Source organism: Electrophorus electricus, chromosome 23 (assembly GCF_013358815.1).
Source record: "Electrophorus electricus isolate fEleEle1 chromosome 23, fEleEle1.pri, whole genome shotgun sequence".
NCBI lineage: Eukaryota > Metazoa > Chordata > Actinopteri > Gymnotiformes > Gymnotidae > Electrophorus > Electrophorus electricus.
In genome coordinates, this window is record NC_049557.1 from 2,544,223 (window position 1) to 2,825,262 (window position 281,040).

General features: G+C 39.3%; 25 protein-coding genes, 1 long non-coding RNA gene, 4 other non-coding genes and 1 pseudogene across 58 annotated transcripts; 11 read left to right on the forward strand and 20 right to left on the reverse strand.

The window, feature by feature from the left end:
* Nucleotides 1-2,709: 2,709 nt before the first annotated feature.
* Nucleotides 2,710-4,304, reverse strand: LOC113590099 (colipase). Its single transcript, XM_027030070.2, has 3 exons — nt 4,209-4,304; nt 3,926-4,048; nt 2,710-2,975 (listed from the first exon to the last, which is right to left on the reverse strand). The coding sequence occupies exons 1-3, from the start codon at nt 4,302-4,304 to the stop codon at nt 2,847-2,849; spliced, it is 348 nt and encodes a 115-aa protein (XP_026885871.2). The 3' UTR covers nt 2,710-2,846.
* Nucleotides 4,305-5,539: 1,235 nt separating this feature from the next.
* On the forward strand, nt 5,540-8,196 carry lhfpl5b (LHFPL tetraspan subfamily member 5b). 2 transcript variants are annotated; one of them, XM_035522164.1, is made up of 3 exons: nt 5,540-5,951; nt 6,577-6,800; nt 8,002-8,196. In XM_035522164.1, the coding sequence occupies exons 1-3, from the start codon at nt 5,540-5,542 to the stop codon at nt 8,098-8,100; spliced, it is 735 nt and encodes a 244-aa protein (XP_035378057.1). In that variant the 3' UTR covers nt 8,101-8,196. The 2 variants fall into 2 exon arrangements, with proteins under 2 accessions (XP_035378057.1, XP_026885870.2); XM_027030069.2 differs by having other exon boundaries at nt 6,577-8,106.
* Nucleotides 8,103-18,607, reverse strand: srpk1a (SRSF protein kinase 1a). Of its 2 annotated transcripts, none has more exons than XM_027030068.2 (16): nt 18,574-18,607; nt 17,715-17,769; nt 16,365-16,492; nt 15,993-16,101; nt 15,783-15,870; nt 15,337-15,424; nt 14,851-14,957; nt 14,368-14,533; nt 13,879-13,904; nt 13,439-13,667; nt 12,799-13,107; nt 12,553-12,638; nt 12,100-12,207; nt 11,713-11,782; nt 9,154-9,246; nt 8,103-8,385 (listed from the first exon to the last, which is right to left on the reverse strand). In XM_027030068.2, exons 1-16 carry the CDS (start codon nt 18,584-18,586, stop codon nt 8,201-8,203), a joined length of 1,860 nt encoding a protein of 619 aa, XP_026885869.2. In that variant the 5' UTR covers nt 18,587-18,607; the 3' UTR covers nt 8,103-8,200. The 2 variants fall into 2 exon arrangements, with proteins under 2 accessions (XP_026885869.2, XP_026885868.2); XM_027030067.2 differs by having other exon boundaries at nt 12,553-12,653.
* Nucleotides 18,608-19,652: 1,045 nt separating this feature from the next.
* Nucleotides 19,653-32,342, reverse strand: mapk14a (mitogen-activated protein kinase 14a). 2 transcript variants are annotated; one of them, XM_027030066.2, is made up of 12 exons: nt 31,951-32,342; nt 29,941-30,070; nt 29,444-29,502; nt 27,136-27,247; nt 26,843-26,872; nt 26,430-26,477; nt 26,021-26,135; nt 25,186-25,257; nt 23,080-23,159; nt 22,263-22,341; nt 21,380-21,553; nt 19,653-21,137 (listed from the first exon to the last, which is right to left on the reverse strand). In XM_027030066.2, the coding sequence occupies exons 1-12, from the start codon at nt 32,151-32,153 to the stop codon at nt 21,070-21,072; spliced, it is 1,170 nt and encodes a 389-aa protein (XP_026885867.1). In that variant the 5' UTR covers nt 32,154-32,342; the 3' UTR covers nt 19,653-21,069. The 2 variants fall into 2 exon arrangements, with proteins under 2 accessions (XP_026885867.1, XP_026885866.1); XM_027030065.2 differs by lacking the exon at nt 23,080-23,159 and adding an exon at nt 23,938-24,017.
* A 406-nt stretch (nt 32,343-32,748) lies between these two features.
* elapor1 (endosome-lysosome associated apoptosis and autophagy regulator 1) lies at nt 32,749-47,103 on the reverse strand. The gene is made up of 22 exons (XM_027030064.2): nt 46,910-47,103; nt 43,846-43,966; nt 43,537-43,717; nt 43,148-43,295; nt 42,697-42,777; nt 42,267-42,372; nt 41,773-41,922; nt 41,358-41,446; nt 40,868-41,045; nt 40,288-40,416; nt 39,394-39,484; nt 39,093-39,198; nt 38,713-38,850; nt 38,342-38,605; nt 38,070-38,243; nt 37,846-37,996; nt 37,650-37,743; nt 37,437-37,538; nt 34,855-34,981; nt 34,513-34,691; nt 33,560-33,725; nt 32,749-33,450 (listed from the first exon to the last, which is right to left on the reverse strand). Exons 1-22 carry the CDS (start codon nt 47,030-47,032, stop codon nt 33,382-33,384), a joined length of 2,967 nt encoding a protein of 988 aa, XP_026885865.2. The 5' UTR covers nt 47,033-47,103; the 3' UTR covers nt 32,749-33,381.
* A 3,281-nt stretch (nt 47,104-50,384) lies between these two features.
* On the forward strand, nt 50,385-51,637 carry c23h1orf194 (chromosome 23 C1orf194 homolog). Of its 2 annotated transcripts, none has more exons than XM_027030076.2 (5): nt 50,385-50,571; nt 50,675-50,788; nt 50,911-51,026; nt 51,165-51,265; nt 51,432-51,637. In XM_027030076.2, exons 1-5 carry the CDS (start codon nt 50,494-50,496, stop codon nt 51,500-51,502), a joined length of 480 nt encoding a protein of 159 aa, XP_026885877.1. In that variant the 5' UTR covers nt 50,385-50,493; the 3' UTR covers nt 51,503-51,637. The 2 variants fall into 2 exon arrangements, with proteins under 2 accessions (XP_026885877.1, XP_026885878.1); XM_027030077.2 differs by having other exon boundaries at nt 51,001-51,026.
* A 176-nt stretch (nt 51,638-51,813) lies between these two features.
* LOC113590109 lies at nt 51,814-52,189 on the reverse strand. Its single transcript, XR_003412072.2, has one exon.
* A 4,385-nt stretch (nt 52,190-56,574) lies between these two features.
* On the forward strand, nt 56,575-64,226 carry inavaa (innate immunity activator a). Of its 5 annotated transcripts, none has more exons than XM_027030071.2 (9): nt 56,575-56,662; nt 59,520-59,625; nt 59,934-60,067; nt 60,670-60,792; nt 61,006-61,237; nt 61,363-61,753; nt 62,041-62,193; nt 62,444-63,170; nt 63,367-64,226. In XM_027030071.2, the coding sequence occupies exons 2-9, from the start codon at nt 59,571-59,573 to the stop codon at nt 63,457-63,459; spliced, it is 1,908 nt and encodes a 635-aa protein (XP_026885872.2). In that variant the 5' UTR covers nt 56,575-56,662; nt 59,520-59,570; the 3' UTR covers nt 63,460-64,226. The 5 variants fall into 5 exon arrangements, with proteins under 5 accessions (XP_026885872.2, XP_035377954.1, XP_026885873.2 ...); XM_035522061.1 differs by lacking the exon at nt 56,575-56,662 and having other exon boundaries at nt 59,347-59,625; nt 61,363-61,416; nt 61,525-61,753; XM_027030072.2 differs by lacking the exon at nt 56,575-56,662 and having other exon boundaries at nt 59,347-59,625.
* A 3,326-nt stretch (nt 64,227-67,552) lies between these two features.
* Nucleotides 67,553-69,943, reverse strand: rpl10a (ribosomal protein L10a). Its single transcript, XM_027030089.2, has 6 exons — nt 69,868-69,943; nt 69,307-69,378; nt 69,048-69,128; nt 68,493-68,641; nt 68,019-68,191; nt 67,553-67,767 (listed from the first exon to the last, which is right to left on the reverse strand). The coding sequence occupies exons 1-6, from the start codon at nt 69,870-69,872 to the stop codon at nt 67,597-67,599; spliced, it is 651 nt and encodes a 216-aa protein (XP_026885890.1). The 5' UTR covers nt 69,873-69,943; the 3' UTR covers nt 67,553-67,596.
* Nucleotides 69,944-73,888: 3,945 nt separating this feature from the next.
* fance (FA complementation group E) lies at nt 73,889-77,187 on the reverse strand. The gene is made up of 10 exons (XM_027030083.2): nt 76,821-77,187; nt 76,128-76,707; nt 75,863-75,907; nt 75,697-75,753; nt 75,396-75,539; nt 75,069-75,192; nt 74,876-74,951; nt 74,679-74,745; nt 74,363-74,488; nt 73,889-74,154 (listed from the first exon to the last, which is right to left on the reverse strand). The coding sequence occupies exons 1-10, from the start codon at nt 77,015-77,017 to the stop codon at nt 74,053-74,055; spliced, it is 1,518 nt and encodes a 505-aa protein (XP_026885884.2). The 5' UTR covers nt 77,018-77,187; the 3' UTR covers nt 73,889-74,052.
* A 537-nt stretch (nt 77,188-77,724) lies between these two features.
* mkrn4 (makorin, ring finger protein, 4) lies at nt 77,725-83,811 on the reverse strand. 4 transcript variants are annotated; one of them, XM_035521808.1, is made up of 9 exons: nt 83,738-83,811; nt 81,520-81,579; nt 80,415-80,543; nt 80,063-80,328; nt 79,769-79,896; nt 79,439-79,677; nt 79,197-79,307; nt 78,726-78,843; nt 77,725-78,581 (listed from the first exon to the last, which is right to left on the reverse strand). In XM_035521808.1, exons 2-9 carry the CDS (start codon nt 81,555-81,557, stop codon nt 78,459-78,461), a joined length of 1,152 nt encoding a protein of 383 aa, XP_035377701.1. In that variant the 5' UTR covers nt 81,558-81,579; nt 83,738-83,811; the 3' UTR covers nt 77,725-78,458. The 4 variants fall into 4 exon arrangements, with proteins under 4 accessions (XP_035377701.1, XP_026888918.2, XP_026885888.2 ...); XM_027033117.2 differs by lacking the exons at nt 81,520-81,579; nt 83,738-83,811 and adding an exon at nt 81,146-81,342; XM_027030087.2 differs by lacking the exons at nt 81,520-81,579; nt 83,738-83,811 and having other exon boundaries at nt 80,415-81,342.
* Nucleotides 82,368-95,331, reverse strand: ppardb (peroxisome proliferator-activated receptor delta b). 3 transcript variants are annotated; one of them, XM_027033113.2, is made up of 8 exons: nt 94,891-95,331; nt 90,080-90,533; nt 88,672-88,823; nt 87,455-87,593; nt 86,864-87,066; nt 86,338-86,541; nt 85,899-86,142; nt 82,368-83,817 (listed from the first exon to the last, which is right to left on the reverse strand). In XM_027033113.2, exons 2-8 carry the CDS (start codon nt 90,468-90,470, stop codon nt 83,570-83,572), a joined length of 1,581 nt encoding a protein of 526 aa, XP_026888914.1. In that variant the 5' UTR covers nt 90,471-90,533; nt 94,891-95,331; the 3' UTR covers nt 82,368-83,569. The 3 variants fall into 3 exon arrangements, with proteins under 3 accessions (XP_026888914.1, XP_026888915.1, XP_026888916.1); XM_027033114.2 differs by having other exon boundaries at nt 90,080-90,536; XM_027033115.2 differs by lacking the exon at nt 94,891-95,331 and adding an exon at nt 94,069-94,096 and having other exon boundaries at nt 90,080-90,536.
* Nucleotides 95,332-96,834: 1,503 nt separating this feature from the next.
* Nucleotides 96,835-103,691, forward strand: si:ch73-237c6.1 (TSP_1 and TSP1 domain-containing protein). 2 transcript variants are annotated; one of them, XM_027033112.2, is made up of 10 exons: nt 96,835-96,955; nt 98,866-98,966; nt 99,050-99,194; nt 100,042-100,205; nt 100,348-100,518; nt 100,879-101,073; nt 101,190-101,363; nt 101,843-102,034; nt 102,900-103,032; nt 103,361-103,691. In XM_027033112.2, the coding sequence occupies exons 2-10, from the start codon at nt 98,921-98,923 to the stop codon at nt 103,461-103,463; spliced, it is 1,323 nt and encodes a 440-aa protein (XP_026888913.2). In that variant the 5' UTR covers nt 96,835-96,955; nt 98,866-98,920; the 3' UTR covers nt 103,464-103,691. The 2 variants fall into 2 exon arrangements, with proteins under 2 accessions (XP_026888913.2, XP_026888912.2); XM_027033111.2 differs by lacking the exon at nt 96,835-96,955 and adding an exon at nt 96,971-98,623.
* Nucleotides 103,692-104,652: 961 nt separating this feature from the next.
* trnaf-gaa lies at nt 104,653-104,725 on the forward strand. Its single transcript has one exon. It is a non-coding gene; the product is annotated as a tRNA-Phe (tRNA).
* A 667-nt stretch (nt 104,726-105,392) lies between these two features.
* On the forward strand, nt 105,393-105,465 carry trnav-cac. The gene has a single exon. It is a non-coding gene; the product is annotated as a tRNA-Val (tRNA).
* Nucleotides 105,466-106,492: 1,027 nt separating this feature from the next.
* On the reverse strand, nt 106,493-116,215 carry tbc1d25 (TBC1 domain family, member 25). Of its 3 annotated transcripts, XM_035521902.1 has the most exons (8): nt 115,591-116,215; nt 115,238-115,426; nt 114,075-114,184; nt 113,511-113,665; nt 112,942-113,135; nt 112,518-112,706; nt 111,865-112,140; nt 106,493-110,290 (listed from the first exon to the last, which is right to left on the reverse strand). In XM_035521902.1, the coding sequence occupies exons 2-8, from the start codon at nt 115,280-115,282 to the stop codon at nt 108,560-108,562; spliced, it is 2,700 nt and encodes an 899-aa protein (XP_035377795.1). In that variant the 5' UTR covers nt 115,283-115,426; nt 115,591-116,215; the 3' UTR covers nt 106,493-108,559. The 3 variants fall into 3 exon arrangements, with proteins under 3 accessions (XP_035377795.1, XP_035377794.1, XP_035377797.1); XM_035521901.1 differs by having other exon boundaries at nt 115,238-116,215; XM_035521904.1 differs by having other exon boundaries at nt 106,494-110,290; nt 113,011-113,135; nt 115,238-116,215.
* On the reverse strand, nt 116,072-116,143 carry trnah-gug. The gene has a single exon. It is a non-coding gene; the product is annotated as a tRNA-His (tRNA).
* Nucleotides 116,216-116,315: 100 nt separating the features above from the next.
* Nucleotides 116,316-125,713, reverse strand: nt5dc2 (5'-nucleotidase domain containing 2). The gene is made up of 14 exons (XM_027033124.2): nt 125,291-125,713; nt 124,885-125,069; nt 124,534-124,608; nt 124,356-124,411; nt 123,699-123,792; nt 123,067-123,195; nt 121,948-122,008; nt 121,394-121,496; nt 121,118-121,219; nt 120,823-120,904; nt 119,644-119,730; nt 119,241-119,381; nt 118,695-118,759; nt 116,316-117,284 (listed from the first exon to the last, which is right to left on the reverse strand). Exons 1-14 carry the CDS (start codon nt 125,643-125,645, stop codon nt 117,023-117,025), a joined length of 1,797 nt encoding a protein of 598 aa, XP_026888925.2. The 5' UTR covers nt 125,646-125,713; the 3' UTR covers nt 116,316-117,022.
* Nucleotides 125,714-126,521: 808 nt separating this feature from the next.
* Nucleotides 126,522-135,256, reverse strand: ccdc22 (coiled-coil domain containing 22). The gene is made up of 16 exons (XM_027033125.2): nt 134,850-135,256; nt 134,342-134,519; nt 133,589-133,721; nt 132,870-132,976; nt 132,495-132,579; nt 132,229-132,398; nt 131,346-131,558; nt 130,951-131,142; nt 129,371-129,490; nt 129,176-129,292; nt 128,899-129,000; nt 128,635-128,742; nt 128,402-128,497; nt 128,227-128,286; nt 127,891-127,965; nt 126,522-127,617 (listed from the first exon to the last, which is right to left on the reverse strand). Exons 1-16 carry the CDS (start codon nt 134,897-134,899, stop codon nt 127,498-127,500), a joined length of 1,926 nt encoding a protein of 641 aa, XP_026888926.2. The 5' UTR covers nt 134,900-135,256; the 3' UTR covers nt 126,522-127,497.
* Nucleotides 135,257-137,463: 2,207 nt separating this feature from the next.
* slc38a5b (solute carrier family 38 member 5b) lies at nt 137,464-153,459 on the forward strand. Its single transcript, XM_027033120.2, has 16 exons — nt 137,464-137,704; nt 143,485-143,623; nt 144,696-144,765; nt 144,883-144,998; nt 145,915-145,988; nt 146,078-146,170; nt 146,967-147,048; nt 147,210-147,292; nt 148,180-148,238; nt 148,714-148,830; nt 149,085-149,164; nt 149,516-149,616; nt 149,821-149,945; nt 150,296-150,440; nt 150,609-150,712; nt 150,829-153,459. Exons 2-16 carry the CDS (start codon nt 143,565-143,567, stop codon nt 150,931-150,933), a joined length of 1,413 nt encoding a protein of 470 aa, XP_026888921.2. The 5' UTR covers nt 137,464-137,704; nt 143,485-143,564; the 3' UTR covers nt 150,934-153,459.
* A 1,302-nt stretch (nt 153,460-154,761) lies between these two features.
* Nucleotides 154,762-162,088, forward strand: LOC113568670. 2 transcript variants are annotated; one of them, XR_004775567.1, is made up of 13 exons: nt 154,762-154,806; nt 155,643-155,743; nt 156,158-156,359; nt 156,843-156,983; nt 158,213-158,285; nt 158,697-158,791; nt 159,030-159,068; nt 159,411-159,603; nt 159,700-159,742; nt 159,872-160,018; nt 161,297-161,445; nt 161,692-161,874; nt 161,975-162,088. It is a non-coding gene; the product is annotated as an uncharacterized LOC113568670 (long non-coding RNA). The 2 variants fall into 2 exon arrangements; XR_004775568.1 differs by having other exon boundaries at nt 161,692-161,793.
* A 2,060-nt stretch (nt 162,089-164,148) lies between these two features.
* Nucleotides 164,149-167,478, reverse strand: LOC113568669 (annotated as a pseudogene).
* An 80-nt stretch (nt 167,479-167,558) lies between these two features.
* On the forward strand, nt 167,559-170,149 carry LOC113568668 (sodium-coupled neutral amino acid transporter 3-like). Its single transcript, XM_035522224.1, has 5 exons — nt 167,559-167,695; nt 167,900-168,023; nt 168,086-168,231; nt 168,400-168,503; nt 168,620-170,149. Exons 1-5 carry the CDS (start codon nt 167,587-167,589, stop codon nt 168,722-168,724), a joined length of 588 nt encoding a protein of 195 aa, XP_035378117.1. The 5' UTR covers nt 167,559-167,586; the 3' UTR covers nt 168,725-170,149.
* A 2,313-nt stretch (nt 170,150-172,462) lies between these two features.
* Nucleotides 172,463-177,260, forward strand: wasb (WASP actin nucleation promoting factor b). Of its 2 annotated transcripts, none has more exons than XM_035521834.1 (11): nt 172,463-172,691; nt 173,262-173,402; nt 173,582-173,668; nt 174,054-174,150; nt 174,389-174,427; nt 174,772-174,970; nt 175,067-175,109; nt 175,239-175,392; nt 175,971-176,365; nt 176,662-176,773; nt 176,938-177,260. In XM_035521834.1, the coding sequence occupies exons 1-11, from the start codon at nt 172,590-172,592 to the stop codon at nt 176,991-176,993; spliced, it is 1,425 nt and encodes a 474-aa protein (XP_035377727.1). In that variant the 5' UTR covers nt 172,463-172,589; the 3' UTR covers nt 176,994-177,260. The 2 variants fall into 2 exon arrangements, with proteins under 2 accessions (XP_035377727.1, XP_035377728.1); XM_035521835.1 differs by having other exon boundaries at nt 175,977-176,365.
* Nucleotides 177,261-178,653: 1,393 nt separating this feature from the next.
* On the reverse strand, nt 178,654-207,091 carry sema3gb (sema domain, immunoglobulin domain (Ig), short basic domain, secreted, (semaphorin) 3Gb). Of its 7 annotated transcripts, none has more exons than XM_035521830.1 (20): nt 206,631-207,091; nt 196,996-197,051; nt 195,361-195,435; nt 195,045-195,187; nt 185,822-185,982; nt 185,644-185,706; nt 185,361-185,480; nt 185,112-185,205; nt 184,877-184,996; nt 184,582-184,727; nt 183,934-184,048; nt 183,760-183,829; nt 183,430-183,574; nt 183,006-183,228; nt 182,658-182,746; nt 182,493-182,534; nt 182,162-182,319; nt 181,919-181,986; nt 180,952-181,079; nt 178,654-180,818 (listed from the first exon to the last, which is right to left on the reverse strand). In XM_035521830.1, the coding sequence occupies exons 3-20, from the start codon at nt 195,396-195,398 to the stop codon at nt 180,372-180,374; spliced, it is 2,370 nt and encodes a 789-aa protein (XP_035377723.1). In that variant the 5' UTR covers nt 195,399-195,435; nt 196,996-197,051; nt 206,631-207,091; the 3' UTR covers nt 178,654-180,371. The 7 variants fall into 7 exon arrangements, with proteins under 7 accessions (XP_035377723.1, XP_035377722.1, XP_026868584.1 ...); XM_035521829.1 differs by lacking the exon at nt 196,996-197,051 and adding an exon at nt 205,060-205,113; XM_027012783.2 differs by lacking the exon at nt 196,996-197,051 and having other exon boundaries at nt 180,952-181,076.
* A 10,068-nt stretch (nt 207,092-217,159) lies between these two features.
* Nucleotides 217,160-225,304, reverse strand: foxp3b (forkhead box P3b). Its single transcript, XM_027012841.2, has 13 exons — nt 225,300-225,304; nt 224,386-224,445; nt 222,286-222,397; nt 221,880-221,988; nt 221,477-221,609; nt 221,192-221,290; nt 220,991-221,078; nt 220,705-220,779; nt 220,330-220,468; nt 219,901-219,977; nt 219,627-219,728; nt 217,712-217,833; nt 217,160-217,436 (listed from the first exon to the last, which is right to left on the reverse strand). The coding sequence occupies exons 3-13, from the start codon at nt 222,385-222,387 to the stop codon at nt 217,382-217,384; spliced, it is 1,101 nt and encodes a 366-aa protein (XP_026868642.2). The 5' UTR covers nt 222,388-222,397; nt 224,386-224,445; nt 225,300-225,304; the 3' UTR covers nt 217,160-217,381.
* Nucleotides 225,305-235,752: 10,448 nt separating this feature from the next.
* Nucleotides 235,753-241,215, forward strand: gpr173 (G protein-coupled receptor 173). The gene has a single exon (XM_027012769.2). It carries the CDS (start codon nt 235,793-235,795, stop codon nt 236,954-236,956), a length of 1,164 nt encoding a protein of 387 aa, XP_026868570.1. The 5' UTR covers nt 235,753-235,792; the 3' UTR covers nt 236,957-241,215.
* A 1,924-nt stretch (nt 241,216-243,139) lies between these two features.
* Nucleotides 243,140-246,049, reverse strand: suv39h1a (suppressor of variegation 3-9 homolog 1a). Its single transcript, XM_027012802.2, is given in 7 exon segments — nt 243,140-243,276; nt 243,390-243,519; nt 243,972-244,118; nt 244,555-244,892; nt 244,895-245,198; nt 245,448-245,593; nt 246,031-246,049. Coding segments are annotated over 7 exon segments (1,221 nt in total).
* A 1,870-nt stretch (nt 246,050-247,919) lies between these two features.
* si:dkey-16n15.6 (organic solute transporter subunit alpha) lies at nt 247,920-250,755 on the reverse strand. Its single transcript, XM_027012767.2, has 7 exons — nt 250,686-250,755; nt 249,873-250,024; nt 249,679-249,752; nt 249,426-249,581; nt 249,050-249,161; nt 248,479-248,731; nt 247,920-248,347 (listed from the first exon to the last, which is right to left on the reverse strand). Exons 1-7 carry the CDS (start codon nt 250,753-250,755, stop codon nt 247,920-247,922), a joined length of 1,245 nt encoding a protein of 414 aa, XP_026868568.2.
* Nucleotides 250,756-257,720: 6,965 nt separating this feature from the next.
* Nucleotides 257,721-260,659, reverse strand: mapre1a (microtubule-associated protein, RP/EB family, member 1a). 5 transcript variants are annotated; one of them, XM_027012760.2, is made up of 8 exons: nt 260,597-260,659; nt 259,830-259,990; nt 259,387-259,532; nt 259,014-259,209; nt 258,882-258,920; nt 258,611-258,714; nt 258,330-258,482; nt 257,721-258,249 (listed from the first exon to the last, which is right to left on the reverse strand). In XM_027012760.2, exons 1-8 carry the CDS (start codon nt 260,635-260,637, stop codon nt 258,199-258,201), a joined length of 891 nt encoding a protein of 296 aa, XP_026868561.1. In that variant the 5' UTR covers nt 260,638-260,659; the 3' UTR covers nt 257,721-258,198. The 5 variants fall into 5 exon arrangements, with proteins under 5 accessions (XP_026868561.1, XP_026868560.1, XP_026868562.1 ...); XM_027012759.2 differs by having other exon boundaries at nt 258,611-258,745; nt 258,850-258,920; XM_027012761.2 differs by lacking the exon at nt 260,597-260,659 and adding an exon at nt 260,367-260,578 and having other exon boundaries at nt 258,611-258,745; nt 258,850-258,920.
* Nucleotides 260,660-267,081: 6,422 nt separating this feature from the next.
* Nucleotides 267,082-279,094, reverse strand: dnmt3ba (DNA (cytosine-5-)-methyltransferase 3 beta, duplicate a). Its single transcript, XM_027012835.2, has 26 exons — nt 279,029-279,094; nt 277,633-277,767; nt 277,292-277,437; nt 276,966-277,167; nt 275,003-276,753; nt 274,356-274,515; nt 273,442-273,510; nt 273,057-273,133; nt 272,710-272,841; nt 272,084-272,140; nt 271,829-271,978; nt 271,584-271,691; nt 271,373-271,508; nt 270,982-271,101; nt 270,789-270,833; nt 270,613-270,692; nt 270,392-270,504; nt 270,089-270,272; nt 269,829-269,913; nt 269,545-269,690; nt 269,253-269,343; nt 268,902-269,050; nt 268,732-268,817; nt 268,573-268,642; nt 268,356-268,474; nt 267,082-268,215 (listed from the first exon to the last, which is right to left on the reverse strand). The coding sequence occupies exons 2-26, from the start codon at nt 277,754-277,756 to the stop codon at nt 268,071-268,073; spliced, it is 4,545 nt and encodes a 1,514-aa protein (XP_026868636.2). The 5' UTR covers nt 277,757-277,767; nt 279,029-279,094; the 3' UTR covers nt 267,082-268,070.
* Between the last annotated feature and the right edge of the window lie 1,946 nt (nt 279,095-281,040).

A 281,040-nucleotide genomic window follows, 5' to 3' on the forward strand; every position in this document is an offset into this window, starting at 1 on the left:
AAATAGCCTGTGGGTTAGGCTACTTTTAAATGAATTGAGTGTTTCCAAGGTGTAACCTGGCTAATTATGCAAACAGCCTCTTGGCACTATGCTAAGCATTTGTGATTAATTAAACCAGGGTAAATTCTTTGGACATGATCCTGAGAGGCATGCCACAAAACACGTCAGGGACAGCGCTGACTATTTCATGTACAATCATCTGGGCTGTAAGGTAGCTGTGGTGTCAGGTGACGGAGTTCAATATCCATTACAGCTATTACAGTGCAACACTATTAGTAGACTATCATAAAAATATCTTCTTCAAGATTAATCGGATTGATTTTATGTCAGAAGATTAATGATCCCAGCACAGTTACTGACAATTTAAAGGGAAACAGTTAGCTCATTAGCTCATGCTTGAGAACTCTGGCCTTATTTATTCTATGTCCATAAAGGTAAGTTAGGTGATTTGGGCATCCAAAGACACAGCAAAGTTAGAGCAACAATAATGTTTAGTAATACTAAGTAAACTTTGGTCACACAAAATTATTGCATATATTGCACATGATTAAATGTAGCATAAGATCATGATTTATATGGATGAATTATTTTTCCTGTAGCACTTGTATCTGTCTGATTCAAATTCTGATAATCATGGTATTTCTAATGGATGAGGGCAGGATGAAATGCTGTTATGTATGTGACGGAGCTTAGAAGGCAAATGTAAGCCTCGCATTGAGCAACTTAAATTTGACTGCTCAGTTTGTCTCCAGGGGATTGTTGCAGCCTGTTTTGGTATAGAGTACTTGTTCTTTTATATATTCAAGTGCTTTTCCAGAAGATTTTGTGGTAACACATTCCTGCTGGCCTACCGACACTGAATACAAAGTAAGCATAGTTTCCCTGATCAGGCATGGATACCACAAAACCTGGATAAATAACCACAAGTGCTACAGTGATGCTCCAGAACATTCCCTCATGTCATGTCTAAGACATTTTGTGTTAGATTTTATTGATGTTGCATATGGCCTCCACCCTGCCTCTTTCAGAGAGGCCCCAGAATTTTATGCTATACCACTGTCTGTGCCTATTTTTTTTGTGTGTGCCCAAGTATAAGAAATACTCTAGAAACACCCCTGCTACACAGTATATATTTAGTTGAAAAACACTAGAATATTCCTTGAAGGCTTGGTAGATTTGACCAATTGTTATAGCGGGTTTTCAATGAACAACAAAAAAAAATGTTTTAGGAACATTGTAAAAACAGGTTTTTATATGGTGTATGTTTGCTATACCGTGTCACTGAGTGTTACCCATATAAACATCTTTTCTAGTCTGGTTCAATACTCCATTGTTTGCTATTGTGCTTTTGCCTCTATTCCAAACCATGCTCTGATTATTGCCTGTCTAACTATACTCCAGGCTGTTCAGCAGTATGCTCCTCTCCTTAACTCCACACTGCCCAGCTAGATAGTCAATCTGAGCAGGAAGCCTGTTTGGAGCCGCTGGTCACTGTGGCAACCCACACGAGAGCCTCACGGCATCTTGATCCAACAGCTGCCAGGCTGCTCACCCAGCTACCACACCTGTCAATTACATCTGCACATTCTGGTGAAGTTGAAATGCACCCTCTGGTCCAGGCATTTAAAACCGATTTGAAATATTGTAGTGTTGATTGTACAGCATGATTGTATACATGTAATTGCCTAGTATTGTGATATCTGTGTTCCTCGATTTCAATGAATGGATGTAGACTTGCAATCTGAATTCTATACAACCTGCAACAAAACATGTTTGAAAAGCTGCTAAAGTGCATTGTAAACATGGACAATATTCACAATGCACTTTAGACAAGTGGACAAGATTGCTAATTTCAATACAAGTACTGCATGCAAAGACTAAAAATTGTGTGGAGGAACAATTTTGTGAACTTTTTAATATATGTATGTTGAAGTTTGGACTATTCTATTCTATTCTATTCTATATTGTTTTATTGATCTACTCATGATACAAATGTTCAGTGCATCCATCTTTACTTTTTAATTAAATCCATTGTCTTCAAAGAAACCTAGTACTCTGCCTGGTGCTGCTCACCCGCTTTAAAGGCAGAGAGCCAGCAGGGGGAGTCAAAGTGGACAACCTGACAAAACATCCCTGCATGAACTTCAGATTCTGACCTTCTCTTACCCTACCCACTCATGTTAGTGTGAGTGGCTCATCTTTATGCACAGCAGATACAAACAGTCTCTGCACCCCACCATAGATAAGACAAAGAGAAAAATTGCTTGGCCAGACATAGAAATGTAACTTTGTTTGATTTCTATTACTTTATTGTTCATATTGTTCCATAAATGTATTCCATCATACAGTTACTTTAATGGGAAAGTGTGATCCTGGTACAAGTGAACATTGGCCTGGTCATCGTGACATGCAGCATGACATGTTAAAGGAATGATTTAGAGAAAAATCAGCTTTACACAGATTTTTCACTTACCTTAAATGTAGTCAATCAGCCAATACTTATTTGATCATCAAATTACCTTTGTTAACTTTTTCCACTGAAAAAGCTATTACACTAATGGGCTATAAAGTAATACAAGATTATGACCACCTATTAGTTTCATGCAATATGGCTGATCATCTATATTTTGAGGTAATGTGTATTTTGACTGTTCACTTTTGATAAGAACATTGGACAAATACTGTTATGTTTCAGCATTATTGACTGATTCTGTGAGGCATTTTGCAGTTTAATCTAATGCCCAGTTCCATAGACCTTTACATTTTTCAGTGGGAGCATTTACGATTGTGTCATCCATCACAACTGAGGCCCTAAGGTTGTCTTGTTCTTTACTGTCCAGACAGTCTTAGTTGGCATGTTGGGGGTCTACACAGATTCCGAAATTGGTGTTGGTAATGGCACCTCCAATGGAAACATCACCTTTGCACTTGAGTCCATTCTCACATGTGCAGTAGTAATATGTACCATACAGGGTCTGTTGGGAGATTAAATATCAGAGAGCTGCATCTCTCCATATCCTACATACAACAAATAGCAAACTCATGAATGACTTAAAACAGTCAGGCACTGCCACTAAACACGATAGTGTCATTTTAACGTCTAGGTTATTTTTATAACAAAGAATATAATCCCACAGTTCTTTTCCTTGACAGACACACACACACACGTTAAATATCAGCACTCCGCCTGGAGCTGCGATCACATGGCTTCAGACCTTATTCAGGAGTTGAACTCGACACCTGCACCTATTCTAACTTTGTGTAATGTTCTCTCTGTACAGTCACTATGAGGATATTTGCAAGAGAAACATCTGCATACATCTGTCTACAGGAGCACTACATTTACTGCATTGTAAATGAACATTGTTGCTATGGGAAAAGTGATGTTATATTGCTGTTATAGGAAAGCAGACCTAAAACCTGGACCATTCTTTACCCCCATGCCTGATTTGACTCTTAAGAATTTATCAGTTTTTTTACACATCGGTGTTCAGATAAGATTTCTGATGACCTTGACTTTTCTTTGAGAACACAACCAGTAGAAATTCACCCCCACTTTACTACCTTGTTTGGGCCAATTTTTTTTTTTTAATGTTTTTTGAAATGTTCTATAATTTAAATGAAATGTTGAAGTGACCTTTAAGTTAAATGAAACCTTTCATACTTTTGCTTTCTTGTACACAAAAAAGCAGAAATAATTTTGTAAAGAATGTTGTCTTTTGCTGTTGCTTTTCAATTTACACATGCAGAAAAAGACAATGTGACTGCTCATTGAGATATGAAGAGAGTATGTGAAACCCAGAACAGGTCAGAACATTTCAAAGGCTTAACCAGGTAATGCAGGCTGTGTTGTTCTGTGTTGAACTGAGCTGTGCTGCTGCACACATATTGTCCACTGCCCAAATGGATTTGTGAGTGGCTGTACCTTTTTGGAGCATTTCTCCTTCTCTGCAGCGCGTGGAGCACAGCGGGCCAGGCTGATACCAGAGTGGCGGTGGCAGCAGGAGCTCTTACACTGCCCACTGATGAAACACAGCTCTCCATTTTTCTACACGACAGATGCCGTTTAGCCAGAAAACCAATACGGATATATTAATAGGTGTGTTTACAGCAGCTGTGTGCCTCCAGAGAGGGAGGACAGCACTAAAGTATTTGTGTTTCTGCATCTGCAGCAGAGCCACATGCACATGGCCTTTCTATTCTCTTACCAGATTGAAGATAAGACCCCGATCTTCAGGAGTATCCGGAGAGGTGGCCAGAGCCATGGCTACCAGGCACAGAGTAAGCACCAGCAGGGCCCTCATTATTGTACTTCAAGATCCTCAGAAGTCCAGTCACACTGGCATTGAGCAAACCTTTATATTCAAGTGCCTATCAAACATTAATAACATTAATAAAGGTTATCTTTCTCAAACACAACTAAAGTACATCTATAACCCATAGCACTAGGTGGCTGACAGGTGAACAAACACACACACATTCCCATTAGGCCAGACTATGAACAGAAGGTTTTTTCCCAGCAGGGCTCATGTAACACATTGTGTACTGTTTCAGATAATATCTTCCTATGGCTTTTCCTCTAAAGATCTGGGCTAGAAATTTAGCTGCCTTCATTATATATATTTTTATTTAAACTGTTGCAAGCAAATTATTTTTGAATACTTTTTTAAGGCTAATGTCTTATTTTAAAGATATATTTATTGATTTGTTAATATATGAAATATTGAATTTACTTTTATAAGTGCATGTTATAACTATTGCTATCTTTTTGACAGAGAAAATGGTGTTGAAAAATATTGAACAGTAAACCAGATATTTAAATTATTACAGAGCTTTTAATGTATTATTAGGCTATATGTAAAAGAAAATAGTCAGTGATTCATTAAATATAATATTTTGTTTGTTATGAAGACATCCAATATGATTGTTTTTGAAGGAATAGCAGAGGTCTAGGCATCGATGCTTCAGTGCTGCTCTAACCCTTATGTGACTTTAAGCATTTGGCCTGAACTAACAAAGACTAAACAGTTTACTGGAGTAGAAGTAATCAGATATACAATGGGTATAAGTCATCTTATTCTTCTGATCACATAACCATTCATAATTTACATCCTGACACCTTTGTTGGCTAGGATATTGTTTCTGACACAAAAGAACAGGTGACGTACATCCCATTACCAGTGCTTCACTGACTGATAAGTACATGGTAAAGAACACAGAGCTCTTATGCCTCTTGCAACTACCTATGCACTGAAACAGCAGACTTCAAGAGGAAAAAACTACAAAAGGATCTCTCTCATGCTTGTTAGACTGAATTTTTTATATCGTGACTTCAAGATAATAGGCTGAATACTGACAAACACTGCATGTGGGACTCCCCTGAAATGCTGAAGGAATTTACATTAATTTTTACTCAGAACAACTAGAGCCAAGTCACTTTGTTAAATTGAGGGTCATTTCAATTTGTTGAAATTTTGTTAGCCAGTTAGAGCTGTTGGATTTTTCTCACTTTTTTGGATAGTTCTAAATCACTGTCAGCATGGAAAAGATGCTTCCTGCTCAAGAGGCTGCCAAAATTTACCATACCAACTATGTGAGAAATTCTAGAGCCATCGGTGTTCTGTGGGCAGTTTTCACCATATGCTTTTCCATTATCAACGTGGTGGTCTTCATTCAGCCCTACTGGATCGGCGACAGTGTTAACACTCCACAGGCAGGATATTTCGGCCTCTTCTACTACTGTATCGGTAACCCTATAACTACAGAACTGGTCTGCAAAGGGAGCATCCTCGATTTTAAATCAATTCCATCTGAGGCCTTCAAGACTGCAATGTTCTTTGTAGGCACTGCAATGCTGCTTAATGTGGGTACAATGGTTTGTTTCAGTCTTTTCTTTTTCTGCAGCACTGGCAGTGTTTACAAGATATGTGGATGGATGCAAACCGCATCAGGTAAAAGGTACCATTGTAATTTATCTCTGATATTAGTATTCTCCATTTTGAAATTAGCTGTAAACTAGGAAACATTACAAAGCAGGCAAACATCATCTAATTAATTGATTCTTTGGAATTAACCAACCCCAACCTTGTTCTATAAATGTTGGAGAAAACTAACGTTGAACAGAGTTAACATTAAGTTTATTTTCAAATGTTTCGATATATTGGCTTGGTAATATTTTCAATGAGAGTTAAGCAAACTTGTATAATTTTAATGCCAGCTACTGTACTGGAATAAGCAGCAATGTGCATGTGTGGAGGTCGATTTTCGGTTGTATTTTTCCTGCAATGTTATCCAGATGTTATTTCTAAACCAAGGTAAAATTTGAACAAGAGATGTAATTCTTCATGGAAATTAATATGTTTACTTAATTCTGAATTCAATCATGTAGCAGTATATCTTCAGGCATGCAAATCAGGTCCAAATTTCAGACTGCTTTTACATCTGAAAGTTTCACAATTTAATTTTTGCTTCAAATTTAAATGTCAGATACAATATAAATTAAAAATAACATTTTGCATTTAATTCACATTTCTAATGGAAATTTAAAAAAACAGAACACTGTACACTGTCCCCTAGCTGTACTGTTGGTGATGGGCTGTATGATTTACCCGGATGGATGGAACTCTGCTGAGGTGAAGCGCATGTGCGGCGAACGCACGACCAAATATAGCCTGGGGAACTGCACCATACGCTGGGCTTATATCCTAGCAATCATTTGTATCCTGGATGCACTCATGCTGTCACTCCTTGCCTTCACTCTGGGGAACCGGCAAGAAAGTCTGCTACCTGATGACTTCCAAGTTGATAGTGGTGAAGGTAAGAATCATAGCTCACATACACAGTAAATGCACACCACATTTGGCACTTCACTTTGAGCATGGTGTGACATTGCCAAATTTACACTTGACTCCAATGTTCAGAATCTGTTGTATGAATGTATGAAGTAAGACTAAATATAAGGTTTCAGATTTCAAGGTTGTCCCTAACAATTTAATGTGTTACAGGAAATTAATGAATCTAGAAGACTTTGGCAAGTATTAACAAGAAGAGCAACCACACATCACTGGGCACAACCCCTAAAGGCAGATGGATAGAGAAGTTCAATTTAGAATTCAGTCTTTCTACCAAAAACTTTGGGAAACATTTATCAAATTTACTCAGCATCGGAACTAGTTAAAATCTCCATTACTACCTTGTTTTATTCTTACTTGACATCTAGCATGTAGGCTAAAATGTGGAAATTCCTATACAATCTAATCTTAATTTTATACAACATTCATCTAAATTCTAGGAATCCTAAGATAACTGTTGAATGCAGCACATCAAATAATATAAGCAGTGAAATTGCACCCATCTTCCAAACGCTTTATTAAAACATTTCTGGCCAGCTAAATAATCTTAGTTAATATACAATAGTAGTATTTATTTAAAAACTGTACATGGCTGTAATATACAGATCAAGGCAAAGTCTTTGGTACACATATATATACACACAAACAAACATTATCTTTTTCACATTTTGCCCCTTTTGGTGGTGTTTAAGTTATTTTCATTGTGTGGAAGCTTCTTGAACATAATTTCCTACTGAACAAGACAACAAATAACCTCTCAAGTGTAATCTTGTGACAGACCAAAAATGCCTTACCACATAGAAGGAAAAAAACAGAAAAACAGAAAATGACTGATGCTTGTAACTGAGACAAAATTACACAGTGATGTGGTATTTCCTGAAATAAACTATAAACCAGTTAAACTCATTTCCTACAATCTTAATGTAAACCCATTTACACCGCCTTCACACAGTTCCTTTTTACACAGCCTTCTCTCTCAAAATGTGTATCTTCCTAAATCTAGGAAACACATCTAACAAAATGATCCACTGGGTGTGGTCTTGCATTGACCTAGCAAAAGAACATGGGCCTTTCAACATAGCACAGTTTCAATACTATAGATGACGTTCCCTAAAATTCTTTCATGCGTTGTACAAATCAAGATGGAGAGGACAAAAAAAAGGAGAGGAAGAATCTCTGCCTCAGGGAATATAATTCAAGACAGTATTCCACAGGTGAACAGAATAAGCCACACAAAACAAATAAGTAGCATTCTTTTATGCACTTAAACCTGGAAAGTGACACATTGCAGATTCGTTTTGTGGAAGTAGAGGACAATTTGGAGCAGTGTAGTGGCTTAGGCAAAATCACTAGAGGGCAAGCCAGGGGTGGTGCAGACATTCAGCAGCTGTGGCTCGTTTCTCAGGGACGAGCTCCAGCATAGGGAGCAGAAAGTCTGTGAAGGCCTCGGCATCCTCTTGTGACCACTCATATTTATCCAGCAGAACTTCCAGCAGACCCCATGGCTTTAGTTTGGTGATGTGTTTCAGGTCACCTGCAGAGAATGCAGTAAGAGACTGCACATGACATGCCTGGGGTTCTCTACTCACATAGTTTGATGGAAACGATCATAAAGTGCAACAGTACTTGGAGCAGTGTTTACAAATCTCAGCTGGATTAAGTGTGATTACGAGACACCAACAGTCAGTGCACTCTGAAAATGGCTATGAACAGCATGTAAATTTGGTATGTGAGAACAGATCATTCAATGTGAATATCTAACAAAAGGTCAGTGCACTCAGCTAAAGTGTTTTTTTATAAGCAGTGCTATTTTAAAGTAAGAATTCATTCACTGTATTGCATGACACAAAATTAATGAAATGCTTTAGTTGCAGCCTAACAGAAAAGATTTTTAACTGAGTACATGAGCACAAAGAGCAGATAATATCCTCTCTGAAAATGGTACGAATAAACAGCCATCTTTCACAGAACAATTCTTTTAGTTGTTTCTCGCGTGCGCGCACACACACACACACACACACACACCCTTTACTTGTAACTGAGCACAGGCTAAAGCACGTCATCATGAGTGCATAGGGTTAGAGGAAACTTTGCTCTTTCACTCTTCCCAGAAATTAAATTTATTAAAGCCACCGAGTTGTGAGTTGTCTGAAGGTATTGGTGAACCTATTTAATTCTCCCTCACACACACACACGAACCACTTGCATAATCTTAATACCAAAATATCAGTTTCCATGGTCTTAATTCTTCTCTCTACTGAGAATCTTTCATTACAAAACGGAAATCACAAGACAGCATTACCTTTTTTGGTGAAGAAGTCCTTGGAGTATTTTCCCGTCATTATAAGTTTACATGGGACCATCCCCAGCAGCTCAATGATCAAAGCAATGTGGTCTGCCATTGTGCACAGCAACACAAAAGGGGGTGTTGTGAAGGGGTCGGAAAGAGGAGGGAGGAAGGGGTGGAAGAAACAAACGGCAGATTGATCAAACAGTTTATGGTCAATTATCCACCCTGGGACAAGAGGGAAAGTGGAGTAGAAGCAAGTAGCTCAATTCTGACAGCAGACAGTGTGCAGTCAAGACTGGTTCCTTTATTCTGGTGTCTTACCAGATCTTAACCTCTGAACACTTGCCAGAGGCAGAACTTTAAAGCACAGTTCAAAACAGGCTTCAGTATCAGGGTGCAGTCTTCTAGTTAACCATTTCTAAGACATAAATTTCACATTCTTTTAGAAGATGGCCACCAGTCAGTATCATTTGGGGGGGTTTTGCTGGATGACAACTTGAAATCAGTAAACTTGAAATCTGCTCTACTGCAGTGCTCATGCTCCCTTTCCAAATGTGCTGCTGATAACAGTTGTGACTTTACTGTTGGTGGTATCCATTTGGAAACATGATCGTGCACATTACTTTTAGCAGTTGTTTCACCAGCTTAAGAAGAAATTTATAAGACATATTACATTCACAACGCATTTGTGGTGATTTTAGAAACTTAAATGTAAAAAGATGTCTACACTATTTTGTTATGTCTCCAAGAGTTACACAGGCTTGTCTGCGTCTGAAACATGCCGTCAGAGAAAAAGCTGTAAATGCTGTCACGCTTGCCCTCAAGGTCCAGGCCAGAGGTGTTCCAGCACCAGCGTGTACCTTTCCAGCTGAAGTATTCCTGTGAGAATTTCCCACACAGACCAGAGTGATATGGAATTCAACTCAAAAGTTCAAATGATCAGCATGATGTGGTCTAGAGGAAAAAGTCAACGCGTGACAGACATGCAACCTTTTCACACCCTAATAAAATCTGCCACACAAGTTGGGAAAATTAAATGGTGGAGAATTATGCAACCTCACATAGAGAATCAACATAGCAAGTGGAACAAAACGTCAGGAATGAGAAACCCCAAACCAGAAGCACCAATAGCACTGCATCTGAGTCATCACAGGCAGTGCTACATAATTAGCTGAATACAATATGTTGTGCTTTACTGATATAGCCCTGCAGAGATGGAATTTTTTGAACCACCGTGGTGAAAAATACCAAACTATGAGTCAGTCATTCACTTTGTTGAGTATGACGAGGTGCGTTAGTCTTATTTCCAAATACGTTTGATTCTTTAAAAACGCATCTTAATTTAGGCATAACAGAGGAAGTTTGACTTGACAAACACAGTGAGCAGGGGGAAGAAAGAGAGAGAGAGAGATCAGTGTCATAGGAGATTAAATCAATGCTACACATGACAGGTAATATGATACAAAGAGGTTAGGCTTGCGCTGTGAGAGACAGCTGCATTGTAGCATACAGGCCATGCACTACATTAGCTGTCCTTATTTCAATGAATAAACACCCAAATAAATCTCATTCCTGGCACAAATTGCAACACACCACTTGCACCAACAGTTTCACTAAAACAATGAACTCAGATCTAATTCACTGATCATGTAACTAACATTTTGGCTTCCCTATATGTGAGTCAAAATACAGAAGAAGAATTAGAGGAAGTAATAAGCATCATAAAAGCAGAATGGTAAATAGTAACTCCAGACTACTGGCTGTGACTGAGATCCTGAGGTATGCATAAATGCTGATGAAAAACCTCTTTGCACATGCTATGAATAAGTGTAAGGATAACTGACAGATGATCAGATGCAGTCTATGCTGAGCAAAAACAAGGCTACCTACACACACACACACACACACACACACACACACACACACACACACAAACACACAAAAATTGCTGCCTCATTTGGGTTAAAATTTTTATAGGGAGCAATAATCAATACATCCAAAGTGTATCAAGAGGGAAACAGGAAAATCAGGTGAGATGAGAGAACTGAGCATGACGAACAAACTAGAATGTGGACAGAGAAAGTGGATACTTTTGCTCAAATCTGTTCTGAGAAAAGCAGCTTTGATTGTCAGAGGGGAAACAGGCCCAGTAACATTTCTATTAAATTATAATTTAAATTTATATTATAGTAAATAATGTGCCTTGAAATAGAAACAAAGAAGAGCAGAGTTAGAGGTGTGATGCGGTCACAGTTCATTAGCACTAAAAAACAGGTGTTTGACTGCAAACTGCAGTTTATATTAAGCATTCTGTTTTGATTCATTGATCAGTAAAGCCAAAAGAGGTACACAAACTGAATCCGTCAGTAGGCATGCATGGACTGTGTGGTTCAGAACATTAATCCTAGCCCTCAACTAAAGCTATGCCAACATGGGCGTTGTCCTAACAACATGCCTGAAGTCACGTTTAGCAATATAACGGCTGAAAATATCTAATATCACCACAAAGATGTCAATGTGTTGTTTCAACTGAAAGAGGAAGTGAAAACAATAGAGAAGAAATGGCTTTACCTTCATCTCTGGAGTAATCTTCACCAGAGTGGGGTTCAAACAAGTAATCGCCCGTTGCTAGCTCAAATGCCTGGATTGGAGGAACCAGAGAGGGAGGGAGAATGCAATAAGAAAGAATTTCCAGAAAAAACTGCTGACCCTTCATGTACTCCTGTAAAGAACCAGTTGTCTATAATGAGCATTTCAGACTCATCTCTCCCTTTAGTGACAAAGCACAAACACTAGATGCTGCATATTTCACACAATATGTAAACAGCTTTGTATAAAAACAACCAAGTCACTGCTGTCAATATGGGGCATTACAAAGTAAACATGCAGCAGTTCTTTGTCTTGAACTGCTAGGATAAACCTTTGCTGCTACACTGTATACAGTAATGCACCTCTCACCATACAAGCTGTACTCCATATGTCAGCCGGTGTGCTGTAACCTGCTCCAATAAGTACCTCCAGGGAGCGATACTGCCTCGTCTGAATGTCCTCGGTAAAGTGTTTGTGCTGCAGGAGACAGCAGTCAATTCATGGGTCCTTGCTCAGATCAACCAAGTGGAGGATTCATTCTCAACAACATGGAGCAGACAAGGCCATGACTATTGTGGTGGACATTAATGTGCTTTGATTCCTGATTTTTCGCAATGTTACATTATCAGGCATTATAATCTGGTACAACTCCTTTAAGATGTGACAAAAGTAATTTTGTTTCAATTCCCTTCAAGAGGCTAATGACAGCTTCAATGTGAGAACAGTCACCCACAAGAGGCTAATCTTAAAGAGGAAAGACCATGGCCATGGCAAAACATTAAATGTAGCTGGCAATGAACAGAAAGGTAAAAAGCCTCTCACCACCCAGCAGGCATTGCCCAAATCAGCAATCTTGACCTTGATCTTGTCTGAATTTTGTGGTTCCAGAGGATTGACCAGAAAGTTCCCTGCCGATAATTTAGCTGTTAAGGGGGTCACAGGGACAATTAAACAATTATGGTGTTTGAAGCATATACATACATGCACACATACACAAAGCTCAGGTCAAGAGAATGAAGACAAAAGAGAAAGAAAGCACTAAACAGCACGTTTATGAAGTGGGCAAACCATTTTTCAGGCTCTCCCGTGTTGTGGCATGGTTGTCCATCACTGGGCTGGCTTGCAGCTCTTCCTCTTCCTTCACCTCTCCATTGCTGTGGTTGTCCAGGCCTGGCCCAGGAGAGCAGGCCCCGTTACAGTATTCATAGAGGTTCTGGGATTGCTCCTCTGAGGGTCCCGAGTTAGCATTGTGGTGGTCCTGCTTCTGTCGGTCATCTTCATCTCCATTTTCCTCGGTTAGGGCCTGCCTGTCAGGCAGGTGGCCATTGTAGTTGAGCTCGGCTGAGGCATCCGAGGCCAGCCGTGCTCTGGGGTTGTCTGGGCAGAGAGGAAAGACGCTGGTATACCACTGGAGTGCAATATGGCTGCTTGGACAACCCATCCACCAGTCAGGAGATTTTAAAAGCGGTTTCTTAAGAAATTCAAGCCAATTCAGAGCATTTGACATCTACCTTCATTCCAGTCTGAAAGAGATCAAAACTTTTCACAATAACAGAGCTTATCTTTCCAGAACTAAACCATTAGCCCTCAAACCAACCAGTGTGCACAAAATGATTCTCAGCAAAGGGTTTAGGAAATTAACATCAGATTTTACACAAAACTCTAGTTATAAAACAAGAAGTACATCTAGTTGCTCACACAAACCAACCTATTACTTCCTCTTCAGCAAAGTCCTGAATCGAGGTGTGTCTGAGAGGGGCATATAGAGGGGATTTGGGGGACTGTGGGTCCTCCTCCTCCTCCTCCTCCTCGTCCTGCCCAACCTCGGGTCCCTTGGCCATCTCCTCCAGGTCCAGGATGCACTTCTCCAGCAACTCTGCTTGACGCTTCTGCTTCTTCTTCAGCTTCTTCTTTTTGTTTTTTGACATTTTGGGTGCCTAGCACGAAAAACAAACGCACAGGTGTTCTTGCTAGCTATGGTAAACAGAGTAATAGTGCAGAGCCACTGTATGAAGCCAGAAGATGCTCGAAGCATTTTTGAGAGAAATGTTTTTGCTGAGGCTTTTATCAGTTATGAGTAAAAAAAAAAATGCTCAGGCTGCTGAGTCGTGAGTTTATAACTGCTTCTGAAACTACAGGCTGACTTACTTGTTTAGGTGCTGGTGCCGTGCTCACTGAAACACATACAGGGGAAAGGGATAAATCAGCACAAAAAGAAGAGAGAGACTGCTACAAGACACACATCACAGATTCCACTGTCACCCAAATGCCACGCTGTAGACACAAACAAAGTAATCAGACTGGCTGTGCTGGAGAGCATAGGGGACTGTCAGAATGTCAGCATGTATAGTGAAAATAAACAGTAAAGAGTTCACAACAAGCACATTAAAAGAGCATGTTCACGCATGTCTAGAATATGCCATTAAAACTGGTTTTATCAGAGGAAAATAAAGCTGGTGAAAATGGGTGTTACACTGAGAAAAAATCTGCCCACATGTGTCTAAAAACAGTAAATTTGATAGAGAGCAGAGATTGTGTGCTCGAGAGAGGAGTGAAGTCGGTGAGAGAGCAAGCAAGAGTAAGTGAGGGAGAGAGAGCATGTGCGAGGTCAGTGAGACAGGGCAAGAGAGTAAAAACCTGCTGATCCAGAGGGAGGGGGCGCTCCTGCTTTTTGCCACTCGGTGGCTTCAGCTGCCAGCCTCCTCACATACGCCTCATCTACACTCATCAGTATGTTCTCTGGCTTAATGTCTGTATGAATGATTTTACACTTTGTATGCAAGTAGTCAAGGCCCTGCAGAACCTGTGTGTGTAAAACAAAAGTGGCATTTCATTTCTACAACTGTGCTGTCATTCAGATAACACTAGAACATTAGAAATCACAAAAAAAGGCATGACATGTGGATTCATCAGGCAGGGTCAGAGGTCAATAAACTTGTTCATTTGGTAAAACATTTTAGTTTCATCTTCACTTTTATAATCAGCCTGGTAAAAAACTACTAACAAATTACATATATTAGTAAACAAATTAATTTGCAGCTATTATAGCTGTGACCAATCAGTACTGCGTGTTAATCACTATGCTCAACGAAACTGTGGGGCAAGACAGGGTAGTGTTACCTGTCGAATGATGCTCTTCACACATGGCAGGGGTAACCCTTGATAATTGGATTTGATAATCCATTTAAGTAAATGGTGTCCTAGAACTTCAAATACCATGCACACATCTGGGAATTCAAATTAAGGTTAAGAACACTCATCATACAAATATCAGTGATAGAAGCAGTCGGAATTAAATGGGCGAACACGCAATAAATAATCCACTCTAATTAGTGCAAAAAAATTAAGAGGACACAGCTTGCTCTGGTAAGGTTGTATGGTTGTGCTAGGGCATGTAGGAATGTAAAATATCTTTTTAAAAAAGAAAAAAAAAAAAAAAAAAGGAACAAATGCCTTGCAGCCAGAAAGACACTGAATTCAGCCTGGTCTCCAACACCTGTGCAAGCATTCCTAAACACTTTTGAAGAAACACACCTGAACTGACCCCCTACAGCCCCACCCACCCAAACCCCCAGACCCCACCATGTGGGTTATGGGAGAGGATACGAGTTCCATTGATCCCTGAGATTTTAAAGTCATCCAACAGCTGAACCACCATCTCTCTGTTTGGATCACCAGGGTCCGTGTTTCTAACCTGCACACAGAAAGAGCACACACATGCATTCACACATATATAATGTAAAATGAGGAGGATCCAACAAAAATGTAAGACTGTACACAAACATGACTAAATTAGATAAACATGATTAAACAATATGTTTCATAGAGAAAGGAATACAAAAATATGAGTTATACACACAAACTAAATTAGAGAGAGAATATAACTGCAAAATGCATGCACTGCATTATAGCTTATAGCACACAAGTCTCATTTGCAGCGTCACTGTGGACAGAACTGCTGTAAAGGTCGTGTGCATCAGAGACTGTGTCAGATAGAACAGTGTATCACTTTGCAGGCAGCTTATGAGAGTCGGAGTCGGTCCAGCACTTACAGATCTTAACAGCTTAATTTCATCCAGGGCTGTCTCAGTATAGTGCTCTGCACTCTTCACCACTTTCATTGCCACAAACCGTTTTCCTCTGGAGAATGAGAAAGGGAGAAAAAAAAAATACAATGAAGAAAGAATGAAGGGCGGGGCCCCCCCCCCAATCATTGGGGGGATTGAGATGAACTACTCTGTTTAACCAAAGTCAGAACTTACTGGATGTCCCAGGCGAGCCACACTGTGGAGAAATGACCCCAACCCAGCTTACGGATCACATGATACTTCCCATTATAGAGGTCTCCTATCTTCACATGGTGGTAGCCACCTAGGCAGACAAAAAAGGCAACTTAGATTATAAATAAATAAATAAATTTTAAAAAGGCAGACCAATTAGTTTCTGCATAAGTGAATGTGCCAAGCACTACTCCTAATGGCCTAGTCTAATTAAAGCTTCCACACTTGCCATAATTCATCTCTCTCATAAGCAAGTTGACTTCTATAGCAATATTAGACACATGCAGTGAATAAGCAAATACCATGAGGGTCATAATATACTGTACCAAAGTTAAAGTGGGTGCTGGTGCTCACCTTTGCAGTAGTCATTGGGGTCTTCCTGCTCTTCATCATCAGAGCCCAAGATCTCCTCATCAGGTTCCTGCTGCTGGGGCTCTGCCGGTGGATGCTGATGAGACACGCCTCTCGGGGGCTGAGGGGGCCTAGAGAACAAAAAGGTCATTGCTAAAGATTAAAGGTCTTTACTAAAACACTAAAGCACTGCCCTAGTGTCTGTGAATCTTTTTCAAGTTTAACTTTTGAGATTCTGTAAGACCACCATGGCTGTGTGATGTGGCAAAAAAATATCACAACCTTGCAAAACACCTAATCAGAATTAAACTTTGAGCTAAATCATCAGACCAAGGGAATTAAGGTTTTAATTATATTTCTAGAGGCATGTACAGTCAAACGACATCACACACATTGCTAAACTACCCCAAATAAAATGTACTGGATGATTTTGTATCCCCATCAAATACCCCCATTGAGTGCTGTATTAAAGAAGACAACCCTGAGGGAAGCTGGAAAAGGTGCCCATGGTTAATCACCACTATCCCTTTGAAGCATAAAAATTCAATAAATATATAAAATATTGTTAAGAAAATTAACAATACAATATACAATATTCCACCACAGCCAGGTCTATTCTTTTGGAGCTTGTTAAATGTATTGCCAAATCAAATGCAAGGCAGAAACTAATAAGTAACTGCTAGCAGCAATTTTAATATGCCAACACAGTACAGAGCAGATATAGTACTAATATTATCAACAACAAGGACAAACCTGTATAAGTCTCCATAACACCATAAAAACAGACACTACTTGTGAAACAAGTTTATAGAATGAGGATGGAGAATATTTTAGCTGTCAATGGTTTTAAATAATACAATGAAATCAAATATGCCAGTCAAACAACTAGATAGAATCCTAGTACATTAACTGCACATTGATTCAAGTTACTTATTATCCTCTCAGAAAATCCCTTTGATTCAGTATTGTTCTTGACATTCATCTATCCTTTAGTTGATCTTGCTGTGCAGAGAAGAAACGGGGTGGGGAAAAATACTCAAGGCTTCTTTTCTTCCCTTGACATACTCTGTTTTATAAACTAGTGGATTTAGAAATTATCCACAGATTTACATGTGTATGGTGTCTCAGACACCCAGAATGGGATGCCTTTGTCAGTGAGGGTCCTGACGCTTTAGGTATTTTTAGGTCCCCAATTCAAACTTTAAACTAAGTCAATAAAAATATAAGGATGAAATTACGTATACTCTTCATTACTCTGTATTGTGGTTGGTCTACTATAGGATATATGCGCCATCTTTTCCTCTTTCTCTAGACACTGAACGGAATCTAAAATCTCCCAAAAGAAAAACTCACTTCTTGACTGACTTCTTGGCTTTCGATCTTTTCTTCCTCGCCTGTAGAGCGAGAACTGTTAGGAGGGGAAGAGAATTATTTTAGAAAAGAACAGAATACTCAACGTAACACAAATACTTCAATTAATTAAAGCACTGACAAAAACCACACATTTGTTTTATTTTAGAGTGAACGTCTATGCTATCCAACCTAGCTATCTTACGTTAACTATCTTAGACGGAACTCTTTTGTATGTAAACAGTGCACTTGTTTCCACATATAGCTAGCTAGAGACATAGATATCGATAGTTAGCTACGTTTCCCAACCTAGTTAACTCATGTGACTGACTGATACGGTACGATACGATTCCTGAGGTTTCCACGCATGGTAAGAGAACAAGAAGGTCTTGGATAACGTTAGTTTACTAGCTAGTTAGCACTCAGTATTTGTGCGGCTAGCTCGCAATTAGCTATAATTGTATTTTAACATGCATTAAAAAAAAGGTTAGGAATAAACGGGTACACGCATGCTGTAAATATTAATAGCAAACGTTAATAACTATTAATGACAAGCTGGCTAAATGCTAACTCTGTTGTTGGTAGCTATAGTATATAACCTCGGTTGTTGGCTGCCTGGCTATCTTACCTAGCTAACCTAGTTAGCACCCTCTTAGCTAGCTAGCTAACCTTAACCCTTGTGTGACGTTATGTAGCGCTGAAGTGCATGCAGCTTTCGAAGTACTCGTGATGTAAATTATATTTTACGAGACAAATAGAAAATCTGACGAGTTCGAGTCGTACATCATTTAGTCTGCTACATATATAAGCAATCAAAGGCCAAACGTCAACAACATGTACGCATAATCTTAGAAGAGATCACCTTTTCTCTCCATGTTGGCCCGGTAGTTGGTGACTTGAATGTCGCACGCATGCGCGACACCAGCTTCACGCAATCTGTACCTCGTGTCCACGCCCCTTAGGCAAAGTCTGGTCGATATTATTCAGATTGCCGTGGTAAAGGAAAAAATCCTTTGCGAGCTGAAAACATGTAAAGCTCACGTTGACAACTATGTAACACATAGAGCATATTTTAAAATTTGATTAAATAGCCGAATATACATCGAATTAATTAAAATGCAAAACTGTCAATAACCGAACACCTAAATGACGCCATCAGTTTCGAGCGTTATTTATACCGCAACTTGTTCAGATCAACCGACTAGCATTGTGCGATGTCGGATTTTCTTTTCTTCTGTGTAAATTGTGTCTCCATTCATTTATTCAGAGCCTATTTCAATTCATATTTAAAGTAATTCTGAATATTAGCACCGTGGCAAATTGCAATGAAATTTGAGATCTTACACACATGTATACTGAATGGGTAATGTCAGTACATCCGTAGTAACAGCTTCCATTTTGCGTCCTTAGTTTGTTGTTGCTTTAACAGCAATTATAGAATTATGTTGTTCAGCAGTGTTCAGTTACGTCAGTGAGCCTTCTTAAGAGGTATTCTTCATATCAACTTCACCTGTCAAATACCCTTAAGTGAAATCATAAATAATACTTTAAAATAAAACATCGAACAAAGAATAAATGTACCTTAATATCCTATAGCACTAAGCAGAATGTTCGGATGTATATTGTGTTTGTGTGACCACAAGGAGAACGTGGAAAGAGACACAGGTTCTATACTACACAGACTTGTTACAATTAATTTTCAGCAAACAAACACAGAAGTCCCAAGAAAATGAGAAAAATAAATAACTTAATGAACATGCAGGTTCATTATTTTAATGTCAGGGTTGGAAGTATCAACACTTCAGCTCAACCCACCCATTCCTAAAATCAACTATTTTCAATAAGCTTGCAAAGACAATGTAGGTGATGCCACTTCCATCACTGAAAATTCTAAGCTTTGGTCATGCCCCACTTTAAAAATAAATAAATAAACAACATATCTCTGAAAAATATCTGCCTTTATTTTCTTTAATAAACAGTGTGTATTTGATTATATTCTCTAGTCTGATAAAAGAAATAAAGCAGAAAGAAGCAGCCATTCCAGTTCAACATCTCAGCAGTATATAAATATTTCACACTAGTACAATTTTGACATTCATTTCTCTATTGTCAGCTTAAAAACAACCACACAACAGAACAAAATGATTCATATTGTGTTTCTCACTTGCTCACTCTCTCACACACACACTTTAACAATACACCAACACACCATAAAACAGAAACAGTCAAATGACTAAAATTACAAGGCTAGAACTGCTATTTACATATGGCCCAAATTTGTAGCTGGTGCCAGTAAACCTGCCTAATGTTTGGAGTGTCACTCTGGCCTATGTAGGTTCCAACACAAGCTAGCAATGGGAATTATATTGTTGCAAACAGGGGCCATCCTCTTGAATTCTGATACTTTGCTCTAATTTGAGTGTCTAGAAATCTGTACTCTAATATGAGTGTCTAGCAAAGCTGGCAGTAGTAGGACACTCCAGAATACTGCACATATAATCCCCTGTTCAATGAAACAAAAACACAAGAGGCTGTGTCACAAATCTCAATAGCTAATTTTACAGCATGGTTCTACAAGACAGGTATATAATGAATAATGAATAATGAATACTTCTGTATGTTGAAATTAAATTTATACTGATCAACTGAACCCATCTATTTTTTATCCAGATTACCGTCCAGATCGTTGTATTCAAGAAAAGAAAACGCCAACACACCGAATGCTTGTTTTGGTCATGTGATTGACACTATTAACAGCAATGGAATCCCTATATCAGTGACACTTGAAAAGTAGCAAATAATGGTCATTTAAATAGATTTTGGTCATGTTAATGCTAAATACAGCCTTGGGTTTTCTGTAAATGCAAGAGGCTCTAGACAAAATTCTGTGACCGATTTTCAAAAGAGCAAAAATTTGCACAGTAATGAGATACTCAATTTTTAAATAGATATGCCAATTAATTAGATCTTGAGTTTACTGGGTTGGGATGGTATGATTATCATAAAGTATTAATGCCATTTGAAAAATTAATGACATGTTTTGCTTTGTTTCTTTTCTCTTTGTTGCAAACTTCAAAATGTTTACATGAACTCTGCATGGCTAGAGGATGGAAACATGGCTGTTAACACAAATGCTACTCAACTCTACAGGAAATTCCTTGTATAAAATTTTCCATCATGTTTATCCCCTTTTTGTGCTCATTTTTGCTTCCTAATAAAGTAGACAACACATAAAAAGAGCAAGACAAAGAAAGTGGCAGGCACTTAAAAATCATACTGTCTGTCTGGATAGAGAACTGCAAAAATAACAGTTTTTATAAAGACTGGTCTGAAATAGAGCTCCAATCATGCACAAGTCTCATGACTCCATTTCATCCCCATCAAAGGAAGGTGCCTCAAAGGTGATCACCTCCTCATAGGTCAAACCTGTGCAGGGACAAAAAATAAAGCATTACAGCTTTTATTGCAGATTCACATGCATTCCCAACTTACCCAGTTACAGCATTACAAATGGACAAATGCACTAATTTGATTGGACTCCAAATTAACATCCAATGTGCACATATGGTAATATCTGATTTTGCAAACCTTAATGCTGGAACAACAGTACGTCACCTCAGAAAAAATCACAATGTACAATTACAATGTCCAATGTTGTTGTAACTCACGTTTCCACTCTTCAATTTCTAGTTCCCGACTCTCGAAGCTCTGGTCATAGGGCTCTGCCTCGGGTTCATCGTCTGGGTCATGGTACTGGGCAAAGTAGGAGTGGGCCAGTGCCTCTGCTGCAGTTATTCGCTTGTCTGTATCTAAAACCAGCATCTTCTCTAGGAGATCCACAGCTGTACCAGCACAGAAAGTGCAATCGGTTCATCTTTTCATGTAGCATATCAGTATAAAAGTAGATGATTTATGACCTCTTATGAGGTTGTGGGAAAATAATAAGAATAATAATAAGAAATAAGAATATAACATTTTCTACTTTTGTGTTACATACTTTTCCAATATATCAATCTATTTCTATGTTTCATAATGTGACTGGAGAGGGAACAACAAACTGGATTGCGCATGTGTGTGAGTACAAGTGGCTTTGAGCACCGAAGGAGGGGGGAAGGGGTGTGTTTTGCTATCAGGGCGAATTGAGGTAAACACAGTAAAATTTACTAATAAACTCAGCACATACCAAACTCACAGTACATCTAAGAGCATTATGATTTAATACTGACAAGGGAAAGTCTAGACATTACTGAGGACAGTCTGGGCTGATATGTTAGTCCTATCTGCTGTAGCTACATCAGCTAGTTGATCAGCTGACAGCCAATGGGGAGAAACTGTAAGCAAGAGAGAATTCTAGCAAGCCAATCAGACAAAGTGTGAAGGCTGTTTGGGTGTTCTTCACTTGTCCCAAAGCTAAACTGAAGAGAAAAATCTCTCCACTACAAGGTAGGCATCCACCCACACACAAGTACACGCCACATACAAACTGTAACAACAGTTATATTAAATGTGCTACAACTGCTGTTTTGATTATTTAAAATATGTTTTTCTTACCCAATGGATTGGCTCCAAGGAATACATCAGCAAAATTCCTTTTAGGCATCTGTGGTAGGGAATTTATGTAATTCCTTGCCTATAGAGATAAATGGGTAAATTCAGACAGGATCTTTAAGCATCAGAAACTTCAGTTATACAGAAACAATTCTGCTTGCCACTACTGGTAAGATTTTTGACATTGATTAGACAGCACAGAAAGTAATGTAACAAACAGTTTGTAAATAAAGGTCAAAAGCTAGGAGAAGACCAGGACAATTTGTTTTGAAGCCAAATCTTCATAAAGCAGTAGCATTTACATCTCAGTCACCATAATGCTAAGATCACTCATGTGTCTTTCAGCTAAATGCCTGCCCCGAGTAGTGAAGCTGTTTGTTAGTACTCAATGCTGCAAAACATGACAGAATTTTTCCATAGAAGGCAGAAGGGTTTGAGCTGGCTCATGGAATGGTTCTGGTTTTCAACAATCAATAGATGCATACAAATCAGCTCTAATTCAGAATGCGATCAGTCATAGCAAGAAAAGATGAGGAGAGAACACAGCCTCCACATGCTATGCTATGGAAATTATTTTTTGCAAAATATGGGATATCTGGGCCCTTTTGACTAATAGCCAACTAATAACAATAAAGCTAAAATCTGTAACTGTAAATGTTAGTGAAACTTTTCACTAACAAAAACCTCTAAATGAGGTGATGGTACTATGTTTGTTTTGATGATAGTATTAAAAATACAGTTTTATGAGAACAAGCAGCACTACAAACCAAAAGTGACTATTACGGTAGTGTACATGGGGACTGGGCCACAGCAGGCTCACCTCATGGCTAGGCATCCTGCTTATTAGAGAGGCAGGGGGAGTTCCTGTCAGTCGCATTATCTGCTGTAGCTGGTTTATATCTTTGCAGGCCAGGTCAAGGGCTTATAACACATTTACTGACTGATTACAAATGATCTGTTTTTGCTTGTCCCCTACATAGGAGAGAAAGGCAGCAAGAGAAGAGACAGCGAAAGCAACACATAGGTTGGGCATGCAAACTGCCGACACAACACTGTAGAGAAGAACAATGCTTTAGAAAGGAGTGTGCTTGAAATTGTCAGGTCTGGTCAGTCAGAGAGAAATCAGATAGCAGCAGCAAAAGACCCAAATGTTTGTTAATCTAATTTACATCAAACCACACTAAAGTACAGGTATTGATTGAAAGAGATGATCAATTATTTTCAGATTAAGCAAAACAGTAGCAAGGCACGTAGCACAGAACTATATTGCATTCAGACTACATAGCCTCCTCCATTTTCCCTATAAATACCATGGAAAAATACATAAACAACAGTAGATTGCCTTTTTTGTACTCTTCATAATAATCTGTTGACTAGGGTACAGGTTTCACATCTAAAAGAAAGGGAGCAATTTTATCCTACATGTGCATTATGGCTTCAGTTTGTTATAGATTACATACCACCAAGTAAATGTTGATGGGAAAATGCAGAAGGCTACATGGCATAACTATACAATATACAGACATTATATTATGCAACAAGGTGAAAGCATGCTGCAAGAAGAGGCTGTCTGTTGATGCAGCCTGAAATTGAATGCACAGCTCAGAAGCAAAAACATCCAAACTCAGCCTGTTTTGGAAAAGCACAGAGGAGAGCATCTCCCAAACGTTACACTCACAGACTCAGAAGAGATTTTCATCAAGAGCTCAGGTCCTGGAGTTCCAACAAGCAGCATTATGAGCTTCAGCTGGTCAATGTCTACCGATGGAATATAAAGGAAAAACAGGCATTTCCTAGGACAGGATTACCCTGGAGCTACACAGTGTTGATGTTGGAAGAAAAACACAGAATCTCCATTTATGATTTTTTCGTAGATTGAACACCATGACCCTGAAAACATGTTAGATTTGATGATTGCAGGAACCAAACACAAAAACCTTCTGAAAAGGTGGGATTTTGTACTGTTGTTTACTGACAATATTCAGCATTGCTTCAGTAAATAAGAATACTACAATTACTGATCTGTATTCATGCTTAGTAAATTTATTGTGCAGAATGATGATATATAAAAGAGACAGCAGCATGCTGTCAAAGGACAAGGACAAATTTTCAGGAAATAATGTAATTTTAAAAACTGATCCAGCCATTTGTACTGGTAAGTTATTTGATGACTGTTTAATTCTTCTACACTGCCAAATTCATATTTCCAGTCCCGCCCTGTTTAGGTGCAGTACTCCTTGGCCTTATCTGTTGAAAGCCCTGAGGGATATACATAGTAGAAGCTTAATATTTTCAGCTTACCCAAAGCGAAACAAAAAACAGACAAGCCCTGGAATGTTAGCACAGGTGTGTTCCAGCGATCCTAGAGCATACAAAAGAGCCTGGTGCCAGTGGTGTTACCAGTACCAACTGAGGCTCTGTCAAATTTGTCAATGGCACAAAATGCCATGCAGTGCTGGAATGAGCAAAAAAGGAGCATTGACCCTGGAGTTGAAACAGGGAGGTAAGGGAGGGACACAGGAGTGAAGGGCAGAGAGAGAGGCATGGCATTCCTTGCGAGACTGCTGGTAGCTTTATCAGAACTGTGGATCGTATTTCCTTATTTGTGCTCCTCGCGGTTAGTAGTGACAGGGCAGGTCTAGAAGGGACAGGCACAGCACAAGAAAGCACTTTCAAGTGTAAACAGAACATACACAAAGCTCAGCAACAAAGAGGGAGAGCACGCAAGAGATAGACAGAGAGAGGAGACAGAGGGTGAAAAAAGAAAGCGATTGTGACAGAGAGAATGGGTGCACACCTGAATGAGTTTAAAAATGGAAGTTAAAATTCATGATATTTATACATATATAAGACAGCAAGGTTACAACGATTTTCACCTGGCAGGCTGAGGGATAGGCCCAGTGGCTGTGTTTGCTTAGAAGGATACGGTCAGTGCCAGGAAACAGCGTCCTCCCCGTCAGGAGCTCCGCCATAATGCAGCCAACAGACCAAATGTCCACTGCGAACCAAAGCCAGACATATTAGCATCAGCACTGCAGCATGAAGCACAAGCTCCACTGTTCTGCTGGGAGGGTTCTGATCCCAAGCTTCAAAATGACATTAACGGATGGGTGTTCTCTGCTAGCACAATCTGCTTGCACTATTTGAAATTCAACTGCTGTCTAAAAGCCAAAATGTCATTCAGAGAGTGCAGGGAAATTGGAACAGCGACAACCACAGCAGGCAAGTATGCATGTGTTTCTGAAATGGGTATTTAAAAAGTACATTTAACCCAGTGGTGTAGTTTGAAGCACTGAGGCAACAGTGTTGTTACATGACAGTAATACTTTCTAATTCATTGTGTGGTCTGTGGGAAATCATTACCAGTAAAGAGTAGAAGAAGATATACAGTTTGATATTCCTGTATTTTTATTGCCTCAGCACACTCTTTTGCCATATATCTTTCTACTGATTTTTTTCTGAGAACTGCAGTAAAGCCATTACTCTTGAAATTTCAGCCATATTCATGTACAAAAAACTGAGTACACAATCAGTAAGAATGATTTCTTATAGAAACCTATTAGGAACTTGCGTCACAAGTTAAATACAAGTTGGCACATAACTCACTACAAAAGCTTCTTCATTTGGCAAATCAAGATACATACGCAATGGCTGGTGTGGGTAATACTGATGAAGCAATCCCAGGCCATTTTATTCTGAAACTATTCATTCTACAACAGGCAAACTCCATTTCACATCCAAGGTAGGCAGTAGTGTGCAACCTGTCATGTTGTAGTGCATCCAGTTGAGCATGATCTCTGGAGCACGGTACCACCTGGTGGCCACATATCCAGTCATCTCGTCGTCCGTGTGCCGAGCCAGCCCAAAGTCTAGGATCTAGGTGAGGAAGGGAATGGGGTACAAAATTACAGCATCACTTTACCTTATGTAGAAAATCATAAACAGGTGGAAATACAAATATTTAGACAACGGAAGCGTGCTGTATTGAATTCTATGACTAGAAATTTCATGTTATTAAATAGATAGCTGGTAATCTTACTAGATCATGTGCTGTTCCAGGCCAACCTTACCTAGAGATACATTATGATTCACTTGCAAACCCTATCAGGAAATGTTTTTTAATATTCCACGGACATATGTCTATAAAGGCTTGCATAGAAAATCACTTACCTTAAGTTCACAGTCTTCATTCACAGCCAAATTACTGGGCTTCAGGTCCTAAAAATACAAAATAATCTAATTAATTTTGTTGCCTCCCACTAATTAGTATTATACTATTATTATTATTATACTATCATATTAATTACTACTATTACATACAGTTGTCCGATTGCATAATGTGAGGCAGTAAAAAAAAAAAAAATTTTCACTCAGTGCTGAAGACCCATCACATAAATATACGGGTACATATGGCAATTCCATTTTACTAAATTTACACTGGGATTAAGTCTCAGCACGCCAAGTATAAACACACAAAATAGCCTTAATCCTGCAACAAATGAAGAACTCCTGCTGAGAGTTTATAAAAAGCCACACTTCCTGCCATCTCTGAGCTGTGTCTCTAGAACCAGGTGAACACTCACTCTGTGAATAATGTCTGCTGAATGGATGTACTGCAAAACAATAAGAAAAGAAACAAAAGAACAATGCAATATGAAGAGTGGACTAGGATACATTTAAAAATCCAGAGTTTTAGCAGGATTATGTCAGTGAATAAAAAAATCTATTAAACTAATCTAAAAATTGATTATTACAGTAATAATCAAATGTAATAATCAAATGTGGATTTAAACATAACTATACCTTTAATCTTAAGGCATGTTATGTGCTTAATGTTATTATTTTCTACCAGACTACATTGTATGCACTGCTTTACCTTAAGCCCTCGAAGGATCTGGTAGATAAGGAATTGCACATGGTCGTCTGTCAGCTTCTGACACTTCACTATGTTATTAAGGTCTGCGCCCATCAGATGAGTCACCAGGTATCTGCCAGTCAGAACAGAGAATTTACATTATCCTCTGGACCTTTCATGCTTTTTGGAGACAGGGGCAGGTGGACTAAAAAAACTCCTACATGCACATCAAATAAAATATCTAGCTAACTGTGTCACCTTTTTCAACAGGAGTGCTTGGACACATCATCATCATTAAACATTACACAACAGTTTATTGCAATGTTTTAAAAATTCAAATGTTGTCCTGATGTGGTGGAGCATGCCAAAGCATGAGTCAGGAGTTGGTATTGTCAGGGCTACTGCAATTACCTCCCACACACAGACACCTTGCAAATGCTCTCCTACTGATGCTAACATTGCCTGATCGCACTTGATTACAATGCAGCAGAAACTGTAACTTCCACTCAGTAACTCTGAGCTTCCCTTCCATTGTTTAAGGGTTCAGCTTCATCGAAATCTGACATGATCACTGGGACACACACTGAAACAGTGGTAGTGGTATTATTGTGTAATAGACTCTCTATGTACTACTGAGTATGACTTAAAATAAGTCCTGATAAACCACAGAGAGACTCTCCACCTCCACTACAAACAAATAGACATTAAACAAGCAAACAAACAAATCTCACACACATACCGACAAACCCAAGAGATCAAAAGACAAACAAAAATGCACTCAACCTAAATCACAAACACACAATATACACACACAAAACAAAAACATTTAACATTAATAATGCAAAGCATTTACAGATGCATGCACACATGCACACACTCTTGCACGCATGCACACTACTGCCGGTTCACTTCAATGGCCAGGTACTGGTAACTGTGGTATTTATAGGAAGGGTTCTTTTTCTGCCTGCAGTGCAGAAAGTCCTGTCTCTATCCCATAACAGACAAAGCTGGCAAAGGGATATGGGGGGGGGGGGGGGTGACCTTCATTGAAAGGGGATGAGTCAGTGTATATTTTTGGCAGTGGCAGAGACCACTGCAAGTTAAAAAGTCCTGTAGCAATACTCTGGCATTTTCCTGAACTGGCTTCCCTAGTAACACTACTGACACAAGGTAGGCTGGCCGGCTTAAACAGTTCTGTCTGAGCTCATGTTCTCAGTCTTTGGCCCCTTTCCCACCATGTAAACTCTGAGCAAGATAGAACTTGCCCAGATGAAAGTCTCCACACAGCATTCTACTGGACTTTCCATTCCAGTCGAGCTTCCAGTAAAATGACTGGTAATGAGCTTCCAGTAAAATGACAGCAAGTAAACCACTTGCTGTTCTTGTGCATGCTGAGTGAATACGTGAATAAGTATTTCACATCTTTCTCTATATCGTGGCCTTGTTATGACATTAGGGATGGCAGGGTCAAAGGTGAAGGCATGACTGAGGATTATACAGTAAGAAGAGACACAAGAGGCATAGGGTGAGCAGAGGTCCCTTCACCCTGTACGTGAATGGAATTGTAGGTCAGCAGTGCCATGCATGCCCCCAGCCTGGTCACGCAGACCATGACACTGGCCCATGTTGAGTCAGCTTTGGCAATGTGCAGCCTTCAGTTAAAACTATGTTGCATAGTGTTGACTTGCTCATTTCGCATGTTTGATCACACCCATGCTATTAATGCTAAAGACATCCACCATAACAATGAAAATCCTTGAATAAATGATGCATGCAAAAGATATGAAAGCAGGTCCCTAAACCCAGAGGTGGTTCACAAATTACTTCATTCTTAGTATCAATTCTGTCTAGACCCGGAGTGATATTCTGGGGTGCGAATGTCCCCATCCACAGGGCTAGAATGTTAAATGTGGAATGCACTGAACATCAAAATTATGTGAAACCACGTACCAGTGCTCTTTGAGACAACGACTCTCAATCCAACAAAAGAGAACATGATAGAGGCTCTACCACCACACAGCCATTCTAGGAAAGACTACTCTTCCACAAGACAGTAACTTAGCACTGCAGAAGACACCATATTTCTTGTCAGGGTGAAACCACTGAAATTGTTTGATTGGATCCACTGTCATGAATACTTATGTGCAAATATAATAAAGTTATCAAATAAAATTATCAACTTAACCTTCGGTGTCAGGTATCTGCAGACGATATCAGTCATCTCCCAAGAATTTCTACATCAGTGCAACTTTACTTTTAATTGCTTGTTGGGTTTAAATTGTAGGGGTGAAAAGACTGAGAGTGGAGAAAGATCAAGAGTCTCACTCACACATCACTGAACTGCTCCAGACTGGTGGCAGGTGTAAAAACATCCAGCAGGCCTATCACCTAAAAAAGCAAAACATAATAATACAAACATTAAGTATGTGGTACACAGCTTTATGGCATATATAAGAAGTCAACTCAAGTGCACTTCTAAGACCATTATACAATTCGTCATTTGCAAAATATCACCAGAATCATCTGCAACAAAGAGAATATCAGATTGCAGAGCATCTGTAACAAACACCATTTGTGATCTGTATCAAATATGAAATGTGCTAAAAATACGACATTGCAGTTCATGTTTTTTCCCTTTAAGTTTGCTTCTCAAAATTCATTTCTTCGAATATTTCACAAAAGAGAGACATGAGGAAGAAGGGGAAGTAGTCAAGTAATGAGAGCTGAAGGGATGTGAAACACTAGTAATGAATTTAAAAAGCCTGAGTGAATCTCTAGTACTGCATGAACACTTGACCCATGGTCTGTTGAGGCTGGCATACTTACGTTCTCATGTTTCATGTGCTTGAGAAGCCGCAGTTCCCTATAGGTCCTTTTGGCGTGGATGATGGACTGGAACGGCCTTGACAGTTTTTTCACAGCGACCTTCAAACCAGTCTTCTCATCGAATGCAGAGCTAGAAGGACAAAAGTCACAAGCGTGTCATTTTTAGCTTGGTGTTTGTTTGTTTTTTTAACCTCTTTACAAATTCAACAACAAAACTGTGCCACATCTGCTTGAGTGGTATCACATCAGAGATGTTCCTACATATTTCATGGCCACTGTAATACAATTAGAATCCATAATAATGGTCTGGTATTGAGTTGCAAAACATGCACATTTATAAACACCTCTAAGTTGGCCCCTCTCAGTAGGTTCAGTTATATCCTGTGTAAATAATCTCACTTCTCTATGTTGGCTATCAAAAATATTTAAAGATATAAAAGTAACAACTGCAACAATCATATTTTAAAGTGTCATATAAACCTTTTCCCCTCAAAATGTACTGTTAATAGTGGTATGTGTTTTAACAACAAATGTTATAATAAAATTTGTAGAGGCCAGAGGCCACAGGTAGAGTAGGTGGAAATAATTAAGGATTTAACAGCCATGATGTGGTGCTGCAGTGGAAGATGTTTACTAGTTCCTGCAACTAATGATTAGATCCCAAATCCATTCACGAGTCCAATAAACAAAACCTCACAGCTTCTGAACTGCAAAAACAAAAAGCAAGGTTCCCCAAACCCAGCCCAATCTGTTCTTCAGCGATCCAATTACACAGAGATAATGGTGAGCGACGTGAGGGTCCTTGAAATACAACCCAGGTGACACTGTTGCCTAGCACTGTGCTCCTACCATCCTTCTTTGGTACACATAACACAATCTGTTTACCTGGGGAGCAACGTAGTCTAGTAAATGAGTTGTGGTGTTCAAACACAACATGCCCATTTTCATTAACAACACTTATCAGTAAATGCAACATAGCAAGTTGCCAATAGGCAATCATCTAGCACTGTTCACCAATGGGCAATTGTCTATCATTTTGCATTGCAAATCCTTCTTTAAGTCAGGAAGCCATTCACCTGCAAATTGTAATGAATCCATCTGCTTGCAAAATAAAATTGAAAAGCCCATGGAACAGCTGTTATCCTATGTTATCCTATGTGAATAAAATCTAAATTCCAGCCAGACAATTCATACAGACAGGAAACCAACTTGTGATGTGACATATATAGCAAGCGTTTAGACTAAGAGTTGCACAAAGATTTAGGGTTTACCAATATTATTTAGATTTACATTACTCACCACAGTTAATTATACAGTAATTACTCAATGATTTCACAATTAATTATACAGTAATCAGATTCAGATTATACTGTGACTACGTACTAAACTCAGCTCCAAAACACAATAACTCCTGATCACAATCCCTACTGTAATTATGATAGATGTCAAACTCGAGTAACGTTAACCCTAAATGACCATATGACTGACTCATAACAGATATCAACAAGATGACATCATTGATGATACTGGAGCTGGGGTCCGCATAAAGATGAGATCAGATACTGAGATCATAGTTTACACAGCATATGGTGGGGGGAAAAGATTAGTTGCATGATATGCTAGCTGGCTATAACAGCATAACTGCTAAAACTGCGATGCTTGAAGTGCTTCGCAGAGATACATGTCGTCACAGGCAACCAGCAAAATCCAGTCAGTTAGCTAACCTGGCTAGTTAGCTAGCTTGTGCAACATATTGTTGCCAGTGTTAATAACAAGAACTGTGCTCAAGAGATTCAAGTTATTTAGCTACTATCGTTCAAATACATGTTCATGGTCAGACACATGAAATATCTTTTTATTTAGCTGCTCAAAAGTTTCTACAGGAAGTTATAAGCCCAACTTGTCCGTTGGCTTAATAAACCTGTTAGGGTGATAGGCTTGGTTTCACGCAGGCCTGCGAGAATGAATGGAGTGTTCTTTCCGCCCTTGAGAAAAGCAGAAAATATTTACCATACAGATCCGTATGCACCAGAACCGACTGGAGACAGATTCTGATAACGAACTGGGACCTCCCATATAGTCTTGTTCACCTCCTGCCGATAAAACGTGGGTCTTTCTTTCTGCGACATTCTTGCAGAGCAAGCCCCCAAGCAAGTTGAAACTTCTGCTTTTCCTTGGTTTGCTATGGTGGCAGCCAGGTCAGTTTCGTGCATCTGGACGGTAGATGAACATCCACCAAATGCAACGTACTGAAGCAACCTTCCACTTATAAAAGTTTAACTAGTACCAATGGTCCTTAAATGTCCAGGTATTTCACTATTCGGAAGTAGTTTCGCTACGGGTTGAGCTAATTTTAGGTCTATCCCTTGTTCCCTTAAGTCTTTCCTGGCACTAGTCACTTCCCTGCGTGCTCTCTGCGTGCTACCGTCAGAAACTCTGAAATATCGCGAGGGTACAGATGTAGTGTCCTGTGAGTCAAACCACTAGATAAATTAAATAACATATAGCCTATATAATATCATGATTATCTACCACAGTCATTTATTCATTTTATAAGCATTTTATATATATATATATATATATATATATATATATATATATATATATATATATATATATATATATATATATATATACTTTTTTTTCTTTTTTTTTTTAAACACCTTGTTTACAGACCTTGTTCAGTTTACCATAAAATGTGGAAAATTTATAATGGGGGTTGCTTTATATTTTAAATTACATTCTTTATAGGCAACAATCAAATATTTATTTTTAAATATTTACTTAAGAAACAATAAATATTCATAATAAGGTCATTAAAGTTTATTTGTTTGTGAGAACATTCAAATGAAAACATGGCCATTCAAAGGAAGGTGGTCACATACACTACACAAAATTACTTCAAAAATATTTGACAAAACAAAACAAATTTTTGGAAACAAACAAATATGACCAGTAATCTTTTGGGGAACGTCACCGTATCTGTCTTACCCAATTACTTATGTAGTAATCTATTACTACATAAGTAATAGATTTCATGTCAAACAAATGGGTAACTGAAGCAAAGTTTTTGTCTAAAATCAACTTATTTCACCATATTCTTTAAGTCTTTAATTATACAGACACATCCAAGTAACATGTCAAACAAACTCTTTGGACCCATGGGTAATACATGTCAGCATTAATAACAGATTCTTAGTTGTAAATTTGGGAACCTGTTTCTACTTTTCTCATATAAAAGCTGCACACTGTATTTGAAGAAGAGCGACCAAGACAGCACTGCCAGAAAACTTCTTGTGAAATCTAGAGTGCCTAGCCTAGCCTAGGGAAAGGTTCTTCCCCACAACCCATGCACCCTGATGCCATCATGATCATGTCATGATTTTCCAAGTCTCTGCATTTGACAGAGCAGCTTCTCTTGGCACTTGAGGACTTGAAGATCTAGTTCATCTCCATTTCCTGACCGGAGGATGTCTTCAAAGGAACAGAATCAAAGCCATCAGATGTACGCTGGAATGACACAAAATGTTTCTTTTAAAACCATAATATCATAGCATGGCCAATTTGATAGCAGGTAAGCTTACTTGATGTGCTTTAGTGGGCATCCAGTTGTGCTCACCTCTCTAGAGAAGGACTTGATTTTGGTAAAGAAGGATTTCTTGGTAAGGTAGATGAGATCGTCTTCTGCATCTTCTCCCTCCATAATGGCACAACTGTCAGCAGCTGGGAGATCACAATCTTTGTCTCCCACATTCATCATCAGCTTTGAATACTTATATTGTAGCCTGTCGAGAGCATTGTACAATAGGAACACCACAGAAAATGCATGTAAGCTCCATACCATGCATTGAGAGTTTACTTCTTGTGAACTGTTCTTGTATAAAGCATTTGTTCAAACTAGAGCCACTGCTACTTAGATCTATCAGTTGATAATACTACATAACCATTGCACAGTTTCCCAATACCACTTCTAAGCTGGTGTAGGACTTAATATAAACATTGCTTTTTTATCACAGTACTATAATGCCTTCAAGGAACTGAGCCCAAATATTTATGGACATTGAACTGTCTACCAACTTTCAAGTCTCCTCTAAACATGAATTTACTCCAACCCTGAATCCTAATAAAATACCACCACTATACTATTAATGCAATGAAGATTGCTAAAGAAGATTGTTAAAGTACTGCATAACAAGTGCAGAGTTGGGTGCTACAGCTGGCGTTCAAATTCCAGCCAACAATGGCTGGAGTCCAAATGAATGAGCTTTTATTGGATAGGGAGAATGGCCTAGTTCTTCTCTCACTAACAAAACTGAGAAATGCGAGCCAGTCAGAGACATCTGTTAGATCACACACATAATCTGGACGTTAGCACTCTAGTCCAAATGTGTTCAGCTGTTCAATGATGTTTCATGAGCAGCAACTCAAAAAGAAAATGTGGTTGGCTACACAACACACATGTACATAGGTCAGGCCAGATGGTAGCACAACAGCTACCATCTCAGGGAACATGGGAGATTCCACTTGGGTGGAATTAACTGCAGCTAACACTGGGATTGGTTCAGCACTCACTTGCGTGTCCTTTTCCAGAAGTAGCAGCTAATAGTGACGAGGAGAAGTGCTGCCACTGTTCCAACAGAAACACCAAATTTCAGCCAGAAGTCCATAGTGACACAAGCGCTGACCTGAGGAGCTGGCAGAGTCACTCCACCCGTACACTGCAGTGGCTGTTGCCATACATAAGTAGTCCTCTGAACACACACACACACACACACACACACACACACACACAAATATTAACATATTTCTCATTTAGTAGATGTAAAATGTACCTTTTAAATGTATCAGTAGACTGTTTCATCGAGGGTAACATTCAATTGCTATACATGATGCTCACTATGAAGATAACCCAACCTGAATTCCATTGTTACAGTAAGTCACTATCTTTTGGTAGTTCCTCTCAGAACACAGGGGGCAGGCATACTGAGAGCGCCACAAGAAGTGAAAGGAGCAGCCATCACAGGTTCCCTCTGAACAGTTACTGAGGACACATGGACAATGGGGAGGTAGGGGAGTCAGAAATAAAAACCGTTCTTGCAAATGCAAATTAGAAAGGCACCTGGCCCTGACAGATTCCCTATTGAATTCTTTAAGACATTTAAAGATAAGCTGGCTCCTCTTCTCTTAACAACTTATGATGACTCCCTATCGTTTGGGACTTTGCCTCCAACCCTGACTCAAGTGTCTATATCCCTACTTTTGAAGAAGGACATGGATCCTAGTTCCTGCGCCTGCGCCTCATGTCTGCGCCTCTGTCTCTTTGAAATGTAGATGTAAAATCCTGGCTAAAGCTCTGGCGTTACATCTGAAGAAAATTCTTCAAGATATAATTTCCCAGGACCAAATCTGGTTTCTCAGGGGAGGCATCTTTTTTGAAATGTTCATACTTTTTTGAAATGTTTTTTTAAATGCAACTTTTACAAAACATTATTCCTCTGCTGCCGAAGTTATAGTCTCTTTGGATGAAGAGAGCGCATTCATTCGAGTTGAGTGGAATTACCTCTTTACAGTTTTGCACAGATTTGGATTCAGGGACAAATTCATATCTTGGATAAGACTGTTATATACTTCCCCCCAAGCCAGTGTTCACACTAATGGTGTCATTTTGGATTATTTTTTCTTTGTCCTGTGGGACCAGACAGGGATATCCTTTGTCTCTCCTATTTTTTTCCCTTGTTATTAACCCTATGTCAACTGCTTTAAAGTCGCTAATGTTTAAAATCTCTCACAAAGGTATTGAATTGAAATTATCATTGTATGCTGATGACTTGTTTTATATAGCTGAGACAGTGAACTCTATTCCTTCAATCTTATCACTTTTGGAGAGGTTTGGCTCGCTTTCAGCATGTAGAGTGAATTTACAGAAAAGTGATTGTTATCCATTTAGTTCATTAGCACTATCACTTTATTAATCGATTACAGCTTTTAAATTTGTTCCAGCTGGATTTATATATTTGGGCATTCATGTATCCCATACACTAACTTCTCTCTTTTGCACAAAATATTTAATTTTAACTTAAATTTACTTACAGAGATGGAGATCTCTTCCTTCATCACTAATAGCTAGAATAAACACCATAAAATGAATGTTTTGCCCAGTTTTAATTTTTTGTTTCAAACCATTCCATTATTTTTACCTTTTAAAAGCCATATACCATCTTACTGACAATTGTTTATTGGATGGGAAGGTTCCAAGAGTGAAAAAATCCCTTACAGAGATTTTGATCTGATGGTGGGCTTGCCCTCCCTAATTTTTTGTTTTATACTTGGTCATATTCAAAAGTCACTTCATTGGCTTCAGTCTCCAGGGTTTCTGTAGTGTAGGCTGGACGCACATTCCTGTTCTCCATCCTCCACATTTTCCCAGTTTACATCTTCCTTACCACTTAAACTCTCAATTTTTACTAGCAATCCATTGGTGCTTTCCATCATCATTATCTGGTTCCAGTTCAGGTGTCATTTTTAAGTCCTTGCTACCTTCTATGATGCTGCCTATACTAGAAAATATTTAATTTCCCTTTGAGTGATACAGCTTTTAAAATGTGGCAAGAGAAAGGTATTTTTGGGACCTATATAAAGATGGTACCTTTAGTAGTTTTGCTCAATTATCTTCTGATTTCAATCTGCCCTCTTCACATTTTCTTTAGCATTTTCAGCTAAGGAATTTTACTTCTTTCCTTTCTCCGAATAATATCTGTCTTCCCACTGGGCATCTTGGGATGACCTTTTGACACTGGATGTTTCCCAATCACTTATATCCAGAATATATTTGTGACTTATGGCCTTGGATATGTGTTCTATTCATAAAATTAAAAGTGCCTGGGGAACATAAGTTGGGTACTATTTTACAGAACAATGGTGCAATACGTCAGCTGATACAATTTAAAGTATTATATAGACCTATCCTAATGTAGACACTGTGATAAATGCTCTGTCTCGTAATGCAATTTAAGTCACGTGGGTTGTTTGTTTGTTTGTTTGTTTTGTTTTTGTTCTACTTTACGTACATTTTGTTCTGACTCTTTCAGGACTATGTGAAAGGTTTTAGGCATCAACATCAACATGTGTCCTTCTATCATGATATTTGGTCTTTCCACTGGATTGTTCCAATAAACTGGAGTTTAGTCGGATATTCTGGCATTCACTTTTTTATTGGCGAGACACTGTATTTTGCTACTGTGGATCCACAGTATTGTTATTATTCATTTGTTTTGTTTGTCCCATTGTTTGCTGTCTTTGTCAAACACCTCAGTAGAACATAAAAACAGTTCCTGAAGTTCCTTATTTCACCAGTAGGTGCCAGCATATACAAAATAATTCAGCTGACATTAATAGCAACTACAACAGTTCTTGTTATCTCTTATCAGTGGTATTTGGTTCCCCTTAATAAGGTGAAACATCCCTGGGACCTTACAGTTTACAGTTCAGCAGTGTACCTTGGCAAGGAAATCTGATCCAGTGCCATTACTGTGGGATCACATCTGAGTCTGATGGACGTTGACCTTCCATACTTGCACACCTGTGTTGTCTCCGGTGCTCTAAAAACACCATATGAAAGACAAGCACAAGTTTAATGACAAATTAAACCTGTGCTAGAACATTAGTTTCTGCACAAAACATTTTGATAGTTATATTGTATCATATCTTACTGGTAGTAGAATATGACCTCAGGCAGCTTCAGTTCAGCAGGGAAGTAATTCTCAGAAGATGAGATATGATCCAATGTGGAGTCTGTTGATACCCCTGTGGTAAAAATAAAGCAATCATAACAAAAGGTGTGAATCTGTTGTTTATCTAATGTGTGAAGGAAATGATCCGATTTCACTTACGGCGCATACAACTCACCAATTAACGTGCTTCCAATACTAAAAGGTTGCGAGGACACCACACTTTGACCTCGGATCTCTGAGGGCACTATGGTTGACTGACAGACATAACCATTCACCTGCTTCCTGCTGTCTGTCACATTGTCAACACAGGAGGCCAAAGCACGGCCCTGGAAAAAATGGACAGTCAGACAAAAGCAGAGACAGCTTCTCTATATTAAATTGTGAAATATGGCTGGTTACCTCTGTCCCACACAAGCCCACACTGAACTGATGGACATAACGAAGGCCTTTACTGGTGAAGCGTGGGCTGCTCTGGAAGTGCGTGACATTGGCCAGAGGAGAGAAGTCATACCTCAGACTCTCCCCTTTGTACAGCACAGCCAGGGTGCAGTCATTGACGCAGGAGGTGCGTGCCTGAGAACAGTGAGAAGCATTGGTGTACAAGTTTCAGGGGAACACATTCATAGATTCATGCACAATGCTATTTTGTTGAAGTGCTCTGCACTGCTTACTTTGTTGCTGTTAGTATTGGGTCCACACTGCACACAGGCCTCCTCTCCCAGAGGTTGCTCAGGCCTGACAAAAGTGTTTGGTGGGCAGCTCTTGCACACGCCCGTGCCATTCAACATGTAGTGTCCAGGAGGGCAGGGCACACAGGCTGAAGCTGTGTTGGAGGAGCCTAGTGCGCACTGTCGACACTGAGAGGCCACCCCACCTTTCACATTAGTTATGTGAATGGAGTAGATCTTAGCAAAATCAGAGCTGAACTGTCTCTCCTGGGCAGAAAACAAACAGATGCAAAGCAGATAAACAAATACAAGAAAGAGAAATCCCTACGACAGCACACATAAGATAAGGTACCGTGAGTGAGTGAGAAACGTACAGTGGTGTAGGCCTCAGTGCGCTGAAAGGCCCAGGTAAAGCTGACGGTGCGATTGCTTTTGATAAGGTAGGAGTAGGACTGCTTCCCTACAGTGCCCTTCCAACTCTCCACCACACCATTGTTCCGCTCATTCAAGCCCTGTGAACAAATACACCAACAGCACTTCCCGCGGCCCAAGTATTTCTATACACACTGGTCAGTGAGATAAGAGGCTGTAAAGGTGAGAAATTGTTTGGATTTCAAAAATAAGTTGGACAAGTATTAGTCATGCAAAGGTAAGAAAAGTATGTAAGAATAACAAAGTTTTTTGGGGAGTATTTTGTTAAAGACCAGGCTAGTTAACTTGTGTCACTTTGACAAAAATGTCATGAAGTGCTTACTGTCATGAAGTACAGTCGGCAGTCAGCTGAGCACTTGGTCTCAAAGACAAATGTGATTTTAGAGAGTTCTGCTCTCTCATTATCTTTAACCCGAGAGTATGGCAAGCTGAGAAAGGGAAAGATACGACTTAATTGGCAAGTTTCCTTCAAACTTTAATTAGTATTTCATTTCAAAATAGAATCAAATAAAAAGAGTTCAAAAATAAATCCATAACATCCATACAGTTTATAAAAGTGGTTGATGCATGTTTGTTTGATGAGTGTAAAATGTAGATAGTTGTTTATCTCTGCGCTTGCTTACCTATAACCAGGTACAGTCAGTGTTAGCATCATGTAGTCCGAGTCCATATCTCCTGGTGTGGTATAAATGTACTCCCCTGCTACCTCCCATCCTGTCACAAAAAGATCACCTCACTAATATGACTGAAGTACTGTTAAAAATGTATAAAATTACTGCATCTCCAGAACTGAGATCATGCATGTACTCTTTAATAGCAGGTTTTCTTGACAGAGTAGATTCCTTCTATTGTATAATTCAGATTTTAGATTCTGTATTCAAAACGGTTTAGGAGTAACGAATTTATCGGGTTTAGACAAACAGAGGCGGAGTCGAACACAGTATAACGGATGCAATTTAATAGAGAACAAAGATGTAGTCAAGAAATAGGCAAAAGGTAATCTGCAGAGAGCATACGATACAGGCAAAAAAAGTAATCCAAAGATACAGGCAGGGATCCCAAAACACCAGGAGAAACATACAACAATAAACAATGGTTCAGAAATGTCAGTCAGGTAGACAAGACTTTGCAAGTCTTGATAGAGTGATAGAACACTGATAGAACAGATAAGGACTAACAAGACACAGGCGATTAAAATAACATGCAGAGATACTAACAAGGGGGTGGAATCAAAAGAAACCAAAACAAGGAAGCACAAATAAACAAAATTAGGAAGTAAACAAAACAGGTAGCATCACTGTGGGAACCTTAACGCCAGGGAGTGGCGAACAGGACAGGATTCATTTGATATTTTCCATACTCTAATTCACCTAATTCATAATTATTATAAATGAATGACTTCTACTGTTTAATCTCCATCAGACTACTATTACAAGGTCAGTGGTATGACAGGAAGGGTGACCGAATTGCAGAGAACAGGTGTTGGGTCCAGATGAGCACCATAAGGTTGTGTTTACCTGTGCTCCTCTGTGTGTCACTGTACTCTCGGCTGTAGACGGAACTCCTCATGTTGCTAGGCATCCTGTTCCACCACTTATACTCAAAACCTACAACTGGCTCCATTCCGACAGGACACTCTGAGCATGCTGTAAACATAACATTCAGGTTAATGAATGTGTGTCTGTGTGTGTGTGTGTGTGTGTGTGTGTGTGTGTGTGTGTGTGTGAGAGAGAGAACTATTATACAATCTGAAATGAATGCATGGCTGAAAACAATGACCACAATCGAAACAAAGTCACAGGGCCAGTGCTACACACTGTAGTGTTTCCCCATATCCATCACCTCTGGTTAACTTCCGCAATTATCAAGCACTTTATGAAATGGAATCAGTTATGTTCAACCAGGTAAAGCAACACATTTGAATTGTGCACCCCTCATTTAAGGTGATGATTCACATTTATGGCTCTATCAGTCAAAATGATGTAATATTAACATGACTTAATGCCCATTCATGTTACATCAATGAGGTAGTAAATTATAAATGATGCGAAAGAAGTGATGTGGTTTGCTTGGTCTTGCACTGTGTGCACACTGCACCTATCCCATTAGAATAGAAACCCTGGGGACAGGGGAGGCAGGCTGAGGAGTTGCTGGAGAAGAACCCGGGGTTGCAGGGGGGGCAGGCTTGCATCTCCCCCGAGATGGGGAGAGTCACTGCTCCCACTGCACTCTCACTGCAGATCTTTGGCTCAATCCATTTATACATCAGCTGCGTCTATGTAGAAGCACAGAGGGATCCAAGGTACTGGGTCTAGTCAATGTCTTGTATAGCCAAGCTCCAATAACCAAATAACAGAAAGACTATAGAAAACAAAGCATCTAAAATACACACTGGAATCTGCTAACAAAATATATACAATTTCTCAATCACCCATGCTTAATTTGGTACAAAATATTAGGCACTGAAGTAAATGCTAAAATGAATACGTTTTGGACTTCAACTCATGTATGTCTGGATATAAAGTGTGCATTTAATCGGCTGTCACAGGGACCAGTCCTTTCTCGTATGGTTAGAGTTCCAAAGTACCTGTCCTCTGGAGTCACAGGGGGTATGAGTATAGAAGTAGTCACTAGCTGTGCATGGAGGCCTCTGTTTACACATTCCCGATCCGATCCCTAGATTGCCACAGCCACAAAGGAAAAAGCCAACAGCATTGGGGAAACAATAACCCACACATTTAGATCAGGTGATAATGCACAACACTCTAATTAGCCAATCCAAAAGGTTCTACTATACAACTCATTTTAATAAACATTACACCAATGAGATTACTTGCAAATGTTTTATCTCAGCTATGCAGATATAACAGTCATGAGAGCTATAATAAATCCTGATCGAGTCTCCTTCAGGAAGTGGCAAAAGCAATTTTCTTTCTAGCCAAAAGATATCAACATGTAGCAATACACCAGGTACACAAACATGACATAAAAGAGAAACATACCAGAATATTTATCTTTCAAACACTGCTGGCAGGCAGTGGCTCCCTTGTTGGAGTAGGTGTCCACTGGGCAGGGAAGGCAGCGGGCAGCGCCAGCTTCAGCACTGTATGTGCCAGGCTTACAGTGGAAACACTCAGACGTGTACGCAACCCCTGTGGGGAGTGTTTCCCGAGAGATAATAAGTTATAAATATGATTTGGTGAAATGACAGTTACTACAAAAATTCTTGATCACTTGGGCATAATGAGTTGTTTTCACAGGCTTAATACACACTCACTGTACAGGCATTACATAGCTAATCATTTTTCAAAACAGTGGCTTAATTTATGAGCAGTTAGAAGCCTAGATAACCTAGATAACAACAAACTTAGTAACCTATCTATCCATTAAGTTAGGTATTAGCCAGAAGTTCCACTGTGCACTGTACAACTCTTACAATTGTAATTGCACCGTTACTATAATGACAGTGGCACAAACTAGTACTAAGAATACAAACCAGAGATAGCAATGTTCTTTAACAGCACTGGCTTCACAGCATTACTGGACAGAGAGAATCCAGTGGTTCTCCAGTATACAACATTGTTCCCTCGATTCAGCTGCACCTGGTTAGAGAACAAAAAACACAATCAACATCAAATCTTGAAAGCTCAGGTATAAATTTGTTATAGCACAGTTAATTCTACTATATTGGACATCATATAAGTGGTAATAAACCTAAAAAACACCCTGAGATGGCATGAAGAAGAAACCTTGAGAGGAGCCAAACCAAAAGGGCAACATGGCCTTCTACGGGTGACACGGATTATGGATATTGCAGCTCCACAAATGCAACCAAAAACACACTAACAAACACAGCAAAAACAAAAATGTGTGCGCATGTCCGTGCACACACACACACACACACACACACACACACACATACTTACATAGTGAGCATCCCAGTCATTCTCTGAACTCTTCATCCATCGACTTTGGGAGTCAGTAGACTGACACTGGTCATTCTGAACCTGACCACAACACATAGAGGGGGTATGGATAAGAAGAGTGGCCTTTTCAGGGCATTATAAACATTAACTTTTATTAAAAACATAATAGCAACATTAAAACATTGACCTTTATTGTGTGTGACCCAATGTGTTTTCTTCTGACATTACATTTTAAAAATAGCTGCTCTATTATTGCATAGCAATCAAAATGATCTTTAGTAGTCACTGAAACATGCAATATGAAACATAGCCAGAGTAACAGAGTATATAATAGAGCTATAACAGAGTATTATCACAGAGATAATGAGATAATACTCTGTTGATCCACTGGCATACAAAGGTCAACAATATTTTTATGTTCACTGGGCTGTTAAGATACCATAATACTCACATAGAATTCAAACAAGATGTTGCTATCAGGGTAGAAGTACTGGAAGGAGACTGAGCCAGGCTGCTTTAAACTCACAGCATATGACAGTGTGGAAATGCACTCATCTGTGTTAGAGGCTATGTAGTCCCCCTTAGGGGACCAAGTTGAACTGGAGAAGGTGAAAAGACACACACATACACCACAATATAAAGCACTGTATTACTGCAATCTAGTGGTAACCATGGGAATTGGAAATATAATTAGAAATAGAATAAAACTTAGCATCTGTGACTGCAATGGAGCAATGTGTAATAGCAGCCATTACACACTGCAAGGCAAATATGTGCCATTAAGATGTTTCTGATGACTAAATCCGACAGCACTTAACCCACTGTTTCACAGTTACTCACTTGGTGCAGTCTGTGGAGAGGTCACCTGCATCCATACTGGCACCGTGGCTGAGGAACCCAGTAGGCAGAGTGTCCCAATCGTCAAAAGCCACGCCTGTGCCCAGAGAGTAGGTTCCTGCTGTGCACTTTTGACACTCCTGAGACTTCATGTCTAGGTACTCGCCTTCCTTACAGGTAAATGCTGTCAACAGGGAAGAGCCCAGCAGTTAGAGTGAAGCTCCTCAGGGTTCTTTTTAAGCTCAGTCAACTGATGTTGCATGATGTAGGTTTTTAAATGGCTGAAGGATCATGTCAAATCTCGTTACTCACTGCAGTGAGTTCCTTTAACTGGGTCTGGTAGGCCAGTGCATGTATCAGGCTTGTTGGGTATTGCCACTCTCCATCGTGACCCCAGCACATCACAGTCCGTGTACTCGAAGTGGTAATCTGACTAAGTTCATAACAAACATATACACATGCACAGATGAGTTCCATTAAATAATAATGAAAAAAGTGCATAATGGTTTACAAGATAAACCTTGTCTACCTAAAAGTAAACAAGGAGGTTACATTAAAGTATTATGTGAAACTCACTTGACCTACAGCTGAAAATCTCTGAAATGTTCACCAATTTTGAGCAGGCTGTAAAGGCTTCAATCTTTTGGTGCCACTTTAGATTTGAATCTTGTACTGGACTAAAATAACCACTCCAAGAGTTCACTGAAGACTAATGATGTAAGTGTGCCCAAAATACCAGTTTACTACAACTCAGTAAAGTTGTCATCCAAGATCCATTGCACATCAAACTGATAGCTCATGTCATATCAATATGGTATAACTCTGAATAGTGACAATGAGTGAATGCAGAAAAGTTTACCAATATTGTCACATATATTTGATGCTACTCATTGGTGTAGAGTTACTACGTGGCTAAACCAAGGATTGTGACACTTCAATACATCATTACATGCTTAATGTTTGCATGAATAAAGTCAAACCCCTTTTTAAATAGAGGGTCAGATAAATATTTACACAGGCATCTGCCACACCCACTGACAGTTAACTTCATCTACAATGTCTATAATTCCTAGTCCTAACAAACTGCTTTTGCTTTGACAGGAATTATTTCCTTACCATGATGGTGGGAAAAAAGATGATGAAGCAAGTTCTTGAACAAACTCACTATTCTATCCTTGTAATCCATCACTGACTGAAGTTACTCAAAGGCTGGCAAACATAATTAAAAAAGTTACTTAGCTAGAAACCTAAAATTTGTGATGTTTGGACAGGGGATTGTAGGATGCCCCCTGTTGAGCATTATTCAGGACATTTATGCAGTGCTTACTCTAGAAAGTGTAGAACAAACATGCAACAAACCAAATCAACATGCAACAATCCAAAATCAGACAGAAAGCCACCTGAAGTGAGATTAGAGCACAATTTGGCTAAGTACATGCAAACCCCCTACACATGTGCCAGAGCTTGATTAATAGTTAACCAAAGAGAAAGGGCCAGGACAAACGATTCTCCCTTCAAAGTGTTTTCTATTAGTGCAACTACATTAGCTCTATGCATAAATAAAAGAGGAAGAAAAAGCCTACAGAAAAAAAAGGCATAAGAAGTGAGTTAGCAATTAGTTGTATCAAATTTGTAAGTGGCACTCATCTTAATAACAATAATCCACATTACTATGATGAAACCAAGGCAACAGGACAAAGTGTCCTATGTTTCTATGGTGTCTCTCAATAGGTGCACTATCAGCTGTATCACATCCACTCAGAAACCTAAGATGCCCAAACTGACATATCTCTTGGATCAAATTCAAGGTCTTCTAATCTTCCAAGGGATTACAAGATTAATAATGTTCTTCCTTAACTTAATTTCAGTGTTCTGAACAGCATTCTGGTATGGCTGGCAATTAATTTCACTGCATTTGCACTCTTAAATGTAGTGTCAGTGTTTAAAAGCAAATTCAACACCCCACTGAATAACAATACAAGATTCTATAAGCTTAATGTTGTGATAAAACATATATAAAATATATTTATTAAATCTTGTGATGTTCTTTACTAAAAAACCTCAGATATATAGTATATATATAGTGACTATATAGTGCAGATATATAGTCAAATTGTGCCTGTTTCCCAACGAGCCTTAACACCAGATGTCAGTTTCACACAGGTATCAGCGGAGACCAATATTCTTATCAGCCTGTGATAAGATGCTAATGTTGTTGGCTGCACTGAACTCAGTCATGGCTTTTCATAATGGAGAGCTATATGCACGGCAAGCAAATACCAATCAGTCCCAAGCTTAGCATTTCTTGGAGTTTTCTTTTTTTTTTTTATGCATACATATATTTGCTTGAAAGTCCAATGTACACTGAAAATTGGTGTGGAGACATTATCAATACCAAGAGAAAAATCAATTACCACACCAAGTCTGTTATTGATCTCTCACACTGTTCAATAATTTGGCCCACTTAAGCAAATGTGCTTCACTCCACCTGACAGTTTGTTTTATATAAAATTCCCCATGCTTTTAATTGCCCCGTTGTAACGCAATAACATCTTACATGTAATCATATGATCAAGTCTAAGTAAAAATTATGGGTGAAATGACTTCAGCATGTGAACATGAGAACATGAGTAAAATAACAAACATGGCCCAGTTCACACACACTGCAAGCAATTATACCCACAAACACTGTTATACATTTAAAGACATGTACATGCAGTTATGCAGACAATAAATCCTTTCATATACTTTAAATGCAGTCTAGTTTTAGTATAGCAGGTATAGTATTTATATACAATTTATAATCATAGTTGGAAACTATCCCATGAACATGTCATGAACTCTATGTTCCTGTATGCCACATCAAGTACTTCAAGATATTTTAAATGATTTAAAAGTGAGTTTCAGAGCAAAACTGTTTCATTTAAAAAGAAAGTCCAGGTGTATGCACAGACTAACTCTTAGTTTTCAGTACAATTTCATAAAGAGAAAACAGAAGAGTACAAGCATTGTGGTAGGCCATTTTATATGGAAATCAGTAATACTCTGGAAATAAAGCGGCAGTGGTAAATGTACTTTTCTCTTCATACCGAGGTCTGCAGCAACAGCGGGTTGTCATTCAATAATGTATGCAATTATGAAACACGAAAGCAGCATGCTGAATATACAGTAGTTCCAGCTGTTCGTAAAGGTCAGTGAAACAAGACCTACGATTTACATTAACTATAAGAACATAACGAACACTCGTAATTCGTGCTTGAAACAAACAGGACAGCTGCCTTGAAAATAAAACATTACAAAACGGTTTAATTTTTTTTTTTTTTTTTTGGTACCAGATTTCTACACCAAGATTTTTACAATTATGAATCGGTCTTACCTCTTTACAGCTGGGCAATTCCACTGACTCTAGAACGTCTAATACTATGAATCCTAAAATTAAACTGAAAGCGGATAAAGCTCCGTTGGCAAAAACTGTAAGAGGTAAATATTTTGATAACATGCTTGAATAATATGTTATATAAAAACTCGTAAAAAAAGAGAAAACCTATCCCATCCGTCCTATCCGGATGACAGCTGGTACTTCAACTTCGGTGTAACCTGTGCCGCGCTTTATTTGCGTGTTGAGCGCGTGACTCCGTCAGCGCTCCCACTGGTTGCTTCTGGGTATAGTGTGAATTATTTTGAACATTTCGAAATATAAAACCTCGGTTAGGTACTTTAACGGGGCGCTAAATGGTTTTAAAGTTTAACCTAAAAGCATTTAAGTATTAGACGAGCTACATATACATAGTGACCAATAGCGCAGTAGAAATATTTCTGAATAGCAGAAGCTACATTAATGTATTAACGGTTCCTGGTGTTATCAATACTAGTAATAATAACATTATTCTTGGGGTGTCAGAATAAAATAAATGTACATGCAAGCAAAAATGCCATCCACAGTAACTACACAAACTGGAGATATTAGTAATGTCCAGATGGAGTGAGAGTGTTAATTCATTTTCAGATGAAGAGCGTTCTACAAACTATAAGAGATCAGCTGGGTCTATATGTACACCAAATATTTCTGTATCATTATATTAGTAAAAGCCATGTAACCATATACTACTGATAACATGGTTGCCAGTCTAAGTATGCCTTGTGCCCTAAAATGTTGTGGTTTGATACAGTTAAAGGTTCTAATGAACCTATGAGTGAAAATTGTGAAGGTGTGTAGACAAACACCTGTTTGTGTGTGTATAGGTGTTTGTCTTCCCACCTTTACATGTGTATATGTATACATTTACATATATATACACTGCCTGGCCAAAAATAAAGGTCACACACACACTAATATTTTGTCGGACTGCCTTTAGCTTTGATTACAGGATGCATTTGCTGTGGCATCATTTCCACAAGCTTCTGCAATGTCACAATTTATTTCTGTCCAGAGTTGCATTAATTTTCCCCCAAGATCTTGTATTGATGACGGGAGATTTGGACCACTGCGCAAAGTTTTCTACAGCACATCCCAAAGATTCTCAATGGGGTTCAAGTCTGGACTCTGTGGTGGCCAATCCATGTGTGAAAATGATGCTCCCTGAACCACTCTTTCACAATTTGAGCCCGATCAATCCTGGTATTTTCATATGCCCGTGCTATCAGGGAAGAAAAAATCCATTGATGGAATAATCTGGTTGTTCAGTATATTCAGGTAGTCAGCCGACCTCATTCTTTGGGCACATAACATTGCTGAATCTAGACCTGACCAACTGCAGCAACCCCAGATCATAGCACTGCCCCCACAGGCTTGTACAGTAGGCACTAGGCATGATGGGTGCATCACTTCAGCCACCTCTCTTCTTACCCTGATGCGTCTATCACTCTGGAACAGGGTAAATCTGGACTCATCAGACCAAATGACCTTCCATTGCTCCAGAGTCCAATCTTTATGCTCTCTAGCTAATTGAAGCCGTTTTTGCCAGTTAGCCTCACTGACAAGTGGTTTTCTTAAGGCTACACAGCTGTTTAGTCCCAATCCCTTGAGTTCCCTTCGCATTGTGCATTTACTTTCACTATTAAACATATCCCTGAGTACTATTGTTGTTTTTCTATGATTTGATTTCACCACACCTTTAAGTGATCGCCAATCACAATTATTTGAGATTTTTTCTGACCACATTCCTTCCTCGAAGATGATGTGTCCCCAGTCCTTCCACTTTTTAATAATGCGTTGGACAGTTCTTAACCAGATTTTAGTAGTTTCAACAATCTCCTTAGATGTTTTCTCTGCTTGATGCATGCTAATAATTGACCCTTCTGAAACAGATTAACATCTTTTCCACGACCACAGGATGTGTCTCTCGACATGGTTGTTCAACAAATGAGAAGCTACTCACTGCATCGCTTAGGGTTAAATAACTTGTTGCCAGCTGAAATATAATCACCCATGCAATAATTATTCAATGGGAGGTTCTTACCTGTTTGCTTAGTTAAATCCAGGTGATGTTTTGTTGATGCCAGAGGTCAGAGGATAATGGCCAGAGTGGTTCGAGCTTATAGAAAGGTAACAGTAACTCAAATAACCACTCATTATAAGCGGGGTATGCACACGAGCATCTCCGAATGCAAAACACATCAAACCATGAAGCAGATAGACTACAGTAGCAGCTGAACACACCAGGTGCCACCCCTGTCAGCTACGAACAGGCAGCTGAGGCTACACCATAATTGTACAACAGAAGAATGGAACATTGCCTCCTGATCTTATGAATCTCAATTTCTGTTATGACCCTACCATCATACCATTCAGATGGTAGGGTAAGAATTTGGTGTAAACAACATGAAAGCATGGATCCATCCTGCCTTGTATCAACAGTTCAGGCTGGTGGTAGTGGTCTAATGGTGTGAGGGATATTTTCTTGGCACACTCTGGACCCCTTAAAACTAACTGTGCATTGTTTAAATGTCACAGCCTACCTGAGTATTGTTGCTGACCATGTCCATCTTCTAACGGCTACTCCCAGCACAATAATACACCATATCACAAAGCTCAAATACTTCTCACACTGGTTTCTTGAACATGACAATGAGTTCACTGTACTCAAATGGCCTCCACAGTCACCAGATCTCAATCCAATAGAGCACCTTTGGGATGTGTTGGAATGGGAGATTTGCATCATGGATGCAACTGCGCAATGCTATGTCAATATGGAGCAAAATTTATATCATATTCAGGAATGTTATCAGCACTTTGTTGAATTTATGCCATGAAGAATTAAGGCAGGTTTGAAGGCAAAAGGGGGTCTAACCCAGTACTAGCAAGGTGTACCTAATAAAGTGGTTGGTGAGTATAGAAAGTGAGATTTTCAAAATTGTACAGAAGTATATATGGAGATACTGGACAGAGTTAGAGAAATCACCCGATCTCCTTTAGGGGTGACGGTCTCTTTCACCACAAACAGTCAGTAACAACAGACCACCTATTTCAATATATGAAAATACTGACCAAGATATTTAGCAGTAATTAGAAACATTTTGATGTTGCAGGATCCTACTAGAGACACAGAATTAATACTTGGCATCTGTGTCCCTTACATGAAACATAAAAGCACAGTACATAACACATAAAACAGAGTAAAACCTGATAAGGTTTGTAGCCTAAGTAAAACTTGAAGGCTCACAAAAATTTATGCAGGGGGGCATACAACCCAAAATATTTTCATAATGTGGTCATATCCAGTCATAGCCAGTGAGTATGTAGTGCAATATCTGTAACAGCCTGCCTTTGTTGCACTGCACATCTCCCACCCCCGTCTTCTGTTCATCGGACGGTGACGTCAAGATGGGGGGGGGGGGGGGGTATAGTCTCGTAGCAACAGTGGGGGGACGGGGAACAACTTTACTGTAGAGGAATTTAGCTAACGTTAGCTAAGCCAACTTGTTAAACATTTCTGTAGTTTTTGCAGCACAATTGTGACAATGCCGCTAAATCGTGACCCTTTTCCTTTTCCTAGATACGAGAATGATCACACCTTTACAGGGAGTAAAGTATGCCAGGTAAATACTTTGCTGACCCAGCTAAGCAACATTAATGTAGACCGCCTGCTAGCCTAAATGTATGGCTCTCTCTCCTAGCTGAACATATTTTTACAATTCACAGAAACAACCTTTTGAAAAGCCCATTCATCTTGCGCAAAATGATGAACCATGGAGCCGTTTAAATGATACAGCAACTCTTGCCAGTACGAGGCGAAGTGTTTTCTTCCGTAAGGAGGTGAGGATCTAGCTAACACTACATTTGGCCTATTTGCCGTTTTTAATATATAGCTGCTATGTTTAGGTTATTCTAGTCATTCGTTTGAAACATGCATTTTTTTTGTTGTTGTTGTCGTCAAGACACCAAAAGATAGTCTGGACTTCCATCTCAGTTCTGTGTATGATAACCATCTTGATTTCCTGCGAACTAAAAATCAAGCCTTATTACAGCCAGAGACTCTGGTGGACAACCATGGGTACGTGTGATTTGTTTGAACTGTTCGTACAAACGTCCTTAGAATTGTTTGAATAAATTAAATCCACAACAGTTCGATAAATAAATACGGCAATGCAAGTTTGCGTCTTCATTTACCTACGGATTTGGGTCATTCCAGGGGAGAAAAGGGAGACGCTTCAAGCCACAATTGCAATGGGGTAGTCAGAGTCTGGATCAACCCACAGAAAGCGTCTATTTACAGCATTGAGGGAACGATTGGTGAGAAATGTTTTGTTTGTTTTTTCATTTTTTTACTGGATGCGACAAAGTATCAGCTTTATCCAGTATTTTTCAGCACAAAGAGGTGAATCATTATTTGCCTTGTGGACTGGTGCAGTCTACTTAACCTAGATATGCTAGCTAGCAAACTGGCTGTCTTTTTCAGAATCTCATCATAATGCTTCTACGAACCGAGGGTACTCCAGGAAGGACAACGGCGGATTTTATTCAACATGAAGTGAACGCTAGATAACGATGTTATGTTCACGACTCGCTTAGCTAGTTAACGTTAGCTTTTTTTAGCTAGCTAGATTTCTATGCATACCTCGATAATCTTAGTCATTCACTGTGTAATAAAGGTTTCCGAATTAACTCAGTGTGTTGCCTTATTCGGTGCAAACACATAGATAAGGTTGGCTACTTAGCTAGTGAGCTACGTTAATGAAAAACATACTTCCCAAACACGCTTTTAGCTAACTAAAGCCCTCTTTATGTTAGCCAAATCTAGCTAGCTTCAGGAACCCACACCGAGCTGCCGTAGAAGTTGTGAAGATCAGAATCGCTTCTATACTCATTGGCCGCAAAATGAAAATTGGGGGCAAACCCAAATATCCAAACGGCACTAGTATATCTGATCAATTCATCATTTCTAACCACAATTTCTACTGTGGATCCCCAGAGTTTGCGAGCTAGCTTGCTGGCTATAAAGCGGCTGCACGCCCATTGCCATAATAGGCTAGCGAGTCAGTTTTTATCATCTCTGAATCAAAGCGGGGTAAAGCTCTGAACAGATCAAATAAGATCATGGTGTAGATTTTTAGGTTATTCTTACACTTACACACACGCGCACACAAACACACAGTCAAATCACTCGCACATAACAATAACCACGCTCACCACACAACACCACTCACGCAAGTAAGTGTACGTCCGGGTTGGCGTCACTTATACCACCTAAGAATCATGGGAAAGGCGAGGGAGGAAAAAAAACTAAAAAAATAAATGGCGCCCTAACGTGGACTTGGGGTGTATTTATTATGTTATTTGCTGTTGATGTTCAGTGTTCAGTGCAGTTCGGTTCATTTTCTGTTTTTGAACTTGTGCATTGTCACGAATGTATCGCCAAAGTGTGACGTCAGTGTCTCGATTATCTACAGCTGTCATATGACAATCTTTTTGCAGCAAACTATTTAAAAATTGGAAGAGGAATCGAGTACTGTATTACCTTTTTTTTTTTAATGGTCGAAAAAGTGTCACCTGTTAAAATTCAATTAAAAGCAGCAATGATGTCAACGGCAATTAGCTAGTCCCACATCTTGCACTCCTGGGAGTGCAGTGAAGGTTAATCTTGACTCATAATTGGATTGCAGGGGATGTCAGCAACGAGGGCTGACAGACACTAATACGCATATAAGTGTATGCGGCCTCACCAAACACAAGTGCAATGCTGACCTAGGCACAGCAAAGAAGCAGACAAGTGCATATGTGAAGGTGTTGCTTATGGTGTTGCAGTGGGAAAATGTGTGTGAAGACGGAAACATGCTTCCCCTTTGTTTGATGGCCACTGAGTTTCTTGTCAAAATTACTATTAAATTAAGAGCTTTTGCATAGTTTCAGCACAGAGGCACAATAACAGTATAATAAATATAACAGAACAGTTTATGTCAACTGCTGTGTTAATTTCATTTCTATACCAGTTGTGTTGAAATTAAAACATACTAAAATTTATAAAAACGTCCCCAAAATGTGTTTTAGATCTTAGTCATATCTTACTTTTCAGTAGTGCTTACTTAACATGCAGCAGTCTTGAAGTTTATACAATATATGACCATGTTCAGATTTGAGGTATTAGAGGTTTTAAAAGACTATGACATTACAAAGTCTGTTATTTGCTTTTTTAGAATTGTAGAGAAAGTACATACAAGGATTTTATGTATTTTATTTGTTTTCAGGTTTTTTGAGGAATACAAATATTAAATCACTTTCTTTTATTCTTCTATTTTCATTTAGCATTTGCATCACCTTATCAATATATTTCCAAATGTCCAAATAATACGAAACGGTGGCAAAACTGTCACATTGAAATAACAATTTTCTCTCACAATTTCTCTCTTCTCTTATTTTGTAACACTGCAAAGAAATTGCTTAAGGCATCACAAAAAAAAATTTATATAGCTGATTATTATTTATTTTGTTATTTTTGTTTTATTACATTTATAAAATAAAAAATCAAATTTTATGTTGCCCATGGCAGATCAGATAGCAAATCCATAATTTTTTAAAAAGTTTTGTATTTCCTGACCTATATGTTTCATGTTAACACAGTGACATTCTACTAGTCAGACCAGCATCTTATTTCAATGGCTGAGGCTATATATATTATTGCTCAAAAAGTCTCACCAGGCTCTCTCTGTGGAGGTTAGTGGGAAATTAAAGCAAAGCTGTCATATTTCAAAATGCCTCCATGCTGATGTTTTTAAATGAAGCCAGTTTCTTCCCTGATGTGATATATGACATAATTATTACATATTATATATAGTATATATAGTATATTATTACATACTAAACCTTTAGGGAACATAATGTAGAGCTTACTACTCTTAAACAATTTAAATTTTTAAACAAATACTGGATTCATTTGACAGCCTATGTATGACTTTGAACAAATTGTACCACTGAAGTAACAATTATAGTGATGTGTCCTGGTTGCTGGTATGAAGTGAGTGGGCTGGGCCCTATGTGAACCTCTAATAGGATATTTTTCATCTCATCCTGTGTATAGTTACAATTAAAACACTAACCGGTCTCCATTTCTCCCAAAGCATCTTACTGTTTGGAAGCATCTTAACGTTTGGACAGTATCAAAAGTCGTACTTACTCAGTCATCTTATTTTGAGCTTGGTACCAAAACACTTTGCGGAAAATGGGCTTTAAGCTCTACTTAGACAAGATAATTACTCCAAATTACAATAGTTCTCCCAGTCGTACTAAAAATGGGTTATGTGTGCTTGCTGTAGGCAAGATTTGCTCTAATTATATAATTTTTTTACCCTTATATTTCAAGGAAAATTTAAAGAACCCTGATCCCCCCACTGCCTGCTCTCCTAACCTCATATGATGATTAATGTGTTTTGACAGTATGACCATGTTACGAAAATGTTAATATATATCAGGAAAGAATGGTTTAATGGACAGAAAATGGGTTGTGCAGAGGATACCGGGAAACTTGTTGCACTTTTCACACTATTTTATATATTGGGGGATCAATAGATCACAATTTTTGCAAACTGCATACCAAATAAAAGAACAAAGTCTTGGCCAAACAGTTTGTATTCATTATATTTCCACATCTTATTTCAGTAAAGACTTTACATTTAAATAGTGAGTGTGCAATTGTTGCCCCATTAGCAGGTAAGTTGTCACACTATGTGGGGTAAAATGTCGCACTAGATTTTGCAACAAATGAAACCAATCAATTCATTGCTGGGTTTTTTTTTATATTATTATTCAAAATTAAATACCATTTCAGGAAAAAAAAGGCTTGATTAATTAGTAAACTTCATTAAAAATCACTGGATCAGTCGGGGAGCGTGGTATAGCGCATTAAAACAGTCCCACAGCAATCACAAATAAAACATTTCAAATATTCAATCAAAACTATTATGCAGTCTGCTACCTTCTTATTCCAGTAGATTGTAAGTATCTCATAATGCGCCTTGCCTTTCCCAGACAGGATATGACATCAGACCTAGACACAGACATCAGACAGACGCGCAAAACTTCCGTTCCACGTTTAAGTGCTTGGAAATATTAATGCCCCGGTCTCCACTACTTTGTTGCTATAGCCTACTATTTGTTCTTGCTGGAATATCTGTAAAGACTTTGTAGCTCTGATAGATCAAAATACATTTAGTATTAACTTCACGACAGACCTGTTGTTTTACTCAAAAAATATATATATCTTTAATCAACGGTCTGTGCACGTTTTATCTCACCACTTTCTAAATTTTAGTTAAGGGCGTTAACAGTACTGACAATAACAAATACAATTGATAAAATAATCTGCATTTTATATTAACCTGAAAATGTATAGCCTATACTTTCACTGATACTGAAAAATGTAGAACCAACCGCTCACTCATCTACTTTTCACAGCAAATGCACGTGGCTCTGTTGCGCTGCTGTTGAAAATTACCACTGCATTCACAGGTGGCTCCTCTCCGAATCCTCATTTACTAAAGAGATCCCTTTGGGCTGCCTGCTGCTTTTCACATGTAAATAAACCGGGTTTAATTAGCTGACCTTTATATTCAGGGAGTGGCACGGGTAGAGAGCTGACCATCTGCCGAGCGCACGATACGCCTGTTCGCCTTCCACCATAAAAGAAACCAAAGGTCTTAGGGCGTAGGTGGAAAGCGTGTAGTCATACTAGATATGCTACAAAAAGGCATAAACAAAGCAAAACGTAGTTTCCTGGCGTAAAATGTTTCAGTGTTTCGGGTTGGGAAAAACATTACCCATCACCAACACCACTGTTTGAAGGTTGAAAATTAACATTCTGTTTCTTTGCAAACAGTGTACTTTATTACTTTAATACAATTTGAATCTCTCTCTCTATCTCTCTCCCCGTATGCGCATATATATATATATATTCTAAAGAAATATATATATATATATATATATATATATATATATATATTTATATATATATATTTTTATATATATATTTTTTTATATATATATATATATATATATATATATATATATATATATATATATATATATATATATATATATATATATATATATAGGGAGAGGGAGATAGAGAGAGATAAGGCCTAAAACATGCAACAGCAGCAACAATAAAAGTGGACACTATTCATCAATTCTAAAGAACTATTCGACAGCTGTCTCAGGCACTCGCCTCTTGTTTAACTTTTTTGTCTCGCCTTTCTCCCGCTGATTCCATTCAAACTGCGCCAACCCTCTTTGCCAGACGTGTGCTGCACCCGGAAAGCCTGCAACTCAGGGATGTGATAATAAAAGGGGAAGTACTAAATTATGCTTTTTTTCATTCTATGCTCAGTAAGACAGACGAACTATGTCGAGTTTCTTATATCCATGCAATGTAATTAGTACCCTATTTATTCGGTGATAGTAGGTAATTATTCAAAATACTGGGGCATTCGTTTATATTGCATTAACAAAATATGAGACACCTTCCCTGCTGAGAAATGGAATGGTACGGTCCAAAACTGTGCCGTTTGAACACGCCTCTTACTCACGTCCAGATTCGCATCAGCAGCACACTGGAATACCCTGGCATGCGAGCATCTGCCTGAATGGATTCAGAAGGCTGCCCACTGGCAGACGGACCGCTGCGTGAATGGTTTAAAGGTAACCTTTTTTCTAATCAACATCTTCTCACAGCACTCTATCTTAGGTTGTCTGAAGAGCCTTAATTAAAGGCTCATAAACAATAAACATCAAACATATACTTGTAAATGTGTCTTTTAAAAAGTGTAACTATAACACAATGAAAATGTTTTTACATTGCATCCTTCAAGTGGACTCTTGGTCTTCCGTCACAGTAGTAGTCTAATATATCCAATCCTAAATTGAAATTTAAGATGTTAAAAATGTAAAGAGGATTCTACTACTACTACTACTACTACTACTACTACTAATAATAATAATAATAATAATAATAATAATAATAATAATTGTATAAACCAAGTTAATATATTTATAATTTATTATAAAATTAAAACATTTTGGTTACTTGAGTGCAACCGACATACAAGTGATTCAGTCACAATTTTTATGTTAATAACAATGTGGAAGATTTTGTGAATGGATGCCAACAATCCTTGCAAGTAATCAGATTTTTTTGCATGGTGGGCCATGGTATGTACTGTACATTTTAGTATATTTAGTTTTACTTCAGATAAAAGCTTATTGGTTGATAGTCATATGTTAAGAAGTATGTTGCTGAGAACTTTAGATAACCAAGGACCTTTACCTTAGGTAATTGATTTCCTATTTATTTTTCAAGGAGGCTTGAGTTACCGAAGGTATTATTGTTGTTTAACGCATTTTTTGGTCTGGATTAAATGTAGTTGATTCAAATGAGGGCTGTGTTGTGATGACATGCCTTTGCCCTCCACAGTCATTTTGCCTCTCTGCCATTTAATTGTCTTTAGCTTTTCACCAGATACGGAAATAAGTCATCCTCTAAAGTCGTTTTGCCTCTCCCATAACTTCAGCAGCTATGCGCTTCAGCACCCCTTTAATTACAGACTGCATGTACATTCTGGGTTGGCTTCAAGTCTCCCTTCAGAGTTTCCAAGGCCTGGCCTGCTTTGGGAATTCCAAGCCCCAGCCACAGTGGTAATGAATATAACTTCGGAGGTATTCCAATAGATTGCAGCCCTACAAGCACACAAGGGTGGTGGGCGAGCCAGATGAGACGATGTCATATTCACACCATAACCTCTGGCTTTGAAAACACCCTTTTCCTGTGATGCCTCATCGCTATGCTTCACTGAGCTATGAAGATGGGTGGGACAGTGGGCTACAGCAGTTCTTCTCAGAGGATCAGATCACTGTCTATGTGCTATGTCCTGTAGTGCTCATTAGATGCAATTAGCTATGTAATCTAGATGGATGCGAAGTCTTGTTTCCGGGGTGGAGCTCAGCTTGAATGTGGTGCTTGTCTGGTCAGCATGTCCAGCTCTGCCTTTTTTTGGAGGTTGCAGTGAATAAGGCACACTTTGTTGCAGTGACCTAATTCATTCCATGGTTTTAAACACATTCACTCACTCACACACACACAAAGAAAGAGAGAGAGAGAGAGAGAGAGAGAGAGAGAGAGAGAGAGAGAGAAGGGGAGAGAGAATTGTATACTCTGCATTCTCAGCCTAAGCAGATATTGTCATCTCAGCAAATTGGCCACATTGCTGTGTTGAGATGAGGATTTTGTTGATGTGCTTTAGAACTTGGAGGGCATAACGGGGCAAGCTGGCCTCTGTGCAAAGTCACAGGTCTGCATGAGGAAAAAGCCATCAGGGCTACAATAGAGTCTGCTCCGATATACTCATGTTAAGAGATCTCGTCACCATCCGGGAAAAGGCTATGATAACGATAGACAGACAAAATAAACACGCCAAGAATATCTTGACTCAGGGGAATGTATTTTACCTTCCTGGCTTGTTTCAGGAAATTGTAAATTGCTCAGGAAAATATAGGGAAAAAATGTAGAAATTAGCTTGTTCTAGTGAGGCCAAGCACATTTCATGACCAATGCTAACCAGTCGTGAATCATGAGTAACATCTACTTGACTCTTGATTTGAAAAGGTCCTTTGTTCACTATCTGAATTCCTTTGGGAGGATTATACCACAGCCTTGAGTTGCTCACTGAAAACAAATGCAGAACTTTTGTGCATGTTTAGTTGCTGTTTAATGTCCATCTTATTCAAAGTGGGTCAGTCTACAGGGGCAGGCATGCAGCCCACCATGACAAAATTAGGCCAACGGTATTCCTTTTCACCTTACTGATTATTGGTGTTCCAGTTTATCTTATTATGAAAAGCATTTTGTACCCCCTTGAAAAAAGAGATGCCCTAATAGAAATAATAGTGTCACAAGCCTAAGGCAGGGTCAGGCCTAAGACATTGTTCCTCTCCAAAGGCTGTGCTACAGCAGTGGCATGCTGAAAGAGAGATGTTCAGGGAGGGGTCGAAGAGGAACAGGTGCAGGCCAAGGGAGGGGGAACCTCCCATTCAGCCATCTGGTTTCTTTCGGGGTGTCCAGTTTCCCAAACATGTTCCCTCACGCTGTTGATCAACACATTAGTGTGCGCCGGCAGTCGCACACGCCCGCAGTGTGCCAGGTCTCCATGGTGCTATGTGGAGCATTAGCCCCCGCACATGTGCACGGTCAACCACGCGTGCTTCTATTGTGTGGCAAGACATTAAAGTGGTTGAGGAGGCGGGAGGGGTGGAAGGAGGTGGAGGGTGGATGGGTGGAGATGCTGAAAGAGATCACTTGTGCCTTCTTTCGTCTCAGTGCTGGGGTAGCTACTGAGGAGCCAGGATCACGGGATTTGCCTCTGGAGCTCGTGCTTTGCATATGATGCATTACAAATTTGCTTGACAAATATCAAGTGGTTGGTTGACTCCAAGAGCAGGAGATATAAGCAGAGATAAAAACAAGAGAAAGACTTAAAGCTCATGTTTTGTTTCACATGTGCAGAGACTGTGGACCTGTAGATCTACTGCTTGAAGGAGAACACACAAAATAAACATGGAATGCAAAGAGGAAATCAGTGACTCGGACAGTGGGATCATCCTAAATTCTGGTAAGCACTTCAGATTCACACATATGAGAGGTCAGTCCACAAATATATTTTATTGCATTAATGAACCAGTTAGTGAACCATCTGCAAAAATGTAAGTTTAGTTTTATCGACACCAGAGATTGCCAGTAGCTTTAGTAAATGTCTGACTAGCATCCTGACAAAGGCTCTGTGGTATTATTTGAATTCAGTGGTAGCATTGATGTTTGGGTGGTTTCAGTAGAATAAGACAGGCTCTGTAATGCAATGGCTTCGTAACTGCTAAGCCTAGCTATGTAAGGAAGTCAAATACATTGCTTTGTTTCTTCAAGGTCCAGATAGCCCAACGTCTCCTGTGAAGGACCTAAGCACACATACACGGGCCATGAGGCTTAAACACCAGGCCCTGGAGGACAGGCTGGAACAGTGTCTTTTGGAGCTGAAGAAACTCTGTATTAGGGAGGCTGTGAGTGCTATCATCCTGCTTGCACTACATGAAATCTTACATGAAAAAATTCATGTGAGTTTGGAGCAGTTATTGTGCATCTTAAATACAAAGGTGGTATAATATTTTATTGTAATTAATGGGAATTGAGCTTTATATGGATCCCTAAAAGTAGCTAACGAATCAGCTAACCAAGCATTGTGAAGCAGGCGGAATCAGCTAACCAATCATTGTGACGCAGTCTGGCATAGGTGGCAGTCCTTTTGTCTTGACAAGTGAACATCAATGGAGCCACTAAAGCAAGTCAATAGTGGACTGTCCTAAAACAGATGCTTCCTTACAAGTTAGTCAGGGAGATATGCATTCACTGTGAGCCACCAGCCCAGAAGCTTTAAGTACAGACTCCAACATAAAACATAAAATCACCTTTTGTGTATGTAATTGAAAAAAACATCTGTTTGTTGAATGATAGCCAAATCTAGATTTAGCCAAACACTGCTAATGTTGCTTTTGATTAAATTGTCATTTCTAAACAAAGCAGCATTGCTTTCTTTAAACAAACATTGGTATTTTTTGCATTAAGACTTATGATAACATGTTCATAACATATTTTGTTTCCATAGGAGTTAACTGGAAAGTTGTCATCTGACTACCCTTTGAGAGCTGACGAGAAGCCTCCACAGGTCAGGCGACGGATTGGTGCAGCCTTCAAATTAGACGAGGGGTTGATTCCCCAGGACAGGGAGGTATAGCAGCCAGTTCAACAATGATATTTGCTCCTCCTTGTGCCAGATGTTAGTTTTAAACAAGTAAACCCACATAGGTCTTCAAATGCTTTACCAGATGTTCAGTTTACTTTCATGCTCTTTTGGTATCGTATCCAAATATTGATTTAGAGAATGAAGATATTTGTGGGAACACTGGCCCATCGCTGTTAACAGTGTTAGGAATTTCTTTAGGAATCAGAGCTGCGTGCACTTGAGGCCGACCTGGCTCTCCACCAGCAGATTTACGAGGCAGTGCGAAGGCTGTCACTCGAGGAGAACCTGAGCAAGCCAGTGAGGAAGAGCCGTCTACAGCAGTGCAAGCATGAAGAGAGGAAGGTAAAAGAGCTGCAGGAAGCTGTGCTGAAACATCACGTGAGCCATGGCTGCGTCTCGCCACAGACCTGCTGCTCCTCCAGACAGCCAGGCAAGTCCACTCTGGCTTTCTCTGTGTCAATGTCTGATGGTTGCCAATGAAACATTAAAAGCATATAACTGAACATGATTTCTGTAGTAAGCTATAATAATGCTGAACTTTGGTTCAACTTTCAGACCTGTGCATATCAGATGACAGCTTGCTGTCCGATGCTGTGACCCTTGATGACGGTAAGGGTTGTATCCCTTTACACTACATACACTGTGTCACTTTACACTGCGGTGTCATACATTGGAAAGCAAATGTTTACGCTCACTCAGCTACTTCTATGTGGACAGAGTTCGAGGTGAGCCCACTCTCCCCAAAGGCACCTGACTCTGAGCCCAGGTTGCAGTGCTTGGTGACCCACATTCTTTCCCCCAGCCGTGGCCCACTGCAGGCCAGCTCCAGCTCCCGCATGGAGTATGAGCACTCGCCTGTGCAAAACTCCCCATGGAGAGAGTCCAGTCTGGATGAGCCCTATGAGAAACACAAGCAGGCTCCATCTTCCAGCAGCAGCACGTCAAGGTAAGTGGTGGAGAAATGTGGCTCTGTATGTGTATTAGTAATAAAGCTGGTGAAGAGACTATATTTCTATAAATTGTTAAATTATAAGAAGCATGCCTCACAAACATAGTATGCCAAGTTCAATTTGATGATAATATTGAAATTAGGCTCTAGTGAGTTGATGAAATTACAGCCATATTCCCTAAAGGGAAAATGCTCGATTAAAGATGAACAAGCTGTTTACTATTACCATTACCCTGTAATGGGAAGTAATATTGATCACGCTTGGGCCTCTGTGTGTCCGACAGTCCGACAGGAACCCTGACAGAGCTGGGACTGGCGGACATACCTCCTGCACCCCAGTTTGTTTTCAAAAGCCTGGCTATGCACAACAATCACTCCAACAGTGCCCCCTCCACCCCGGAGCTGCCACTACGCCGCCACATTTCTCAGTCCTTTAGGTAACGTTCTGTCAACAGATCCAAGATCATACTTAACAAACAACTACATTTGGAAAGCCATTTTCATTTTTATCAGATTTGTAGTTGACTCCATTATTAATTAAATAGTAATAGGTATCAAAATTAAGACTAGCATTTTGGTGGAAGGAATTGATGTAATGATGAGAATAGCTCAAAATGACTCACTTATGTAAGATGAGTATTTTGAATCTAGTTCCACTACCTGATATGGCAATGATATTGATAACAGGCTTCCAAGAACCAAGCCAGACCCAAGCAAACCTAACTTGGACCTGAGCCGTGGGCGGAGCAAGCTCCCTCGCCGCCATGTCACTGACTTCGCCCTGGTCTACTCTGTCCAGCGGCTGTATCAGTGCAGCTCGGAAGATAGCAGTTCAGAGCACTCTGTGTCCTCGTGTGCAAGCTCATCCAGCCGGGACTCCACCTCTGAGGGGATCAAAGTCTGCCCGCCTCCTTATGGTTACCGCCAGTACCATGCTGCACACAAAGCACCGGGCAAACAGCCTTCTATGCCACTCCCCAAAAACAGCAAGGTCCGTCCTACAGCCAGCTCCTGCCAGCACGCCCAGCCTACATCCCAGTCTACGTCCCAGCCCAGCAGCCAAGATAGCACCCCTCTCAGGGGGGATGTGGGAAAGCTGAACCCAGTGGTGACCTCGCTGGCTGAACCAGTGAACATCAACAAGATGCAGCAGCCAGATTCAACTAAACGTGTGCATAAGCCACCTCTGCCATACCCCAGTCTGTGTCGTGGTCCTTCACTGAAGGAGCATCGCGATCACCCCATAAGGCTACTCCCCCGGGAGGTCGTATCAAACGACCTCAGGTCCTGGCATCAGAGGTACACCACTGAAGACATAAAACCCCGGGCACTAGAACGACATGGGTTTATGCATGTGAAATGTCTTCCAAACCAAGAGCCCCCTCCATACCACCAGATCCAACCTCACAGACAGGTAAAGAGCCACTATAAAATATAAGATATAAAAAGTCTTTTGATTCCGCAGATCAACCAAGTTATTGGTTCATTAGTCACTGAACTTATTATAGATAAAAGTATACTGAACAGCAAGTAAAGTATGAAAGTGGTGACATATCTAAAATAATCAATTAAGATATAAAAAGCTGATAAGATGTTGTTGTTCTTTGCAGGCTCCTCAGAAAGTGATTCTGCAGAGGGCCCCTGATGGGACTCCTTTACAGTGGTATGAAGAAGATGACTGTGAGATTGTAAGCCAGGTCTAACAACTGTCTGCTGGAATCAGCTATGCACAACACAAACGTCCTGTCAGGCTTCGCTAAACATATTTTGAAACATTTTTCGTACACAACCTTTTTATCTATTTATTGAGCCAATGGACTCTATTAATGCCTTCAGGTATAATGCTGGTAACATGCTGATTCTCAACAAGATTTTGACCAAAAAGTGAAGCTGGCTAAATGCTTATGGTGCATCTTTATATTCACTGTTACCCTTACATCACTGACTGAAATTCAAGTCTGAGACTTATTTGTAAGGCATCATGCCACATATTTAGTGAAATTATTATTATTATTATTATTATTATTATTATTATTACTGTGGTGTGCTACATTTTTGTCTATGACAACAATTGCTATTTATGCTATTGCTATTTCATAACAATTCTCATAAAAAGCAATTTCCAGGTATATCTTTGTGTCTGGTACACAGTTTTACATTTAAAAAAAGTATTTCTTAGTTTTTTTAGAGCCTCAATTATTTAATGTAATGCATTACAAGTTTATATAATATTTATGTTTTTTTTATTATTATTTCTTGCTAAATTAAGCTAGATCTTTTCCTAACACTTCTGGAATTTATATATTTAAATGTTTTGCTAGATGCTGCTATGCTGTTTTGTATGATTATAGGCAGTCTGTTAGCCTTAATGTACCTGCACATATCTTCCTTTTTCAGGTGATATAAAGCAGCTGTCCATCATTTTACTAAATGTACTAACCATTTAAAACATATTTTATGTTATTTATAATAAAACATAGACTATCATGATGTCCATTTAATTAATTTTAATTAATTTTTACCACACATCCTAAGAAAGAATCCAAAAACACCTTCTTACAATCACTAGACAAATACCATTATAGACCAGTATAAGCATAAATACTAAATCTTGGAGTACACATCCTAAAATGATATCCTAAAATACATAAAATGGCCAGAAACATGGATCTTCAAGAAACCTGTCTGATTTCACCACAAAGAGAGAATGTGCTACCTTTATTTATCAAAAATTATGATTCGCAACCACAAGGCAGGGACTTGTAGAAACCAGACAAGGATCATACATTTGATGATGGAACACAGGACCATGGTGTAGAGGTCAAGCATTATCAAGCAACAAGGACACATCCACTGTATCAGAGGGTGCTGACTGCAGACAGATATTCACAGACATGAGATAAAATAGGTGACCAAGTAAAATAAATATACCCTCTGGGGTGAGAGTCATACTGCTCTATATCTCCCTTACCTTCTACAACTACAAGCTGCTTAGACATATACACCTTGTCCCATGGAGTTGCTTTCATACGCACATTGTTGTGTTCGGCCAAGTCATTTCCTCTTTCTTTTCTTACTGCAAGCCAAAGTTATTTTTCTTAGCCAATTTGTGATCTACTTTCTCCTTATCTTTTAAAATTGCACAACATGTGCTGGATGTACAGTGTTATGCCTAACCCACAACTATACTTATCTACAGCACTGATTTCTCTCATCTGATTACTGGGACCACCACTGCTGTTCACCAGTACTTCCCACACGCTTCCTTGTGGCCAAGCCTGCCTAAATGTTTTTATTTTTTCCTCTAATTACTATTCTCTCCAAGCTTATGATCCAAGCCCAAATGCTTCCTTATGACTTTAAGACTGATCACTGTACAACCAACTCATCATTCATGCAGATATTGAGACCATGCAAAAAGTCTGGGGAAGACTTACAGGAGGTGAAACAAATTGGTCATCAACAATACCATAGACCAAGGGTGCTTATCTTTGGTTGGTTGGCTGTTTGGTTGTGAAGATATGGTAATCATTTTTAAAAATTCCCTGATAACCATACAAACTGCATCTACAGGATAATGTTCTATTGGAATATGAAATACTCATGGTTAACTTCTGCAAAGTTACTCCTAGTGCCTCTGCTGTGCATTTGATTAATTCAATGGTGCGGCCAAAAAAAAAGGTCACACTCTAATATTTATTTGGACCGGCTTTGGCTTTGATTATGGCAAGCATTTGTTGTGGCAACGTTTCCACAAGCTTCTGCAATGTCACAACATTCACAAAGATTCTCAATGGGGTTCAGGTCTGGACTCTGTGGTGGCCAATCCATGTGTGAAAGTGCTGTCTTATGCTCCCTGAACCACTCTTTCACGATTTGAGCCCGATGAATCCTGGCATTGTCATCTTGGAATATGCTAGTGCCATCAAGGAAGAAAAAAATCAATTGATGGAATAACCTGGTCGTTCAGTATATTCAGGTAGTCAGCCGACCTCATTCTTTGGGCACATAACATTGCTGAATCCAGTCCTGACCAACTGCAGCAACCCCAGATCATAGCACTGCCCCCACAGCCTTGTACGGTAGGCACTAGGCATGATGGGTACATCACTTCAGCCACCTCTCTTCTTACCCTGATGCGCCCATCACTCTGGAACAGGGTAAATCTGGACTCATCAGACCACATGACCTTCCATTGCTCCAGAGTCCACTCTTTATGCTCCCTAGCTAATTGAAGCCATTTTTGCTGGTTGGCCTCACTGACAAGTATTTTTCTTAAGGCTACACAGTTGTTTAGTCAAAATCCCTTGATTCCCTTCACATTGTGCATGTGGAAATGCTCTTACTTTCACTATTAAACATATCTGAGTTCTACTGTTGTTTTCCTACGATTTGATTTCACTACACATTTAAGTGATCGCCGATCACGATTATTCAAGGTTTTTTTCTGACCACATTCCTTCCTCGAAGATGTTTCCTCACTGTCCTTCCACTTTTTAATAACGCATTGGACAGTTCTTAACCCAATTTTAGTAGTTTCAGAAATCTCCTTAGATGTTTTCTCTGCTTGATGCATGCCAATAATTTGACCCTTCTGAAACAGATTAACATCTTAACCACAGGATGTCTTTTGACATGGTTGTTTAACAAATGAGATGCTACTCACTGCATCAGTTAGGGTTAAATAACTTGTTGCCAGCTGAAACAATCAACCATGCAGTAATTATCCAATGGGAGGCTCTTACCTATTTGCTTAGTTAAATCCAGGGGGTGACCTTTTTTTTGGTCAGGCAGTGTATACACACACATATACGTTAATGCATATAGACTGCATGAGTACACAAGAAACAACCAAGCATGCAAGAAATGCATTGGTGAAGCAGATTTTGTTTCCACTCTTGCTGAAGCTACATATTTGTGAGAAAACACTCACAGCGATGTTCTATTGAAAGACTTTCCTGTTGCTTTCCGGAAACAAATTAAGGCTTCTCTGTGATTGTTTGTTTTGTCAGACCTAAAGGACAAAATGGGCCATTTCATTGAACATGACTCTCTAGCCACAGCTACTACAGGAAAACCAATCTGCCCACAACTAAAGCTGGCTCAACTGTATCATTCTTCACTGACCAAACTCTTAGTTTAGGTACTCATTAAAATACAATTGAGGTCAGACAGCAAATATGCATAAGCTATGGTAACACAGCACAGCCTGGGAAACTGCTTAACCATGTATACCATTTGCTGCCTCTCCCTCCTGCTTTATACCACTAAAGTTCTTAATTTTGTTAGGAGATAAAAGGGATGTTCCATCACTACTTCCATATGATGACTTTCACTGCCAGGACTACGAACAGACTTTGCAGCAGACATCAAATTTAACAATCCAGCAACACAGGAAGTACATTTGTCCTGTTTCAGATATGGATGTCTTATTTCCAATATTAGCATAACACTAAAACACCACCTGCTAATAGTAGCACGTAAGCATTAACTAATCAGCAATCCACAAGCCTAAATTTTTACATTCAAAAGCATCCTGATTTGTGCCATGAATACTCATTTGGTACAGTGGTCACAGTACAAACTGAACAATGTCATAAGGAACCCTAAATATCCACTACTCACTGGCAATACCTTGAACAAAACAAATTCATTGCATTCCAGTAATTGTTTATGAAAAGAATTTACTGATTTGTTAGTGCAAGTACTGTTTGTTTACAATCAGTATATCAATTTGTGTGTAGACCTAGTGAATACTTGGATCACAACAGGAAAAAAAAAATTGGCACAAGCATGCTCTGGATTACTCCATATTTATTGTAGAAAAGCAAAAAGACAGTCTAATAAAGACGCTGAGGCTTTCCCATGGTGCTCTTGATATAGAGGGCTCGAACATTCTGCCAGTTCTTCTTCAACAGAGACACCAGGAAGTTAACAGCAAGATGGATGTTGTACACCAGCTCATCCTCAGACATCCTCACATGGCCCACTGCCACAGCCAGACAAAGCACCTAAACACAGACACCAGCAGACAGCTCAGTACAATACTCAGGGATTAGTACACTAGTCACAATAAGGAACACCAATAAGGATGAGAAGACTTCCATTTTAGCATTCCAAATATATTACCAATGCAAGAACTGTAGTTTTTAAAACTTTAAAAGTGCAAAGTCTCATACCCATTTCCAAACTTTCATTTTACTTTTTTACTCACATGCAAGAATTTCATGTCACAAAGTTGTTTAATAGTACAAATTCATACCTTCTTCATTTGGAACTTGATGGTAGATTTGACTTCATCCACCTTCGTAGTCAGGTTTTCATTGTGGGTGAGCAGTGATGGGAACTTGCCAGCCTTGTTCAGACCAGGACCAAGAATACGAGGGATCTGCTTAATCAGGGACTCAGAAGCTAGGAAGGCATCATACTTCTTTGCTGTAATGTACATGAAAGTGTGAATTATTAATTTAATCATGGCATCTCTCAGGCTCCTATTCCACCCATCCTCAAAGTGCGCCCTCGTCATACTTCAGCGCAAAAGGGGCAGAGATAGAGAACAGGTAGTAGGAATGGTGCTTGTTCATTTACACAATTTAAAAAGGAATATTTTTTTAAAGAGTGCACACAAACTCTAAGCTTAAGTGTTAAACCAGTTTCATATCTATTTGGTTAGCATGCAGATATGCTAAACTCATACAAGCTTCAAGATTTTTTGTTGAAATTCATAAGAGCTAACCGAGCTTCTTGACCAGCTTCTTGTTCTTGTTGAGCTTTTTGAGGGCTTCAATGTCCATGTGTGGGATATCTGCAGCCTTGGCTTCATCACAGTGCTGCTGGTCACCAAGCACACAAACAGAGAACTTGGGACGCGGGGTGGTCTTCAGTCTGTCCAAGACAAAGAAAGAAATCCAATCCATTGATACCACAATGGGATAAGTTCATATGTAAAGCCAACGGATGCAAAACAAAATCATCTTACCCATACCATGCTGGCTGGCGTCGACAGTACAGTCATACAATTAAATTGGTCGGCTTAGGGATGAGAGCACGAGTACCCACGCCCTTAGCCTCCCCTCATGTTTTAAGACCCAGGGTAGGGGTCCGCCTGCTTTACCAACCCAGATGAGGGAGGTGTGCAGACTACCCAGAACCGTTCTCCACTGCCTACCCCTAGCCTGTCAGAATCATTTAGGACCAACCTTCTGAAGGCCAACAATAAAATGCCATGTATGGAGGTTCAGAGTAGGGGGTTGGCAGAGAGAAGATTGGGTGGAACAGTAAAGGCCCGAACCTGACAGTGCCTGAGAAACGCTTGTCCTTCTGAGGATCATAGTTCTTCAAGCTGATCTGAAGCTCCACCGTCTCCAGAAACCTGCAAGGCAGGCAGCAAAGATAAAAATCCATCCACAGATCATTTTGCCAAAATGATGTGGAAATGATGTGGAGACGAAACCAGTAAAGTGTATTGAGTTAATGTATTCCTAGAAAAATCCAGTACTCTGCATAGGTTTCATTAATTGGTTAAAATATGCTAGACATCTGGGCCTTACTTTCTCCTCTTAGCAATGGAGCCAGCCTGGACTTCCCGAACAGCCTCGTACAACGTGTCTCTCGAAACCTTGCTGTAATAAAAATTTTAAAAAAAAGAGAAATTTAAATCAAAGAGTCCTTTTAAAACGCACAATTAGTCATTCTGAACCTGCAGCTGCAACAGGTAAACAATTCCAGGGTTTATATTATTCTATACTACTATTATGGCTCCGTATGCGTAAATCTTTGAAGAGAATCTGCACTGTAATATAACACCAAAACAAATTACAATAACATAGTGCAAAACTAAGCGTCTACATTTACAAAATAAAATGGATTATTGCCCAGATTTAATTGGATTAAGATTCTGAATACCGAGCTAGCTAAACAGGCAGCCCGCTAAACTAGCTAGGCTAGCTAACGTGATACGCCGTGAGCATTAAGACTAGCTTTCGTATATTTTCTTAACCCTATATACCAGTATAAAAACTAAAATATACAAAATATCACTGCTATTTTTAAAAGATGAAAAAGAAACAAAATGGACCAAATCTTATATTTTGCCAAGTTTTCCACTACACCTCATTTCGGCTTGTCGTCCCTGCCACACGGAGCTCAAAAAGGAAGGAGTAAGGGAAGTTACGCCAAATATACGCGGCTGTTGTTTGAACAAAGTCAACCGGATCGGCCATGCTAGTTGTGGCTTATTACGCATGCAGCTGTAGAAGAATGCTTAGATATATTTTATTGTACATACAGTGCCAGTCAAATGTTTGGACATAAGTACGCCTAATGGCTTATTTTAATATTGACTCAATTTTAGGAAAAAATGAAGATATCAAAACAATGAAATAACACACGTGATTATGCTGTGTTAAAGACATTTTCATCGTCTTAGATATTAGATTCTTGAAAGTAGCCACCTTTACTTTGGTGATGGTTCTTGACGCTCTTCAGCACGATTCATAAGGCAGCAGTAACCTATGATGTCTTGAAGAAATACTCACAATATTTGTTTCTTATACATTTTTTTAGAAATCAATTCATATATAGCATATCAATTTTCACTAGTGATTGTATATATATATATATATATATATATATATATATATATATATATATATATATATATATATATATATATATATATATATAAAAACACACACACACACACACACACACACACATACACACTGAATGGACACTTATCTGGTAGTACATTAGACCCCGTTTGGCCTTCAGAACCACAGCAGTTCATTGTGGCATAGATTCCATTAGGTGTTGAAATCATTCTGTAGGAATCTTGGCCATTGTGAACAGGAGAGCTTCTTGCAGTTGCCGCAAATTAGTTGGCGGTACTGAAAAGGCTGGGAAAGCAAGGAAAATTCAGTCATATTTCTGGAACCAGTCCATGACTGTACAACCCTTGTGGCATGGTGCATTGTCATGCTGAAAGTCTCTTTCTGCAATGGGTAAGCAGCTGCCATGAAGGGATGAACTTAATCAGCCACAATGCTTATGCAAGCCCTGCTCTGCAAAAATCCACCCGCAGGTAGCAAAGGACCCAAGGTGTGCCCAGAAAACATTGCCTGCAACATTAATACAGCTCCACCAGCCAGAGCTCAAAGATTCATGCTGCTTGCACCAAATTCTGATCTTCCCATCAGCATGGTGCAACAGACATTCACATGACAAGGTAATGTTTTTCTACTGTGCAGTGATCCAATTTCTGCTCTTTTGCACATTGGAGTCTAGTCTTTTTGTTTCATCTGCAGAGAGTAAACCATTAATCATCTGCTACTGAAGAGCTACATAAAGGAAAAGGTAAAACTCAAAAAGCCAATTTGCAATGCACATAAAGCTCAAGTGACAAATAGCTTCACAGTAATTTATAGAAATACTAAATATTAACCATTACGCTAGACATTACCCTGTGGTTGAGGTGCAACTGCATCTTCTTCCTCCTCAGCAATATTTGTAGTAAGATGCAAACTCTGTTGCCTCAAACTTGTGACCAGAGGCTCAGACCTTCTCCGACTCCAACTGTGTGCACCTTGCCTTGGGAAAAGGGAAGGCTCAGACCCACGACGGTCAGTCAAAGTATGACCCACTAAGGCAGAGGCATGGACTACAGGTGCTGAACCTCGTCTGCCACCTGAAGTTCCATTATCCACACATGGAGCGACATGGAGATATTAAAAATGGAGAATCAGCATACAAAATGCATTTCCAAGATTTGTTAAAGGAGTCTGCTTGACATTCCGATCAAGTGCAGGGTAATGGGGATCATATCAGGGGCTGGATTAGAGAGGGTGGGACTCTCCACGTGCATGTAGATATATTGAGAGTACATGCCATGCTGAAGTACTACTGGTTGTTCAGCAGTCTGATTGCCTGCAGAAAGAAACTATCTGTGAGCCAGCTGGTCCTTGTTTATATGCTTCTGAACCATCTGCCAGATAGCAGGAGTGAGAACATATTGTGGCTTGGGTGGGGTCTCTTATGATTCTCGTGGATTTCTTCAGACAACAGTGGGCAGAGGTTAAGGTACTGGACTTGTAATCAGAAGGTTGTTGCTTCAAGCCCCACTACTGCTGAGTTGCTATTGTTGGGCCCCTGAGCAAGGCCCTTAACCCTCAATTGCTCTAGTTGTACTCAGTCATAATTGTAAGTTGCTTTGTATAAAAGCATCAGCTAAATGCCATAAAATGTAAATGTAAACAACTTTGGTGTACAGCTCCAGCAGTGGTGGGAGTGAAGTGTTGGGCTGTCTTCACCACCCTTTGCAGAGCTATCTGGTCCAGTGGGGTCCATATAAAGAAGTTACTGTAGTGTACTGTAAGAGATTCAAAATTGTAGTGAAGTACAGTTTCCAGGGAAACAGGACATTTCAGCTGTAAAAGCAAATTGCTTCTGAATTAGTAGTACTTTTCCATATGAAAAAGTAAGTTTACATATTACATAACATTAATTACATGGGGTTCTAAAGTTCTAAGAGTGTAGAGTTCTTATATATATATATATATATATATATATAAAATCAGCTTCTTTACCACCTCAGACACCTAAGAGACTTCAGACTGCCCTCCAAGGTACTGCAGAACTTCTACACCTGCACTATCAAAAGCATCCTCACTGGGAACATCACAGTCTGGTTTGGGAACAGCACGAAGCAGGACAGACAAGCACTCCAGAGGGTAGTGCATTCAGCAGAGCACATCACTCATACGGAACTTCCTGACCTGCAGATCATCTGTTACAAGCGGTACCAGACCAAGGCCAGGAGGATTGTGAAGGACCCCACCCATCCCAAAAATAGGAATTGGGATTGTACATTGTGTATATATACATATCATAGATATATTGTACATACATTTTTAGATATTATTTATTTGTGTGTTTTTATATATATATATATATATATATATATATATATATATATATATATATATATATATATACACATACACACACACACACACAACCATTTCACTGCAAGTTATACCATGTATGACTATGTATGTGACAAATAAACAGAAACTTGAACTATATATATAAATTTATATATATATTTTTTTTCCTCTTCCCAGGTGTAGTAACTGCAGTATACTACAGTATACTGCATTACCTGCCTGACCATCTCAAAATCTCTTAAGAGATTTTTCCTGGTATTCACCAAACCCAGACTCTTCCATCAGACTGCCAGATACAGAAGGATGAGTCATCACGCCACAGAAAATGTTCCCACTGGTGGGAAATGTTCCCAGTGGTGGTGTGCTTTACACCACTCCATCCAACACTTGGTGTAACTTGGTGATGTAAGCTTTGCATGCAGCTACTCAGCCATGGAAATCCAAGTGATGAAACTCCCAGCATACAGTTTTTGTGCTGATGTTAATGTTAATGTCAGAGGAGGTTTGGAACTTTGCAGTTACTGAGTCAGCACAGTATTGGCGACTTTTAAACACTATGTGCCTCAGCACTTAGCGACCCTGCTCTGTAATGTTACATGGTCTGCTTTGTGGCAGAGTTGCTGTGGTTCCTAAACGCTTCCACTTTTCAATATCAGTTTATTGTGGAACATGTAGGACGGAAGAAATTTTACAAACATGCAATGGTGGCATCCTATTAAAAATCCAGTGAGCTCTTTAGAATGACCGATTCAATATTTAAAATTGACATCTGTCATTACTTACCTGAAATCATCTTCAGAGTTCTAATATTTTTACTGTTTACCATCATGATTACTATCAAATAATAAGGACATCTGTCCAAAATGTTGTTTCTCTAGAAACTTAATGTGTTTCACTACAATTTTGAATATCTCTACATCTATGAAAAACATACATTTGGCAGGCTTTTGGCTTACTGTGTAGAGGGATTTCACTAATATGTTTATATGTAGATACTTTAGAAAAGCTAAATTAGAATATGTTTAAAAGTAACAACTATTTAGTTATCATTATTACTATTATTATTGTTGTCTATTTGGGTGGGGAGTGTAGTTATTCATAAAAATATTTACATTTGCATTATTAAGAAAATCATGCCCAAACTCAATTGATTTGCTAGGTTAAATCAGAATATCATGAATTTTCTAGATATTTTCTGTATATTTATTTTTAAAGTGGAGAGGGGTGAAAGCAATGGACAGATCAGTGCCATTATAGGATACAGGTCCTTGTTCATATATTTACAATTAAGATTTACTAGTATTTACAATGTTAGAAGATATAGAAAATGTATTTATATCAAAATAACATACATTACTGAGAAATACGTTTTAGTGCAGCCTGCAGAGATTTCTTAAGGAAGGTCTCATTGAAAGAGATACAGCACAACAATGTGTGTTGGCGCGATGCATTCATCTGTAAAGTCAGAAAAACAGTATTCATTTCAATTCTGAGAAACATTTTATGATACAAAATAAAATTTCCTTAAATATTAACTTAATTGGTCAAATGAGTATTTCTTAACATTGCATTGGCCCCAAAACTGTTGTACCGACTTCACACCTCACAGCACATGCTGATTTAATATCAGCCTGGCTGAATTAATCCATTTCATTCAGCTTACATAGGACTGGAACTTTGTCAGGACAGTCAGCATTATCTTGGCGAACTTCATGGACTTGGGGAATTGTGGAGACTGCCTGCTCAGTTGGGTAGTGAAAAGGGAGAAAAGCTCCTCACTTGGTTCAATCTCCAGAAAGTGGAAGGAGCAACATAAAGAAGATATGCAGGCACATTAAAACACTAACGCACAACATGAAGTACCACAGAGAAGAGAAAACTACATCATGTAACTCTTTTGGCACAATGTAATAATTCAACACTTAACTGTGTTTGAGCTTGTGGAGATTTTAAAAGGAAATATCAGGATATAAATATACCTTTAAATCCAACAAAGCATGGATGACTGACAACAAACCCTCATTCCAGGATCCATGAAGTGTCATCCTGGAAAGCAGCAAGTTGTCATGTAGACCGTTTATGCTTAAAACATCTTTTAAAATATAGGCAAGTGCTTGCGTAAAAATGCAGATCACGAAATCAATACATGTGAATATTTTAAAAAGATTTGACTCACTGGAATACAAACAGTCTGTGATGTGACTCAAGGCACTCTTTCACCAGCCGGCAGAATAGTTCAGCCTGGGCGTTATCTGAAGAAGAGTATAGTGACTTACAAACTAAATCTTTAACAGCATTTCAGAGTAATATACAATAACCAGTTAATTTGATCTAGCAGTGGGGGTTTACTTTGACTATACTTGCCACACCTGTTTGTCCTGCCTTTATGACTGGCTCTATAAGAGCTTGGCAGGTTGGCCTTGGGTAACGACTGCAAAGTGAGGTTACAGCAGTGACCAGACAACGAGAGGCTGGCTCTGTGAGGGAAAGAACCTGAGAAAGACAAAGAGAGTGAGTGCAGTATAGTAAAAAGAATCACCCCTGACCACCTCAAAAATCATGGGTATTTAAAATCATTAGAGAAATGACAAATCTACAAAATAACTTTTTGCCACATAAATAGCCGAATAGTTTCAGTGGGTTTCAGTGTTTAAATAATACCAGAATGCTAGCATGATGTAGAGTGCACCACCCACCTTACCAAGCAAGAGGTGCTTGATAATGATGCTTGCAGTGCTGTGGCTAAGATCTGGAGACAGAGCCAGCAGAAAGCTACAGAAATGAGGTAAGGTCGGCTCAGGGGTTTCAGCCAAACGTAGTATTCCACACAACATCTCCAACTGAAGTCAGCAAATAAAGAAAACATGAATGATTTTAAAACACAGGAACCACTGCTAATAAACCAGTGAGAAACAAACAGAACATAATTTTAAAAGTTTTTTGCGCAGTTTTATCAATTAAATGGTCTACAATGATAACAAGACAGTTCGGACAAACCTGATATGAATCACATTCATTCAGCACTCTGAGAAAAGGCATATAGCTCTCATCCCACTGTAAAGGGCAGACATAGAAAAAACAAACAAACAAACAAACGCCTTTTTAAAGAACCAGACAAGCTCATTTCTCTCACCAATTGTAGGGATCAAAATACTCTTCTTACCTCTGTTTCAGACTCCAGTAATTCTTTTATCAAAGGAACTGCTGCCTAAAATACAGTGCATCAGTTAATTAGCATTTCTTGTAGCACATTCATCATGATTTGCTCCCACCATTACTGTTTAGGCAAACTCCTGGGGCATGGTCATAGATTAACAAAAACAATGCGTTAGTTGTACCATTCCAAAAATGTAGATAAATCTGTATCTTGTCACAAGGCAGATTATTTGGGTTTTAATGTTAGCAATTTGTGTTAATTTCCACATCACCTTTATGTTGTCTGACAAAACACACAAGGATCCTTCCTCTGGCAGTTGATGTGTCATGGGAGAATCTCCTTCCAGATGCTTGTCAAGCTGCAAAGTATTTGCATTAGATTCCTCCACAGTCAACTTTTCACTCTCAGTGAGCCCACTGGCAGACATATCCAACTTCATCCTTTTGGAATGCAGCTCATTCCTCTCTGTATCCATGCATACAATCTCCCTTTTTCTTTTCTTATGTTCCAAATCTGTTTGATTATCTGGAGATAATTCACAGGTCCAATGTTCATTTAGGTACAGATCCCACACTCCTTTTTCTTGTGAATCTTTGAATCTCTCACACAGCCCTTTCAGGTCCACTATACATTGCGGGGTGAGAAGTGTACCTTTTCCAAGGTCTTCACTTCCAATATCTTTGTGAAGCTGAGTAATTAATGCACAAATCCATGGCTTTTTATTCACTTCCTGAGTGAGGCAGTGAAGCAGGGAAAGAACACTGTCTCGTGGCACACCAGGATGGATGAGATGCAGAAAGCACAGTAGATCACACTTAAATGCATCAGAAAACATGTTGACCAGTGGCTTCCTGCAACACGAGTTGGATTTTTTTTATAATACAGAATTATTTATACATTGTAAACACACTTGCAACTTTTCAATATTTGTCAACGAGCACCAATATAATGATTGCTTACTTACGTAGTGAGTGAGTTCGCTCGCTTATCCAAGCACGCCTCATCTCGACATAGTGTGTTCAGAAAGGATCGCAAAAAGAACTGAGTACTAGCGCCTCGCTGTTTCGTGAACATTTTCTGGGCATCACTTACTCCCCCGTTAAGTAACGCATATGCTAGCAAGCGGGCTCGACCGTCAAAACGGTTCAAGATTGTGGTCATGGTTTCGCTAGCTAACTAGCAGAGACAAGCTCTCAGCCAGGACAAATTGAGTTCATCTGTGAAACGTCCCAAAGTCTCTAAATCCACTGCACTGCCCTCACAGCACAGACGTTTTACCATAGAGCTAGACAGCTAGCTAGGACAATCAGACTTTATGCGCAAAGTTCTGGTCCTACCCTTTCGTCTGTGGCCAATTGCAAATTGCATCCCTACACTGCCACCTATCGTTTGTCATTCCAACATAAAATACTGTACTGTACTGCGCAAAAATATTTAAAAATAAATCCACTTGTGTTCAGTGACACCACTCTTAACTTCTTAACTCCGCTATTTTAATGAAAAAAAGTGGGCTCACTCTTTCTGGCTTTGCTAGTTATTATATTAAAAATCAAAAGGCCAACACTTACTAGGGAAGAACTAGTCAATTTACTTCTGGTTTCCCCAGATCAAAAAAGTTAGTCCCTCACCACACTAAGGGTGAAAGTTTAGTACAAAAGGACATTTAATCCATACCCATAAACACAGCCTTTAATGAATTGTGTAGGTTAATTCACCAGGAAAATTAAAAGCCACTCATGCAAAATTAAACAAAGTATTAGAGTTATAAACAACCTGTTTGAAATTCCACACCAGCATGTAGCCCATGGCTTGTAGATTGGCAAAGGCTAATTTCAGAGTTCCATTTTGTAGAATTGAAAAACAGCAAATAAGGCAATCCAAACATTTTATTTTTAATTTTCTTCCAGCAAAACATGTAAGGTAATAAAAGTTATAAAAATGTAATGCCAAGTCTTGGTGATGCCTGAACCTGTCAACACTGCAATATACATCAGATCATCAAAAGCCTGCCAACAAGTTTGCACAGCTGTTTGTCCAGAGCTGCACCAAGCCTAGTTTTAGATAATGTCACCAATATTTATTTATATATAAAAAATAAACTGGCCTGTAGTTTAGATTTAAACATGGCTAAGGTAGCAGAATCTAGATTAATAAAATATTAACTGAAGACAGCACTAAAATCAAAATCTGTGATACCAAAAAAAAAAAGAAAAAAAGTGCAAATTAGTAGGAGGCATACACAGAGGCGAATGTTACCAAACAGTACATAAGTGAACAAAACCACACGAACACTTTTTTCCAAAAGGTACTGGGGGGGGGAATCTAAACCTGGTCTCATCCCAAGGCAAGTACATGTACAAAGACAGCAGTCTCTCCCACCACTGAACACCACTGCAATAAATTTAACATGACTAAAAGTTAGCCAAATATGGAGGCTGAAAGCAAACCAACCTGTAGATCTCAGGCAGCATTTAATGCAGTGCCCCCAGCATGTACCAGGAGAGAGGAGACATGTACACCCAGCTCATCCAAGAGATGAGTAAGAGATGGACCACCAAGCAATTAACTAGTTATTTAAGAATGAGCTCCCAGAATCCAACACTCAAGAGACTTCATATTCATCAAGAAAATCAAAGTCCTCATCATCCAAAAGTGTCAGAGCAATGAAATAGCTCAGAATTCGCTGGTCTTCACCATCAATACTCCCCAGCAAGCCTGTGGTATTCTGTTGTAGGGTCAAGAAAGGTGGTGTTACCAGATCAATATCAATTCTTATTTCTAGAGTAGGGTTAAACCAGAGCTACTGTACATTATAAGATGTATAAAAATGCAAGTTATGGTTAAAGGCTGCTGAAAGGGGAGGGGTTACCTTTGGTCTGAAACGTCTGCGGTGAGGTCTGTACCCAGGTGGCAAGTCATGGCTGAAGATGCACTCTGAAGCAAAAGGGCAGTATCCATGGTGCATGAAGAAATTGCACTTTATTTTACTGATAGGGAGGGGTGCAAGACAGAACAGTTCCTTCAGACAACTGAACGCAGGGACCATGCATCTCTAACATGCATAGAAAACCCAACCCCCCAATTTATTTAAAAGAGGGAGGAGAAAAAAAAACAAACAAAAAAAAACAACCCTATCCACATTCCTTTTAGTCATGCTCAACTGCAAGATGTCAGTGATTTACATGCATCAACGTACCCTGCAACCTGAACATATTTTGAAAAGGCCCTGAGAAATATACTGCATTATGCAATTTTACATTTACATAACCATTTGTTTTAAAAATTGTCCCATTTAAATTAGTGAATACGTGAAACAATAGTAAACAGCAAGAGATCCAACCTGCTTTTTGCTTTAAAGGAAGCAATCAGTTCTGCCTTTGGCTCACCCTCACCGACCCAAAACTTGCTGGGAATGTAAAAAGACGACTTTACTCTGCACTGTGGACAGGCCCTGAAAAACATTTTTTTAAATGCACTTTAGTCCAAGCTGACATTCCATTTTATGCTTTCCCATGTGATATGGGAGTGTAGCATCAGTTAGAAAATACCATTTTAACTATTTGAAAGCAAATTGAAGCTTACTTGATGACATCTTCCTGGAAGTCTTTAGTCTTCCGCCATGTCATAATGCAACCAAGGCAGAAGGCATGGTTGCAGTTGGGCAGGATGCCAAAGCGCCTCTCCCTTGCTGTTGCTTTCTCATAAACTTTGTCCATGCAGATGCCACACAACACATTTTTGCTTTGATTGTAGGCTTCCGATTGTCCCTGCTCAGCTGAGGCAGTAGCACCACTCACACCCCCATACTGATTACTGGTTTCCTGAAAATGGTAGAACCCTGGTCAGTGAGCAGGGCAGTCTCACAGGGCCAGTCATTAAAATTCCTGCAGCCAAAAGGACAGTTCCATACACCTGATTGCCAGTTTTGGATACATTTTTTCCCTTAACTTCAGCAGAAGCTGCATTAGACATGGACCCCACAAAACTGCTGCTGTGTGACTGAGTAGGGTCTTCACACTGCTGTGGCTGCCATCCCTCATCTGCAGAGGGTAAACCATTAATCATCATCTGCTACTGAAGAGCTACATAAAGGAAAAGGTAAAACTCAAAAAGCCAATTTGCAATGCACATAAAGCTCAAGTGACAAATAGCTTCACAGTAATTTATAGAAATACTAAATATCAACCATTACGCTAAAGACATTACCCTGTGGTTGAGGTGCAACTGCATCTTCTTCCTCCTCAGCAATATTTGTAGTAAGATGCAAACTCTGTTGCCTCAAATTTGTGACCAGAGGCTCAGACCTTCTCCGACTCCAACTGTGTGCACCTTGCCTTGGGAAAAGGGAAGGCTCAGACCCACGACGGTCAGTCAAAGTATGACCCACTAAGGCAGAGGCATGGACTACAGGTGCTGAACCTCGTCTGCCACCTGAAGTTCCATTATCCACATATGGAGCGACATGGAGATACCTGAAATTAAAAACGGAGAATCAGCATACAAAATGCATTTCCAGGATTTGTTAAAGGAGTCTGCACAAAATTGAAACAGCCCTCACCTGCAACTATCACCAAACCAGCAACCACCTTTTTGGAAGTACCTGCATACTTGGACTGACTGCACCGTTGGCCATTCATGCAGATAAGAACAACGCTGACCATACCTGCAGGAACCATTTATGAACTGCCTGAAACAAAACATAGTAACGACAAGCATTCGACAAAACTCTTCAGACATGTTATGCATCGAGTACAAACTAACCATTTTCATAAGGTCCTCGACGTTAAAATTGAGTTATATAAAAAAAAAGAATGGCTTAAGTTACAAATGGTAACTTTTTGCCAACTTGAAATGTATTCCACTTGTACAGTAGTCGAATCACCAAACAAAACCTAGCTAGTTAATCTAGCTGTTTAGCCAACACAGCTGTTTGTAAATGGGGAGCTTCAAAACATCTTTCTTGATTAAAATTTGCGGAACCCGAAGCAGTAACAATAGCAAATAGTGCTAAAAATGTTTAAAAGTAAACAACAGGGAGCACTCAAACTTGGTCAGCTGTCGTTGTTTAGGTAGATAGCAGTTAGCGACCATCAAGCCAGCCAAGTTAGCTAGCTCGCTAATTAACTAGTTAGCCAGCTAACTGAAGTTCTTGGGGCATAACTCGATACAAGTTTAACATATCTAATAGCGTTACTTACGTGACTAGAGCTACAAAATAAATAAATAAAAGTGTATGCATGCATGTATGTATGTATGTATATAAACAAAAGGGTTTTAAATATAATCGACCTGCAAAGCTGTCTTTCTACATTAAAGCCATGTTTGGCTGCATGTCTATACGGTACATTACATCGATCCATTCTCATGTGTATCGTTAAGCCAGCTACTAGAAACCAGGTAGCGAACTAACTTTGGTGTATTTAAAGCTATAATCACGTTACTAGATACAAGTCTGCACTCATTCGTAGTGAAGACGGGAAGCTCCAAGCAAGCAACGTCACGCAGTATAGCCCAACCAATGCCGTTCTTAAGTACAAAATCAGCTCTGGATAATGACACTCAAAAACTAGATGAGTGGCTTGTAATTTTTAAGATAGTGTATCTCCTTTTGTTTCGTATACATGTCTCTATTTAAAATTCATTTTTCAAAAAAACATTCCTACCTGCAAACATCTTCCGTAAAGCGCGTATTCTTCTCCATTTGGCAGCCTGTTCCTTGAGCTCTGACGTAAGCAAAAACAATTTAACGCAGTTGTATTTAATTGTTAGACGAGGACTTGCCAATTAAAATGACTTTTAATCGATTGGCCCAATTGGCTCTACAACATGCAAGTTAGATCGTCCCACCCCAATAAGGAGTGGCAAAGGAACAGTTGCCTGCTGAAATCCAGGACATAGAGATTGCATAACCATGCTCGTTATATGCATATGACATAGGCCCCAGAACTTCAATGCACCCATAGAACAGGAGAAAAAGCAAGTAATGTATCTGTGGTAAAAGGCCTAAAAACCACACCTCCCAGAGCGTGCGCCTGTATGGATGCCAAGTGGTATCAAACTAGTAGCTGAGCAGTGTAGTTTGTCTTATATAACTGCACTTACTCCTGGCAAGTGTTGAAGGATTTGAAAGCAAGTGGTAGTGCACCTTGCTTGGAAATATGTTAGTGTCTGGGCACACATATGCAGGTATTTATATTGTGACGTTCAGCTTTGTAGCAATAGCGCATTTATATATTTTAAGTAGGCCTAACATCTCAAAAGCTGTGAAACAGTTAAAAAAAAAAAACTTAAATTTAAAAAAAAAAACATTATTAGATGAAATATTCTACAGATATGCAATTGGATGTTAAATGCATCCAGATATGATCTGTAGGGATAAACTCCTAAAAACAAATTTAGATGCAACTACAGGGCCCTGATTTAGGAAGTACATAACATCACATAGTTAGGGTTTTACCAAAAGAATAAATCTTTGTGGGGTGACCAAATAAATGAATAAACATGAAAATACTTTTTGTTTCAACAGATTTTCATTCTGAGCCACCTGAGCCATCAAAAATATCAAAATAATTGGTAATTAAAACTATTTGTATTCTTCACACCATTTGCTCCAGAATAAAAGTCTCCAACCTGAAAATACAGTGCATTTTTAAACCATAAATCAATTTTCTGATTTCTGACATGCTGCTGTTCATTAGAGACCCACCAATTTGACAGCTGAGGTCTGAAATAGATACTGGGTAGCTTTTAGAACAGTATAAGTGTCAAGCTTTTACACATACACAAAAGCCCATACAATAGGACATTGGAATAACATTTTAGGAAAATATGTCTTTACTACCAGTGAAGAATCTATATTTTGTTTTAAAACAAACCATTCCTTTAAGACCCCAAGTAAATAAATGTTAAATAAGGCAAACCAAATCAAACTCCTACAAACATGAAAGGCCATAAATAGCACTGGAAGAATGGGTTATCTTATTAATGTTATCTTATTAATGTTATCTGACATACCAAAAGTATATTGAACTTTAAAATAATGTTGACTGTAGCATTGCCTTTTGCTATCAGCAAATAAAAGCATGCCACTCCTCAGGGACATGACAAATTACAGACAATAGTCGAATTAAGGCAATATTCTTATGTAGCCAAGTACACATCCTGGTACCAGGCCCGTTAATATTTCTTTTAAAAGCATTTCATCTGTGGTGAAAATGTGACTAGTAATCATTTGAGCAAGCTTTAATTCCAAACAATGTCCCAAGCCAAGTTGCACTATAGCATTGGATCGAGTCTATGCCTTAAACCATGATTACAAGAACCCTTCCAAAAGTCCGGAAAGGTCTGCATTTAGGTGTGTGTGGCAGCCTGGATTTAAAACTACTTGAATCCTTTTAGTCAAGTCTAATTCAGAAAAAAAGGACTATTAGAAAATGGTGTATATAATACACTCAAAACACAACATTATATTCTGAGTTATATTGCTGAACTGTTGACCAGGTGGAAACTGTGATCAGCTGGTCACAAAAATCAATATTTATTAATTAAAAGAAACAAAAACCCCTAAGAATTTTTTTCCAACACAGTATTTGTGAAACTCCATAATAGTCTATAAAAATCTTAAGGTGTCTACAGCACCATGTGTACAAGACCTGTATATAATTTACATGTCTTGGTTCAGAATGAGAGGTTAATAGTCTTCACTGAAAAGATTTAATACATATCCTTGTAAATTTCTTGTAGAAGTGGATGGAGGGAGGTCTCAGATTCTGTCTTTTTAATCATTTGAACCAGTTGGGCGTTCTCTGTGACTAGCTGACGGAGGTCAGCCATCTTCTGCAGTAGTTTGGGGAAGAGGTAAAGTGAATCTGGATGGTGAACCTGGAGGTGCTGGTCTAGAGCCTGGAGGATGCTGTCTTGGATCTGCTCTACCTGCTTCACGTTCATGAGTCCTGGACGGTCTACACAGGGAGCACAGAGCCATATGCTTTACATTTCTATAAGAAAAGGTACCACTTTTTTAATATATATCTTATGGTACTGATTTTGAAAACACATGACAGTTTTCACAAATCTCAATTCAATGTATAAAAGACAAAAAAAGCAGCATCCTCTTTGGTTTCACAGAATGGGTATATCCATCACAGAAACAGAACCCTAATTACTAGTGAGACAATACATTACACTCACTGTCCTTAATTTCAAACACTCACCTTGCACACAGCTTAAGGGTGTGTTTTACAGATGTATATAGTTAAAGACTGTAGCCCATCTGCTGGCATGCACAATCCATCAGCAATCCTCCCCTTGTTCCTCACTGGCAAGTTTCCTACCACAAGACCACTGCTGACTGGATAAATATCCAGTCAACAGTGGTCCTGCAGTCATAATCTGACCAATCATGAAGACTGGGAGAATGGCTAACATTACGTTAACAGATATATTATAACAGGGGTCAGCAAAACTTTCTACATTCTGTGCCAAAAATATAAAGATGACTGTTATGCCAGATTTCCTGCATGCAGATAGTATTTTTTAAAATTTGTAATGCACTTTTATGCATACACTGCTTTGCTTAGCAATTCATGATACAGGTGTGGGTGCCAGCTTCACAAGTTATGTACACAGGTGTCACTGGAGGTGTAACTGTATGGGTTAGGTGGGCAACAACATGTGAATATACACACACAGAGTCATTACTTTAATAGGTATGCATATTCTGTGGCTGTACCTACTAGGCTGGCATGCATTTTTATGGTCATTTTTAGGCTGTAATCTACCACTCCCGCTACTAATACTGCACAGTGATATCAGCTGACTGACAAACTTCCTTACCGCATGTATGCTGCGTCAATTTGCCTTTTTCATGAGTGTCCTGGTTTTGCTCAAAGGGCAGGTGTCAGCTGTATGACTTCAATATAAATGCACTTGTTTAACTTTTTATAGAAGCACTTATAAATATAGCAAACTGATAAATCAGAAGTTATAAATATATACACAAAAGAGACATTGCCTGCCATTGTTTTAAAAAAACAAAACAGGTAATTCATGGAAGAGGCCACTAAAATTGTGAAGAGAACAAGTTATATCTTTGGACCTTTGGCATAAACAGAATTGAGCAAAAATGTACTGAGCCTGTAGGTACAGAGGAAATTAATAAAATGGCTACTAGTATATGTGACTGTAAAACAGACTTAAGCATCTTATATATGTTGGTTTAGTTTGCTTTAGCTGTAGTCTATCATGTTCAGCTTTCTACAGAATAAAGTTTTTTTTACATCATGCTAATTTGGTGGCATTAGATAACTCAAGCAAGCCTTATACACAAACCTAGGATTTCTGGTGCAGTCGAAATTAAGACCGGCAATTTAATTTTTATGGAGACAGTTTATGCGCTTGGCTATGTCTGCTGCTAATATAAAAATCTTTCTCTCTCTCTGTCCCTTTCTCACTCTCACCCCCCTAGAGCTTTAAATAAATAAATATTTTTAAAATAATTAAAAATATATGTCACAACATAGCCCATATTGAAAACACAAACCGATATGAACCAATTTATTAGATGTTCCCCGAAATGTCTATCCTTAGCTAAAACAATAAACACCATTAAAAGATCTTCACCGCTAAACACGTATAGCTTTATGTGTGTGTGCGTGTACATGGTAGATTGGATGTAAAGTGCACATCTATAGCCAACAGAGTGGGAAACAGAAAATTTTAAATGCTTTGAGAAATCATTCCATTTATATTTCTGCAGCCTGAATGTAAGCCTGGTTCTTTTGGGAAGCTTGATCGGCCCTATAAGCTTGGATTGTCATTATATTATTATAGCTCTAGTCTAATTATACAAACATAGAACTATAGTTTGGTCTTCTGTATGCCACTGTAAATGGCTCCATGTGCCCATCCTGGAATGTGCTCCACAGGTTGTCAACCCGTCCAATAACGATTATTAGCATGAGCCCAGAATTCTCCTATTGCTGCCTCTCTAATACTTACATTAAAGCCTTATCACTACACTGACACTTGTTCCAATTCTCACCTCCACACAGTATGATGGCCGCCACAAACAGAGCCAAATCGCTGTCATCCAGCTCCAAGGCGTTGAACTTCACTGCAAACTCAAACTTGGGTTCCATAATTTCACTGAAGGGTTTGCGCAGGCTTCGTAAAAACTCTCTCGTCACAAAGCCCTTGCCATTGGCTACCAGGAGTCCATCTTTATTCATTAGGGATGGCAGCATTGCAAAAATGGACTCATGAACGCCATACTTTAACAAGGTCACCTGAGAGAGGAGAAGGACAGGGAAATCAACCAGGGCCAGACAGTAAGCTATGCTCAAAACATGACTGTGACATCAATTTTTGCTGATATTACTATGCAATTGGGACCTAGAATTGTGATAGCTGGTGTGAAAAACCACATGGAATAACCCCCATCTCAACACAGAAAAGACAGAGGACTACCATGTCATTTATACCTGATCATTAAGGAAAAGATCTACAAAGCCAGGGATGTTTTTGGCAAACTCTGTGAGCTCTCGAACAGTTTCCACTGTGGTGCACTGGCACCGGTAAAAAACATGGACTCCGATTTCTTTATTTGGGGGTGCGCCATTCAGCTGGTTCCAGACCAAACCATTCTCCGCTTGCCACAGTGAATCCATATCATGAATCACAAAGGGCTGCAGACAAAAAAAAAAGTCAGCTGTTAAAAAATAAATCTATTTTTTTAAATATCACACAAATGACTTTTTCATCCCCATATAGCACAATATAAAGGCGTGCCTCCATACATGTAATAAATGACCGTTCAGTAATAAAGGTGGTGGTTGCACAAACAACAACCACAAGTCATATGTTGTTAAAAATAAAATCACATTGGCAATGTAACTTCAGAACACTGATGCCTCATCTGCTGGAGTTAGCTTCAGTCCTTAGTGCACATAATAATCAGAGGCTTCAGATTAGTGTCCTACATACAATGTAGATAAAAGGTGGAAATACCGTTGTGGAGCTGGTCTTGCCAGTGAGGATGCTGCGTGCTTTTTTCTTGGTCATGTTGAGGTTCTTTAGGTAGGCTGTATTTACATGCTTGGCCAAAGTTTTGAGATCAGAGCGTCCAGGGCTCAGAAGATTCTTTTCTCCTGCCAGTAGCCCGGCCACCAGTTTCTTCTTCTCTGCCTCTGGCATACGGCCATACCGAATAGCTGTGGTGTTAAACAAGGTTTAGGTGGTCATTTTGCTTTAAGGTTTGCTCCCAACCATGAAAATGTGGTATCGGGTAGAGGAGCAGTAAATAACACAAGGAATAATACTTAAAGGGTCAGTTTTGAACCGATTCTTAGCAACACTACAAAGTGACTTCATACATTGACATGCTATTAACCATATTCCAAAATGTATAAAAAAGTAAGTCTATTAGGTAAAGGATTATTGTAAATTGAAGATAAATGTAGCCCCCTCTTGTGAATGAACTTGTGCATCCACAAAATGTAAACCACAGCATGGAGCTCCACTTTTCATAAGAGCTAAACTCACATTTATGGTTTTTCACATGTTAATTTGATCAGCCCAATGTGACTGAATAATCCTCACCATCATGGGACATGCCAAGAGCCAGGCACTTCTGGAAGCGGCAGTATTGGCACTTATTGCGACTCTTCTTTTGGATTTTGCAGGTGCGCTCACAGCGGTCATACTCTAGCTTCATACGAATGGTGCGTCTAAAAAATCCCTGTGAATGAGAAAACCATATACAACCATTAACACCTAATGCAACTTTAGATCATTTTTGTAACATCATTTTGGAAAAAAATATAATAGTTATAATGAATAAAGAAAAAAGGAAAAGAAAAACAAAATGTTTTTATCCATTTCAAACCATCCCATGCCAAAACAAAGAAGCTCTTTAAAATGTTACCATTGTTTTGAGGAGACAATAAAAAGGACAAAAAATAAACTAACATTTCATAAAGTGCACATCTGCACTTGCCTCTATATATGCATAAAATCAGATACAAATATCAGTAACAACAATCAACAAGCTAAGTAAAGAATAAACCAAAATACAATATAGTAATACACATGGATTGGAGTTGTAGAATGTTTTTAAGTATTGGAATATATGCGATATGTTTATATCGCAGCGAAGACACCTAAATTGAAGTGTGATGTTTATAAATATTATTGTACACCTATTTCATAGGTGATCAGTGTCCATTAACAGTGAACATTTATGCTATATTCATTAATATACTTAAATGTCAAGCACTTCATGTACATCACTATAAACGTTCCAACACTTGCTTTTTGTATTTAACAGTCTACAATTATAATAAATAGACTATAAACAGTCTATTAATGGTTACAAAAGCATGGGTACAGTATGTTTAAAGAAAAAAAAAAACAACAACATTAACCCACCATGGTTCAGGATGTTAAAATTAAGTTTAACAAACCTTTGTTAAACATCCTTGCAGCTGAATAGACATTGTTCAGAATTATTACAAACAATGTTTAGAGATCTTAGAGTAAGTCTAAATTGTTTAATATTCTGCATTATTTTTACTGGGCACCATGTAGATTATATAAGCTTGGTCTTATAGAGTCACCAGAATACTGGTGGTGTCAGGTTGGAGAAGGCAGTTTAGTAAATTCTGGCTTGGTTTACATGATTATTTAATATAAATAATGGATTAAGAATGAATGGACTCAAAGCATTGCACAAAGCACAGAAAGGGTTTTTGTGGTAAATGGCACCTGACGGCTTTGGTACTGCTGTGAACTAAGTAGCAGGGAGCTAAGGCTGGTACCTTGCAACCCTCACAGGCATGCACACCATAGTGGAACCCTGAAGCTTTGTCCCCACATATCCTGCACTCCACACTCAGTCCCACGCCATCAGCGTCATCCCGGCCGAGCCTCAAGTGATCAGATAGTGAGAGTGCAGACGTTTGCAGTGGATCTGAGTCAGAGGAGGAAAAATAAAATAAAATTATGCATTTGCTGAACAATCCTACTGATATGGCAGTGTCTCAATCATATGTGTAGAAATGACCTATTAGCATAGTTCCCTGGGATGTTAATGAAATGTCTGACATCTCAAAATACCACAAAGATCCAACTTTCTCACCGTGTCAAAACAGCACTGTTCCTTAAAAATGATAATGAACCAGCACTCACCACACCCCCATCTACATGCATAATTTCTGAGTGTGAACCATGGCTGCAAGAGAAAACATAGCAGAGCAACCATATTTGTCTGATCCAGAGTCAGACCCTGAGTTTGCTCTGAGGTCAGCTCTGCTCATTCTAACAGCTACACACACCCTAACATACATACCTACACACTACAAAGTGTGCCTGTGTGCCAGGTTACAGATCTACTTTACAGACATTAAGTACATTTTCACATAGCACAATATGCTAATGTCGCTAACGTTATTGAAGATCCTGCAGCATGCAACACCAATGACTTTCTAGAAAATTACATCTATTACTTCATCCATTACCATTAGCTAGTGCTAAATGGCCAAAGAAACGCACAGCATAATTATTTTTTAAATACTTAGCTAGACAGATACTTTTCTCTAATCTGTAGTTTTGGAAATGACACAGTACTGATCCCTCTGTATCCTTTAGGTTGGTACAAACTCCAGATACTCAAATGTATGTGCACAATCACTGAAAAAATTTATGTTAACATATTGTATCCCCTTTAATACTCATTTTAGATGTTTGAGAAATGTGACAACTAGGCATGTCTGGTTTAACCAGCCTACCATCAATTGCTCAGTTTCAGTTAAGTGTCAACAATACAAAATCTGAGCCAAGCAGAGCATGCTAGATTAATAATTACACTCACCCTAATCATTAACATCATCACAAAAATCACAACTGTAATTATGAACATCTTATGTTACAAGCCAGCAAGTAAGCATTTAACTCTGATACAGCCACTAACTAATGTTAATATAAAGAATTATTCCTGGATGTAATCCACTCTTGGAACTACTTAACTGACATGATTAATGGGAGAACAAAGATGTTTATTGTGCACCAAGATGTTTATTGTCCCCAAAATGTTTATTTTGGTCTTTACTGCAATCCACATTTGGTCTACCACTAACTGACCTAGCTAGCTACTGCACAGGTGAACCGAGACCCCTTGTGTTTGAGAGTTTCAACAATTGGACTCATTCATTCAGTAAGCATTTTTACCTGGGAATGAGCTAGCTTTTACATGTGTACTACTGTTCTTCTGCTGTTTATCCTTTTTCACTCTGTCCCCATTCCATGATTCCTTGCTGAGGGGCGATACCCCTGTTCCTGTGGTGTCCAAGATCTCGCTGCCCTCCCTCTCTCCCTCATCCGCTGAGGCAGAGCCCAGCTCCTGAAGGTCTGTGGTACCTCCACAGTCAGACGAGGTGGACTCTCCCTCCTGAACAGTCAGCCAGGCTGTGTCCACAGTGACGCGAGGAAGGCTGATATCAGCCTGGGGAGACGTCTGGCCTTCCATAAACTCCGCCAGTGCCATGGCCCCCTCCACCATGGTTAGCTCCACCAAGCCTTCACCTTTCACTGGAGAAGTAGCTTGCTCATCCCCCTCCATGGCTCTTTGTCAGGCAGCCTGCTAAAGGTCCTCACCTTCCATCCTATAGCTATTGTGGCCACCCTGCTGACAGTCAACACAAGAAAAGAAACAGTATCAACTGGAAGATAGTAATCTATCATCATAATCTAATAAATTCCATCCAAAATTTTCTGGACCGTTATGTGTTCAGTGAATACAATTGTATTATTATGACCAATAAAAAGAGGACACTACACTACAAACATGACCACCACAACCTATTCTGTGTGACTTGTCTCAATAAGATATGGCTGCTTTTTGTGTTATGAGATTGGCACTCACAGTTTACATTCCATTTTTACCTGTGAGCAAAATAACTTACATGACTGAAAAAACCTATTGTTTTCTTCAAGCCAGAAGATTACATGCATAAGAAAAATGTCGGTCAGATTAGTTAACTATTACTGCAGCCCTGTTTGGGATTAAGGTTTATTTTAAGAAGCAAAGCAACAGCTATTCAGAAAAGCAAATATTAGTTTTAGTCTTTAAACTCCCTAAGGCCCTTTACTAAAAGGCTTTGGTAAGCCAATGACATTCTCTTATTCAGTTTGCTTAATATGAGTTTGTATTATGAAAAAGAAACTTTGGGAAATTGGCTACATTCAGACCAGCAGGCTTAACTGATCAATCTATTAACCACAGAGGAGCAGCCTTACTCACAGAATATCTATCTTAGTTATGAATCTAGAATTAATGAGTGTTTTAAATAGTAACTTCCAGATGTTAGTATGTAAATTTTAATATATTTTTGCATTAACCAATTCAGCATGTTGGCTGAACCAGTGAGTGTAGGGAAGATTAAAAAAAAAAGACAAGGAGGCCTTAAAATCTAAAATGTTTCTCATGATCTGTCAGTATGACTACTAAAAACTAAGATTAAAGGCAAAAAAAAAAAATCTCTTTCAACACCATTTTACAGTCTTTATCAGACTTCACTGCAACAGTCATCAACACACAATCAACTTGAGTTAAGAATCAATCTACTTCAAATCTATGTAGAGATAAATAAAACAAACCTTTTTGTTTAACACAAAATAGTTTAATGGCAAATTCCTCAGCATTCCAGATGATATATTATCTTGTAGCAAAGGCAAAGTGTAGATTTGAACCCCAGGAAAGGTGCAAGCCGTGACTAGCTACATTAAAACTGGCAGACTTAACTGAACAATCTACTAATCACAGAGTATGAGCCTTACTCATAGAGCATCTAGTCTAGTTCTGAATCTAGAATTAATAAGAAGTTTAAATAGGAACTTCTAAATGTAATAATTTGTAAACCTTATTTCTGAACTAGTGGAGTGCCAGTAGAGTCATCCAGACAGCATATGAATAGTAGATCAAAACCTTAGCACCTTTGGTATAATATAAATCATCATCATAAATTCTTTTTTTTTTTAAAAAAGGTTTACACCTTAATAAATTAGATTTAACAAAAGTGCTAAAATATATTTAAATAATGCAGATCTCAAGCAGATCTCTGCAAATTTGTACCAATATGAATCATTAATCCTGTAAACACATTTGGCACTTGGTGACTACAGTGTCAGCGCTGCATTCCTCAAACTGCAGAATTAATTTTACTCCATTTCTGTCCAATACACAACCTAGACAACTACTTTACCAGCCTGTCTTAACCAAAGGTCTTTACATTCTTCCTAGCACCTGACAGTCCGGAGTAAAATATTTTCTTTTTCAGACTCTGATTAACTTCACTTTGATCTCACTCCCAGGCCACTACCTGATTTTTACAATTGTGGACAAAACAGGCCACACTGTGGACGGGTTTTGTTTTGCAAAATTGAGATAGCACAATGATCACTGTTATCTGGCTAAGAAAGTATTGCTTTGGATCAAAATCAACCATTTAAACAGAATAAAACTTCAAGGATCAGCAGCAAATATGACTTGTGTTTCTGCAAGCTAATGTAAAGAAAATGTTTTAAGTTGACATGAGAGGTGGAGTAACCAAGATAGCTTACAGCATATGACAAAACAGGCTTACTGCAAGAATAGTCTTCAGCCTATCACAAAACATGAATACTGGCTTACTGCCTAGGTCATTTTAGCCTAGGTGATATGTTACTAGTCAAGCCATTAGTCAAGCCATTACTCAAGACATTCTAGAGACCATCTGCTATTGTATACACTCTGTTCCACAGTGCAACAACCCATGTTGCAGAATTCATAGCATTAACCTACCTTCTGACTGCTGTTATACAGATATGCAAGAACACACAAAAGATACCCTCACTCTTTCTTCCAGCACATGTATATATTTTTTTATCTTAAAGTAGGTTTCATCCAATCCAAAAACAATCCAATAAAATGGCTTGCTATGGCTAAACTAAACTGATTGATGATTTCTCTAGATTGCTATTTATGTTTGCCCTGCCCAGCTCATGACAAAAGGAATTACCCATCATCAAATCATGATCACTTTTATTTATACAGTGCCTTTCCCATGCTGAAGGACACTTTACAATCAAAACATAGTCTATATAAATGAAGTACACAATTAAGTAACAAAAAGACATTACAAGTATAACATTCAAATACATGAGGAGCATTACTAACAGCAAAATCAAGTAAGTCTTTAACAGAGGTTTAAATGAGGGAAGCGAGGAGGCATCCTGAATAGATTTGGGATTCCTTAATTTGGCAGCAATTACACTAAATTATCATTCACCCATTAAGGTCAAATTAAATATTAGAAAGCTACAATTTGGTGATTTTAATGTACAGGGTGGGACACATGGATGAAAAAGCTAAATCAGGTAATGAGGCTGTGCAAAGATTTATATGTAATAAGAAGAACCTTGTACTGAACACAGAATGTAATAGGTAACCAATGTAGACACTGAAGGATAGGGGTGAGATTGTCAGCTTTCATAGAGTGGATGAGGATCTAAGCAGCTACATTTTGTACACACCATAACCTATTGAGGAGAATGACAGGAAGGCTGGATTAAAAAAAAACCCCAAAAACTAAACAAACAAAAAAAACAACAACATAGTAATCTATATAGATCTCTAACGCTTAAACAAGTGCTTCTATGTCTGCTAGACCAAGGGACGACTGGAGAGGAGCGATATTATTAAGATGGAAAAGTGCTCTTAACTACAGAATTGACATGAATGTCAAAAGGATAGCATGGGGTGACAAACTCAGATTACGGATGTGGGAAGATGTTATTATCAGAATCCCATCAATATTGAGGCCAAGAAGAGATGAGCTTTAGAGCCTGATAAAGAGCAACTCAGATTTGCTTGTGTTCAGTTAAAAAAGTTCACAAAACTTTGAAAGCAAGTATTGAATTCAAACTTCACAAGGCCAGCATGGCCAATCCACCTTGAAACATGTAAAGGCTATTTTACCTTGAACTTGACAGCTCATTTAAGTCATTAAATCAGGAGATCAGCACTGATTTAAAGCCACACAATAATTTCTATACTTTTCTTTACATCAGATTAACTACATTGTTATATTCCAAATAACTTTGGATACTTGCTAAAACAGTTTAGATCAAATTTTAAGCTTTTAAAGGTTCAAACTTTTAAAGTTAAACTGAGTTCTTACGAGATTTAAGTGATCTTGGGCCTGAGCGCAACACTGCTCCACCAAGTCCGTCCTCCTCTATTTAACTCACGTTAAGCGGTCTAACTAACCTAAGATAGAGGGTTTGCTACAGAAAATAACGTTACAAAAATGTAAATAAATAATAAATCACCATCAAGACAGGATTTAAACTTGTCCGAACATGCTATCTACTATCTAGTAAAATTTACAATCAATTAGCATTTAATTTCAAGCATTAAAAGCGATAAAAAGATAATGTGATTTATGTCCAGCAAGGACAAACATTCACCGCTAACTGACCGCGCTAGCTAAATATTTAGCTAGATGGCCATCTAACTATTGATTTAGACGCACGGGATTCGCTTAGCTAGCCAGCCGCATATCCAGCCGCATATCCAGCTAATTTTACCTAGCGAATGTTGGCTCTATTAAACTAAGTCTTGTTTTTTCTGGCTGCAAAATACAGTTCACTAACATAGCCAAAGTTACCTAGCTAGGTATCTTAGCTAACCTAGCAAGCTCTGGCATATCTCGCAAGAACCCCAATACAACCAAGCAATCCATGAACAAGCCCATACAGATGTACTACATTAACAACATTAACCCTATTTGTTAGCTAGTTGTATATCTAGACAGCCAGTGTTGTTTCTTAGTTGCTAGTTAAATAGCTAGTAACCTAAAATAGCTGTTCACAAGTTGACAGCTCGTTAGCGATAGTAATATGCACATTTATATAGCTAGTTATTGGCATACAAACGCGTTGGTAATTAGTTAGCTAGCGTTAACCTAGCTAGCTAACTTTTCATCAGCAGTCGTACGTACCTGTTCTTCTGTTTACTGGCTGGTTTTAATGTTCCCAGGACGAAAGATGAGCGAGCACCAGCTTTCGTCCTCTTGAATAAATACCAACTATTTCCAAATAGTGGCCTGCTATATGTAACGATCGCATGGTCAGAGAACAGCTATCTGGGTAACTAGGCTAGCTACTCCCATTAACAACCAGTGATTTAGTTCACTGTAGCATATGCTATTTCTCTTACTAACGTAGCTACATTGTAGCCAACTAGCTAGCCAACTAAGCTAATGCGTCTTTTCAGAGGTAAACCTTTATTACAATTTAGATATTAAGTCATTTTTTCTATTCCATGTAATGCTCACATTTACATAATTTGTTAGCGGTAGTTAACCAAGACCTCGAAAGAGTGCGGAAACAAACTTTTGATGACTTCTTACTGGAAAACCCTCCACTTGCTCTGATTGCTCTCAGGATTGACAGCAAAACCATATTACGCCTCAGCTTGGGTGATACGCACACTTAGTGGGCGTGTCCAACACAAGTACCTAAAGTACAATGTTAAATTAATTATCTTATATTTCAGTATTTTTTATGAGAATCTCGTATGTTTGTGAAAAGCAAAGTGTGTTTAGGTAGCCTACGTATAATTAAGATAAATCGGACGAGAGTAGAGACAACGGATTTTTGCTTTACAAATTATAAATAACAAAAGATCAAGAAACGCTTCTGATATTTATTTTAAATTTAACTCCTGCTTATGGTGTTCGAATCACTACCATTAAGAGGATGTACTTTATTGTGTTATTTAATTGGTGTTCATTTTCGAAAGAGCGAAATATTGCTTTATTTGTCCAGATAAACAAAAACTGAGAACAAATAACGGCAGATTTCAGCAGATGGTGCCATAACCCAGGAAACATTGTCTTTCAAAAAGTTGATAAAATAAAAGGGAAAAATTCCTAATAACAAACAAACAAAAACAAAACAAAACAGAGTCAGCATTTACCTAGCTAAACTCTTTCCAGACTGAGGTAATTGTATTTCCAGCAACTTCAGCAAACAGGCATTTAGAGTTAGAGCTGCACAGTATAAAACAACATTATATTCTAATAATATAGTTAAATTTTGTAGTTGTGATATGCAGTATATTGCAATATGTTAAAACATTCTTGCAAACCCTTGATGTGACACATCTAAAGGGTGGCCTACATTATTTTGACCAAAATTATTTACGCACTATTTACATGCGTTAGATCATGAGAATTCAATAATTTTATTAAACAACACATGATAATCCTCTTAATCTTTGAACAATTAAAAAAGTCCAATGTATTTGAATAACTGTTAAACATAATAGTTGATTCATGGTATGGGCAACCACCTTGTTAGGTTAGTTGTTTGCTCAGAGCCATTTTACATGACTGTGTGCACGCTGTTGGATTACTATGTAGCCATATCCCATGATGATAACGGCCCCATACACACAACAAATTTTTTATTTTTTAATTTTCACTTCTGTGAAATGAAAATTGAATAACCAAAAGGTATGCAGAGTGAGTTTTTCCGATTTCATATTTAGAAGTGAAAAGTGATCTCATTTTCATATTTCGAAATAAAAATCCAATGATGAAAACATACATGGACCAGCCTGGCAAGCTTGATATTTTTAGATGCAAAGCCCCTCAAGGAACTGGACTGTAACTCATTCACTCATGGTTAGCAGCAGAAATTTTCTATAAGGTGGTGGTGTCTCATGTATGCTTTGCATCAATGATACTCTGTGTCCTTGTTTCAAAGATTGTGACCCAAATATATTAAAAAACACATCAGCTTCCTTCATAGAACAAAACACAAGCTTTACCTTAAAAGGTCTTGTGAAAATGAAAATGGGGTGTGTAGCAGAGGGAGTTAATACTCCTCCCTAAAGATTCTGTGTATATAAGAAAATGATGAGCTTGGTGGGGCACATGTGCAATGCATTTTCTGAGTGCCTGCTGTCATTCAGGTAGTTTTTTGTTTCTTTATTTTTATTTTTTCTGAACAGCCAGTGCTATCTGAAGACAAGATTCTTTCTTATTATACCATTCCTGAGTAAGTTTTTATTTTTCTTTATTAACAAAACTATACCAATGTTGTCTAAATAGCTCCTATTAATCAGTGAGTTAATTGATTCTCAGCTAAATGTGTTGAGTCTTGTCTGAATTAATTTTGTCTGAATGATGGGGTCATTTACTTTGGTATAAACAAAGGACCTAGCAGGGAGACCTCTCATGGGGATGACCAGAATCCTTTGAAATAAAGTTGTGATTCCCAGAGTCCTATGGCACCATTTCTTAGTCTCATGCATGGCAACAGAAGTGAAAATGGTGAAGAGCAACAGGTGCTCCTACAAGGGTATTTTATAGATATTCTTTTCCTAGAACCCTAGAATAAATAAATGGCTGTTGATTGTCTTCCTTTTCTCTGGCGCTAAGTTGGGGTGCCAGCTGGAAGTGAACAAACAGCTAAATATTTGTCAAGATCTCTACAGGGCTGCATATGTAAGCAATACTGAATTTTGTAATCTTTGTTTATGAAGTCATATTGGGGAGTGTTGTTTTAAATTAAGAAAATTAAGATCATTTTCAGAAACAGTCATTCTACCTGGTGCTCGTATCTTCATGTTTATGCAGATCAACATGAAAAATGGCTTCACTATAGTAAATTTAATCTTTTGTAGATGGATTTTTAGTTTCCTTTATATAATATTATTTATAATGTCACATAAGCAGTTTGGAAAGATGTAAGAGTTGCAGTGATAAAAAAAAAGTTTTTCAGTGAGCTGAGCTTGTGTGTTTTAAGGTCTGGGCATTTTGGATGATACCCATGTGATGATAATGAAATGTCACTGAAGAACATTATAACAGTGCCACTCAAGTCAAATATTACAGCCTTCATTCACTTCACCTTCCCATTAGATTTTGCTTTTCCATTCAACTTTGCAAATAAGTTAAAATCTGAAGCTGAGCTAAAACAAACATCTGTTAACCTTTGAAACTGACACAAAACTAACCAATCAATATACTGTATTAAACAACTAACTCCTTATTTTAGACAGATGTTTCACCTCTTACAAACCTAACAGTGACAGTTATAATCCATAGAGTGACATATAATTATGGATGGATATTCCCTTGAGGCCATTTAGGATAAAAGGGCTCTAAAATGTTCAAGAGTTAGTTGAGCTGTGGTAAGTATGCAATGTACTGGCGTGAGACTTGCAATAAGAGTTCACTGGCCTTACTGGGGTGTGCAATATCTCAGTTACGGGAAGAGTGATGAAAAACCATCTAAGGTAAAATGAGGAACTGGTAAGTTGATTCCTTATATCTTCTAAAGTCAAAGAATCTGCAGGATGTAATACGATTAGATGCCTTGAACAAGCGCAAAAGCATTAATCACAAATAAATATATTATGTCCTCGCTTTAAGTTAGTACTACTCCAGTCTGCTATTAAAATTAAATGCAGCAGTCAAACAAAAAGGGAAGTGAAACATTTGTTAGACTGTTCTAGCGGCAACTGTTACACATTTGACAACTTTGATGACTTTACAAAAAATAAGTCCGATTAAGCAATGTTTTTGTTACTGTTACTATTTTGGTCACTGTTCTGGAAATTTTGATTGGTCTTTACAACCTTTAAAAGACAATGCACAGGAAAAATATTATTAGACTCTTAAATCAGCAAGAACAATTAACAAAGAAGGTAAAGGTAATAAGGTAATTAATGTCTTTTTCTCTCTATCTTTGTCATTGTAAAGTGACGTTGAGCCTGTGAAAGATGTTATTTAAACTTATTAGTAGTAGTAGTAGTAATGAAATAGCAGATTACTTTATTTAATGGCACAATCCAATAGCCTAACAAATCACTGGTTTATTTGATAACTTTCTCCAAGTGTATTTAGAAGCATTTTGAAATTTGTCTTCTTGATGAGTGTTTTGTCTGTAACTATATACTCCAGGCTCTGGAATATCAGGAAACTATTTCTGCATAGTCAACCAACAAAGAAGACAACAATGTTGTTTATGATAGCACTCCTTCTGTTACATATTCAGCCAACAGGTTGGTATTACTTAGTTTATATATGCCATGTCTTACAGTCGCTTACTCAAACAAATAGTGATTAACAAAGCATTTTTTTTCAGTTCCCCAGATGGTGCAGTGCTATTCTAGTTTTTCTCTAAAAGATGGAACCTGCGTTGATATTCTGGGTCAGGTGCCACTTGATGATTGTTGCATGAATCCCAAATATAGCTATCAGGAAAATGGCAAAGTTTGCAAGTCCTGTAGGTAAGTTTTAGTTTAATGTATAAAATGTTGTGTTCTTTATCCATGATTGACTAAATGGCTGACAAACATTTCTATAAATCTTTGAACAGCAATAAGAATTTCAATGTCTATAAATGTGAAAAAACCTTTTAAAAAATTACAGACATCACAAAGATATTTTAGAAAATATTATTTTTAATATTGTTTTAAGTTACTTTTCGTATAATAATTTCAATCATAAATACTAAAATGACTAATATACTTATATGATTGAATGGTACGACATCTAGAGATTGATTCTGACAGCTACATAATTTGGACTCAGGAAATAACTCGGAAGAGGGCTGCTCAATACTGGACATATTTCTGTTGCTTCCTTTTATGTGTTAATAAAAAAAAGCTACTATTAAAGCAAAAAAATGGATTCCTAATCATTCATACAAAAAAATTAAAAAGTGATACATATTCAAACAATGTCTAACAATCAGTTTAAAATCAGTGACAAGAACAGAAGATTCTCCTTCAAATAGGTCTTCTTCAGTTTATTCCATGTATATTCAAGCACTGATTTCCTGCAGTATGTCACAACAAAAGCAATTTGAAAAGACAACCATCTCTGAAATCACAGACTTTACAACTTCTAAAGTTAAAATACAGTGGAAATGTTTGGAAAAGCACAAACTCACAGATTGGCAAGACATCGCAGAACATATTTAAATATATGTAAGCGTGGGTAAACTAAAAAGACACTAGTGAAATATATTAAGGATAATTAGGCAGAAACACAGTACTAGTATTTGAGAGATGCCAGGGATACTGCTGGGAGCCAGTGTGACATATGTGGAATGAATCTATAATTTGTCTCCAGATATGCTGAATGGACTGAGTGGTCCCAATGGGGTGCCTGCTCAGTGACCTGTTCAGAAGGAGTGAGGCAGAGACACCGTGGCTGTTATGGGATTGGGAAGTGCCAAGACCCTTACAAAATAGGGGATCTACAGACTGAACCTTGTACAGAGGGCTGCTGTCAAGGTAAAGAACAGAGCATAATTATACAGTAGATACTATACAGGACTGTAGTCTGGCCTTATAATCAGGGGTATGCATGGTAGTTTGTGTTGTGCTCTTTATTTATTTATTTATTTGTTTGTTTGTTTGTTTGTTTTTCTTTTAGAAAATGGGGGCTGGTCAGAGTGGGGTGCATGGTCACCATGCTCAGTTACATGTGAAAATGGAGTAAAAAAAAGGACAAGGACTTGTACTGAACCCCCTCCCAAATGTGGTGGCTTCTGCCTTGGCAACAGTGAAGAAACTGAAGACTGCAACATAGCAATTGTTTGTCCAAGTACAGAACTGTTTTCTTAGGGACAATTGCCTAACATTTACTATACACCACTACTTTACTATTAAATTGTACCTATTAAGTGTCTTATGTACTTATTAATTTGTATAGCACCTTCCATGCACATTAAGTACCTCAAAATGTTCACATCAGAAAAATAAAATAGAAAAAAGCAAAATGTATATAAAAAATTAAAATAGGTAACATTTAGATATGAAACACCACTGACAGCTACAAAAGTAACACTAAGACTCTAGTCAAAGCAAAGACCTATACTTTAATTTCAATGTATCAACACATTAAGAGCACTGTGAACAGGATCTATAATTTACATACTCTTTGCAATTATGTGCCTCATCCTAGCTCATGGAGGATGGTCCCCATGGGGGAAGTGGGGTCCCTGTGCAGGGACTTGTCATCCAGAGGGTTTCCTGGCCCCTGAACAGCAACGCCAAAGGACTTGTACAAACCCTCCACCATCCACTGTGCCACGTGGAAATGACTGCTCAGGTGCTAGGTTCGACAGTAAGCACTGCAAGGGAATACCTTTTTGTCCAGGTAAATCTGTTTGAACAATATTCCACACAACTAGTTTCATGACATAAAAAGTTTGTTTTGAGTTTAGAGTTCAAAATTTTCTTTATTTTTTAAACCAAGTAACAAATTTTCCTTAGTGGATGGAAACTGGGGTGCTTGGTCAATGGCTTCAGACTGCTCTGTGACATGTGGAGTAGGACGACAGAGGCAGCAACGAAAATGTGATAATCCACAACCCAAACATAGTGGCCGACCCTGCCAAGGAGCTGACACAAGAATTCATCTCTGCACTATCCCTGTACACTGTCCAGGTAACAAACGGTCAGGGCTTTTGTTTTTTATTAGTGTACAAATCTCTACAAAACCTAGCATTTAATGTTGAATATGATGTAAAAGATTATAATGATTGTCTTTCTAACTATAACTAATAGGTATTAACTATACTGAGTGATCCCTTAAACAGGCTTGACTCTGTACTTGTACCTAATAGGCTGCCACATATTACAGTTGAATGTAAGCTGTAATCACTCCTGGAAATGCATTGAACTCTGAAGTCAGTTGATCCAGAGATCATGGATCTGTACAATGTTATATATGTACTTATATATTTACGTATATGATGATGAGTCATTGGCTGGAAGTCCTAATGAACTAGCAACTTACTGTATAAACTAACTACAACATACTGTGTGTTTTTTTAAGTAGAATATAATAGTGTGCCAACAAACAATAGTATCTTTCAACAAGAAAAATGGAAAATATAAAGTAGTACTGATTCTCCTTCTTTCAGCGGATGGTCACTGGAGTGAATGGAGTGAATGGACACTCTGTAAGTCAGTCAACCAAAGAGAAATTGTTTGCAGGAATAGAATGGGAAGACGAAAGAGAGAGCGAGACTGTTTAGGCAGGGAATATGAAGGAAATTTCTGTCTTGGAGAACCTGTGGAGTTTGGCACCTGCTATAACATTATGAATTGTAAATGTGAGTACCTTGCTACATGTAGCACATTTACTAGATGCAGCTTAAATGGTGCATGTATAAAAGTTTGCTTAAACCACATTCAAAACAGTTGACACTTTTACAGTATTAATCCACTGACTACAGATTTTTTCAAAACCCTTTCTTAAGGTACAACTATTATAAGCCTTTCCATTCCTTCAGATCCATTTTCAATTAACTGTTGTAAAGTAAAAGTAGGAGAACTGACAAAGTTAATTAGCTGAATGATGATATCTGTAACTATTTAAAGTCTATGTTGAGAACATGTCACAGTACCATGTTTCTAGGCACTAGGTCCTTATTGGTTAAGACACAGGCATGATCCTTAGCTTTGAAAACAATACACAATTATACATATCTGTTGTGTCAAATGATATAAACACTCTTGATCAGCTTGTAAACTGATTTTCCAGCAATCATATATTATATTGATAATAATTTGACTAAATTACACACACAGCTAGATGAGGTTACCTTTGCTGACTAAAGTGCAGAAAGATAAGAAATGTTTACCTAAACTAGTAAGTATGTCTGTACAAATTAAAGGAACATTCCAAGAATATTTGACCTAATCTCTATCTACTGCATTTGTAGTGTCTAGTATATTACCATGGGCAATAAATTAGTTGAATTTCCTTGTATTAACAGTATTGAAGAAAAAACATAGACTCGAAATATACTCATTAGGGAAGCCTAAGACTAGGTGGTATATTGTTTCTACCCATAGACTTCGATTTGCTTGACTGGTTGCTTGCTTTCTTGCTTTTTTATTGTATCGACTAATGTATGTACAGCCTTTCATACTATTTCAAACATTTTGCAACCCTTTCTATCCCAAATGGAATAGCGGGTCCTTCTGAACAGATAGTGGGAGCCTTTTGGTCAGAATGGAGTAAATGGAGTTACTGTAAACCTAACTGTGGAGAAAATTCCACACAGACAAGACAGAAGAAGTGTATACCGGACCTCTCAAAGTACAGGTAGGGCAAACAGACTTTTCAACTATGTTTTTTTTTAATTTACAGGATTATTCAGGATTTTTTTAAATTTAAAAAATATATATTTTCTCACACCAATGCAAGTTTTTGGTAGACAATCAGTAGACATGGCCTGTGTTTAGAAAGCTTGAGTATATATATATATTCAGTTAAACTGTTTAGCCATCTTTCTTCTAACCCTGTTACATGACATACAATGACATACAAATCAGCAACAGGAACTTGAGAAATTCAGTGTTATATACTGAAAGTAGAGTCATGATGACTCTTTGTCTTACACGTATGCTTTCTTTCCCTTTCTCTCCCACAGTAATAAGAATATTGAGTTTTTCTCAGGGACACCAAATATCAACTGCCCACAACCAGAAGACACAGAACAGACTAGATCGTGTTTTAATGTTCCTAAGTGCTAGTGCAATTTTATATCATCAAATGACTACCATAGATTTAAAGCTTCATTCATAATGTGTCCACTGCCAATAAATGCAGTAAAAGCTCCGCTTGAATTGGCTATCCATCCAGAGTGCACAACTATAACCCCAAATTAATTTTGTTATGTAGCATGCCATAAACATCTCAAATTAATTTTTCAAATGTCTCTCCAATGTCCAATACATAAACAGAGACTATGAGCCTACTGATGGAGGACTAATTATTCTTTTTATGATTAACACTTTATTAGGTTTTTTTCACAGAACAAGTAACAATGCTCGACATGCACCTCATATTAGGAGGGATTAAAGGAACAAAAAAGGAAGGAATGGGAATGGGGGAAAGAAAACAGGAGAAGATTGAGGGAGACGAGGTGAAAAAAGAGGACACTTAAATAAAAGCACAACTCAGTCCCATTACAATGAAATGAGTTAGTAGTTTAAACAACCCAAATGTTGTCCCTCACACATATATGACACACCACTAATTATTTTACAATACACAATTCAAGAAATTTCCACATTTATCATAATGCTGGTCCAAGCTCTCCAGCAGCCTGAAGGAGATTTTCTTATAAGTTGTCACATTGGTTTAACCAGTCCTGAATATATGGACCTCCCAGGGACTTTCATCCTTTCGTTATAATTTGTTTGTCCAGCATAAACCCTGTCTGAATTCAAGAGGAGACAGTCTTATTAATGTGTTTCTAGTGATTCTCCCAAGACACAGAAATTAGGCCAAAGATCAAACTGTGCATCAATCATTTTTGAGATACAATTGTGCACCCCTCTTTAGAATTGTTAAATCTTAGGGCAGGACCATAGTATGTGTGTTGGGGGGCTATACAAAATGAGTAGACTTACTTACAGGACAAATAACAATTGCCATCAGGGCCTATATAGTCAATCGCTATCAAACACCCCATCGTCACACCCCTTTTAAGTATCAGCTCATGGCTTGCATCAAAATCGTTCGTCGTAAAGAAAAATATTGGGAGATATATTACCGTTAGCGGAACTTATAGAACTGACAGAATACAACTGATAAATAAATGACTAGATGTGTAATTTGCAAGGAAAATTTGTAGTCCGAGCCGACAGATTAAAAGAATATCAGAAACATGTCTTCATCTGTTGGTCAGTCTAGATACTCAGCACATATCTTCCCTCGGCCGAAATAGCTCAGTTGGGAGAGCGTTAGACTGAAGATCTAAAGGTCCCTGGTTCGATCCCGGGTTTCGGCATTTTAGCTCTTTATCATTACAATTTTGTGTACAATTACATTTGGTCATATAAATGTATATTTATAGCATTTGTCATACGGCTTTGCCCAGAGTCGATCAATTCAGTGTTTTTTTCTATGGAATAGCCATTTCAATGTTTGTCTATGGATTAAACGAACATAAAAAAAACAGAAGAAATAACCTATCTATATATAACCTTACTATGTCTGCTATAACTACCTAGCTAATAGATTTTACCATGAGGTTATGAACCTTCTTTGCTGCAACATTTATACTGCCATTATATGAATATTTTTATACCAAGTCTGTTCCTGAAGTTCTGTGAAATTATGTTAAACGCTGTATTGCTATTCCAGTGTTCAGGTATAAAAACATGTAAACTGTGACATGCTGCTCTGTTGCGTTTTCTGATATCTTCAAGTGTTGTGCACTCCCAGAACACCGTAGAGTAGGTAAGGATAGCAGGCAGGGGAGGGTAGTTGGAGAGAGGATCATTTAGGCTAGCTAGTAACGTTAGCTAGGTTCGGAAAAGTACAAAACTAGAATCTTAGACAGCTAGCTTATTTAAAAGGTTCGCGTTTCCTAAAATCATTTTTACAAAATCCATTTAAATGGCACTGTAGAATCACGACAACATTCAAGTAAAGCCAGCAAGCATAACTAGCAAGTTTCCGTAGTGTAGTGGTTATCACGTTCGCCTCACACGCGAAAGGTCCCCGGTTCGAAACCGGGCGGAAACAATTTTCGTGCAATACGGCTAATGAAATATTACTCTATTGTAGATACATACTTGTTTTGTCCATCGACTTGTTCATTTGAAAAATACCAATACAAAGTCTAAAGTTTCCTGCATATATGCATTTTTAAAATACTTTTTTGTGTGCATTAGGGGGTATAAGTGTGTGTATATTGTAGAGAAGGCTTGCTGTTGATTTTACATTCGCAAAAGGTGAATCTGATCTGTACATAATCTAAGTATCTAACTGTTACTAAGAATCAAACTGCTGCTTCCACAATCACTGAGTTGCCTTAGGCCATGTGGTCAGATCCCCCCCAGAGCCCTGGGAGTGATAGGCCCCTGGGCACTGGCTCTGCTGGCATGGTCAGTAATTCATTACTGCTTTAACACTGGGATGTACACTAGAATGTTTATATTATTTGATTAGTTTTAAACCAGGTCACAGCAATGCAACAAACAAATTACATTTAGCTCACTGAATTCTGTATATCATATAATTTATTTTATATACTTTCCTACATAGACCCCATGTCTATCTGGAAATGAGCTAAATTCTAAGAGAACATAGTATTTCCTCTTGTTTGCTTATATAATGTGTTTAATGTTTCATATCCATTGTAAATACAGCCTATTTATTCAAATTAAAATGTATTTTTATAGGGCTTTTTTATAGCATGTGTTTGCAAAAAGCAACTTTATAGAAATATTGTATACAGATGATCTGGGTCCAGGCTAACAACCCAAGGCAACAGTGGTAAAGAAAAACTCCTGAGAGCAAGAGAAAGAAACCTTGAGAAGAACCAAGGCTCTGGTGTTGACCTTCTCTGGTCAACACCAGATACAAACTAATAACATAATGAATAAAGCTGTTTTTGCTTTTAACTTTAACTTGCTATAATATGTAATAAGAGTAACTTATAAGCCATAAGAATTGACTAACAAATATTTGGCAGAGGTTTTATTGTGGATTATTCATTGAGAAATAAAAAACAAAATTAACTACAGGCGCAAATGCATTGTTTCTCTATCAATAAATACATTAAAAATGCTGCCTGATTAGATATTTCTACATAATAATGTCATGTCAGCACTGCAGAAGTGTCTCCACCTCGACTACATGGATCTGCTTAACCTGACACTTAATTAATGCTGTGAACAACATTGATTGAATATTAGCATAAAAAATCCATATGAATAACACTAGCTTATATAAAGTACATGCTAAATGTACTACCATAATGTAATAGATTTAATTATGTAGCTACTTTACATGTCTATTTCAACTTATCAGCACTCTTGTTTGTATGAACACTGCTACCCAGCATCACCCCAAGGATTTGCTTTGCCTTTGAGTATGGTTGTCCAGTGTCTGTTGTTAAAAACAATGTATAAATCAGACAGAAAGGAACTGAATAAAATATGCACACCAAGTTTTGCTTTAGGTTGTCATGAAATTATGAGGTGCAATGTGATTGTCACTGTAGGAATCACTAATACATCCATTCATTACAGAAAAGTTTATTTTGTATTGTAATTTTCCATTTGCTTGCTTAATTCTTTATTGTTCAATCTTAAATTAGATAACATATTTGGAACAGTGTAATAAAAGTCTGAAATGAACGTATTGTATAAATATGGGTATTGCTAGCATTCACTCCAGCAAATCTCTTAATGGGAATAATTTAATGTTCTGAAGAATTCTATGTACAGGAACAAAGATAACAAAAAAACAACAATCATACATTGTTTTAAAGAACATACAGAAGCACAAGGCCAAAAATGGTTGCATTTTTAAGGAAAATTCCTTTGGTCCATGTGCAGGACTTATAAAGGATTTTAGCACTTCAATGGGAAAAAGAAAGGAAAGAATACTTGCTGTTACAACGTGAAAAGGTTCAGTACGAGAAATGCACTAGGAAGTGAACATTTTCTGCCAATGAAATGTGTTGAATGCAATTAAGCTACATCATTTTAAAATTACAATTAATCAGAAACCATCATGTTATGGAGATGGCCCCAATGTGTTGAAACATGCTGGAAATGGGAAAAATACTTTGGTAGAAGAGATTATTTTAAGGTAAAAAATAATACAATCTAAAAAAAAAGAGACACTTCTTCACAAAACTAGAGGGCAAAATTGGTTCAACAACCATTTTCAAATAATACTACTACTTATTTGTACATTCAGGGCAGAAGTTCTAAGTGACTACAGTGATGGTGTTCTTTTCAATGGGGACATTTGCCAATGTTTTTATTGAATAGATGTGCAACCGCAGACAAATGGTTCAGATGTGGTCAGGTGTTTAGCTGAAAAATCTTTCAATGATTCAGTATCTTCAGTGTGTGCAATAATTTAAAAATGATCATTTACAAACTCCAGTTATAAGAAAGATTACTGCTCACTGAAAATGTAAAATAAAAATGGGAGATACAAATAATGCTCTCATGTCAAGAGAGACATTATTTGCACTCTTGTAAACAGTAAATACATGGATAGATACCCAAACTGAATGCATGGTGTAGATACACTCACACTTTGAGTGATGAAGGTTAATTTACTTGTAATTCAGAGTTAAACACACTGATTGTGGTCTTGAATAAACACTAAAGGAGGCAAAAGTGGATCAGGAAAATAGTCTCCAGAGATTCAGACTGACCAGATAGCAGCTCTTTTTTGTCAGTCGAGCACTATTGTTGCTGTTGAAAGTTCCTCCAGCTGGTCAAGTTCCTGTGGCCTTCTGTAATAAGTCTTTATTTACATAACTCATTAAGACGTAAACTGGTCATGCCCTCTAAACGGACAAAATATAAAGTGCAAGATAAACAGAATTCCATACAGTACAGTGAGTGACATGTGTAGCACAAAAAAAACCCAAAACCAAAACCAAAAACAACCCTCAACACTGACAGACACAGAAAAACATACGATGCAGAAAACCTTAAAGCAAAAGGGAAAGCGCTTGCTCGGCTTTGGTTTGCCACAAACAGAACTGGTAAAACATGAAGAACATAAAAGTAGTTGATAACTTTCCTTCGTTTTCACCTTTGTCTGCTTACATGGTAGAGATGGCTGCTGGAGGTGCTGTTGAAATGAATCATGAGGATGAGGGAGAAAGGGTGGGTGGGGTCACAGGGGACGGAATTGTGGAGGCCAGGTTATAGGTAGAGTTTGGGGAGGTGGCCATAGTAGGCTGCATGTTGGAAAAGGCAGGCCTGCGGGGAGTGTGTGGTGAACCTATAGCCATGGTTGGGGAGTCCAAGCTGACTTCGTCACCCTCTTCTGAGTCCCACACCTCACTCTGCAGGTAGTCTGCGAAAAGAGCCTTGGCGCGCTGTAGGATACGACTAAGGTTGTGCCGGCGGACCAGGCGGTCAAAATGCATGGCCAACTCATTGTAGTCCAAGCTGTTTTTAATGATATGGTCACGATGCTCCAGCAGGATGGAGAGGCACAGGAACAACATGAAGGGATTTCCCTTTCCAAACTCTTGAGGAGGAGGAAGGGAGCAGGGTTTAATGCTCCCACCCTCTGGTTTGGATGTGTTTGGAGAGTTCATACCAGTACCTGGAGGTTTGCATGGTGATGGAAGGTTGCTAGAGAAAGGTTTAGGCAGAGAAGGGGATTTGCCAAAGGATAAAACAGGGGAAGAGAGCAAGGAGCGACTGTAGCTGAGTGATGGGGAGGAAACTGCAGGCTTCCCTGTGGGTGTTGATGGAGAGTGTGCTCCACTTCCATTTGACACAGAGGTCGAGGAGGCCAATCTAGCTAATGCCTTATCGGGGGAGACAGTGCTTCCCCCCATAAATGAAGAGGAAGAGGCGGATTTCGATGCTGGAACCTCAGGGGACGCTGTTCTCCAACTGGACATTGAAGGAGATGTCACTGAAGACTGAGGGGATCCATTTTTCCAACTTGACACACAAGTTGGAGGGAGAGGGGAGGCTGTCTGTCCATTTGGGCAGCTTCTCTCTTCAATCTCAGGAGATGAAATATTGTCATTACTGCTTATCAATGGCTGTCTCTCTCCAGGATCATCCTCACTGTCTTCTGTGGATTGGCGGACTGTGAGAGGTAACACTGAATGTGTGGACTGAAACTCCACTACAGATAATAAGAGATCAGGGGGATCATTTTCATTAATCTCAAAACTGTCCTTGTTTCGAGCACTGTAGTACTTAAACTCTCCAAAACTGGATTGCTTCTCAAAAGGAGGTGTAGGCACAGGGGCATCACTCTTCACAACAGAATCCACACCATACTCCCCTTCACTTTCCCTACTATAACCCTTGTCTTCTTTCCTTTCCACATCCAAGCTGAGGTCACGTCCACCGTCTGCCTCCTCTCGAGACGGTCTCAGCATGTGCCGTCGCCGCTGGTTCTCCGTCTGCGCTTTGTCTAGCTCATTGTTCGCCAAGATTTGACAGCCACAATCGAGGCTCAGGGGCTGCTCTGCTTCGAGCGGCGGACCAAGAAGCTCGACTTCTGTCTCGGGCGGGTCTGGAGGCAGAGAGCTCCAGGTCACCTCCAGCATCCTCAGGGCATCGTCGAAGGCGAACTCCCTCTTCAGCTCCAGTAGCAGCCAGCGGTAGCAAAAGAAGAGATCATCTGCGCCTTTGGATACCAGGTAGGCATAAAACTCGGGGTCTGAGTATTGCAAGAGCAACTTGAGGTGCTGAAACTTGACGGACATGAGCTGCCCGTCAGGGCGAAAGTTGCCTTCAAGGCGCTTCATGATGCCACAGAAGCAGATGAAAGCATGTGCTTCATTGTCCATGACAGCAAGGATTGGAGAGGCAATATCACTCATGCCTTGACAATAAGACACCTATGAAAGAAAAATATCTTTTTAGACAACAATGCTGAAAACTGTCAATCAGTTATAAACCTCATGAAAAGATTAGATGATTTGTTTAATTACAGAATTGTTAAAAGGTCTGGTTAAAATAAATAAATAAAATCAATCAATCAATCAATTTTCCACAATTTTCCACTTACACCAAATGTATTAAAACTGCCAACACATGTTTGGTGTCAAATATTTCCTGTTTTTCTTTTGCACCAGAACTATGAGGTAATGGTGAATTAAAGTACTGGAAGCTTATTTCACCTAAAACCTTTGAGAAACACATGCTCAAAACTACATTTACTTGCTTTAAACAACATAGGTACAGAATATAAATTTAAATGAAACTATTCTGTAAAATGGCATTGAATGAATAAAAATATAAGCCCCAAGGTGAACTACATCATCATCTTTATAGGTTAAAGCTTTATGGTACAATTTCACATTCAAAGGAAAAAAGCAACTCTAGTTATCCATGAAGGATGGACACTAGAGTGTAATATTGATTACTTAAATGACAGTAAATTATACGGTGTTCTAAAACACATCATCAAGTCCTTGAGATATTACATAACTACTGAAAGCGGTATGAGACAAGTATGTGAAATTGTGGAATAGCATCCAAAAGTATCTAATACTTGTTACCTAGATTAACTTTATAGCTGTGTGTCCAAAACTCATAAATGAAATGTTTCCAAACATGTCCAGCTGATTGACTATGTTTGATTTAAATGGAAAATTAATAATCTCCACATTACTGCATAGGAGTAATAATAAAGTAATAACTGTATGACAACCAGTTTCACCAAGAGGATAAAGGTATGGAAATAATTGAAAACACTTAAAACATTTAAAAATTATTTCCATTTCACAACTTTACTCCTAAGGAACATTAAATAAGTGATTTACCTTTTTTATAGTGCTGTGCAAAGGTCTCCCAAGAAATTTGTGTTTATAATTGTTTGTCAGGGTAGTAAGGATTTAATTGCTTAACCAAAAAATGATGCACCATGGTCATTTCTTCTAAGCTGCTTCTTCTTTTGACTTTTTGTGTTTTTCCCTCCTGTCCAAGTGACCTGTCATAGTTTCAATTAAGCTTGGGATGGGACTTTGTGCTGCCTATGCTGTAAGTGGACAAAAGCAGGTCTAAATTTTATTTTGGTCTATTTAAAGTTATTTTCACTGCCGGCAGTCAGAAATGCCTTTCAGGATGTAACATCTGCCTGTAATTTCTATTTACTGAATTAATTATCTGCTTTAATGTTCTGTTGTAGTAGTCTTTATTTGTGTGTTATATGTTTTGCATGCACATAAATCATTTAGTTCTCAAATAATTACCTTAGACTTGCTTACGTGCCTAAGAGTTTTGCACATTATTATATAGTCAAAAATGGTGTCAGAATAGTATAAAAATAACAAGAATTTCAGTTTTCCTCATCTTCTCTCCTGTTATGGGCATGTTTCATTTTCCACCCCAATTTATGCATTATATATTTACAATCTTCGAGTGAATAACTTGCATTGACCCTTTAAAAACATAAGTAAAGAAAGCACACCTGTGGATGTGTGATAGCAAAGGTGGTTAGAAGGTCAGTTAGAGCAGTTAGGTGGGGGCTGTCTTCAGAGCCAGCGTAATAAGGATGGGCTCGGTCTGTTCGGAGTACGTCCTTCAGCACGTTGCCTCTAATAAATTCTAGATCTTCTGGGCTGACCCGGGCTGTCCACTCACGCTTCAGCTGGTCATATTCTCTCGTCTTTCTCTTCATGTAGTCCATCCTCTCCTGCCCTGTCAGACCATCTGGGTACACGTTTAAAAGGTACCGCCACACTACCTAATGGAAAAAAGGCGATTATTTTTTTCTCTCAATCTTTGTCACTGTAAAGCAACCTTGAGTTTGTAAAAGATGCTATATAAACTTATTATTGTTGTTATTATTATTAGTAAAAGGTACACTGACAAACACTAAGAAGTAGTACTAATTCTGTTTCCCATTTATTACAATTATTTTTATTTGATACATTATGGGTTTTAAAGAATCCATTTCTGTCAAGCTTCTATGGTTGATTGGGGAAAAAAAAAACAAAAAAACAAAAAAACCTAAACACAACCAGATGCTCTTACAGTTTTTAGATTTCTTCAGACATTACCTCATTAGGACATTAGCGGCTAATGTTTCTGATATACAAAGTCATTCAATCTCTAACTCACCTTGCGCAGGGAGGGCTCAACCCCACCGTGATAAATACGTAGTCGTAGCTCCTCTGGGCGTGTCAGCTGACCCTGGCTATTCAGGTAGCTGTGGAACTCTGCATCACTCAAAGGGGGCTTAAATGGCTTAACCTCCTCGCCATAGGACCAACTCAAAGCCTGCTGAACCCTAGATAAAGTCCTACCCATCTGAAAATGCGAGAAAGAGAAAGGGATAGAGATCGAGAAAGAGACAGAACTACTTACAACTGCTTTATTTATGTAATGCTGCAGTTCACTGAAATTAAAGGAGGCAACATGCTGTTTCCCAAAACAAGTTTAACAATCCTCTCATATCATACACTGTGCCTGGCAATTTAAATCTTCACAACATGTCGGGAAACTGCCTTCAGTTACAGTATGATGGCATTAGGAGATGAGGAACCTGACTGAATGCAGCAGAGACTGGCTGGTAAAACAGCTGGCTGACAGGGTGAAGAACGTCATCAGTAACCTGGGACAGCAGTGACTGGGTGAAGGGAAGAGCAGTGGACGCCAGTGACCTCTTCTCCCCTTGCAGTTGATCAGAACCAATCACATCTTTCGGACTGATTATGTCCCAGTCCTCAAGCACTGGACCTGATGGAAAGGTCAACACACAGCATTAACTGCTGAAACCAAATGACCCTTATATTCAATAGAGATCTTTGCAGATGTGTGTTTGGAGACATAAACAGAAAAAGTTTAAAAGCACTTATAATAAGCTTCAAACTTCAAATCAGACTAGTTAAGATAAACTCTGAAGTAATCCTATATCCAAATATCCTCACTTTAGAGACTCCCTCTGAAAGGGAAATATCCAATAATATTTATCTTTTTTTATCTGCAGGTTTTCCGTTTCTTCAAAAGTTGATCAATTTTCAGTGTTTCAGAATACCATTGTCAACAAAAGACCAAGTCTGGGTTCTGATACAATTTTGATGACCCATGTGGGGCAATGAGGAATTGACTCACTGTCTTCCGAAGGTTTGATATCCATCTTGAGCTGAAGATAGGGCTTAGCTGCACTGACAAATGCTGCATCTAAATCCCAGTCTGACAGGAGGGAGAGGTAGACCTCCACACCCGCACGGTCACGGGACAGGTAACTAATGCCAAAATTGCGCCGTCTGAGAAACAGAAATATATTTATAATTTTGACATATTTGTATAAGCACATTAAATGTCAAAGTTACCATCAGCAATAATGAAGCACTTTAATGAACTAATTAATTAACATTTTAAATTAAGACATTCCATATGCTTAAAACAGATACACATTTGTGACAAATATACACATTCTAAATTTGATTCTCAATTATTTCTCTCAACTTGTTAGCATAAATCTGTCCCAAAGTGTACACACTGGTTGAGCTCACCAAACTTATGCAAAGCAAAGGATTAGCTTAACCCATTAACATTGTTCTTTCTTAACATTGCTGTTAATTATCACCAAGTTACTGAAGAGATTACAGTGATGTGAACATATTGAATAGTTGAATCAGTAGTCAATACTTCCACATTTATGTACACACTCACCCATTGAGCTCAAAAGCTCGGATTAGGATATGCTGCAACACTTCTAGGGATGTTATCTGTGGGTCAACTGCAAATGAGCGGAACTCCACAGGCAGTATTCCCTCACACTTCTATGTGAATAAAGACAAAACAAGGACTGAGACTGAATCCAATATCCACACATTTTGCATGTATAGTACCACAAGGCCTAGACCAACTCAATGTAGCAAAAATGCAAATATCAACAGTAAGCAACCAACTACTGAATAATCATCAGTGCCATAAAAACGTTAGGCACTGTAAATAATGTATTTAAAAGATGATCACTTCTTTATGTCAGACACAACATATTGTTCCAGCTTTGGCAGAGACTCTGAAATGAATTCACCTCTACCTCATTCTGGTTGCAAATAAGCAGATATATGTTATGGGAATTATAACTCTAGCACAGTTAGAAAAGAACAAAGTTCAAAGTTGAACACAATATGCTGATATTCGTATGTTCCAGTGTCTTATTTTCAATCTCAGCACTCGAGTAATTAATTTTTCATTAATAAGAGTTCCCTTATAAGTGCGTCTTCAGAAATCAGTTTATTAGCTCGTCTGTGCCGCTACACCAAATTTTTGCCAAAGTAATCACAGCCTAATCCAGGCTACATAGGCAGGTGTTCACCAACGTCGAATAAAATTACCTTAACTGTGGAAGATTTAAAAATAATGTCACACTGACAAGACTGAATAACAAATAGCTGCGATCAAGCCAATATCCATCATAACACTGACAGTTAACCGCTATAAGGAAACAGGTAACCATGTTAGCTAGGGAACCACAGACGTTGATAGCTACCTAACTACATGTAAAATTACATTTAGATAGATAGATAGATAGATAGATAGATAGATAGATAGATAGATAGATAGATAGATAGATAGATAGATAGATAGATAGATAGATAGATAGATAGATAGATAGATTTCTCGGATCTGATAGCTAGTAAATTCTAGGGTGGCAGCATTTCATAAATTGTCTTTTGGACAAACTTCCACGGACAGCTTGCTGGCTACTCAGCAAACGTTATGTTATTGTCCAGTATCTGCTAGGGTGCGCTAGGTTAACTAGTTAGCTGTGTCCGCTTGAGGATCTCAGGCTACTTAGCTTTCACTGGTTCTTTACAATTTCTCACCTTGACTTTGACACGAACCACCCCCCGCTCCTCCTCGGTCGACATGGTGGGTAGTCCACTTTGAAATTCTTGTTCAAGAATTATCCGCCTTCATCAACGAGTTAGGCTGAAAATGTTGCTAAACAACCTTAGTGACAGTACCCATTTTTTTCCCCTGTCTAGCAAAGCTTGACACATTCGGTGAAAATCCTGTAAGAGCGAGGCAAAACAACCAGTTTCCCGTTGGCAGGCTTCAAAATAAAAGATGGTGCAACAAAACAAGTGCTCGAAAATCTTTAAATTTATTGCTAACTATTCGGGAAAAAAAAAAAAAAAAGAAAGACATGAAAACTAGAAACGGAAAATATACAAACCGAAAGTGTTACAGGATTTCACGTGTAGACCTTTATTGAAAATACCGAGTTGATATTGCTTTTCTTGACATTTGCTCTGCCCGTGACAGCTTTTCTCTGACAAGCAGGAGTCAGAGAAGCTTCATTGCCGAGATGCTAGCAGTGCATCGCCTTGTGTAACAGGATATGACATAATGTACATTACATCATTTGATCTCGAAGTCATAAAATGATTAGACTATAATATATGGTATTTACAAGCAGTTATTTTCGTTCCATTGAAAAAGAAAAAGAGAGATGAGATCAATTACTCATAATTGCATTATGTTTTTGAAACTAAACTAGTTGCTCTATAAACAGTAATCTAAGAGTCGGAGCACAGAATTTTGGCGCAATATAATTGCCGCTTATTTCTGGACAATTTCTGACATAGATAAGGTCATGCCACTAAAAACAAAAACGAAATATAACAAATGCAAAAGATTGAATTATCCTGTTGCTTTGCCGTGACCCGGATTCGAACCGGGGTTGCTGCGGCCACAACGCAGAGTACTAACCACTATACGATCACGGCGAGCTATTGGACAGCCTCTCACACTCCTGACAAGTTTACCACTAGTTCAGTGTGTCAGTTTACCTTTTCATGTTTTTGAAATACTGTATTATATAGAAAATGCAAAATAAGGTAAATCGCTATGCTAGCTAACTTCGTAGCTAGGATTTTTTTCAACAAAACTGGGCGCAAATTAAAAGATATTGTATATTTTATTTGTTTTTTTAAATGTAACTAACGAACCAATTGAGTGGTTCTGCAAGGATTATAAAAAAAAAGCAAACATCACATTCAATATGCTTGGCTTTCAAACTTTTTCATTAAGCTTGTTCACGTTCATTAATGGAGTAGTATATGGTGCCTCATCCACTCCCAACTTGCGTTTTATTAAAAAAAAAAGTCCATGTCTCCTAACTAAACCCATTTGTAACTCATGCTCTTATAAAAAAATATTAGAGGTACCTGACAAAAAAATGGTAAAACGGGTATCTAAACAATCCAGACTCGAGCACTCTGTGTTAGCTAGCTAGCTAAAGCACAACGCCACGTCCTTGCAAGCAAAATGCAGCCTTCTTCACACAAGCTTTACCGTCTGTAAAAGTCTCGTAAACACTGCAAATGCTAAGTAACAGAAACTCCAGCAGATGGTGCAGTCACGGCCAACACCCTGACTCGAAATGCAAGACTACAATACCATTCCACCAGGGGCTGACGGCAGGAATAACTGCCCTTTTATTTTCCTACTCGCAGAAGTGATGTGACCCTGATTCTTACTACACGTCCAGGACCCTTTCCTTGTCTGTAATTTCTTTTTTGTGCAGTATTCGACAGCGTTTAACGTGTGCGGTATTCGACAGCGTTTGTAGATAGTTTATGGCGGCAGTTTTTTTTTTTTTTTTTTTAGCGTATGTGGGCCATATCTTCCAGGAATGGCGTTTTCATGCAGCCTGTGCACAGCTGGTCCATCCACAGCGGAGCCTCGTGTTGTAGGGGCGTGCGCCGTGGGTAGAAGGTGTAGGACAGGTCGTAGTTCAGCAGACAACTGATGGAGGCCATGTAGAGATCGGAAAAGCGGCAAAGGCGGCGGGAGAAATATGTGGGATTGTGGCACGTACGAAAGATGCTGCCAAACTGGGGGTTAAACAGGTTCTTGGTGATAGCCCTGTGCAAAGGGAAAAAAATGAAGGTGGTCACCAATAGCTAGTTATTCATACAAAGTCGTTTGCCTATATTAAGTTTACTTTAAGACAGAGGAAAGTCAAAATGAACTAAAAATCAACAGGGAAAAAACTTAAATATGTATACATATCGATATGTATTGTGAAATGAAAAATGCATTTTGTTTAAAAGGTTTTATTTAAAAATAAATTCTATGGTAATTGAGAGGAAATAAATACTCAAACTACAGGTTTGGCCAAACGTCTTTCAGAAGTGTTTTGTAAAACATTTGCTATCAAATAACCAGTGTGCAAACACTACTGTACAAGTCTAGATTTGCCAGCCTTCCATGGGCTACATTGCATTTGTCACGTATGTCAACAGCATTAACAACTGGAAGGCAGTCCATTCTATAGCTATCCTTCACACTAGAAATCCTTGAGATATAAATTAGACTCTTGGGTAATTCCCAAAAAGGTGCCATGGCATAAAACGTGGCATCTACTATGTTTCATGCGACACTGCTTAATAAAAGGACAAGACTTACTTAGAGCATGAAAACATATTTTGAACAACAAACATGATGTATTTTTTAAAGTTTTTCTTGTCGTAGTATGTGAAATTATAGTGCAGAAGAGTACTGCTGATCAAGGGATGCAAAAAAAAGAACCTAGAAGTGAGTATTTAAGAACTCAACAGGTTTGAGTGTGTTTATAACCAAATCAAACAAAAACTGTTTATTTGTGGTCTTAGCTTGTTCTTTTCTCATCTGTATTAAAAACCTTAAACCCAGATGTTTTAACAAGATGACCAAGAAAGCTGGTTAACATTAGCTAGACTGATGCATGAATTGCAAACATTCTCTCATGCAAGTAAACTCCACAATAGTCATGAAAATTGCAATGCAAGATCCATGTACAAGAATGACCAACACAAGTGCCTCACCATCATCCTCATGGATGTAGGATACTTGCAAATAAACATATGGATGGGTGTAAGCAAATGTTCCTTCCTGTTTGCTAGCCAATGTGGCTAGTTAGACTCATATTTGTAAAGAACAGGACAGTGAGCAAAAATTCTAGAATGACCTGTAAAAAACAAGACAAAATAGACTAGTGTAATTAATGCAAAAATAGACCCTAAAGGAACGGAACAGTCTTTTGTTCCACATTAGACGAGATTCTCCTTTTGAGACATGTATCTGGCCACTCCCAAACACTCAGCATGATCGGGAGTCTGCCTTTCTGGAATGTTCAAGAAATGGTCCGATACATGCATAACAGCATTCCCAAAAGGTCTGTTGCTATGAAAAAGTTACTCCTATTCCTTGTGAGCCTAAACCTGCAACACCCCTTCTTTATTAACTTTGATAGTGCATATTTCTGATCCATTGCACATATTTTAAGCCACTCACCGGAGCTCTTCTCTCTCTTTCAGCCAGTCCTGGAGCACTTTTTTGGACTCGGGATCTCGGTACATCTGAGGCAAAAATGCTGACATTATTCACGAAGTTTCAAAGAACTCTCATACTTATGTTTCTGTGAGAACCAGCCCAACATTGCCATGGTAATCAGAAACATGTGACTTTAAAACAGCTGCAAGAACACACAGAGCTGCTGACCAAGATCAATACAGAGCTCAGGCAGGAATGCATGTCCTTGCTCTGTAAAAGCACAAAGCCTTCAACTTATTTCAAGTTTCCATGCAACAAATAATGTTGACAAAACTCCACAAACAAAAAAGCAACACACTGCCGTTTTCCTGCTTCAGGGTAAAATTTCCGCGTTAACACTAGACTGAACCATTTGATCAAACCCCTAAACTTATATATAATGGACATGACCAGTCTTGTTTTGTGTTAGTCTGCGCTTTGCGTTATGATCGTTTCTGTGATGTCAGGAACTGAATAGAAGTGGGCAGAGTCACTGGAAAGGCATTTTGAGTTAGATGCAACATGTACCTGCATGCGCTCAAGAAGACCAGTGAGAGCCTGGAGCCAGGTGAGACTCCGCGCATACTGTTCTGTATTCACCACCTTTGTTTCCACCTCCAGCTCAGGGACGATCGCACCTGTCCTCCACCCATGGCGCAGCATCAGGTCCTATGCATTTTAATTAAAATCACCATTACTGATGTATGTAATGTAATGGTGTAATGTTCGTCTGTGAAGGATATTAATGATGTTAAATCATTGATGCATCTATGACGAGATGTCACACAAAATCAATGCTGCCGACCCCCTCCCCCAAAAAAAACCCACCACAAAATATTTAGATGCAGAATAAAACTGTCACTCAATATTAAGGAGTCTGCATACTTGCTGACATAGTGAAATAAACAGAGCAAATATTAAGAGGACTCACTGCCAAGTCACTGTACAAATGGTCCCCAAAATAGAACACCTTGGAGCCCCGCCAACCTGTTAGCTTCAGAAAATCAACCAGATTTCCCTGAAATAAGAAACACACAAAAAAACTGTAAGTTCACTCTGGACTGCTAATGACGAGAATTGTGCAGAATGTCTGACCAAAAAAATAATTTTTTTTTTTTTTATCATAGCTGCAGTGTATTAAGGCTTGGAGTTGTGGTGATAACTAGCCTACCAGACCTCCCTTCTGAGGGCATAGCAATAAAAGGTTCAATGGCCATGACCAATCGACCTCATAAAAGCTTGCTGTTCAGAGAGTACTGTGGGCTATTTTCTGGTGTGCTTGGTAGCCCTCACTCACAAAGGAATTCAGAATGCTCTACAAGGAGTTTAAAGGAAAGGTGACAAATGAGGCAGTAGTTCACAAAAGCCACCTAACATGCCTTTGATAAATAAGGGTTAGAACCATTGGAGGTTCAAGAATATTCAGTCCCTTAGCTGAGTTACTTTATCCAATATTACTACCAGGACATGGCATTTCACAGCAACAAAGCCAGACGTCTCCAAGGGGAGCAAAGACAACAAAAACAACAACAACCACCACCACCACCACCCCACAAAGGAATCAAGAGGTAATGTTGTGATGTCACCCCCCCCCCCCGCCAAGCCCATTGACTTTAGTCAGTGTGTGCTCAATGGACTCTGCTGAAGTGTGTTAAACTGAGTGTCTGACCCTTCTCAACAATGAAAAACTCAAGTCAGGGACATTAATCAATCTGCAGTTCACACAGGATCAGTGCTGGGAAAACTACAGCACAGAATCTTTATTTCCCGTTAAATAGGTTTCACAAGCAAAGAGTCTCTAATATGTTCTCCAAATACTGTTTCCCAGATGATTCACCCACAAGTAAATGGCTTCAGTACTCGTTGCTCAGAGACTGAAGATAAACTATTCCAGATTTTGACTACAGTTATAGATGACTAAGCTAAATGATGCAGGAATGTTTGTGCAAACATGGCTATACTATAAATCGGCTGAACATGGTGAGGATAGCCACAAAGTTGGTACTGTTCCATATTTGATGACCAATATCTTAAGTTGGTAGCAGTTATTTACTGATCACAAAAAGAACCTCAAACATGTAGCAACAAAACACTTCCACAGAGCAATTACCTGTTTGTAAATCTGCCCTTTGTCCAAATTCATTATCTTGTCCCACTGGAGGTCACCATTACTGTCCAAACGTCTAAAAGGCCTTAGAAATGTGGAGAACAAAGCAATTAGGATGTTACAAGAAAAAAACAACAAACAAAAAAACCACACACACACACACACAAAAAAAAAAAAAAAATGTGAACAATGCCTCTTCACTGACAGACAGACTTTATCAGCTCTCTCACTCCAGAACATATGGTAACCCTGTTTTCTGAAAATTATATTTGGAAAAGGGGAAGGTTGAGGGACGTACTTCATACAGTCGTTAAAAAAATGTGGTTTGTCGGCTTGAACAATAACGACATCAAAGAAGTCCCTCCAGTCTTTTCCTACCATGTACTTCATGCCTTTGTCTCTGCAGAGGATCAGGAAAAACAAAACACTGTGTTCATACACCGGAAATGGCACACCCTTGCCCTTGGCTACTGCTTAAAGAAGCTCCAACTCGCCTGCACATGTGCAGTCTGCACTTGTCACACTCAAAGCTTTCAGAAAAGTGAGAGTCAGAGCCTGATTCATAGAAACTCACACAAAGCTGAAGGGGCTGTTGGTAATAAGGAAGAGTTTCTTCCCATTGCTGGCCAGCCGATGCAACACCGCATAAGTCTCATCTCCTCTGAGGATATACTTCTCTGGAGAGAGAAAAGGAGGGGAACTGTCAGTTTAAGAACATTATCCCACACTTTAGTTATACTCAGGGTATATACATGAAATTAAGCAACCTTTAGGGGGATGTGATTGCAAAACATTTTTTTTTGTTCAGCCTGTCTGTGGACAGTGTTTAAATTTGTAAATGTTAAAATGAAAGTGGGGGACCATGTCGTGTGTGGCTAACCAAGGAACATGCTTCAAAACAAAGCTCTTATGTGAGAATGAGTTGCGTAACGTGAACCCTGCACAGAGTCACTGATTTCAGCACAGACTGCAAAACAGTTACCCAAACTTGAATCAAATTGCTGACATCTGGTGTTAAACCGACCATACATATAGTTACTTTGCGCTTACAAAATTCAAGTCTCCAAAACAGTTGTCAGGTCTGTGAACCTGGTAATATTATTGGCAAATGAAATACCAGATTCCTACCTAGGTCTTGCATTATCCACTTGTACATGTAGCCCTTGATGTGCACCATTCCAATAGCATCCTATGGAGACACAGTCAGTGAATCTTTAGAGCATTAGCATGGTGTGATTAAGACAAGACATCTGAGAAACAGCACCATTTACATTTGGGACACTCAAGCAATTGAGAGATAAGGGCCTTACTCAGGGGCCCAACAGTGGCAACTTGGTGGTGGGGCTTGAAATGGCAACCTTCCCATTACAAGTAGAGTTCCTTAACCACTGAGCTACCACTGCCTTTTTATTTCACTTATTGCTTCACTTTAACACCTAGAACAGACTACTGCATATAAAACTGGAAAAATGCAAATCAATAACTATGCCCTCTGTACAGAAATTTAGCCCCTCCAAAAAAAGGCCTGACTGAGCTTTACTTCTGATGGAACGCCAGGGTTTTTTCCCCCCCTCCTTTTCATAGGCATTTAGGTATAGATGGTACACTCTGTTATCACGCAAATATTATAGTGAAGTCTTCAAAAAAAGGACTTTCAGAGTCTTCTATGCGAGAAATCATAACAAACCCAATTTAATCCTGTGTGGCCACTAAATGCAGACCTTTGTCTGTCAGGCTGTTCAGTGGGGTGGAAGATTGAGGTTGGCAGCAGCTACGTATTCACAGTGTCCCACTGTGGGGACAGTCAACTAGACTTTTCCCCCTACTCTCTCTGTACACATAAGTGGGTCCATTTCGAAGCAGGATAAGGCAGGGAAAAAACACCAGAACAGCAGAATACTTCGTCCCACTCCACCCCACTGTGCAGCACAGCTTAATAAAACAAACCACTACTCTAGCCCCCTGTTCAGTTCCAAGATACTTACCTGAATAAAAACAAATTGCTCACAACCACAATTCAGTGGAGAATGTATGAGGTTTGGTTTTCCCTGACAGTACAACTACAAGTTTTAAGAAACTCCTCTGCTGACTTTAGACAACTAGAGTACCAGAGACTGGTATAACAATTACTGACTTATGTATCACACGAAACATTCTGTGCCCAGAATTGTATTTCTACATTCAAAATGCATTATGTTTATATTTATTTGCTGAATGGTAAAGGTACAGTACTGAAAGCACACTTACAGACACATCTTTGTAGAGGTGCACAGGGTCATATTCGATATCACTGGAAATGAAGTAGTCATTAGCGGCAGCCAAAAGTGTCATCTCTGGGATGGAGAAAATATCCATGAACTGCTTCATTTTGGGCCCCTGGAGATCAAACAAAAAACAAAAAAGTTCCACAATGGTACACACATTTATCTGGTCATTTAGAAAAATGGGGCGAATATTGCTAATCCTGTGGGATCCAATTGGAGTGAGAGAGAACACACACAACAAACTCCGTAAGTAAAGACAATGCATAACGCACACTTTTTTCCATGTTAAGTGCATTTATTTGGTCTACTAAGACGTTGTAGAGTAACACATTGTTTACAGAACTTATAGAAATCAGACCCAAAACAAAAACAGTTTTAGTGTAGTAAGTAAACCAATATGACAGAGAGAAGTATATTAAATCTTTGACAACATTTTCATGTGAACAGACCAAGCACGAAGACGGAAACTGCACTGAGGGCGGTCATACTTTGTTTTCTAGAGACATTTCAGCAATGAAGGAAAGCACATTATGTATGTAAAGATCAAAAGGAAACACTCTATTACTCCTAGAGCAGCAGCCTTTTTAACGCAAATAAACAAGAAGGAACAATAACCTTGCCATAGAAGCCGCTGACTTGGTGGAGAGGGACGTGGTTGGAACCTCCATACAAGCGCATGACTTCCTCATCCGGAACAGGCTTCAGACCCCTTTTGTAGAAAACATCTCAAATTAGAGGTCTGAAGCATCATCTTAACCCAATTAGGATTAAACTGTTGTTTTGAGTCAAACAGATTTAGGTTTATTTGTATCAGTCCAATTAAAGTTAAAGTTCTGGAAGTCAAAATGTGCAACATTGTATTTTTTTGCCTTCATATACAGCTGAACGTTTGCTCACATTTCTCTTTAGATGTGATTTGTTTTATCAAATAGTAGGCATGCAGAATATATCGTGTGCATTAGCACCTTGAAAATGGAATGTAGTTTTGGGGAGGTCAGTGGAACAGATTGTCACTGACATAAACAAAAATGACAACAAAATGTTCAGGCCCAGAATAATGCAGTGTTATTTAAAAAGCATAATCTGGGTCATTTTGAGTCCTTTGAGAATAAGCACTTGAGCAGTTTGATGTGGAATTGTTATCAGAGGGCAGAGGCAATTGAAATGGCAGGGAATCCAATCTATACATTAATACAATTAATAAAAGGTGTTACAGCCCTAATTTCATAATGCGCATAAGACCAATGTTTGCTGAAATATAGGACAACTTACCTATACACTGTACCCATCTGAATGTAATGGAAGGCATCTATTTTCATCAGAAGACCCTAAATTACACAGACAACTCATCACTCAGTGGAACACAGCCACCCCCTCTTAAAAATAATTTCTAAAACATGGATAATGTCATTATTTCAAAATTGTCATTCACAGTGTACTCAGGATATACCTTCTGTATATCATAATGAAGACCCCGAGCTGCAAAGTTAGGGATGTAGTTGTACTTTTTGATACCCTGAGGATACTACAAAAGAATCAAGCAAGAACCCAGCCATCATGATTATCAAACATGAAACATATCAGAATCATCATATGACTAGATCAAGATGTTATCAGTAAAGAAACATTTAATACAGTATCCTAAATTTATTCAAATACACAGCAGTCTTAGCAAGCAAAATTGCATTTTGGCACTGTAATACTTGACATAGTGAAAAATTCAGACTCCTTCACTTATTCAATGATTTAAAAGGGAAGAGATATTAATATTTTCACACAATGTTCATAAAGATGAACAGACCTTGTAGTGTTCTATCAGGAACTGTCGTGCTTTGTTGTAGATCATTTCATTCAAAGAGTCGGAGTAAAGGGCAAGAGTGTAATCATAATCAAAGCCGTAGATGTCCACCTCTTCCAAGTTCACCTCATTGTTGGCGTAGATGGTGGAGGGGTTGAGCAGATTGCATACTCCGGGGGGAATCAAATCTGAGGGGGATGTACATTATTAGCATCAAACATTTAAATAGATTATTAGGATCCGCTTTACAAGGCAGCTTCGATTACGATTGCCCACGTTTAAAACAAATCAGAGAACTAAGTGAATAGTGCCAGCACCCATCGTCAAAAAATAATCATATCATGACTGGACAAATCTTACCAACAATCGGAGCCGATTAAACGTCGTGTATAAAAGACATTCGGCTCACCGTGCACGAGTCGTTTCATTTCGGTGTATCTTCCCCACAAGTAAGTTTTGTGGTCGATTTGAGGGGCAGTTGAAGAAAATGCCCTCCCAGACTTTGCGAGAGATTCTTCCCCTCGCAGCTTTCCTCCGACGTGGTGTCTATGCGATGTTGCTGCGGGTGGAACCGAATGGGAGTTAGCTGCCACGTTTGTTGGAGATATGTTATTGTGTCTTTCTTTGCAGCATTTCGGGTCGTTTTGAGCTGATGCGAAGCTGCCACAGGCAAAAGCAGGAATCTTTAATCCTGCACAGAGCGACGTGTTGCAGCTTTTCTGCCACAGAGCACGGCCTAAGTTGCCTAATCTTCTACGGGACATTTCTGTTATGCTAGACTCAGCTACTGCCTACTTGTTTATGAAGCTCCCAGTCCCTTCCCCCACGAACACTAGGAACACTCGTGCAGCAAACTTCACCAGAAAAGATAAAGGTGGGGCTAATATTTTACAAGCCAATCATATTCCCGTGTAACATTGATTGCCATTTGAATAAACCAATAAGGCACAGAAAGTGTTTTTGATGAGTAAGATGTTTGTTTCTGGGAGGAAATAGTCTAGATATGCCAGTTCAGCCAATCCGTTGCCTAGCGTCATATTTTTTTGTGAGCCTATTGGCCAACCATCTGCATGGATGGCAAGCGGCGACGCCTGCATGTACTACGTGACTAAACTACATCTGTGCCTGCGTGCTGTAACGTTTTGTCCTTGGGCAATGACGATTAGTTGTTCCTATTTCGACCGTAGCAAGGGGAACCTCCCTTTTGAGAATTTGTTTTAAATAATCGAAGAGTGTGATTCTAAAAGCGCACATATAAAAATGCTGACTTGCTCAGTAAGGAGGTAAAATAAAGTTTGGGTATCTTAAGTTGATAAAACTTGTGCAAACTGAACTTTTCGTTTCCTGCGTTTTGTGATAATTCCTGATATGCGTTATCTATACAGATCAGTCGAACTGGTTTGTAGAATGCGTAAACCACCTCCTGATATGGAGATAGGACATCGCAATGATGAATGTCCTCTCCCTCCCGCGGGTAAACATAAACTCAATACTACACGAGAACTTACAATGACAAACTATATCGTAAGAGTTCTTTACCTCTGCTCTATAATTATGTGGGGAAACTATTCCTTTAAAATAGTACGAATACCGTACACCTAAATTGCATTATTGTATATATCAGTATGTAAAAGCACACAAAAGTGGAAATACGTTTAATCAACACTTTTACACTCCCAACTGCGTTCTCTTTAATCAAATGAGAGACAATCATTGGATCATAGTATAAAAAGAAATAGTGATGTGTCTAACCCATACTGTAGAAAATGTCCATTACCTCAGTTTCCTTACATTGGCCAAAAGTTCTCCAATAGTTTCAAATCAATTAATTCTACTACAGACAGTGCACATCAAATAGGAACAAAATGTCTGGACAAGTTAACTGCATTGGTATTGGCTTCATCTCAAATCGTGCTTTTGGAAAATACTCTGTTGGACCAGTAATGATCCACTTTACATTTCACCTCCTCTGGGATGTTACTGGAGTTGCCTGGTTAAACAGTCATTTTCAGTTTGACAGCTGAAGACATGATAAATTGTTCACCAATGAATCGTTTTAAAATGTAAATTTCTGTTTACATTACAGAAACCGGTTTGGGGTCATTACTTGCAACTTCACCATCCAAAATCATGTGCAAGACACTACAGTGTTTTCATTAAAAATCTGACAAATTCTCAATTTCAAACTGACCGTTTTCCAAAGTTCTTGTGAACAGATGTGACTGGTACAAAATTAGCTGTCACAGTTAATAGACACTTTTATCTACACAAACGTTCACTGTGTATTATGCAAAACTTGCTGTTTGTACAAGGAAAAGTGTAACTACTAGTTCTCCTTGAACCACTGCAGTCATGGCAGAATGAAAAAAAAACAAGCATCTCATTCAGATGGCTAGGGTTAGTATCAGTTAACATTTTCACGACATACTAAATTTGTGTCATTTTGATGCAAAAGAATGCTGTGTCCACATCTCCAGCAAACAAGCAGTGTTGTAGATATGTGGATCAAGACATTATTAAAGAGATGATGTAAGGCTTATAACCTTGGAGATGGAATGCCACTAGCTATACCACAACAGCCAATCAGTATCTGAAGTACAAGCAAACACCACCATGTTAGACTTGGCCTTCTCTGATCTTGGCAGCTAGTGCAGAGTTTTCCTGTCGAATAGCCTTATAGTCTTCCAGAATTTTCTCCAGGTTACTAACCGTCTTTTTACCATGCTCGGTCTCAATCTACAGAAAAGAGAGAAACAAGTCTGGTGAATACAAAAAAAATTGTCCTTTATATATTGATATTAATGCTATTGAAAATATATTGTAGGTGCACTACTCTGTATTCATCACTCATTTCTAGCAATAAAAGAGAAAACACATTTTCTCTAATCAGTTCCACACATTTTGGTCAGAATCAGAGTTAATGGCATCTTATAACTATCCCAATTTACAATGAACTGAACATGACCAACATGAAACAAACACACTCTGATATACAAGTGAAGTTCACACCTGTTCCTCTAAATCTCTGATCTCCCTCATTATGGTGCCAGTATCCTCAATGGTCTGAATAAGCTGGGTGCAGTTCTGAGAGGAGAAAAGATGGATCAAACTGTGAGGAAGCCATAGGAACCAACTCTTAAGATCTTTCTGTGTACACATGTAATTACTGGACAACAGCTTGGTTTTGTAAAACCACAGCCTCTGTGAAACTCCACCACAATATCATATTGACAGGATGACGTCAAATACCAAAATCCTCTATATTATGTAAGGAAATACTTTTGTAGTTGGTGATTTACTGACATGTTCTGCTTGTGAACAGATCATAGGGCAGACTACTCTTACCTCATGTAAGGCAGCCAGGTACTTATAAGATTTACGAACCGACTCATCTTTCTTAGCGTCCTGTGTGGCAGAAAAAAGTGAGCAAAAACAAAAACATTCATTCAAAATGAACATTTCTGGTTTAATTTCTCCACTTGAATGGATTCAGCTACACTCATTTTGACTGGGAACTTACCTTAAAAACCAGTTCATCCGTTACAGCAAATGTCCTATCAAGCTTTCCTGTAAGTCCATTGATCTCCTTCTGCAGCTCCTTAGTATCTGACAAGATCTGCCAGGAACAAGCAAAGTTTGTGTAGTTAAACCATTCAACTGTGATGATGCACCACATTGAGACATTAGCTTGATCAAATCACACTAGTGCGTGTGGCCTCAGCAGTAGGTGGTTAGGGGATTCATTCTAAACACCTTTGTAATTTCCTCTTTCTGTTTCTTAATGTTGCTGATGATCTCAAGGATCCTCATTGTGTAGGCTGAACGGGACACATCTTTAGGCAAAGTATCGTACTCTGCTATCTGCACCAAGAGAACAGGGTGAAGAAGGTTTAAATACATTCTACACAAATGCTCATGGCATACAAGTCCCCCAGAAGTGTGCCCACAAAAGATGTGCTGTTTCCCTTTAATGAATGAAAATAATGAAAAATGTAAACAGAGCCTTCTCTTCCCTACCAGTTGCTTATACAGGCTCTCTTTTTTTTTGGCCTCCTCAGCAGATTGCCGGATTTTATCATGGAGATCCTTGATTTCACATAACTTCCTGGAGGACTCCATCTAGTGAAATATTTCAGAAATGGCTTTTTCTTTCATACTCATACATCCACACGCAAACCAATTTGTGTACATATCTAAAGCAAATACATGTTTTAAGCAATAACAAATTTTAGTATCACTATAAATCACATCTATCAACATCTTTACAAAACAGCAAAGAAGAAAGTGGCTGTACCTCTCGGTTACTGCACAGCTCTTTGAGACGGCGGTGTTCGTCAATAAGTGGTGCCCTGTGTTTCTCCCATTGTGAGGCCAAATAAACGACTCGCTTAGCGCTGGCCTCCACCAGGCTCTGAAACAGACTGAGAATGCAGCAAAGCACATAGACTAGTGTGTTTGAGTCTGTGAACTGTGAGCATGGCTCCCATACCTGTAATTTGACCAGGTTGTTCTCAGCATCTGGTAGAAGGTTGATGGTCTGTTTCTTCACTCTGACTGTGTCCTCCTTCTCAGAATTGCTCAACTCTCTCCGTTTTAGCTCATCGGACACCTAGCAGGCCACATGCATACACACACAAAATGTACACATTATATAACCCCATATTGGTCTAAAACGTTTTCAGTCCATGACGTACTGAAAAATCAGTCAAGACCTCTGTATGGAAGAGTGCACTCTTGTACACAAGACTCATCTGGGTCTGATGATCTAAGTCAGTGAGGAAGAAACAGGATAAATACAGCTACCCCACAGGAAATTAAAGTTGCTTGCTTCCTCTTTCAGGCAGTGAGGCTCCATCTGAGATTACTAGTTCAAAACAGGCACACTTTTTAGAAATTGAGATGAAGGTTCACTGTTGAAAAACAAGCCAGCAACATTCTTGCCATTAATGATACCAAAACCAAGGAGCTTATGGTGCACTTCCAGAAACAATAGCCATCAAAATCAATGTCTTTTGTTTCTAAAATGTCAGCAGCTCCAGATTTTTGGGTGTGCAGTTAGACTCAATCTCTTGGTCCCTAAATTTCAGCAGAACTCTCAAAGAGGCACAACCACAACTGTTCTCATAAGGAGATAAAACAGCTTCAGTGTTTCATCTGCAGTTATCATGGTATGGTTAGGCAATCCCATGATCTCAAACTCCTACAAAAAGCCTTTTCAGGACTGCCTCACAACTCTATGGTATTGACCTCTCTCAATTCCACCATATTTATGAGACTCAATGTTGGGTGAGGGCAGAGACTATCATCATGGATGCCTCTCATCCACATCCTAAGCCCAGTTCTCATCTCTACCCACTGGCAAACATCTGAAACATCAAAACACCTTCCTACAGGTCTTTAGGACTCAGTACACACTGAATGATTCCTTTCATCTTTTCCCTCACTTACTCATCATCTCAGTGATAATGACTGTATAGTATACAATAGTTCTCCCTGTTTACATTACCAAGTCCTCTCCGACTTAATGATTCCATACATCCATATAGCAAATAGTGTGCACTTTCAGCTATTTAACCCTGCCTACCACTTTTATTGTCTATTGCAGTATTCTGTTAAGTGCAGTAGCCCCCTTGTTTGTCTCGTTTTACTTGCTTTCACATGCACTTTGCTTCAGAAACAGCACACTGCTGTGGCGTAAGAATTTCATTGTTTGTTCAAAATGCTCTGCCGTCTGAATGAAAATGACAACAAACCTGACTTGGCTTAAGTGCTGCTCCTGAGTTTCATCTTCCTCTGACCCAATAGGCTAGGGTCAGTGACAATCTGTTCCACTGACCTCCCCAAAACTACATTCCATTTTCAAGGTGCTAATTTGATTGTCATTTATTAAAAATAGACATTTTTCCAGGATGTACATTTAAGACCACATTTTAAGCCAGAATACACATGTAAGGTTACGAAAACAAAGCCTCACAACATTGAAAGACCACATATATTAGCTGAGGAATAAAAGTATTCTAGAACAGCATTTAAGCACCATGTCACTGTTTTTTACAGAGCAGTCATTACCTGATGAATGGACACTGTGAGCTGCCTGATGTCTCCGCCCACCTCTTCCATTTGTACCGAAAGCTGCTGCAGCTGCTCCTGGAGGGCGGAGATCTCCACCTCCTGCTTGGCTTTCAGGTCCTCCTCTGATTGGTGCGAGCTGGGAAGTATACTTGCTGCTGCTGCCATCTGTTGGGCAGCTTTCTCAGGCTCCTGGTAAATAAAGACATTTCAGGTGTGTTGATGTACCACTCAGAAAAAGCCAATGACTTTAAGCTCTGTCTCCAAGCCACAGGGACACTTCTAAACTTCAAGTCAATTTTTACTGCTGTAACCTTAGAGGAAGACAGAAAGCCAACTCCAAGGAACAGCCGTAAATCTTTTAGCAAACCAACATGCTCCATGTTGGTGAATACCTGCGTGAAGGTGAACTTCTCAGAGTGGGTGAAACGAGTGCCTTTGGCCAGGATGTCTACCCCTGTGGTGGTCCCACCGAAGGAGTTCAGCAAGTCAGTGAGGTCAGAGGTTGAGCGAGTGGTGCTGTGTGTGTCAGGCCGGGGCTGGGTAGCAGCCCTCAGCTGCTCCTCGATTCGCTTTTGTAGCCGCGCCCTTTTTCTTGAGCAGTACTCCTGTTGCAGTGAAAGTGGTGAGCTCAGTTTAGATACATGTTTCACTGTTCTCAGTCCTTCAGAACTATTCCATTTTAAATGAACAATATTTCCTACAACTCTGCACTTCGAGTGTTTTCTGTCACTATAGATGGATTCACAGCAGCAAGGGAAGATGGTTTTCTAATCTTACACTCTTCAATAAATCCCCCACACACTGTTGGCATTCACACTAAAGACAAAAATGTCAGCTAGTACTTGTTGACTTTAGGGGCACAGGAATAGCTTCTAGAGTTCAGTCAACTGGCCAATGTGTAGACTTAAAATGCAGTGAATACTGAGGTGAGGTGTGAAATGTCAGCACAGAGAGGCAGCAGGCCAGCCAAGGCACGCCTACATGCTGAATGTCACATTAGCGTGAAGGACATGACTGGGTATCTCACTTAACACGTATGTCTCTGTCTTTAAAGCGAACTGTAACTAGGAAGGAAGAACGGGGTAAAGCTAAGAGCCTTCCTACAAAGATTTGTAATCTCAGCTCATGTACATACTTTGCCTACTGATACATATTTCTAAAATGTACATGATGAGAAACATGTGGCTAAACTAATTTGTGATGACTGTCTTGTAGGTCCCATCACGAGAATGAATAACTCCTGTGTTGGTGGGGTGAGTTAGAGATGGAGCCAACCTCAGGAGTGAGTCTGGACAGAAGGCCTTGGCTGTTCCACTCGCTCTCCCACTCCTGAGCTGCGCTGAGTTCAGACGCATGATTTTCTAGCAGAGAGGCAGGCACCGAGGCATGGTGGGAAGGCTGGGATGTTACAGGCAGCAAATACTCCCTCCAATACTCCTTCACCTCTGAGAGAAATTTATAATGGTATTACTGTACTGCCTTTTTCTTTGTAGCTCTAATGCAGGAAAGTAACAGCAAGCGTGCCACAAAGTTACACCTACCTTTAGCCTGTTTCTTGGTGGGTGCCTTCAGAGAGTATGGCAGACTCAGCTGCATGGCATGGAAACTATGACATGGACCTGAACTCTGGAGACAAATTTACATTATTACTAAGTATAACTGGATGAGTATCCACATCAGCATGGCTAAAAACCAATTTTGATTAAGAAGAGATGTGATAATTGATTTCTTTAATTTTTGTAAACTATCCATATACACAAATAAAACATACTTCTAAATTTCTTTAATATATTACGTTGAGTTTCCCATGAAACATGCATGAAGGCAATGCTTTATCTTAAGCTTACTTAACTGCATTACACTTTTAAAAATCTGTCAGTGCAGCCCTCCCCCATGAGTACATGTCAGTGTTGTACCTGTGTCTTACAATGGAGGGACAGCCTGCAGGACGGGGGCAGCCAGGGTAAGGCCAGCTGGGTTTTAATCTGGGCTGCGATGGCTTTCTGAAGGAGAGCAGACTTCCCTGGGAGGGGAGAAATGAGTCAGGAAGCAATGGCCATGAGAAAGCACAATGCTGACTGTAAACCTGGAAGTTTCTTTTTTGTCATTCCAGGCATGCCAGACTTCCTAATATCAAGATGTAACATGTATGAAATTATTCTGTAATCAGGAAACATCAGGTAGCTCACGGTGACTTTTATAGCTATGTAGCTATAGCTTTGAAAAAAAAAATGTTTTGTACAGTTTGAACTTGGTGGGAACACAAATAAACCAGGTTGGCTAAAAATGAAATCTCTCCTTTTGGTGTGACTCAAAACAATGTTGTCTGACTCAAAGACAATGGAGTGGAAAACAAAAAAACAAAACATCAAAACCAAAGTCACACAAGAATGTTATTACAGTCATGAATGGAGTTGGTTTTGGCCATTTCCCAAAAATATAAACAATACATTTCATATAGAAAAAACGTATCAAAAAGTCTATTTATGTAAAAGCCACATACCATCATCACTATTCTGCCTAAACTAGAACTGAATGGGAAATCCTCCAAGGGCTCATATTCAAAGGAATATCCAAAAACCCATTTTATATAACAAACATAACCCTAATTTTGGATAACCTTAGCGTGGAATACCTGCTGGCTGGTCCAAGGCCTCCGCACTTTCTCTAGGCAGTTTTTCCACGAGGAACATGAGCAGTGAGCGGATCTCAGGTTCATTACTATACAGGAACGTCTGGTAGCCACTCTCTCCTTTATAGCCCAAGTCCTACACAAGAAGTCACCAGTGCAATTCTTTAACGAGGCTTGAAATTATGGAAGGATGATGACATAAAGCAGGAAACTAAATTTCCAAAAGACAGGAAGTTATTTCACATTTGCATAATGCAGAGTCCTTATTTAAAAGATTAACAAAATACTTTAGAACAGCAAATTCTGGTCTACCCACGATATTTAAAGAAAGAGTGTATTTAGACAGAGAAAAGTCTGAAAGCTTCAGCAGTAAATACCATATGTACATACAAGAACCCCAAGTGGTTTTAAACCACATACTAACTTTGAAATTCTAGATGCATTTGAGAAATGTATTGCTTCTACATTTTTACTTTTTACTTCTTTTTTGCTTGCTTTTTCATATTCATTAGACCAAGAAGGAATGGTTCCACTTTCCTTCTTTTCCATCAGTGGACTAGGGCGTTAAACACAGCACAGGCTAGATTCAAAGGAATTCAGCCCTGGACATTTTGCATACACCTTGCATAACTTAAAGCTAGAGATTTCTGTGCAGTCTTTGAGCCAGGACATGCTATTTTAAAGCAATGCAACTGCAACCTACATGGCCCAGAATTCAAGCAGCACACAATGAAGCCAAGTTTCCCCATCTCTCACCTGGCAGGCTTGGGCCAGGCTCATTCCCACCCTGAAGCGGGCTGACATGCCAGGGGGCAGTGAGGGGGACAGGCCATTGCCCAAGGTTGGGTCAATCACACGCAGGCATCGCACAACTGCCTCTACTATCAGCTCACTGGAGAATTGCTTGATACTTTGCACATCGTCATCTATGTCTCTGTGGGCAAAAGGGGATATAATATGCCGCTTTACAACAAAACACCTGAATTTAGAGGGACATAGACAGGTGGTAGGTAGATGCTAAAAAAAATACACACACACACACACACACACACACACACACACACACACAAGGCTGAAAGTTACTTGGTTTACTTCAGTGTGTAATGTATGCAATTCCCAAATTTCTTCAGAAAAATACATTTATATCATTTCTTATACAAATATAAAGAAAAATAAAACCTAAACAAATGAGTCATATGACACAAACAGGCATGCAGCCTGCTGATTACTCATTTTTAGCTCATTTAAACCCTTTGCAACTTACGTGCCAGTTTGCCTTAGAGAATGGATTAAAATCCTATCAACTTCTTCCATTTCTGAAAGAGATCTTTAAAGACAAATCCTTCTAACGTTTCAAGAACCCCCACCACGGGCAACCAAATGAATATCATATGGCTCCTTGCAAACAGCTATAGCTGATCAGGCATTAGCATTGCCTATATTCTAAGGTACTGTGGGGTTGCTAACTAAGACGTAAAGGTAAACAACTAGCGATAGAGAACTACAGATACGATCACCGAATTCCCATTTGGATTTCGAAATATTGCTCCCAGCGATACATAAGAGTCTTTACAACACTGTTAAAACATATGACATGGTAAGAATACAAGCCTTTTGCGTCAAGTCTAAAGAATCTAGTAAAAGTGTAAAGGAAGTCATACGCTAGGAGTGCCCGCCGCAGTGAACGATGGGATGTGTAGTTTTCTAATACCTCAATAGCTATAGTCGTTATTTAAACCTCCGCCAACAAAACAGTGTTTCCCACAAGCACTTTCTACTCAAGTCGCATGATTAAGAATGACGTTTAACACGTGCGCACTGATTTTAACAGTCGATTTTGTTCTTCAAACGTTTAACTACAGAAGTAATGAAGAACACAAACATTTAACATTTTTAAAAGGACAAGTAAGTGATCAGATTAGAATATAAATAAACTAAAATAAAGGTAACATGAACACATTTGATATAAAAAACGTTTAATTTTACTATTAGTGCAAAACGTTTTGTGTAATATTGGGCTTTGTCTTTGCTAGTTACACCTTTGCCAGTCTGTCACTACATCTGTCACCTATTTTTTTATGGCAAGCAGTTTTAACATTTATTGATCTGAACAGATTTGCATTAAAGCTATCTGATTAATTTACGACATAATACTAATTCAAGATATAAAATTAAGATATCCAAAATGATCTCACTAGTCATAAAACAAATGACAGATATGTCCATTTTAGTGGACATAGTCCAGTTATCTGATTAGTCCAGTTATCTTAAATTTATCTTACATTTCTTCATGATTTAAGATGTATTAAATATATTTTTAGATATATGAAAATAAGTTATCACTAGTGCTAATGTTATATTACTTTAAATAAGCATGTAAAGCCTTGTGTTTGTGATAAACACTCTTTTAAGATAACTTTAAGTTTTCTTCATAGGAAGCTAAAAGCTGTTGGAAAAAAAACAATATAAGGCAAAAGTTTTATGTGGTAAATTATATTTTACTGGCCAGCTGTTATCTTAGGTTTTCTGTGGTAATGAGATTATCTGATCTGTGTTTTGTAGACAAACCAATCAAGGTCTACAGTCATAAAGTCATATGACTGTCTGTTAAAAGTTGGGGACTCCTGGTTATTAAAAAGTACCATATTTTAACTGATAGATTGCAATAGCCTAATATATTAGACTATAAGACTAATCAGGTTTACTTTCAGGAAAACAGTACGTATGAATATTTGTGATGCTGTGAAAGAAACAATTTTGCATCATAATTAAATAAAACTGTTGCACATACCTTTCTAATATGAACATATTTTGTTTTTCCAGGCTTTCCTGAAAAGTGTACATTTTACATGTTTAGTGTGCTTTAAAGGTTAGACTTAAAAAATAAACTGTTGCATGATTATTTATGCAAAATCTAGCATGAAAGACAATTTGTTAAACTTGAAATTGTTGCAAAATGTAACCAAAGTATAAATAAATAGGTGTGATAACCTGGAGTATAATTTATATTTATAATTGTCCAGAAAATTAGTAATTAACATTTTTTCAATTAAAAGTTGAATAAAAGGTCAAAAATGGACCAAATTACATCAAATTATATGTTACATTTTATTCTAAATAAAAGGTTCATGTATGTCACCCCCTGTATAAAAGTGGTACATCGTACATGGGTATTGTTAAAAGTTGACTTTATGGTGTTCTGATTCTGAAAAGTCAAAGATTCCCTCTATGTCACAGTATAATTTACTTAATACTTAATGGGAGCAAAAGGAAATCCAGCACAGAAAAGCAACTGAGATTCCATCTTCACATGATCATTACTCTGACACATTGTTTTCAAACCTAAGGGAATATCAGATGATTATTTTAATGCAAAACATTGTTTGTTTGTTTGTGTCTGTTTTTTTTGTTTTTTTGTTTTACTGCATGATTGGCCTAATTTTTCGGAAGTAAAAGAATCACTCAAAGGTAACAATGTTGATCTGGAAAAGCTGGAGATTATCAGGAAGATTCCCTCAAAGACCAGCAATATAAAAGACTGCCTTACTTTTAAGTTATGCTTCCTCCAACACACAATCAAATCAATGAAAACAGTTGAATCTTTATATGACAACATATTCACATGTGCTTATACGTTAACTTGCAATAATAAATCACAAACCCTCTTTTAAAATGTACTGTGTTTACCATTAAATAAAAAGACTGAACATAACCATAACCGTAATCAGTTCACTATAACAAAAATATTTATTTATATATTTGGCTATAACAAAAAGACACTCTGTCCTCTTTTAACTTGGTCTGGCAGTGACTTCACTAGTATGTGTGATGTCACAGGAAACTTGAGACAGCAGTTGTGAACAGCCCTCCCTTTCAGCCTTTTTCCTGAACACATGTGCTTGCCTTCTTGCTCTCTCGCTCCCTTCACTGGGTCCACAGTGTCCTCTCTTCCTTGGCTCCACTTTAGGTCTTTTCTCAGTTGGGGAAAAAGCAACAACAACCAAGAAAAAAAAAAACCTAAAAAAAACCCCAACAAAGCAACGTCTCAAGCAAGAAAACTTCTCAGAGAATGCTTCATCTCTTCTGCCTCTGAGAAAGCCTCAATTGCAGCTTTAAAAGGTGAGAGGCTTCTTTGTTTTTAGAGCTCTATATTTTGCTAGGGCACATGGGCCATAAAACCAACTACTGTTCTTGACAGGAGTTTGCTTACTTGAAATCTTATCGTTGACCTATATATTTTAGATGATAATTTTTTATCACCAAACTATCTTTACACTGTAATCTGTGTAATTAAGTTTGTATATTGAGGGAATTTAAATTGTAGCTATTTGTTCCAGAGATCTACGGCTTCGGGTTCTTTTTGTTAGCTGAGTAAGTAGCATTTTAAAAGAATGAAAATTACAGAAAGAAAATGTTTCTTGGGGGTGGGGTGGACTACATTTTCGGAAAGTTTATATTTACACAGCACTATAAATTGGTGAATATATATATATATATATATATATATATATATATATATATATATATATATATATATATATATCTATCTTCCACTACCTTTCTGTTGTTGTTGTTGTTTTTTTTAAAGAATTTATGCGTGGCAACCTAGATTCTGATCTGCATTTGTTTACGTTGGCTTGACTAACAGTGGCCTTTTTGCAAGTGAAAAGAAAGCTAAAGGGTGCTTCCACAAAGTAAAGTACATTTTTTTCTTCTTTTCTTTTCTGCCTCCCTCTCTGGACCTTCAGACATTCTCTGGTGCTTACTTGTAGTCTAAATGCTCAAAAATGTCTGACAAAAGTAATGCTTCCTGTCCTGAAGTTGTTACATATATTCAGTATTTTAATGGAAGCCATGTTGGTTGCACCAACATAGTTTTAGTCCAACAAAAAGATGGAAAGTAGCCTGGCTATGCATTTTCACAGTTTGTGCAGACTGCCTGCTCAAACTAAATTAGGACCATGCCAAGTAAAACCAATGTCTTGTGTTTCCAAAAGAAAAAAGAAAAAGTCTCAAAATGAGTTACATAATGTGCATTTATTCCTGTATGCACATCTTAAAACTAATCCAATACTTTGAGCAGTATTTCCTTCCCCATTCATCGTAAGAGTAAATGGATGAACTTGGTAACCTCCTTGGCTTATTGACACCCATTTATACACAATAAAGTCACCTCACATTACTGTAGAAAAGAGAATGCCGTAAGGCTTCAGTTGCAGAAACAGTGAGAAAAATGGTGAATCTATGGGACCATTATCTTAATTAGTAGTTTAGAGTGTAAATTTTTCCACAAGAAGTTGCACGGTACTGTCACATGCTGGTAACGCTAATTTCTGTAGGGCTCATGTGGGTGGGAGCCTTATGTTGCTGTAGTAAATCATACATAGGTGGAAGTATTGACTGGTACTTGCATGAAGTAATGACTGTTAATTGCATAATCTTTACCAGTCTCTAGCCTGGTTTTTAATTGGAAGTGTCATGATTACATGCCACAAGATTTTAGGCATTGTGGTTTAAAGAAATTGACTTACAACACCGCATTTCTTATCATACAATATGTGGTATTCACTTATCAGAGGAAATTACTATCAAGTGAAAACCCAATGGAATGCAATTAGTTTGTTTTTCCTTGAGCTTAGAGTGGAATGGCCACATTGAAATTGTTGCCTACACAATTGATTTGCTTCCTATGCTAGTCACTGCGGATGTCCCGGTCATATTGAACCTCCTCTGTTATGACCATGGAAGCTCAGCGGCTGCACAATGAATATGAGGTGCTAACAGATGAGGTATTGTGTAGTGTGCAAAAATGTCTCAAATGCTAGCACCAACCACATGATCATGCATGTGAATACGCTCACAACTAAAAGGCATTTAAAATTTTTAAAAATCGATGCACAGATAGTTCTTCATTTTGGTTTTATGGTAACATGTTCAAGTTAAAACTGTAGAGGGTATATTTCTCGGTTAGCTGAGGCATGTGCTTATGGTCAGGTCTGGGGCCCGGCATTTCAGAAAAGGGAGAAACTGCACTGCACTGGAGAAATTCAAGCATGGGCATGCCTAGTACACTTTTGCCTCTTCCATAGAGGCATTTCATAGGCTAAAATGCCTCTATTTTGGGCCTTTTAACCATTTTTAGTTCATCTTGCTTTTTGTGTGTGTGTGTGTGTGTGTGTGTGTGTGTGTGTGTGTGTGTGTGTGTGTGTGTGTGTGTGTGTGTGTGTGTGTGTCCAAAACGAAGAGAGGCAGAGCTTTAGTGAGCTAGTGTAATCATGGGGACTGTTGGCGAAATGGGTGGAGAGCTCACATAGTTGTTCAGCTTGAGCAGCAAGTTGGTGTGGAGTGCGTTGAATGATAGCAGCACGGTGTGTGAAACCAGCTCCTCCCCTGAAAACTTTGTGTGACGAGTACTATAATGTCTGCTTATCTGTCAAGCTGAACATAAGCTTTCTGGTTTTTTTTGCATTTGGGTTCTGTGCAGTAAGTACAGCAGTTAGTAGAAGAGCCTGTACAGACTAATGTTGAGAGAACAATTTAGAGCATACAATTATCCTTGCTAAATTATAAAGCTAAAAATGATCAGCAGAAGCAAGGACAGAGAAAGGATATTACTGCCCCGCCCTCTCTCTGTTCAAACCTCCCACTGCTCCTTCTATCTCACTAAATGTTTCAACTGGGTGCTAAGAAGGTTAAGCAAATAGCGCACAGAGTATCCAACTGTTTGGACAGCCAGTTGTCACTGTTAATTTCCAATTCACTTGTGAATAATCATCCATGCTGTGAATATACCTCTAGTAATATATTCTAGGGTATTGCAGGTCTGGACTGGTTTCTTTTTACACTTCAGTCAGTTTTCACTGGGAGGTGGGGTGAGAGAACAAGAATGGTGTTGCATCATAAACATTTCCTTTCACTTCACACCTCTTGGAATAAATTATTGGTGAATGGAAGAGCAACATTTTGTGGCTGCCATAAGCAGAGATTTATGACAGCTGTTTCTTCAGTTGGAGTGGTTTCTGGTACATACATGAGAATGTTTTAATAACCTTGTGTTTTCCAGATGTAAATACATTGACAAAAGTTATTTATTCCATATATGCTCAGGAAAAATAAACAAAATAAATAAATAAATAATGATGGACAGTAACTCAATTTTGGGTGTTTTGGCTCTGAACTCCAGCACATTGAATTTTATTCTGCCATTTTACTGTAGCATTAAAGTATACAGTAAAATGTACACAATGTGTACAACGTAGAAATCAGTTTTTACACAGTCACTTTTGAGGTTAGCAATTGGCCAACTGACTTCTGAATTGTTTCTTGGTCATGTTGTATCATTAGTTCCTGAAACAGAGCTAACAAAGTGTCTGGAATTGAATCAAAAGGTGATGCTTGAATCTGTAGTTCATTGCTGAATCTCTTTGTATAAAGGGAAAAAAGATAAACTGTGTGGGACATGAAGGACCACATGCTTGGAATATGGTAGCAAGAGGCTGTATGCCTCTCAGTATATTTCTCACTTGTCTTTATTAATGATGTGCCATCATGAAATCTTAAGTGTACAGAAGTATCTAAACTGCTTAACAAATGCCTCAAAACTCAGTGGATTGCACTTCACCATACAGCAGGACCTGAATCATACTACTACAGCAACTCTAGAGTTTCTGAGGACCAAAAACAGTAGAATGAGTGTGAGTTTCAGTTACCGAAGACTAGGCTGACACCAAAGCCCCCCAAAGCAACCAGGAACACAAGATGATTACGGGCCTGGCAGAGTGCCACCAAGAATGGTTTCTAGTGTCTGTTGAAAAATGTTTTTTTCTAATTATTTATTTATTTTGAATTCTAGGAATGAAATCGTTATTGGTCTGTTCAGGTTTCTGTAGATTATTCAGATTAGTGCAGAGAACTGTATATGGCAAAAGTAACAACACAGCACATAATTTCTTTGAACTGAGCAATTTATTTTTATATAAATTTCAGGCCCATTTTAATGAAATGTTTATCATACCTGGGAGTAATGTTTGTCAGTGAACAAGAAATACACCTCTAATCAATATGAATTGTGTCTTAAAGGGATACTATTCTTGTAAACATAAGCATAATTTATGGCATTATAAATAAGAATGTAATCGTACATGCTCTGTGCTTTTTAACATCAACCAACCGTTCCAATTATGTGCTAAAGCCAACTCTGTCTCAGTAAGTCAGCTGGAATGAAATCCGAAGTTCATAGTTCTTAGAACAGCTGCATTGCATTGCTGTATTACTTTTCAGATGTGCTTACTGATACTACAGCACACATTTTATTAAGTGTAAGTCACAAATAATTTTTTGTTTGTTTTTTAAATAGCTGAAACTGATACCTTCCTTATGTGAAGTGTCGTCCTGTGATATATTTAGATTCATTAAACCTATCCTACTAGATTAATAACCCATGTGGAATGTCCATTATTTGTAACCCTCTTGTTGCCGAATAATATTAGAAACCTTTTTGTCTTAATAAAAAGCCAAGGAGTTTCACATTTTGCAGTTCTGGTTGCAGTTCCAACAATGCTTGTTTGGTAATACGTGGAGCACACGCATTCACATTCATTTGTGTGTACGGAAAGACGTACATGTGAAGGGCCATGTGTTGACAGTATGCTGCTAAAGCAAATTTATCAAATGTACTGGACGTCATTCTACAAGGCTTAGATGAGAAAGTGGTGTGGGAGTCACAGCTGGCAGGCAGCACTGGCTGTGCTCCAGGCTCTCTGGGCTTGTGAGCCACGTATCCAACTCAAGTACCCGGAAAAATGCTGGACTGCCTGAGTATGAATTTCATATCAAACAGCGATGTTCTGTGTTGAGTTTTCCCACAGCTTTTCTCAGCATCTTACCACCACATGGTTTGATGTTTGTTTATATTTTTGGTCAGAAAATAACTTTAGAGAGGGTGAGGGAATCTTGTTGACAGTTTTTCAGACTTTTGAGAACCTACAAAATAATTCACATACACACAATGAAACCGTTTTTGTTTGGTTCCTCTGACACAGCTGTCTGCATTAGTTTTGAGTTTATCGAGTTAATGTATAACATGATAATACCAGTGTGACCAGTGTAAAATTCCATGTCCTTTTGCAAAAGTGTAAATCAACACTTGTTAAAATTATATTTTTGCACTAATTTCTCATAGTAAGATGAATGATAGCTGCTACCCACAGTGCTTTGACATATAGCAGCTCCCTTAGATTGAGGTTAATGTGCTTTCCTCAGGGGTAAGAGTCATAGCAACTACACTAACAAGTATATTACCAAAGCCTTATATGAAAACGAATCTCATCCTGTCATTTACCAACTTACTCTTCCAAAGGTGTGTTAATACATAAAGAATTGCTGTCACACTTCTTTTGTAAAAGTCTGTCTTGGGAAAAAAATATTCTATATTACATTTTATTAGATTTTTACATTTTATATAGTATGAGGCAAAGTATATAAAAACAAGCTGAAGTGTCATTGTAAAGGAGCTCTAAAGTCCCACAACTTTATTTCTTTAGCCTGTGGTGTGTTATCAGATTCTGCTGGAGCTTATTGTATTCAGAATGGAATTACATTATGTCTGTCATTTTGGAGAGTGAGAATAAAGGCATGGACCTCAGATCACATTTTCCACTCAACTGTCTCCACCGCACACATTTCTTTGTTGTTTTACCCTGAAATTCCTATGAAGCGAAAAGAACACTAAATATCATCAGTTGGTGTCGAGACCTGCACACCTTTTGCTTAACAAATTCCTGGAAAGCTCAATTCATGACACATAGCATCTTTTTAAAGGGCACTGTCAAGCTGCCATTTTAAAAATGCATTATAAAAAATAAGCCATGAGCTATTTTGTGCTGTGTTTTCTCTTTCAGAGAGCCTTTTGAAACCATAGCCGGCAGAACTTTTTTCATTTGATAAAAGATCAAAAGAAAGAACCAAAGAAGGACAAAGGATGGAACTTCAGAAACTATCAAATGGACACCACCTTGATTTTCAGCGTATGGAAGATGGGTATGAGTCCTCTTTGTGTTTAACTTGGATATGTAACCATCAATAGCCATTGCAATCAGGATAGTGGGGTTTTTTTCACATACAGATCAAGGCATCTCGGAATGTGTAGATCATACTTAAATTAAACCTACCTGAGTCTTTTCACATTAGCACATCTCACTAACTGTTCAATAGTGCCAATGTTGTATTAATAAAGTGTCATTATTTCTGTGTCTGTCATAATATTTGTTTCTGAAAGAGTTAAACAGCAGAAGATAAAAGTCAATTAATAAATACAGTAAAATAAATCTATTTTGCAATGGAACTACAATAACTTTTTTTTAATAATTGGGCAATACCCCCCCCCCCCCCCATTGGTTTCATCAGAACACAGTCCTAGTTTACATAAGTACAAAGAATATACACAGTGATCTGTTAGCTTTGGATTTATGGACATATTACTGCATTCCTTGCAGATATTTTTTTTAGATGTAATTTAAATATATAAAATCAGATGAACAAATATCTGTCTTGGCTATGTGGATTAGGAATCTTCAACTACATTAAACTAAACTTTTCAAGTAGATTTACATACATTTTCTGTGTATCCAAAGGACCACAACCATAACCATCTTCAGCAACAAAAGAAACAGAATTAAAATAATTCTAAAAATGGGAGAAAGGATGAGGCGAAGAAATATATACTCAGAGTCCCAAGAAAACAGTGGACTCTATGAGTTCCTAATCTGTAATGCGCTGACTCAGGAAATGGATGAAAGGGCACGTTTTAATTACAAAAAACATAGTTCATAGTAACTAAGTGAGGCACCAATTCAGGAAGATTAAGAAGACAGATCCAAAATGAGAAGATTTCACAGAGAATAACAATTATTTAAAAAGAAAACCCAGATGACAGGCACAGGAGAATTACTCTTAAGACTCTTTGTAGTCCATAGTGATTTCAGAAGCTGCAGAATAGGTTTGTGGGTAGTGCAGATTGATGTTCCTCATGAACAATGTGTCCTAATCAAAAGACTTCATGACCAGTTGATGCTAATGGTTTACCTTATCCTTTATTTTTGCAAATATGCAGATCGTCACCAGAACAAGAGGAATTTTTACCACATAAAAGCAATGGGAAAAAAATTTCTCAGTTTACAGATGTAAGTGCAAAACTGTAGTAGTGGTAGCAAATTTTTGATCCCTAATATATATTTATTTAATGATGTATGCGTCATGTTGCTGCCATATTACTGAGTCTGTTTTTGCATCTTTTGTAGTTTGAAGGGAAGACCTCATTTGGAATGTCTGTGTTTAACCTTAGCAATGCTATCATGGGCAGTGGAATCCTTGGTCTGTCCTATGCCTTGTCCAATACTGGCATCATTCTTTTCCCGTGAGTATTTCACACTGAATCTTCAGTTCATTCTTGTTTAACACAAGATCACAAAATACTACAGTATAATGTCTGATAATTTGATGATGGAAGGATGAATTTCAGAGGGCTGGTCGAAGTGCTCAGCATACACACATCACAGGCTGTGATGATACACACATCACAGGTTGTGATGTGTGCACTTCAGCTATACAGGTTCGTAAAGCAGTTATTGGGAGCAGCAGTCATATATACTGTATGATTTATTTTCAAACTATACTCTCTGACCCATTGCTATGTGGTGGCATGTGCTGTAAAATGTAAGATGTTAATTCAAGAAAGTTTCATTTTAGGCCCACAGTGGCTTCTGTGTATGTTTTCAGTCAGATCTTATAGTGTGCAGTTTACTCTTAATCCACAATGAAGATTACAGTACACAGAATTACTCACAGCAGTTACAATGGATAGTCTTTCACTTCGGGCAAGGTGTGCATAAGGATCACATGAACAGTGAAAATGAATAAATACAATGTTCCTAAATCTCTCTCTCTCTCTCTCTATCTATCTATCTATCTATCTATCTATCTATCTATCTATCTATCTCTCTCTCTCTCTCTCTCTCTCTCTCTCTCTCTCTCTCTCTCTCTCTCTCTCTCTCTCTCCCCTCACACACACACACACATACAGACACATACAGACAAATATACACTTATTCTGTCACCCTGCTATGAAAGAAGATAATAGAACATTTTGGTTTACTCATAGTATTTAGTTCCTAGAAAGCATATAGTATTTATGTTGTGATACAAGCTGTCTTAAGTTGTTTCCAGATACATCAAATCCACTAAACTGTCTCATCAGAGCTAATATGACAGATGTTATCTTTCCCTCCACACCAATAAGTTTTTGTTTTTAATTTGTGGGGTTTGTTTTACAGTATCTTGTTGACCTGCATCGCTGTTCTTTCATCTTACTCCATCCATCTCCTGCTGAGGAGTGCAGGGGTTGTTGGTAAGGCAAGACTTTGCTGTGATCATATAGACCTGCCCTCAGAAGAGGCCTCACCCTTGCAGTTGCTGATCGTTTCTCTGTGTGGGCAGGTATCCGTGCTTACGAGCAGCTCGGTAAGCGGGCACTTGGACACACCGGAAAAATACTGGCTGCTGTTGTCATAACAATGCACAACATCGGAGGTGAGTTACAGTGCCAGATTGGATATTATTGCAAATGGCTGACTAAAATATTCCATGTCGATTATAGGCTAAACGCATGGCTTTCTGCACTGCTATCAGAAACCCCAAATTAGACCATGCTTATCTCATCATAAATGAGATGCTCCACACAGACAGAAAGACAGCTCAGCTCTATAAATTATCACAGCACAAATAATAAACATGGGGATATTTTTTTTTTTCCAGATGACATCTATATAAACTTTGAAAATGTTGTTGTGTTGGAGCTACTATGTCAGACCAATCTTTTGTTAGTTTAGCTTTTATCACTTCCATTCAGGCTAATTTTCAGACAGCAGAACTGAATCTGGGCACATCTGCTAAACTGATATGGGCATTCTCTGGGTCTCACAAGAATTGTTAATGTAGTCTTCATGTATAATATCCTTTCCAGTCCATGGAACCACTGTTTTATTTTCCTGGGAGACAAATGGCAATTTTCTGTAATATTCATCTCCTAAACATTAAAACACCACTGACAACTGTCTATTGTGTAGTTTATACAGTTACAAGACTTACATACTAGATAGAGTGACATAACAGCATAGAGATTTACTTATGTATTTGTATTAAATGTATAAATTATGAGATCAAATGAGTGTATTTTCTTGCTGTAAAGAGAAAATATCTATCTATCTATCTATCTATCTATCTATCTATCTATCTATCTATCTATCTATCTATCTATCTATCTATCTATCTATCTATCTATCTATCTATCTATCTATCTATCTATCTATCTATCTATCTATCGCAGCAATGTCCAGCTACCTCTTCATTGTAAAATACGAGTTACCTTTGGTCATTCAGGCCTTTCTGGGCCTTCAGCACAGCACTGGGTAAGTGAGGAAATAGAGGAAATGTTCCTCATGCTCTCAGAATAACCATCATTTAAACGGCTCAAAAATTAAGCAAATGTATGGAACACGACTGTTACATAACAGTACATAACCCTTTACTGCATGGAGTAGGGCATAATTTTCTATTTGTCTGTGTTTAGGGAGTGGTTTCTTAATGGCAACTATCTGATCATCATTGTGTCCATCTGTATTATTCTTCCACTGGCCCTAATGAGGCAGCTTGGTAAGTCGGTCTATCCACACATAAGTTTACCTTTTTATCATATTGTTTCCTGTTCCATGTAATGTTGCTTTTTATACTAACATATAGTCTGCACCAAACTGAAAGACATTTTTACAACTTCATGCTTTAAAGGTGTTATGGTTTTGTGTAGTAAACCTTAGGTGTGCATTTGTTCTCAGGGACTGTAAATGCTCCTTTGTGTAATAAGTTTATAAGTATTGTTTTCTTAATACTTATTAAGAACTATTTCTTGTGTATGACTTAGTGGTGCAGACTCTATTAAATTTCTTAATACAAGTGCATCTTAGGTGTTAGTTTGCCCTTGTACATATCAGGATAAACACATTTTAGCAAGATCTGTAAAAGTGCAAGTGTCAGAATAGACAAATGAGCAGCACTGCTGCAGCCTTGTTTTGAAGTTGTGAGATCCATGTCTGAACTGGAGGAAAGAAAGGTGAAGCAGTGGAGATGCAAGTGGGAAACTGGGTCCTCCAGCAGGAATTCATTTTGTTTTAAGATCACTTTCTGCCACATTAAAATGAGGAAAAGCAATCACAAATTAGAATCATATTTCTTAATTGTTATGTGATAGTGTGCTACTGTTGTTATGCTGGGTGGAGTGAATTCCAGTAAAGTAGCAAGAAAAATGCTTATTATTATAACTGGTCACTCCTTATAGATTCTTGAGATACCTTTTGTTCAGGGAAGATCTGATATGATTTAAAGGATGGCATTGATATTGAATTACACAAGAACCACTTAATCAAGGCAAAATATCACCCTATAGGTCTTTCAGCTGAAAGCATATTTATACATATTCTTTCTTGTTAATCAAATGTTTGATATTGGACTACAGTTAATATTCATATTATGACTTGTACTTGTAGGATATCTGGGATACACCAGTGGTTTTTCTCTGACATGCATGGTTTTCTTCCTCATCTCGGTGAGTAAATGGACATGCGAAGATTCCCTCAGCAAATCATGGAGATCATTAATTGTATTGTTGTTTTGCACAGATTCTGAGGTTTGTAATGACTAATTTGCAATGACTAATGCATTTTAAAAGAAGAAAGAAAAAGAGAAGGGATTTAGAATATAGACATTCTCTTTTGAGCTGCATAAATAAAGCAGAACCATAAGATTATTTATTGGCTAAAGAAATAAAATGGTCTGCTGGAAGATAAGAGAACATTGCATGTTCCAGAACTGAAATTAATCTCTATTCTGCCATGGATGTTCCTGCAATAATGTAATTGTATTTGTAGTAATGGCACAGTTATGAAGATTAGTTAAGGAAAAACAGTCATTGGGAATTTTGGATTAGAAAGATCAAGTGTTCAGATCAAGTATCAAGTAGATTAAGTCTTTATGGCTTGTGAAACCTGCTCACTCACCCCCTCACCCTTTCTTTTCTCTAGGTCATCTACAAGAAGTTCAACATTCCCTGCCCTCTGCAGGGGTTCAGCAATTACACAGCAGTCAATATCTCTATAGACGTAGAGTGTGAGGCCAAATACTTCACTATCAACCAGCAGGTCAGCAAAACAAAAATTTCCTCTACATAACTATAACTCATCTGAGTATGGTTGAAGGCTACTTGCAGTATTTATAGAAAATATCTATCTTAGATAAGTCTCAGGGCATCGTGTTACCGAGCAAGTGTTTGGCCTGATTATATAGTGGCAATGTGGAAGCTGTCCAGGGATGCCTCTATGCACACCATGCTTTGGGATGAATGACACCTCGGATGATTCAGCCTAATTTTAGTTGTGTTTGAACTGGCTTGCAGACGGCATACACAGTGCCCATCCTGGCGTTTGCATTTGTGTGTCACCCTGAGGTGCTGCCTATCTACACTGAGCTCCACAAGTATGTTCCAGAATGCAATTACAATTTCACGCCATATAGTAATTACAATTACATTCCATATAGGAAACATACATGCCATTTAAGCAAGTAAATTGGATAAAAGTTGCTTTATCATGATATTACTGTTCATGATATTACTGTTCGCGTAGTAGCTCATGTAGTGTGGACTACGTATTATATGTAGTTTGTCAAGGTGTATGTCCAGTAATTCTAGGGGAAAGAAAATTGCACTGCGTATTATTATGTGGTGCTTTGAGAAATTAAGCTTATCTGTTGCGTAGACTAATTTTGGTAGTCTGGTATATATGGCAATAGAGACTTCATTCATAACTGTACTTGGTCTCTTAACAGCCCGACTAAGAGACGCATGCAGGCCATTGCCAACGTGTCCATCCTGGGCATGTTTGTAATGTACCTGCTCACAGCCATCTTTGGATACCTCACCTTCTTTGGTAAGCCAGAGCTATCTGATACATGCGCTAATATCATCTGTAAATTTCCATAAGTGTTACTACATTTATTTGTTTTTGGCTTAAACCTCACTTTAGTCAACAAACTCTTAATAGGCCTCGAAACAGTCCCTTTGCCTACTTCTTGTTTTCAGTTCACTTAAGCACATTAAAACTGAGACTCTTCTCTCTTTCTGATGCAAATAGCAAACACAGAGGCAGAGCTGCTGCACACCTACAGTAAGGTGGACCCGCTGGACACTCTGATCCTGTGTGTGCGACTGGCTGTACTGGTTGCTGTCACATTGACTGTGCCTGTCGTTCTCTTCCCGGTAACAGTGCCATCTATGCTGGACTTGCTTTGGTCATAGGTGGAATATGTTTTGTTTGTTTTTGATATTTATAGAGCTTAACAAGTCTGTAGGCACATGACCCACATGTGTTGACCTACATGAAACTGCCCTGGGTCATCAAGCAGTTTACTGCTAAACTCTCTCTAGGTTGCTAAAAATGTTGCGACTTGTCCACATTATTAGTCCAAATCTAGTATTTACTGTCATATACAGTGTCATCCAAATTAGAAAAACTGGTTTCATTCATTCATTGAGTCATAATATGATGAATTAATGACTCCTAGAACATGATAAACGTTGTGAATACGACTATTGTTCCTTTCATTCAGATTCGTCGAGCTTTGCTGCAGTTGCTGTTCCCTGAGAAACCTTTCCACTGGGCTCGGCACATCTTCATCGCCGTGTGCCTCCTCTTCTTCGTCAACCTGCTTGTGATCTTTGTGCCCAACATCCGAGACATCTTTGGTATCATTGGTAAGTCCCATAGACGAGACCTTAAGTAAAGGTCAACACAATAAATGGAGAAAATAAACTTTTATAAGCCCAACAAAATGCTTGTGTGAAATAGTCTTCAGTTATATACTTAGGTGAATGGGGAATGTTTCTTGGAGGAGAGATCAATCTTGTGATCTCTATCTTTAGGGGCAACCTCGGCACCAAGCCTGATCTTCATTCTCCCAGGCTTATTCTATATACGCATTGTTCCAAAAGATCAAGAACCAACCTTTTCTAGACCAAAGATCCAGGTTGGTACTGAACCTCTGCTTGTATAATGCATCTCCAGAATGAATTCATTTGTCTGAATGGAACTCAGTGACAAGCCTCAGAGAAGTGTTCATATTCCATCTTGATCCCTTTCCAGGCTGCCTGTTTCACAGCTCTGGGCTTCATCTTCATGTCCATGAGCTTAACCTTTATAGCCCTGGACTGGATCAATGGAGAAAACCGTAGTGGAGGGGGACATTGATTCCCAGCCACAAACACACCAGGGTCCAACATGCCTGCTCAGCAGAACCCCATCCAGCTGTCCTCTCCTGCCAAACCTGGGTGGGAATCCGAGATAACGGCAAAAGAAAAACACAACCCTGCTAGGCTGGACCCATCTTATCTCTGGTGTCTTACCCTAATGAGAGAGGGTAGAACCTGCTTCCCACCATATTTAAAATTAAACCGAAACGTTCCGTGGTGGAGGATCTTGGTGAATATGGTGATGTCACATCCCTCTGTGGCAGCTATTTCAGATGAAGATCCTGCATGCAGTCACTTGCTTTGACAATCCCTGGAGAGAAAAGGCAGTTACATTTCTGTTGGAAAATTATTACAGATTGTACAAAATTCCAAAGGTCGAACAGCTGTAAGAAAAGGGAGATTCGGTAAAAGCAACTGGATAGGTTTATTTTATGTTCTGTGTTCTCCTGTATTACAAAAATTATACAACTTTTGTTGATCTTGCCCAGTCTTGTCTTAAAGATACTGTGACATGGAAATGTATCATAATTTCTTTTGTTTCAGTCTGATCTAGTACACTACAATGTAATGAGGACACATTTTTATGACACATGGTCTAAAAATCTGTTTGGTAATGGCTGAGGACCTGAACTAAGCATTTGGAGTAAGTCACAAAATGCAAGATTTGAGTACCCAAATTGTGCAAGAAAAAAAGGCAATTGTGACAAAAAATATGATCAATTTTAAAGCTACAATCAGATTTATAATTATCTCTGTTTGTGTGAAATATAGGCTATTGCATAAAGCTGCTAACACCTGAGGATAACCCATTTTATAACATTCAAAGTGCCAAGTAAAACAAACAACATTGAACAATCTTGTGCCTTAAAATGTATTCCTGCATTCTGAGCTCTGGCTATAAATTTTGCAGATTTCTTTTCAGATTGCAAAATACTCCCAAAGCCTCATTACTGAAACTACAGGGTCATTGCTCTGAAACCCGTGATTTGAGGTTTTAAACTGACTGAACAAATTCTAAATTGAACAATTAGTTTTAGACATTTCTGCACAACTTTGTTTTGTTTGTTTGTGTATTTAAAATTACATTTCATTTGCATAACAAGTCAGAGGTACGAGAAAGTACAACTTGTTGTAGTAATGGAATTCAGTGTTTAACTGATACTTCAAGTGAATTTGTTGAGGACTGTCTCAGAAGAAGTTCATCTGTTGTGTTTTAAGGTGTTTATTTATAACCTTGCTTTCCAGAAGGCTGCCACTATCAATATCACCAAGACAGTGGATTAAGTTGTAATTGGTTTACAGTGAATGACTAAAGCTCAGTAATTCACAGTGTATTCATGTTGATATTTCTGAGCCACAGATAAAACCTGAATCAATGTCCAAATTTTAAAAATTGTTTTATGAAAACAATAAGAAAGAAATAGAAAAAAAATCCTTTTTTAGCTTGTTTATATGAGCATATAAGGCAGTCCAAGTTTTAAAAACAAAAGGGAAGGCTATTATGTCATAAATTGCTTTTCCTCGTGGTCAATAGAAAACTGTGAAACAAAACGCTCTTTGTAAAATAAAATTTCAGGAGCAGGAGCACTCTAATAACTAATCTTTGCAATTATCATGACGAATCATCAAAGACAAATCTGAATGCTTGTTTAATAAAAATCCCCACTTACAAAAAGCAGCGTACATTAGCAAGATGGTACAAGCACAAACATGGCCTGACTGCTCTTCTTAAAAGCTGTAAAATAACTCAGAATTATTTACTAACCTACTATACACCAAATATCCCCCTAAGCACTCTTACCATGCTCACATCTCCTTACTCTCTCTGTAATAAACTGTAAACTATGCACACAGCATTAGTGCTCATGTAATCAGCTCCACTGATGCGCAGTTGAAGTTATTTCTACGAGCCGTTCCAAGCTGAGGGTATTTATTCTTTGTATAACAACATGGATGACGTGCAGGGGCATCTTTGGTGCGGTCATGAACTGTTATCTGTGTATGTCAGTACCTCAGCATTTGATGATTGGTGGAGTTTATCTTAAACATGCAGGCTATGCCAGTTCTGCTGTTTTGTTCTGGTTTTGTTTCTTAACAGAGCTGCATTCGTGCACCAAAATGCCTCGTGGATTATACTCAGCTCAGACACCTTGCCTCAGTGTTTCTCTTTAACTTATAAAACAAGTTTTCAAATTTATGCACTCTAACTTTGCCTTCTTTTTGCCTTCTTCTAACCCCCAAATGGAAACCATTACAGAATTATTTGCTTTTCCCCAGCAATCCCGCTATCCTTAAATATTAAGTATTAATGTGTAGTAATGTTTGTATACTTTTTTCCCTCAGCTCTACCCATTTTGAGTCGGTTGTTTAAAAAAGTGCCAATGTTTCATGAAGAGACACAACTTTGTGACATCCAGTGACACCAAAGATATTTGATGAAGCTACTTCAGCTTTGTTTTGGCTTACTGAACTGGCTCCTGATTTGGTGCTTGCCATTCTCAATAAAGAAATGAATAAGTATTAATGAGTGATATGGCTTCTTTTGTCTTCCTCAGAATACCAAGAGAATGTTGCATTTGCTGGGCTAAACCACATGATTACAAAACGTTCAATAATGGCACTGTAGAAGAGATCTATGGCGTACAGGGTTTCCTAGGCAGAGAAGGTACTGCACATGTTTTTTGTACTGCCTTTGTGATAGAGTCAATGTTTATCTCACAGCTGAGAATGTATGACCTGGTAGTCCCCAGGGATTTCCAAGATTCAGTGGTATTGCAGTTTGTTGTGTTGATTTCTAGAGTTGTGGAAGTGGCAGAGGTAGTGGCAGAGTGGCCGGGGTCAACTGCAATATTAGTTTGAACTAGTTTGTTTTGCACTCAAACACATGACATGTTCCTGTAAGGGTGGTATCAAATGAAGTGATAGTATTTCCACTGAAGGAACATTTTCAGAAGCAACAGAGTAAACACAGATAAAGTGTCATTTTGATTTCTGGGCCCAGCTGTATGTGCTATTTCCTGTTTATCAGGAAACCATAGTTGTATTAGCTAATGAAATGAAAGATTAAGTGTTTGTCAAAATCTCCCTGTCTTTATATATGTGGTCGTGGGTGTGTGTGTGTGTGTGTGTGTGTTTGTTTTTATTACACTATGGGGACCAGTTTGCTGGTCCCCACAATGTTTTCAGCCAGTTGACTCAGGAGACCATATGCTAATATGGGTGGTAGAGGTTTTTTTGGGCCCTATGAAGTACAAAAACGCGAGGTATGTGTGGAAGTGTGCATACACTCCAATGCGGTCCGTAAGCACACATTCACTATTGCGCATGCGCAGCAATGTCACTGCTGCGCCAAGGTAACGCAAATAAAACAATTTAAGTAGTTATTTTAAACTTGAAAAATGTCATGATAAAATAAAAAACTTACATAATAAATAATTACAAACAAGATATTAAAACACAATTTACAGTTAATAAAAGATACAATTATATCTAGTATATGTAATATGCACCGCTTTACAAGTTAAAGATAAGTTATAACAACATACAAATTAAATAAGGTAATATAAATATAACATAATAGAGTATTCATCACTTGATTCTGATCAACAGTGAGCTGATAACATATCTTAGATAACCCCATTTTATTTAAACCTTTTTATATTTAAAAGTAAAATACATATAGATGTCTAGTTTTCTTTTCATTTTCAATGTATTAAAAATATTCCATCGTACTTGTGATTTCAGATAATGCTTTATTTCTGTGGATTCTGAGATAACCCTAAAATTGCGGCTGTAGATTTCCCTGTTTGGGCTGTTTTCATTATATTGAATGGAACAAAAGGGATGCAGAAGAAGAAAGACGCAGTATAAGGTAAGCGCCACTTTAAAACAATGTATTGCTTACATTTAAACCTTTGCTCATAAAGATTAGGTTTTATGTTTGCGCTCAGTTTAAACTGTGTTAATCTCAAACAGAAATATTTCAGGATTTTATAACGCGTTAGCGAGAGAGAGAGAGAGAGAGAGAGAGAGAGAGAGAGAGCTACACTTAGTTTGTATATATTTCGGTTCCGTCAAGCCTGTGCGTCTTTAAAGTTGATTTAACAGTAAAATTCTCATGTAGCTTCGATTCGATGCATTGCTGCAGGAAAAAGCGTGGAAACAGCTTCGCTGTTGTGCTCAAAAATTAAGCACCCGTATAAGGTTGCTAAACATGAATTAAAACTATTAATATCTCAGTTATATATGTTAGCTAAAATAAGGGTTTGTGGTTGCTCTCGGCTTAATTTTGTGTTACTCTTTAGCAATCATAATTTTCAGGAAATTATAACTCGTCAGCTAGTTTGTTCGATGTTAGCGTCCTGCAAGACCTACTGTTTATAGTGTAATGCTGTTTCAGTCATATTTAACTTCAAAGAGAGAGAGAGAGCGTGTGTGGAAAATATTCAGTTGGTTTTGTATAATCCAAGTTTTAAGTGACTGTATATTTCATGCGTGCGTAATGGAGAGAGCAAGAGAGATCGAGATTTACCTTTAAAGTTCAGCTCGGTTGCTAGCTAGCTAGCGTTAACATGCTGGGTTCACCTGACACTGAAGGGGTTAAAGCCCAAGGATTTGTAACGAGATTCTTAGTTTGTGTATATTTAGTTTATTCAACTTCTGATACCTCTGATATGTTTAACTTCTTATGTTATACTTCTTTGACAGGTCGTGGTGTATTTGCCCTGGCGCCCTTGAATAAAGAAGATTTAGTGGTGGAATACAGAGGGGAACTGATAGACTTCCTTGAATCAGAGAGAAGGAAGAAGGTCTCCCAAAATACTGTATTTATGTTTGACTTCTTTTGGCAGAACAAACAATGGTGGTAAATTTTGCAGATTGCATGTTAGAGATTATCATAGGCAGTATGAGTGCTGGAGGTTTTAAACTCATTAACCATATGAAGTAAAATAGTCTTATGGAGTACAGTGAGAGTGATGCCCTTACATGGTGGAGGCTGAATGTAGGACTTCCTGTCAGCAAATTCACCTGAAAATGTCTGCCACCTTTGGATAAAAAGCATCAGCTAAATACCACCCTCTACGAGAGTATTTAACACTGTTTAAAATCTTGTAACCTTTCATAGGTCAGCTTTATAACCAATGTTTGTGAACATGCTTGTCAGGCCTCAAACAGATTATTTCATGACCTGGAATTCATACAATGTTTTTAATATTTTACAGCCAATACAAAAAGCCTTAGAGACAGAGTACTCAATTCTGGTGACTGACTGTGATGGAGAGTTCAGATTCAACACACCTGGCGCATGTAGTTAGATTCCACTGAAGGTTTTGATTACCTGGATCAGGTGTGTTAGATCAGGGTTGGAGCTAAACTCTACAGGGTGGTAGATCTCCAGGACCAGGATTGGCTGTGCGTTTCAAGGTCAGTACAACGTGGGTCAAGTTTAACAAAATTGAAGGCAGTGCAGCAAAAACATTCCATTAAAAGTGATTATGTATGAGGTTTATATAAAACATTTTGCTGTGATATTGTGAACATTAACATAGCAGTTAACTTGGCACAGCATTCATCACACATTTGCTGTGATGAGGCCATTTGTGAGATACATTTCCTTTCTGAGATGTTGTACCTTGGGTCTAGCTTCTGAACAAGCCATGCAAAGCTTTTCTTTTCTGTTTGCATACGCATCCTGTCTTTGGCTAACCAAATTATGACTGCTTCAGTCATTTCATTCCAAATCTAGAAAATCAAACCCAGCACTTGCTTTATTCATCTATGGAGTGCCATTTGCACATGCTCCAGCTCCCACCACTAGAGCAATTGTTAAATGCTGTAGTCTAGTTAAACATGGAATACAATTTTTGAAATTTTTTTTTTTTTTCATTTTTAAACGCATCGCTGCAGCAAGAGTGGATGACACCCTTGGCTGTCTAATGAACGATGAGCACAAGGACCCCAGCTGTAGAATGAAAAAGATCATTGTCCAAGGAAAACCACATCTCTGCCTACGACTATGGAGGAAGTGACTGGCCTTGGAGGAATAAGGTTTGTTAGATAGGAAAATGCTTGTGTTAGGAAATTGTTTGAAATTGATTTTAACTAACTTACCAGTGTTATTGCTTCTTATTCTTAAACCTTGCCTTTTGGTTGAATTATATTTCTTATAAGCATTTTAATGGAATCTCAGTAGAAACTTTTCAGCTGAGGTCCACATGGTTAGTACAGTTAAAATTAAAAGCTATTTGGTATGACAATTTAGTGTGGGCTTTTAAAAAGTGCATAAATATTAGGTTTTATTAAGGCTCAAGGGCAAGAATCTTGATAAAATCAGCATTGATCCTGATGGTACCATACACCACACAATTTTTAGTTTTTACAGTACATGGAATAATTGTGAATTTTTGTTGCCATACGGTATCAGAACACTGGCTGTAAAGTAATTTGATTTGTTTCAAATTGAACACATGCTATAAATTGCATATCTCAGAGTATGGTTATTACAACCTTTTACCTGCTTTTTTTTTCTTATCTTTAGAGCTAGTTACATCAGACATGAATCATAAGTGAATCAGAAGAGCCAGAAAGCAGTGTGATGGGTATCCAGTTAACAATCTTTTATTTCTTGAATTAATTATTGTCAATTAAAGTAGTAATGTTTACAAATTTTTGTACAGTTCTGTGCTCATTGCATCCCAAGGTCCTCAATACTTTTGGCCTGACAAATCTGACTCTGAATTTAGTACTCTTTTTCAGTTGATTTATATAACTGATCTATGTTTACTCCTTAAAGAAACATGTTTGTTTTTATATAAAAAGTATTTTAAAATGCATTTGTTTATTGAATACGTCCGTCTCTCAAAATGCAGCATTCATGATGGAGTGAATACTGCCAGTGTATTTGTGTTTATTCTAAGTCACTGGGAGAACATTTATACACACGATACAGGATTTGGGGTGTTTTACATGTAAGCTGTATTACCTAGCACAGATGTGTAATGTAAATGCTGTAATAGAGCAGTAGTATTTCATCAGTATGAGTGTGAGAGCTTCATGGTAGTAATTATGCCAACAGTAATAGTGTAGGAGAGTTTAGAAACTTCGTTCAGGTATTTCTGGACTGAATCTCCAGTATTGCTTGCCTAATTGTAGGGGGGAAAATGGCTGGAGCACGTGGTGTCCTATGTTGACTTAACAAACAGAATGGTCAGGGAGCCAAATGTACTGTGAATAATGCTAGATGTTTATTCAGTATCCTTTTGATTTCTCATTTTCAGGTCTTGATGCAACCATGTCATTACCACACGACAATATAAATCAAGTTGGTGAGGTCAAACAAAAAAGTGAGAGGTATAATCATTACCCAAAAATCTTTTAAACTTTTATATTTAACAGATGTGATGAATTCTGCCATTTTCATTTTTTACTGTGAGATCTTGGTGCTCAATTATTAGCTCAAGCTAATTATTATAGTGGTTATAGCTCACAGCTTATTAAAGAACAATGGCTTAAATTTATGATGCCATCAAACATTCAATAGACCTGCTGATTCCTGGTGTGATAATACCACCACAAGCAAAAATATATCCGTGACTGTCATGTTCATAAAATTGCACTGTTTCTTATAACAGGCAAATAGCTCAATAGATGAATATTGTAAATGAATGACAATGCAGAGATTGATAGTAAAGCATCTTGAACCACTGCTCACATGTATAGTGTACTACTGTCAATTAACTAAAAAACATTTGTATGTCTCAGGATTGCCAAGTGGGTCTGAATTCTGCCAGAGAAAGAATGTGAGTCTTTTAGAAACATGGTTGAGGAAAAGATCAGCCAGCAAGTCAATCGAAATGGTGATGCTTTAACACCATCACACTTCACATGCAAGCACTCTTCTGCATATTGCATTTTCATTACCCAGCCTCCTCACCAGCATCCATCTGTGTTTTTGTTCAATTAGAAAAAAGGCAGCATGCACCCATTAAATATCGATGTGTGCTAGGACACTACTGCACCTTCACATTTATGCTGCGTTATCCTGGTTGGTTTATTTCATGTACAGAATGAACTAACTGTTTTTTCTACTGTCAGACAAATGAGCGTTACCGGCACCACCACCACCATCAAATGGTGAGTATATATGTTTCACATAGATTAGAAATACATGCACGTGATTTAAAGCAATCTGGTGGGAGTAAATATCTCCTTTGGAGCAGTATAATGTATACTGCAAGTGTCATAGACCCTTCCCATTGTAAATACTCTTCCTTGGCTGAGTACTGATGCATGTTTCTTATGAATCTCCTACTGCTTACATCACCTGGATAGTGTAGTGTTTGTATGTGGTCCAGGCCTTGTTATTGCATCTTGTGCTTTTGCATTCACCCTGGATTTACCCTGGACTTTATTTTCCAAGTATGTTTTAATGGCTTTGGTAACACTGGTTGATCGCATGTCGTATTTCTCGCCCAGGCCCAGTGATGCAGCCTAGCAACATGGTCACTGTGGATATCCAGAACCCAGACATACTGCCTTCACGCTACCGCCCTCCGGTAGTCCCCCTGCCGGCCCCCGCCTCTATGGGCAAGGGGAAGAAAGACAAGAAGGGCAAGAAGAAGGGCCTGCGGATCACCAAGGCAGACATAGGGGCTCCCAGCGGGTTTAAGTAAGTATGGGTAGGGAGCTCTCTTCACAGCAGGAGAAGTGATGGTCATGCTTGTTTTCTGTGATGATCTCACTTGGGCATTTCTTTTACCTTCAGGCATGTCACACATGTAGGGTGGGATCATAACAGTGGCTTTGATGTAAGAAATGGCACTTTTGTCAAATTCAACAAGGGAACAGAATGTGACTGACACTGATACACATGCACGTGAACACACACATACAATGTTATGTATGTAACATACACATGGTGTTCTCTTAAATTGTAGACCAGCAATCTTGACCCGGATCTGAAGAAGCTGTTTTCAAGTGCTGGTATCAGCGATGACCAGCTAACAGACAAAGAGACTTCCAAAATTATCTATGACTTCATCGGTCAGGGGGCCTGGATGTTAAGGAGAAGATAAGGGAACAGGGTGAGTGTCTATACTGTAGGAGATGAAGAAACAGGGTGAGGGTCTATACAAATCATCGTAAACCTTTTAGGCTTATAATCTTTTAAATCTATTACAGTTTGGCCCATGTCAAATGCTGATGTTCCTATTACACCTTTTTGGTGGGGAAGGACAGGGATCAGGACGATGACAGACACAGGGATGGAGACAGACAGACAGGCACAGATACAAAGGGGTACAAAACGATGGACATAGACAGTGTGATGTGCACAGACACAGGGACGGGTACGAAATTGCACGAAGGACTGGTGAAGGCCAAAGGAGCCGGCAGGAACCCCGGCCTGTCCCCCAGTTGTTGGCTGGGCTGAAGTCCCACCCACCTGTGGTGGCTCGCCTTTCGCCGATTTGGGGGGCGGTGACTCTAGCGCACCCATTACAGGAGGCACACCAGTTGCTCTGCCTGTCTCTGGGTTGGGCACTGGTGATGCCTCCTCCTTGCCTCTACGAGGCTTAGGTAGCGGCGCACGAGTTCTGGGACTGTGTGCCCGTGCTCGAGCAGGAAACTCCCCCCACCAGGTCACCCCTCTTTGTGCCGAATGGGGTGCTTTGCTCGTTCCTGAGCGGCACCTCCTAGGGTGAGCCTTGGGCGGTATCTTAAGCGCAGAGGGTTCGTCACTCTGAGTCTACAGACTCTATGTGACTGACATGGGGGGGGTGGGTCCCCATAGAGGACTTCCTCTACCTCCATAGACGGGTCCTCCCCATAGTCGAACCCCAAGTCCAACCGCAGACTAACGCTGCTGCACTTCCACTGCGTACGCGCGCGCACACACACACGGTGTGTAAATAACCTAATTCGACTGTGCTGTCTCATGCGAGTAGCTGTTTTTCCATTTTACACAGTTGTACTGTCATGTGTATCTGTTATTAGTTTGTCCACTTGATGAGATTTATGCCTTTGAGCACAAGCAATAGAACAAATGAACCTCAGTCTCATATATATATGATGTATAGAATTTTTGCTGGATACTCTGGTGTTATTCAGACATGTTTTTTTTCACAGGCTGAAAAATGGAAAAATAATGAAGCACTTATCTGACTGAGTATGGCCACTAATGCAGTTCAGTTAGGACACTTAAATAAGCACAGCAACAAGGTCACCACCCATTTTAAACTCTTCTAAACCGATATGGCAAACCTTCAACATGATCTTAATTTAGGAGAGAAGGTGTAGCGGAGGAAGTATAGTTTGAGGAGACTGGCTTCCTTTGACTCATTCTCTTGCTTTTGCACAAATAGGTGCTGTCATCATCATAATCTGCTATGCCGTCTCAGTTTTTGGGAGATACATTATAGTGGCCATTTTTGAGATGGTCTCCTCGCTCATCTTCATCATTTTTGCCCTGGAGCTGCAGAAAATGATCGTTTTCATCAGCTTAATATGGATGGTAAAAGTGTCTCTAAATACACATTTTTACACCATACACTGAACACACACTTACCTTCTACTGAAGATGACATTGAGCTATGAGCTATGATGAAAGACTTCACCTAAAGCTAATTGCCTGCTTGTTGTTTTTCTAACGAAGGAAATAAAGATAAAACACTAAAATTGCAAAGAAATCATGTATATACAAAGCATTTTACATACAAAAACTTAGTACATTTATGTCGGCTAAATTATTGTTATATAGGACTTCTTTCGAGCACTGACCAGCTGCTTGGTCTTCATCACATCTCTCATATGTGTGGCTTCTCAGTGGTCAAACACTCCACAACGCACTGGAGGCGTAAGTGTGAGCATGCATGGCCTGTGTGTGTGGAGAGAGAAAGAGGGAGAGAGAATCACTCTATATGGATGGACTGTTTGAGTATTTGTAAGGAATACATATTTTATTTCAGCTGTTGCATGCAACTTGAACCTTGTTAAACATGCATGCAACTTAAACATTGTCTTTGCATGTCTGCTTTCTACAGAAAAAGATGAACAAATTCACTAGAAGAGACAAATCATGTTACAATAGAACCATTTAGTACGGGTGGGCAACTGTGCCTCATCCACTCTCACCCTCAGCACTGGAGCTCCTCAGGGTTGTGTCCTAAGCCCCCTGCTCTACTCACTGTACACCTACGACTGCACAGCCACTTCCAGCTCCACCATCATTGTCAAGTTTGCTGACGACACCGTTGTCATGGGCATGATCTCAGAAAATGATGAGAGGGCCTACCTGGAGGAGATTAAGCACCTGGAAAACTGGTGCCAGGAAAATGATCTCCTCCTAAACGTCAATAAGACAAAGGAGCTGATCGTGGATTGCAGCAAGAAGCAGGAGCGGCACTACCAACCTGTGAGGATCAGTGGAACCATGGTGGAGAGTAGATAGTTTCAGGTACCTTGGTGTTCACATCTCACAGGACCTGTCCTGGTCCCGCCATACCAACTCCCTGGCAAAGAAGGCTCGTCAGTGTCTTTACCACTTCAGATTGCCCTCCAAGGTACTGCGGAACTTCTACACCTGCACTATCGAGAGCATCCTCACGGGGAACGTCACAGTCTGGTTTGGGAATAGCACCAAGCAGGACAGACAAGCACTCCAAAGGGTGGTGCGTTCAGCAGAGCGCATCACTCATATGGAACTTCCTGACCTGCAGACCATCTACTACAAGCGGTGCCAGACCAAGGCCAGGAGGATTGTGAAGGACCCCACCCATCCCAACAATAGGCTCTTCTCTCTGTTGAGGTCAGGGAAGCGCTTTCACTCCCCGAAGACCAAGACAGAGAGACTGAAGAGGAGCTTCTTCCCACAGGCCATTCGGGCCCTGAATCAGGGAAACTGATAAATTGTGGAGACCACCACCACCATGTAACATATAACTATATATAACTGTATATATATTCAATTACCACCATGTAACATAAAAACTGTAAATATCTTTTTACAAAATGGATCTGTACATTCTGTATGTACATACATACACAACCATGTACATTGTGTATATAATCATAATATATTGTGTATATATATTCCTCCATGCACCTGTTTTTTTCCTCAGTTTGGACAGAGCACTCTCAACCATTTCACTGTGAGTTATACTGTGTATGACTATGTATGTGACAAATAAACCAAACTTGAACTTGATTTAGATTATTTAGATTATAATAAAAATAAAATCACACATCAAACTATATATGAAATGGAACAATTCATATTCAAAGCAAATAAATATATAAAAGTAATTTGCTTGCACACATACACACACACAAAACCAAACAAAGCACTTATCTAAGTGATTGCAGGATGCAAGTAAGCGGATAGGTAATGCTCTTCTGACAGAAGACATAAATAACTTCTTAGTTTCAGTCTGGGAACTCTGCCTGGTTCCACGGGTTAATAAAAAGTGAGAATGCAAGATAGAGTGATGGGGCTCAGTTAAAAAACTTGGCTTAACCTTACATAGGGAATCTTGAAGATGAAGCAAGGGCTTTTTTTATTTGAAGAATGCTCGTTATTTGCTGGCATGATTAGGCTTGTAATATGTGGGGTATTTTGAACTCTCAGGTTTTGGGCATACTGGCAGCACTCCTGTATGGTTACGATGCTTACCTCACCATCATAGAAATCAAGAAAAATAAATCGCGTCCTGTAATCATGGGTAAGAATTTTCTCTCTTTCCTTTCCTTCTTATTTTTACTTTCATCTTTTTTAGTCCGGAAAAATCTAGAGCATCCTCCCGAAACAAACAATAACCCATATGGATTTGGCTCACACTGCAGCAGCCTGCCTGTGCACAGTGTTGCATAAAATAATATAAAAAGTGTCATGACAAGCAGAATATGAATATTATACCTAACATCTTAATGACTGGATTAAATTCGATGCGCTGTCAAGTGACTTGCATTCTTTTTCCTTTGGCATGTTAGCATGATCAGTACCCACTGTATCCAGCTCTCTGCATATAAACCATTTGATCTAGATAGAGCGAACATTTGAAACACGATAACTAGATAATGAAGAAGTCAATGTTCCTAATGCTCTGTTGGTGGTAGTAATGGCTCTACTGGGTGACGTGAGTAATCTGTGTGAAAAATAGTTAACTGATGGCTTCTGTTCCGTTAACGCTGATACCCCCCCCCCCCCTCCCCAGTGGCTGGGATATGATGTTCCAAGGCAGAAGAGGAGAGACTATAGCACAGACTGCAGTATTCAAATCTACACCATAAAAGCCATATTTTAAAATTATTGATGTTTAATAGAATAGCAGTAGAGTACCAGTCATGAGTAAAGAGATGGTGGAGAAATAGTGGCTTGTGTGAAAGGTCGTGGAGAAGCAAAACAACATCTCTCTTCATCTCTAACAGAAGAACAATGAATGTTTTGTTTATGTCCATGTAGATTTATGATTTCTGAATAAAAATGTTGAAAGGCAGGTCCTACATTTAGTTGTTTCTATCTACCGTGATTCATTTGAATATAATGTTATGATCATATGATTTCAACATAAGTGTGATGCATGTAAGACCAAGATTTGAAGATTATTATTACATTTTACTTTTTAATATAAACAAATCTTCAGAGGAAAATGTCTTTAGTCATTCTAGGTGACTCCAGGAGTATAAAAACAAAGATTCAGCACATTCTGTTATAGGCACAAATGTGTGTCTGTTTATCAATAACAAACACTTATACAATTACAATCAGTACAAAAAATGTATAAACACTAGTAGATACCCAAAACAACATTAAACAAATCCTTTCTAATTGACCTCCACCCCATAAAATGGGTCAGTACAATTAAGTAAACACTGTATTAGGTTAAACACACTTTGGCCAGCGAGTGGATCAGTCATTCTAAGAAATATTGGGCCTTTCTATGGAGCATATTTGAGTTCCTGCACATCTTCCACCTGTGTGGGCTCTATAAACTGGTCTCCTCTTGGATAGGCTGGTTCAGGTGTGTGTGTTTCTGCCCATAGCTGAGTTGCTGTGAAGTCTGTTGTATTTGTCAGCTCAGACATGACAGTGCAGTTTCTAAGTCCATTTCTAAGCACGCTTAGCTGGACGGAATGATCGACAAGGGTGCTGTTGACCTGGGACAAGTACCCTTCCATATGCTTCTCCAATTCTCCTCGGATCAGCTCCAAGTCTTCGGCCAGTCGTGCTAGGCCACTGCACTGATCCTCCACACGGGCCACGCGGCCCCCGACCTCAGTCACCTCCTTCCGGACACCTAAGGCAGTGGAGCGGCAGCCCTGCAGCTCCGTGCCCAGCCTGCGCCGCAGATCCTGCAGTTCGCCTTTCAGCCTGGTCAGCCTCCTCTCCCCTGCGCCCAGCATGGAGGCCTGCTGGCCCACCAGGTGCACCACACCTTTAACCTGCTGTGTCAGCCGCTCCTCACGCTCCTGCCAGGTGAGGTTTGCCCGTCCCACTTCCCGCACGACCTTCCCGAAAGAGTTTTTCAGCCCATGGAGGGTGCGGTTAACGGAGTGCACGCTCACCTTTAGAAGGGTCACCTCACCCAGAAGCCCCTCTTCTACTTTTGGCTTGGCTAGCTGGATAAGCAGCGAGTTCAGAGTGCCGTTCAGATGAATCAACCTTTCTGTCTGCGCTTCGAGCTTCCTGTGAAGGTTTTTTGTGGTTTTCTGTTTCATCCTGCTTTAGCGTTGCATCATATCCCGTCAGAACTGGTTGTGAGGTACAGGAAGAAGTGCAAAGGACCTCCAAAGAGCTAAGTTGCTTCTGAGCACGGTCCATATCCACCTCTACCCTTTTTCTAAGGGACTCTACCTCTGTTTCTAAGGTAGGCACCGATTGGCCTTCCAGCAGAGCTGGTGCCGTGGCATTGCTCAGTTCCTCGACTGTGGGAAACAGACAGCTTTCAAGAGCCTTCATCTTGCACTGTAGACGCACCTCCGTCGCCCGACCCTTGCAGCGCTCCTCGGCACTCACCACGCGCTTCTCAAAGCCTCCTAGGATGGCGACCCGGCCCTCACTATGTTTAGCCTCCACCAGCGTCTCCAGATCTTGTAAGTCTGTTTGGTTGCCCCATCCTCCAGAGAGCCTCTGCAGGGCTCCATCATGGTCCAGGACCATCCATCTCAGCTCTGCCAGCTCTGAGCTCTTAGCTTTTAGCTCAGCGTGCAGCTCTGCCACTTTCTCCGTCAGCTCGGCCAGCCGTGGGAACTAGCCCACCGCATCGGCGTGCTCCATGTCAGGCGCTCCGCCTGGCAGGCCCCCGAAAGCGACAGTGGAGTCGAGAGGTGGAGCAACGACTGGGACTGGAGCTGCCGAGAGGAGGGCAGAGAGCATGCGGTTGGCGTCCTCCCAGAGCGCGGCACGCAGGTGGTCCTCTAATCCTGTCACTTTTCCCCGTAGGGTCTCGAGGCCAAGTTCCTCCTCCATCCTATTCAGACGTTCCACTGTCCCCTTCAGTATCTAGGGTAAGAGGGATAGATGCAATGAGGAATATCAATGTCTAATAATTGCCAAATAAAGGATTTTCTTCTAGGATTAATAAGTAATTTGATATATTAAACAGGGCTGTAAATTCTGTAAATTTATCATTGCAATCTAAATATATTCAAACTGATTAGAACTATTATATACTGCAACAGAATTTGAAAATAAAATACATTTTATATTTCATTTTCAGCTCTTGATGCACTGACTATCGAACTGAGATGCCAGACAAGTTAAAACTATGAATTTTGTGTTCTAGCATGCAAATGTGAAAAAGTCTCACCGTGGTTTCGTTCATTGTCACCAGAGGACTCCTGTCTCAGGAACCAAATCAGTGACTGGGTGTTGTGGACTTGACCCCTGGGTATCTGGCACAGGATCCTGGTAGTCTGTTATCGGCTCATGATCATCTGGAATGGGATTGTGCCCAGGATTGTGATCGTTGGTCAGAGGGTTGTGGGGTTCTGGCACTGCAACAGGATAAATTGGCTTGGCCTCTTCATGATCTGGATACTGCTCAAATGAGGTTTCCGGATAGGAGGGGGTGATATTCGGGCCAGGATAGCCACCCATTCCAGGATAGCAAAGCATTGAAATGTGAATAATAATTCAATAAACAACAGTTCAAAGCATAAAGCAAAACATTGAAATGTGAGTAATAATTGAATAAACAACATTTCAAAAGAATAAAGTAAGTGTTAAATGAAAAGTGAACAAATCTCAGTGTGGTACATTAGTGCTTACATTAGTGCTGGGCATTTCTGCCCCCAGCCACATTTGTTGTACTCTGCCTTCACATAAGGAGCTTGGTAAGATTTGCTGTTCATCTTCCATTACCCACTCTGCCTCTGTATTTTGCATCTCTCACTGCATTAATATTTTTACATGTATCATATTACATTAGCATATTAAAATGAAAGATATACATTTAGCAAAGCATGTTTTAAATGCCTGCCTAAAGTAATTATGTTTCTTATTTCTTTAGCAGAATTATTTAAATGAACTTAAATCAAAAATCATTTAAAAAAATGTTATGAGATATTTAAAATATTGTTAAATATTGAAAACTACTAAACTTAGCTTGTTAACTGTTAAAATTATTTATTTTTGTCTTTTAATGGTAGCAGAGGCATGTGTTTGTACTCCCTAATAATAATTAAATGCATGCAGGCCATTGCCAACGTGTCCATGTTTGTAATGTACCTGCTCACAGCCATCTTTGGATACCTCACCTTCTTTGGTAAGCCAGAGCTATCTGATACATGCGCTAATATCATCTGTAAATTTCCATAAGTGTTACTACATTTATTTGTTTTTGGCTTAAACCTCACTTTAGTCAACAAACTCTTAATAGGCCTCGAAACAGTCCCTTTGCCTACTTCTTGTTTTCAGTTCACTTAAGCACATTAAAACTGAGACTCTTCTCTCTTTCTGATGCAAATAGCAAACACAGAGGCAGAGCTGCTGCACACCTACAGTAAGGTGGACCCGCTGGACACTCTGATCCTGTGTGTGCGACTGGCTGTACTGGTTGCTGTCACATTGACTGTGCCTGTCGTACTCTTCCCGGTAACAGTGACTCCTAGAACATGATAAACGTTGTGAATACAACTATTGTTCCTTTCATTCAAATTCGTCGAGCTCTGCTGCAGTTGCTGTTCCCTGAGAAACCTTTCCACTGGGCTCGGCACATCTTCATCGCCGTGTGCCTCCTCTTCTTCGTCAACCTGCTTGTGATCTTTGTGCCCAACATCCGAGACATCTTTGGTATCATTGGTAAGTCCCATAGACGAGACCTTAAGTAAAGGTCAACACAATAAATGGAGAAAATAAGCTTTTATAAGCCCAACAAAATGTTTGTGTGAAATAGTCTTCAGTTATATACTTAGGTGAATGGGGAATGTTTCTTGGAGCAGAGATCAATCTTGTGATCTCTATCTTTAGGGGCAACCTCGGCACCAAGCCTGATCTTCATTCTCCCAGGCTTATTCTATATACGCATTGTTCCAAAAGATCAAGAACCAACATTCTCTAGACCAAAGATCCAGGTTGGTACTGAACCTCTGCTTGTATAATGCATCTCCAGAATGAATTCATTTGTCTGAATGGAACTCACTGACAAGCCTCAGAGAAGTGTTCATATTCCATCTTGATCCCTTTCCAGGCTGCCTGTTTCACAGCTCTGGGCTTCATCTTCATGTCCATGAGCTTAACCTTTATAGCCCTGGACTGGATCAATGGAGAAAACCGTAGTGGAGGGGGACATTGATTCCCAGCCACAAACACACCAGGGTCCAACATGCCTGCTCAGCAGAACCCCATCCAGCTGTCCTCTCCTGCCAAACCTGGGTGGGAATCCGAGATAACGGCAAAAGAAAAACACAACCCTGATAGGCTGGACCCATCTTATCTCTGGTGTCTTACCCTAATGAGAGAGGGTAGAACCTGCTTCCCACCATATTTAAAATTAAACCGAAACGTTCCGTGGTGGAGGATCTTGGTGAATATGGTGATGTCACATCCCTCTGTGGCAGCTATTTCAGATGAAGATCCTGCATGCAGTCACTTGCTTTGACAATCCCTGGAGAGAAAAGGCAGTTACATTTCTGTTGGAAAATTATTACAGATTGTACAAAATTCCAAAGGTCGAACAGCTGTAAGAAAAAGGAGATTCGGTAAAAGCAACTGGATAGGTTTATTTTATGTTCTGTGTTCTCCTGTATTACAAAAATTATACAACTTTTGTTGATCTTGCCCAGTCTTGTCTTAAAGATACTGTGATATGGAAATGTATCATAATTTCTTTTGTTTCAGTCAGATCTAGTACACTACAATGTAATGAGGACACATTTTTATGACACATGGTCTAAAAATTTGTTTGGTAATGGCTGAGGACCTGAACTAGGCATTTGGAGTAAGTCACAAAATGCAAGATTTGAGTACCCAAATTGTGCAAGAAAAAAAGACAATTGTGGCAAAAAATATGATCAATTTTAAAGCTAAAATCAGATATTTATAATTATCTCTGTTTGTGTGAAATATAGACTATTGCATAAAGCTGCTAACACCTTAGGATAACCCCTTTTATAACATTCAAAGTGCCAAGTAAAACAAACAACATTGAACAATCTTGTGCCTTAAAATGTATTCCTGCATTCTGAGCTCTGGCTATAAATTTTGCAGATTTCTTTTCAGATTGCAAAATATTCCCAAAGCCTCATTACTGAAACTACAGGGTCATTGCTCTGAAACCCGTGATTTGGGGTTTTAAACGGACTGAACAAATTCTAAATTGAACAATTAGTTTTAGACATTTCTGCACAACTTTGTTTTGTTTGTTTGTGTATTTAAAATCACATTTCATTTGCATAACAAGTCAGAGGTACGAGAAAGTACAACTTGTTGTAGTAATGGAATTCAGTGTTGAACTGATACTTCAAGTGAATTTGTTGAGGACTGTCTCAGAAGAAGTTCATCTGTTGTGTTTTAAGGTGTTTATTTATAACCTTGCTTTCCAGAAGGCTGCCACTATCAATATCACCAAGACAGTGGACTAAGCTGTAATTGGTTTACAGTGAATGACTAAAGCTCAGTAATGCACAGTGTATTCATGTTGATATTTCTGAGCCACAGATAAAACCTGAATCAATGTCCAAATTTTAAAAATTGTTTTATGAAAACAATAAGAAAGAAATATAAAAAAAAATAAATCCTTTTTTATCTTGTTTATATGAGCATATAAGGCAGTCCAGGTTTTAAAAACAAAAGGGAAGGCTATTATGTCATAAATTGCTTTTCCTCATGGTCAATAGAAAATTGTGAAACAAAACGCTCTTTGTAAAATAAAATTTCAGGAGCAGGAGCACTCTAAAACCTAATCTTTGCAATTATCATGACGAATCATCAAAGACAAATCTGAATGCTTGTTTAATAAAAATCCCCACTTACAAAAAGCAGCGTACATTAGCAAGATGGTACAAGCACAAACATGGCCTGACTGCTCTTCTTAAAAGCTGTAAAATAACTCAGAATTATTTACTAACCTACTATACACCAAATATCCCCCTAAGCACTCTTACCATCCTCACATCTTCTTACTCTCTGTGTAATAAACTGTGTAAACTATGCACACAGCATTAGTGCTCATGTAGTCAGCTCCACTGATGCGCAATTGAAGTTATTTCTACGAGCCGTTCCAAGCTGAGGGTACCTTTATATAACAACATGGATGACGTGCAGGGGCATCTTTGGTGCGGTCATGAACTGTTATCTGTGTATGTCAGTACCTCAGCATTTGATGATTGGTGGAGTTTATCTTAAACATGCAGGCTATGCCAGTTCTGCTGTTTTGTTCTGGTTTTGTTTCTTAACAGAGCTGCATTCGTGCACCAAAATGCCTCGTGGATTATACTCAGCTCAGACACCTTGCCTCAGTGTTTCTCTTTAACTTGTAAAACAAGTTTTCAAATTTATGCACTCTAACTTTGCCTTCTTTTTGCCTTCTTCTAACCCCCAAATGGAAACCATTACAGAATTATTTGCTTTTCCCCAGCAATCCCGCTATCCTTAAATATTAAGTATTAATGTGTAGTAATGTTTGTATACTTTTTTCCCTCAGCTCTACCCATTTTGAGTCGGTTGTTTAAAAAAGTGCCAATGTTTCATGAAGAGACACAACTTTGTGACATCCAGTGACACCAAAGATATTTGATGCTTCAGCTTTGTTTTGGCTTACTGAACTGGCTCCTGATTTGGTGCTTGCCATTCTCAATAAAGAAATGAATAAGTATTAATGAGTGATATGGCTTCTTTTGTCTTCCTCAGAATACCAAGAGAATGTTGCATTTGCTGGGCTAAACCACATGATTACAAAACGTTCAATAATGGCACTGTAGAAGAGATCTATGGCGTACAGGGTTTCCTAGGCAGAGAAGGTACTGCACATGTTTTTTGTACTGCCTTTGTGATAGAGTCAATGTTTATCTCACAGCTGAGAATGTATGACCTGGTAGTCCCCAGGGATTTCCAAGATTCAGTGGTATTGCAGTTTGTTGTGTTGATTTCTAGAGTTGTGGAAGTGGCAGAGGTAGTGGCAGAGTGGCCGGGGTCAACTGCAATATTAGTTTGAACTAGTTTGTTTTGCACTCAAACACATGACATGTTCCTGTAAGGGTGGTATCAAATGAAGTGATAGTATTTCCACTGAAGGAACATTTTCAGAAGCAACAGAGTAAACACAGATAAAGTGTCATTTTGATTTCTGGGCCCAGCTGTATGTGCTATTTCCTGTTTATCAGGAAATCATAGTTGTATTAGCTAATGAAATATCCTACCCTAACTTACAAGAGATTAATCGATTAATGAGATGGCATCCACCCTTCCTATAGAAAGATTTGGAGAAAAAAAACCACCAGTCACTTCAAAACTCATGTGTAGTTAATGGTAGCAGTATCATATCTTAGGCATACAAGGCAGCCTCTGCAGTTGGCATCATTGTTGGCAATTACTTTAAGAAACCATCAAAATATATTTTTTTGACCGAAAATGTTTCCACATCCATTTGGTCGTGTTGTACAATCCAGCAAGGCAATAGCACAAAATGCAAAGGTTTTCTCACCATGTGCAATAGACAAAAGGAGACTGGAAATGAAACCTTGCAAAGCAATTTTGCTTGCAATAAAGACAAGGTAAAGTCATGAGGAGATTATGTCAGTGTAGCTAAAATGTTATATCAGCTTTACATCAAATTTGCTTTGGCTACATATGCAAATATTTTGAAAAGCTCTGCATGTGAATTATGACATTGTGGTGTTTATGAAACATGCCATAGGACATTTACATGAAACCCATGCAAACTCTCTACTAAGCAAACAAACTTAAACCAAAGTTACTACTTCCTTGTTTATGCGAGAGCAGGGCCTGTCTTGGGGCCTCGCTGAACAAACATTCTCTGTGGTTGCTCTTCCTGTTCTTTTAGGCTCACTAACACGCTGACATCATACCAGAGAACACGGAAGTCCCAGTTCCCTCATCCTCTCATCTGTAACAGATTGAAAAGCAGTTGACCAAAGTGTAAAGTTGGGGCCCCTGGACACTCAGTCCAAGGCTTTGCAAATCGTCTCCAGTGGGGCGAGATGAGCAAGGGAAAGTCGAAGGGGCAGGAAAACGTGCCCAGCTGCCTCCTCAGCATCCAGGAGAATGAACGTGTGGAGGACCTGCTGGGCCGGAGATGCGTGGTAAGCGTGGCCATCTTACTGTCAAATAAATCAAAAGTCAGGGAGGGAGGTGTCAGATGCAAACTGAGGTTGTAACTTCATTGTTTACTTGATTCAAAGGTCTTCCACATTTGATAGGAAGAATGGTAAATTGTATATGAGAGCATAATCCCACCATTTTCACATATCTACGTGATTTTTAACGCTTTTAATTTGTTAGATACTGAAAAAACGTGAAAAACATGGACATTAGTTGCGCAAATCATTACATGCTCTGTTAAATGCTTTTGAAAAGGTAATTCTCAGTAATTGTCCCATGACTTGTGGAGTGTGATAAAAGGTATAAAAGACATATCATAAGAGATACAGGAAGTATGTTAAAGGCAACTTCCTGTTGTGAAGAGAGGATGTTTACATGCATTATTTTTCTTCAGGACTTTAAAATGAAAGATTAAGTGTTTGCCAAAATCTTTATATATATATATATCTTTATATATGTGGTCGTGTGTGTGTGTGTGTGTGTGTGTGTGTGTGTGTGTGTGTGTGTGTGTGTGTGTGTGTGTGTGTGTGTGTGTGTGTGTGAGAGCACAGACTCTGGCTACCTCTGTTGTGCAGCTCTTTATGGCGCTCCCCCACAGTCCAGCGCATTGGAGTCTTCAGCATACAGGAGTGGTGTGTTTTGTCAAGGACAACCCTCGCCGTTCATACTTCATTCGACTTTTTGATATCAAGGTCTCTTCTACAAATATTATTCTATGATTTCCTCCATATCACCTCCACCTATGCAGGCACTATACACTGTATAAATCTTTGCAGATCAAGTTGTTTATTTTGCTCTAAATATTATTATTCCTATTAGGACATGCATGTGATTGTATGTATGTGTGTGGATTTAAATGTATGCATTTTAGGAGGGAAAAATGATATGGGAACAGGAGTTGTATAATAAGATGATTTACTCCAGCCCAAGGCAGTATTTCCACACCTTCTCTGCTGATGTAAGTACACATTTCTTATATCACTACATCATGAGGCCGAGGGTCAGCTGGCAGCTACGTACTGATACAAATGGTTAAAGCTAATTATTATAGTGGTTATAGCTCACAGCTTATTAAAGAACAATGGCTTAAATTTATGATGCCATCAAACATTCAGTAGACCTGCTGATTCCTGGTGTGATAATACCACCACAAGCAAAAATATATCTGTGACTGTCATGTTCATAAAATTGCACTGTTTCTTATAACAGGCAAATAGCTCAATAGATGAATATTGTAAATGAATGACAAAAAATGCAGAGATTGATAGTAAAGCATCTTGAACCACTGCTCACATATATAGTGTACTGCTGTCAATTAACTAAAAAACATCTGTATGTTTCAGGATTGCCAAGTGGGTCTGAATTTTGCCAGTGAGAAGGAATCTGAGTCTTTTAGAAACATGGTTGAGGAAAAGATCAGCCAGCGAGTCAATCGAAATGGTGATGCTTTAACACCATCACACTTCACATGCAAGCACTCTTCTGCATATTGCATTTTCATTATCCAGCCTCCTCACCAGCATCCATCTGTGTTTTTGTTCAATTAGAAAAAAGGCAGCATGCACCCATTGAATATCGATGTGTGCTAGGGCACTACTGCACCTTCACATTCATGCTACGTTATCCTGGTTGGTTTATTTCATGTACAGAATGAACTAAATGTTTTTTCTACTGTCAGACAAACGAGCGCTACCGGCACCACCACCACCATCAAATGGTGAGTATATATGTTTCACATAGATTAGAAATACATGCATGTGATTTAAAGCAATCTGGTGGGAGTAAATATCTCCTTTGGAGCAGTATAATGTATACTGCAAGTGTCATAGACCCTTCCCATTGTAAATACTCTTCCTTGGCTGAGTACTGATGCATGTTTCTTATGAATCTCCTACTGCTTACATCACCTGGATAGTGTAGTGTTTATATGTGGTCCAGGCCTTGTTATTGCATCTTGTGCTTTTGCATTCACCCTGGATTTACCCTGGACTTTATTTTCCAAGTATGTTTTAATGGCTTTGGTGACACTGGTTGATCGCATGTCGTATTTGTCTCATCCAGGCCCAGGCCCAGTGATGCAGCCTAGCAACATGGTCACTGTGGATATCCAGAACCCAGACATACTGCCTTCACGCTACCGCCCTCCGGTAGTCCCCCTGCCGGCCCCCGCCTCTATGGGCAAGGGGAAGAAAGACAAGAAGGGCAAGAAGAAGGGCCCGCGGATCACCAAGGCAGACATAGGGGCTCCCAGCGGGTTTAAGTAAGTATGGGTAGGGAGCTCTCTTCACAGCAGGGAAAGTGATGGTCATGCTTGTTTTCTGTGATGATCTCACTTGGGCATTTCTTTTACCTTCAGGCATGTCACACATGTCGGGTGGGATCCTAACAGTGGCTTTGATGTAAGAAATGGCACTTTTGTCAAATTCAACAAGGGAACAGAATGTGACTGACACTGATACACATGCACGTGAACACACATATACAATGTTATGTATGTAACATACACATGGTATTCTCTTAAATTGTAGACCAGCAATCTTGACCCGGATCTGAAGAAGCTGTTTTCAAGTGCTGGTATCAGTGATGACCAGCTAACAGACAAAGAGACTTCCAAAATTATCTATGACTTCATAGAGCGGTCAGGGGGCCTGGATGTTGTTAAGGAGAAGATAAGGGAACAGGGTGAGTGTCTATACTGTAGGAGATGAAGGAACAGGGTGAGGGTCTATACAAATCATCGTAAAACTTTTAGGCTTATAATCTTTTAAATCTATTACAGTTTTGCCCATGTCAAATGCTGATGTTCCTATTACACCTTTTTGCAACCAGATGAACTCATCATTACTTGATACTGATAATGTAACGTTGGAAGTTTTAAGGAGGATGCAGGGACGAGTTGCGTGGAACATAAGACTATGTTTAAATTACATGTAACATTCACAGTTAAACACGCACACAAATGGAGTCAAACACCGACAACACCAACACGTAAACGACAGACTTTTATACATATGATAACGACACAATGAGGAGCAGGTGCGAGACACCGGGAGGGCGTGGCCACATTGACGAACACACACGAGGAGACGTTCGGGGGGAGGGGCCGTACTGTGACAGATAACTTTGTGGGTTTTGACCTTAACTAACCAACAGTCTAACAGCTTATAACTAATAGACTTCTGACCGTGTCATTGATGATATTGTTGCTTCTGCTGTCCATGCAGATGCCATTAGTTGTTCCTCATGGAGTCTCCCTTCAGTTCCAGGTGTCCCTGCTCCTCCTCCTCCTTCTCGTGGGGATCGGGGCATCCCGCCTGTCCCTGACCAACCCCCACGGGCTGCGCCTTCCCGTAACCAGAGGCCTCCACATCGTGGCCCACTCCCTCCACCTCCCCCTAGCACAAGGGCCCCCCTGCCCCCTCAACCAGCATCTTGTTTTTACTCTTCTAACCCACCACCCTCACAGTGTGCCTTAATAGGTGGTGGAGGAGCAGCCCCACCCCCTCCTCCTCCTCCTCCTCCTCCTCCTCCACCTTCCCAAACTACCTGCTACAGCAGTGGTAGTCCTGTTAGTTCTTCTCCATCCACATCATCAGGACCATCAGGAAGAGGAGCTTTACTGGACCAGATCCGACTGGGAACCAAGCTAAAGACTGTAAGAGAAAGTGCTATTGGCAAACTTGAACACTCTCTCTCAGCCACGCATGAATATGCTTCTACAATATAATTCTTAAACAAATAATTAAATTTGATGACCAAGTGTTTACCATAACCAAAAATGTGCCCTGATATCACTGAAGCTAATAAGGACACTGTCACCAATTCTTTAAACAATAAATCATTTAGCATTTTCCCACCTCTATCCATACTGATGTAAAAATATACCATCTTTTATTGAGTTCATGCTTTGCCAAGTATGAATGCTTTGTCTGGTGTGTTGAATATACTCAGGTCACAGAAAGTACCGACCCCCAACCTGCGCCACAGGACCAAAGCGGAGAGGGCATCGTTGGAGCTCTGATAATGGTGATGCAAAAAAGAAGCAAAGTCATTCATTCCTCAGGTAAGCCTTTAAAAAGAAGACACTGCTGTATGGCCTTTGGTGCTCTGATTCTATCTGAAAATATGTAGCACAGAGGTCACTCTCAGAGAAAGGCATGGATGATGGTTTTCTCCATAAGAACAAGCTCATGACCCAGTATTTGGTGTAAATTACTGTCTCCTTAGAAGACGAAGAAGATGATGGGGGTGAAGATGACGATGATGATGAGTGGGACGATTAATTGCAATATTCACATTCAATATTCACATTCAGCACTCACACACACACACGCCCACAAACATAGGCTCTTCTGTTTAGGCACTGTGTATGGTAAGGTAGGAATGTTAAAGTATTTAGTGTAGGTTCAAATTTAGAAAAACATATTACATAAACATATTACTATTTTACAAGGCTTGAATGGAATGGGTTGTAAAGAATTTTTATGGAAATACGTACTTTTATGCATATTTGTCTAAACTGAATAAAACTAACACTGTGCAATCTTTGAGAATGTATTATGTCAATTAAAAAAAAAAAATCTTTGTCCATCACTGTACATTAGCCTACCCACTGAGAGTGTAAGGTGTGAGAGAGCTATGCCAAACATCTATGGGCAAAAGATGAAGTTTAGCTTTGCATAAGTACAAGCTGAACATTTCCTTTCGGAAAGTCCAACCTCCTATATTCCTATGTTCCTTAATCTGATCTTGGCAAACACACAGTAATGACACCAACCCCAACTTTAACCATATCTGGAAATAGAACCGAAACGTTTGACTGGACAAAGGAGACAGCTCTCCCTCTGCAGGGTTGAGAAGGTATTGCAAAGGTTTAACACAAAAATATAGATAATATACACATGGCTATATTCCCTTGAAGGGGAAAAATGAAATAAAAAGCAATCTTGAGCCATTCAGTTTCTAAGATTTTATAAGAGTCGTATAAATGCTTTAAAGGTCGATGACAATAAGTTAAATAAGAACAAATACAGCAGTTTATTGTTATGATTACAAAACATCTATGAGACTCCCCAACCTCACAATATCATCATAAAATTATATTTATTACAAACAACCACATTAATTTATGCTAACACAAACACTGTGAATACATAGATGAAATATTGTAAGATGCAACCATATTTCTGTTTAGTTTATCGAGAAACACTTAGAGCAGATACAGATGAACACATTTTTATTTAGCATAAGTGTTAGGCCCCTGCCTTTCACATGAACATTTCAAAGCACTGAAAAATATCAGGGTTTGGACTTTCATTACTGGTGGCTACCTTTTGTGTCCTGACAATGTTTCTGTGCTTCCCTGCCTCTTCGGACATAACCTTACATCCAAGGATGTGCATTTTATGCCCAAAATTTAAATATTCTCTTGACACTAAGAATTTATAATTATTGGGCTGGACATTCTCCGAATTGTGCTCTTCAGTAATTTAGCCTATATGTAGGTACAGTCTTCTGTCTTCCCATTGCTTAAATTTTGCAAATGTCTATAGACTTTTAAATAAAATAGATATTATTTCAACTGTCATTTCAAAGCTTTAAGTCAATTGTCACTTCTGGATGTTGCTTTTTTATCTGCATTCACTCCTTACTCACCACATCTTATTGCCAAGAATAAACATGCTTGTTATGCCATAACATTAGTTATGCTTAGAAATTCCCAGAAAACTGCATCTTTTTCTAAAAGCATCTCTCCATATTCTATGTGTCTGTATAGTCTGGTCCTGTTAGTGAATACATACAATAATAACTGACATTCTCAGTTCCCCTCCCCCCAAAAAGGAGCACAACTCACAACTCACATGAATATATACATTTGTAAAATAAATATGATGTGGTAAAGAGAAAGGGAGGACAAGACAAGAGACAGACAGAGATAGACAGAGATACATAGAGAGAGATAGACAGAGAGACAGAGATACATAGAGAGAGACAGGTAATAAGGGAGAGAGAGAAATAGAATGTTAGGTTAGAACTGAACCCTGACCAAGGACAGACAAGACCACTTAAACACCAACTATTTATATGTACATCTGATAGAGTCAAACACAACACAGTCTTTTTACACAAGCAAAACACAACACAGTTAACCATAGAAAATATCTACTGCTGATATGCAAAAAGTGACAGAACTACTTTTGTGTTACAATGTGCTATCTGGGTGTTTCTTGCAATCTGAGCTCTCCAAGAGGCAAGAACAGAAAGGAAACTGCACTAAAAGATTCAGCATCTGCCCTCAGTGATGATTGTTCTTGATGATGACAATACTTTTCCCATTTTACAGAACCCACACAAGCAGGTTGTTGCCTTCTACTAGCATAATTAAATCCTGTATGCATGGGCACCCAATGTCTTCTTAACTTGTTCTCAGTGTTTTACAGAGAAGCCAATAATCTCTCTTCAGTCTTTATTAATATACAGAAAGAGAGCACTCATCTCAGCCTGCGATACAATATTTACATTTTCCTTTTTCCTGCAAATCCTTGGTACTATGGCAGGAGAGTGACAAATTTTGGTCCATAAACATATCCTTTTGCTCAGAAAAGGAAAAAACACCATCTGAACAAGCCTACAACCACCTCCAATTCCAGTAGTTTTGTTCAACTTCCTCAAGGAAAATTGGCTTTAGCTATTTAGTACCAACTTAAAAATAACTTGGTGATATTGTTCTAGGTGCTGCAAAAGATTTTGTGAACACTGGGAATTACAATGTGTACTATGAATTGACTAAACCCTGTTATAACACTTGTGTTCCAGACTTTAAATATTTGCTGCTGTCTGATGCAGACTAGCTCAAGAATCCTCTCAAATATTAATACAAACAAAAAAAAAGCAACCATATTTTTAAAACATTTAAAAAACCACAAATACTAGAAGCCTTTACAGTTATCCTGATTATAAATCACCCTTGGTCTTGATACCATAAAAGGTTGGTCAGAATCATGTCAGAATGTATCATGTCATAATTATAACCTTAAAGGGGAAAAGGCTTCTTTCTGAAGAAGGAGCAGATGACAGATTGCCACGGATCAGAGTGGAATCATGTAAAAAAATATTCCACAGCATTTTTTCCACCACTGCGTTCTGCAGGCAGGAAAAACAGCTGACCCAACAAAACAAGCTTTCAATACCAGCAATGTCAGGTTTTAAGAGTATAATGTTTGTGAAATACTGCAATAGTAGTGGCAGTGTGGCAATCATTTATCTGAAGTGTGACTGTGGCGATCGTTTAGCTAAAGTGCAAAAAGCATTTAAAAATGGATTTGTACAAACAGTATGAACTAGTCTTCTATGGTTTGAATGAACATTTAAAAAATGAACGCTTGTGAATCTGGAAACTTGGGACACTGGGTATTACAGTTTGGTAGAAGCCAAAATACCACTGAACTGAAGATAGCACACTGTTAAAACCGTGTCCTCATTGCCTTTCCTCAACATGCGTGTGAAAATCAAAATTCAGTCTTGAGACTCAATCTGTCAGTTTTGGCATTACGAATGGACACTGGGTATGAACACTTGATTTTGCTTCAGAAACAGTCTTCAGTGACATTACCTGTCCTGGTCAAGCAGTGTACAGAACACAAGGGTTTTATAGGATGTGGTCACTGCAACTGTGTCTTCTGGGCTTCCTGGTGTTCCCAAGTTTCCTGGGGCTCCGTGTGCCTGCGGTTGGTGCGCTTGGGTTTAAGCGGCTGTGCGGGGCTCTGCTGCTGCTGCTGCCAGTAGGACTGGCAGTACTGGTTAATCAGGCGCACCTCCGGCTGAGGGGAGAGCTGGACGGCTGGGGGCGGAGTCTGGGGCGGGGGTGGCGAAGGAACGTGGTGGTGCTTGTGGGCATGCTGTTGATGATTCGCTGAATCGGAGGGGTCGTCCGGCGCCGTCAACGCCTCCACGATCTCACGGTCCAGAATGCGCAGCACGACCCGCGCCACAGTGTGCTTGAAGTTGTTCTCTGTGGCCAAGCAGTGGTAGACACCAGCATCCGACTGGGTGAGAAACTTCAGCAGGATGCCATGTCCCGTCTTCAGGATGTCTTTTTCCCGACTGAGCTGCAAAGTGATTAGGATTATACACACAGTACCTTATGTCTCCTACTGTAGGAACAAACCAAAAGAAATAAGCCTATACTGCTAATGGTAGCCAGAAGTGATGATAAACAGAATTTGACGGTGGGCGTCTTACTGCTTTGCGCTTGCCGTCCTTTTGATAGAGCCATTTAACAGTTGCCTGGGGAGACCTTGGCTGGCACTCCAGAAACGTACTACTGCCCTCCACCCCGAACTGCACTGTCTCTCTCAGCCGCTTCTCTACTGAGGGAGAAAGACAAGAAAAGATGCTGTCACTTGTCACCTGTTACCAAGTCACCTAATGCCAAGTTCATACAACACAATTTTAGCCCTGATTTTTCACTAACCAACAGTTTTTGGACAGTTTTTTTTCACTGAGAAAGACCCCAAATTGGCATTCACTCCAGACTTGAAACTTGCCTCTGTATGTGAATTTGTTCAAAGGTGCTATCCAAAAGGCTTGCTGATGTCTTACAAATGCCCAAAAAATATAAAGTAGGCTAAATATCTGGACCTGTCGGCGACTCCAAATCCTGTAGTGTGAAAACTGCTGGTACCAGGTTATGACAGGCAGTTAGTGGGACGCCAAGCTACTGCCAATGGGACCGCAAGACAAGGGTTGAGAGGAAACCTGAGTTCTACCACATCAACATATTTGTTTCTTTTCCTCCAAATCAGCGCACTAACATCTTGGACTGTTCACCTCCTACTGACACCCATTTGTGGAAGAAAAAAGAACCCCCTGCATTTCCAAGTGTCATTCATTGTGTCACTTCTCACATGTATTTTCGCGAGCAGACCAACCCATAGGAAATTTCTCCTTGTCATGGATCTTGGAATATCTTGGAATATCTTGTTGTAGTATCTTGTAGTATCATCAAAACTTTAAAACCCAGTTTTTCCACATATAACCATATAATGCTTAAAGTCCATTCTTGTAAAAAACAGAACTTACAGAAGCTACACGGTGCTAGGATTTTTTTTGACACATTTCTCTAAGGCTTACGCAGTTTTTAAACATGATATCTTCATAGAACCTTTTTCACACACATCCCAGACCATTCATATGCACACACACATACCTTTAGAATTGAAACCCCGGCACTGGCGCAGTGGGTCGCCATGTTTGATATCTTGTCTTCTGCTTCTCCTGAAAAGTTATCAACATACATTTTCATCCCAAAAAAAAAATAAAAAAATAATTCAATTATTCCACTAAATTATTCAAGGGGGAAAAAAGGAAAATAATGTCGAGATATTCTTTCGTAATAAACTTCTATCGTGGCCATTGCTAACAGCATATGCAGGCCTGCAGCGGTGCATACCTCTTGGTTGCAGGAGTGAAAGCAGAGCAGCTCTCTCCATCCCAGGCACAGTAGGGGTCTCGGGCCAGGCAGCAGTCTGAGCAGGCTTTGCCGTACACAGCGCACCGGTGCAAAGATACCTGGGTAAGGCCCCGCTCTGAGGACACATACAGCTGTTGCTGTAAACCCAGAGTGGAGAAGAAAGCCACAGTCATGTCAGATAGAAATTACCGTACTGTTCAATAAAGGTGCTATGTAATGATGTTTATTGGCATCTATATATTTATTTACCATGTGTTTTAGCTAGTGTATATGTTGACAGATTTGAGTATTGACTGAAAAAATATCTTACCCTTTTAGAGGAAATTTTCAGACTTTTAACTGGTGCTGGCATCTAAAAAACATCAATGATAAACAGTCAACTGCAGGGCCCAACCCTCCTGATGTTACATGCAACATCACAATATTGTCACTGTTTTATTTGTATAACGTGGGACACAGTAGATGGCAGGATTACCCTGAAAACCTCCACCTCTTCGAGAATGAGCTCTTCTGTGGTGCTCATGTCTTTTGGCAGGACAATCACCTTTTGGACTGTTCCTCGGTCTAACAAAGAGCAGGTCCCACCCATCACTCTGAACCATGAACTTTCACATATAACAGAGTACTGCAGCCCTACATCCAGACTTTAATCCTTTAATTATTTATTTAATTCATATGAGTAATTAATGTAATGATTATATATCCTTTAATTATCCACTGGCATTTCTTTATACTTTTAAAATCCCACACTTAAGTAAATATGTAAGTAAACAAGCAAAACAAGCAGAGTGATTTCTAAATTCAAAAGGCTGGAACATATTACCTGTCCCCAGGAAGAGCACCTCATATCTCCCGTCTACAGCATCCACCATGTCCACAGCGATAGTGGTGAAGCGGTAGTCCACGCCTGTTCGGACCACCAGGGGGCGCTTGTGGGTCGGATATATCGGATGGTACATGAGAGGGTGCGCACGCACAAAGTTGACAGCTTCGTCAGAGAAGGCTTTGGTGGTGTGGAGTCTTGGCGTAAATGTTCCTCCAGGGCACTGATTGTATCCAGGGACAAAACGGAGTGAAGCCATGCCATAAATCCCCCAAAGCACAACAATCAATACTTGTAATGTAATACAATACAGTACAATGCAATGTGATAAAAATAATGAGCATTAATCCATTTACATTCAGCTCATTCCATTTCTTGGCACTGTGTCTCATGGGGGAAATCAGATCACACCAGTAGTACTCACCGTCCCAGGGCGAGGATACGGGATTTTGCCAGTGTAAGGAGTCCACTGGTAGTTGTGCCCATGTTTGTGAGAGAAAGGACCATTGAAGACATTTCTGATGTCAGCCATGGAGTAAACACACACTGCTGAAGCCTTGAACACAGAGCTAGATGAAGAGAGTGTGAGAGAGACACACATGGACATTCTCACATTCTCAGAGGGATCACAGTCTCCTGAGGCACTGTGAAATAAATCACCATGCAGTGAAACTCAACTCAAGATGACTTAAAACGAGTTACTCATTCAACAGCATGAGGCTGAGGGGCAGTTAGTGAACCCAAGGGACCATACCCAGCAGTGGAGAACACAGCATACACAGTGGGGTTGCGTTCATCGTGAGTCCGTTGGATAAATACATCCCCTAAATATAAACACATTAATCTGTCACTGAAGTAGTCCAGTGAAGTGCAATCAGCAGAGGGACAGCACATGGTGAAGGAATGAAGGAAAAAGACAGTGTCTCACTTAGTTCATCAAAATATGTCTCAACCCCTTCTGCACCGATCACAGAGCAGACAAGACGAGCCTTGAGGAAAGTTGTCCATTTATTTACCAGTGACCTTTGGCCCCCATCATCATTCTAAGAAAGAAGAGACACATGAAAGAAAGAGAAGATAACAACAAAAACTATAATAATAATAATATGATAGCACCTGTCACATACCCAAGTTCACTTTACAATTTAAAAAAAAGCTTTACTAATTTAATGCTTTAGAATGCTCAAATAACACAAATATCTAAAATATACATGTGTTCGGATAGATCTACTGGAGCAGCACTCTGTGAACTTTTTATAAGCTATTAAACATCATAATATGACATACATAAAACATACATAACTTATTTATAAATCCTATATGGATGTATAATAAAGACTATATAGACAAAAACAGGCAATGCAACTGTTGCTGTTTCTATAAATATTCAAACATGTTGATATGGGATTTTGGGTACTCATTTAATCCTTAATAAGGAAACCTTAAATAAACTCTTAACCTTGTTTGTAAACTCTTAACCCTACCCCAAGACTAAAAAGGGCAGGCAATGAAGGATATATATTAGATTCAAAAAGAGGTGTCGCAGCAGTCTTTTCTGTGGAGCTAGCGTGCTCACCAGACACACTCTGCCAACTCTGGCCAACACACTCGGGGTACTGCCCCCTGCCGCGTCCAAACTCTTTTCCCGGAAGAAGAAATACAGCTTGTCGTCATTTTTTTCTGCGCTGTCTGGAATTTTCTGGATTTTCACAAACACAGGTTCTAATAGAGACAAATAGAAAGTGAGAGTGACAGAAAACAGAGTTAGAGTTCAGCTTTGTTAGCATTGCTCCCCAAACCATCCACTCTGGTTTAATGCCAACATTTCACAGTGTGCTGTATATCCAACCATGTTTGGGCTTAAGTCATACCGTTCAGCCATCGGGAGTCATACTGCTCTGTCCTAACAGCAGGCCTGTCTCCCAAGGTCCTGAAGATCGCAGGGTCTGTGCCCATGAAGTCTACGTGCACCCCAGCATACAGGTTGCTACCTGGGTGAGGAGAAAGAGGGTGTGGAGACAGATGATTCAGGGATCTTAGAGCATGATTCAGATGTAGGAGCACTGAGCTCCAGAGAGCAGAAACGAGGGAGGGGTGAGCACGCACTGATAAGAGCTGCGGCGTTTTCCTGCCGTGGGTCATACGGACACTTTCCCTTTCCTGAGTCCACATAGCCAGGGACCAGGCGGAAGACATATTCCTGCACACACACACACACACACACACACACACACACGCAAACACAGGCATTGAATATGACTGTACATTTCATCACATGTGTGATCTTGCATGTTTGCCTCTGTGTGTGTGTGTGTGTGTGTGTGTGTTTGTGTGTGTGTGTGTGTAGGTGTCTACCTCAGCCCTCCAGCCTCTGTTGATGAACGTACAGATGGGTTTGTAGGCTCCAGTGCCGCACGTGTACAGATGAGTCCTGTTCCACGGCTCAATCAGACGCACAAAGTTGGCGCACTCTCCCTGTATGGGGAGAGAGAAGACAAGTAAGGACTCCCTGCATCCTTCAGACACACATGGAAAAATCATCCAAACCACAACAACAGACATGGAGATTTCATTACTCATTCACTCACATGAACAGCTAAGCATTTTGTATGCAACAGGGGTCAAGACTAAAACTCACCTGTCCTCCTTTACCTGCCATCTTACACTCTCCTTTCCTCTGGGCAGTGGCAGGCCAGTGGATCTGCGATCAAACACTGAGTCACTAAGTGCTTGCCCTCCTGTCTTTAAACCACTGAGCAGTTATCGCATGCATGATGAGGACCAAGAATTTGCAGAAAATCTCTCATATGCCTTACAATCAGTGGCTCCTTGTTGATGTTTTGCATGTCCAGGGAGACCAGGTACTCGCGGCTACCCAGGTAGAGCCGGCCCTGGTCCTGGTCCATGTGGAGGATGCGGTAGTCGCTCGTGTTGAATGAGAAGCTGAAAGGCCGGCTGGTCCTCGTTTCCAGCAGCTCTGCAGGGAGAGCAGGTGGAAGAGGAGACGTCAGCCTCGGCTGGGATTCAAACCAGATAACCTCTGAACATCAGGGCAGTGGGGAAACTTTAAATGTGGAACTTTATGTGTTGCCATTATATTGCTACCATCCATTCTACTGCAGTATATTGTAATGTTGTAATTATATTACCAAGTTTGGCTGATGTTGATGTCCATTGAGAAACCATAAGACAGTAGTAAAGCACACAAGGAGTAAAACACGTCAGATTCATATAGTTTCATAGATCCATATAGCAGATCAGGGCAAGAATGACAATCTAGAGGCTGTGTTTGTGACTGGGGGAGAATCAACAACAGAACGGCAGAATCTGTTCCTCATCCTGCGTTCTTAGTCTGAGATTAAAGGCCCTAATCTTATGCACACAGGCCTTGCGCATTTCTCACTCCGTCATACAGCAGGTGGCAGTAATCTCTGTGCCATTATGTGGGTGTGTCTGTGCATCTCTCACTGTGTCTCTCTGTCTCCCACAGAGAGGGTGCAGGGATTGGAGCAGGTGGAGAGATGAAAGATGGGTTCAGCTGTCTGCGCACGCCGGATGGCCGCGTGCAGAACGCCCCTTGCTGACACACCCGCCCACCCCCACCCCCACAAGGGCTTTAGCACGGGTGTGTATGTCTCAGCAATGCTGTCAATCACAGCGAGGTGCTTTACAGAAAACGTTCACTGCATAGCTTGACATTACAAAAGACAGGAGGACACCGCATGTCACAGGTATCATGTGACCAGAGAGTGATCAAGAGAGGTAGAGAGAACTGGAGGCAGGGAAAGAGAGAGAAAGAGTGTGTGTGTGTGTGTGTGTGTGTGTGTGTGTGTGTGTGTGTGTGTGTGTGTGTGCGCGTGTGTGTGTCTGTGTGTGTGCGTGTGCGTGCGTGTGTGCGTGCGTGTGTGTGTGTGTGTCTGTGTGTGTGCGTGTGTGTGCATGCATGCGTGCATGTGTGTGTGTGTGTGTTTTGGGGGTGAGTAAAAAGACTTTAGATATAAATCTGAGGTTATGAGGACGTGCTGATATCTTTGCCCTCTGAAAGAACAAATGGTTTAGCATATGTCAGGGAGGGTCAGGGTATGGATAACAAAGACCATACCTATAAATTACTCACTGTTATCCTCATACCTCTACGATTCCATCCCAGATGACTGCTAACCAACCTCAATTTGGGGCCATAATTTGAGTAAATAGAAATAACAGCAATAGCAATGAGAAGAAGGTCATATTCAAATAAGCTGCCTCTGTTCTTGAACTAGGTTTCAGGTTCATGCTTATAATACCATAATTAGTCTAATTAGAAGTACCCAATAATTATTACCTAATTTAAATTATATTGTGTAGGGGATTACAAAAGGGTATGTTATATTCTTTTTTTAAATTTTACAATAAAGACAGCCCTTATAAAATTACACTTTGTTAAATAGCAGGCTATTAATTAACTAATAACAGGCCTAAAAGAAATTGAAGTAGACAGTGTAAGAGCTATTAAAACCTCTCATCAGTGCGTATTCAATTATGGGGGGAAATGCATGCTGATATAGTGTATGTTTGGTGTTCTTCTTGGTGCCCTAACTAGGTGAATTGTGTTTCGTGTGTGTGTGTCTGTATGCGTCTCCCTATGGCCCCCTGGCAGCTGTATGGGTGATCCTCCAGCCATGTTCAGAATCTCACCGAGTCAGCCTGGGATTCCAGGCCGCTCACCGTGTTCTGGGGCCACAGAGCTATTCTCAGCTCTTCTCTCATCCATGTCCAACCGGCTTTAACCACAAAATCCACTACCTTTAGGCCAGGGAGGGGCACGAGGTCAGACCTTTGCAGGAGGACACGCCAGACTGCTTGCAAAGGGCAGCCAAACTGCCTCGATCTGGATCCATACACACCCTGCCTGGAGCAGCATATTGAGTGGGACATAGGTGGGACACATTCTCTTCTGGGAGACTCATGTTTGTGCCACACTGCTAATGGCTTTGTGACTTCAAAGACATGGATGTAGGCTGACAAACAAGGCATTTTATGCTAGTTGAACAGGTAATTCTACAGACATAGCAATCATTTCTATTATACAGTCTTCATATATGCCCATCCATCTTAAGTTAGCTACATATTTACTATACATTCAGTAACACAACATGACTGATATCTGATTCCTATAATCTGTCCTCTGACAACAAAGCTACTGCTGTGCATTTTGATGATCTGGAAAAGTAGTAAGATTGCCTGCAAGTCCACCGCCTGTGACCCCACCTATTAGAAGTCATTGCACATGACCCAGTGACCTTGACACAACACCTCAGAATGTCATCACATTAACACGCAGAATGTCATCACATTAACACGCAGTTAATGACATGCAGTAAGCCAGTTCTCAGAAAGCTGAATTTAAGTTCAGTCCAGTGGAGTCTGGTTTGGTCATTAGCAGCACTTATGGGCATGTGGGTGTGCACATCTGAGGTCAAGACTCATGTGACCACACGGGAAGAGATGACAGAGAAGGAGCACCCTTTTTCTGCTGACGTGACAGTTGATAGTTTGTCAGCTATCAAGGAACTTTCCGTCCAGTTGACAGTCATAGGGAAACTGGACTTGTGCAAAGAAAGAAAGTAGACTGAAAGAGAAAGCCTGGTAGTGAATGCAAAAGGAGCCTGATGAAATCCAGAACTGCTCTGAAATAATCTGGATTGGACACAAAAATATGGCAAAGAAAAGCTTTGGCATTTATTATGTATTGCAAATCTAGCAGTAAACATTTATTGAGGAGAAGTAGAGCAGGGAGCTCCATTTTTAGACTGGATTTAGGAAATATCTGCCATCTGACCTTGCCTTTGGTAACTATGAGTCACCAGATTGTGCCAGCGTCTGTGCCACAGCCAAAACACGGGTGTAATAGGATTCATTTGTGGAGAACAAAAGTGGTCACATTTTCCACTCGCAGCCTCCCAGACTGGTCGGAGTTCAGGCTGACCTCACAAAGCTGAAGAAACCAACTCACACTTCAGCACAAGGAGAGGCACAGCTCAAGCTAAAAAAGTACATGTGGAGTAGTAATTAGGGCTAAGACCAAAATAATAAAGCTGACTACCTGTCACTTTGGAGTGTATATTTTCCATTCTATTTGAGTGCTACATTCTATTTGAGTTCTGCACATAGGAAGTGTCCATGACCTTGAACTGAAATAACCAGCTGGAGGTGAGTCATTTCTGAAACCAGGTGGAGGGAATGTTCCATATGCTCCAAGGTAAAGTAGACAGGCCAAGATTCCTTTCACACAGCTATTGGTTTTCTTATAATTTGTTTTAAAAAGTGAAGTTTCTCTGGAAAACATTAGATATAGCACATTTGGAATTTCACAATATGGACTTAATCCATAATTTATTGACATTAATGGTTTGTCTTGTTGCTTTATAGTGCAAATCTTTTCATTCTGACAATATCTACCACATGATGAAGAGTCATCAATCACAATCAACAGCTGCTGAACCTGAGCAACAAATAGGGCTGTAAATATGTACGTGTCTACAGGTGGCATTACCCACCCAGAAAAATCATCTGCCCGTCCATTGAAAACTGACAAAATCACTGCCTGTCCATTGAAAACTGACAAAATAGCTTTTTTTGAGCATTCATAGTTTTCTGTAATTTTGTGATTGGTCACCAAAAATGATTTACTATTGTGCATTTTGAAGGTGTGGGTGTACTTAGTCAGCATTCTTCCTTTACATTATAACCAGAGCCATGGCTCTGATCATCACCCAACTATGAGTCACTTCGCTCCTACGCACATGCCATGCAGATGTGGCAACGTGAACTACAGAACTTGTTTGTAGCTTCCTGCTCTCAGCAATCCAATTAAAACTGTTAATACCTTTTGATTCTTGTTCACTCTTTTGTCTGCTTATTATAAGCTATATTAGTAGTCTTGTACAGTTTCACAGTTGAGTTTGCATTTAAATTTCTTGCTCACATGGCAGCCATTTGTTTAGTGATTAGCTGGCTAGCTAGTCTGCTCCAGGCTAACTGTAGATGATTTTTTAAAAATTATTTATTTCAAAAATATCTGCTAACTGCAGACTGGTCCTGTAATTAATTTCTATACCCTGGAAACTGGGATCCTAGCTTCCTATAGAAAATAATGCATTGATTTATATTTTTACTGTTTACTTACCCACATTGTTCTAATATGCTATATGTTGTGATAATTTACTTAACATCATTATTTACGTAACATCTACATTCCTTTGCATACACATACACACATACAAGAAAATTTATATATTACAATGAAATATTTAAATAACTGAATATTGAAATCATTTAAAAAAAAGTTTCATTGCACCTGCTAATCACATTGGGCTACACATCTTTCTATCGTAGCAGAACTATCCTGGTTCATCATACTGCTGCCTGACCCTGTGCACTCTGAAGAGCCAAATTAAAATTTGTTCATTTTCTTCTATAGTTCATCATACAAATGCTTATAATAAAATTCTAATCTAATAATTTTTTTTCCCTTTTTCACAGGGTAATTGCTCCAAACCCCCTAAACAAAAAACAAATGCTGCGATTATATTCCTATTGTCCCCGCACCACCCATTAAACTATGTCCTTGTTTACATACCCTATTTAAGAAAAGCAACATTTTTGATGTTGCCCACCAAAATAATCCACATGCCCATGCAAAGATGACATATAATCTCTGGCTGTGCAACAATAGGAAAGAAAAGCACTGCCTACACTCTTTCCAAACATCTCTGCCCTTAGTTTATGAGTGTTTGCCGAGTTTAATAGCTCAATAAGCCCCCAGAATTCCAGTTTGAGAGGGCACTTGAGCCCAGATCATATAGTTTAGTGGTATATCCACTGCAAGACCCTTTGGCCAGAACAATTTTAGATTTAATAATGCAAGATATGGGTACATTTCCCTTAATTAAAAGCCTTTAGACTACAAAATGGAACAGGAAGGTAGAGGAGGCTAAATATTTCAGTCTGTTCTTTGTGGAGTCTTGGATTTATTTGCTGTGGTGCATATTGAAAGTTGTTTTTGTGTTTTGCTCCTAATGAAAAGCAGGTCTATCACCAAGCAGTTATATATTGTGAAGAGAAAGTTTCTTGAAGATCAATATTGTCATATCCTACACTTACTTATCTTACACGTGGGCTTTAAAGTCCTTACACTTTTTTAATAAACAAATCCTACACTGCAAGTGCAGGTCCGTTCAGACTACCTGGAAGGGCAAAACACAGTTGCTGGTTTGTCAGCAATTCAAGAAGGTCAGAAGGCAGATTCAGACTGTTTAAAGAGTGCAGAAAACCTTCCATGTCTGTGTTTCCTTTGAGGCTAGTCTAAACTCTAGCTGCCAGTCCAACCTAACAGTTCTTTTCTTTCCTAGGCCAGTACCTGACAACCTCAGGGGTTGGTGAGGAAAGAGCCATTAAAGCAATCCCCTTGATCTCACATCAGTGTTGTAGTTTCTCATGTTATGGTAGTGCCTAGGCAGAGAAAGATGATTCAAGCACATTCTTCAAAAGTGGCAGATGACTATGACTCCACATTGCTCAGAAGTGACTTGCACCAATAAGAACGGAGCAGGACTTTGTGGAGTGCTGTTAGCCTTCTGACACTAAGCAGTCATATTTTCAAACATAAGCACTTTGGGTTGAATTAGTGGCTCTTGGCCAGAGTTGGCTAGAGACCAGAACCCACTTACCTGGGGCCTCAGATACCATGGAATTCCTTGCATGATGCATTTTCTGTAACACTTTTCCTGACTAGAGACCAGATTTGCCATTTGGGTTTGAATGACTAAGATTAAGACTTGGTACCATGATTATTGATCTTCGGTCAATTTAAAAAGGCAACTCCTCAGAGACTGTTTCACACAGAGACCACGATGAACTGTGGAATTATCCCAAGTTTCTCTTGGGAAGGAATGTGAAACAGGCCATTTATACTGACCTTCCACTACTGGTGCCATCTCTCCTGCTCCACACATTAAAGATCCCAATTATGGAAACAACCTGTCAATGCTAATAACTAGTAACAATATCTAGAGTAAATACTTCAGCACCAGGCAAGATGTAAATCTCTTCATCACCTCACTGCAAGCACATTTCATTAAGCATGATAAATACTTGAAATTGCTGAGACATTTAGGGTCAGATGTAAAACAAATAGGACTTGGTATGGTTTTATTGTTGTGTCTTGTCAACGTTTTCTTTTTTCCATACAAGAGCTCTGGAGTTGCAGTAACTTCAGTGTCTGTTTAAACCAGCTGAATATTGCACTCTAAGATGTAAGAACATCACTTTGCTTCATCACAATCTCCACCTTTCCATCCATACTTCTAGAGCAGAGTCACTTGAAGCCTCTGGGTTTCTGACACCAGAACATTCATCAGCGGAAACATGACTTCCCATAAGGCTATTTCTGAAGTCCTAGCTATAAATCCTGCCTGTTTTCCCAGTTATTGCGTATATTTATGTCTTTATTGTTTCCAAAGAAGTTTCCCACATATCCAGTGGGCCGTCACTTTCAGTATGTAAGCGTTGGGCAGTCTGGGAAAAGAGCCAGGATTGGGAAGTGGCAACAGGCCAGCTGTATCACACTCTGTCACCATACAGGTAAACTGAAGGCTGTGGATTCAGTCTGAAGTGAACACAAGCATATGTCTTCTTTTGACTGAAGAACCAAGAGCACTCATTTTTAGAAACAAAGAACACAAACTGTTGCAGTTATAATCAAAGTTTTTTTTTTGCACAAATGGTCACAACGAATATCTGTGCCTGGAGTCACTAGTGCATACGTAGACACACACATGCACATGCACACCTGCTACAAGTGCAGAGGTGTTTAGGACTGGGAGATTTAGGAAGGTATAACATTAAGGCTGAGGCCTGGGGCACACGTGTTGGGGCACAGGACTTATTTAGAGATGACAGAGGCTGCCAGTGCCCTCTGAGCAGGGTTGCTTCTCGCCGTAGCTTGGCGGCGGAGCTCAGGAGGGCCCAGGCTGAAGCCAACTGGACACCAACTGAAGCCCTGTGCAGGCCTTGTGGCTAGCTGGCATATTGGAGCAGGTTGCTGGCGCCGGGCCCCTGCGTGCTTGGGGGGCTTCCCCGTGCTGTGTCTGGGGTAAACACGGCAACCATGCAGGCTAATAATACCCTGGCAGAAGCACAGCCTTATCCATTTTCCCCGAACAGGGATCTATTCCACTGTCACCTACGCACACAATAACTCCACTCGGCCATGCGCAGCTACAGCATGTGTGTGCGCATGCACACACACACACACACACACACACACACACACACACACACACTCCCACACGCTCCTTCTCTCGCTCTCTTTATTGCACAGCCCCCCTCTACACACACACACACACACACACACACACACACACACACACACACACACACACACACACACACACACACACACACACACACACTCCTTCCTTGTCCTTCTCTCCACCTCTTTTATCTCTCTTGCCTTTGGGCTTCTCATCAGTCCTGTGTTTCAGCTCCCTGCCACTACTCTCTCTTCCATATTAATCTTCTTTTTCTCTTCTCTGTCCCTCCCTGTCTGGCTAGTTCTCTCTCTCTCTCTCTCTCTCTCTCTCTCTCTCTCTCTCTCTCTCTCTCTCTCTCTCTCTCTCTCCCTCTCTCCATTGGCCCAAACCTGTGGCCCTTTCTCTACATGTAAAATTTATTCCACAAGTCTCTCTCTCCTTCAGCTCTGTTCAATTTTTCAGAATTGCGTGTGTCTAAGTTCACACTGCCTCTCATTAACTTCTCCTTCTATATCCCCCTCCCAATCTCCCCGCCGCTGGTCTGCTCTCCCCTGTGCTGGGGTTATGCTGGGAGCATCCTGGGAGCAGAATGCCGTGTCGGCCCAGGCACCCTGCCAGCAGGTCCTGTACTCAGATCCCCTGCAGGGACAAGAAGTGTGTATGTATGTGTGTGTGTGTGTGGGTGTGGGTGTGTGTGGGTGTGTGTGTGTGTGTGTGTGTGTGTGTGTGTGTGTGTGTGTGTAATTATGTGCATGCATGTGTGTCTGGGCAGGTTTGTGGGTCTTTGTCACAAAGACAAAAAAAAAAAGAAGCACTGCAGTGCAGAAACACCCACTGAGCTGGGTATTTTTGTATGCATGTTTGTGTGTGTGTGTGTGTGTGTGCATTCACATGTGTGCATATGTGTGTGTGTTTCTAAGAACCAAGAGCATATTTATGTCAGAATTTGACCTGCTGGCTGCCAAGCCTGTGTCACATGCTTATGGCTAGAAGCAGTTTTTAAAGATGCGTCTGCATTTAGCAACATCACATGTCATTTCACTGAATAAATCAATTCTTTTCAGAGACAAAAATGCACCATTATTTTATACCTCTGTGTATAAACATGCACTGTGGCAGTAAATACTAATGCCATTGTGAGAGATTTGAGTTTGTAACATCAAACACCTCTCTCTCTGCATGACTCTCTTTGTGGCCAACAGTGACATGTCAGTGTGCAGGGGGATGATGGGTAGTGCCTTCTCTAGAGCATTAATTGGGTGATGAGCCGTGCTGGTGCCGCACTCTGGCAGAGAGAGAAAGACGGTGCAATACGGATAGAGGGAAAGGAGATGGCACTGTGTAGAGAATACAGACAGGGCGAAGCTACCATACTGCAGATGAGGACATGGGAGAAGAATGTTCTTATGCACCTTTATGACTGCTGTACATTTCACAAAAAACAAGGCAAACATCTGAAAGCTTCAGCTTTACTGTATTTTTAAGTTTTAAGTTGTTCAACCCAGGAAATCTGACTGTTGCCCTTCTTGTGATTTTCATGTAACTGCTGTAACATTGACTCTATGAGCTTCTGAAGAGATAACTTCATCAGATTACAAGGCCAAGTCTATATATTTTGTTGCTTTTAGCAAAGAGAAAATTATTTTTCAAATTATGCATTTAAAATGAACACAGTGTAATAACAGAGAAAACAGAAGCAAAATCTTTTCCATTTTTATAGAATGTTAAATATAAACCAGCTCACCTTTGTAAGATAGATACACTCTGGGGGTCGGGCGGAGGTTGCCATGACAACTGCAGACACACAAACTCAGGAAAAGGAGGAGGACAGGGAGGAGGGCTTGGGTCGTCTCCATGGCAATGACAGCACGGTTAACCTTCTGAGACCTGCAAGAGAAGTTCAGGAGTTAAAATGAGATCCTAAAAGTTCAAGAGAAGGGCAGTAAGCAACAGTTCAGTAATGTTTTAGAATTAGCTTGAATGAGCTTCCACAAATCAACAGGTACCATAAAACAGCAGTTTTGTAAATGCTTCCAGTCCTTAGAGAGAGGCGTACACACCCTCTGAAAGGCACTGAATCGAAGTAGAGGCCAAACATGGGTCAGTGATCCTCTGAAGTGGGACTCTTCCTCCTGCTATTGGAAAGAGGCCGTGAACATAAAACAAAAAGGATGCAATGCCTTAAAAGTAGCTTGTTTGCTCTTTGTCAGCTGAAATGCTGAAGTCCTTGCAAGATGTTACAGAGGGCTAGTGAGTTTTTCCTCAAAACAAAACAACATTTATCTCATTCAGTGCAAAGGCTGTGAGAGACCTCTGTGGGCGAAGACAGGCTTAGCTCTAAAGAAACTTTGAAAACAACCACCAAACTCTCCTGCCATGTTTATTTTATGTTTCGTTCACTCTTCCTTCTTCTTCCCTTCATTTATTTATTTTTTCTCTTTTAAATCTTCAGCAAACCCAGCTTTTCGGCCCTCATTCATAGCGCAACTACCAACCTAAAGCTTGATTTAGTGGAAGAGGGCAGCTGACCTTTCACAGTGTGACACTCTACCAAAGGAGATTAGCGAAGTATGCACTCAGAGAGCAAGAGTTTCTCAAATACAGAACTTGGCGGCTGAGGCAAATCCCTGTCACACTCTCTCATTTTAAATCTTACACATGCAGTGCCCGGCCACCAGCAGGCCACAAACACGCAGCAACCAGCTATCCTTGACATGGTCTCTGGAGCTGTGATGTCCATGGCCGTTTTGCAAGCAAGAGCACAAACAATATGGTGCATAACCTTGCTAGCCATGGATGGAGATCAGCATGGTCAGTGAGGGACAATATCAAAAAGATTGCAAACATGTGCTAGGAAGCAACTATAATAGAAATGTTCTAAACAGCCTCATTATTTATTTGTAAGGCTGAGATGAAGAAGCTCTCAGTGCAGGAACAGTGTGAGATAACACAGTTGTGAAACTGCATTCTTCACTGTCTGTTGCATCTGAAAGGTACCGGAGGCGACGGCTGGTTTCAGGGAGGCTTTGAGGATTAGGATCTGGCACAAATAAGAAGTCATCAGCTTTCTCTCACAGTGATAATGCTTCTAATCTTTCCTAACTGGAAGGAGAGTAACATTCACACAGTTTGGCTTCTATATATTTTTTTCTGTGTCTACGCCAAACACCCTACTACTATATTACCATAGGAAGGCTCAATAGTGACTAATATGAGATGCAGTGAACAGCAGTCAGTGAATTCCAAATTCAGTAATAAGTATGGACTTCATCCACTAGTAGTTGTGCAGTACCTTCATAGGTACTGCACCCATTTTTATACCATATGGCTTCTGTGACTATGGTTACTACTGAATATAAAAACTGGGCTAAACTTAAATCACTTCTCCATTTTTAGCAGCATGTACTGGAAATGGCAGGTATGGGCTGTGTTACTGAATACCTATCTTTAAAAGTCTGCACATGTCTGCTCACTTATTATATGTGAGTGTGTCATTATCTTTGTGTGTGTGTGTGTGTGTGTGTGTGTGTGTGTGTGTGTGTGTGTGTGTGTGTGTGTGTGTGTGTGTGTGTGTGTGTGAGTGCATGCCAATGTGTGTGTGTGTGTGTGTGTGTGCATGCATGTGTGTGTATGTGTGTGTGTGATGAAGCCACACCTGCAAATACAGAGAAAATTATGAGGTATACAGTACATACAGCAGACAGACTTCTACGAAAAGGGGAGTGGTGGTCCTTTGCTGTGACCATTTGATCTAGAACAGAACAGAACACACAATAAAACTCAAACCTGACTCAAACCTAACTCAAACCTAATTCAAAGTATTAAAAATAACAGAAGCTGTACAGAACTTCTGTTGACAGAAAGAGAGAAAGACAGAGACAGGGAGGGTAAGAGAGAAAGAGAGAGGGATGGAGAGAGAGAGAGAAAAAAATAAAGTTAGAAGACTGAAAATGAACACCTCTATTAATTTGCCAAAAACATAAATGCATCCTTTCAAACATCACTTCTTCATCAAAATGAAATGGAAAGTAGAGAATAAGCTAAGGTTTGGCCAATAGTTTATATATATAAAACATATGTGTTGGCAGGACTGCACTGGAGCAGTGACAGAGCCTTCCTGCTGACCTGGGGCCTGTATTTTTCCTCCCAGGCCTCGGCCTGGCGCCGGAAATTGAAAAAGGGATGCGCAAGTCACCCATCCATGGCAAGCAAACACGAGGGTGTTTGCGGAGGTGATGGCTGTATTTCAGGGTCAGTTCGGAATGAAGTCTTGTTTGCCACCAAAAACCTGGATGGGTTTTGTGGGTCTGGGGGAGTTGGGGGTGCGTCCTTTAATGCAAACCAGCATTGCGATAAGGAATGCAGGGATCTCTTCAATAGGCCACAGACAAAAGATGGCTTTAAAGGTTCTCCCAAGTGTAACCTCAAGAACAGAGCTAGTAATGACAGACTGCCAGACTGCTCTCATTTTTAAAAAAGAAAACTCATTTAATTTCATCACAAGAACTGGTCACTAAGGTGAGAAGCCCCTCTCAGAAATGCAAACGGTGAGTAAACCTTAAAGCAGCGGCTAAAAGAACTCCACTCATTAGCTCAAATGTCTCACTAGGTGCTAAATGAAAATCCTCTGAGATAACCATAGTTAGAAAGAAAGTTTAAGCCTTTGCCCCAAAACCTAAAAGTAGAAAGTTTAAAGCTGATAATGCCTACTGATAATGCCTACCTTCATACTATGGGCTCAGGCCAAACAATGCTATAATCATCAAGTTAACACGCAGTGTTTCCAGGACAGTGCTGCGGCATGTTAGAGACATTCAGAACATTTAAATCAAATGTAAATCCAGGCTCATTAATTCATCAACGGGACATGAATATCGTGCAGTATGAGACAGCAAAATTGCTTTCTTAAACTCTAATATACCATTAGCGCAACCCGCAGATTTTCACCACAGCCGTGTTACTATTTCCACACCATGGTAAGACCTGATAATGAACAGAACACATGTCATCTTAGAACCCGACTGACTGTTCTTCTTCTGTGCTCATTTTAATGCTCTGGGTACTGATGCATTTTTATACTAAACGGTGTGTTGTGCAAACTCACAGATTTTTTAAACGTTATTTCCTGGAAGTGCATCAAGTTCAAGTTCAAGTTCAAGTTTGGTTTATTTGTCACATACATAGTCATATACAGTATAACTCGCAGTGAAATGGTTTGAGAGTGCTCTGTCCAAACTGAGGAAAAAAAAGCAGGGGTGTATAGGGAAATATATATCTATATATATACAAAATATATTAACAATGTATGTACAATATATGTATAATATGTTTATATACACAATGTACAATGTATATATGGATATGTAGATATGTATGTACACAATGTACAGTTCCAGCTTACAATTGACATATTTACAGTCAATATTTATCACGCAAATAGTTTATAGATATGCCTTCAAGTCTAGTCCATTTTGTGGACCCCTCAATCATGCCTCCTACCTTTCAGATGAAGAAACAGGTATCTGAAGCTAAATGTAAATAATGACTATATGTAAAGCTGTAAAATAGTTTAAAATACTCATTCAGTGTCTTAAGTTCCAAATGGGCATGGATGCACTGAACTTATGTTTGTGAATATACAACACCAAATACGAAACTCAGTGCAGTTCTTTGCAAGCTTTTAGGATCTAATTTTTGCACAGTATCTTAGAAGTGGAAAAACCAACCAACCAACAAAACATAAACCCTATTAAATGCACAGAAAAAATATGCACACATTGGAATTTTCTTTGAAGCTGATATAGCATCTTTTTAACCCACATATTCTTCACAAAGGCAAAGGGACATCAAAAATCACTCATCCTAACAAGCATTCCAGAGACCATAAAATCTACTGACAATTCTTAACCAAAAATCTATTTATGCACCCTCGCCTGAATGTGACTATTTATTCTGTACATGGTTACATTTCTATGTGTCACTGTTCAAAGTTGCCTTTCTTTCTAACCCCTTGCCATAAAAAAAAACCTTAGAGTGTAAGACTTTTCATTTAACTGCAGGCTTGGTGAAAGAGTATAATGAACAGGTCCTGAGGCTGTTAGCTCCCTCCTGGTGGCTTGTAACTGGGCAGTAGGTGCTGTATTTCTAGGCCACCTGCTCTCTGGGGACCTGCAAGGAACAGTCCATGAGGGGAAATCTAAGGTGTACGGGAGGTTATTGGCATACCATTTTCTATTCTGACATTACAATCGACAGCTTTGGCCTTAGGGGAGGTGAGGGGGTTCAGAACGCCTTAAAAAATACTTCATCTACTTGCGTACATCATACAAAACACACTAAATGGTGGCAGTTCATCGTTTCCAGCACTGACAGCTCTTGATTAGAATCTGTAACTTTAAATATCCCTCCTAAATCCAGCTTTCTAAATTTTCCATGGTCAGGGGAGAGAGAGGGAAAGTGAGAGAGGGAGAGAGAGAGTATGAGAGAGAGATAGAGGGATAGAGAGAGAGAGAGAGCACAAGGTACTCCCACCTTCTTTACGGCTCTTCCACTTTTCCACTGGAACAGATCTGAACCACAAATTTGTAGTTGTGGAAAAGAATGATAAGAGTGCATGGACTTCTACTGCTTTTCAGTGCAGCGGAGGCAAGAAAGGGTCACAGAGAAGGGCCACCAGCCTGAACGCTGCCATTTTCACCTTCTGGTAGAGAAAATAGTGGAAGCAGTTCACCTGACCATATGTCAAGGTTAGGTTAAGTAATGTCTAACTCATTACCTCAGAGTACTCCTGGATCATATGTTGCTCCTGATTTGAAAAACAGCCCCCAGGAAGCTGACCAGAACATGAGACCTCTCTTAAAAGACAAGCTTGCTAATTTCCATCCCATACCTGATACAAATTTTTCCTTCACATCATATATAGTCATGAAGATTATAACCTTGTTGAACCTGACTGCTCTGGAAATGAGAAATGTAATGCTCCTCTTTATCTTCTTACTAGGATTAAACGTATTTCAACAGGGTGACTGTTTAAAACTGTGAAAAATCGCCTTTTCAAAACAGGAATAATGACACTTGTCATATTTCATATGTTGTAGATCCTTTCAATTGTCACAGTACATCCCAACCATTTGTATACAAATATAACTGACTAAAATGCGCATGGCTGATGTTAAGAAGTGTGGCTCAACTGAATGACAGGCACATCTGTCAGTGTAAAGTCAAAAAGACCTAAAGGCTCTTTCAAACTTCACTTTCTTTTTTTGTTTTGGATGTGCGGATATGATCCTTTTTAATAGCGGGTTTAAGCCTGTTAAATCACATACATATAGTTATTTACACATCCATTAATGACTGTCATGTTTTGCGATGGCACTCCACTTGGAAGTGTGCTAAAAATAAGTGCCTCTAATGGAGACCCATCCTTTTTCATAACAGCTTGAAAAAAGATTGCTTTTATTAGTCTCATCTTTCTCAACAGTTCATCCAAAATAAGTCCATGTTTGGGATGTCACTATGATATTATATGTGTACTCCCTTCTGTCAGACAGTTAAGTGTGTGTAACTGATGAAGAAATCATGGCCCTTCTCCAAGACTGCAGCTGGCGTCTGCACAAGAGCCTGGGGTGCAGCATTAAAGTGGCACAGCATTCTGAACGACTACATTTGCAAAAACAAATGCTATAAAATACAAAGTTTCTTGTGATACAAAGTACTACTACTCTCTGTCACTGGGTCAGTTTTTGCAGAGACCATATTTCTTTTCCCAGAAGAGAGTTTTAACTTTTTCCCAGTCCCATCATACCAGCCTGTGTCTGTCAGCTGTAAAAGACTTGATCATACACTAATTGAAGAAAGGTAGTATGTCAGTAGCCACCAGATAATATAGGTCCCTTGGCTTTCAAGAGGATAAGAACAGGCCACACCTCTCAGCATGACAAAACTGGAGCTCTTGCATCATGTGGCACCAATGTACTCCATCCCACACTTCCCCTCATATGACACACACACACACCCCCCAACTCTGCCTGTCTCTGATTATAATCCCCCCTCCACCCCCTTCAGAAGAGCCCGATCCGTCAAAGTGGCACTCTTGTGTTGTAATGCTCCAAACTGAGCTGAAGAGCATTGGGAGGACTTTACACAGGGGCGGGAGAGTTGCTCACATGCCTTACATCACATTCCAACACCTGTTTTGATGGGCCTTGCTCTTTTCATTTACACAATAAACACTGGATTCCTCTGCAATTACCCACCCCCTGACAACAGGTTAACCTATTCATAGCTTGCAGCTGTTTTCCAACATCGGTGCACTTTATGACGCAGCACAGTTTTTATGTCATGTTTTGCATTGGGATTTTCCAGGATTTAGTGCAGCGAATTATAGATGGAGCCAGGATGAACAGGAGATTGTTTCTTGCAGCCAATGGACAACAACACTGAGCAGGACAGTGTCAGTCATATCTGTTCTGCCTTCACGTAAACTATTAAAAGTTGACATTCCTGGGTACATAACTTACAAATCTCAGATGTGTGTGAATGGAAGGTTAATGGAGCTGATCAACTTTCTCTGCAAACAATCCGAAGATTGGCACTAACTAGTCCAACCCTGCGGCAAGCTCTGACTGGTTGCTGCACAAGTCTTTGGGTGCCTTTAATATTCGCTTTCGTTTGACTTCCTGGTGTGATGTCTTAATTTTTCCTCGCCATTCTAAACACACTGCAGTAAAAAGAGTGGACTTGCTGGTTTCCATGGGCATTGAAACAGACTACAGTAGGTCTTCGCTTGGCACAGGCCCAAGAATCTTCTGAATGGAGGCTTAAACCCCCTGGGCTGACAGCTGCAGGGATTAGCCACCCTTACTCACTGTCATTGATGTCCCTGTATTGTGCCTTTCCCTGTAAAAGTGGCACCAGAATTAGGAGGGGTGTGTAAGGGTGACTGAGGTTAACATTCTAGTGTCCTGTCAGATGATTCTGTTTTTGTGGTTTCGGAGATTCAGGCAAACATAGCAAAGCCTTGTCATTTGAGTATTTAGAAAGACTTTGTTATTTATATAGCAGTGTATGTAACCAGCTATGGTAATGGATTTCACTGACGTAATTGAGATTAATAGTGAAGGAACTACCCCATCAACACAAGGAGAACTTTGTCCTTCCCTTGAAAAACTCCTGAGAGGAACCTACCATTGCCTTTCTAGCCTTATATGGTCCTACTTTTCTTAATGGCTACTTCAAAGGTACTATTTAATCCACCACTTCAAAGATTGGTGGCCACAAAATTACACTAGGGTTAAATATTGAAACATCTGTATGATATTAATGGTTAACATGAAACATGCTGCATGAAAAGAAACAGGCAGAGAGTAAAATCCAAAGACAAAGAAAAATCAGTGGCCATGAAGAATCAGCCTGATTCAAATTGGGAGCGAAAACATGGCTGGAGCAGAGCTCACTCCCTTGAAGGTGACAGATGAGATGAGAAATTGCAGGGAGACAAGACTTATTAGAAAAGTGGCACCCTGCCATCTCCATGACGGCATCACTGAATTATCACTTGTGCCCCCACTTCCCCCTCCTCTTGACCCTTGGAGTCCAGTCTGGCCCCCAGCTGACCCCCACCAATGCAGTAGAAGCTGTCATGACAACCGTCTCGGGAGGCTTGTTGGATTTGTGTGGAGCAACGCGTTTACGTATGAGTAAGCTTGAATGTATGATGGCGTGTGTGTGTGTGTGTGTGTGTGTGTGTGTGTGTGTGTGTGTGTGAGAGAGAGAGAGAGAGAGAGAGAGAGAGAGAGAGAGAGAGAGAGAGAGAGAGAGAGAGAGAGAGTGAACGCCAAAGCAGGCCTGGCAACTGCCTGAAAGCGGAGCCATTGATGACAAACAGGATGCCAGGGGTGCTGGTGAAGTGATGATGAATAAAACCCAGGCAAGTATCTAAATGAGTATCAGAGCAAGGAAATCCATCCAACTCCAGCTCACCATGAATTTGGAGGAGGCAGAAAGTGGAAGCATTAAAGAGGAAGCATTAAAGGTCCTGACCGAAACGAAAGGCTTAAATTATCTATTGATGGTACATTCGTTTGAAATTTTAATTTCCAGCAGAGAGCTAAAATAGTAAACATGCCACAATTGTGATAAAGGATGATGGCAAATGTCAAATAAAGTTTAGAAAGCAAAGGTTTCATATAATTAGCCTATAATGTATGAGGAGGAGGAGGTGTTTTGGATAATGAAAGCCTGCACTGTTGACATCAGAAAGACTGAGAGTAGACCTATCAGAGAATGATGAAAAAGGCTCTGAGTTGAACTTGGAACAGTTTGTGAACATGTTTTCATAGCTATAAATATTCCTTGTCTGTAAAAATGCTACATATAAAAAACCTGATGAATGTTTGTGAACCTTCTAAAGCTGCTGATTATAAAAGTGATTTATTTTAACTGTCATAAGCAATTCATAATAACCTACAATTCATGTATTTTTGCTTGCATAAAAAATGACTTTTGTATAAAAAATAACTTATGTAAACTTTGACCAAAGCCAGAGTATACACTCTGGATTAATGTACAGTTGCCAACCACTTTATCAGAGGTCCCTTAAATGTGTACAGTTAGATCCTATAGTGCATATTTACCCATGCACAATTTGTACTAGCTATCCTCTAGCCAATCATTAATAGTTAGAAACAGTGTTGGCTCAATAGTCTTGGTATGCGAGACCACTCTGAACCCAACAGTGACGCTGAGACGTGTAAAAACCTCAGCAACACTGCTGTGTCTGATAAACTTGAACCAGCTCAACACCCCCAACCATGCCGCCACAATGTCTGTGTCACTGTTGTGTTGATACTGGTCTGCCACCAAATAATTTCTGGTCAGCCGTGGTCCTGTGGTCAGAAAGTGACCAGCAATGAATGGGCTAGAGGGAGATTGAACTGTGTATGCCAACAAATTGGCTACAATCTGTAACTGTACATAATGAAAATATAAGACAGAAATAAATAATAAAAAGGGGGTACAGATAGGTGTTTCTAATATAATGGCTGGTGCATGTTTCTAATTGGCATCAACAATTAGTGTACTGCTATGAATTTAAGGTCAGTCAAAACATGCTAAAATGCTTGTTCTGAAGCTCATGTTGACAAAATTAGATATGATTTAAATATTTAAAATACTATTTGAGATTAATTGTTCAAAAAGAAAAGCTGGCATGAAGGAACTGTCCATATTTACTGCAGAATAGCAACAGAAAAAGAGAAATCTGTCACACAAAAATCTTGACATACAGTGTCCATCTTAGGCTGCCCTTGACTGACAAGATGAATATTTCACAAAGCTTGTCAGTGATACTCTGACATGGACTTGTAAGCTTAACCAGACAGAGAAATGCCCTTAGGGCAAAATGCCTCCATATTGATTTTTTACCCCACTTTATTCTTCAAGCTAGACTTTAGCAGTATCAATAATTGATGAGGCAGCACTGCTCTTCACTATCTGGATTACACTGAATTTCTATTCTTGAAGGCTAGGTTTATGATTAATGTCAATATTGTAGTGCAAATTCTGTACTGATGCAAACATATAATTCACTTTTCAGCAACTGTCATGGACCAAAACACCTAAGAACCTGTTAGCCTGTAACAGTAAAAAAAAAGTAAAAAAAAAAAAAAGACATCCACATTGACTGTTTAGCTCTGCTGAGTGAATATCATCTTTGAACCATACAACAATTGAACAATATACCCTTCTTTCCAGCTTACCTTGGGTTAGATGACATCATCACTGGACTACATTGGTTTCCTCTCCATGTGCAGCTAAAAAGGGTGCATTAGAAATGTTTAACAGATAACTGGAATAGAGTTTTTTTTTTTGTTGTTGTTGTTGTTTTTTTAGAAAACCTGCATTTTGCCTTTGATATTTTTGTTTTATTTTGTTGTTTTGTTAACTATGCATACATAAAAAGAACATTAAAAAAAGAATTGCTTATCTAATATCAGTCAAGACCTGGGTTCACAACAGCATTGCACAGAACAGAGTCAGCACAAGCAGAACCTGGATCACACTTTAGAAATTATTTTGGGAAGCAGCATCTCTGATATAACAATGATTCACAGCCAAATGTTTGAATGATCATTTTCAGCAACTAAGGTTTTCAGTGACAGACATCTGTATGTAGATTTGGCACAAAGGACACGGAATTCAAGACAGAAATTTGAGGTGGTGTAAAGTACTTTGCAGCACACCTTGAGAACTTCTCTACAATTTTTACTACCTCTCTCTCTCTCTCTCTCTCTCTCTCTCTCTCTCTATATATATATATATATATATATATATATATATATATATACACACACACACAAAGAGAGATAGATAGATAGATAGATAGATAGATAGATAGATAGATAGATAGATAGATAGATAGATAGATAGATAGATAGATAGATAGATAGATAATACTATATTAGTACTTGTGTTGCATTGTACATAACATATTGTGTATATATAAATAAGCAGCTTAATTACCGAGCGCAGGTGTGTGGGGAAAATGTACTCAATGTACTAACTGTACTAAATGTTCTCTTTTAAGGTGTCTTGGACGTTCTGAACTCTGCTTGAGGATGTAGGGTCATTCTAACTACAAGTTCAAGTGAATAACAAACTCATACTGAATGCAAAATGTATTAATATGACCTACACATTATTTATCCTAATAAAAGTTTAAATATTTGGAATCATTATAACGTCCAAGGCCGTATGAGCATATGCAAATAAGCGAAAAAAGGGAACGCGTTCCACTTTATGCTTTTAACTTTGCACTATACATAACCGCTTTATCCACTGTAGTTACTAAATGATTAAAATTGTAAATGATTTGAACTCAGCAGCCTATTTGCCTTTCCAAATCTCAGCAGTTAAAATTCAGCTATGAGTTATAAGTGTTGAAAACGGAGAATTCCTAAGTGGGTTTCGTGTGCGTGCAAAGGGTACAACAAAAGCTTTAAGACATCTCTATAAACGCTCGCATCGGAGGAGCTCTCGCTGCGTATTTTACGCACTGACAATACTTTAAACCAGGGGTTTTGAATAAGACAGGGACTGTAAATAAGTTTACATCTATAGCACAGAGTACGAACGTTAGTTCACTCCTCACAATAGGCTTAAAATGCAATCACCTGGCACCCCGAATGATAGCGTACGCAGTCACCACGTTTATAATCAACATTTTACAGTACAGCTCATTCTAAAAAGAAGATTTCTGAAGCGCATACAATCATGTCATTTCGAATCATTACTGATTCTGAACTTGTCAAGTAAATAGAAAAAAACTCACCTCTAGCCTATTACAGGTAACTCCGGTGTAGATGGACAGATTAGATGTCACATTCCGTGGCGCTGTACAAGGCTATCCGTAAATTACAAAGATTTTCTCCGTCCCAAACAAAACATTTACAAACCACTAAAGAGGATGTATTTATGTCCATTTGATGCTGCCTTTCAGAGGTTTTTTGAGCTTACGGTGAGTTACCAAAGTTTCCAGACGTCACAGTAAAAGTAATTTTCATCAAACTACTGCCTTGCGAATGACGTAGTTATCAAAAACTATTACATTTCCATTTTTCAAAAGCAGTGTGACAAGAAAGTCGCTCGTCTCTGTGTGAATCCAGTGAAATCCTTGCAGGTGTCTGTTGCGTCGTTGTACGGCACTCTTCGGACAGGCACCGCTGTGATTCCTGCTGCCTCCCTGTTAAAATCAACCAACCGTGTAGGAGTTAACCACGTCTGCGCCAGCGTAAGGAGAGAGAAAGACGACTGAAGGCAAAAAGTGCCTGAATGAAGTCATGAATTGGCTCCAGTAAATAGACTTGGGCTATCAATGAATGTTTACGGTAAAATAACTGAATTTAACCCACTCAAAATGTAATCCAGATTTTAATATTAACTTCACCAATGGTCAGGTTGCTCAATTTCTAACAATTATTACATTTTCAAGATGAAGTTAATATTTTTATTTCATACTTTTTAACATAAGAGTTAGGTCATCAAAATGAGTGAGCTGTCTGAATACACTAACAGTAACAAAGTAATATCCTTAATTTAAATCTATATACCATGCAATCAGTAACAGTGCTCATTGATGTACTGATCAGGGGATTGACATGGTCCTTCCAGACTATTGCATTATTGGGCCCATGTAACATATTGTTTCAGCATGTTTTTGTCCAGTTGCGAGGTGACCCATTGAGTCTTGAGGCATTTGGTTGAATCTGAGTAGTTACGACAGAGCAGATTTCATTCTGCTACTGTTGGCAGTGACATCATCGATAAAGACCAGCGAGATCTTTCACAATGGCAGGAGGTGGTGTGCTTTGGATCCTGAGCTTGTCTTTTCCTTCCAGAATTTTCCATTACATCATTGCAATACAGGTAAATCTTCATCAAATCTGTCCACAAAGCTTTGTCCCAGAACTGTAGTCTTTTGAAAGTACTCTTAAAACTTTAACCTAGTCTTTCTGTTACAATTGACTAGCATATTAAGACGAAACCATGTGAGATCATGCTGATGTATCCTTTGCTTTATAGCAGACTGTGACACATTTTTTGCCTAGTGGTCTGTTTAACAATATTTCTTCCTGATGGAAAGCATTCTTTAATATGTTGCAGTCTTCATGGTCTGCCTGATAATTTACTATTGTTCACTTTTTTGTGAACAAAAATGTTTTGGTTTTGTTTGATTTATTATATTGTTGGTTCATAACAGCTTCAAACCATTGAATTCAATACACTTGCTGTTTTCCTCGTATCTGTCAATGATTATTTAGATTTTTCAGCATGTTGCTTTGTTGGCACTGATATTAAAATGGAAGCACCAATAATATCAAGGGATAAATAAAAATACCCATCCTGACAGTCACACCCTGAAGCTCAAAATTTCTCAAGAAAATGAGTGTTTATCTTTGTGTCATGAATGTTGAGAGTGTCAAGAAAGCCTCCATGTTTGTTACTTTTTTTTTGTTTTTGTTTTTTGAAAGCCGTCACACCCATTAATTTCTTCAGGGTATTATATAGCTCTGGGAGTTTCAGCACTATTTCAGCTGTGAATATCATGAATGTTTATAATAAATTAGCCAAATGGGAAAACCTGCCCATTTGGAGGTGCAAGATTTTCTTAGCAAGCACCAAGCATCAACATTAACAAACACCATCTTACAGTCTCCAATAAACATCAACATCAACAAGCACCATCTTACAGTCTACAATAAACCCGATTATATTTAATAGAATGCCATCACCTTGTTTATATTATAGTAGTTTCTTGTGTATTTGGCTTTTATAGGCCATATAAATCATCATAGAGCAAGTCAAGGCTATTTTGGTCTGATTAGTGACAGATTTGGCCTCTATATAATTCCTTCCCTGGGGGAATATTAGATGAAGAGTCATGATGATTAATTGATAAATTCAGGCATGCTGTGATATTGTACATACTGTCATTGTACAACAGAGGGCATAATGATTCTGTTGTACCTCTCAGACATGCTCAAGCACTGTTTTAGCAGCCCTTTGCTAAAAGCATCTTTCAGTCATGTCTTTTTCAGAGTGCAGGAAGAGCAGCTTTTGGCAAGCCCCTCGAATGTATGAGTGAGAGTGGCGAAGACCAAGGCGTCCCTCAACCCACCTGCAGGCGTGAAAAAGCTCCTTTTGTGCTTTGCAGTTCCGTGAAAGAACGTGAGAAAAAGCGCCTCAAGGATTCATGGGATTTCCAGGAGTTCGGCCCCCTGTGGCCCAGGTCAAGCGGACAGCGTGAGCAGGGGAGGGATTAAGGGTAGCATTCATATCAGGGCACGTTCACATTCCCCCATAACATGAAGTAGGGGGATGGTAATGGTGGGCCGTCTGTGCCCAAAAAAAACCTCGCGGCTCTGCTTGGGCCTTTGTGCGAAGGTCGCCTGGTGTCCCAGCCTCATCCTCACACTCTTCACCCTTCAGTCAATCAATCACAGGCCTGTTCATTTCAGGCAGCCTATTCAGCCAGCCCCAAATACCGCAACGGTTTAGTGACAAACGCACAGAGGGAGTCATCCACCCACTGTGATTGTCATTAAGTTGGCCTAGTTTACCCTCAAAGGAGAACATGGTTTGTGGCTGAAGGAGGCTGTGGTTTGTGTGAGTGGGTGCACACAATGGCAATGGATTTGCAGTGGTCTATGGAGAGTCCAGACATGACACCACTCCGTTGTTTTCAGATCTCTCTGCAAGGAGGATAGGTTCTGTGGTGCCGTAGACCACCACAGTGACATAGCTATATTGTATAACAAGGGAGATCATTTGTTGTGACAAGCCGGATGGTTAGGTAGACAGTTGTTGTGTGTTATGCACATTTACACTTGTTAAAAAGATCCAGACCTTTTTTTTCTCAATATTTTTAAATGCTTGGGTATGTGTTAATGTATCCCTGGATTTGTCCCCTTTACTTTATCATCAACAGTTCATTTATTAATAGTTCACCAGTAGTTTGTTCATGCACTATGGCTCATTTAATAGACATTGCAAAATAATTTTTTGTTGTTTATACCACTGAGTACAGTGTAGCACCTTGTAATTCACTTACCACCACCATCCCATCCACAGTAATAAACCAATTTTGCGTATAATGCTGATGCGCATTTTGTCTCCTCGAACTCCAAATTCAGTTTCTACTGTTCCACTTCTTTTCCCACCCACCAGTCAAAAACATTTAGACAGCCGTTTTTATTCCGTTAGTGAACACGCTATGAACTGTTACTGACACTCATGGTCTCACAGCAGCAGTTTGAATGCAGTTCTACCCCAGTGTCCACAGCTCTAGTTTTCTTTTGCGACTTAATGAAAAAAAAGGCAGGAAGACTGGTGTATGTCAGCAGGGATGTAGTCCAGTGACTCACTGCTGGGCACAGCCACTATCGGATATCCTCATCACGCACATTGTGATATGACGCAAGGGCACACATGCACACACAAGGATGGATACGGAACATGCGACACAAACCCGCTTCCTACAAGAGGACATGATTTAGCATACATATGCCACTTTCAAGTTGCTGATTTGTGTTAATGTTTTTATCAGTGTGTTTTGTTTGTTTTACTTTTAGTGTTGTGGTAGTGCACTGAATCTATGTTTAAATGACATTTAAAATGATTGATATATTTTTTTTTTCTGTTTTTTATTTTTATTTCAAGTGTACACAGAGGCATGTCAAAGGTCTGGAGAGGTCTTCCTGCTATTTTTTCATTGCATCATTACTTTACTTTGGCAAAGAACACACAAAAGCACAAGACCATCTAGGAGTGGTTTGGCAGAACCACCAGAATCCTTCTGAATACATTCGTTTTTAGTCAAGTTGTCAGATTCTTTTGCATACTGACCAAGGCAGAATGAATTGCATACATCCCTGTTGCACACATCCCTGTTGTACAAACTGTCAATTTTAGTTTAGGATTCCTCTTAGCTACATTAACTTCTAAAAAAATGGAACAAATGAAACACACACAATATGTCTTTATTACAAAGTATCCAAAACTTTGTGCTTTTGCCATGGTATGGTATGTTGATACTGGATACAGTCCTTCCAGGATTATGACTATGGGAACAACAGCAATAACTCAAGTTTGTAATGTTTGATGCTTAGACATTTGCATGGCTGTATTGAGTGTCTAAGCCCCAGCTCATGACTGCTGGAGGGCCAGTTTCCTTGGACGGAAAAATCTAATTTCCCATATCAGATGAGAAACAGGAAAAGGCGATGACACATGGTTAGTGAGACCCACCTGTAACGGTTCCTGTTTCCCAGAAGGAGGCTCCCGGCAAGGGCCTGTTAGAGGGAGGCTTTAACAGCCGTGAGATTGTTGTTCAACTTAATACAGTTAGATCATGTTGCAGTGGTTGATATTCAAACAAGCTCTTAGAGAATTTCCTGATAAATCAAAACCTGATTGTATAAACTTTCACAGCAGTGGGCCAGTGTACAGTTTGGATTCACCTTCAAGAATTTTTTTTTTGTCTTCAGATGCATGACTGTAGATGTGCATTTCCCCCATACTGGTGTTTGGTCTGTAACGAGCTGTCAGCCTCTCAAGAGGACTGATAACCTATAATGATGAAATTACAGTGAAAGTGTGGAAGAGATATAGTCTATTACATTTTGAGAAAGGCCTTAGTTTCCATTATATAATAAATTAAACTGTATCACCTCTGCCTGGAGCTGCTCAAAAATTCATGAAAAGCATTGGTTAAAAAGAATTGTTGAAAACTGCTTTTTTTTTTCCACAAGTAGGGCATAATCATTTGAAGATCAAAGAACACATGGGAGACAGAGACAGAGAGAGGCAGAATCTGGGAAGAAAGGCACATACTGCATACCTAAATAGCACTTTTGAAAATTTACCATTATTTGTAAGATTTTTATGCTCACTTTGCAATTTCCTGTTTTTTGTTTTTTTTTCATTACCCTCAGCATTCAGTATTTCATCTTTCTGAACATCCTCTTATTCTATAATTGTCATAGGGACTTTTTAGGGAATGGGGGTATTTCGAGGTGAGAAAATGGGTTTTGATAATAAACCCAATGGGAATACTCCCTCCCTATCTCTCTCTCTCTGTCTCTCTCTTTCCATATAGCTCCTCCTCCTGGTTGAATCGTGGGATGGCGAAAGGATGGGGGATGGGTGAATGTGAGAAGTGGAGGGGGTTGGACGAGGCGGTTCTTTTATATGGGCCTCATCCATCTAGGCTGCATATTTCTGTCAGGTCCTGGGAGATGAGGCTAATTATCCAGCCATTCATCTTCTCCCTCTTTATCCTAATCTCTCCATCCCATCCCACTATCTCAATGTGTGTGCATATATGTTTTGTTGTGTGCGCATCCACCGTGTGTGTGTGTGTGTGTGTGTGTATGTGTGTGTGTGTGGGGGGGGATTATGCTGTGCGTGCTTGTGCATGAATGTGTGTTTTCATGCATGTAAGATTCTTTACTGGGGAGCTGCCAGTATCATGATCTCTGCTTTGCATGGCTGTCTAATTTAAACTCCCATAAACAGGAACAACATTCCGCCACATTTAAGCCCATTGGAAACCTCTGGACCAGAATTAAGCACTACATGTCTGTGCCTGTAATGGTAATGTCAATCCACTAGCCATGCACTTACAAATCCATTCTTAGAACCCCCCTGTGTGTGTATGTGTGTGTGTGTGTTTGTGTGTGTGTGTGTGTGTGTGTGTGTGTGTGTGTGTGTGTGTGTGTGTGTGTGTGTGTGTGTGTGTGCGTGCGCGTGTGTGCATGCATGCGTGCGTGTGTGTGTGTTTGTGTGTGCATGCACATGCATTAAATTAACTAGCTGGGATTCTGTTTATGATGCAGCTGGGCAGTCTGGCAACAAAAAGATAAATATCAAGGACATGAGCATGTTTCATAATGTAATGAATACATTTGATCGCCCAGTTACACTTCAGCATCTAGACGTCTCCTTGCAAGATGTCGATGCCCCAGCCTGTGGTAATTAAATTCAAACACTCATTAGAAACGAGACTAGAAGCTCTCTCCTTCTTTCCTATTATCACCCGTCTCTCCCCTAAAGCTGTTTGACTCTGTCTTCATGACATGAAAGCTGCAGAAAGTCCTGGGCTGTCAGAAGGCAGCGGAGAGCTGTCGAGTCTCATGGCACGAGGCTCCCTGTGCAGAAATGGAAACAGGAGCCCTTTTATCTGCTCTCCTTGGAAGACGCACTTTCATTCTCTCAAAGCCCGCTTGACTGACAGTATCAAGGTGGCGAGAAGAACAGAGTGGCAGTTGAGTAGGGTGCAGCTTTGCAACCGGGATGCGCCACCGTCCAGCCTACGGTTTTAGAGCCGGATATGTCTGCGGAAGTATGGAGGACGTGAACAAGCGGGGCGGTGGGTTATGCTGAAATTCCTTTTTCTGATTCTGTATACCAATGGCTGAATTCTGGGAGCGGAGCTCTCCTTCACAGACATGTGCACAAGCGAGGCCATTTCCACAGAGAGTTTAATGAGGTTCGATGGAGCTTGGAGAAATTTGTCTCCCTTTTTGGTACTGTCATCCCCACAAGGTCAACAAAGGAAAGGGGCTCATGTTCTTAAGTCTCTTAAGGAGTAGGGTGCAAAATTCTAGTCTTCGCAGCAGCCCTAAGCTGAGCTAACATTGTATAAACAATCATTCACATCTATTTGGAGACAGCAAGAGCACTTGGCCTTTCCTAAGAGAGCTACATGATACTCACTGTGTAAGAGTTCCAGAGATTCTCGTACAATTAAATGCACAGCAGTATCTAAAAGATTCTGATCAAGATATAATACTGCTACAGGGAAAGTAGAGAAGCACTAAAAAAATGGGAATTTTGAAAGTGTAAAATATTAACTGTTTTCTTGATGTATATTTGGCTGTTGACGTGAGTATTACATGATAATGAAGAATTAAATAAACATGAAAATAAATCCAACATTATGTAAATCACAGAAAAAAACTGTATGGGACACTACATCCAATCCTCTTGTCTTTCTTGTCATTCTTTCTTTATTTTCTTGGAACAGCTTTTTATTTTTCATGTGAAAGTGTTCATAGTAACACTAGTAACACATTTAAAATGAAACATTCATTCATAATGCTTTTTATTCACCACAGCAGTAAAATCTTATCAAGACAGTAGAATTAATCTTGAACTTTGGTGAGTTTGGCTCACACCCATTGTAATTCATTGCCATGGTACCAGACTAATTCATGCAGTCTGTAAAATGTTTTTGTCTTAATGCGTAGTGGCAGCAGAAGCTTGTAATCTCCCAGGTGAGTGATGTTCTCTGGTGGGTGATCTTGTCTGGGCACGTGCTTATGAAGTACATGTGGCTTCTGTTGGTTTAGTCCGACAGGCTGTGAGTTAAGATCAGCCCTTAGCCTCCATAATCCCACTGAAAATGCAGAGAGAGGACAGGGGATATGCACTCTATCAGAAGTCAAACAGTGTGGGCCCAGTTCCTGCTGAGACAGGAAAACATGGACGCCTGGAGAGCACCATGAAAGCTTTTAGGGTCATCCACAGAGACAAAGGAACATGACTGCAGTGTTGCAGACATGTATCACGTGTGTTACTACCCCATGAGAGGATACATGTGAATACAATCTCAGCAAAGTTAAACAATCTTGCTGACAAAAGTGTGATTTTCAAGGAGTGTGATTTCAGAAGCACATACCGAAATACCCATCATCTAAGATGAAAATGCACCTCACAGAAAAACGAAAGGTCTGTTTGACTTGATCAAACGGCATCAAGGCTATCAAAGACATGTAAATTTCGGCGGCATAATTTCACTGTGGAAAACACCTTGAGAGTATGAGCAGTTGTGGGTTTCACAGCGCACACCGCGGAGATGGGGCACATCCTCCTTACAGCGCACGTAAATGGCACAATAAGAGATTAGTTCTCAGGTATTATTTATGGCCTGGTCACATGAGGTCTTCTAGCTGGTGTATAATATATACCCTGTCCTGCCTAGGGACAATTTAACACTTCTCTGTGATGTCATTCAGGGTTGCCTTTTCAGATACTCTTTATCTTTGTCTCGACCTGTCAGAAATACCAGGCCCTCGGCTATGGCAGAGAGCTCTCGGGTGTCAGCGACAGTGGACTGAGATGAGACGCCATTTTCCCAGCCTGAAATGCAATCTGGAGGCTTGGTTCATTCTCATTTATCTTTCTCTTCAAAGAGGGAATGAAAATGAACTTAAAAGGCAACTTTGTGAAAATCAATTCATCAAAAACCTCATCAAAAGCTTTGATGCTTACCATCTGCTAATTGTGATATAAGTCATATCATATTCATATATATCATCTCCTTTTCAAATAGAAGCTGCAGCACATCATGGATTTATATAGTTTTAAAGTGGACCCATGCACTAAGCATACCAATTTTCTGCCACTTTCTACATATACATATCCATACACTGAATCAATTTAATTAGGTTTAACCGTCATCACTGTTAAAAACAAACCGAAAAAAGGGTAAAATTGCTTTCTCCAAATGTACAACAGGGAATCCCAGTAGGACACAGCAGCACCATCTGATTCCATTGCCTTTTCCATCTTAGGCTGGGATAATGAAAATGCCGCAGCCATATAACATATGAGATTTGGGGGTTGAGACACCTGTTTGGAAGTCAGTGTCAAGGCTACAGGAAGAGCAGGTAATAAGCACCTGACAAGGTGAGTGGTGGCTGTTGGAATTTGTGAGGCTGTCCAGAAGCCCATATAATGGGCTGATTTCTCCAAAGGAGATACCCAGAGGATAACTGAGGTCCAGAAAAATTCAGTGCCCAAGGCAGCTGTCTGCTCTCTTTAATGAAATGGAACATCTGTAGAACTCAAGGCCATTAGAAAAAAAAAAAAAAAGAAGATCAGAAAAAAAGGACCCCCTCGTGAATTTGAAAGATACATCGCCAGAACTGGGCAAACAGCATTTACAGCTTCAGCAAAATGTTGGGGGTAAAATGTTCGAGCTATAAAATTTGGTATGTATTCTTGACCTTGATTGAGTTTAATGGCAAAAAAAAAATCCTGTTGAGAGTATCTGAACCTGAGTTGAATCAATAGCACTATATTTTAAAGCAGGTGTTAAATACTGGACTCTATCCTTTGGGTCTGGGATTCACATCATGACCTTACGGTAAACCTTGCCATTGTGCAGACAGGTGCACAGCAGTGATGGTAAGAGATCGCTAGGTGAACAAAAGGGACAGAGGAAGCTGGGGAGAACACAGAGGCTTGTGCAGGGAAGTCGCAAGGGACCTGATCATTTCATCTCTGCTGGAAGACAGAACAGAGACCCGCAGTGGCAAAGCCTCCGTTTATTTTTTTGCACCCCACCTCTCCACTATGACATTATGGTGTGCGTGCGCACGTGCACTTGCCAGTCATCTGTGAGTCTCCCATGACAGTCCTGCTTTTCATTTGCGCTCATCCAGTTTTTTCAAAGTCCAAATTCACCAGTAATTCTCTAATTTTTTTAAAGAATTTGCAAATTGTTTTATTTTTATATTTCTTCTTTTCCCCTTTATCGTAACCTGTTGCATGCTACTAACTAGCTAATGATGTTTTGAGGAATGAAGGAAAACCAATGTACATTCACTGTCAGAATCAATAGACAAGACTGGCACTCTGTTTCATCCGTTTGAGTCCGAGCTGTTTCTTTGATCAGCTCAGTGTGCCCGCCCCTCCTGACAGCAAAGCCTGCCCCATGGCTCAGGTCTGAAGGGTTATATACCAGTTACAGCTATCATACAGAAGTGAGTGTGCACACACACACACACACACACACACAGTTTTGTTTGTTTTTCCATTATCACTTTACCAAATTGAATCTTAAATCTGCAGCATAAATGATGTTTTCGTCTGACTCATTTCTGATGTATTTCGCCATGCAGTCTAAGAGAAAAGCAGTTACCACACCCAAATCCATGAGTCCTTATATCACAGAGTCTCCCTCTTCTGGCCAAACACTGTTATAACATAAACAAGGTGTGGCCTTGAAATTTCTGTTGAATAGCAGGCAATTTTTCACTTTTTTTTCTTTTTATGCCAGTGTTTTAATCTTATTAGGAAGATGAGGTATAAATATTGCTGAATCTAGGTAGTACAATGGAAATATAAAAGACATAATACATATGTATGGAATCAACAGAATGACTATTCATCCACAAAGAGTATTGTTAAGAATCAAAAGGAAATATTTAGTATAAAATATAGTTTAAAAAAGTAAAGAACATTTACTCATGATATAACAAATAAAGAAAAACATAAAACAAATACTGTAAAACAATTACTTCATCTGTAACAGTATTTTACATAATCTGCATGAACGATATGTGTGCAAGTCTATTTTGATGAGCTTTACCATTCTGAAGTGTTTGGGCCATTTAGTTTCGGTTGATCAGCATTTTCCAGCAAAGCAAGTCACATGAGAAAGTATAAGCAGATGACTCTGCTGTCTTTCATTAACATGGTACACAACGGTTTCTCAGTGTTGGACATCCGGCCGCCTTAGGGCACTTGGGAGGGGTTGGAAAAAGAAGCCAGCCATTTCAATGTACTGTCCCTAAAAGAACAAGGGCAATATTTAGTTTGACCTCATCAAATTGCAGTACCCGAGTTTATAGATTAAGAATAACTAATAGTCAGTTCGGTCACAGCCATGCTAGCTCAGGAAAGAAAATCACCTGACTTTGCAAAGAAAATCAAATTTCAAATGAATTTCAAATTAACCAGTGATTTTCTTTCTCCAGCATATTCTTTAACATATTAACATATTAAGTAACAGATTTTGATTGTAAAATGACTGATTTGGAATAGATTAGAGAAATGAAGTGTCACCTGTTAAACTTTTGACCCTTTCTCTTTTGAAATTCCCTTTCATCCACAGTCCACACAGCACCTTTCCGACCATCTACCCGCACAAAGCACTTATGGAGGCTGAGGTTGTGACGCACTGCATTCTGCTCACAAAAACATTTATTGTTTCAACGCAGCATGAACTCTCATTTGTTGTGAATTAGTAAAGTTTTGAAGCAAACAAATCCATTTTTCTTTTTCCAAAAAGAGCTGTGTAAATATTGAGATGTGATTTCACCGTATCGTCACTGCCATCTAGTGGACATAAATGTACAGATTCAAAATTCTGGTTCAGCTCTGGTTCAGTCCACTCGGATTTACAGTGCATCTGGAAAGTATTCATAGCGCATCACTTTTTCCACATTTTGTTATGTTTCTCCCATTTTTCTTTGCAGAACCTCTCAAGCGCCATCAAGTTGGATGGGGAGCGTCAGGGCACAGCCATTTTCAGATCTCTCCAGAGATGTTCAATTGGGTTCAAGTCTTGGCTCTGGTTGGGACACTCAAGAACATTCACAGAGTTGTCCCGAAGCCACTCCTTTGTTATCTTAGCTGTGTGCTTAGGGTCGTTGTCCTGTTGGAAGATGAAACTTTGCCCCAGTCTGAGGTCCAGAGCACTCTGGACCTGGTTTTCTTCAAGGATATCTCTGTACATTGCGGCTTTCATCTTTCCCTTAACCCTGACAAGTCTCCCAGTTCCTGCTGCCAAAAAACAACCCCACAGCATGATGCTACCACCACCATGCTTCACTGGATTAGATGGTATTAGGTGATGAGCGGTGCCTGGTTTCCTTCAGACATGATGCTTGGCATTCAGGCCAAAGAGTTCAATCTTTGTTCTATCAGAGCAAAGAATTTTGTTTCTTATGATCTGAGAGTCCTTTAGGTGCCTTTTGGCAAACTCCAAGTGGGCTGTCTTGTGCCTTTTACTGAGAAGTGGCTTCCATCTGGCCACTCTATCCTACAGGCCTTATTGGTGGAGTGCTACAGAAATTGCTGTCCTTCTTGAAGGTTCTCCTCTCTCCTTAGAGCAACGCTGAAGCTCTGTCAGAGTGACCCTTGGGTTCTCGGTCACCTCCCTGACTAAGGCCCTTCTACCCCGATCACTCAGATTGGCCGGGCCGCCAGCTCTAGGAAGAGTCCTGGTGGTTCCAATCTTCTTTCATTTACGGATGATGGAGGCCACTGTGCTCACTGGGACCTTCAATGCTGCAGAAATTTTTCTGTACCTGTCCCCCGATCTGCGCCACGATATAATCCTGTCTCAGAGGTCTACAGACAATTCCTTGGACCTCGTGGCTTGGTTTGTGCTCTGACATGTACTGTCAACTATGAGACCTTATATAGACAGGTGTGTGCCTTTCCAAATCATATCCAATCAACTCGATTTACCACAGGTGGACTCCAATCAAGTTGTGGAAACAATTGAATGTTGATCAGTGGAAACAGGATGCACCTGAGCTCCATTTTGAGTGTCATGGCAAAGGCTGTGATTACTTATGTACATGTGATTTTTTTTTTTTTTTTTTACTTTTAATAAATTTGCAAAAATTACAAACAAACGTTTTTCACTTTGTCATTATGGGGTATTGTGTGTAGAATTTTGAGGGAAAATGAATTTAATCCATTTTGGAATAAGGCTGTAACATAACAAAATGTGGAAAAAGTGAAGCACTGTGAATACTTTCCGGATGCACTGTACATTCAACCCCAATTCAAGACTTCAGTGTGTAAACCATGAAACAGAAATTCAGGCAGTTCAACAGATGCTCAAAAATGTAGTCCTCCATTCAATACCACTCTACATTTATATATAGCATTTTTAAAATGATGAACATATTTAAAGATGTTCTGTGATTCAGGCTTCAGTGAAGTACACTCAGGTATGGCATAATACCTTCCAAGTCGGAGTGTTGTGACGGAAGTAAAAGAACATTTGAATAAACCAGTTGTAGATCTCATTCAGTGCCCTTTGCTTATCTGGTGCCTCTAATATTGACTAATGGGGAAAACAGAAATATAAAAATATAAAAATAACAGTAAGATTGCCTATTAAATGTCCATTTACATGTGTTATTTACAACATATGTGCATACAGATTGAAAAATTAAGAATGTAATAAGATATTAATGATTCAAGGCATGTATCATTTGCAGAAACCGTATACTTACCCATCTGATAAGAAAGGCATATGTGTATGGTGGTCTGATATTGACATATTTGTAACACTCCATACTGCTTACAAAATCTACCATGAAGAGGAAGAAGTTATTTTTGGCATAACATATGATTAGAGATATTAGAGTCATCTTGGAAATGAAATTAAGATCAATTTCTTCCCTTTTTTTTTTTTTTTAGATTTGTCTATGTATGAAGGACACAAGAGAGTTTTAGTGTAGACCCATGGCTCGCGTTAACCTGTGAGCATGCGTGTGTATACATGTGTATGCCTGTGTATTCATGTGGATGCATGTGTATACGTGTATACGCATGTGTTTGCCTTTGCATACATATGTATGCATGTATGCATATGCATGTGTATGTGTGTGTGCTATCCACCCTGACAGGCCGGGGAAAGCCAGTGGGTGAGTAGGTGTTACCTGACGGTAGGTGTGGGGCAGGTGGGGGCCAGTATTCCTGGCGCCCTGCTACCTCGCTGGCCCATCCTGGCCCTCCATCTGGCTCCTCGAACGTTGGCACGCTCAATGCCAGCATACTGGGCCAGCCCAGGCCTGCTCTCTGACACAGAACCACATGACACACTTCACACTTCACACACAAACACTTCATACAGGAGCAAAAACAGCAACTGTTGGAATGGTTAAGAAAAACAATAAACATGGACAAGATGGACTTTCAGTCTTTGTTGTATTCTGGATAGTGGAAGTAGGTACAGCTTTGCATGGGGTTTCCACAGCGTGAATAAGAGTGAGAAAGAGATGGTGATCAGGGGTGAAAATGGTGTGCCCTCTTACTAGCTGTGCGGGGGTGTGTTCAGACACTCTTAAGTGGAGCCGCATGGCTTGAAGTTTCTGTCTCTCCTTAATGAGCTTAAGCCCATTGAGCCCATTTCATGATCACAGGGTTGAAAACAAGGGTCAAATAGCCAAAAAAAAAAGGGGGGGGGGGGAAAAGATCAGTATAAGAGATGACCTAAGTGATGACTATTTGTGAATATGACAAGCAAATCTTTTACTTTTCTATCCTGTTTATACATAATACTGCTATTTATTCCCATATGAATGCTCCGTCTCATCATACCTGATGCTCCATATGCTGCACCCTTTCTTGCTGCACCTTACACTGTGCAATAGTTATTTCTCCACAGCTGTGCCCATGGTTCAAGTGCCTGGACAGAAAAAATAAATCCTCAAAAAGAAATAAATCCATCAGAAGCTGTTTCAAAGGACAGCCAAACATTTGGCATATTTGATTAAAATGCTTAAAAAACTGAACACTCACTCCAGAAAAACAGCATACTCATCAAAGGCTTCATCACAGCTTGGCCAGCGACATCGTCCATTGATGAATAGTGATCTTATCACCTCTGACTGGACAAGGCTGTGAAGGAGAAATGTACATTATAAATTCCAAATCAAATTCCAAAAAATATTTTCTCCAGATCTTTCATGAGAGATCTGCTGGATGTACTGGTGGAAGTAGAAAGGAAGTTATCCTATACATGGCTTAGTTATTTCGAAGGCATCTGAAATTCCATTTGCCCAGATGGGCAGTGTAGGATGTCACCTGATTGGCTGAGCGCAGGGGGTCTTGTGTTGACTGGTGTGTAACAGAGTTCGACTCGAGCCTGTGTCCTTTGTCTTGAGCAAGGCCACTGGTTCACGTTCATCTGGTGAAGGCTGAGAGACACTGGCATGTCCTAGGGAGAGTATAACACCAGGAGACGTAAGACTTATGACTTATGACTTTCACAAATTTTTGTCTGATAGGCAAACACTATCATAAATCTGAAACCTAAATGATTTTGATGTACAAGAACACATATTTTTGTAAAATCCATATTTATCCCTCAGTAATAAGGAACTGTATTCTGCTGAACATGGTCAATAGGTTGATTATCTTGCGAGCAGACATATACTAGCTCAGATAAAATGTGCAATATTGAATGCTTTCTTGACACGGTACAAACCCAGAGGTAGCAGAGAGGTCGAGCAGAGCACAGATGGTCTGTTTTGCCTTAGCTGAACACTGTGAAGTGGTAGCTGGAGAAAGTGCATAGGTGCTGCCTTAACAGCATTCTGCACACAGACATGCACACACACACACACACACACACACACACACACACACACACACACACACACACACACACATGCAAACATAGTCACACAAAGCATTTCACATTTGCATGACACTCCCTTAAAGCTGCTTCTGGCAGGGAAACACAAAGGCATTTTTCATAGAAAAATAATAACACATTGGTGTGAACAAAATAAAAGTGTTTATGAAACAACAAAAATTAATTTCAAAGTGTAGTCTTTCAAATGTTTTAGAGGAGAACCATTCTGTGGTGTAAACTTGAATTTACCGATCACCTGAGACGATGGGTGTTCATCGGGCTCTTCTTTCAGAGCTGGAGATTCCTCTCCATCACCTGTACGCTTCGCCCCATCACGCTCACTCTTGGACTGTGGCATGCTCGGAACTCTAAAATAAAAACAAGCAGCCCACGGAAGCATTGCAAAAGACTGCTCATTGTTTCTGTCCTATATTTAAATAGAAATTAGAAAGTGAAGTCAGCCACTAAACTGCTGCTGTGATATTCATCAGTGTAGGCTTTAGAGAAACTCTTGCAACTGTTGTTTTGACTTTGTACTTCAGAGAAAAGACTTCTGTTTCTTATGTTAACTACTTCACTGCAGCAGCATACTCAAATATCCTCAAAAGAAGGCAATTGGGGCAAAAATGTAAATGGTTTTCTCTCAAGACAACCACAGCAATCATCAGGGTTTCTCCCTGCCCTTCACTAACATCATGAGGACCGATGAAACAGGATGGGTGATGCAGATGGTAAGATGCAAAACACAGTGAATCTGCCATAGTAGTAGAGGCACTCCCACAGCACACTGCAAACCTGATACTACAGGGATATAGAGAAGGCCATAGGACAGCATGCCGGCAGGGATTTAGAGGCCCTTCGCACGCATGCTCCCACATGGTTTAATTTGGTGAAGAAGCACATGCGCTTCAATTTCTGAAGTACATCTTCTCCCACCTCTCAGGAAACCACACATACACACCGCACGTATACTCTCTCTATCTCTCTCTCTCTCTCTCTCTCTCTCTCTATCTCTCTCTCTCTCATACACACACACACACACTCATACAAATGCATATACACTCATTTTGCATTTTGCAAAAACATGCACAAGAAAAGCCACCCAGGAAGGGGAAATGGGATTATGGGTAAACAGAAAGAGAAAGTTTGCAATCTTTGTGGTTATTGATATTATAGTGGAGCACAGAACATTGCAAGATTAAAAATAAATGGTTAAATGTTGCATATTCTCGCTGATCATGTCTATTGTTTAAAAAATGTCAAAGATACTGTAAAATAATTAAATTAAAAGAAAAAAGTATAAGACAATTACATTTAATTGCAAAGGACTGTAATCATATCAACAATCTGTTGTGGAAAATGTTCAGTAACATTATCACTAGGTTATTTATACACTTTTTATCTGCTTTTTTTTAATCTACAATGTACAGGATTAGATCAGGCAAGAGATGTTGCTATGTGGACAAAAAGAAATAAACAAGTAAATAAATAAGTAGTGATAAATAAGTATGGCTTGTATATAAACAAATTGCTGTTTTGGAAATCATCTTTAGTGATGGAAAATTAGTCATCGGCCAGGGTCAATGATTGTCTCTTTTTTCTTCACACCATGGAACGTTTCGTTATTATGCACAACTCTCTCACAAAGGCCTTCACATGTGTGGGGTTTGAAACTGGTAAAAGTCCATTCTGGAATCAGTTTCTACCAAATACTCAGTCTATCACATATTGTTTGTAGAAATGAGAAAATTGTTCTGAAAATAACTATTTTTAGGTGTTTTTCATTTTCAAGAGAATGCACACTAAGGCATATGCAATGTGAAACGTAAGTTTGATACAACACCCAAAAGTTATGACTATACACACCATTCAGACATTCCACCTACACATGCATTTTGGTTATTTTCATCTGATAAAAACATTAACTATGCAAAGGTGAATCTGGTATCTGAAATTTTAACAATTTAAATTGAAGCTCAATTATTTCATTGGCAATTTGTTAATAAATACAACAAATAAAACTTCTGTGCACCAAACATCAAACTAGATCATGAAAATGCAAAAAGACCATATATCAAAGTGCACAAAAATAGTTTTGACTTCTTGTTCATATTTAGATATGAAATAAGTACGCCCCCCCCCATAAAAGCCAAATAAAGATTAAAAAAACAGAGCGCACATGCATACACAAACACACGCATACACACACACACATGCATACACACACACACACACACACACGCACACAAATGCACATAATCAACAAGTCAAAACAATGTTTTATGTACATTATATTCAGTACATTTATTGTACTTTAGGATGCCATTCAGTAATAACTGAATAGGAAAGCAATTACCTGCTCAGGAAAAGACGACCTTCGCTTTGGACTTTGTGTACCTCCTGTTCTCTTCCTGTGCTGTTCAGGTTGACAAGAATGAAGAAAAAATAGATACAAACTGACTTTTTGCCATCCAACTTAGTAAATATCCTTTTTGAAGGCTATGATCAGTGGCTTGCATAAGAAAGTGGCACTTTATCTCTTATGATGACTTTGAAAAATAAATAAATACATCATTTGAAAAGACCCTAGTATTCCATCTCTTGTATACCTGTGGCACTCCTAAGTGAACTGAAGTTATGAGAGCACTTTGCGTGGTGAGGAAAGACTCAGGCATGCTACATTAAACATTCTGACTTGAAAAGTCACAGCAACTCTTGACACATTTTTTCTGCAATGGCAAAAGTATTTACAAACATTCTGACACAGATTGCTTACATTGAATTTGACGCCATAATAAGTGCAAAGGTATATAGTCTAAAGTAGTTTTAAACACACCTACTCTTAATTTTTTCTGTTTTCTACTCTTTTGAGTAATTGTGAAGATATCAAAACTATGGCATGACAAATGAAATTATGCAGTAACCAAAGAAAAAAATTAAACAAATCAAATGTTTAGATGCATGATAGTAGCTATCCTGTGCTGTGTCAGTTTTGCACACTGTTGGCATTCCCTCAACGATGAAGCAGCTACTTGGATCTTGGATGAACTTGGAAGTTTTTGCTTGGGGAACAAATGTATACATATGAACACAACTGTGCAATTGTCACTATTTCACTATTTTAATTTGCCTGAGAAACTAATTTAAGCCTTTAAATCTTTGATATTATGACAAATATACATTCAATTATATATATATATATATATATATATATATATATATATATATGAATGCAGTGTTAAAATATAGCTTATTCATTGTAAGACTCACCTGAAGTTGACTCCTCACTCTTAGAAAATCATGCAGCATGGAATCAATGTCTGGCCTTATTTATATATGGAAAATGCTAGATGTCAAAAAGGAAATTAGCAAGAAACAGTACACTGAAACTTTCTGGTTGGGTCACAAAACATGATGTAATAATGATGATAAGAATTATAATCTGAATGCAGAAGATATAGCACAAAACACAAATATAAATATATAACAAAAGCAAAAAATCTGCTCAAAATTGATACATCAATACTGAGATAAAAAAGTGGAATTATGATGGATAAGAACGATCTGCCACCCCTTGCTGATAATGAATAGATTATTAATGTGTCTTTAATGTATGACTTTTTTGTTAGATTCTAAAAAAACATATGTGCATTTATGTTTCTTTGAATTCACAAAATTATCAGAACATTTCTACACTTCCACAAAATTCTCATAACTTTAGCAAATGTTGCAAATGTGATTTACAAATCATTGCCCTAAAAAATCATAATGAAATGAATAAAAAATCCTAATTCCTTTTAATTTATTTTACACAGTTATCAGCTGTTGGGAACAATTTATGTATTTCAATAAATCGTCTACTATCCAATAGTCTAAAATGGCTTTGTATTTAAAAAACATAATAAATACATTGGAATATTGTTTTCACTTCTACTTTTGAAGTTATGAGGTTTTCTTATGACACTGACAAAATATTCACGGCCATTGTTACAAAATGTTTTGTTAAATTCAAAAATTCTAGGTAAAAAACACAAATGAGATGTGCCCTATTCCCTATCCCTTACAATTTGGATCCCTACATAGAGGACTATTAAACGGAACAGAATTTGAGAAGGTGGTGAACCATTACACTATGCATAAGGGGTTGCCATACAGTTTCACAAAAGTAATCATCCTTGTTGATTCACATGCCTCCCCCCCCCCCCCCCCCAAAAAAAAGATGCTCCTTCTGAGTTCACATGGTTACCACATCTTCATCAGTCCCTGAGATTATCAAATGGCTTGGTAGCTAATTAGCTAGCTAGCTTGTAAAAAAAGATTTTAAACATAAAAATACTTGTCGTGAACCTACAAATTCACTATAAACTACAAATTCAAACTCTGTGTTTGCAGAAAGAACTTTGAAGAACTGAAGGCATTTCTTGTTTTCCTTGCTACTGACATTTGTAAAAGACCTGTGAAATTTATGAAGACATCACCATCATTCCTCAGTTTCCTGAGAGAAACTGGATGTGAATATTCAAACCAAACAACATGGTGAATTATGAATATTCCTTGCTTGCTGGGGTACTTTGTTTATACACTACTTGTTGCTGTGCGGTGGAATTCTTATAGTGCACTGGATATCCTGCACTATGTGACAAGACTACAAGATGGCAGAACCCCAAAGTTGCACTTTATATAGTGAATAGGATACAGTTTTAGACACAGCTTAGATGTTTTTAAGGTTATTCAATCAATTTTGTCATCATTTGCTGCCATTTAATGTTATCACTTGTATTTAATTTCATGACCTTATTTGCTTTTATTTCAACTCCCAGACTAAAGTGTTTTTAAGAAATGACAGGAACATTGTGAAAAATTGTAATAATGCCTATAATAAACACATTGTTATCTGTAGTTCTTTCTATCTCTCTCTATATCTGGTCTATTTTTACACATATCCACAGCTACTATATGAAAATACTTCTGAATATAGTGATTCATCCATAATTTGTGTAATATTCTATGACTCAGTAATTCTCTTTGTAGGTGTGCCATATATATGAGATTCAGCTGATTTGAGCCTTTTCTGTGGTGCCGTTGTTACTGAAACTAGGTGGCCCACAATTTGACCCTGACTGGCTACAGGGACAAAACTGGAACAGCAGACATTTTCACATGTGCGTGAGTGTGTGAATCAGGGCTTAGTTCAAAATTGCAATTTTTTTAAAATTATGTTTCACTTTACTTTGTTTATGGAATTTTGATGTACCTTACACATTTAACAGTTGTAATCAAAAGCACCACAGCTGTCATCGTCTGCACTAGCGTGGTCATCAATGTCATTAATGAAGGCTCTGCTATTTCTCTAAAATGCCTTTGCCATTATACCCATCACATTCTTTTTTTAAAAAACTAAATCACATGTAGAATTTAAGAGGAAGGCAACAAAAAACTTAAAGAAAATTGATCTGTGGGACTGTCCTCCTGAGGTAAATGATGACGAGACTTCATGCTGACAGCCTGTTTTGTTCAGATCACTTATTTTTGTGGTTGGCAAATGTGAACTGCTAACACCGCATATGCCTTGTACATTGACTGTTGCATTCTGATTTCTGTGAAAAACATGTGCATGTGTTCATGCCCTGACAAATGTGCTAAGGTAAACAGTTTCATAGGAGCAGAATTTACTTTTTACTGTGATGAATCACATAGTGTTCAGACCATCAAGAGCATGAATGTGGCCTTATTTTTGGAGCTGGAGCTCAGCAAAAGCTGACATGCATAATATGATGTATGGCTCTTTAGTTTCAGCCTTAAAAATGAATCAGTCTACAAATGAGTAAGAAATTGTGGTCTCTCGACAGTAATTAAGTCCTTCAAGCACTCTGAAATTGCAGTATGACAATAAGTGTACATTGTGACACAGCACTAGGAAGTGCCTGTGTTAAAGGAGAAATCTAGATTCTAGAACCTCATGTCACCTGTGTGCAATCTTCTCCTTTATACAGCAAAAGAATGAACATTTGCCCACTATGAGGCGCTAGTGTTTTTAGACCAATGACACAGACTCAGTCAGGGAGTTTAAAGTGACACGTCTTCCATTTCATAGTAGGTATGGAGAAAGCAGTTTTTTGTAACACCTAAGTAATGACAAACCCACAGAAAGAAACACACACACACACACACAAATAATTAATACATTACTACAGTTGCCATGCACTTTTACTCATGTTCATATACTGACCAAGGTTTAAAAAGCATATTATATTACTCAGAATTAGATTATAAAATGACATGTGATTGGTGAAGTGAATTAAGTCAAGTCACATACTAGCCTGAGTTTGGTTTATTAAATGTGTCCCGTGTTCATCTTAGAACATGAACAGAAAAAAAGGAGTAGAGTAGTGGCATTCAAACCTGGACCTCAAATCCAATGTCACATTTACCTCTCTTTCACAGATGGGCTCGCACATTCTCATTTTAATCCTTTCCAGTGGCTGTCTATGTGTCCTGGGCACTTTTCCATTTTGTCAGGTGAGGCCATCTGTTCACTGGGCTTCCAGCGGTTCAAGCAGCTGCTCAGGCAGGCATAAGGGCACACGGCGGAGCATTGTGTCATGCAGAGACAAAACACCTTTTTACCAGCAACTCACAGACAGACTAAATGCTCCTGCACCAAGAGCACACTGGGTGAGCTGGTTTCCCACGTTCCTCATTTCAGTCAAATGTGTACTGAGTCAAAGGACATGCATCTGACAAAGCAGGCTAGAGAAATTCTGTGTGGATTTCTCAGGTGATACTGTAAGTAATCAGGACCAGACAGACCTTTGAATGCCGACCATCTTGCAATCTCTCCTGCACATGAAGTTTCTTTTAAACACAGGTCCCTCTGTGTTTTATAAAATATGTTAACTCTTGACAAAACAGTTTTTATTTTTTTAACTTCATAAAATAAATTCAGATTTTTTATTACAGTAAGACATGACCACTAAACTTTCAAATTCACCTCGTATGTGTGAGTAGAGAAGCAATCTCCAATAAAACTTCTGTGAGCAGACTTGAGAATTTTCAAAACAGAGTACAAGTATATACATATGCTCCTGCATCAGGTATTGTAGAGTACATATTTCCATACAGGGGAGTATCTTTAGCTTTTCACTGACTACCCATGTTAATGCACAAATTATGTATTGTGCTACTCTCCATTCGTAATACAAGGATCTATCTATCTATCTATCTATCTATCTATCTATCTATCTATCTATCTATCTATCTATCTATCTATCTATCTATCTATCTATCTATCTATCTATCTATCTATCTATCTATCTATCTATCTATCTATCTATCTATCAGCATATAGGATATGATCGCACAATTTCTTAACCCTATAACCCTGTAAGTTTGCGTTTCATGATAGCTTTTATATACGACAGTGCACCTCACTGTTATCCTGAAGAGCGCAGCATCACTGATCCTGTCGGAACTTCCCGAGACCTGCTTTGTCGTTTCCGGAAGAAACCGAGGGAGAGCCTGACTGATGGCAGACTGGATTCGCTATTTCCTACTAACCTTAGAAAAATTATAATTTCGTTTAATTTTAAATGACCTTTCTCAATTCAGTGATGACTCCTTTATGTTGAAAAACATGATTTACGTCCCAACTACGAATCGCGACTCACTGCCATGAGTGCCAAATCTTTTTTTGCGTTTTACATCAAAGACAGTATCGGGCGTATGTGTTTTAAAAATATAGGGCGCCTACTTGCTCTGTGTACATATCCACACATAGGATGACTGCACCGTGTGTAAGGACAACGCTCATAGCGCTGGATTTATGGAAGAATGATGCTTGATTTATCAAACGGATTAAATCCAGCTGAAGATGTGGATATCGTTGTGGCGGAGGAAAACGTCTTCGGATCTGGTTTAGATTTCAGCAAGAAAATGAAGCTTGGGAGAAAGCAGCTCGTGTTGTAGCCCTATTAGCGCGTGTCAGTCGTTATTTACGAATTCAATTCTGCGTACCTGAACACGACACTGATGCAGCATTACGGGCTTAAACATTAGGGTACCAAAACTGAATATAAGATATACAAATTCTGGTAGTGACCATTTATTTATTTAATTCTGCCAGTGTGATGGGAATGTATTGTTGAGGCTTAGGCTAGCTTTATGGAAAGCCCGAAGACATGACATGCACACGAAAAAAGAGGAAACGATATTTTTCCTTTTTAAAACCTGTGTTTACATGAGATAACGACTGCTGGCTAAAAAGGGGGCTAACCGATCGACACTGACTTTCCAATGAAACAGGTTTTGCGTTATTTTTCCCCAGACGTGACCATTCTGTGTATTAATTAATTATTTTATTCATTTTATTTTCCTGTTCTGTTACTTGTAAAGAACGTGAAAAAATGATCTTGGATTATACATTGGATTCATGTTCGATCCACTGAATGAGGTGTGTCGTTTCGAAAAGGCACATTTCTTTACCCCTTTTGTCTGTTTTTATTTCTTGATAACTGCAACAAGCTCTCATTCAGGCCTACAGTCGAAGCCAAAGCCATTGTCTCGAGGACAAGGTTGAGAATTCCAGGTAAGCCTATCACATCCCCACATTGTGATATTCATCACATTGTCTGATTCTTTACTTCTTAAATAAAAGTAAGCTTTTTTAGAACAATCATTTAGGCTATAATTTATTACAGCCATGGGAAATAACCACTAATGTTAATTTTAACCCTTCAGTGAAAGACAAAGTATCCTTGTTTCTTGTCCCGACCTATATCATTTTCTCTTGTCGCATAGGCTACCATAAAGCCTGCTAACTGAAAATGCAGGTCTGCTTTAACCACTTGTTATTTCACGGTGACGCACGCACGCACACACGCGACGAAATACAAAAGCATAAATGTTAATTTGTATAAGTAATGGAGGCCTATGGGGTTATACAGCTCTAAGTAGCTCCCAAGAGATAGAATTAAAGCACCAAGCCATATCAGTAGACTATAACTCTGACGGCTCTCTTATACATACTTTGATAGAAGCCATTTGCACTTTTGCGTAGGCATTTAAACGAATTGGCATTGGCTGCGAGAGTCTCGTCACCAGCTCTAGGTAGTGAATTATTTTCATATTCACCCTCTTTTTCATGCAAACGAACACGGCAATCAGCCGCAGGTTGAATGTGTAAGCAATGCAGGAGAAGCTCACCCTGTGTAAACGATAACATTTATCAGTATTGCGCATGAAGCGCCACTGTAATGGTCCATACCATAACATAAAACAAAAAACTACATTTTATTTTTCGCTCTGTTTTGAACTCTTCCCGAACGTGAGCGTGAGACAGTCGAAACGATTCTTGGTCTTTTGCTTGGTGAATTTCGTGTCGCCTCCTCCCATGGAGACCGCGGTGCCAGCGTTCACTGCTGTTGCTATCCAGTTCTTGACTGTATCACGGCCTTCTGCCTCCAACCAACTCCCATTTTATCCGACTCCTCCCTGAGTGATTCGAGGAGTCTTCGTAATTAATACGAGAATTTTAGTTTAGCTGGCCTCTAAAGGAAAACAGATTGTACGTCATTGCTCCCATATGGGCAAACATTGGGCAGCAAATATTTTGCAATTATAACAATATCGATATACATTCTTGAAGCCTATCGCAGGTGCTTTTACTAATAATTACTTTTAGGTGCTGGGTGGTGTACTATAAACACATACAAAAACTGTTAACCATTCTAATACACTTATATTTTTCAGAAGATTTGAGTTTTCATATAGCATATATAAACTGGTGCACTCATACAGGGTTAATATTTCAAATATTACATCACTATTCTACTCCAGTGTGATACCACAAACCTACCTTGGTGTTTTAGTATTATGAAGTTGATATAGGAAATCATAGATACATTAGACAGATATTCCTTTTTAGATTTTATTTCTTTTAAAATGATTGGTACTCTGAGATGCTTTCAAGGTACCTGTGTCTGGAATTAACTGAATTGAGTTTCATTGTGGGTTAAACTTAGATGTTCATGATATCTCAAAGGATTTCATTGTCAAAATGAAGGTGCACTTTGTTCACTGGCCTTGAATCTCACAAAGCAGAATGTGACTTCAATTAAAGCAAAACATTTCTGTTTCCTTGGCAATCTAATATAACTTTTGAAATGAGTTTCCTTGATGGTACATTTTTTGTCAGATAGTGACATTAACATAAGGTCTTAATAAGTAGGCCGAAGATCTTAATTTCCATCCACATTTGAGGGTATGTTATCACAGCTGTTGCAGGTGCTTGGTGTAGCTGTTGTCTATTTGGCATCATTGTATGATTTCAGAAGTCTATAATGAGAACCTTTAGGAATCATTAAAAAAAATCCATCTTTTTGTAGGACGTGGCATGTGTTGCAGTTGCTAACAGTCCTGACAACACCCAAGTGCATTTTGTAGTCTGTATTTCAAGTTTTGTAGGTAATTTCATCATTTTGCATTATATAAATTCTGCCATTTATTATATAAATAGCATAAATGTGAATTAGATTTTGTTAGTTATTTTGTGAAGTACACAGCAGGCATTCAGAGTCATGCATTGCTAACCTGAATATGCCATAGACACTCTTAAACACATCATTGTTACACAGTCCAAAACCTTATTTTAACACGTTTCAGTCCCAGAAAGAAATTATAAACATGTCTGCACTTAATTTTGTCTGCTTCTATGTTTAATCCTTGATATCAAATTTGCATAATTTTGTCTTGATTTAACTAAATGTTAAATATTATTTAAAAAAATAATAATTTACTTGTCACATGCAGATCCATACGTCATTATTCTGTCATAAATTGGCACATAGATAGTCCTGTTTTACCCTCCTTTTTTTGGAAATGCTGCATGACTGCTCTGCGGATACATGAGGGGTGCCACTACCTAAACGCGAAACATTCACTTTTCATCTCTTGGTAACTAATTGCATCTGAGGAGCATTACTTTTCCCTCCCACCTCACCTCAACACATACAAATTTGACTACATTGAGTCGTACAAAGACACACACACACACACACACACACACACACACACGCACGCACACGCTGCATGAGGCAGAAAAGCCCTGTAGCTTAGCAACAAGCGGCTGTAATTGCTGTGACAGAAGTACATTAGTGTGATTACTCTAAAACAATAGGTCGATGTTGTTTTCTCTCCTGTTGGAGTCTGATACTCTGTAATAATCACCTAGGGTTTTCAATAGCCTCAAACAGCTACAAAATTGGGTAGCCAGTGGTATGTGACACAAATGAACCAGTAAAGGCCGCTCAGTGTCACTGCAGAAGATAACGCCATCTAAATTTACACACCAGTGCACTTTCCTGCTGAATTCCACCATCTCGATTTCTGCAACTAAATGATTTCTCAGCTTCACCATGGATCATAGCAATTAGCTTTCTCACCCCCAACTCTCTTTCTCCTTTCCCATCCCCTCTGCCTCGCTATCTACAGAGATACCCACACACACACACACACACACACACAAAGCAATGTTAGGTGTTGTAGCTTAGCAACAAGTGAGGTAATCACTGTGACAGACTAGTTGCTGGCATGCTATGTAGCATGTGGTGGGAACAGCTGATCTGTTGTGTGCTGAGAGGGAGGCAGAAGATGTTCCTCAGCATGCTAGAGCAGATGCTTACAAGAGCCCCGCTTCTCCCTTTCAGGGGACTGTTGATCGATTCGGATACATACAACTGACATGTAGCCTAGAAATCTGTAATCTCTTCGTTGGAGAGATGTCAAATTTAGTTCACAGCCTGATAAAGGGACAAACGGATGTGGTGGTTAATCGACTGACGCCGATCTGGTACGTATCCGAATAGTTGCGTGTACATCTTTACATTGTCCTGCACAAAAGGTTTTCTCAGCAGTCATTGATTATTATTCATCAGGTGCAGACTGTTTTCAGTTTTTCCTCTGAACACAAGGGAAGGCACATGCTGCACAAGGGTCTTCACTTGAAGAACTTGAAAACCTGACCAGCTTTCTAAGCACTGCAGTAGGTCCATTCAAGGTACATAATGGTTCAAAAATCCAGCAAGGTTTTCTGAAACGCACGGAACTTTAGAATTTGGGACAGGGCTTTTGCACTTCCTATTCAACAGGCGTGTGGTATTTATCCTATCTCCAGTAGTACTCTTGACTGTATTTCTCCAACTGTGCTGTTTTGCAATCGGTCAATGGATGGTCTTTGCTGTTATAGCACACACACTTGATTGTGGATCTGGTCTAAGACTTTGAAATGCAGCTTTAGAAGATGAAAAGAACTGTGGAAAATGAGGCAAGAACTCCTTTGTGTCTTTAAAATACACACCATGGATGGCCCCTCTTCTGAGGGTATTGAATAAAGTTTGGATTGGCTTATTGAGCATATCCTGGCACTTGCCTTCACTTGGACCCAACTGTCAAAATTCAGATCTAGTGCACTGGACAGGTGTTCTGTTCTCACAGGTATACCTGGTATAGTTAACTACTTGCTCTGCTAAACTCACTTTAGAGTTTTGGTTATTGGGGAGTTAAGGGGAGCTGGTGGTAATAGCATGTGGTAATACTTTTAATAGTATGCTGAGCTCAAAACATCCATTAGGTGAACGTGTATCAAGATATAGACAGTTTGAACAGAGTAGAGACCCTCATGATGCTCTGAGCAATCATCTGATAGACGACTGTAAAAGGTCTAAGGAGAAGGATAAATATACAAAGGATGAAGCAAATTGGGTGCCTCAAGGGATCCAACACAGAGCAGAAAGGTGAATGCACTAGGCTGTGCTGATTGGAGATGGAGGAGGTAAACATACTCATCGTATTAGAAAGAATGAGCATGTCTGTATAGGATGCGAATGATATTCATTTCACAGCTGAGGATCTAAGGCAAAAGTAATTAATCTAAGAGCCGACATTAGCCAAGCAAAGGATAGTCCAAGAGAGAAAGACCAAAACACAGTGAGTAAATTCTACTTAGAGTGCAAGTGTTTGACATATTTATTAGACAAATTGAATAGATTTTCCATCAATAATTTAATTCTATTTCTTCATAAAATAAAACACATCTGAGCAGATCTATTCCATTGTAATCTTTAACATCAAAATATAAAGACATTGCATAGGACGCATTTGACTCTATTGATAGAAATAAAATTAGCTGACATGACAATAATCATAAGCATCTTAAGCATTTTGTAAAATATTCAGGCCATTAAATGGCCATTAAATGGTGTAAATGGTGTAAATATGCCATTCCAGATTTTTTTAAGATCCATATTTGTATGGTGTAGTGAATCATTTTTTACACATTTTTACACATTTTACTTTTTAAAACATTTTACTGAGAAACATGTTTTATAAATTTATATACAGTAAAGGCAATGAGTTCCTAACTAAAACTATATATTATATTCACTACATATATTACATTCACAATATATTCCCAATACTAACTATATATTGAAAACATTAAAAATCATTTCACTTTTTCATAGGTGGGAAGGCCAGGAGAGGAGACAGTTGTGAAAGGAAGCTCCAAAGAGAAGTGTGCAAAATGGGGCAATGCAGAACCAGCTTCTCCTGTTACATGTGAGACAACAACGAGAGGCAACCACGAGGACGAAAAACAGCTCAGTCGGAGGAGGCGGAGGAGGAGGTGGAGGAGGTGGAGGAGGAGGTGACAGAAAAGGTGTCAGTTCCAGAGGAGAGGAAGAAGTTCTGCAGTTGGAGCAGCGAAAGGGATGGCCAACGGAAACGAGAGCAGTGATGGGCCCAGTAACCCCCTGGCAGCCGTCGTCGCTACTACAGGTGGAGTGGTGGGTGAAGGGCCTTCATCTCCTGTATCCACCTATGTCAAGCTTGTCCTTCTAGGGCTGATCATATGCATCAGCCTGGTGGGAAACCTAGTGGTTTCTCTGCTAGTCTTAAGGGACAGGGCCCTACACAAGGCCCCATACTATTTCCTGCTAGACCTCTGCTTGGCTGACACCATTCGATCAGCAGTCTGCTTCCCATTTGTACTGGTGTCCATTAAGAATGGCTCGGCCTGGACCTACAGTGTGCTCAGCTGCAAGGTGGTAGCTTTCATGGCTGTGCTCTTCTGCTTCCATGCCGCCTTCATGCTATTCTGCATTAGCGTCACACGGTACATGGCCATTGCCCACCACAGGTTCTACTCTAAGCGCATGACCTTCTGGACCTGTGTTGCTGTGGTGTGTATGGTTTGGACTCTCTCTGTCGCTATGGCGTTCCCACCTGTCTTTGATGTGGGTACGTACAAGTTTATTCGTGAAGAGGACCAGTGCATTTTTGAGCATCGCTACTTCAAGGCCAACGACACATTAGGCTTCATGCTTATGCTAGCTGTGTTGATCTTGGCCACTCATGTTGTCTACATGAAGCTCTTGCTCTTCGAATACAAGCACCGCAAGATGAAGCCTGTCCAGATGGTTCCAGCTATCAGCCAAAACTGGACCTTTCACGGCCCCGGAGCCACTGGCCAGGCAGCCGCCAACTGGATCGCGGGGTTCGGCCGGGGCCCTATGCCACCTACCCTGTTGGGCATCAGGCAGAACTTGCACAACCAGAACCGACGGCTGCTGGGCATGGAGGAGTTCAAGGCAGAAAAGCAGCTTGGCAGGATGTTTTATGTGATAACCCTCTTTTTTCTGGTGCTTTGGTCGCCGTACATCGTGGCCTGTTACTGGCGGGTCTTTGTGAAGGCATGTACCATTCCGCACCGGTACCTTTCCACTACAGTTTGGATGAGTTTTGCCCAGGCAGGGGTAAATCCAATTATCTGCTTTTTCCTAAACAAGGACCTGAAGAAGGGCCTGCTGGCCCACCTGCCTCCCTGTTGTAGAACTAAACCTCAACTACCCCGTGAGCCTTACTATGTCATGTAAAGACGGAAGTGCTGAGTCACTTTCTTTTCTTTACAATTCCTTCTGTTTGGGTGGGTGACTATTAGACAGTAAGAAGAGGTTAGAAAGCATTTGAAGATGGAGGCATTAGGGATGCTTTATGTTGTTGTGGCCTTTGATCTAGAAGCAGTGCACGATGCTTTAAGGGAGTGGGTATCATGGGGAAAAAGCATTTTCTATCACCTAAATGCTATCTTTTGTTTTGGGTTTTTTTCATGTTGACCTTAAAGGGGAAGTTTCCTGGCTAAAATGTGAGACACTGAATCAAATCTAAACAGTTTTGTAGAGTGCTGTCTACTACAGGCATGAGGGTGCTACAATTATAGAAGAAAAACAATGGTTTTCATTGCAAAACAATTATTTTTGGTATATAAATGATTAAGGATTGAATCACAAATGGCCAACTGTGACTGATCCTGTAAAAATGTCAAACACGGCTACATTAAGTGTTACATGATTCTGAAGATCATTTTCCAGATATAAATATATATTATTTCTCAAAATGTTATTCATAAACAGCATAAAGCTAAACTCTTGGCACAGTAATTTGTATTATTTAAAGTACTAATTACTAACAAGTACATATACTACAGTAATAAAAAACAATTTTGTGCATGCATGTAATTTTATCTTTAAAGAGAAACAATGAGTGCCAAGAGACAAAGTCTACACATCAGGCTAATCAGCGAGGACTGAAATTGGTCAAAATTGATACATTTATGCTAATCTTAGGAGTGCCAGTTAGAAAAATTTACACATATGGGCCACTCAGAATTTCCTGGTCATACAGAGTTTAGAACATAACAAATTTTGTTTTTTTGCTGATTTCAAGGCAGTTGGAGTTCAAACTATGAAGTTCGGTCTAATAGTGCATCACATTTGCAGTCATTTCCACTTTTTTGCTGTAATTACTTACTATGTTTATTTTCTTCTCTCTGCTCTATTAATATATTCATTCCCACTAATGAAAGTAAAAGTCTTTCATTACATTTCATAAAATGGCTAATGTCCTTATGATGTAACCAAATTAATTTAAGCACGGGAGTAGGGCCTTGATATCAGAACAGAAGCTACTGATGAGGTTGCATGAAAACCTTAAAAATATAATATACAAAGCCCTAATCATACCAAATTTAGTCTCAACATTACAAGATGGTGTTGCAAGTTTTAAGAACTTAGGGCTTCAGTCAAGATAACGTGTGCTAGAAATAGGCTGAAAATCGCACAGTTGGAGTATTGTATTATTAGAGACATTCTGTAGTGGAATCAGACCTTGGATTGTCTATGGGTAATCCTACTGCACACATTATAGTACAAAATTAGTACTTGAATTCATTTTGAATTTATGAATCCACGTGGAGTGCATATCAGTGCTGATCTAATTCTATTATGATATAATAACCTCCCACAGAAGGGGTATCATTGCATGACATAGTAGTTTATTTGAAACTTTCATATAAGTTACAATGTAAACATATAAATAATATAAGAAAGTAAGAAGGAAGTGGAGGGATGGCAAAACTAAAGTAGACCAAAAGATAGTGGAAGGTTAGAATACAACATAATTAACATGATTAGGTTTTTCATTGGCCTGCTATAGCAGTAATCTAATAACAGACTCAGCATAAAGGGAAGTTATGGAATAAAATGTTATAATCAAATGAATAATGAAAGTGAAGCTTGAATGAAAAGTTTATTTGACATCAAACCTAATTTGAAACATTTTTAAGTATTATTTTAAGTTTTGTATTATAATATAAAACCTACAATATTACATTATATATTTAATATTGTTAGTATTACATATTATATCAGTTGAGATAAACTGAGAATTTGTGCTGGGGACAGTTAAAGTTTATTTGCCTGATAATATTTTGCACACAATTTCAGAAATTGCTGATCAGTAAAATTTTCTTTGGGATAATGTTGACTTGAAATTGAATGCTTAACAATATAGGCAAGGACCCAGAGATTGTAATATTTTAATGAATGTTACAGAGAGCAGAAAATTGTGATTTTTATTGCGAGGTAGTATTCAGAGATTGTTAGGGGTGTTCTAACTCCTTTCTGCTCCGGTTTTGTTTGTTTGTTTGTAAAATCAAAGAAAAATGTAGAAAAATAAACAGCTGCATCAACAAATAACAACAACAACCACTAATGAAAGAAAAGGGGGAATCATTTTTATCTGCATTTATTGCCTTACGCTATTATCAAGGTTTGATGTTACTGATGTAAAGAAGATTTGACAACTGTATGGCCTCTACAGACACTAAAAATGCTGGGGAAATAGCAACACTGTGTCTTTGTTGACTTCTACAGGACTGAATTTCTCACTCCCCTTCACAAGCATACAAACTGAGGTCAAAAGGAAAAAAAGCATCTGAAGGGTGCTAAAATCTGGAAAGAAAATCGCCAAATTGTGACACAGGAGTGTACAATTTTGCACAGTTCAATGGAAAGACTTGAATGCAAAGAACTTGATTTCCTGTGGAATTAAAAGGAACTTCCTCGATTCTGGTGGATTTCTTTGAGACATTTTTTGGGGTTTTGGTTTGTTCTTCTTTCTTCTTTTTCTTCTTCTTCTTCTTCATATCTTTTGGGAATTTGGGAATGCAGGTGATAGTTGATGATATCGTGTACTCATTATGTGGAAAGAATCTGAAAAAGTAGAACAAGCACTCAGACTTGTGGTTGGAAGGGAGGGCTTGTGGGTGGGCAAAGAGGGAGCGACTTTTCTAATGAGCAAACATGCCTGGTAGAACATTTTTAGTTGCTTCAGGCATTCTATCTTTTGTAAAATAACTGTGACCTCTGTGCAATTTCCTGTGTATTATATGGATGAACTTTAAAAAAAGTAGGGGGGTGCTCTTGATCATCTTTTTACTGCGCATGTGTGAGAGAGTGTTCATACTGCGTATGCGTGTGGGAGAGGACTGGGGAAGCTATGGTGGAAGCCACATCAATTATTGTTAGGCACAGATATTGACAGCCTGATGAAAAACACCACTCCTGGGGATGATCGAGGTCTTTTTTCTTTTTCTTTTTAATCCCCATTGAAATTTTTACTGAAAAAAAAAGCTCAGATCAAGAGACTGCTGAAAATATTAAAGTTAATAAACAATAGGACAAAGCTACTACACAAAGTTACACAAAACTACTCTTAAAATGATAAAACTACTAAAATTAGCAGATGTGATTCATTTTTCCTTCTACAACCTTCTGTGGTTAAATAGAAAGTTCTTAATGATTTTGAAAATAAAAAGTTGAATTACCACAAGCTACTCAGATATCTAGGTAAAGGAATACCAGTGTCTTAGTGAGTTCTAAATCCACACACTAATGCACTGTAATAAGTACATTTGACAAATCTGAAACAATACTCAAGATAATAAGTGAACAAGTTACTCTTTTAGGTATCATCTAGAACATCCAGCCTATGACAATGCTGACTGCTTCAACATTACAAGATGCGCTATTTCCATAACTTCCATCATCTGCCAATTTCATTGTCACACTGACTACTGAAAATAAATGAAATGCAAATGAAAAGATACAATTCTGATTGACAAATGAACATTGATACACAGGCTTTGCTTCAATAAAATTAGACAAAATTACTTTAATTGTGATTCAACATTGATACTCATTTTCACTTTAAGATTAGGTCCAATGTGCTAACTTGACCCTGCTTTAAAAATCAGTGGAAAACTCATGTAATAATCTCCGTAAGATATGGAAAAAAAACAACAACATGTTTTGGAATTTTTTTTAAATAATACAGCTCCCTAAAATGTAAACATTTGAATATTTAAACATGGCAAGAAACATAAAATATTTTTGACCTGAAAACCAGCATGTCTATATCATTTTAAAGTAACCAACAGCTTTGGTCAATTTATTTTAAAAAATTTATTTGGTGTTAGTAGTGCCAAAAAATGTGTTAATTTCTTATTAAATCAATTATTTATTTAAATGACAAAGACATTTTGGTATATTTTATCACCTCATATGCCACAGTAATGAGACTAATGGGAGATATGACAAACAAGCCCACTCAAAGAGCAATAGACGCAGTGAGAATTCATTAACAGGACTGAAATATTTCTTTGATCAGCTCAGGAGTCTCATTTTTCATGAGTGCATGATGTATGAAAAGAAAAGAGAAAAAAAGAGAGAATGTCAAGTTGGCTTTCAGATTCAGCTATCTTGTTCTGTAAATTAAAGGGTTTTTTTCCCCCCGACACGACAATAAAAGTATACTTTTGTTGCGTTTTTGACTGTTAATGTTCCATAACATCGACTCAAAGGGAAACGTGTCATTGCACAGCTACGAAAGAGTTTAAATGGTACTCATCACTTTGCAAAAGACATGCTAGAAGCCCTTGTCCACAACCCACAGGGGCCACAGATATACCCTCAGTTGCATAATCATGAGTCTACCTGCAAGGAATTTAAACCACAAGGTGCTCTAAAGGTGCCACAGTATCAAACCCCTTTCATCAGCATTCTGCTAAACAAGGATTGTTTGTTTCGGTGCACTTTCACTCATAAACTATTGCATTTATTTGCAATGGCAACTTCATCTACATCATAAGCCATGCCAGAAATGCTGCCTACAACAGCGATAGGTAAATTAAACTGATAAACAAGATAGTAAGCTTAAGAACCCATTATGAGCAGCACTGCGTTATTCAACAGCACTGATATTCAGATAACTCTAAATGTTATGACAGTGGCGTAGTTTTTATGGAGGCTAAAATGCACTTCTTACCTAAGCATTCAGACATATCTGATCATTGCCAACAGATATTTTCCCCCCCTCACCCTGTTTATATTTCTTTTTTCCTATAAAAACATGCTGTTTGCATTCAGTTAGCACTCAGATTAAGAACAGCAGACGCAAGACACTGACTGGGAGTAAACCTGCTACAGTTTAAAGGGGTTAGACTGCAAATACATTCGTTCAATGTATATGCTCATGAATCTATGACAACTACTGCCATAAGAGATCAGACTTATCTGCTCTCTGATGAAATCCAAGCAGCCTCAGGGATATTGGACATATTGGCCATTATTCTGAACCCTTTGGATTTTCCAGACACTGTAAACTTATTAGTTTGTGACAATACTGATAAACTCAAAAACTAAATTAAAATTACTTAAAACAAGTATAATGAACATATTAAGATTAGGGAAAAGCCTTGAATCCATGATATAAGATAGAGGTAAAAAGATCTGGATCTTTAACTGAGAAACACCAAAGGCACCATCAGTGGACAGTGTGCAAACATCCATGCTTTCTGTGTAAGGACAGTGACAGCCAAGCTCCGAGGCCACGTGAGCAAGGTCAGCTGTTAGCATCTAGCATTAGCCAGTCCAGCCTTACCAAATACCGATTTACCATAAGTCCACTCAATAAAAGTGGGAGCCGTGCAGTTAAACCACACCATGAATGAGCTGCAGTGAGAAACGACAGAGGGAGGGAGAAGTATGAAGCAGAGGCAGAGAATGGAAGAAGAAATCATTCAGGAGAACACGGACAGTGACCAGGAGAGTATGATGACCTGGAGGGGGAATAAAGCTGGACAAAGCTGACTGACCTAAGCTGGGGACAGAACAGCTGCAGCTAGCCAGCTCTTTCTGAAAGAGCTTGTCACTGATGCACTACCAAACACAGGACCTAGTCTGAAACAGTGCATAACTACTACAGTACATGGGGCCCATTATACAAACAAATAATAGACAAGCTTTATTAAGCAAACATTGTCCAAGAGGTAACCTGCGAATAGCCAAAGAGCTAGTTTGGTTAAATCTTCACTCTTTTTCTATAAACATGTAACTACTTGCCTATATATGGCTGAAGAAAACTTACATGTAAATTAAACAAAGCTAACTAGACGATCAGGGTCTTTTTTGGTGTGTAGTACAAAAACTTGAATACAATTGCACCATCTGGTGGCTGCAACAGGTTTCTCCAAGACAGATGACTAACTGGTGTATATGGCTCTTATTCAGTGTTATCTGTTAAAGCCTCTCTAACCAAAAAAAAAGGCATGAAAAACAGAAACCAATAAACAAAATATATAAACTCATTCCACCTTTAAGTAGATTCTCCAAGATGATAAATTGAGCAAGAATGTTGCAACAGTAAAACAGAAGGCATTATTAAAACAACAAGTATTTCTGGCACTTCTCTGCTCTACACTTGCATTCAATACGGATTCGCTTTATGGCGGTGCTCTGAGCTCCTGCCAGGCTGAAATTAGCATACATCTTGATGCTCTCTGCATCCAGTGTGTCAGCTGCAAAACAGGTGAAGCCCAGGCTATTAAATAGGTCTAAACTGAGGTATAAGTATTGGTTTTCTAGAAGAATTTCTAGAAATTGTCAAGAATGAAAACCATCCCACTCTTACTTGTCATTTTATAGTCAAAGGTGAGCTCCTCTCCTGCTTTGATTAGTTGTGTTGCAAAGAACGCGATCCTGGGAAGGCGCTCATCCAGATTGTCGATGAAAACGTTATATACCTGCAAGTTTGGGTCACACTGCAACACCGTCATTAAAAGTAATTTGACATTTGTGGCTTAAATTACTGGCATCCAGCATGTGAATTTTTCATCACGCCACCCCCAGTTTTTCATATGTAAATAAATTTAACTGGGACATGATCATGTTAGAAAGTTCTTGGAATAACACTGAATAGGTTGTGTTTGGTGTGAGAAATAACACCAAAGCATAAGACACAGCAGCACAAGAACTGCATACAAAAGCGAGGGAGCTTGGAGGTTTAAGTACCTGCTTTAATGCATGAGAAGCTGGGTAGGTTAAAACCAGTATATCTTACTGGAAACTGAGTGATGTCAAATCAGACCACTGTGACTTGGTATGTGCGGTCTTTTTTTTTTTTTTGGCTCATCTGACTACATCTTAATGATTGGGTGTAACATTAAATCATAAAAACTCATTTCAGGCAGTCACATTACTAACTCTCACTCACACTGTGGTTGACAAAGTGGGAGATGTTTCCATAGTGGGCAGCGTCCACAGTATAAACATCATCTAAGTAGTCCAGATCAAACAGGTAGGTGGCTCCCTGTTTGTCGTACGTCTCCCCTCTTTTCTCAGCCTTCTCTGAGGTGATTATCTGAGATGACACACAGCAGACCGCAAATGGCAATTATAAGATATATCCCACAGAATGTTGGGTTATGACAAGTTCTTACAAAATGAATGTACATCATCTTAAGAGAAAAACAAACTGGCAAATGTGAAAGTATTTGCAACAAATTTCTATCTTTGTGACAATGTGGAGAAATAACACTCTGGCAGCTGACTGCTCTATTCTGACAAAGGACAAAGAATTTATACAAAGTTTTACAAGGCTTCTGAAAACATGCCCAATAGCAGAAAAACATGACGTGATGACTGATGACTGCATCTTACTGCCTCTAAGCATAAGAAACATTACACCCTGCAAGTTTATATATCGTGTGATTGAGATCAGCACGATTACAGAATATATTACTCCATTAACACACAAGGGGAAAATAATTTTGCCACAAAAGCTTTAAGCAGCTCACCTCGCCAAGGTACTCCATCACAAAGGCATTCCTGTGAATCTTCTCGAGTGTGCGCACACCCTAGTCCCTTCCGTTGGCTGTCTTAAAGATGCACAGGTCGTACTGTATACCCCTCTGCGCAACCCTGTTTCCACAGCGGCACACTGAGTTGCACTCATAGATGGGAAAGCCGGGCCTGATCTTCACCTGCCCACTGCCATTATATGTGGCCCGGTGCTGGGACGCACCAGCGCAGCTGCCTCGGACGGGCTCCCTGATGCAGTCAAAGCACTCACAGCCACCCGCCAGTGCTTGGCCCAGCCTCACATCTTCTCCAATCCTGTAGTCACTGATGTATGCCTCAGAGGGCCATCCAGGTCCACCTCATTGAGGACAAAGATTCGGCCCTTGTGCCTGCAGGTGTGGTTCAGCTGTTCCTCCCAGAGCACAAGCTTCATGCATTGCTTGGCCTGCTGGAAGAGGAAGGGAACAGCAGAGCCATCCAGTGATAGGGAGTCCAGTGGCTTAACGGCATGCTGCAGCAATGAGCGCATGTCTCGCCGGAACTGTCGGAGCAGATGGGGGCATCTGAAGTTTCTGTGAGGTTCTCATGTGTTCTCTGATTCAGAGTAACCCTTCCATTTCACCAGAAAAAACTCATGACCCTACACATGAAGGCCCAGTGAAATACAAATATGACATGTAAGTACTTGTCAAATATAAAAATGTGACAAAGTATAGGTGGGGCAGAAACTCAAAAATATAGAAATGCAAGAAAATGGGTTCTTCACAGATATAACAGACTTACTGTCATCAATGCTAAGATACAAGAATATAGATTAAAATATGAGGTTAAGAAATAAACATTAGCATATAATGTTTTGTTTTATTTTAACAGTTTTATTACCTCTCACCTTAATTCTTCTGTAGTTACATAGGTACTCCACCTCATAGTCATTTAAGTTGTTTCTGGTCACAGCCAGCTGCTCACACACTAATTTCTTCCTGCGACACAGAGCCTGCAGATCATCCCACGTGAATTTACAAGGGACACTGCAAACTTCAGAAACAAAAGAAACCCCAAATGAACTTGATATCACATCAGATAAATTATACTGGAGAACAGTATAATTTACTGGCAGCACTAACTCGCGTAAGGGCTGGACCTGGTTTGTTACTGAACGTGCTTTGTTAAAAGCCCTTTACAAATTAGTTTTCCATTTAGCTTTGGCAACACTAGACTCAAAAAAGTTTTCTTGGCAATTTCTCCACTGAAATGCCTCAGATGTGTGTCTGAAAGACTGTCATGCGGTGATGCAGAGTTTGAGTAAAACAATATACAGACGTCCCACATGCAAAATTACTGTTCGCTTTAAAAAAAAAAACAACAACAACAACAAAAACACACTGGTCACAAGCTGCCACTGGTAATTTAAAGACTGCCGTGCAACAATGATCTGAAAGCAACAGCTCATTGAGTTTAACAGTAAGCCTTACCTTTCACATATTGCGCCATGTTTCCCTCATTAGGCCAAAAATTGATCAAATATAGCGTAATGGTGGCCTAAGCAATTCATTGGTCTAGACGTTACCAGGAGGAAGCCATTTGATTGTAATTGATCAATTCCTCGGAAAATTGCAAAATATTTCAATAGATTATTCGTAAAAAAAAATGTAAAAAATTAAAATTAAAAAAACTAGCTACCGTGTACAAATAGAGGATAGACATAAATTTCACTTTAGTTTTCCTCCTGGACAACTGACGGCTTGACACAAAGACAATGTCATATATCAGTATTTCTGTTACTGCAGTTTTATTAGTGGTAGGCTAAATCAAAAATTAGCAAAAAAATAATTGTCTAGCATAAGTACAATGTAGCCTAATGTAGGTATATTTCAACCAATTCTGACTCCAAAATGTAATGCTGTTGTACCACAAGGCAGAAAATCGAAACATCTGGTAAAGCTGGTATCGACATGAAAACGTGTAACTATTCACTTGACCTTTCAGCTGCTGCAAATATTACTGTCCTTGCATATACTGTACATTAATCGCATAATAATATTTTCTGTTTCTGTTGTCACACAAAGGGATGAAACAGTGCCAGGGGAGTGGCACATTAACATTACATGTTCACGAGCATCCGTGCAGGAGCCAGCAGAGTTATCAGTACAAAACTAGCGGACGTTAATCTGATATCTAATGTTGTGGCGAGGTTAATGAGGAGGAATAGGTTACTTTTATTATTATATAGACAATAAATTGATGCATTTTGTTTGGACTTGCGAGCTAACCAATAGGCATTTTTATTAGATATGTAACAAGAAAGATCAAGCACATTTTAACGTATCATAAACTTGTTATGCACTGCAAACAATCGTGTTTGGGACTAAAAACCTATTATTTTCCTCTCTCAAGGGTAAAGCTGTAATGTTTTTATACAGTATGAGTTATTGTATATGTGCATTTATTGTTAACTGTGGCTATATCTATAGATTTCCAAGTGTTTCATATGTTGTACTGTTGACACATGCATGAAAAATTATATGCAGTAGGTGGTAGTTCTATAATTAATTATGTACTTGTTGAATGTTACGTGTTTGATAGCTGATTGTTTCAGAAGGTCTTTATAATGTGTAAGCATATTTCAACACACAGATATGTCCTTCACTGAATTATTTCTGTACTTTGAGCAGAGAACAAGAAAACAGCTTTCATAAAGGGCGAGGTAAAGAGGTGCTGTACATATGTGTGTGTGTGTGTGTGTGTGTGTGTGTGTGTGTGTGTGTGTGTGTGTGTGTGTGTGTGTGTGTGTGTGTGTGTGTGTGTGTGTGTGTGTGAAGTTGTAGACCCCTGAATTGGGAGAATGGCTCCAACAGATCCCAGGAACAACTGTGGACCCCTGAATTGGGAGAATGGCTCCAACAGATCCCAGGAACAACATCTCGGTCCAGAAGAGTGCAGTCCTGGGAACAGCTAAGATACTACACAGGACTCTCACGTTCCCAGGGCTCTGGTAAAGGACCCGAGCTTGAAGGAAAAAATGATTTTTTATTATTATTGGCTCTATTAAGCATCTTAGAAAATTGCTTAGTCTATATTGTACCAAAAAAAAGCTATAGTTTGCAACAGAAAGGAGCCTGCAACAAAATCTAATAAAGTTAAGTTATCCATTTGAAAAAAAGGAAAGAAAGAATAAAAGGAAGAGGAAGGAAAACAAACAAACAAACAAACAAACATGTCAGTGCACTAAGCATATGGATGAGCTATAGTCAGAGCATATGGAGGTTAATGCATTATTACTTGATGGCCCCTAAGCACAACCGCTAACTTGGACTGAGACCACAATGTCAGCGACGTGGATGTGATCTTGATACTTCTACTGCTACACAACTGTCACATCTGTGTTTTCCACACAGTTGATCTCGGCACTGACAGTGATGGTTGGTAGCTCTCTGCTCTTGTGCTCCCTGGTTAGCGTAGTGCTGTCTCTCTCTGGGTTTGCCCGTTCTGGAGGCCCGGTCTGTAAGGGGAAGGGGAAACGGTCCAGCGGGGCGTGCTCTATCCTGCACAGGCTGTCGTCACTGTCACGGCTGCAGGCCGGGTTAGAGCACCAAGGGTCCTCTGCCTGGGTGCTGAGCTGCACTGCAAGGGGTGGTTCAGCCTCTGTTTGAACTGCCTTACTGGTGCTACTCGGGATCCCCTTTTCCATTCCAAAAGTGCCATCTGGGCTGGGTTCCACCTTACGGAATATGTTTCGAGCAAAGAGGCTGATGCAGAACATCTCTACAATCACAGAGTAGTGGTATATTACTGAGAGAGGAAGACAGCGACAAGAAGAGAGAAGAAGATAGAGAATTATTTTTAAAAAATTAAACACTCCAAAAAAAAAGTGAACAATGATATTAAATTCCAAGATTGCTCCTCTTTCGATAATTCCTTACACTGAGAGCGGAACAGATCGGAGAAAGGAGGTGTGCAAGGCACAACTTTAAGTGCTCCCATGGTCTCCAGAATCCCACTCTGAAGTCCACATAAGACTAAAACCACAATAATGCAGACAAACTTGGCACGAAGTCTATAACCATGCAGTGATCTCTTCGTTGCCTTGTAAAACAACAGGTAGCCATAGAAGGACAGAAATGTGGATATAGCAGTGACTGCATTCACATACACATTGGGATTGACTGAGTCCACCTAGAGGACATAGGGGGAAGAAATGCATTGTGGTTGGTATGGTGGATATACCTGCAAAACACTGAATTGTTGAAGAAACAAATGACTTGAGTTACTAAAGAATTTGGACAACTAGAGGTTAGTAACTGAAAGCTGAAACTCTCTAAGCGTTGTTTTGAATGTTTTTAATAAACTTTATGGCATACGTTTTCATAGATACATACAATTAATACATGGATACATTTAATAACCTTTTTGATTCCATACATTTTTCCTTATAGTATTACCGGAAACCAGACACTACGCGTGTAGCATGTCAAAATGGCACATTGTACTCACATCCCCATAGTCATACTGCTCGTCTGTCCAGAGCACAAGAGTGATGAAGAACAGAAGTGTTCTGACCACAGAGAGCTGCAACACAGCAGCCATCATACATCCCAGACTTGTCCTGTAACACAGCAGGAGCAAGGGGCCATCATGCCAGGTTACTGTCTAACAGCCCTGCATTATTCCATCCTGTCAACAACACATCAAGCCTAATCCAGCCTCACCTAGCCGCAGCCTTTAAAGTAGCCTGTGTCTCTTGATAACAACATACATGAATGCAGTGCCAAAAAGGGCAACAGAGAAAGGCAAGGCAAGGCAAGGCAGATTTAATGATGTAGCGCAAAGCAAATTCCAGGTGTTGCTGCACCCTTTTTGACTAGTGTACCTGTTTATGTTGATGAGGGGCAAGCAGCAGCAGCAGCAACAAGGGAAAGGGTTGGGAGAGACCTGCTTCCCCGCGAGCACTTCAAGCATTTGTGCCTTTCCCCCAAAAAAGTTTGTGATGAGACCCATGAACTTCAGCAGGGTGATGGAGTGATATCTTCAAGACAGTACAATGCAGTTCTTATGACCCTGACTGATCCCAATATAGAGACATAAAACAAAATAAAAGTACAACATCTTTAAAAGTTACTTACAGAGAAGCTATAAAGTTGCACAGTGAGGACGATCGGGGCACATACAATGCAACGATGGATGTCATTCCAAAAACCTGACAGGAAGTGACTACAGTAAAAAAAAAAAACACCAGCAGGTAGCATGCCCCCCAAGAAAATGACATGATAGCACCATCTGCTGATTTATTTTAGCCGGATCGAAGGTGCGGCTTTACCGGGTACATGCCCAGGATCCACAGGCAGAGCCGGCTGCGTCTGGATGAAGGTTCGTGGCGGAGGAAGAAGCCAATTTCCTCAAGGAAGAGGGCCAGCAGCAGGACAGCCAGTACAGCCGGGATGAGGAACAGCCACATCTCATCTTTAATCACTTCATGTAAAGAAAACAACATAAACAAGACACATTTGAAAAGCATTGAGATGAATATACAGTATAATATATAGTGTAGCAAGGTCAAATCAATGTCCGGAACAAAATGTAGCCACATTTATTTCATAGTACACCATTCTGAAAACACCTGTGTTACGTTTAAATACTATTTTTACCCAACATTTTAACAAATATTATTTAATGTCTAGTATTGTATTAATAAACCATATCGAAACTGCTAACAGCCACATACTGACTGCAAATTCTAGAAATGGCCTATAGAAATTCTTGAAAGATCAAAGCCTAGTTCATTCTTTATCAATTCTCATGGAATAATGTAACATGTCATCACATTGTCCACTTCAAAAGTAATGATAGATATTATCCTAAGATGGATACTGATTAATTGTGTACAATATATGTAAAGCATATAGTCTGATGGTAATTCCAAAGATTTTGTGGCCATATATAGGAAAGTCAGAGGTATTATTATAAAAATTGATGGGAAGTCCTCTAGAAGCTGCTCAATGTCTATTTGCCTGGTTGTCTTTATTTTGCTCAGACATATGTGCTGAATGATTTAATGCTTATTGTGTGTATACAGCTCAATGAGGCTTCATGCCTCAGATAATACAATGCTGAAGTGTGAAGCTAGCCTTACCTTTGAAGAAATCTGATGAGAGTGGGATTTCAGCCTCTATCAAGCTGCAGTTATCCTCTCTATTGAGCATGGTGATTCTGAGAATATGGAGTTCTCAGGAAACCAGCAAAGGGGGTTGGCAGCCTTTTTGATGTTAACCCCAAAGTAGTAGCTTGTGCCTAGACCTTGGCTTTATTATTTAATTCATCATCAGAAATTGATTCAGTATGCATGAAAAAAGTTACTGTCTGGCATGTTGCAAAGGAAAAATTAGATGACTATGTGCATCATTGTGCTAAGTCCGCTCCATGCTAAGGAAGTCTCTGATTGTCTGAGTGATGTGTTCCTGATCTCAGAAATTAATGATTGACAAACACAGGTAGAGTCACAGGTGAAGGGCCAAGTCCATCCTCTTGCATGTCCTCTGTTATAAGTACAGTAATAATAGCATTTCATATCTTCAGAAGGTTTGGATAAAGAAAGTGCCAAGTGATGTAACCAATAAATGTAAATTGAATAGACATATTTGTGTTGTTTTTGGTAATTGTTTAAAAAAAAAAGTCCTGGTGTGTAATTTGTAAGAGAATAAGGATTAACCACCCAGTGATGGCCTCTTTAAATTTTACACATTTGGCAGGCATTCTTATCCATAGCAACTTACAATTTCAATAATGTTACAGAGGAAGGCAAGTGTACTGTTAGGAATCTTGCCCAAGGAGTCTTATTGGTAGAGCATAGTGCATTTTCCAGATGGAGAATGAACCCCAGTTGCCCACAGCAACAGCAACATTGTTACCCACTACACCGGCCCAACTTTAGATAAACTCTCCTAAACCTTAGAAAAAATTTAGATAACTTTATATAAAGTTGGGAAATACACGTCTCTGACAAGTGAATAAGATAGTAAAATGGCCTGTAATACTTCTTAAGGTTGATGAATGAATTAATCAATAAAATAGATAGATAGATAGATAGATAGATAGATAGATAGATAGATAGATAGATAGATAGATAGATAGATAGATAGATAGATAGATAGATAAAATCTAGGTGGCTCATAGATGGAATTTTCGATCAATATAATGCGGTTGATAAAAGAGTTAATAAGTGGGCCTGGCTTTTTCTGTGAGCTCTCTGTAATTTTGTCAAGTCAAGGCCTTTTATTTTGAAATTCTTGTCTTCGGTGACGTAGAAACACTATAGCCTTGCTGGGATTTCTTGCTAAATAACAGAGATAAGACTTTCTCTTAGTCCGTTGATTATGAAATTTTATTATCACCTAAAAGTTGTTTACATAAGAGTATGAGAGCTAAATCTTAAATTCGCAAACGTTAGCTAATTTGTGGCTCCCGACTGGAGCATAGACTTGCTACGATGGATTCTGTGTTCAGCAGGTTTGATTCGTATGACTTTGACAATGATGTTCGTTTTCAAGAAGGTCTGAAAAAAGTAAATATACTAGAAACTAACAAAGATGTGCTAAAGTTAAAGATCTTCTTTTACAACAGGTACGTGTTGAAGCGTGTTTGTGGGGGCAGTGCTCTAAACGCAAATGTGGTGTTTAAGTTAAACGATTGTTTGCTTCTGTTGTAGGTTCGTCGAGGCAATAGATTTAATTGGCTTCCAGGAGTGGTCTGCGGGCCATCGGTCTGAGCAAAGTGTGATGTGTGATGTAGAAGCTGACGCTATTTCGGTTAAAGACCGTTTTGCCCGAAGTGACGAAATCCGTGCCTCTGGGGAGCGTCCACAGTCGGAAACGAAGCTCGATGCAGCACAGTTCGTGCCCCTCTCATTCGCAGAAGTGTTCCGTATGATTCAAACGGGGGAGGAGATCCCTGGACTTCTAAACTTGGATATTAAACCATGTAACCAATTGCCCACAGTTTCCCACATGTCGAGGAAGTTAAAACCTTGGGAGAAGTAAGCTAATGCGTCTCACAGGACTATGACGCTGTAAAGTAGGTGTAAAGACCCAGTACCAGTACACCTAAATGCTACTCTGAAGGGAAAAAAAGACATATGTGTATTGTTTCCAGTTGTAAACATAAGCCAGTAAAAATAAATAAATTTTTATACCAGTCTCAGAATAGCAATTAACAAGATGTGTAAAGCAGGTTGACACTTGAACCATTTGATTTTGTTAGTTATTCATAAAAAAGGGATGTTTCTGAGAACCACAATCCTTTTGTTTGATGGGGTTTTCTTGTCTTGTTGATATGGAGCCCAATAACAACACGGATTTAAAAGCTATGAAGAAAATGATAAGGGACCAATAACCAAGGATGTCTTCAAAAGGTTTGGATAAGGAAAGTGCCAAGTAATGTAACCAATAAATGTAATTTGTCAGAAAAAGATTTCCTTGGTCTGGAAAACAGAGGGCAGAGGAGGTCAATGGATGTAAAAAGTGAAGAGAGGCAAGTTTTGGTAGGTTTGAGTGCTGGAGAGGAAAAGGAGTCGGTGTGGTAGAGATGTAAGGATGCTGAAAGCTCTCTGGAAGGAGAGATGGAGTGTAGGTTGAAGGTGGGAGGGGGTATGAGTAGTGGATTATTAGTGCAGTGGGGAGGCCAAGGTGAAGGACACTGTGTGAAGTAGAGTGGGGTTGCGCTGATGTCTAGAGCCAAGAAAGGTCATCTGAAGACCAAGTTCAGGACATTGCTTTCTTTGAGAGTCAGAGGTCAGTTGATGAATGAGTCTAAAAGAGGAAGAATAAAGGGGGACAGGAGCTTGCCTGAGGGAACGTTGAAGTCTCCAATGAGAGTAAGGGGTTCCATCAGAAAGGAAGAGTCCAAGAAGGATGTCCAGCTCTTATATTAAGGTTCCTAGAGGCCCTGCTGGTTGATGGATAACAAGCAGAATGTAACAGCAGGGAATTTGAATTAGGAAATATTAAGATGACAGTGAAAGAGGTGTGACGCACCACCCCTGGGACAGAAGTAAGCCTGTAGCACTTCCCGTGCCAGTTTCTCGTGGAGTATGAAGAAGAACAGATAGAGGAGTGGGTGTTACTGAGTACCTCCGGAGTGATCCGGATCTGTTAGCACACGGAAAATTTAAGCGGGAAGGGAGTCCATAACTGAGATGAAGTCAGCTTTCTTGACAGCAGACTTGCAGCTCCACAGTCCACCTACCGCCACCGATTCAGACAGAGGAAGCAATGTGGGGTAGATGAGGTTTGCTGGGAGTCTGGTCTCTGTGTTGTGGAGGATACTTTTTGGAGTCTGTGAGATGTAGGACCTAGGATTGTAGTAAGACACATGGAAGAAAAGCTAGAGCCAGGGATAGGAATAAAGTAGTGATAACCTCTGGCAACTCTTACCCTTTTTTCATATATAATATATGCCTTGTTTAACACAGTGTCAATGGCAAGTGCATGCTGCACTGTCCATCTATTTTGCTCTGTGTAGCCATCATTAGTTGGTATGCTGGTCAAAGCTGTCAAGGAGATGGTAATGTTTCACGTAGTCCCGGTGTACTGCCCCTTTAAGATGACATCATGACCTCAGTAGTTTAGGCGGAGTTAGACATTCCATCACCTGAGGTAGTATGTTTTAGAATTTCATTTCAAAATACAGTTATTCATCCGTCCATGCCATTCACCTGATAACAAAAGTGTTGGTTTTTAAAAAACAGTGTAGGCACTACGCTACTATGATTTAAGGTGGCATAGTATGACTAACTGTATAAAATAGCTTTTTGTTGCTTATGACTATATTTCCCAGAAGATAATGGCTCTACAACTTGTTGCCTACAATGTATATACCGTTCTCCAGGCTTAGCACCTTTTCTGTATCCATTCTAGACTTGGTGTGATCGACAGCAATAATCACACTATTTTCTTTGGGTCTGTGGCTGGCCTTTCATCCTATTCAAGGCGCATGCACTCAGAGGTGCTTAGAAGCTACACCTCCTGGCCAAATGTATGCCATGCTATTAATGAAATGAAAATAAATGTGTGGTCATTAGAAGATAAAGTAGTGGATTGTAGAAAATACAGTTGAACAATATTCACTCACACACTAAGTGGCAACAAAGGAAGTGGACAGGTGTTACGTGGGGCTTTTATCAATTAGTGTGTGTGTGCATGGAGCCGATGTCTTCTATCCGGTACTGATCCCACAATGGTCTGTCTCGTCGTCATGTTAATAGTTACTATGTTACACTGGGTGACCGTGGAAGAGGAGAGGACAGAGAGGGAGAAATGATAAATATGTTAAGATCAATAAAATGGATAAAGGTGATCAATAAACTGGATAAAAATATTGTTAAAGAGTAAACAGTAAATGAGATCAGATGAGACCTCTCAGTAGTGGTTTTAGAAAATAAATTTAAAAAGAAACACAATTTGTAAGTAAAATGTTTAGGATAAATGCACAAATCAATTGACCTCCAAGTAATTTGTATGTAAATCATAGTTTTGTTAATATTTATATTTCTATGGCACACTCATACGTGACATGGCATGTCTGCTTTACTCAGATACACATATTCTGTTGTTAATGCAGAGGATCCCTATAATCTACAAACAAGCATTATAGTAAGGGTAGTGGAGTAGTAGCGTCAAAGCTTGCGCTAGACTGATGTCATCCACCAGGGGGAGCTCCACAAGCACAGCTGCAATGATGAGATGGTGCTTGTTGCTGTCATAGGCCCTAGCCATGACCTCATTGGGTGGTTTGATTGTGGAACTGCATAAACGTCTAACCACTCAGGATGTCCCATCATGCACCATTATTTCTGGGCTAGACAAGAAACACACTAATATGTAGTTATATAGGGGGTTTCATTTTCAGATTATCCCATCAAAACCTCCTGTCACTGTGCCACACAAGTACTCCCAAGCAGGGCCAAATATACTAAAACTACAACAAAAATAAAATAGTAAACTAAATGTATGTATCAAATTATGGTTATATTTACTAATCAATAAATTAAGTATAGGGTGAACATACCCTGGTAAATAATTGAAGCACAGACTGACATTCTGAAAGTTGAAGTGGGTAGTGCTGTAAACATGAAACAAGTAATCCTATTTAACTGTTAAGGGATATGCAGTGACATTTGACCTATAATAATACCTGCTGCACACCTGTTTTCACTCATTTACTCAGTTGATCTCAGTCCTTAAACAGTTGTACTTTTTCTTGGATGGAACGAAAACTTGCAGCCCCACTGACTCCACTGCAGAGAACACTGGATGACCCTGGACTAGATGCACTTTGGACAAATTACTAAAACCTTTCTTGACACGCACCTTTAGAAGATGAAGAGCTGGTTGTTGTTATACCAGAGGATTTGGCCAATCTTGTGAAGCATCTCACTAATCAATTGTACATATCAAATAAGTAAACACTGTGTAAGGGCATGCTAATTCATTTACCACATGTATATGGTAATTATGGTAACTGAGTAAACTCTCCAATCTTTAAGGAAGGATCCATGTATATGTGAATAAAATTATGAATGATATAAACCATCTCAAGCACACACATTTTCAAATTATATGTAGAACTGGTCGAACTAATACCCTGATAGAAGGAGCTTAGTTCATTCCTGTGATGTATACATATCAAGAAAGCTATAAAAATGTAGAAGTTCCTAGTATGTAGCATTTTGTACCTGACTCCAGGACTCCATTGCAGCTTTTGGACTGGTATAGTGAACATGGATTATGTCTAGTGTAGTTTGGATCTAAACAGCAATGCCAACAGTGAAATACTTTTAAAGTTTGTTTAGTCTAGTCTTAGGCTTAATAAGGGTCTGGGAAGTGGCCCTTGGTGTTTTATGTGACCCCTTCAGTTGCCTGTGAGGTTTTTGAAGGAACGAATACCCAAGACGTCTTACATTAGTGCATTATGCATTTTTAAACCTCTAAATCAGAGTCTTGACATGACATTTATGAAAAGATGCTGTCTAACATGCAGCAGGATGGACTACACTTACACTGGGACTGTTTGAAGGCTGCAAGGTGTCTTTCTCTTCAGTCAAAAAGCATATAAACACACAAACATGGAGTACTGAAAATGCAGACAGCTATGTGATTCTGCATTCAACAAGCCATAATTACTTGGACTGAATACACAGTTAGAAAACAGGATGTTCCTATCTTATTGCCAACTGAACATTCCCTTGCTCACAATGATCTGACCAGACTAGCTTGTTTTGACCTTAAAATATCCAGTCCAATGTGATGCCTATAAAGTGAGGTCATGTGTTTGGTTTATCCCTAATTTTTTTAAATCCCATTTTCAACTGCTGGTAAATACACTTCATTTGAAATCTTGTAGCTTGCCCTTTGAATGCATGCACAACTGTGCCCATGTTTAAACGGAAAACAAACATATAACACATACACAACTTTCCGTGCATATGCACCCATAACCACTTAAGTTTACAGAACAGGCAGCTAGAGAAGATACTTGTCATTTTATTTCAAACCCTTTGTAGTTCAGCTGTGGTTCACTCTGAATTAAAAAAATGTACATGGCAACTGACTAACTGTGCACTGTAGAATGTATGTACAATATATGTACATAAAGTGCACTTACTGTAAAGTAAGCACATCAATACTCACTACTCAAAAGCCCAAGACAAGTCAATTTAAATATGACGTGGTCATGGTGGGTAAACTGCAGAAGGCGGCCATAGTGATAGATGTGGCAATCCCATGTGACAACATCAGGAAAAGGGACCATGTGAAGCTCAAGAAATACCAAGACTAGAAAACTGTGGTTCCTGTGGTAATTGGAGCACTAGTGCCAGTGACCCCCAAACTGGAAGAATGGCTCCAACAGAGATGTCGGTTCAGAAGATTGCAGTCCTGGTATACTACGGTGTGCCAGAAAATTATAAATGTCCTCTTTAGCTAACCCCCACTTCAACAATGCACTGCATATAGAAGAGGTTACACATGAATTCCCTCCCCTCTAGTGCCCCAAGAAGGGGAAGTGCCCAGAAGCAAAGCCACAGAGAACAAACTGATCACACATCCTGTGTCTAAGCACTTTAGAGGAAGTTAACCTATAACGCCAACATCAAGCCACACAAAACGACAGCTTCTTGATAAACAATTGTAATGGCTTTTGTTAAACCGACATGCAACAATGCACAAAGGTAGTTCACACAGAAATTTGGGAAATACTCCATTCTATATAATTTTTTTTTTAATATTTTAAGTATTTATTTTAAATGAGCACAATGCTGCAATGATGCTTCATGTCTCAATGCAGGGACTTGTTTTATCACTTAAAATAATCTTTAAAAATGGACTCAATACGTCACTGATTTAGAAAGTGCAACAAGGAAACAACTTTAATAATATATTCTATCAAAAATAATGTTACTTCTTAGGTCAATAAGAAAAACATTTTATGGCACAGAAACAGAACCTTTCTGAATCTAAAACATTCATAGGTCAATGTGCAAAAGCTGTGGAATAAAGGTGGCTGACTTGAGGAAGCAAAGTGCCAGTGCACATATGCAAGCGTGCACAGTTGCACAAACATTAACTTTACACCAAACCATTCCTACTGACTGCTTAAAACTCTTCTGGTTCACCTGTGCCATGCCCTGGAACTTCAAAACCCTCCTGTTGAAAGGGAAAAAAGGTCAATTATTACTTACATTACTAGAAATATAAATATCTCCGTTATCTGAAGTAACACTTACATCTGTGGCATATAGAATATCAAGTATCTTTTTCAATGTGGGGTCATCCTCCCCTTCTTTCTCTTGGCAAACAAGCTCAATGTTTCTCAGTTTGCCAAAATAAAAGTCTCTCTCCTTCTCCAAATCTGTGACGGTGCTTTTCAGATCACTGACCTGGTTATTAATATAGCAAAAATGTTAAGATTGGATATGAAGGTGCTTTATACAATCTTCATTCATACTCAACCAATGGAAGCAGAAATGTCAATGTAAATTATACATTTTTTTGATCAGGGCCAAACCATTTGAATAAGTTCTTCTCCATCTTCAATCATAGCCCCTGACTCTGGTCTTTGCACTGCAGCTGGTGACATCTTGGGAGCAGCTGTGGCTGACCTTTGTGGAGCTGGAGAACAACAAGGTTCACAGCACATGAGCTGTGTAACAATGAGGCACACCATAGTCAAAGGTGAGAGAATAAAGTAGTGGTGCAACATTGTGACTATTTAAAAAAAATAAAAAATACCAAGGTGCCCTTAACCTGATGTGAACTTAGCAGGTCATGTATCTTACCAACTGGAACTGTTGGCTTGACTGAAGTGATGCGTGCATCTATGTTTAAGAAAAATGCCACAAATATGCAATTTAGGCAAGGAGTTAGTCAAGATGTGAAATATATCCATCTCAGCTAGTATTTTCCTTCACCTGAGATGCCTTTCCTAGGTTTATTAGCCACAGCTGTAAGTGGAGACTTTGAGGCAGCAATCTCCTGCCCCTGACGAGCCACTTCTGGATCATAGTCCTTCCCATCATAGTTAGCGTCAAAGAACTTCTTAAACCACTGCACAAACTCAAAGTTATCCTGAAATTTCCCTTTCACAAGTTTGTCCACAGGAATAATCTGTAAGGAGCAGAGTTGAAACATCTCAAATTAATTGCATTTTTCAAAAAGTAACAAAAGTATATCCCATGAGGGATAATGTATTACTTTATTTTGACTAACATACTTTGTTGTGAAGAAACATTAGGTCTACACCAAACGCAAGCCAAGTGAGTAATGACACTTGGCTTTACTCACTTTATTCACACCAAGTTTCTTGAAGCTGCCTTGAAGGATTTTGAAATTGTGAATATACTCGTGCTCCAGCTTGGCATTGAATTTCACTTTCTTCAATGGCAAACATGATGGGAACAACATATCCATGAACTGACAGTAGGCAGCACCTACACAAACAGTAGCAATAAAAGCCACCACTGAATAGACACTCAGACTTTTCTAATTGTAATTTATAAAATTTAGAACTACATGAGTAAATATGCCTTACTGACTCAAATAGCTACATAACACGGAAAATCCCATTTTATACCAAAGTTTAACGTTGTCGTGTAGCTCCTTTCACTAACAATACTCTTTATTCTACACTAAAAATGTTAATTGCTGAAATCTCTTTTAGTCAAGGACCAAATTAAAACCAAAGTAGGCTGTAACATGAATTGGTTACGCATGTTAAATTCACTTGCCTGAACAGAGCTGTTCGATCTTAGAATGGTTCATCCGCAGAGAGTTGTTGATCCATATTAGCATATCATGGCGACTAAGGTTGTCACCGGTTACTGATGTAGAGTAGACGTTTACAGCCATTGAAGAGGACGAATATATCGACGTGTAATTCAGAAAGACCCTGTTAAGACAGCAGTATAACTTTCTTTAACTCGGTGCTTTCAGTAAAGCTATAATAATTATGCCACCACTTACACCTAGCGAGCCAACCACTGCTGAAAAAGAGGAAGACATGTCGCCACCCACTTTTAAAACTACTGAGGGTTTAAAATCTAACATTATCGTGCTTGGTAATTTAAAAAGAAATCCTAAATTGCTTAACACTAGATATTTAGATACCTAGCCAGCTAGTTCATGTTATATGCCCTACGCAATTAGTCGTCGCACTTTGCCACTCTACTTTCATAGCTCACGTTAATACTTCTGTTACCACACTCATGTATGTTGGAAATATCCAACTACGGTAATAGATGACAAAATACAGGAGGAATACTAACCAAACAGCTGTGTTAGCGCTTAGCAGCTAGCGTGAGCTAACTAAAACACTAGGGCTGTGCTTCAGTGGACTCGATGTCAAACAACTCGCACTTTGGTTAAACTTTGTTTAACTAGCTAACCTAACACCCACAAATTATAGGTCATACAGTCCACCCTTGACCAAGTATCGAACTCACATATCTATATAAAAATAAGATTGTTTAAAAACACTCGTAAACTCTCCGCGTACCTCAGACCGCAGTTCGTACGCTGCCGCTTCTGGGGCTTCATGTACTTCTCTGCTATTGGTGCATTCCAGGTATCACGTGATAGATGTCCGAGCAGTCGTGTTTTTAAACAGTGGTGATTTCTTTTAAATAAATAAATAAATAAATAAATAAATAAATAAATAAATAGATAGATAGATAGATAAATAAATAAATAAATAAATAAAATGATGGAAAGATTAGTTTGACCTTTCCTGAATTATTGTAAAATGAGTGTCACGCTCAGAACAAAAGTTTGAAACGAAAAGGCCAGTGAAGCAGTTCTTTATTAGATTCAGATTCAGATGGGGATGTTAGGAAGGACCTAGGGACCTAGGGACCAAGGTAGCACGCACAAGTCGACCACATCCCAGCCAGTAAGGCCCACGCGACGAGTGACAGCTGTCCCCATTGGCACCCGTCGTGTGACATAATAAATAAAAATAGTTAAGTGGGCAGAGGAAAGGCGGGTCATTGGTGAAATGAAGTCAAAGCCAGAAGAAAAATTAAATAAGAAGAAAGCGTAAAAAAAAGTGTGCTCGGGAAGTAAAGGGAGAAGAGTGGGACTACGCATGTGGGAACATGCGTAGATGCAGGGAAAGGGCATCCAATCGTTGCTTGAAATCTGCAGTGTGGGTGCTGTGGAGGAAAAATCAATAGGACTCGAGCCAGATGTGCAGATGAGTGAGTTTTATTGGTTCTGTCCCTTATGCATGGAGGGAGAGAAGCCCCAAACTTCTCTCTCACATGAGTTCATATACCCCCACCATTCCCCGTTGTTCTCTCATGAGCTAATCTCATGACTCCAGGTGCTAGGCCTCCCAACTGTTCTTGAATATTCTTTCTGGCTAAAAGCAAGTTGTTACTCCCTGCTGCTGCACCCCTGCCCAGCAACAGTTAAGCGATAACTGTCATACTCCATCACTTGTCTATTCACCTTTCTTGCAGACTGGTTAAGTTGAGGGCAAAGGTCACTTAAAGGTCACATATTCCTTACTTCCTCCTTTAAACAAGCATTAAGCATTTTCCTTCACAATGCCAAGACGACGTCCTCAGGGAGGGAGTTACACGAGTCTATAACCTGCCTAGCAGGCCGAGCCTCAGGTCTGATGCAGTCATAGAATGTCTCCGAAGGGCTGGTAGGGGAGCTGGTGTAAATAGGCAAGTTAGGTCAGATCCAATCTTATGCGTGAGCATACGACAGCTGAGAATGAGGTCACCTCGAAGCCACCTATAGTGCAAGGAGAACATCCCTAGTGCCATAGTCCATGTCTCGCATGCTGCATACCATTTTGATGCTAATCCATAAAACACACTCCAGGGCCATTTTGTCCCTCATGAGACAGGGTGGATTCGTCTGAATGCAATATTCCAGGTGTAGCCTGACAAATACTGAGAATATCCTAACAAATATATCACCGGTGATTTTACCGAAGTCCCTACGAAGCATCCATAGAACATGGAAACCCTTCGTGGCTGAATCCTGCCATTGATCACTAGCCTTAAAATCACCAGAAAGGGTGAAGCCTGGGTCTTTGATCTGTTTGATGGAGGGAATATTAACTGTTCCAAGCTGATAGCTTGTTGCATGCAATTTGGGACCGACACGCAGTACAGAGCAATTCTCCCAGTTGATTGGTAGCTCCCATGTCTCCGACCAACCCCAGAGCCGATCTAGGGCACTCTGTAAGTTATCCGCCTCTCCAGGCTTGTCCACAGGAGCCCATAGTTTAAGGTAATCTGCAAACAACAGGGATGACAGATCCAGGGCTTCGGGGATATCATTCACATGCAAGGAAAACAGTATGGGCCTTAGTACAGACCCTTAAGGGACCCCACTAATAATGGCAAGTCCTAGGTGACATGCTAGTGCCAACACGAACACACCGTTCTCTACTCTCAAGGAAGGCCAAGATCCAGTCCAACAACCTGCCACATATACCAAAGTTTCTCATTTTGAAACAAAGTCTTTGATGTGGAACCTTATCAAATGCCTTGCAGAAGTTTATAAAGACTACATACATGGCATGGCCCTGCTCAACCATGTCAGCCCACATCTCCTTGGCAGATAGCAAGTTCGTCAGGCAGGAAAATCCCTTCTGAAAACCATGCTGAATATCACTCAGTAGATGGGGCCTAGTTAGGTAATCCTCCAGCTGCTCACGAACAATCCTCTCCATTAGGTTCACAATAATGCTGGTCAAGATAACCAGCCTATAGCTCACCGGTTGGCTTCTCTCACCTTTTTTGAAAATTGAGCACATCACAGCTTCCCGCAAGACCTTAGGTAAGGCAGCTGAATCAAACGATTTCCAATACACTGCCACCAGAGGAACGCACAGTTCAGATGCCAGTTCCTTCAGGAGTTTAGGATGGAATGCATCAGGCCCTGATGCTTTCGATGGATTCAGTTCCTGTAGGGCCTTGAGCACCCTACCATCTAAAAACTCCACACTGCAAAGTGAGTGATCTGCTGGTGTGAAAGCAGTCACAATATCTGATGGCAGTGGTGATTCCAATGTGAAAGTAGTGGCATGTTGTTTCCCCAACACACACGCCTTTTCTAAGTTGGTAGTGACTGGGGTGTCATCATCACCCAAGAGAAGTGAAATAGATTCCACTCTGCACCCACGTGCTTTGATGTACCAGAAAAATAATTTGGGGTTCACCACAGCTGATCCAGCTAGCTCGCTTTCATATCGTAACAGAGAGGCTCGCAAAAGCCTTTTGCACGTCAACCTCGCACTCCTGTAGACTTCTCAGGTGATACTGGTCGGGGCCCTCACATAGCACTTCCACTGTTTGGCACGCCTACGTAGACTCTTACTCTCTATGCAACCGATCCATGGTGGCCTGGCAGTTACTTCCCTAGCAGAGCGTAGCGGTATGTAATGTGAAGATACATCACTCAAGAACTGTACAAATTTGTCCCATGCAGTGTCTGCAGTGTCACAATTCATGATGTAGCAAGGTGCCTCTCTAGCCTTATCTCTCATGGCTGGGAAGTCAGCCTTCCATATATTTGGTTACTGTATCCGACCATCATTCCTTAGTTTCGTCAGGTTGCATCTAAACAGCAACACCGCATGGTCACTGGATCCTAGCGGTTGCCCATAGGACATAATCTTCTGATTTAGCAAACACCAGATCTAAAATTGATGGCAATTGCTCACTCATAAACCTAGTTGGTTTGTTGAGGAACTGCCTCAATGGACTTTCCAGTGTGAACTCAAAAAGCTTATTCACAAAGGCGCTAGACCCTGGGGAAGTTGTCAGAGCCCTCCAGCATATCTCAGGAGAATTAAAGTCTCCTAGAATCAAACACCTATTCAATGTGTGTGACCTCAAAAAATTGAAGACCGCAGTGTCCAGGATATCTGGACTTCTGTATAAGACCACAATGCTGATACTGTTGGGTTGCACAATAGCAGTCAAGGCCACTGCTTGAACTGTATCGTTAGCACATGCATACGTAATGACCCTACTCATGTCAATGTCAGATTTAGCGTAGTTAGCTACTCCTCCTCCATGACGTAGGACTGGTCTGTCAGCTCTGAACAAAGAATAGTTAGGTAAGATCACTTCACTATCGTGAATACGGGATGTGAGCCACATTTCGGTCACTGCAATGACATCTGGTTTGAAGTCATCTACCAGTTGACCCAGCATCTTATTACCTATGCTACATACGTTTGTAAGAACTACTTTAAGTAGTCGTCTATCACAATACTCGGGTTGTGTGCCAACAATATCCCCTGTGACAGGGTAGTAATGAACTGTCGGCACACCACCTGAAAACCCACAAGGGTAAGGCCTTGTTCACTTGTGGAACGACGTGCCCTCAGATCCTTGAGTGCCTCTGCATGTTTTAATCTGTCAGTGAGAGTTAAGTCCTCTTGCAGACTGATGTCAGAGCCCTTCAGTTTGAAGGCAAATCGTAGAAGTGATTTCCATTCATCAGGACTCGAGAGAACTACTTTGAGCAGTCTCAGTTTGGACTCCTCAGCCTTTGGCGGAGTGTTACCAAGCATGGTAAGTTTACGAACTGTCGCCCCTGGGTGACCTAGAGGCAGTATCTTACTGACGCAAGCCTTAAACCACTGTAGATCATCCATCATTCTGTTCTTCGGGCAGGACGAGAATGACTCACGAACGTTGCGACATATTACACTACAATCAGTGAATTGCTCTCTTCTAGGTGTACTGCCCGCCAGGCTAACACCAGAATTCAAGCCCACTTTTGTCACTGTAGAACTGGTAAACACAGCAACTTTCGAATTGTCTAATGAAATAAGATCGGCAGAAGCAGCAGTGGGCAGTCCTCGTCCATATCTTAACCAGATTGGGATTGACTGATGTCCGGTATCCAACCATCATCAGCCAAAGGAAGTACCAAGTCCTGAACATTTGTTCGTACTGGAAAGGCCTCATTCTCTATACTATTTGCCCACCTAGAGTTGTTAGAGACTGAATCTGTCAACACAGTTAACTTATCATCCATCAACTGCAGCCGTGCAGACAGTCCCTCTAACTCATCCAAGCATGCTAGTATTGCTTCTAACGAAGCGGAAGATAAACCAAATCCATAGGTATCAAATCTAGAACAACAATCTGCAAAGTTAAACACCTGCCCGGAGGCAAGCTTGACGAACATACTGATTGCTCCTCAGTCCCGTACACTGCTTGTGGAACCACTGATCACAGCTTTGACATTGCATGCCCCCTCATGTTGTAGTAACTAACTCATCCTGGCCTACCACACTTAATTGGGGTGCTGGATGAAGCTGCCTTCAATCGGGTACTACTTCTTGTCAAGGACATAATATAATATCAAGAGCTAATAGCTAATAGCTAAGATGTGGTTAGAAAAATCCCACATATAACATGCACAAATCTTAAACGAAGATAAAGCATCTGGAGTCCTCTCTGTTGGAAAACCTTGGTTTGGTACAAGCTGTACGAAGTCCACTGGCAGATCAAGTTTTAGCTGGCTGACTAGCTAGCAGCCAGTAACTTCACCCATAGTCAGAAAGTAAATTCCCAAATCATTTCAGATATATAACTTGGCAGAAATAATGTAAAAGAAAAAACTTTGTAATGAGTATTACAGACAGTTGCTGAGCCTTTTAAAACATATCTAGCTAAGTTAGGTCAGGTCCAATCTTATGCGTGATTATACAATAGGTAAGTATGAGGTCACCTCGAATCGAAGCAGCCTATAGTGCAAGGAGAACATTCCTAGGATTTCAAGCCTAGTGCTGTAGTCCTTGCCTTTGCCCTTTTTTGGATAAAAACGATCCCCCCCAACCCCTGGATCTGGCCAAGCTTATGCTGAAAAAAAAGATATTAAGCATGACGGGATTAGTTTCAGACATACTTTTACTAAAATAGTAATATGGTATACAAAAAAAAAAAATGCCAAAATGGCTTAGACATCAGAGATAGTACAAGTACACAGAACCAACTTGAAAGACCCTCTTTAATACAAAAAGGGACAACTTTATTAATCAGAGGCAATTCAGACAATACAAGTATTGTAATTTGTTCCTTAATTTGTGAATAAAAACAAATTCTCTTATCAAAGTTATTTGCCCTCTTTGGACTTTAGACTTGTTGGTGTTGAGCACACAGAGATTTTACTAAAATGTTAGCCTTACTTCATGCTAAAACAGAATCAAAGTATCCCACATTTCACCTACTCATGAGTGACCTTTCACACATAGCATCCCACTGAAAATTCTACAGGTCAGAATACAGTAAAACCACATGCATTCTACATGCATCATTTGACATTCACTATATCATCCTTGAGTGGCTCCAGAACCCTACAGACAAAAATATTTACATGACTAAATGAGTTTGGACAATCTGAAAATATTTGGTGGCTATTACTTAACATGTGAAAAAGCAATTGAAAACAAATGTGAGTGTGCATATATATGTCCTTTAAAAACAAACATACCCACAAAAAAACCAGTAACCTCGTTGTACTGGTTTGATATGAACTCAACATTACAGAGTACTATGGTAACTAATTTTAAAAGAAAGGAAAAAAAACTTAAAACACCACTGAACTGACAATGTTGAAGAATGATAACTCACAGTACTGAGCATATATAAAACTACCAGAGAAAAGTACAGTGCTACCTTAAAAACACTTAATAATCAGTTAGACAGAGCAAACGCTACTTCGTTAGCACCTTAGCATGAGCACCTGAATTACAAGCATATCAGTTTCATAGCACCAACCATAAAATCAAGACACATTTAAAATTCACCGAACCATTAGAATTACTTATTTCATGAAGTTTTGAATGTAATCTGAGCAGACCCATTATTCTATTCCAACTTATTTTTTAAGGATTTCCATCTGTAATAGTTGTGAATGTCGATATCAGATGTCCTCCTTTAGGCACTTACTGTATGACATTACAGGGAATAGTCTTTCCCCCTCTAATTTTCTGTGAAGATTGATTAAAAAAAACCACAGTATATTCATGTTGGTGTCATAGTACACAGCATCAGAAATAGTACAGGAAGACTGTAAAGTTGAAGCACCATTTATCGTGCCACTTACTGGGCTTTGAGACTTCTTCAGAATGAAAACCTATAGTATATCAAATTAAATTAGACAATTATGTTTAATATAGTCAAGAGACAAATGCCATTGGTCTAAAAATATTACGTGTACTGAGGCAGTTTCTAGATAGAAATGCTAAAATGATACACAGCAAAAACATTCTGAGAGCACTGGACAACAAAATCCTGACAAACTCATGTAACATTTAGAGTGTCTTTAAAACGAAACTCATTTTCCCTTATTAAATTATAAATAGGTAAATCATAGTTCTCTTGACAATGGACTAATCACAGAATATCAATGAGGTAGTGGGTGGGGTTTTACCAGGCTCTCTCCAGCATAATCAGAGTCATTATCTAAGTCAATGCAAGGAAAGTAGATATATAGCAAAATAAGTTTAAAAAAACAATTAAAAAGTGTCTGTGCATTCTAAAGACCACCATCACACTACTCCTGATCAAGTCACTTTAAAATGCTTAAAATGGTAAAAACATGATTTATAGTTGAGGTTACTGTTTGCAGAAATAATTAAAAGTAAAACAAAATAACAAAGTTCAGTTACTCACACAGGTCCAGTTCTCTGATAACAGGAGTGAGATATCACACTATGGGAACTCCTGAAACATGACTGACTGCCAAAGCACCAAAGATGTGACCCCACCCCCCACCCCTTCAAAATGGTAGGGCCACTGCTGCTACTAGGGTGAGATATTGAATCAATGTTTGATAGAGAACCATCTAAAAATTAGTTAGTTACAAAGAAACAGGGATTGTAAATATTATAAATGTAAAAATTCCATTGCTCCACTATAATTTGTCTCATACTGAATCTCAGTTTTGGTGATAATGTTACATGGTGGAAGTGGTTCCAAGGGCAACTAGGACTCGCACGCAAAGTAGTCCTTCAGTGGGGCAAAGAGATGCCGGATCACAGGAACACTCCAGGAACGGCCCAGAACCTTCTGCCTCTGTCCTCGACCCATGTTATTCACATCTGTATAATGCTTAGGGAAACCAAAAATGCTGGAATAGAAAAAACTGCCTTTAAACAATGCTAGAAAAAACCCAATGCCAAAAATAAGGTACGTAATATGCTTACAGGTTAATGTTTTAATAGATTTGGCCCTTGTAGTCTGCACAGTTCTTTTTGCACTCATGCTCACCTTTCCATCTCTGTGCACCAAAGGTAATCTTCCTTCCCATTCATGGTAACGGGCAGAGGTCCCATTTTCCCTTGCTTAATGGAGTTGGATTTGGTTGTGATGGTTCGCACTTTATTAAACTGTAGAACCAATGAAAGAAACCATCGCGGTGATCACACATGGCTAATCATCAGACAAAAAGATGACCGCCACAAGCATATCCCTTTCTTATTCTGACCTGAGCAACTCGTCCAACCTCAAGGCAGTCCTGCAGATCCACTTTGTCATTATGTGAGTTAGCCAGTGGTCTGGAGGAAGTTGTTAAATTTAAATATGCTTATCTTAAACAGTCCTCTGTAGTCAAATGCTTAAGTGAAGTCTTTAACAGCTTATGTACCTGTTCATTCCAGGGAGGTTACCCCAGAAGTAGCGAGCTCTGTGTGCTGGGCTCACTTTAACAGCATCAATCAGGATCGGATTACACTAACAAGACAACAAAAGGTGATGCATACATTTAGCTTGATTTTTAAAAAATTCTAAGAATCTAAACTGAGGCTACTTTCTAACCTCCAAGAAGCGACAGATGTCAGCTTTATCATGGGCACTCATGGCCACGACATTTTCAAAGAGCCAGAAGAATGGGCGGTCATCATCATCTTTAGGTCTCATCATGGTCAGCATGCGGTAGTACTCAAAAAACAGTCGACCTGTGCCCTCTGAGAGCAACAAGGGAATGGCAAGATATGTATGACTCAGGCAAATAACGCTTTCAAACAAACCAGATGAGCATATTTCACTTTAACTGTCTTTCAGAGAATAAACCCTATGGAAAACATAAAAAAGATTAAATATCAAAATGGTATCATAAATAACTCTTAATATACATGTTTCAAACTTCTCCTGTTACAGCTGTCTTACCAAAAAGGCCCTTTCTGGCTGGATTAACCATGGAAAGGTCATTACAGGGACTGCCACCAATCAGGAGGTCAAAAGGACCCCATTCAGCCAGCTACAGAGGAGAGGAGAAGAGAGGTTTTAGAAAGGAATGGCTTTATAAAGTAGTCTAGCACTATTACAGTAGCGTTATTATATGTACAACACAATAACACTGTTGATTCCATAACAGGGTCCGAGAGAAACCCAGCCTGTAAAATAAAATTCACAACAGGTGTTTTAGAAGTGGAACATCATTCCTACTGCCTGTACTTACATGCTTCCTGGTGATAGTACGTACGTCGTTGACGTATTCAACCTTCCCCTCATGCTTGATCATACCCACGGTGATGGAGTCCTCACAGATCTCAGAGGCAATGTAGCGCTCCACCTTGAATCCCAGGTCTTTTAGAACAAGATAGCCTACAAAGTAAAAACATACGGACAAATTACAATGATCTCTTAATTTCTCTTTGAATGCAGCAATTGGACACAGAAAGACCCTTTCATTTTGAGCTGACTAAATGTATAACCATATCAAAGCAAATTACACTGACTAACCTGTGGCAATACCATCAAAGAGGGAGAGGACCCTTATTGGCTGGCGCTGATGAGCAGGAATTGATGGGTAAACTCTGTGTGGCTCCTAGATCACACAAGAAGTGATAGCATCAAGATATAAACCACGATTAGTTCTAAACACATTAGGTGAATCACAGCAACAATCATTTTGTTATCCTGGTTACAAAGAAAGATCTATACATCTAACATCAAGAATTAAAATACTATGATGTGGCAAAAAAGTGCTATCTGTCACTCACAAATTCAAAGGCACTGTTATTGGCGAAGAACTCCTGTACACGCACGCTCCAGTCTTGTCTGACCTTGAGCACACCATACTTCTGAGGGGGCAGACAGATGTAGCAGCTCCACGGATCTACTTCCTTCACTTTTTCAAAGGTCCCTGCTCCAACAAGCACGTTCAAACAGTCCCTACAGTAACATCTGGGAGGGAGGTATGCAGTAAGATTCAATTTCATTAAAAGCAGCTTGTTAGTATTCTAGGTTTAGAACGGAGAGGGGGAAGTTACAGAGGGGCATAAAAGGACATAAAAGATTTGAACCTGCAGCAGCTTGCATTGCCGCACAGAATGACTTCCAGCCCAGCACAGCATACAGTGCAGTAAGATTGGTATCCATCTTCATCATATCGAAAAAGGGTCTCAGTGAAATTTGCCTGCATGGGAAAACACACACACACACACACACAATCAGTAACTATTGGAATAAGAATATGTGCGTCTTACCCAGCTCTTACCCAGCTTGAAGCACAGTTGTAGTTTACCTTGCATTTTAAACAAAGGCTTCCCTCAAAAAGTGGATGGAAAATATCAGTGTTGGTACTTCCACATGAAAGGCAAAAATCTGCAGTGTTCACAAAAGACACAAATAATAAGCATACATATGGAATGACATATGCTACAAAAAGGACCAAACACTGTATCTACTATAAGGACTCACCCTTGATGTTTTTGCCTTTTTCTGTGACTTCGTGAACCATTTGGTCTAAGATGAAACAAGGTAATGATATAATTTAGGAGTAACAAACATGCTCCAGCTCTCTTGTGCAGGAATAAGACACTAAAATAAATGATGTAGCTAAAAATCAACAAATCCTCAGCTGGTCATTGCATCACTACATTTATTATGGTACCTCTGGTGTACTCTTGGGTCATGGAAGGTCTGCCTTTGTGAACATATTTTCTCTTGGCTGGAGGCTGGTAATCAGACATAGATGAGTCTGAAGACTCTAGCTTTTGGTTGCTAGATGAATCTGTATGGCGATAAAGAGAACTCAACTTTTTTCTAAGGTATACTCTTTACATTAAGTAAATTAAAGTACCATTCAATTTGGTCCATCATGGAATGTACAGGTTTTAGTTTACAATACAATTTTATTTTTTACACTGACATGACATAACACCAGTAACAACAGAATATTAATTAGTGGTAAAATAGCTTGCTCTTACTTCTAATCTACATAGTTCATAAAATACTCCAATAAAGCACAGAGCAAAGCAAAGAAGAGGTAATCTTATTTTTACCATAAGAGACTGGAGGTGCAAAGCCATTGGGGCCTGTGGGTTGAAAGCCCCCAAGAGCCCAGTCCAGCATCATCTTAAGCTCCTCCTCTTTGTTCCCAGTGGAGTTAAAACTTTTTGAGCAACGCTCACCTGCCAACTACACACAAAACATCACCGTGCTGTGCCTTGTTCAGTCTAAAATTAGAAGTATCAGATTGCATTTCTATGTTACCTCAAGAACATGGTAAATGGCATCTTTGTAGGTGGGCAGACTGGCAAACGAATTGTTGCAAAAGCACTTTGTAAATGAAGCAAACGGCAAAAGTCTCTCTGTATAAATCTGTAAAGAATAAGGAGAAATTGACTTCAGGCAATGCACACAATCCAAAATGGCTCCTAAAGGGTGTAAAGGAAAGGGAAAGGTGAAGTACTAAAAAAGGAAGAGAAAGAACAACTTCAATTAGACTGAAGCCTTACCTCTGAGTACATGCCATCTCCGAACCATTCCACACGTCTCAAGGATTGCCGCGGTGTCTTTGTCTTCCAGTCCACCACCAGTCCTGGCCACCATGAGAAACCCTTCACCTTCCCCCACACCAGCTCACCAATGCCAAATCTCCTCCCATCCTGTAGGGGGCAATGGAGAGTCAGTGGAAAACACCAGAAACATTCAGGGAATCAGGAATTATGACTTCAGGACTAATTCCCCATGCCCAGTTTAAAAACATTTACCTGGTACTTCTGACCTTTCTTTCCAGTCATGGGATTTGCAGTATAGGTACTTTTCACCTAAAACCATGAGATGGAATTAAAAAATTATGCAATTAAAATAAAATTGTGAAATAAAAACTATTAAGATAAGATGAATGACTTTTCAACAAATGTGTGTGAAGAGACGTGAAAAGGACATACATTACATATCACATCAAAAACATATGTTTCTGTGGCTTAACGCAAATCAATTACTACTTATCCCTGATCGCTCTGCACTTGGATAACTTTGGGTGGAAACTGTTAAGTGCTGAATTGAGGACGTTTCCGAGGGATTTACTGAATTAATATCTGCATGTTTTATTATTAACATTAACGCTACACACAGTAAAGACGAAAGTGACAGGACAAAATGATGACAAGACAAAGTGTAAGAGGAGGTAGAAGGAGAACAAAGAAGGTCTAAGTGCTGTAGGAGGGAGCGTGACCGCGAGACTCCTGCGTACAGCGATTCCTCCAGTTGACAGCACAAAACGAGACTGTATAACTTTATTCAAAACCAGCAGGAAGACTATCCAGTACGCAAATTAACCTAGCGTACCGGCGGCAAGCTGGAGAACCACACTTCCACCAGGACAGGTACGTACCACCTCTGCCTTTTTGTCCTTCTGGATGTCCTGTGGTTTGCCCCAGGTGCCAGACCCAGCCTGAAACAGAGTACGTGCCTGTGGCTTCTGTCGCAAACTGCTTTCCCAACCAAATATGCCCCTAATGGAGCCCTGAGGGACAGCAAACACACACAGCCCTCACACCTCCCACAGCAGCACCAAAGATTATCCCAGAAAAGATGCCAGCAAGAAAGAAATGAGGGTTAAAAGCCACTGATGAAAATTAGTATGGGTAGCTATAGACTAGCTATAGTAGCTATAGTGTGTGTAGCTATAGGCTCATTGCCATTTTTATCTAATCTAAAAACTAAAAAACAATATTTTACCTCCTGTTTGGAGGTACTAGTCCAAACTACATCATCTTCAACAAAGACCATTTCACCATCTTTGTTTAAGTTGATCCCTGTGGGATAAAAGGCAATACTGAATCACTCTGATGGAAAAACCAAGTCATTTGCTGTGAACAAAACAATGAAGACACCTCCATAACTAAAGCAGCAATGCACCGTTACTTTAATCAGGCTGACCCACCCAGGTAATGTCTTATATTTCATTTGAGCTGATCAGTCTTCTTTCATTTATAGCAGTTATAAGCAGGGAGAGGATTAAAAGCAAAGATGATTTGCCATTAAGAGGACAGACTGGTTGTAAAGCATGTTTGGGAGTTACTTGCTCATGAATCACTTAAACTGAGCTTAAGTTTCCTCACACCTCTCTTACTGGTTATCCTCTGTAGTCGCACCGTGCATGGCTTCACTGAGTCTGAAAGGTCAACCATCTCTGTAAAACAACATATTGTTTCTATCAATGAAGCTGGCTGCTGAGAAAACTGTGACTGGATCTGCTTTCCTAACCTGGACAAGCAACTACATTGCAGTTTAGCTATTTGAGTAGAGAGGTTGCTCTATGAACTCTAAGAATAATTACACTGTAATAGTTGTGACAGAGGTAAAGCAGCAACTTGTGAATACCTTTGAGACAATGTTGTGATAATGCTAATCCAAATATAGTAGTAATGTATTTCTGTGAATAATACAAAACCTAAAGAATGAGCTCTCTAATGTCTTAAGTGTCCAATGTAGTATCAACTGTTTAACATGAAACATTTTTAGCCATAAAATTCACTATATTTCATGGCATCATAAAAATGTTAAATAGACATGATACAGTCTCTCAAGGTAGCATAGTTGCAAGTACCTTTAAAGCCATATCTACAAGATATTGAGTTTAAATCCTTTCATGACCCTTGAATCACACATGTCCCGAAAGTGGTGACAATTTAAAATAATATTTCTGATCATAAAGGAACTACTGTAAATTCTTTTAAATACCACAAAACATTTTGTAAAAGAAAGTTGTATAAGTACACAGACGTGTGTGGGCTGTATAAGAAACTTTACCTCTGTACCTGCAAAAGTTTTTATCGCTGACAAATTGCATCAAAAATATGGAAAAAACATGCAGATCCTACCATGTTGGAGCTTACCCTGAAAAGACTCGAAAACAAACTGAAACCAACTGACCTTGGTTTTCTGTAGGCCTTCTATTGTAGGTGAATGATGCATCAATGCAAATGTGTGCAAATTTACTCTACACCACCCAAATTCACCTCACGTATAGCTTACTTTTCGTGTTTTTCCTCCTCTCTTTCCTGTCAGGTGATGTCTTGGCACTGGTGAGTTCTGAGGATGAGTCGTCATTGACTGTGTGCATTACTCTGGTACTGTCAGCGTCGCTGTGAGCCAAGCTGTCATCCTGTCGGACCACATCTCCATTATCCACTGCCTGTATTGGTAGGGGTGACGTTGTTATATAATTACATTATGCACACAACAAGATCTGGCAAGAGTAACTTGCCAAATACCTGATTAAGTACATGAGGTACTTTACATTACATTCACAGTACATTATATTCACATTAATTTTTATTATATCCAAGTTATAGTCTAAAAAAATCTTCATTCACTGTAATCACTCTTTGTTTACATTCTCTCTTATATAATACCATTATACCATTATGCAAACTCTTGTATTTACCATAGCATTTCTGAGCCCATTTCCTTGTATGCCTAGTAAACCTTCCCTGGGATTCCAACCCTAATCTAATTATCATTAGAAGACATAATTATGACTGTAGATTTTGTTGTGCTCAGTTGGCTTTGATTAATCTCTGCATTTGGATCATTAATTTTGTCATTCCCTTGTTACAAATAATGATTTATAATAGCTAGTTCACAATTTCAATCACAATTCCACAATTCACACTTCATACCTGAGCAAAGATTTTCTCGGCTTCAAGAGGTGGACAGGGCAAAGCCAGAAGGCTAAGGACAAGCTTTCGGAAAACAGATGCTTGCCCGGTGGTCTTGAGGACTGAGCTCCAATGCTGCTCTAAGGAAGGGCTAGGTAGCCCATCTGAGAGGCTTTCAGCATGTCTGTTTGCCTCTTTGCCATCACCATCTCCTTCCTCAATAAGCTGGTACTCAAGGAACTCATCTCTAAGCTGGGCAGATGAATTAGGGGTAGCAAAGAGACCAAACTGAGCACCAAGGTCTACTACAGCCTTGCCTGTGACCTTTAGTCTTCCCTCTGGACTGAGAAGTTGGGCCATACTCCTTAGGATACCATAACTCAAGGGGAGACTTTCAGCTGCACAAGCTGTAAGTGCCTTATAAAATGCCATGCACTCATTCTGAAGCACTGTCAAGGAGTCAGCTATTTCCACATAATTTTCAGACAGGAAGTCCTCCACCATTGCTCCACCCAAGCTGAGTTCAGCGCTTGGAAGATGTAACTTTGGGTTCTCAAGGACGGCTGGGTCTCGTTCCTTCAGGAAACGTTCAACAGCCTGAGGTCTGAGAAAACTGGACGCATAGGAACGTAAGAGGCCACTGGCTTCATGTAAGATCTGTACAAGATCAGCACGAGCAGAACCCTTGCGGTGTTGCAGACGATCATTAAAAACATTAAGTGGTTCAAGGCCATGTTCTAGAAACATGAAAGTAACCCTGAGTCTGGGATTTTCCAGCTGAGAGCAAATTAATTTAGCCTTATCATCCTTTTCACTACAGGAGGTGAAGTATGAGATCAGGTCTTTCCACATTCTGATGACTCTGTGAATGAGAACACAAAAATTCTTGCAGCTGTGGGAAACAGAAGCCACTGAGGTATCAATGCCATCAACACCTGCAAACAACACCTTGAGATTATCATTCTTAGTGCAGCAAGTGGAATAGTGTTCATAAATGTTAACAATCAGCTCCTGAACCTGGTTGGAGAAGGCCATTACTCCAGAGTGGCAGGCAGAGTCTGCCAAACTATAAAGACCACCAAGAGCCACCACTTTTGGGTTGAGTTCCTTCAGCTTCCAGGCAACCTTCTCAGATGTCTCAGCACATCCATCAACATAGAAAGCTGCCATGTTACTAAAAGGCAGCTCAAATCTTTTCAGAGTGTGCACCAAAGATGTAGCAATAGCATCACTGGAGTCTACATAATGAAAAACGTCCAGGATTCGTATGCAGTGCTTTGCAACTTTTTCGTCAAAAAATCCCAGAAGTACTACACAGGCACAGCTTCCTTCACTTAGTGCCACCTGACCATAAAGGTACACACAATAAGGGATCTGCTTGGCAGCAGAAGTAATGTCCTTTGGGTACTGTAATCCAAGAACATGCTTCACAGTGCGTTGGGAGACTTTGTTAGTGTGAAGAGGCAAACAATGTGTTTCAATGAACCGTTGCATGAGTTCGTTACAGATGATAGAGTTGTCAACCTGCTTTTCCTTTGATGATACCTTTGGTGTACCCATCTTGTGCCTTTTACTCTGCTGGTGTCGTTTTAAGTCAAGCAATCCTGAGTGGAGGATATTAAGATTTATATTACAGATTGTACAATATGCATAAATAGTCCCCAGAGTGCTGGGTCTGACCCAATTGATGATTTCTTGCCATTGGGGGTCATAAGTGATGTGTTTTCTGTCTTGGACCTCCACATCTGTGTCTAAATCCTCTTTCACTTTTCCTGAACCAAAAAAGGAGTGATTAATAAACACCCTTTACATTCAGATAGTAGATTATCTTTTAAGATTCTTACCAATATGAAGCTAAATATAAATGGAGCAAAGGTAATGCAAACAAATAAAAACCAAAGAAATAGACAAAAAGACTATAACAAATTTAATTTCGGGTATATACAATTAATGATTTTACTATGTATAATAAATTATTTATTACCAGGTGTATTAAGACTTCTTAAGGCTTTTGAAACTTGGGGAGACTGCAGCGGTCTTGCAAGTGCAATTTCCTGCCCATTGCGCGCTTCTACTGGGCTATACACCTGTCCAGTCAGGTTAGTTTGAAAAAACTTCTTGAACCACTTTAGAAAGGCAAAATTGGGCTTGAATTTCCCAGTGATGAGCTCTTCTGCTGGAATAGCCTACAACAGAAATCAGTTATACAACATTACAAAAACTAAAATAAGATCTCAAAATAAATTCAAAATACTTCATCAAATTTTATAGTCACATAGTATAGTCATATAGTAAACTGGGAAGTCTCACTTTTGTGATGCCATTTTTTGTGAAGCTTTCTTGTAGAAGACTGTAGTTCTGAAGAAAGTCTGCTTGGTCCTGGGACTGAAAATTTACTTTGCTAATGTTGATAGTTCCTGGAAAGAGCCAATCCATTATCTGGCAAAAACATGCCCCTGCACAGAACCACACATTTGATTACTACACAATGAAGGACTTTACTAAGCCCTTATGACTATGTTATTTATATATATTCATAGCTAATTACATATATCAAAATTCTTAATATTTGCATTCAGGCATATGTAACTGGGTTACATATGTCTGCATGCACTTAAGCATGACACTGATCACGAGGAGAAGTGCAATACCTGAACATATCTGCTCCACCTGGGTGAACTTGGTTTGTAGTAATTTGTTAAGCCAGGCCAGAATTTCAAAACGACTACATTTGTCATCAAAGGCATCAAGGTTCAGATTAACATTCATTGCCATTTTCTGGTATTCTACAAGAAATCAAACATAGTTAGGCTAGTGTTAACTGAAAACGTCTAGCGTTTTCAAAATCAAATAGCAAATGACCATTGTATTATTTAGCCTAATTTCACACAATGTATTACAATTAGCCATGTTATTCACTTCTAATTACAAGTTCATTATAGAAAAATAACTAGGATGCAAAGTGTTATATCCAACCAATACTTCCTGTAGTAGCATAAAGTTCTTGCAAACATGACTAATTTACTTCTATTAGGCTGCATTTTTAGTAACCAATAGTTTCTATGCTGATAAAAACACATTTTAATAACAGCAGAATTTGCACATTTGGATGCGAGAGATATTTAAAAATATATTTTACAAATGCAATCATCTTTCAATAATCGAAAGGCAATACAATATTCAAAACATACTTTGCGTCTTTGAATAAGCGCTGATGCAAGTCAAAAACATTTGCATAATACTCCCTGACCAATTGAATCAAGCAGTTTGGGTGAAAAGAACTTCTTCCTTCCTCCGTCAGTTCCGATACGTTTAGCTCTGTAATCTTACTCTCCTTCCCTTTCAATATATAGTGAGTAGCCCGAGAAAAAAAAATCTCGCGGGGATGTTTTTGCCGCGAACATACCACGCTGTGATAGAAAGTTTCGATTTTATAGACAAATGTCGTTTCTCTTATTTATAGCATAGCGATTGGATATGACAGAAATAAAGCACGAAATTTGAATCAACATATGAAGTGCGTTAGTGAAACACAACTCCGTACATACCGGCTTTCTGCAGAATACTTTAAGCAAATGCTGTCATTTAAAATACTTTAGGTAAATTTAATCAGCTAGTTACTGGGAACTGCAGAAAGTATTTTGACAGACCCTACTTCTTATACGCTTAATATTTTAAAACAATAAGGCTGACAAGGCGACAGCTAAATCGCTTTGTTTAGTTTTGCCGTAAACTGCGGTACCTTCCAGTGCAATCATTATGACTCTAGAAAAGCTTCACGTAGATGTCCAAACAATTAATCACCACATTCTGCAAAAATAATCAAACTAAACTAAACAAATGTAACAATTATGTTTTCATTGTATGAAGACCGGTTGCCTTTGTGTCTTTGTGTCTTTGATGGTCGCAAATATTAGCCTACTCTAGATGTCAAAATTACCCGTTGTTTACAGACAGACTGTGATATAAATGCCCCCGCTTTAAATAACACAAGTGATCTGGAAAGGTGTAATTGTACATTGCACTTTAAAACCAAATTGAACCTACCTCCGCCTTGCTCCTGCAGGCCACAAAGTAGCCTAATCTCGAAACAACCGATACCCTTAAAATGACGTGCCCCGAACCTATACATTTTACCGAACAGGATTGGTCTGGAATCAAGGGGGCGGTGCTATAGCGCACTAAACTATAGGCTTTGGGAATATATTTTGTTAGCTAGGCCTATGGCAACCCGAAATAAATTCATATTTATATTGTATTATTTTGGTTATACTATAATCTTGAGGGCATATTGGCCTTTAAATAGCAGATTAGGTTTACACGAGTAGACATAACATATGAAAAGTGTATTCATACATAACCTAAATATTTATCAACTAGCCTAAACCATTCCTTTTGTAATCGTCCAGACTACACTTCGGTGTGATTTAATAAAGCACACCCGTTGCGTACGATTAAAAAATCGTAGGACAAATATGAGCAGGGGCCTAGAAATAAAATACAATAACCCGCTACCGTCAGGCGTACCGATTTCGCACCCCCACCCCCTCCCCATCCCCCCAAATAAATTTTAGGCTATTACATTTTTCCAATCCAAGTGTTCGCGTTTAAAATGAAACACTAGGCTAAATTAATTTATTTTAACATTTGGTTGGACGGTCATCTCCGACTGTCCCTTGGAAACTGATATATTATTCGGTCGCTTAAAAATCTGTCTTTGAATGCACGACCATTAAACTCGAAAAACTCGAAACATATTTTTTGTCTTGCGACGGCCTTGATGTTACAATCTTTGATTTATCTCTAATGGAATGGTTTATTTGGTTCCATTTATTTCACACTACTCCAAAGATGCTCTCCGTACAATTGCAAACAACAACAAAAAAGACTAGAATTGCACGTGGACTGTAATGTAGTCCTGCACATTAATTATAATCGGGAAAACACTGTTTTGGGGAGTTAATACCTACTTTACTACGACAATGCTAAACTTGACTACAAAGGCTCCTCCATTTGGTAACGGACAGTCGCAACCGGGTTTTGTTACCGGCGAAATGGCGGTGGGCCATGTGATTCACAAAAGCGCGCTCAACTGTGCGCTGGTTTGTATGGTCGATCAAAACTAAAACCGGAGGTCGGAGTCCTAGCCACTCTATCTTACTATACTGACACGGTGTGTTTTAAAAATGGGGTACACAATTTACACATAAAGGGAATTAAATAAACAAACTGAAAACATTTATTTTAAATTACTCCATTAAATAATTACTAGATTAATAGAATTATATAATTGGGCTCTCTAAATTAGGCTATATGTCATTCAAATTCAGAAAATTAGTGAATTCATTTTCCCAATTTAGATTAAGAGATTAAGAGTTGTGATCTGAAATGCTCCAATCTAGATAAATTTACAGAATCAGAATTATTCACAATGCTGGTGATAAGAACAATACAACCAGACAAGTATAAATGCCTTTAAAAGCTACCTCATGTTATTACATAACATGATTATGAATACAATGCATCATGACTGTAATATAGTTTGAGATAGAGTTTTTGGTTTAAATGTGTTTATACATTAATGGCAGAGATCAACATGTATGGTGTTGTAAGATATAGTAGTCCCCAAAGAATTTATTGCTCAGATTTACCACTACTTTAATTAGTTTCTGTATATTTTCCCCATTTCACATCAAACTATACTGAATGGCTTTGATTTTCTCTCAAAGGCTGAAATATTCAGATTTTTTTAAATGAGGTTTTTTGTTGTTGTTGTTGTTGTTGTTGTTGTTTTTTATGTAGCAACAATTGCTGAAACAGGCATTCAACAGTGCACACCAGCTTCTGTAATCTCCATAGTAAAGCATTGCCAATAACATAGGATTCTCTGAAGCATCCGCACATGTCCCTAAGGTCATGCCCTATGTGAAGTATCAGCTAAAGCAGTCTAAAACATTCAGTGTCAGTGTCTGTCATCATTAACGCACTCATGGCTGAATACAATCAGATCTTCACAGCAAAGTTATGACATTTGCTCTACTGAAGACTGGAGGCCTTTA

What these genes read in the sequence shown, in the direction of transcription:
- elapor1 (XM_027030064.2), bottom strand. Translation starts at nt 47,032, where the DNA reads ATGTTATCAAAATATTTACCTCTTACAGTTTTTGCCAACGGAGCTTTA. An exon ending in ATGACTGGGATGCTCACTAT is followed by an intron (nt 42,373 to 42,696) that starts GTAAGTATGTGT and finishes TTCTCTAACCAG; the next exon opens with GTGCAGCTGAATCGAGGGAA. An exon ending in CTGACTGTACCTGGTTATAG is followed by an intron (nt 39,199 to 39,393) that starts GTAAGCAAGCGC and finishes TCCCTTTCTCAG; the next exon opens with CTTGCCATACTCTCGGGTTA.
- si:dkey-16n15.6 (XM_027012767.2), bottom strand. Translation starts at nt 250,755, where the DNA reads ATGCTCAATAGAGAGGATAACTGCAGCTTGATAGAGGCTGAAATCCCA. An exon ending in TGCAACTTTATAGCTTCTCT is followed by an intron (nt 249,582 to 249,678) that starts GTAAGTAACTTT and finishes ACTGTCTTGAAG; the next exon opens with ATATCACTCCATCACCCTGC. An exon ending in CCCCTCATCAACATAAACAG is followed by an intron (nt 249,162 to 249,425) that starts GTACACTAGTCA and finishes GCTGTGTTACAG; the next exon opens with GACAAGTCTGGGATGTATGA.
- rpl10a (XM_027030089.2), bottom strand. An exon ending in TCCATTGCTAAGAGGAGAAA is followed by an intron (nt 69,129 to 69,306) that starts GTAAGGCCCAGA and finishes CCTGCCTTGCAG; the next exon opens with GTTTCTGGAGACGGTGGAGC. An exon ending in TCAAGTTCCAAATGAAGAAG is followed by an intron (nt 67,768 to 68,018) that starts GTATGAATTTGT and finishes GTCTGTGTTTAG; the next exon opens with GTGCTTTGTCTGGCTGTGGC.
- inavaa (XM_027030071.2), top strand. Translation starts at nt 59,571, where the DNA reads ATGGAATGCAAAGAGGAAATCAGTGACTCGGACAGTGGGATCATCCTA. An exon ending in CTGCTCCTCCAGACAGCCAG is followed by an intron (nt 61,238 to 61,362) that starts GCAAGTCCACTC and finishes TTCAACTTTCAG; the next exon opens with ACCTGTGCATATCAGATGAC. An exon ending in AGATCCAACCTCACAGACAG is followed by an intron (nt 63,171 to 63,366) that starts GTAAAGAGCCAC and finishes TGTTCTTTGCAG; the next exon opens with GCTCCTCAGAAAGTGATTCT.
- wasb (XM_035521834.1), top strand. Translation starts at nt 172,590, where the DNA reads ATGAGCAAGGGAAAGTCGAAGGGGCAGGAAAACGTGCCCAGCTGCCTC. An exon ending in TGCTGGGCCGGAGATGCGTG is followed by an intron (nt 172,692 to 173,261) that starts GTAAGCGTGGCC and finishes GTGAGAGCACAG; the next exon opens with ACTCTGGCTACCTCTGTTGT. An exon ending in TTCGACTTTTTGATATCAAG is followed by an intron (nt 173,403 to 173,581) that starts GTCTCTTCTACA and finishes TATGCATTTTAG; the next exon opens with GAGGGAAAAATGATATGGGA.
- lhfpl5b (XM_035522164.1), top strand. Translation starts at nt 5,540, where the DNA reads ATGGAAAAGATGCTTCCTGCTCAAGAGGCTGCCAAAATTTACCATACC. An exon ending in ATGGATGCAAACCGCATCAG is followed by an intron (nt 5,952 to 6,576) that starts GTAAAAGGTACC and finishes ACTGTCCCCTAG; the next exon opens with CTGTACTGTTGGTGATGGGC. An exon ending in TGCTACCTGATGACTTCCAA is followed by an intron (nt 6,801 to 8,001) that starts GTTGATAGTGGT and finishes CAAGATGGAGAG; the next exon opens with GACAAAAAAAAGGAGAGGAA.
- LOC113568668 (XM_035522224.1), top strand. Translation starts at nt 167,587, where the DNA reads ATGTGTTTGTACTCCCTAATAATAATTAAATGCATGCAGGCCATTGCC. An exon ending in TGGATACCTCACCTTCTTTG is followed by an intron (nt 167,696 to 167,899) that starts GTAAGCCAGAGC and finishes TGATGCAAATAG; the next exon opens with CAAACACAGAGGCAGAGCTG. An exon ending in GTGCCTGTCGTACTCTTCCC is followed by an intron (nt 168,024 to 168,085) that starts GGTAACAGTGAC and finishes TCCTTTCATTCA; the next exon opens with AATTCGTCGAGCTCTGCTGC.
- srpk1a (XM_027030067.2), bottom strand. An exon ending in CTCAGGGATCAATGGAACTC is followed by an intron (nt 14,958 to 15,336) that starts GTATCCTCTCCC and finishes TTGAATTCCCAG; the next exon opens with ATGTGTGCATGGTATTTGAA. An exon ending in ACGGGAGAGCCTGAAAAATG is followed by an intron (nt 12,654 to 12,798) that starts GTTTGCCCACTT and finishes CCCCCTTAACAG; the next exon opens with CTAAATTATCGGCAGGGAAC.
- sema3gb (XM_027012782.2), bottom strand. Translation starts at nt 195,398, where the DNA reads ATGTTTGGCCTCTACTTCGATTCAGTGCCTTTCAGAGG. An exon ending in AGTGTATCTATCTTACAAAG is followed by an intron (nt 185,983 to 195,044) that starts GTGAGCTGGTTT and finishes CTCTCCCTGCAG; the next exon opens with AGCTGCTGGAAACGAGGACC. An exon ending in AAACGCCGCAGCTCTTATCA is followed by an intron (nt 184,997 to 185,111) that starts GTGCGTGCTCAC and finishes CTCCTCACCCAG; the next exon opens with GTAGCAACCTGTATGCTGGG.
- dnmt3ba (XM_027012835.2), bottom strand. Translation starts at nt 277,756, where the DNA reads ATGGCAATGAATGTTAATCTGAACCTTGATGCCTTTGATGACAAATGT. An exon ending in GAGGATAACCAGTAAGAGAG is followed by an intron (nt 273,134 to 273,441) that starts GTGTGAGGAAAC and finishes TTTATCCCACAG; the next exon opens with GGATCAACTTAAACAAAGAT. An exon ending in CTTTGATGGTATTGCCACAG is followed by an intron (nt 269,691 to 269,828) that starts GTTAGTCAGTGT and finishes TTTACTTTGTAG; the next exon opens with GCTATCTTGTTCTAAAAGAC.
- c23h1orf194 (XM_027030076.2), top strand. Translation starts at nt 50,494, where the DNA reads ATGCCGCTAAATCGTGACCCTTTTCCTTTTCCTAGATACGAGAATGAT. An exon ending in CAGGGAGTAAAGTATGCCAG is followed by an intron (nt 50,572 to 50,674) that starts GTAAATACTTTG and finishes TACAATTCACAG; the next exon opens with AAACAACCTTTTGAAAAGCC. An exon ending in ACTCTGGTGGACAACCATGG is followed by an intron (nt 51,027 to 51,164) that starts GTACGTGTGATT and finishes GGGTCATTCCAG; the next exon opens with GGGAGAAAAGGGAGACGCTT.
- ppardb (XM_027033113.2), bottom strand. Translation starts at nt 90,470, where the DNA reads ATGGAGGGGGATGAGCAAGCTACTTCTCCAGTGAAAGGTGAAGGCTTG. An exon ending in AAAAGCTAGCTCATTCCCAG is followed by an intron (nt 88,824 to 90,079) that starts GTAAAAATGCTT and finishes CCTCTGACTCAG; the next exon opens with ATCCACTGCAAACGTCTGCA. An exon ending in GCAAGACCAGCTCCACAACG is followed by an intron (nt 86,542 to 86,863) that starts GTATTTCCACCT and finishes TTTTGTCTGCAG; the next exon opens with CCCTTTGTGATTCATGATAT.
- slc38a5b (XM_027033120.2), top strand. Translation starts at nt 143,565, where the DNA reads ATGGAACTTCAGAAACTATCAAATGGACACCACCTTGATTTTCAGCGT. An exon ending in AACAATGCACAACATCGGAG is followed by an intron (nt 146,171 to 146,966) that starts GTGAGTTACAGT and finishes TATCTATCGCAG; the next exon opens with CAATGTCCAGCTACCTCTTC. An exon ending in TGGATACCTCACCTTCTTTG is followed by an intron (nt 149,617 to 149,820) that starts GTAAGCCAGAGC and finishes TGATGCAAATAG; the next exon opens with CAAACACAGAGGCAGAGCTG.
- mapk14a (XM_027030066.2), bottom strand. Translation starts at nt 32,153, where the DNA reads ATGCACGAAACTGACCTGGCTGCCACCATAGCAAACCAAGGAAAAGCA. An exon ending in GGTGCATACGGATCTGTATG is followed by an intron (nt 30,071 to 31,950) that starts GTAAATATTTTC and finishes TTGTCCTTCTAG; the next exon opens with CTCTGCATTCGATGAGAAGA. An exon ending in AGCACATGAAACATGAGAAC is followed by an intron (nt 29,503 to 29,940) that starts GTAAGTATGCCA and finishes TTGCTTTTTTAG; the next exon opens with GTGATAGGCCTGCTGGATGT.
- foxp3b (XM_027012841.2), bottom strand. Translation starts at nt 222,387, where the DNA reads ATGCCACAGTCCAAGAGTGAGCGTGATGGGGCGAAGCGTACAGGTGAT. An exon ending in ATGAACACCCATCGTCTCAG is followed by an intron (nt 221,989 to 222,285) that starts GTGATCGGTAAA and finishes GTCTGTGTGCAG; the next exon opens with AATGCTGTTAAGGCAGCACC. An exon ending in TGCAGCATATGGAGCATCAG is followed by an intron (nt 220,780 to 220,990) that starts GTATGATGAGAC and finishes AATGGGCTTAAG; the next exon opens with CTCATTAAGGAGAGACAGAA.
- mkrn4 (XM_027030087.2), bottom strand. Translation starts at nt 80,626, where the DNA reads ATGAAAATGGTTAGTTTGTACTCGATGCATAACATGTCTGAAGAGTTT. An exon ending in AGTTGCACCTCAACCACAGG is followed by an intron (nt 79,897 to 80,062) that starts GTAATGTCTTTA and finishes TACCCTCTGCAG; the next exon opens with ATGAGGGATGGCAGCCACAG. An exon ending in GCAGACGTTTCAGACCAAAG is followed by an intron (nt 78,582 to 78,725) that starts GTAACCCCTCCC and finishes ACCCTACAACAG; the next exon opens with AATACCACAGGCTTGCTGGG.
- nt5dc2 (XM_027033124.2), bottom strand. Translation starts at nt 125,645, where the DNA reads ATGTCCCGTAGAAGATTAGGCAACTTAGGCCGTGCTCTGTGGCAGAAA. An exon ending in AATGAAACGACTCGTGCACG is followed by an intron (nt 125,070 to 125,290) that starts GTGAGCCGAATG and finishes CATCCCCCTCAG; the next exon opens with ATTTGATTCCCCCCGGAGTA. An exon ending in AACAGCCCCTTCAGCTTTGT is followed by an intron (nt 121,220 to 121,393) that starts GTGAGTTTCTAT and finishes GATCCTCTGCAG; the next exon opens with AGACAAAGGCATGAAGTACA.
- ccdc22 (XM_027033125.2), bottom strand. Translation starts at nt 134,899, where the DNA reads ATGGAAGAAGTTGATAGGATTTTAATCCATTCTCTAAGGCAAACTGGC. An exon ending in GCCTGGCCCAAGCCTGCCAG is followed by an intron (nt 133,722 to 134,341) that starts GTGAGAGATGGG and finishes CTTCTTGTGTAG; the next exon opens with GACTTGGGCTATAAAGGAGA. An exon ending in TCAGAGATTTAGAGGAACAG is followed by an intron (nt 127,618 to 127,890) that starts GTGTGAACTTCA and finishes TCTTTTCTGTAG; the next exon opens with ATTGAGACCGAGCATGGTAA.
- LOC113590099 (XM_027030070.2), bottom strand. Translation starts at nt 4,304, where the DNA reads ATGAGGGCCCTGCTGGTGCTTACTCTGTGCCTGGTAGCCATGGCTCTG. An exon ending in GGGGTCTTATCTTCAATCTG is followed by an intron (nt 4,049 to 4,208) that starts GTAAGAGAATAG and finishes TCTGTCGTGTAG; the next exon opens with AAAAATGGAGAGCTGTGTTT. An exon ending in AGGAGAAATGCTCCAAAAAG is followed by an intron (nt 2,976 to 3,925) that starts GTACAGCCACTC and finishes ATCTCCCAACAG; the next exon opens with ACCCTGTATGGTACATATTA.
- fance (XM_027030083.2), bottom strand. Translation starts at nt 77,017, where the DNA reads ATGACCACAATCTTGAACCGTTTTGACGGTCGAGCCCGCTTGCTAGCA. An exon ending in TACTGGAGTCTGAAACAGAG is followed by an intron (nt 75,754 to 75,862) that starts GTAAGAAGAGTA and finishes TGCCCTTTACAG; the next exon opens with TGGGATGAGAGCTATATGCC. An exon ending in CACAGACTGTTTGTATTCCA is followed by an intron (nt 74,746 to 74,875) that starts GTGAGTCAAATC and finishes GCTGCTTTCCAG; the next exon opens with GATGACACTTCATGGATCCT.
- si:ch73-237c6.1 (XM_027033111.2), top strand. Translation starts at nt 98,553, where the DNA reads ATGCACAGGAAAAATATTATTAGACTCTTAAATCAGCAAGAACAATTA. An exon ending in AAGAAGGTAAAGGTAATAAG is followed by an intron (nt 98,624 to 98,865) that starts GTAATTAATGTC and finishes TATATACTCCAG; the next exon opens with GCTCTGGAATATCAGGAAAC. An exon ending in TACAGAGGGCTGCTGTCAAG is followed by an intron (nt 100,206 to 100,347) that starts GTAAAGAACAGA and finishes TTTTTCTTTTAG; the next exon opens with AAAATGGGGGCTGGTCAGAG.
- tbc1d25 (XM_035521902.1), bottom strand. Translation starts at nt 115,282, where the DNA reads ATGTCGACCGAGGAGGAGCGGGGGGTGGTTCGTGTCAAAGTCAAG. An exon ending in CGAGCTTTTGAGCTCAATGG is followed by an intron (nt 113,666 to 114,074) that starts GTGAGTGTGTAC and finishes TCTGTTTCTCAG; the next exon opens with ACGGCGCAATTTTGGCATTA. An exon ending in TTGCTATCACACATCCACAG is followed by an intron (nt 110,291 to 111,864) that starts GTGTGCTTTCTT and finishes TTTCTTTCATAG; the next exon opens with GTGTCTTATTGTCAAGGCAT.
- mapre1a (XM_027012759.2), bottom strand. Translation starts at nt 260,637, where the DNA reads ATGAAGCCCCAGAAGCGGCAGCGTACGAACTGCGGTCTGAG. An exon ending in CGTACGAACTGCGGTCTGAG is followed by an intron (nt 259,991 to 260,596) that starts GTACGCGGAGAG and finishes CTGTCTTAACAG; the next exon opens with GGTCTTTCTGAATTACACGT. An exon ending in ACCTGCTAAGTTCACATCAG is followed by an intron (nt 258,746 to 258,849) that starts GTTAAGGGCACC and finishes ATTGTTACACAG; the next exon opens with CTCATGTGCTGTGAACCTTG.
- gpr173 (XM_027012769.2), top strand. Translation starts at nt 235,793, where the DNA reads ATGGCCAACGGAAACGAGAGCAGTGATGGGCCCAGTAACCCCCTGGCA.